At 36.8% G+C, this 238,195-nt stretch overlaps 2 protein-coding genes across 4 annotated transcripts; one reads left to right on the top strand and one right to left on the bottom strand.

Annotated features, from left to right (window-relative positions):
* Nucleotides 1–24,199: 24,199 nt before the first annotated feature.
* Nucleotides 24,200–164,427, bottom strand: VPS50 (VPS50 subunit of EARP/GARPII complex). The gene is made up of 28 exons (XM_022586009.2): nt 164,282–164,427; nt 156,823–156,891; nt 144,334–144,456; nt 141,369–141,440; nt 139,159–139,212; nt 138,280–138,350; nt 137,392–137,509; nt 137,273–137,308; nt 136,034–136,116; nt 124,575–124,617; nt 123,095–123,193; nt 121,310–121,450; nt 103,148–103,280; nt 100,060–100,151; nt 95,904–95,998; nt 95,470–95,568; nt 69,224–69,314; nt 66,319–66,495; nt 63,390–63,508; nt 59,459–59,565; nt 49,464–49,585; nt 41,311–41,391; nt 35,420–35,568; nt 34,278–34,374; nt 33,093–33,251; nt 29,465–29,586; nt 27,424–27,613; nt 24,200–24,914 (listed from the first exon to the last, which is right to left on the bottom strand). The coding sequence occupies exons 1-28, from the start codon at nt 164,312–164,314 to the stop codon at nt 24,795–24,797; spliced, it is 2,895 nt and encodes a 964-aa protein (XP_022441717.1). The 5' UTR covers nt 164,315–164,427; the 3' UTR covers nt 24,200–24,794.
* Nucleotides 164,428–170,884: 6,457 nt separating this feature from the next.
* HEPACAM2 (HEPACAM family member 2) lies at nt 170,885–212,969 on the top strand. Of its 3 annotated transcripts, none has more exons than XM_089917643.1 (9): nt 170,885–171,975; nt 178,976–179,329; nt 184,015–184,299; nt 194,331–194,627; nt 204,253–204,378; nt 204,467–204,491; nt 204,584–204,621; nt 206,069–206,142; nt 209,149–209,339. In XM_089917643.1, the coding sequence occupies exons 1-9, from the start codon at nt 171,897–171,899 to the stop codon at nt 209,260–209,262; spliced, it is 1,392 nt and encodes a 463-aa protein (XP_089773769.1). In that variant the 5' UTR covers nt 170,885–171,896; the 3' UTR covers nt 209,263–209,339. The 3 variants fall into 3 exon arrangements, with proteins under 3 accessions (XP_089773769.1, XP_022441661.1, XP_022441670.1); XM_022585953.2 differs by lacking the exon at nt 170,885–171,975 and adding an exon at nt 212,082–212,969 and having other exon boundaries at nt 177,763–179,329; nt 209,149–209,258; XM_022585962.2 differs by lacking the exon at nt 170,885–171,975 and having other exon boundaries at nt 177,763–179,329.
* Nucleotides 212,970–238,195: the final 25,226 nt, after the last annotated feature.

Genomic DNA, 238,195 nt, shown 5'->3' with positions numbered 1-238,195 from the left:
CACCCCTCTAGGTGGACACAAAGCACCGACTTTGATCACTTTAAATCAGAGCAAGTACCTGAATGAAGTAGAAATAAACTTTCCCAGCTCCCGTGATGACTACATGTGCTGCAAGCAATCACAACTGTTGAGCTCTTTGTCACACAGAAGTTTCAGGTTTACCATATCTCTTCACTTTCTGAAGTTACTGGAAAGAGTTGTTTGGCGTGAGGAGAGAAGGGGATGATGTTAAAGATTGTAGGTCTGTCTGGAAACAATTTTAGATGTGTGAATTTTGCAGAGTTTCATGGCTCTACTGTCTTTACAATGGAGTTGGTTTTTGCTGTGCATCAGCAGTGGTTCTGGATGGCCCTAAAGGAAACGCAGTCTTTTCAGGGGGTGGAGGATGCAGCGCTATTGCTGGGGCAACACATCGGGGTCTAATTATAGGGGATGATTTATTTCCTGGAACCCAGTGGAGGACTGAAAGGGAAATGTGATGGCCTCTGGTCTAGTACTAGCCAGTTTTTTAGCCTCTAAGAGGAAGTTACTCTCAAGCAGAAAATCAAAGGACTGTTTTCACAAATGATTTAGTAAGACTCAGAGCACAAGTAAAAAGGGTCCAGATGCAAAGTGAAGTTCAAAATAGGAAAAAGACAACCAACTCCACACAGACTACAATGTGGCCCCTGGGTAGAGTGAGGACTGAAGGGGACACAGGATTGTTTCGTACCTTAGGGTTTTGTCATTTTAGCAACTGAAGGTGGTGACAGTTGGGCTGTTTCAGAAGACAACTGCCAGGAGGATCCCCCATGAGGACACGACCCAACTCAGGGGCTGTCCCTAAGGCCAGGCTGATGGCCAGAAGACAAAGCGCCTGGCTCAGTGATGAGACAGCGCCCGGCAGAGGGTGTAGGTCACTCCTTGGGGACAACTGTGCTGGGCGCTGGTGCTTTATGGTTACACGCTAGAAGGCTACCAAATAGTGAGTCTTGGAAATTAACGTCAATTGTCTTCATGTGACCACAAACTGATAGAAAGTAGACGCTTTCTGATTACACACACTTACCACATATTTGAGTTCACATTAAATGCACCTGAATTGAAGTTGCCAAACGTTTGATTTGCAAAACATTTTCAATGTGAGACCACTGTTCTTGAGGTGCCTAGTTAAAATGTCTTAAGTCTTCTTATCTTTGTGATTTTCTAACATCACCAAACTAAGTCTCTAGGCAGAAGCCATTCTCCTTTGCAACGACTGAAACCAAACATCTTAAGATTTTCTGTGCAAACCCTTACCCTGACTTCTTTACTGTCACATGTCAGGCCAGGATGCTTCTGAAATTAAAAATAAAAATGTTTCCTACATTACAAGAAACCACACCTGAATAGAAACTTACATAAAGTTAAGCACAAAGAGTCTCTATTTCTATACTCATTAAAAGAAATCAGCAAATGTAGGAAGAAAGATCTCTGAAGAAACATTTCAGGTCTCCTGCAGCACTTTGTGTTTAGATGAATTGCCCACTTGCTCCCATCAGTGCTAGCTGTTCTACTGGGTTGAGCTGTATGCATTTTGATGGCAAGATCTAAAAATGAATCACTGTTGCATGAATGTGGCATGCGACCAGCAGCTGGACTATTACAATGGAAACTCTTGGGCTTGTGGGACGTGATCACCTTTAAAATTTTACCTTTAAGATCATGTCTTACTTATCTCTCAGCAAAAAATTATCCTCAGATTTCCCACTGCTTTCAAAGGAGAGACTGACAGGTAAAATTTTAGCAGTTTTAATAATTCATGAAAGCAAATAAGGTTACTGGGTAGGTTCTATTTGGATTTCAGCTGTCCAGAGGAAATGGTTAAACGTTTTGGCAAAGGTACGAAACTCAGCTAAATTTGACAGTCCATCAGTGGAAGCCAAGTCTTTCTCCACAGAACTGACATGCAGGCTGGAAAAAGAGAACAGGAAATTGTTCTTGACAGTGGACTGAGGGCAGACCTCTGCTAGGATTTGGCAAAGAAAGCATTCTGACAAATTCCTGTGTCCTTGAAGTGCTCGTGTTTCCTTCTTCTTGGGACATAACCCTACCACCGTCCAGAATGACTGCTGCATTTTCTTTATTTCTGCCTTGCTGGGCTCAGTGTTCCACTGACCTCACTCGCCCTGTCGGATGCGCAGAACTTCCTCCAGAGTTCAGAGAAGCAGGTGTCAGAGCAGGGGGAATGTGGCTCTGGGAGAATGTGAGGGCAATGCAGAGATAAAGCAAGAAACTCAAGCCTAAGAACAGGTAATTTAAGTGCCACCCATATCAAAACTAGTCCAGGTCAAAGAACACATCCCTGTGGTCTCTTAGGAAATTCGTCAAACCTCAGAGACATAAGGACATCTCTGTCCCAGACAGGATGACATCTAAGTCACCCCTGTCGGAGAAAAACCAAATCCCTTATTTTTTTAACATCTTTATTGGAGTATAATTGCTTAACAACGGTGTGTTAGTTTCTGCTGTATAACAAAGTGAATCAGCCATACATAAACATATATCCCCATATCTCTTCCCTCTTGCGTCTCCCTCTCACCTCTCAGAAAGCAGGTGCACATCCATCCCAAGGACCAACCCCACCCCCCTGCCATTCCAGCACCCAGGAAACACACTACTCCCTGTCAGCTGGGATGGTACCCCTGAGTATTTCCTCAGGTTTTCTAGCCAAACCACTCTTAAGGTCACCAAATCTCATTCTCACTTAACCATTGTTGACACTTCCCGGGCGTGGCAAACACTGGAAAATTTCAAGTTTGAGAATGCTCCTCTCCAGGAGCAAGCAGACCGTGGGCTGCTCACATGTACAATCAGCACTTTCCAAAAATCCATCAGCTGCTTCCCTTTGTTTGGACTGGTAATGCGCTACACTTCTTTTCCTTTCTCAAAAAATTAGAGAAAACACATTTTCATAAAATGGCAGAGACTGCTTATAACTTTCAATGTTTTAATGGAACTATTACCTCAACTCTAAGATTCTATTACCAGTTGCCATTGGAATTGTATCTTCTTTTTGTAATTATACACTCATGTTAGAGACATCAGTTGGAGATGCTATATTTTTTAAGAAATATTTCCACAGCACCATTTCCACACACTCAGCAAAGTTAACAGTCACATTTCATTACCTGTAGCCAGAGGGAGAAAATAATGATGAGGATTACAAATTAGTTCATCCGTCTTCATTTTTCAAGATTCGGTGTTAACAAATTTTCAACCCAAACTGGTTGTGTGCCTTGATGCAGTCACCAAAAAATCCCTTCTGGACTAGCCTCGCTTTAACATGTCATGAAGGGAATGACAGGCTGTATGCTCTACTTGCTCTTTATTTCAGAATTTTCATAATGGTCTTCTCTGAACATGTGCCTGTCCCAGCACTCAGATATCCTTTCCTTAAATCCCACCTTCCTGCTCTCAGAGACGATAAAAAAGTTCAAAATAACTGAAGATGAAGACAAGAACTCAGTTCACAATGCATTGTTAAATCCCTAGTCATTGATGCCACGGATGTGGATGATACCTCGAGACTACTTCCATCCAACATTCTATTAAGATGCACACATTTACACTCCAACAAGAACCTAGAGCAATATCTAAATAATTTTATCATAGTTTAAACCAACTTTGTATTAAATCTAAGGGGGGTTATTATTTTGAAGTTCTGCCAATGCAGGAACTGAAGAAATATACACAAAGAAATTAAACTTCGAGTTATTTCACCAGAACTAAGGAAAGAAGTTTAGGTAAACTACACTATCATTCCAAAGAAAATGTTAAGATTTAAAGGATGAATGATTTATCTGCCTTTAGTTGTTGCTAATCTATGGAAAGAAAACTCACATTGCCATACTTTCTAGCCCCATTTCTGTTCTCACAAGGTTCTAACTTCCACCACTTGATTTGCTGCCCTTTATCCCCAGTGGGCAATCAAGTACTACCAAGATCTACTTCCATTCCTTTGGCAGATGTCCATTTGGCTACTTCTCTGGCTCTTATTCCAATTAAAATGTGTCCAGATTGGCTTTGCAGTGGTTCACAGCTGGCCACTTAATATTTACAGGCTATGATTTCTCATTTTGGAAAAACTTCTCCCCTCTAGCAAATGTACAGGTGTGAGTAGAGTGGGGCCTCTCCATGATCCACAAGCTTTATCATGACCAGTTTGCTTTTTACCTGTGGCCTGAATGTGTTTCCCAATGTAGGACTCTGGTGCTAATTCCTAATAACTGAGAACCTTATTCAACCCTCTAGTTCAGTGATCCAATTGTCTCCATTTCAGCCGAGTTCAGGCCACAACTTCCTCTCAACAAGGACTGTCTGTCTGCTCTCAGCTAGCAGGGCTAGAATACATCAAACAGCAGCCTGTGAGCTGGTTGAGGACTGTCTGTCTCCTCTTTGCATGGGAGAAGCGGCTGCATCATAGGCAGTGGGGGAGAATCTGTGACACGCTCTCCCTTTCTCCCCTCATTCCTACTACACACAGCCGGAGAGAAGGTGTGGGCAGAAGAGAGCACCAGGAGTGTACTTCAAAAGCACGTCCACATCACACTCAAACAGGTCCGCTTACCTTAACTTCTGTGCTTCTTCTGCTCTATTATAACCATTTCAATCAGACACTTTTGCTGTGATAAGAAATATACCATCAAGCAGAAACATGGCTGTTTTTTGTTTTTTTTTTAATTCACCATCACGTTTTTATACAGGAGAGGACTGAGGTGCAAATGGAACTGTCCCTAAGTTTGGAAAAGTGTTCATCAACGAAGTCGGATTAAGTAAATAAATAATTGGGCTGAGTTAACACCAAGTCCTTGGTTCTCTGTGTTCCCCAAGAAATGCCTCAGACCCTGTGTCCATGCGAAGTGCATGCTTTCTGAAGTTTAGCTTTTCTCCTTTTCTTCAGCTCTCAGCTAGACCCTCCCAATAAGCCATGCCCCTGCTCAGGAAGCAGAGCATGCAGCAGCATTCAGAGCATATTGAAGGGAAAGAAGGAAGGCACTGGATGCACGGAGAGGCTGAAGAAGCTAAAAGGAGGAGTACGTTTCTAGTCCTATTACAGTCTCCCTTCTCTCTCTATCACATGAACCTTCCCTGTCTCCTAGCTCAGAAGGATACAGATTACATGGAAAGTGTCAAAGGTTGCTTCTGATTTGGACCTAAGGGTTGAGACCTATTTTGCCATTTCTAGCATAAACCAAGCAGAAATCTGAAAATGACTTTCTTGGGGAAATAGTGGGCCACTGTGGTTGAACTAGAGGGTCAATACAAGAGACTCAAATACAATGCAAAGACTTTCATAGCATTTAAGAGGGGCAGTGGCATACTGGATGGGAGGTGGCAAATATTTGAACCCTATACTCAAGTTGAATTGAGTATAGTACTTATTCAAGCAAGAAATACCAAGAACCTGGAATCAGCCAATGCTTGTGTTAAACAACAACAACAAAAAGGCATGTATGAAAGGAACTCTGTAGACAGAACCAACTAGAACTGGTATTTCACAGAATGTAGAAGATGAAGGAAAATGAGGAGGTGAAATGGTCTCAAGATTTCCAGCCAGTGACTAGAAGGATGTTTATGGCATTATCTAAGAGAGAATTCTGGGAAACGAAGAGGTTTGGAGAAAGGATGTAGGTGAAGAAAATCTTGGGTTGGGTTAATAATGAGTTTCAAACATAAATGACAGCATGAATAACATGATCCAAGTTAGTCAAGAATTGTAAAGACTGACATTTTAATCTTTTTCTTGCTGTAATTTATATAGTCTTACCAAAATTCAGTTCTTATTGGTAGATTGTTGACTAAAGATATATTAAACCTGCTCTCCCCAAGACTCTTTTCCCCCCTGAAGGAGATAACAACCAACCAATTATGACCATGAATCAAGATGTCTAGAATCAAGGCAGACTATATATTCACACTTCTCTGATAGCCTCTAATTATAAGTAAATAAGTGAGCATATGAAATTTCCTATGTTATTAAGTGAACTCATAATGATAAACCATTAGAATAAGCATGGTCACCATTTTCACAACAACCAAAAACTTTCACCTTTTTTTTTTTTCTGAAGACTAGGGTAGACACAGTTGGGGAAGGAGGAATATTACTTATATTATGTTCATGTTTAGAATTCCTTTACAAACTTACCATATTATATCACTTATATGTGGAATCTAAAATATGATACAAATGAAATTATTTACAAAACAGAAACAGATTCAGAGACATAGAAAACAAATTTATGGTTACCAAAGGGGAAAGGGGATGGGGGAAGGATAAATTACAAGTTTGGGATTAGCAGATACAAACTACTATATATAAAGTAAACAATAAGGTCCTACTGTATAGAACAGGGAACTATATTCAATATCCTGTAATAAACCATAATGGAAAATAATATGAAATTATATATATATATGTGTGTGTGTGTGTGTGTATATATATATATATATATATATATATATCTGAATCACTTTGTTGTACACCAGAAAGTAACACAACGTTGTAAATCAACTACAGTTCAATTTAAAAAAAAAAAAAGAAAAAGGAATGGGATTCTAAACAGAGGAATTTGGCAGGAAAGAAGAAGAAGAGCCAAGATCCTGTAAACTCTATAAAGGGTTGGGTCCAATGGAGTACCACCACAGGGGGTCACCAGACGCTAGTTTCTTGGCAAGTTTGTGGCTGCATGTAGAAGAAGAGAGTAGCCCTCAAGAGAAAAGGAAAAGAGGTCTAACTCATGATTTAAGCTTATGTTAACTCATCTTCCACTTCCCAGGGAGGTAGAGGAAAACAATGTTGATATTTAGATCTCCCCAAACTGGAAAGAAACCAACCCATAGAGAAGAGCCAAGAGATAAGTGTGGGCTTCAATTTCTGTTTCCAAATGAGAAGGCGCTCAAAAAGCCACTGAACTGTCAAGAAGAATTTTGAAGTTAGAATGTTTAATCATGTTAACACACACTAATCAAATGTACTAAGTTGTCTCCAAACTGGCTGAGAAGACAGGACACTGACACTTACTTAGCCCACATATGTTGGAAATCAAGCAGCAGGTAGTCTTGCCTATAACAAAGACACTGTGGAGAATCTGGGGGTTTTTTTGTTTGTTCGTTTGTTTTGTTTGTTTTAAAAGCATGCTATGAGCTTCCACTTCCAGGAAAATGGAATACATGTGAATTTCTCACGGTGGCTCTAATGCCATTGTAAGCAAACCAAAACCCGAGCCTGCAAATGCCTCAAAGTTACAAAGTTAAAACACTAAGGACAACCAATCACAAACAGCCAACTATAATCAAGCTATAGCCAATCAAGTAATTTTTTCCTTTGGTCCCCACTTTTTCTATTTAAGTCTTCCCCCAGGCTCCTTTCCTAACCACTTCTGGTTTGGGATGCTGCCCAGTTAGAATTGATTTTTGCTCAAGTCAACTCTTAAAGTTTTTAATATGCCTCAGTTTATTTTTGAAAATCCTTAACATGTGCTTGTGAGTTTATTTACCTAGTTTTAATTGCTGTCTTGTCCTTTCCACAATCCCAGTGAGTCCCCCTTCTGAGACTGCTAATGAAGCCGGCTGCATGTACTACACTCTGTTTCCTCCACTCTGCTGCTTCCTCCCATGACCCTGATTATTCCCCCAGTGTTGGCTCAGCTTGCGTACTATTTCCAAGCAGGCTGTGTTTCACTGAATCTTCCCCTCTGGATTAGATTTTCAAGGCCTTTGGTCATGTCTGCTACTTATCTCTGGAACTCCTTCCACTTTGCCTACATTTCTTAGGTAATGAGATGGTCAGGACTGAATACATTACTCACCAAAGTAGGACAGAAGGAACATTCTGCCTCCCAAAATTATGATGAAATTCCTTGAGCTATGCTTTTTAATAATTTTTTTAAAATATCCATCTCCCATTTAAGATTTGAATATAATTTTCTGTCTACTGATAACTTCGGTTGCATTTCTGTTCCCTGGATTTATCCTACTAGTTCAAAATATACTTGTGAAAATATTTCTATGGATTAGCTTTAGTTTTTAGAGAGTATCATATTAATTGGATCATTTCTATATTCTTAATTTTCCAATTTTCAATTTTAAAAAAGTGTTTTTCAATCTGAATATAACCAAAGTTTTGCATAAGGGGAAATTAAAAAGTACTTTTAAAAATGTAACATCTTTTAGGAATACCCTATTCGAAATCATCATGTTTAGAGAGTGCCAAACTAAATCTATTTACACAACAAATTCCTACAGATTGTTTAGAACTAGGATTAAAAGGTATTATAATTAAGCTTTGGCTTTGACACAGCATCAAAATTAACAAAGTGCTTTGCAGTTTACATAGTCTTCAATTTCTTTGTGAGTGGAAAGATATTCTCCAGTGTATCAGATCTAAGAGCGATTATTCTTTCCCAACAATTTGAATTATGAAAGTTCATATAACTTTAGAATCTTTAGATAATGTGAAGTAATCAGTAAAATAATTTTCAAAGAATATTATTAATTCAAAAGGCATATGCTCTTAGTGATTCTTTAAAAATAAGAAAGCCCTCTATATGTAGTAGTAAACATGAAAAAAAAACCAATGGTTTTATCAAAAAAACAAAACCCCAAATAAAGAAACATCTCTTATCCATCCAGGCAGCAGAGGAGGTAGGGTAAAGTCAATCCACCCAAGATCAAATGTTTTACCAAAAGTAAGAAAACATGTAGTCATTAAGAAAGGTCTCATAACCACAAAAAGAACTATCAAAAGCAAGAAATAGTGATGCGACAAAGAAAAACTGTAACTGCTGAGGCTTAAAACATTTGTAAATTGTGCCTTTTGGATACTGAACATGACATGTATCAACAGTGAATGAGGACAAAGAAATTATCTATAAAGGCAAGACTGTATAAGACAAATGTTTGTCTAAATACACCAGGCAGGAAATGTTTTTCCTCTTTTTTTTAAAACAAATAAAGCACAGGTCAGTCCCTGCCAAAGAGCAGCATAGATTCACTTAACTGAAGCACTGACTTACTTTTTACCTAAAAGATTTCAGAATATCCTATGTTCATTACAAGTGGTAGATCGAGTATAATAAAGGTGGATTAATACCAACCATCCTCCTAGGAAAGACTTGAGTAGAAAGTAACATAACTCTTATGCCTTTGACACAAAAATATACACAGCAATTATTCTTCCCATGGATAACGTAAATACTGCCATCTGATTTTAAGTGGCTTATTGTTGGCACTCTTTCTAAGGAAGTTTGAAAGTATTTCTGAATAAGTACTGATCCGATAAAATACTGATTGATGGAAAACATCAATAAATAATACTCCAATGTTGATAGACTACAATCTATTTACATCTGGTTTTCTACCTTTTGGTGACTTGTCTTGACTGGAGACCTAATCAGCATAAGAAAATTCCTAAATTTGTGTAGGGAGGAAAGATGCTCTGGGGCTTCCCTCCCAATTCTCAATACTCAGTGTAAGGCCAACTTCAGACATTGTTATCAAACAAGGATCTTAGCTGCAAGTGACAGAAAGCCAACTCAAACCTGTATAACAAGGAAAAAAGGAATGCGATGGCTCATGTAGCTGAAAAAGCTGAGGTTGAACTGGGTTTAGGCATACTAAGATCCAGAAGTTCAAGCTATCAAGTGGACTCAGTCTCTCTTTCTCCTCTCTGAGTTCTACTTTCTTCTGTATTAGCTTTGTTCATTGGCAGGCCCTCTCCATTTAATAATCCCTGGCATTTCCAGCTTCTCTTTCCCCCTGATTCCAATTAAACCCCAGAAAATAAGTCTCATTGGCTATGCCTGAGTCACATTTCCATGCTTGCAGTCACAAGGGGGTTTAAGAGTCGATGTGACCCATCTACAAGGACCAAGAATGAGAAAGGTGGTTCCCAAAAGGAAAATCGAAGTGCTGTTAGGAAAAAGGGGAGAAAGATGCTGGGCAAGCGAAACCTAAAAGGTGCTATCAAAAGTAGTCAGGACCCGCTGGCTACATGTAGCAACCCCAAACTAACTTATACAGTGAAGATGAGAGATTCAATTCCCAAAAGAAGAGAGAAAGAAGGCAGGGCAAATGGAACAGTAGATGTCCAGGTTTGCAACATGGCACACTACAGGAATACCTTAGAAATATTGCAGTTTTGGTTTCAGACCACCACAATAAAGCAAACATCACAATAAAGTGAGTCACACAAAATTTTGGTTTCCCACTACGTATAAAAGTTACATTTAAATGGATAAATGTAGTGTATAGCACAGGGAACTATATTCAACATCCAGTGATAAACCACAGCAGAAAAGAATACGAAAAACAACGTATATAAATAAACGGAATCGCTTTGCTGTACAGCAGAAATTAACACAACATTGTAAATCAACTATACTTCAATAAATTTTTTAAAAGCTATGTTTACACTATACTATAGTCTATTAAGTGTGCAATAGCATTATGTCTAAAAAAACCCAACCTACATACCTTAATTTTAAAACAAATACTTTATTGCTAACAAGTGCTATCATCTGACAACTCAGCCTTGCTGCAAATCTTCAATTTGTAAAAAATACGTTATCTGTGAAGCACAATAAAGTGAAGTACAATAAAACGAGGTTTGCCTGTATACGGTTCTATTTCTATTATGGCCCCTATAAATATACCTTCCATATCTCTGAAAGCAGACATAGAAAATAAATAAATAGATAAGTAAACATCACTTTGATAACTATATTCTAATGAGGGAACTCTTATGGTTTCTCCAGGTCCTGTCTTCTGTGCATTACCTGCAAGTAGGGTTATCTTCCAATACAAACCTGTCTCGTAAAAAAAGTTTCCTTAGAAGGTACAAGCATCAGTTCGATTCTAGTGCCTATAAGTGCACTTGTAATAGCCTGAAAGTAGACTTGGTATCTATGGAACATCCTATTTTCCTTTTTTCTTTGCCAGAAAGGTGACATAAATTCTGTATTATTTCAGTAATTCTTTGGTAAGTGAAACTGTACAGCTTTTTTCCCTCCACACATGACATCTGATTTTTTTATATGTATGTATGCTTTATATGTATAGACGTATTCAAATAAGTACAATGGGGCATATTTTAGAAAAAAATAAGTAAGATTTTTATAAGTGTCAATCCAGAAAATCTTTCTCTGTACCCTACATCTGATTCCTCATGGTCATTCCCATTACAGCACAAGTTAGAAGACCTTTCAGGAGTTGGTCTATATCAAGAAAAATTAGAAATAAGTCCATGGTTCAGTAAAAGCTATTTTACCTCTAGAATATGTACATCAAATTTTGACAGAAAAAACTCTATGACCAGACTCTGCTAAACAAAAGAGCCATTTTTTACCTAATAAGAACCTTAAATTTATAATGCTCTTCACAATTTGCAAAGTTACCTGGCGAGGTGGCCAGTGTCAGAGCTATTATCATTATTATCTCTGGTTTTCACATGCAAAAACCAAGGGTAGAGCAGCCCAGTGATTCATCCCAGGCCTCAAACCTTGGTTTTGAACCCATGGGCTGTCCAGCCCCAGAGCTCCTTCTATTACAACATTCAGGTTTCCTCGAACAGGCTTCCAGGGGCTACTGCAGCTCTCTGGGAAGACTATAATCTTTGTCTCAGATTTATCAGCACCTTCACGAAGAGATTCTGGTAAATCATGACTTCTCAAGGCTAAATATCCTCTGCCAAGTAAACAACAGCGCCCACTGCAACAGTAAAATCTGCAAAATGTCGGCTCTAAGACCACGAAATAGGGATCTCTCAACTAAGCTCTCTTTACTGTTCATTTAAATACAGACGATAAACAAGCAGCTGGAGAACCACATTTCAACATGTAAAGTCACCTAGAAAAGTGTCTTTGAAAGACTGTTCTCTCAAGATGCTCCTTGAACAAGAGTTCTCTGGTATTAGTTTCCTAGGGTTGCCATAACAAATTACCACAAACTGGGTGACTGCTATGGTCTGAATATTTGTGTTCCCCCAAAATTCACATGTGGAATCCTAACGCCCAATATGCCAGTACTAGGAGGTAGGGTCTTTGGGAGGTGCTTAGGTCATGAAGGCAGAGTCCTCATGAACGGGATTAGTGCACTTATAAAAAAAGACCCCACAGAGCTCCCTCGTCCCCTTCTGCCACATAAAGACACAGTGAGAAGTCTGCAACCCAGAAGAGGGCACTTAACCAACCATGCTGGCACCCTGGTCTCTGACTTCCATTTTCCAAAACTGTGAGAAATAAATTTTTGTTGTTTACGAGCTATCCTGTGATATTTTGTTCTAGCAAACCAAATGGACTAAAACAGTGACTTAACACAATAGAAATGTATTCTCTCAGGGTTCTGGAGGCCAGAAGTCTGAAATCAAGGTGCTGGCAAGATTGGTTCTTTCTGAGGCCTTTGAGTAGGAATCTGTCCCATTCTTCTCCCCTGGCTTCTGGTGACAACCAGCAATCCTTGGCATCCCTTGACATGCAGATGTATCACTCTAATCTCTGCCCCCTTCACATGGCCTTCCTCTCTCTGTATGTGTCTCTCTGTTCTTCTTATAAGGACAACAGTTATACTGGATTAAAGGCCCACCCTATACAAGTATGACTTCTTAGCTAATTACAGTGACCCCATTTCCAAATAAGTTCACATTCTGAGGTGCTGGTGGTTAGGACATCAACATAAATATATATATTTTTTACATAATAAAGAATATTTATTATCTTTATTAATAGGAGGAATTATATATATATATTTTTTAAATAGATCTTTACTGGAGTATAATTACTTCACAATACTGTGTTAGTTTCTATTGCACAACAAAGCAAATCAGCCATATGCATATACATGTCCCCATATCCCCTCCCTCTTGAGCCTCCCTCCCATCCTCCCTATCCCACCCTTCTAGGTCATCGCAAAGCACCGAGTCGATCTCCCTGTGCTATGCCGCTGTTTCCCACCAGCCAACTATTTTACATTTGGTAGTGTGTATATGTCGATGCTACCCTCACTTCACTCCAGCTTCACCCTCCCGCCCCGTGTCCTCAAGTCCATTCTCTATGTCTACCTCTTTATTCCTGACCTGCAACTAGGTTCATCAGTACCAATTTTTTTTTCTTTTAGATTCCATATATGTGTGTTAGCATACGGTATTTTTTTTTCTCTTTCTGACTCACTTCACTCTGTATGACAGACCCTAGGTCCAACCACCTCACTACAAATAACTCAATTTCATTTCTTTTTATGGCTGAGTAATATTCCATTGTATGTATGTGCCACATCTTCTTTATCCATTCATCTGTCAATGGACATTTAGGTTGGTTCCAAGGACATCAACATATATTTTTGAGGGGACACAATTCAACTCATAACACTGGTCAAATAATGTTGAGAATTAGTCCATACTATGTTACCTTCTTTGTAAATCTGTATTAGCATATTAAGAATTTTGAAGTAAAGGAATCTGTTTATGCTTCTTCTAACTCAGCATTTCCAAGGTACCCACACATCATTTTATTTACTTAACATCTATTAACATCCTGAGACTCAGTGTTCTGAGAAGCACACCGTGGGAAACATTGATCAGGAAACTCTTCGACATCTCCATATGCCAGCGATACCGTCCCACTTCCTAGTTGTTAATGAGGATTTCCATGGCTGCTGTGCTCAGCTAATTGCTCAGTGATGACAATAAGGTTAAGGTTGCAGCAAAACTCTTTCATGATGCTGTCTTACCAGTGCCTGTGCTTCTCCCCATTGACTCACTTAGCAATGTGGTGGGGTAGTCCCCAGAGTGAAGTGGGTAAGAACTTATGCTTAGTAAGTGTTAAGCCCTCTTCACTGCTGGGGGAAAACTAAAAACTGTTAGAGCATATCCTGTGGCTCCTGGCTAAGAAGCATTACGAGACTTATTTTAGTTAGAAAATTCATTGTGTATGCATGTGTGTATGCTCATCGAGGGCCAGAATTACTCCTTACTCATATTTGTGTATTCTAATTGCCTACTACAGGGTCTGGAATTCATTAATGTATTCAATATTTATTTCTGAATGTCCACTCTAATTCATTCACAATGTATTTATTGAATACTAAGTGCTAGGGGTTCAGCAATGAATAAGCACAGATCCCGTGCTCTCAAGAACCTGGTATTCAAGTGGAGTGAAACAAACAATAGACAAGACTAGCAATAAGTAAAATGTTTTCAATAGTGATAAACGCTACGAAAAAGAACACAAAACAGGGTGATTTAATAGGGAAGTAGGTGGTTTCAGGGGGGGATGATACTTTAGATGGGGTTGCCAGGGAAGGCATCACTGAGGAAGTGACATTTGCACTGAGCCGTGAGTGATGCAAAAGAGCCTGCTATGGAAAATTTAGAAGAACAGCACGTGCAGAGGCCCTGAAGGGGTGAGAGGTTGATATGTACGGGTGGTAACAGAAAGAACAGTGTGGCTGAACCAGGCTGAGCAAAGGCAGAGCATCAGCTGAGGCCAGAGAAGTACACAGGGTGTGTTCAATAAACGGCATGAGAAAATCAAGTTAGACCATGCTTTCTGAAAACAGTATCAAGGCAATGGTCTACAAAGGATATTTTTTCAGATGTTAGAATTCACTAATATAAAAAAAACTTTTAAGTATATGAAAGTTATTGTTACCCTGATACCAAAACTTCAAAATCTCTGAACACTTGGAAACTAAGCAACACACTTCTAAGTATTCTAAAGGTCAAAGAGGAAGCCTCAAGGAAAATCAAAAGATAAGGTGAACCAATGAAAATACATGATAGCAAAACTTGTGGAAAAGAGGTAAATCAGTGCCGAGTAAAATCTGTAATACTAAACGCTTACATTAGAAAAGAGGAAAAGTCTCAAAGAAATAAGCTAAATGCACACCAAAAAAGAAGATCAAAGGAACTGAAAGCAAACAGAAAGAAAAAATAAGAGCAGAAATTGCTGAAATTGAAGATAGAAAAATTGAGAAAGTCAATAAAGAGCTGGTTCTTTGCAAAGATCAATAAAATGGACAAACTCTAGCAAAACTTAAAAGTGAAAAATGATAGAAGATACAAATTATCAATATCAGGAATGAAATAGTAGGTATCATCACAGACCCCACAGGCACCAAAGGGATAATAAGAAAATATTACAAAGAATTCTATACAAATGAATTTGACAGCTTACATGAAATGACGCAAACGCTCAAAAAACACCAACTACTACAATTCACTCTATGAAACAGATCATCTGAATAGCCCTTTATCTATTAAGAAAATTGTACTCATAATTTAAAACCTCCCACCCAAAAAGAAATCCCCAGGCCCAGACTGTTTCACTGAAGAATTAACACCAATTCAAAACAATCTTCTCCAGAAAACAGAAGAGGAGGAAACACTTCCCAATTCATTTTATAAAGTTACTATCACCCCGATATCAAAACGTCACAAAGACAGTTCAAAAAAGAAAACTACAGACGAATATTCCTCAGGAATATAGACATAAATATCCTTAAAATATATTAACAAATAGAATTCAGTGATATATAAAAAGAATTATACACCATGACCAAGCAGGATTTATGCCAGGTATGCAAGATTGGTTTGATATTTCAAAAAGCAATCGATGTAATCCACACATCAACAGGCTGAAGAAGAAATTATATGTGGATTATATTTCCCTCACTGGCCAGAGGTACAACTACATTACAAACCCAGACAGGCTCTTGGAACACTTCAACACAAAGGTGCTTTAGGGCTGGGTGCCTTTGTAAAACAGGGTGCCTAATTTGTTGAATTCCTAAGACATCATAAGTGGTCAAGTTACTGAGGCATGTGCTATCTATTTACTCTATTCTAGGTTAAAATTACCAACTCATACAATGACTAAGTCTATTTTCCAATTTACAGACACAGAACCAGGGCAAATGGAAAATAGAAAAACCAACACTCAAAGAGTTAATAAAAATACTACTATCTCATTAGCTGATAAGACTTGCTTTCAAAACGAATCCTAAAGCACCATTTTAATCAAATTGCCCATTGACAGTTGTAGAGCAAATATGGTGAGGCCTTCTGTCATCTCTTTGAACTGGTGCACTGCAGAGTATCAAGAACCACTTGCCCGAGGTGGGACCTTCCACACTACCGTGCCAATGGAAAATATGGAAACTGCCAAAAACAAACAGAAAGCCTACACAGGCTTAATGTCAGAAGTGTTTTTATTATGACTCAGAAAAATATAACACATCTTAGAGACATCATAGTGGTTTACTCACTTCCTATAAAAATACATTATTTTTAGAGGATTCTAAGAAACTGAAGCAAAGGCAGCTAAATTCATTGTTATCCACCTGCAGGATTGTGGAACACACAGCATCTCATTAGTCTTCAGTTACATAGCCTGAGGGTGAGAGTTTGGGGTGACCAAGTGGTAATGAACCACACTCGGGGAGTAGGCAACTTGCCCAAGGAAGGTGAAGTATCTAAATCCAACTCTAGGTGCTATTTATACATATATCGTTCACCACATCCCAGTTCATGCATCATCAACTCCTTCCTTCCTTCCTTCCCTCCCTCCCTCCCTCAGGGACTCTTTCCAATATGGATTCCTCTTCCTCCAATGGAACTATGCTATAGAAGTGGACCTCAAACCTGAAGACATCTTCTATAAGGCTTATTCTGCTCAAGGCAGGGCCATCTGCGGATTTCTGGCTTTGCGTCGCTGATGGTTTCATCATTCAGGAAGCAGGGGGAGGCACAGGGCCAGTATGTGTGCACTGCACAACTGTAGGAGGCACTATTCCCACTGCAGTCCATGCGACACTGCCCCCTGCAGTTGTGTAGTACACAACACACAGCCCTGAAGGCGGCTTTTTAAACTTCATTTTTCAAGTAAGGGAGAACTGATTAATAAAGGGAAGATGATGAGAGTGTTGGATGAATGGAACTAAATTCCTAGGATTCATAATAGCTTGGTCAAAAATGATCCTTATACCATAAAAATAATTAATACATATTGTATCGCATTGGGCGCTTTACTAAGAATTTTACTTATTTTTATCTTTACGCTTCCGCTATGACATATTATTCTATTATTCCAATTTTACAGATGAGGAAACTGAGGCAAAAGGAGGTTAAGTAACTTGCCCAAGTTCACCTAGCATGTTAGACCCTGGAGCTGAGTAGCTTAACTATTATACCATCTCCCCCAAGAGAAAGCAAAATTCAAAAAATGGTCAGGCAAAGATATCACAATCCTGTGTCCAGACTAAGAGGGAATTTAGCTCTAGAAGAACATTAAAAAGAAGAGAGAGGGAGAAAAGAAATTCTGACTAGGGAGTTCAAAGCAATCATTCTGAGAAGGAGAAAGAGTCCTCTGAAGATGATGGTGTACCTGCCCAAGGAATATTCTACTCATTTCACTGTAGAAAGTACAAAAGATGAAGAGAGAGGTAGGTGCATAACCAGAGTCAAATGCAAAAGAGTGACAAGTGACCTTTCAGGAGGTTAGAGCACAGTGTGACCTGAGATATCAGGAGCCTCAGGACAACTCTCAGTGTGTTTACATATATGTTCCAGGCCCAAAGGAGGAGGAAAACACATCGCTGCTTGAGGTATACGAAGTAATATTAAATAGGTTTAAATTAAAAAGATGAATGTTCATTATAATTAGAAAAGGAAGAACAAACACTATTAAGATAAATGGAAGTCAGAGATACATAATACTCCAATAAGTAAACAAACACCTAGAAACTTTACATTAGTTCAAGTCTTCCTCCTGTGGTTACAAAGGAACTAGAAGTGAGATCTAGCAGAAATTTCTGCACAATTCTACAAATGGACACAAAGTGTCTGAAGCCTAGAATTAGGTGAATAACATTCTAATACTGAGAGGGATTAAGCTTCCCACACAACCAGCTGGTGAGCTTACCATGGAATACTGGCAGATTTCAAGATTAAAATATTAAAAATTAGTTTGTGAGCACTTATAAAAGGTCACCATCAAAAGCCAGTGTAGAATCAAGCGAGGACAAGAATACTAAAATATTTCCACTTATCGTTTTGACAGTGTTGTTACTATTTTATTCCTAGCAAAGAATTTCACAAAATTTCATATTACCTTTGTGGTCAAACTAGAAAAACCTGGGGAAAATGATAAAAGGTAGTACACTCATAGTTCTAATATACCTGTTCAAAGAGTTCTGATTACCGGAGTTACCTTGTGCTGGGCCTGAAAGCTCTGTCCTTGGTTCTCTCCCACTTTCATTTTTATCCACTTGACTGAGGACCTACAAGAAATACCACCTTATTGCCTGGGCAGCAAAGTGGGGCATACTTCATATTCTGAATGGCAGAATCTAGAACCAAAAAATCCTAGACAGGCTACAGTAAGGCCAAAAGTAATAAAATAACATATATACAAAAATTGCATAAGATCTTGAATCGACATTTAAAATAATCCACTGCACAAATGCTGAAGAGGATAGATTTTAACAGCACTGAATCAATGTAAGACCTTCAGGTGACTACCTAAAGCTCAAAATGAGTTAGCATCCTGCATACGATCTGGTTATCATCATTAATGCTGCTGCAGGTAGCATTAATAGAAGGGAGATAGAAACATTTCTATATTCTCTCTGATCAGAAAGCAGAACACAGGACAATGAAGGTAGGCCCCATGGAGTACAGGTTTCAGATCCAGGGACATCTCTGCTGAGAGGTTGTGAGGAAGCAAGTTTCCTGATGCTGGAAATTCTCAGAAAGTAGCTAGGACTGATCTGGTAAGTATGCTGTAAAGGATATCCTGCCTTGTGAATACTCAGAGGTTATGGATATCCATAACTTTCCTAGTGGAAGGTTGCACTAGGTAACCTTGAAGCTTCCTACTAGCTTCAAAACTGTTAGATGTTACTCTGGAAGCTTCTCAGCACCTTATCTTGTTATCCCCTGGGGCTATGTATAATATTATGCATCCCTACTGCCAGGCCCATATGCTGCCTTCCATGTAGACCCACTGGATCCTGGGAAAACAGGATGCTCCTGGACTTTGTGCTCAAATAAGATTCCTGACGTTCCCTGCCTACTTGTCACTCCCCCACCTCCATGTAGATCTATGGTGGACTCCCCAAATTATGGTGAAGAGATAATTGTTTGTTTTTTATTTTTCATGCTCAATTGTTATTTGTTTTCACTAAAATATTTTTTACCCCCCAACTCTACCTCGCCAGATGGACAATTTTAGTGTGATGTTGTCACTGCTAAATCTTCCTATTTCAAATGCTACAGTTATGTCTTTTATACATTGTCCCTGAAGCTCAGGGAACAGCAGCTCATAGCATCAACTGGTCAATACCTGCTCATCCCAACCCCTGCACAAAGTCTTCTACGCCACCATCATTTTTATTAAATTGTGATCTCTTCCCAAAGTTCCTCTTCATGTTCTCCTGAAGATGAAAGAGCAAAACAAGGGTCAAAGGAAAAAGAGAAGTTTGACCTGTAACAAAAACAAAACAACCCACCGCCAAAGAACCCCACAAACAAACAAATAAACCCAAAAGCTGTTTTGGCCTAAAATTCTTTTAAAAAACTATCAAGATGCCTTAAACCGTAAGAGCCCAGTACCTTTTACCATGGTTAAATACCAGCCAAACAACACTGCAAATTGCCAGTATGTTGAAAACTCCTCTGATACGTTCAAAGTGGTCAATAGAATTTCACTTATGAAAATCATCTTGGCTTTTCTCTATAAGATGCTTAGGAAAGCATTTAAACCCCCTTTCAACAAGTGAGCTTTTTAAAGATGAAGACAAAGTACTTACTGAGAAAAGTGTATCAGGTACTGCCAAATCTCAGCCCCTAAGCCCGCACTAATTATAATCTCATTTAGAATTTTATTATTGATACACACTTAAATCTCAGGGACAAAACTGCAGTTAGTTTGCTTGTAACAGCCTTGTCTCAAAGATTAATGACTCAGAAGAGGTAACTGATGGGCCTCAGCTAAAATAAATTTAAAAATAACTATTCCATTATCTGAAAAAACAGACACCAGGGCAGTACATTTGTTTATTAGTCAATGAAGTTGGGAGCTCCAGGAGATGTATGTGAACATACAAGCCTGGAGAGGAAAATATCAGGTCCTCGTATTTATAAATTTACAAATTATAAAAAAACCTATTAAAAGAATGAGAGTACTCTTCTGACACTCTTAAGATATTAATAAATGGCAGGGTTGTATTTCCATTAATGCTTCTGTTGGTTTTCTGGGTATTTCCCTTTTCTTTGCTTCTCACTAGCACGCAAGTGCCATTTTTCCTCCTTCAACCCTCAAAGAAGGTGAATTACTAAAACCTAGTTGACACAGTGTAAACAAAAACATGTCCACTTGCAGAACCACTTGTTCCCCAAAACGTGGCAAGACTGAGGCTAGAGAAAGAGGCTGACTTTCTCAGTGGGGTGACTGATGAAAAAGGAAGGTATGGAGAAGAGCAAAGTGGAGAAAAAGGAAGGCAATTCTGTCAAATGGACAGGAGACCAAAGAAGGGACACAGTGCTGTGCTTCCCCGAGTGTGAACATTCCTATTACCTGTGGGCCACCTGCCACTCCACAGCCCTAGATTTAAGCCCCTGAACAGAGACTGGGAAGACTGGGTATCTTGTTATGAAGAGGAGGCAAAAAAGAAACCCTTGCGCACGCCTGAGGTGGAACTGAGCATAACATTTAGGATTTCCTTAGAAGCTGATATGGCAGCAGAAACACTAGCGCTGCCAGATGTATCATACCTGACTTTCTTGATTTACGAGTCAGAAGAGGGTCCCTTGGGTGGTTTACCAACAGAATGCATGAAGGAAAAGACTCTTGAGCATTTGCCTGTCATAATGGCATAAACACTGATTCTCACCTCCCCAAGTCAAGACACATCACTCACCTGCAGCAGGCTCTGCTATTAAATCTGGAAGCACTAAAAGCGGAAGGAGCCCCAGTGAGGACCAGCGTGAATTCTGCAGTGCGCCAGCCAACCATTCAGGAAGGAGGCCAAAGTACAGCCAAGGAACTGACCAAGGGAGGCAATTCAGGCAGACCAGGCTTCTGAAGGAACGTGATGAGGTCCATCAGTGGCCAATACATAGATCAGACCTCTACTAGAAGCTGTGATGGAAAGAGCGCTGGGTTCACGTGCTGCTTCCCTGCCTTGCAACGTGACTTTGGGAAGACAGCTTCAGCCTCCTGGGCCCCGATCACCATCTCCACAAAATAAAGTTAATATAATAACCACCATTTACTGAACCCTTAACTAAATGCTAGGCACTGTTCTAAGAACTTAATTTCACATTTTCTTTTATCCTTACAATAGTTCTATGAAGTAGGTACTATTATTATCTCATCTTAGATAAACAGAAATTTAAAATTATTGACACAGAGGAGTACCTAGAGACTAGGCAGGAATGAAAGAATATGAACTCGACAGAAGCCCAGTCACCAACACACATCCAGCTCATGCCAAGCTTCCCTTGTCAAATCATCAGCTGGCCCCTCTCCGTCTGATTCAATGAATTGCTGAGAGAATCAAAGACAAAATCTCTGTAAAATACATTATATTAGTTATTCCTGCAGTTCCACTTTTCTCACTGCTTGTGACTTATGCACCAATTAAAACTGTCCTGGGAGAATCTTTCTGATTCTACTCAAGTCAGAGTAAAGGACACACACATGCTTGGTGGCTTGTTCAAACACTAGTCACTCATAAAGGTTCATATGGGGAAGGCAATGCTCTAAGATTTATTCCGTAGAAAAGTATCAATTCTTATCCTAAAGTGGGGAAAAAAGAAAAAAAAAGGCCCGCTCAGCAGTCTGTCTGTAATAGCTATACTACAGTCCTTTGAGGCTGCTGGTCTGGGAACCAGACTCTGAGAACCACTGGTCTAGGGCGCAGCCTATTAAAACAAGTCAATCTTCATCTCAGGCTGCCTGCAGGTGTGCAAAAAAAAATTAAGGAATAGAAGTATTTGCTCCTTCTTAAACTGCTATTGTTTCAGCTTCCAATGCCAGTGGGCACCTCTCTTCAACAATCACTGAGTAATTAATCCTTTCCTCAGTACTGAGAAGTCAATAAACAAACATTTAATCTACAAGGCTATTTAATCTAACTTAAAGTTTCACTTTAGCACTCAGCTAAATAGAAGATTTCAAAGGAAATTCTGCTTAAAGATATGATAAAATACCATACGATCCTGGCTTCAAGAGAAATTCGATTTCAGTAAGTTGAGCAAATGAGCTTATTAGTCAAAGTGAACTTATAAGATATCTATAGGTTTCATAAACTGAAGCAAACTAGTTCACTTGAATTGCTATGCATCTCCCTAGTATTTCTTAATGCGAAACAATGTATTTGTAGAAATCATCATTCTTTCTCAGGGGATAATTTACCAGGCTCTCATTTCAACTTAAAATCTTGAATTCTACAGGACACATTCATACAAAATGTCAAAGTTCAGGAACACTTAGACACTAAAAGAAATGTTTTATAACAGTAAAGTTTTTAGAACATGTATAATTCCATTTATATTCTCAAGCTTTTCAATTCTATTTATCTTAAAATTAGTTTCACAAACTTATGATTATAATAAAATTAGTTTCATAAACTGTTATGATTATAATTCAATATCATTACATAATATATTTGAGAAATGTCTGGTAACTCTCGTTATTAGGTAATTTAATGATTCAAATATCCTGTTATTATTTTGATGTTATTTGCACTTATTAAGTTACCTTTTAATGAAAACACAAACAAAAAACCTTTTCCAAAAAGTATCGGAAAGATTTTTATTTTGAAGATGGGGAAAGCAAAGTATGGTTAAGCAAAAAGGTCTCTCCAACTGCACGGTTGAGTCTCTAACAAGATAAGTAATTCTCTGTATCAACTGTTATCACCCAGGAAAATACCCTACCAGGCAGAAAACTGCTGTCCACACTATCCAGAGTGAACTAAAGTAGAAATGAAAGAAAGCCAACTATGAAATCTATGTGAAAAATAAGAAATAAGCAGCTCCTAATCAACTGAGAAATGAGATTGATAAGCTCTTTATGTGCCCAGCTGAATATGGCTTTGAAACACAAGGACCAAGCTTATCTCATGTTTGTTTTCTTCAAGTGGCTGCAAATAGATAATGGCTACCAGCAGGATCTACCTTACAAGTACACAGTCTAGTTCCACAAGTAGATCACAATGGCACCAAATTCATACCTTTTCACAAGAAGGGAGATTTACTGTCAATATTAAATCGGCAGCAAGTGAACAGGGAAGCGAGAGACTGAAAACAAAAAACTCATCACACAGATGCAAACTAACACCCCTCACATAGACATATTCTCAAAAAGTGTTTCATGTTATCTTGTGCCGGTTATGGGTACCTGCAGCGACCGATGGACAGTGAGTGGCAATCATCTCCTTGTCACCTCTGTGCTTGATCACATGTCACACTTTGCCCTTCACTTCAGCACCTCAGCTCTCGAAGACTCACAGTACACAAGGCCAGTGTCTCATGAGATGTTTCAGGATTGTGAGCTATCGATGTTACAGGTCATGCCAGTAATCCTGGACCAACACACAAGCTTCTCCCCAGTCAGAAAGAACACGCAAAAAATTCCTTATCAGACAGTTGGCAGGAGCGCAAGGGAAACTGATTTTTATGTCATATTTGTTGGTAGAATATCCCTGGCTTCAACGCAAAGTTTAGAGTAACAGTACACAGTTACTAAAGACTAATTAAGTTCCGAAGTTTATCACTGGCTAAAGTCACATTGTATCTGTGATACAAAGCAGATATTTAAGAATGGTGAACAGATGACCCTGCACTTATGCTTGACTAACTAACTGGCAATTCTTTCCCTGACTCAGCTAAGCCAGGTTTTGCTGTTCTAAGAGAAAAGTTAAATTCAAAGAGGGTAAAGCTTACAGGGGAAAATATCCCATTATTTAAAAAGGAAGGGAGGGAGGGAGGGAGGAAATCCTACCATCACCATTCTGCATGCTACTCAGGCACTGAAGAGGTTTACCCAATGAAATTACTTTTCACCATTGGTTTCAGGATACAAGACCATTAAAATTAGAAAACACTAAAAAAAAAATCCCATTATAGTTTCATGAAATCTGCCTGCTGTGGAAAAATATCAAAATGCAGTCTCACATAGGCTGATCATGTTAGAGTATATTTATTAAATTTCATCATTTATGATCACTCTCACAACCAAATTAACCCTAACACAACTTTCACATTTAGAAAGACAGCAAACTGATTTTTCAACTATTTTGCTTACATTACTTTTCAACTGTCATGCAGTGCTCATAATTAGGAGATACTACTATACATTAACACTCTCATATTATGCTTATTAAGAACCAAATTCAGAGGGTAGAAAAATGCCAACATAAATTCATTCTCCCAAACTGCCCACAAATGTATTATCACTGTTCTTTCTAATCATATATTTATAGTACATTCTTCAGTAAAAGGTATAACTGTAGTCACATAACAATAGTTATGATGAGGCAATATCATTTCAAGAAAGAAATACAACAAATGAAACTAAAAATTGAAGAGAAGCAATCGGAGCATATAAAAATCATTTGAGAACACCACATAAACTCCAATGTTTTCCACTTTCCAGTTGGAAAGAACATGCACAAAGTTTTCTTAAGACAGTTGTCAGGAGTGCATGAAAAATTGGCTTTCATGTCATGTATGTTGAGAGAAGATCAATGTCATTGAGGAAAAGGGACTGTGTTCATTATCTTTTGGGTCTGTCTATATCATCTATAGCTGAGAGAAGTTTTTGTCTTGCTTTCTTATTGATATGGGATCCCAGGCAAACATTTACCAGATTGGTCAGCTGCTTCGTCGAATACTCCTGCTCAAAAAAAGAAGATTCAAATTTAGTACACTAAAACACATGTATGTGATCAATGCAAAAAACAGGCAGACAGATCTTCAGGTCTCAGTGGATAGTTACTGAGCACTAGAAATCAGTGTAAAGCAGTGGAAACTGTAGTCAAGACATGGAAGACACACTGTTTACAGAGCTGTTAATAGTGGGGAATAAGGATACCTATGGTACACACTTGAAACAGGAAGCACTAGAATGTTTTTAATATGGCACATAACATACCAATTAAGATCACACACTATGCTTCTTTCTATGACAGTCTTTGTTATTAGGTTATCAAAATACACTGACATTTCAAAATTTTAAGATGCCACTAAGTAAGCAGTTTCTAGCACTGTACCTTTTGCAAACATTTTAGGTAAAAGAAAAAAATCTCCAACCACAGAACAACTCTTCTGAGATATAACAAATGAAAAAGGTAACAAAGGACAAAAAGTTACTGGTTTTTAAACCCTCGTATTATAATTGGTAGCTAGAAAGTACAATTAAGACTACAGCTGACCCTTGAACAATGCAGGGATGAGGGGTGCTGACACTCCATGCAGTGGAAAACCTGCACATAATTATAGTTAGCCCTCCTCATCAAGGTTCCTCTATATTCGAGGATTCAACCAACTGAGGATGATCATGTAGTACTATTATTTACTATTGAAAAGATCTGCATATAAGTGAACCTGTACAGTTCAAATCCACGTTGTTCAAGGGTCAACTATGTAAGTATTATTTTGCTGTACAAATCAATTTAGTTCCTGAATTTCAGATAAGTTGTTAGGATGAGCATGAATAGGAGCTCATCAGAAAGTTTTATATCTTCATTTGGTTCCGGAGGATGAACAGTAAGAGTTCAGCTCAGGAAAGAGTTGTGTACTAGCATCTAATAAGAAAAGAACATGTCTTCACTGGAGGTAACCAATAAAACAGTGCAATTTCAAAACATGAGAAAGAGTTCATCTTAAAAATTCAGCAAACTGCTCAGTTTGTGTATCTGATCTCTGAGAGCACCTGTAAACACCTCATAAATTCTCTCAAGTAATCACTCAACATTTAGAAAGTACCACCCAAGCACTGCACTAGACATTGTGGAAAGTTCTCTGAAAACAGGACAATCCGGGCTGCTGGGAAAATTTCACTGTATTACAAATATCAGTTAGTTAAAGCTTTTCCAAAATACGATTACTAAAAATTTTAGTCCACTATATTAAAAGAAGAAACCCTAAAATGGGCATCGTTCTTACATCAAATAATGGACCTCTACGAGCTGTGCTTTTTCTCTTCAGCTACTTGTCCTTTTACCCCAAATCCCTTCCTCAGTACCAACCCCAAAGTGTTTACAGCTTACTTTATTAAATGGATTCTAGCAACATCAGCAGTTCATCTGCATCTGGTTTAGCATTTTGGTTCTCAAATGACGGAGGTCAATGGGACAAAAAGTGGTGATACTTTTCTCAATTCTGGTGTATTGATTAAATCACTGAAAATAACATGTACATTTCTACTTTGCTCCCAAAGATCTGAAACTGCCCTACAGTGGGCACGTTTACACAAAGTTCAGGCTGCAGACTAAAACTCATTTCATTTATCTACAGTGTTGAAACTAGAAAGGATGAGCCTGATAAAGTAAATATAAATAATTCCTTACTTCCTTACCCAGTCAAATGAAATAAAAATTTACTTAGCTTTTACCCACGATGTTTACAGTATTAATAAATGTGAACACTAGAATTACTGATGGAATAAGATTTGGTGATAATTTTAACACTTCTCATATTTTCATTAAATCTGTCTTCACATACTGCCTATCTAGACAAATGATATATAATAACAACCATACCGAAAAGCTCCCTGTATTGAGCATTCTCTGGTGATATATGTTGAGTTGAACTGTGTCAAAAAAATTCAGCATCCACAATAACACTTGCTATAAGTAGTATTTTTCTCTACTTACCTATATATTCACACAAAAGAAAAATAATCTCACCTATACTTAAGGTAAAATCTAATGTAGGATGAGGTTAAATTTAGCTATTTAAATATTAATATACCAATCATCACTACTACATGTCAGTGTGTTCAGGCCATCACCCATTCATTGTTCAGGGCTACAAGAAGGTTTAAGTTACATAACAGACTTTAGCTTGTGAATCATTTCAATGTTGCTATATTCAATTTGTCCTGATGTTAACCAATTTCAGCCTTCTCCTACAACACAGCTGCAGGATAAACACAGCTAAAGTTCAGACTCTGGCTGTTTTTCCAGATAATTACTGCTACAGTTCACAAAGTCTCAAAAGGATTTGATCAGGCAAAGGACATTGCATAAACAGTGTGAATATGGTAAAGAACTGGCATAATTAGTTCATGCTAAAAAAGCAAATGTTTCTATTTCACCCATATGATTTTGAATTATATACTAGACAAGAACAGCACAATGGATAAGGAATAAAAACTTAATTAACTGTTTCCCAGCTCTCACCCTATGCTCTTTGATCCAGCGTTCCATGTCATTCTCAGTTAGATAGTAAGCTTTAATATAGGTTTCCACAAATTCTTTATCTGGAATTGGTCTAATATCTGTTAGTTTTTCAAGTTTCATTAAAAACTGTTGAAAATCCAATTGCATCAAGGCACGACCCTCATTACTACACTTCTTGACGTTGGCATATCTAAGACACACAAGAATTAAAACACATAAATGATGGGATGGTTAGAAAAAGAAACCTTTAGGTACTTAAACTTTTCTCTAATCCACATTTGGTGAGATTCTATGAGAAAAAAGAGCACATGAGCCTTGAGTCAGAAGGACTGGGTTGTGTTCCAGCCCTGTCACCAAGCAGTCATTTTACCTATCGGGGCCTCAGTTTCCTCATTTGCAAAGCAGAAAGATCAAATAACTTCTAAGGTTTCTTCCTGCCCTACAGACCATGGTTCTGCCTACTCAATTAACATAATCATCTGTAAGAATGTTAAACTGGTATTTAACTGGTATTCCAGTTAATCTGGCTGCCAAGAATTATTTATAAAACTAAGCTATGAATATTCCCAAGTAATCTTAGCTTCATAAAACTGTTCAATATTTTAACTACTCAATGCAGAGAAAACAAATGAAATAACTCTCCCGTAAACATTCAGCAAACCTAAGAAACATGTAAGCATGTAAGCAAAGGAAGTACATACATATTTTTCATAAAAAAACACTTTATAGACTTATTCTGAGACCCCACACTACTAAAAAACTGTGTTCTAAGATGGACTAGTAATAAGAATAAATATGTTAACCCTAACAGTACATTTTATTATTCATAAGTCAGTGTCTCATTCCTTCAAGCATACAAAATGTGGAGAATTCAACACTAGGAAATGAGGTACTTCCCCTAAGGAAATCTGCAAGAAAACTAGTTTGTATTATTTAAAGTGACCAAGCTTTTTTTTTTTTTAAATAAGAAGTGTTTTATACACAAATATAACATTTGTTATTCACTTTTCTACTATTAAATAAATTCGTTAACAGTACAATCCAGTCATGATTGTTGACCGAGAGCCACTTTGGGATTTACAGCACTGCTGGTTTCAACCCTAACCCTAACCCTAACAGACTGGATGGTGTATTATACAAAATGCCAAGGCTGTTGTCAGCTTGTCACCGTCACTTCCACTTTCAAACACATTCATTTTTATGACAAATAAGAAACGATGAGAAATCAAATAAATGATAGTGTGAAAATTCAACTGATGTGCAATTCTAGATCACTGTGAATGGTCTTTGAAATAGCAGTTTGCTTTCCAGGGATATTTTAAATGTATTACTGATTCTTATTTGTATTCTAGATGTTACAGGCAGAGTAAGCATGGTCTCTAAGTGGGAAAATTACTTTTGATCTGTAAACTCAACATATGAAAGACTGATACAGTTTACAATGATATAATAATGATATTAACAGTGATATAGTGGTTATGAGGACTGATTTTACCATTAGAAAATGAGGAGTTCATAAGCCTTCTCTGCATTTAAAAACTATGTGAACTTGGACAAGTTACTTAACCTCTTTAGCCTTGAGTTTCTGAGGCTAGGTTATCTCTCTGTTGACAAAACAGCGAGAATACTACCACCAAAGAGAGTTTATGTTAGGATTTGGTGATAGAATCCTGTGAAGGGCTTGTTTCAATAAATGACAAATAGCACTCAATGAATGCTATGTATAATCAACATTGTAATAATTGTATTAGGTAATAATAATTATTACTAGTTTAATTTTCAGATAACCATTAGATGCTGCATTCCTCACTCCTCTACTAGCTGATTCTAAGTCACCAGCAAGAAAAAAAAGTGACACAGTGGCGTTTAAGGTCTCTTTCCTAATTACATTCCAAAGTTAAACCTGAATTACTATGAGACTGTCTGCTATTTATCACTATCTCTACCTATTCTCTGCATCCATTAGTGATAACATATAATGTTATTCATATATTATGATTTATCACTGAAGAATCAGATAATGCTTTCATGAAAAACTTACCCTTCCACAATTGTTCTATTAGCCAGACGTATACAATGTTCCCAAAGTATATTAGACACGGGCAAGGGTATCCGAACTCTCTTAGAAACTTCATTTAACCTCGTGTTAAACTGCTCAAATTCCTAAGAAGACAAAAATCGTGGCCATATGTGAATATAATTATAATGTTACATTGCTTTCCCATCTTAGAGGCAAAAAAGATTTTAAAATGCTCAGAATGAAATCAAGTAAAACAAAGAGAGATAATGCCAAAGATAATTTGGACTTAGTGTGAAGTGTTTTTTTAAGTATATCAAATTGAATAAATCATGTTGTAATACAGAGTACACTACATTTCATCCCAAAGGAAATAAGTGTCATTAACTGATTAAACAATGTTCAAGTGTTTCTACATCTCAAATTTTTGTATGACTGTCAGTATGGATTAAAAAGGCTTAATAATTAATATATCTTTAAAAATATCTTTAAGAAACCCACATTTTAAAAAAGCGTTTGAATGAGCTTTCACCTCAGAGTGAACTATTTGTAATTTGTAGCTGTACACCTTACAGAGCAATCTGATAAATTATTCTCTTTCCTAAACATTCTTTTAAAGTAAATAAATTATTACATACTGAATGATTCAAAAGTCATGTAATAGTTCTAAATTTTTAGCACCAAAAAAACTCCATAATATACATTATCTCATTACGTATAGAAAAACTGAACATTTTTATTACTTATTAGTACGTTTTGTGATACCACTCTACTAAAAAATATATGTAACTAATTTAGACAATTTCAACAGCTACATGAAAGCAGCAGATGGTTCACCCTTCAGTAAATTTATTTCTGATTTCTTTCGACTATTATCATCTAAATATGTTCATTTACAAAAGTAAATGCTGTTGATCCTTTCTCGACAATACAGTTCAAATAATTTTAACAAGCCTTAAAATGATATATTTTTCTTTAGTTTCCTCAATAGAGAAACTAAACAATGTGTACCAAGTCAAGACTGACATGTATTCAAATAACACACAGAAAAAAAATCTGATCATCACCAATCAAGCTACCACATGATCGTTGTGTTATCTCTGGCTGCTTCCTAAATCACAATTTTTTAATGATTTTTGACAGTTAACTGCTTTTAATCATTTATGAGAAAGAAGTAGGTCTTCAGTCCACTAAGCTTACTTTTGAAAATCAAAGTAAATAAGTAATTGCTCTTCCTCTTTTTCATTTCATGAATCTAGCAAAACAGTATTTGCTACTGTATTTATGCTTCACACTACAGTAAACTCTGCTTTAGATTTCAAGAGTCATAATTCAATACTTTTCATTAATATTTTAAAGATAAATTTATAGGCTTACTATATGAAATGCCATTCTACTCATTGCTAAATCCAATGTTCAAGAATGCTTATTGTTAAATAAATAATAAAACTATTTCATTTTACTTATGATTCTTTTGGGACAGATTCTTTTGCAGACTGCTTTTACCTAAAGGTTTGGACTTGGAAAAGTAACAGGACAAAAGTTATCATAAAAGTTTATTTTCTTTTTTTAAATAAATTTATTTATTTATTTTTGGCTCCGTTGGGCCTTCTTTCCTACACACAGGCTTTCTCTAGTTGTGGCGAGCGGGGGCTACTCTTTGTTGTGGTGCGCGGGCTTCTCATTGCAGCGGTTTGTCTAGTTGCAGAGCACAGGCTCTAGGCGCACGGGCTTCAGTAGTTGTGGCATGTGGGCTCTAGAGCGCAGGCTCAGTAGTTGTGGCGCATGGGCTTAGCTGCTCCGCGGCCTGTGGGATCTTCCTGGACCAGGGCTCGAACCCATGTCCCCTGCACTGGCAGGCGGATTCTTAACCACTGCGCCACCAGGGAAGTCCCATAAAAGTTTCTTTATGAGAGAAAGTCTTAAACTGCTGAAACTTGGGTTCAGGTTAATAATCTGAATAACACTGGTTCTTTCTTATAATATTAATGTTTCTTGGAATTAAGAATAACTGAAGCAAGTAGCCTCTTCTAGTATGTATATTCACTGAAGGCAGAAGTCTCTTTTTTCTTGCATCCCCATAGGTACCAAAATTAGCAGGTCATAAAAAACAGAATCAACTTTTCAAAAACAGAACTGTTCAAAAAAGAAGGGGTGTGATTTATAAATTACATGTATCTTTTACATTCCAATTAAAATTTCCAGCTGAAGTCTCCTAGGTGATCTAGAAATCAAAGTTCTTCCAGGGTGGCAATTATAGAGCATGCTTAGATCTCACGCTAATACCTAGACACTGTTAACTGATCTGGCACCCTTAGTTCCTTGAGTCTGAGGACAGCCTGAGAGTCCTCAACCCAGTCCTCCAGAAAGGTGCCAGACGTCACTGGGAGCTGGCACACCAGCTGAATTCAGCTGCTATCTCTGTTTTGATCTCTGGCTTTGTTTACTGGTTCTCAAGTGTCCCAGCCTATTATTTACTGCCTTGGGCTAAGCAGGTAAGAATATTGGTGTAAATGAGGTAAGTCAAGAGCTAAGAAGGGCCAATTTCTTTTCGCTGACAAATATGAAAAGCAAAATTTTTCTGAAAGCTGTTTTCATTTTCTCAGATGCTCTTCCCTCACCTCAGACGTGCACATGGTTCATTTCCTCACTTCCCTCAGGCCTCTCCTCAATTCTCACTTTATCAGAGTCCTTCTCTGACCATAAGTAAATAAATGGTATTCCTCTCCAACCCATACGCTGCCACTCTCTATCCCTCTTCTGCTGGTTATTTTTTCACCAGACTCTTCATCACCTGACATATTATATATTAACGTATCTCCTTCGGGCCTCTCACTGTTGTGGCCTCTCCCGTTGCGGATCACAAGCTCCGGACGCGCAGGCTCAGCGGCCATGGCTCACGGGTCCAGCCACTCTGCGGCATGTGGGATCTTCCCGGACCGGGGCACGAACCCGTGTCCCCTGCATCGGCAGGCTGACTCTCAACCACTGCGCCACCAGGGAAGCCCTAATGTATCTCTTTATTGCTGTCCCTGCGCCGGCATATAAATTCCTTGATGGCACATAAGTTCCTTAACTCACAACTATATTGCCAGCACCTAGATCAGTACATGGCATATGTCAGGTGATTTATAAATATCTCTTGATGCATAAATGAAAAATAAATTATCACAATTCTTTCCAGAAAACTTATAAATGTTAGGTTATTGAACACAAAGGTATTTGCATGACACACTGCAAAAGTAATGTGATTTCTGGAAAAAAAAACCTTAGAATAATCAGGGGTGTAGTCTCTTGCTAATGAATATACACAACTCTAGAAATATCTTCTAATTAAACAGAAATATCCTCTTGTCACTACAGTCATGGCCATTGAGGTTACATAATATGAAGCCAGCTAAGATACACTAATCAGACTCTAATTCAAAATGGGATATTACTGAGCAAAAACAAAAAATCTACAAAGTATTCTTGGGTCTAAAAGAACACAAAATTTGGAAAGAAATCCTAATCCAACTCAGGGACTTTAATATCACAAGAATGCTAGAATGTGGTACAAACTATAATCTCACAATTTTGGAGCTATTGCAATTACAGGAATAATTCCCTTAGTAGAATTATCTTTAACAGAGATGTTTCCCAGAATACTTGCCTTTAACAGTGCATCTACATATATGTTGTGCTGTGACATAATTTCTTTTACATCCCATTTCACATTAGCCATTAGAAGCAGCATCTGTTCATAATCAATGGCTTTACCAGCTACAATCCAGTAAATTGGTTTGCGTAGTTCACTGGCTGTTGAGACGGTCTGAAATAAATTTCACAGAAATGAAACCAAATATTTTCTAAAAGTATAAAATTTCTAAAATATATTTTGTTCCTGTTTCTAGTACACATCATATCTGAAAATAAAACACTATACACTTGGAGATTTAAATTATGAAAATACTTTAACTTGTGGGCAAGGAAGGGTCTTACTCAAAACATAATTTTGAGATATTCAACAAACTTGAGGCCACTGACAATTCAACTAAAAAACTACAGATTTTTTCACTTCTCTCCATTTCCATTTCCACTTGCACCTCAAGATCCCATCATCTCTCACCCACATTAGTCTAAAAGTCTTCAAACCAGTCTCCTGCCTCTAGGTTTGCCATCTGAGGTCCATTCTTCATACTTCCCCCAAAGTGCTTTCTAAAACACACACCTCACCATGCTACTCACCACCTCTTTCAAATCTTCCAGTAGCTTCCCAGTTCCCTTGGAACAAAGTCCAGCTCCTGGCTGGGAGCACTGTATGTCATGTGACTTCTGCTTAATCACTCCGGCCATCTTTCTCATCACTGGCCCTCTTCCCCGCTCTGAGAATTTGAATTTTCCTTGGCTGCTCACAGGCACCGTGCTCTCTCATCTGTAGGCCTTCATATAAGCCACTACCTTAGTCGAAATATACTGCTCTCACCCTCTTTCTCTCTGGTCCAGTTTAAACATCAGTTTCTCAAGACAGCCGTTCTAGATAACCTCCCCCAAACCATACCCCTTCTCCGCCTCCAGTCAAGGTTAAATACCCTGCCACTGTTTCTTTCCCTTAACTATACTTTATTGTAATATAGTTTTAATTGGCTCTTTCTCTTACTAGACTAAAAGTTATAAGAGGTACTCAATAAGTATTTATTTAATACAGGAATTCATGAATGAATAAACAAATATTCTAATCCACCTCTCCTGAGGTTGAGAGACTGACCACTAGTTTAAAAAAAAAACAAAACACCTAAATAACATGTGACAGTCCTATCCTGCTCACAGTTGAAATGATATATAAGACATGTCTGACCTGAGAATAAAACTGCTGAAGAAAGGGTTTTTTGACTGCAGGCATCACAGCATCCAGATGTGGCTGAAGGAACTCAAACTGTTCAGCCAAGAATACCCTAAAGGGAATAAATAATCCACCATGTAAACAAAACACAGTATTTAGAGCCTGTCAATATTTTTTGTGTAACTAATCTTTAAGATCTCTGAGCAAAAGTTTAACAATTAAAATTATTTTCCATTTTAAACAACTACCTTGCATTGCCACTTGACACACTCATTTACAATTCACACAAAAATTAATGCTGAGTTATCACTGAACGTGAGGTGATGTGAAAGAAGGATGACTTCAAAGGAGCTAATCTGGTTACCACAAGGTGTACAGTTATGCTGCTTTGCATGTAAGACATGAGCACAGATAACACAAAAGATTGAAGAAAGAATACAACAGTATTTTTAGAAGGATTTCCCATGTAATTACACACATCAGACCCATGAATTCACAGATTTAACACCTGACACTTTTTAGAAATAACCCAAACATTCATAACAGGAAATAAAATGGAACTTGGCTGAGACACAGACATGAACTTCACATGCATACACGAGACATACACGTGCATGAATCGGAATCATTCAGCTGAAGACTGCTGGTAGTCACACTGTTTTTCACTACTCTTTGTCATATACAAAACCTCTTAAATTATACTGGACCATATTTTATGGAAGAAGTTATATGCTCTCACTTTATTAAAGAACTTGGGGATTTATAAAGGTCAGGATGCACTCCTGCTGATGTCAAGGGTCGACTACATTTAACACTAAACTGACAATGTAACTACAGTTTCTCTAGAATTGTAATTCAATGGCAAACTATAAAGTACTATACTATAATATGCTTTTCTAAAGTCTTACTTAAACCAAGGATCATGCTGCTAAAGAATGAAACTTAAAAGGTTACCCTCCTTCCATTTATACACCTGAAAATCAACCATGCCATTTTAAAAACTGATTCGTAATCTAGTTTAGGATATACTTTTTAGAAATACTGAGTAATTTAAGGAATATTTAGAAGTGGGAAATGCATACAGCTAGAATACAGTGCTTACTTTTATAATCTTTCTTAAATATTTAATGGCAAAGCAACTGTTTTTAACAACTTACAAGGATTCTGTGGCTACCACTCTTTCCGCCAACCCATACAATGTATCCCCAAATGTCAAAACCACTAGGTGACTGAGGTGAGGGCTCGGTACCTTCTCCTTTCTCTCTTCTGCTGCTGTGAGCGTGGCAGTAGGATCAGCTGAAACTTCCTGAAAATATAACATACATATACACACACAGCCTGAAATAGCAAATCTAATAGCAATAACCCATGTGATTTTACAAAACTGGAGCTATAATTAAAATGCTCTCAGGCATACATTAATTACACTTAGTTTCAGTTCTTTTTTCCCTCCTTTTACATTTTCTAACTACTAGAACTTTCCTTTTTATACTAAGTGAAAATGATCCAACTCCATATGCTATTATCTGTGCATGACCTAAAATTGGCCAACACAAGGAATCTTTATGAATTGACAAATATTTCACAGAGACAATAGTGAGATGCCCTTCAAGAACTTGTAAATGAGGAAGAACAGACTGCCTCTCCAGGACCAGGCTGGTAAAATCCAAAATTATGGTGTGATTAACCATTTCACACCTAAACCTTAATCAAGGTAACTTTGGTATAATCCCAAGAAGGCAGGACTAAAATGTTGTCTAACCTGAAACAGAAGCAACTGTATTGTATATCTCTAGGGATAGATTACTGACCTGAAGGAAGATGGTAAATGGAAATAAAAGAAAGGGATGCCCAAAGAGCAGAGTGAGCTGAGCCTTATAAGATCCTCAAAGAAAATTACAGCACAAAAATTGAATACAAACAAATCTAAAAGTGTACAAAATGTAAATCTGGATTACTTTTTAAATCAATTACATAATCACAAATCTCTAACATTTGCCTTACGAATAAAAGAGACATCAAATGCATAGGACTCTGGGAGTATAACAGGTTTATAAATTTTGCAAAATGGAAATAATACATTATAAAACCTTTCAAGTTAGAAAATGGTTTTATTCTTGTTTAGTTCTTTTTTATATCCTGTATTCTACTAAAGGTATTGTCTCTCTTCAATCTCTAATTACTCAATTAGCATTTAAAAGTTATTTTGGAAACAACTGTGCTTTCTCTAAGGAGGATCAGGATAAGGGAACTATGCAAGTTAATCAATGTCACAGCTCCACTATTTATTTCCTTCTACTAAAAAGGAAAATAATCACCCCACTACTGCCAAAAACAACAATAACACACAAATCACAAAATTACATATGGTTTGGTACCAACTGGGTGCCTGTGCTATTTAATTTAATTCTGGTGGCTATTTAATACTTTTATTATTATTATTATTTTTAAGATTTATTTATTTATTTGGCTGTGCCAGGTCTTAGTTGCAGCACACGGGATCTTTGTTGCAGCATGTGGGATCTAGTTCCCTGACCAGGGATCGAACCCAGGCCCTCTGCATTGGGAGCGTGGAATCTTAACCACTGGACCACCAGGGAAGTCCCTGAGGGGGCTATTTAATCACCATCTACCAGACTGTCCAAGTGAAGAACCTTAGAATCATTCTTGAACACCCCCTCTTCCTTTGCACCTCCCTCATGCCTAAACAGACACCTCTCTTGTTTGTTTCTTCCTCATGTCATTACTTCAGTAATACCTTGGTGATCTTTCTAAAATGGAGATGTGATCATACCACTCCGTAATTTAAAAGTCTCAACTGACGATCCCTTCCTTACAGAAAAAAAGCCTAAACTTGTTGCCACGATATTACTCCTTTACAAACAGCTACCTTGCCAGTCTCATTTCAAGATAATCTCTACACCCCTAAGCTCTCGTCACACTGGGCTGCTTACTACACCTGTCCTACTGACACTCCTGTCGTACCAGCTCTCTTCTCCTTGCCTGCCTGGCTCTTACCTCATTGTTTAAGAATGAACTCATATTCACCTCCTTTCTATAACTTTCTCAGTCTCCCAAGAAAAATAACTATCTTACTTGTGTTAATATTGCCTATACATATACCTGTTATGTGGCATACGGCATACTTTATCAGTTGTTGTTTTCTAACTCTCCTACCTCATTGTGAGTTCTTGGTGGGTAGGGACCAATTTCACCCTCTTTGTACCTTAAGTCCTTGGCATGCCTGTTGACATGTTGATAAGAATCTTCTCTTCCTCTCCTATTATCCTCTTTCAAGCCCATTCCAACCAGGTTTTTGTCTGCTCCACTCCAAAGAAAGAGTAAGCAAGGTCCCTACCGGCCTCCTTATGGCCAAATCCAATAGCCAACTCTGAATATCCATCTCTGACTATTCCCCCTGATCTTTAAACACTGGGTTCAGTCCTGAGACTTCTCTGACTTACATTCTACTGCCTACATGATTTCATCCGGTCTCACAGTTTTAAATGCCATCCACATGCCAACAGCTCAAAATTTATATACTTGCCCTGACCCCTCTCTCACCTCTAGTGCATTTAACATATCTGAAACTGAACTCTTGATGTCCTCTTCAAATGTGTCCTCCTAAAAGTCTTATCCATCCCCATTATGGCACCTCCATTCTCCAGAAGCCAGGTGCCATCCTTGATTCTTCTCAGTGTCACACTCCTCTTATAATCCATCAACAAATCTTAATGTGTCTACCTTCAAAACAGATCCATTTAGGGAAATACACTTGAAGAGGGCAAGAAAGTCCCAAACTGTCAAGCTGACGTAAATAAATGGTATGTGCTTATTGCACACTTAAATGGAAAAGCTCCTAAACGGATCCATGTTTCAGTTTATACCAGTATAGTAAGGAAAGGACACACAACTCTTTGAAGACTTTAAAAAAATGAAACTTTAATCAATCTTTACTCTCACAGTGAAACTTACATTTTTAGCCTTTCCTGCCAGTAATGTACTAACACAAAGAAAATTCATATTTATGGACTTTTCTGGATCAGTTTAAAATACATTTTTATTATCAAAGATTCAAAGTTGGCCATAGGTCTTAAACAGTTTAGCATCACCAGGTAGATAACTAAAAATTCACATTTCTGGTACCATTACCACCTACCCCAACTTCCTTTCCTGCTTGTCCACTATTAGACAATTTTTCTTAGACTTTTATTTGATGTGTCAAACAAATTTTCTTAGTTTACGGTGAATTTAGATGATAAACAATTTCAGGTGGCATTTTAAAGAACATGATGATTCCATTTTGCCTTTTACAGCTTAAAGAGAAGCAAAACTCAGAAGATATATATGGAGAAAATAAAATCACCAAAAAAGTGCTTATTAAAGTTTTAACTAACACATAGGAGAAATATAAAGAAAAATACTACCTCCATCCAGTGGTTCCAAATTAGGCTATAAATTATTTTAATAGCCGAAGAATGTATTGAATAGCAAGAGACCAATTAATGTTCTCTGCCAATGTAGATGCAAATTAATGAAGTGAAGAAAATTTATATACCAGCTTATGAAAACCTGAGATCAAGGTCTAGTAAATGACAAATATATTTTTTAAAATAATAAAACGATGCTTATCAGTATGCGTAATAACTTAACACATAAAACACTGGAAATTTTCAGAAAAACTTCTACTGTATTGTTGTAGAGTCTTATCCATCAGAGGAGTGGGGACTGTGGAGAGGCTCTGTCAAAGGTCAGTACTCCTTACAAACTGACAGAGGAACAACGGCTCACACAGTCTTCTGATCCAAGGTACAGTCTTTGATTTAAGAGATGCTAAGAATAAGGTCTTTAAAAAAAAGATATTTTTAAAAGACAAGGGGGCAAAGAAAAAACCAGGCACATCTATCAATTTATTGGGGAGGGGTGTGTAGCTGGTTTTAAAAAAACGCATTTCTAAAATTGACTATTACAGCAATTCAGGAAAAAACTTATCCAATGAACAAAGAACTGGTCTGACAGATGCTACAGATACACTGTTATCGTTAGATGGGTGACAGCTTGTCTTAAGTAACAGCTAGTTTGGTCCCATTGTTTACTGGGTCACGCTATTTCATTACACACTGTATGGCAGCATTAAATCCACAGCTTAAGGGTCAGATCTGGAACTGTGGTTTGACAATCATAAGCTAGTAACTAGTAGAGCTGGCAGAGAAACGCTAGAGTGAATGATTCTAGTGGTATATTTCAGCCCACCTATCTTGAGGCATTCAGCCAGAAACAAGAAAAACTGAGGCTGTGGACTAAGATCTGGAAAACAAGATCTTCAGGTCAAGGTTATACTAAGTATCAAAGAAGGAGAAGCAAAATCAAAACAGGTAACTGCCAATGGGACTGAAAGCCAATGATGGATTTTACACAACAAAGACCAAAAAAAAAAAAAAAAGAAAGAAAAAAGAAATAGATGGCTGTGTCAAACAAGGAGCCTTGACTCTGAAAACAAAGATCAGGATTAAGTGGACAAGAAAACAAGCCAGGTTAATCCAGGAGACACCAAACTCAAGGATTCGAGTTTATTCATTTACTCTATAAACATTTATTGAAGAGATGCTATGTGCCAAGGTAAGTGTTAGGACTATGAACCTATATTAAAAAAATATGTGCTGGGGCTTCCCTTGTGGCGCAGTGGTTGAGAGTCCGTCTGCCGATGCAGGGGACACGGGTTCGTGCCCCGGTCCGGGAAGATCCCACATGCCGCAGAGCGGCTGGGCCCGTGAGCCATGGCCACTGAGCCTGCGCGTCCAGAGCCTGTGCTCCGCAACGGGAGAGGACACAACAGTGAGAGGCCCACGTACCGTAAAAAAAAAAAAAAAAAAAAAAAAAATGTGCTGGGCCAAAAGACCTCCAAATTTTAAGGGGGATGGATGAGACGGATACAGGTTATTTCCTCTGTGTAAACAGTGCTCACCTGAAATATCTGCATACGCCTCTCTCACTTTATTCATATCTCTGCTTAAAGATCACTGTCGCATCACTCTGCTTCATCTTCTTCTTGGCACTGATCAGTATCTGACACTGTTATACATTTATCTGTCTCTCTGCCCCAATAAGATTCAAGTCCCAAGAAGACGGGAATTACCTCTTTTGTTCACTGATGACTTTCCAGGCCTACAATGCCTGGCATATAATAATTATTCCAAACAAGTATTTCTTAAAAGAATGAATGATTACATTGCTTTATAAAAACTTCAATAACAGAAGTATGCTCATAATATAGAGCTTATGAGAAAAGAGGAAAGTGATTGCTTATTTGGGTAAGTGACGGAATAAAGGAAAATTCATAGATGCAGAGAAATGCACTGAATGACAAAAGTCTCTGGCTACAGTGACCAAGCATAAGAAAAATTTTTTCTTATTTTAACTGCTTATGTTGGCTTAAACACTATAGAGGATCAGCCCTGTTTTGCAACCTAACCCAGCTTTTTAAAACATGCATTTCATCACATGACACAGTTAAGAATCCAGACCCCCTACTGCACAGCCGACTAAACCTAACTTCTCAGATGTTAAAGCCATTTATAAAGTCATCCTAAACACTCTTTGCAACACAACTCTTCGGCATAAACTGGTGCCCCATCACAAAAATCTGCCAAAATTTGCGCCAGGCTCGCTCCCACCTCAAGGCCCTTGCTCAGCCTCTGAACCTTAAATTGAATGCCGTTCTTTCTCCTCTTCCCCACTGCTCTCATGCCTACTCTTCAAAGTCTAGCATAAGTCTCACTTCCTCCTTCAGTCATTCTCTGACAGTAATTTTGAACATAAACCTTTCTTCTCTTTGAACTTGTACTGCATGTAGAGCCAATATCATATTCTTTTGTGTACACCAGCTTTCTCTCTCCATCAGACTATAAGAAACCTCCATTTTACTTACTGCATGCCATTAATGTTCTAGGGACACAGGAACTCAATGTACATATAGGAATACACTTACATGTAGTTGATTAGATCGCCAATTTCTATTTTAAATAACCTAAAAGAACTGATTACTTACCAGATCAATGAGGCTTTCCTGTATTCTGTTTAGAGTTGTTCTTAGTCTACTACTGCTAAGACCTAGTCCCGTGGATTCCAACTGAAAAAGAAAACGAGAGGCATGTTAAATTGCTGTGGAGATAACCCTGCAAATGTTGTAACTTCAAATTAGTGAAAAGTAAGTATGTGGTGAGTTTTCACTCAGATACTTAGCATTCAGAGGGTTTCCAAACTGCATTTAAAAATACCAAAACATCAAAGACAGAAATCAAATCTTAACCCTCAAAGGAACAAGAGAGCTATTTACACATGTTCATTTACAGGTCACACTAACATCTATCAATCTAATGGATTTATCAGGCGAGAGTTCACCAGAATTTATTTCCCACAAGTTATTGTTTTTACTTGCAAAACTTAAGATTTTTAGATACTTAAAGAACCCAAGGATAAGAAGGGCCACACTGATACAGAAAAAACAAAACAGAGATGATACATACTTTCAATATCAAGAATGAGAGCATGGATAACACTACAGATCTAATGTTGAAACACCAGAAGGATAATAAGGGAATATTATGAATAATCTTATGCCAAAAAATTTACCAAACCAGATGAAACAGACAAATTCCTTGACAAGCTATTATAAAAATTGACCTAAGAAGAAATAGAAAACTTTAGCAGCTCTTATTAAATTTCATTTAATAAAAAACTTCAAAAAGGACTAGTCCTACGTAGACTCTCAGAAAGTAGAAGAAAAGAGAATGTTTCCCAATTGTTTTATTGTTTTACTACTATTACTCTGATTCCTAAACCAAACAAAGATACCACAGAGGGCTTCCCTAGTGGCGCAGTGGTTGACGGTCCGCCTGCCGATGCAGGGGATGCGGGTTTGTGCCCCGGTCCAGGAAGATCCCACATGCCGCGGAGCGGCTGGGCCCGTGAGACATGGCCGCTGAGCCTGCGCGTCCGGAGCCTGTGCTCCGCAATAGGAGAGGCCACAACAGTGAGAGGCCCATGTACCACAAAAAAAAAAAAAAAAAAAAAAAGAAAGATAGATACCACAGAAAACGTAACTACAGACTCCTAAACTTTATGGACACAATTTTTTAAAATCCTTAAAATATTAGCAAACTGATTCATGACCAAGTGGTATTTGTCTTGGGAATGCAAAACTAGTTTAACAGCCAAAAATCCTACTTTGAAGTTAACCAGTGTATTTCACCATATTAATATATTTCTTTAGGAAAGAAAGTTAAGATTGTTTAAATAGATTCAGAAAAAGCCATTTGACTAAATTTATCCTTTCATGATAAAAATTTAGAAAAATTCAGTAACAGAGAAGAGTTTCTTCAACATGACTACAGGCATCTATAAAATAGCTAGCATCATACTCAATGGTGAAAGGGTCAATGCTTCCTATCCAGGACAGATGAAAGTGGAGGGAACAAGATGAGGATGTCAGCTCTCACCACTTTTTCTTGAGAGGTAAAACCTTTGATTTCAAATCATTTTTTTTTTATAACATCTCTGTTGGAGTATAATTGCTTTACAATGGTGTGTTAGTTTCTGCTGCATAACAAAGTGAATCAGATATACATATACATATATCCCCGTATCTCCTCCCTCTTGCGTCTCCCTCCCACCCTCCCTATCCCACCCCTCTAGGTGGTCACAAAGTACTGAGCTGACCTCCCTGTGCTATGCGGCTGCTTCCCACTAGCTATCTATCTTACGTTTGGTAGTACATATAAGTCCATGCCACTCTCTCACTTTGTCCCAGCTTACCCTTCCCCGTCCCCGTGTCCTCAAGTCCATTCTCCATGTCTGCGTCTTTATTCCTGATCTGCCTCTAGGTTCTTCGGAACCATTTTTTTTTTTTTAGATTCCATATATATGTGTTAGCATATGGTATTTGTTTTTCGCTTTCTGACTTACTTTGCTCCGTATGACAGACTCTAGGTCCATCCACCTCACTACAAATAACTCAATTTTGATTCTTTTTATGGCTGAGTAATATTCCATTGTATATATGTGCCACATCTTCTTTATCCATTCATCTGTTGATGGACACTTAGGTTGCTTCCATGTCCTGGCTATTGTAAACAGAGCTGCAATGAACATTGTGGTACATGACTCTTTTTGAATTATGGTTTTCTCAGGGTATATGCCCAGTAGTGGGATTGTTGGGTCGTATGGTAGTTCTATTTTTAGTTTCTTAAGGAACCTCCATACTGTTCTCCATAGTGGCTGTATCAATTTACATTCCCACCAACAGTGCAATCACTAAATGATTAGTGATGTTGAGTACTCTTTCATGTATTTGTTGGCAACTCTCACCACTTTTATTTTACATTGTGCTGGAGGTCAATTTTTTTTTTTGTAATTGACTTCCTTCTTTTGTGGTTTCTTCATTAACTCAATCTTTATTTAGATGTGTGTTGTTTAATCTCCAAACACTTAGGTTTTCCTATTTTATAGATATTGGTTTCCAATATAATTTCATTGAAAATATATTCTGTATGATTTCAATGTTTTAAACTCATTACAACATGTTTAATGGCCCAGAACATATGGTCTCTCCTGATAAATGTACCATCTGCACTTGAATATATATCCTGTCATTGTTAGGTATGTTGTCCTACAAATATCAATTAAGTCAAAATGGTTGAAAGAGTTGTTCCAATCTTCTGTGTACTTGCTGATTTTCTATCTAACTTGTTCTATTAGTTACTCTAGTGTTAAAATCTCCAGTTGTCATCGAATTTTTTCATTTCCTCTTGAATTCTGTCAATTATTGCTTCATCTATTTTGAAGCTCTGTTACTAGGCACATATGCATTTATGATCATTATGTCTTCCAAATGAATTGATCCTTACATCATTAGAAATCCCTCTATCTCTGGTAATACATTCTGTTTTCAAACTTATTTTATCTCATATTATAGCCACTGCAGCCACCTTATGCTTACTGTTTGCATGGCATATCTTTTCAATCCATTTGCTTTCAATCTATGTTTTTTGTTATTAAGCATGGGCTTTGTTTTTAATCCACTCTGACAATCTCTACCTTTTAATATGAGTATTTAGTCCAGGAACATTTACTGTGGCTGGGTTTACATCTACCATTACATGTTTTCTTTTTTGTTCCTTGGTTCCTCCTTTCCTGCTTTTTCTAATTATATGATTTTTTCTTTTATTAGAATCCTACTTTAATTTTCCTGTAGGCAAAAGTTAAAGTGCTTTGTATTATTTTTCATTATTCTTCTATGGATTATAATATACATTCTTGATATTTCACAGTCCATTTACTGTTAACAATGTACTGTTTTACATAATATATAGAAATCTTGCCATCTTATAGGTCCACATCCCTCCACATACCATGGTATAGTTGTTATACGTAATACATTTACATATATTATGAACTCCAGAAAAGAATGTTATACTTTCAGGTTTAAACAGCTATATGGTTTAAAAAGAAATTAAATGGAAAAAGAAAAACAACAACAACAACCTTTTGCATTTCCCCAAGTAGTTTCCATTACCAATGCTTTCATACTTTCTGAGGATTGATGTTTTCATCTGGTATCATTTTCCTTCACTCTGGAAAACTTCCTTCAACATTTCTTGTATTACATGTCTGTTGGTGACAACTTCTCTTAGTGCTTTTTTTTCTTTTTATCTGAAAATGTTTTAATTTCATATTCATGCTTGAATAGTATTTTTGGTGGCTATAAAATTCTGGACAGACATTTTTTCTTTTCTTTCAGTGTCTGAAAGGTGTTGTTTAACTCTCTTCTAGTCTCCACAGTTTCTCGTGAGAAGTCAGCTGTTAATCAGATCATTGGTCCCTTTTATGTCATAAGTCTATTAAAGTTTTCAAGAGACAATTTCCTCATGAGGCACCCCACTAGACTTTTCTTTGTGTTTATTCTGTTTGCTGTTCATTTAGCATCTTGTATATGCAAATTTTTGGACAGTGTTTCTTCAAATATTTTTTCTACCTCATTCCCTCTCTCATCTCCACCTGGTATTCCAATTAAATGTATGTTTGACCATGTGATATAACTTAGCACGTCCCTAAGGTTTTGATCATCTTTGTTTTTCAATCGTTTTTCTCTATGTTCTTCATTTTGAATAATTTCTATTGATCTATTTTCAGGTTCACAAATTCTTTCCTCTGTCATGTCCATTTGGCTAAGTACATTCAGTAATTTTTTTTAATTGCTGGAACTGAATTTTCAGTTCTAGGATTTCTCTTTGGTTTTCTTCCTACTGTTTCTACTAGAACTTCTTATTTCTCTACTGAGCTGTTCATGCATTTAAAACATGTTTTGTTTTACTTTATTGAAGATAGTTAAAATGGTCCATTTAAAATCTTTATCCCTTAGTTCCAACATCTTGAGTTCAGACTATATTGATTTTCTTTTTACTGAAGGATGTATTCCTCTTTTTTAGCTCTATGTATTTAGGTAACATTGGATTGCATCATCCATTCGATTCTAGAGATTTTGGATTCTGTTACTTTTCTCCAATAAGTACTGTTTCCTTTGTTTTCAGTATGCAATTTTCTTGGCCAGGCTTCAACTATAAACTATCTCTTGTGTAGCAGCTTCAGTCTCTATTCAGATCTCTTTTCTTTGACTGGCTGCAGTCTGTTCCACACAAACATGGTTCATGGGTTAGTCAGAGATGTGGGTAGACAGAAATTGGGGATCCCTCCTCTGACTCTTCCCCGTCTGAACTTCTCCCTACTCTTTTCAGTGTTCCCCGTTTCCTGGCTTCACTTTTCTGATCCCCCAATCCATAAAGGCTATGGATTTCCTTATGCGTGTCTCCAGTTATGTGCCTCAGGGACTGCACTTAGTCCTGGGCTAAAGGCCACGGAGATGGAATTTTTTTTTTTAATTAATTAATTTATTTATTTATTTTTGTCTGTGTTGGGTCTTCATTGCTCTGCCTGGGCTTTCTCTAGTTGAGGCGAGAGGGGGCTATTCTTCGTTGCGGTGCATGGGCTTCTCATTGTGGTGGCTTCCCTTGCTGCAGAGCACAGGCTCTCAGAGCACGTGCTTCAGTAGTTGTGGCACGAGGGCTCAGTAGTTGTGGTGCATGGGCTTAGTTGCTCCGCGGCATGTGGGATCTTCCCGGACCAGGGCTCGAACCTGTGGCCCCTGCATTGGCAGGCGGACTCTCAACCACTGCGCCACCAGGGAAGCCCAGAATTTCTTTTTATAGTTTCCCTTTCCCCAACCGCTAGTGTGAAATCCCACCAGAGTCTATGCTTCTGTTCACTCTCCAGCATCTTCAAGAAGTTGCCTTTTGTTTTATAAAACATCCAGGTTTTATAATTGTTTTCTGCAGGAAATATCATCTAATAAGGTCTCAGTCCCTCATACCCAGAAATGGAAGTTAATTCATTCTTAAAAGTTTAGATTTTGAATCAGACTCTCTACAAAAAAACAGTTCCATTAATGAAAGTTAACTTTAAATGAGGCTCACAAACCGTTGTCAAGTAATAACCCTCATAAGATTTACTTGGATAAGAAATAATTCGGATATAGGACTTCGCTGGTGGTGCAGTGGTTAAGAATCTGCCAACGCAGGGGACATGGGTTCAAGCCCTGGTCCGGAAAGATCCCACATGCCACAGAGCAACTAAGCCCGTGCGCCACAACTACTGAGCCTGCGCTCTAGAGCCCAAAAGCCACAACTACTGAGCCAGCGTGCCACAACTACTGAAGCCTGCACACCTAGAGCCCGTACTCCACAACAAGAGAAGCCACTGCAATGGAAGCCCGCTTGCTGCAACTACTGAGCCCACGCGCCGCAACTACGGAAGACCACGAGCTCTAGGGCCCGAGTGCCAACACTACTGAGCCCACATGCTGCAACTACGGAAGCCCGTGTGCCTAGAGCCCATGCTCCGCAACAAGAGAAGCCACCGCAATGAGAAACCTGCGCACCGCAATGAAGACTAGCCCCTGCTTGCCACAACTAGAGAAAGCCCGCGTGCAGCAACAAAGACCCAACGCAGCCAAATAAATAAATAAAATTATTTTAAAAGAAATAATTAGGATATCAATCCATATCTCCTAAGAATCTACTATGTGCTTACTACTGCATTAGAGTAAGCTACAGAATGGCCTTCACAAAAGAATGAACAGGAAGGACCAAAGAAAACATAACTCAAGAGTTGAACAACAGAAGGCTTGAGGCAAGGCAAGACAAAGCAATACTATGAGTACCATTATTATAATAGAATCAAATGGATTAGATATATACTACAACATGATGTAGTAGGCTATAACCAGTTCAGTGAAGAGTAGGAGCTTCAGGAGTAATTAGTATGAACAGAAAAAAAATCCCTTAACCTAACGCATACACTGTGTCCCCCCTCCCAGACAATGACTTTCTAGAACCCCCAGGACACAATGAGATGCTTATTCTTCCATGAGCAGCAACCATTTAAATTCACTCATACAATTCTCTCTTCTGGGAAGGAAGCAGCAGTAGCCATGTTAAAAAGTGCAAGTAAGAGGTAGAGTAAATGCAGTATTCACTCATACAAACTCGCTCATATGCACATTTTGATCTGGTTCATAGAATACACACTGTTTCTAATACAGCATATGGGTGAACATCCATATAGAAAGAAACCCTTATAATTAACAATATTGTTTGAATACAGTGAAATGGCTTTTACTGAGTCTTACAGGATTAAAAATGCTTTTAATATAAAATATCAGACTAATGTTTTCTTTAAAACATGACAGATTTTAAATAAAATATGCAGCATACTTTACAGTGAGCACCTACCTGCACTTTGCTTTCATCAGCTTCTAGTGAACCCCACTGTAAACAAATCTGTGCCAGTATCTAATCAGCTAGAAAGTCACATCCAAAAGCACTCAGTTCCAAAAGTTTCTGAAGGACTCTACTTGAACACATCTTATCAAAACTGTGGTTCAGAACTGTTTTAACTAATATGATAGTCACAAGTCATGTGTGGCTATTTATATTTCAAGATAAACTAACTAAAATCAAGTACAATTGAAAATTCAGTCCCCAATCATACCAGTCACGTTTCAAGTGCTCAAAAGTCACTTATGGCTTATGGCTACCATATTGGACAGTACAAATATAGAATATTTCCATTACTGCAAAACTTCTCTTAGACCGCACTGGTCTAGAGGCACAGTCCAAGAAGACAGAGTAAAGCTCATGTAGAAGACTAAACGATTCTGACAATTGGCTAAAACTCCAGAATGTCTTTCTTCTTTAATATTTATTTATTGAGAGTGATGGATTAGTACATATTTTAAAGCAACATAAATTCTGCAGCAACTTAGTTTCTGATTATATTAGTATTCTTTCTAATTTTGCAGAGTTAAGAACATAGGAAATTCAGATCCCATATTAAAAGATCATGTCTTTGATATACCTGTAATCACAGCAAGACTATGAACATTTATATGATGAATGTAGTTATCCATTAAAATCCACAAGTTTTTGAAAAGGTACAAAATATAGTATGTGAAAAGTTAGTATTATGAGTATACTTTTATACGAAAAACTGTCAAACATGTAGGTGAACTACATAATAATTCCCAAGTATCAGATCAGTTACCTGCTTAATACTGTGCTGTTCTCCTTAGGAGTAGAAAAAGGTAAACAACAAGAGCTTTGGAAACACAAAAAGGAGGTGCAGGAAAATTAATTCTGTGGCAGGTTCAGTTCAAAGATTTTCAATTATTTTAAATAAATATTTGCCGTTATCTTCTGAATGTAGTAGTGCCTGCTAAGGTTGTTAGCCAATATTTAAAATGTCTCATTTACTGTGCAATAATTACACACTGGGCCAGATTTAAACAAGGCAACCTGCACATTTTTCATCACCAAAATATGTCAAGGTTATAAACTGATGCTGTACTTTTTCTGTCAAAAATTTGAATAACATACAATATGTTTATCATATCAAAGCTTAAAATTAATGTATTTTAAATAAGGTGATGGGGCACACAAAAAGCTAATATCAATAATATGTTGAATTTTTTATGGATAATTTTCAAAGTAATGTTATTTACGTATTTTATACAGAGAGAATGAATTTTACATTTACAAAAAAAAATAAATTTTAAAAGAAACAGACTCCTCCCCCAAAAGGTTGACTTACTGAATCATTCCGACCAAAAAAGGTATATATTGCATACAAGTAATAATCAAATAGCTGAGACATGAAATGGATAACATCAAAAGCAATTGGTTTAAGAATGTTCATCATCTGCATATATTTACCTGAAAAGAAAAAAAATTAAATAGAAAATTAAAATCTGTTAGTCTATAATTATTAAGAAACCACAAAATTACTTTACCAAAATATTTTTTTAATGAAATATTACATTCCTCAGTCACACCAGCCATGCCTCAAGTACTCAACAGTCACTTGTAGCTAGTGGCTACTGTACTGGACAGCACTGATACAGAACAGTTATACCATCTTGGAAAGTACTACTGGATGGCACTGATATAAAAAAATACCTACGAAGATTTTTCATATCCTTATATTTTACTGTTTGTCTTATATTTATGGAACTCTTAAACTAACTCTTCTACAATGACACTGTACAAATGACACAGTTCCTCATTTCTTGGAGATTCCATTTCAAACAATGTCTTCAAAAATGTTTAGGTGTAATAAAACAAAAGACAATGTACTTGAGGAAGAGTGGGGTCTTTTCATAAGCTTATACACACATAGCAAAAGTAAAAAAACAAGAAGAAAAAGGACACGTGGAAGACACTTCCCATTCCCCTGCATCCTAGCCCTGTGAAATCTAGCGTCAGAGGCTAAGAACATTTCTTTATCACTACATCACTCAAGAGCTCAATACTCGCAAAGTGCCAAGAACATATCTTCCTCATTCCTTCCTTTGGAAGATGCCAATATTCCACTCTTTTTCCTCTAAACATATCACACAGTTACAGAAAAAAATTTAAAAACCAAAATGCCTGCATTCATAAACTTCTTAATGTGTTTGAAGGGTGCATGGGAGATGGGCTGAATCAAATAATAAACAATAATGAGTCCCTAATTGTGTTTATTTTTTATAGGAAATAATTGGGAAAGAAGCATATCTATAAAAAAATGCTCTTCTGCAGAAGATATTAAAACAGGCCATTTGTTTTATTTCCAAATGAGCAAATAATTCAGGTGCTGGCTCTACTTTATGTAACTGCTATAAATTTTAAATTGGTACTATTGAGGACACCAGGATTCAAGAGAAAACACATTAACTGCAGTAGGAAAAAGTGACAAATTTACTCGAATGGAAATGTCTACTATCAAAACCATTTCTTTATTATCTAAGAACTCAGTCCATCCGTCTTAATTTACATGAGAAATGATTCTAAATAATAGATGGTCAGGAAGACATACACATCGTAAAGTAAAAACTATTCAATTTAGATTCTGTTCTTATTCCTATTCACAAGTCTTTTGTTTCAGAATCATTCTTTGTAATTATTTCACATAACAAGACATTTAAAAAAAAAATCTCAAAAAAAAAATCTCAATTGAAAAAAATTTGATAGTATGCTCCTAGAACATTCTGGATCACTGCAGATATTCCATTGACTGCAAACATATAGCTATTTAAACTGTAGCTATTTACACATTAAATAATGTGATACTGTAAAGGAAAAAAATGAAAAAATGTTATATTACTTTAATCCATAAAAGAAAATTTTGAACAGGTGAATAGTAGAATGAGGAAGGATGCAAACTTCGGGGTTGATACATATCCAGAATAAAAAGCTCCTCTCCATTCCTAATAAGATGAACCACTGTTCATATAATTCATCTTAAGAAAGGATATAAAAATGAATTCTTAATAGGTAAAAGCTGTTTTAAATGTGCATTCAGAAGGAAAAAAAAACTAGATGGTCCCAAATGCTCTGAAAAAAATACATAATTATATTCATTCACTCATTCAATACATTCAACAAACACTTTTTGAAAGCTTACTATGTTCTTGGCATTGTGTTAAGACACAAGGAACTACACAGAGTCTCTGCTCTCTCACAGAGCTCCTTCCATGACCTTAAATGGTCATACGTGGAAGGCAGCCATTGATTAGCAGGCTGCTAGTATATTCAAATGTAGAAGAGTGAGAACTCTGTCTTTCCAGTTCAAGACGGCAGAGTAGGACTTTGGAGGCCTGAGGGAACTTATGCACCCCCTCAGACTTACTGAACTAAAAGAGAATTTTACAATGAATTAAAACATCTATGAAGAGAAGTGGGTGAGAAGGTAACAGCAGGTAGGTATGATCACCAGAAAATGAGAAATCTCAAAACATTTCTAGAGCAGGGGTTGGCAAACCTTTCCTGTAAAGGACCAAAGACTAGATAGTTTAGGCTTTGTATGTCATTCAGTCTCTGTGGCAGATACTCATCTCTGCTGGTCTTTGTTTCAACTACTCAATTCTGCTGTCATAGCACAAAAGCAGCCACAGACAGTATGTGAACAAATGAGCATGGTTGTATTCCAATAAAACGTTATTTACAAAAACAGGCAGTCAGATTGATTTGGCCTGCAGGCTATAGTTTCCCAACCCCTGTACTAGATGACAGACAGTAGATGGAAACAAGTTGATGGAAAAATGCAAAGAGAACCACAAAGAAGGTGGAAGCTGTCTGATAGGATGTGACTGCTTAAAGCAGCAGCTACAGCAAGAGAACAGGAGCAAGAAATAGGGCTGAGAAAGGACGGATTAATTGAAGGTCTACATATGGGACAAACTACCTGTCCACATGCCCCCAGTTACTGTTCCTCCCCAGCAGTTATTACTGTAGCCCCCCCCCGACCCCTTATTAGCAGTTTCAGTTACCCACGGTCAACCTCAGCCCAAGAATAATAAATAGAAAATTCCAGAAATAAACAATTCATAAGTTTTAAATCAAGTGTTGTTCTGAATAGCATGATGAAATCTCGTGCCATCTGGTGCCATCCCTTTGTCCCGCACATTCTGCCCATTAGTCACTTAGTAGCCATCTCAGTTATCAGATCAACTGTTGTGGTATCTCAGTGCTTGTGTTCAGGTAATCCTTATTTTATTTAATTATGGCCCCAAAACGCAAGAGTAGTGATGCTGGCAATTCAGGTATGCCAAAGAGAAGTTGTCAAGTGCTTCTTTCAAGTGAAAAGGTGAAAGCTCGTGACTTAATAAAGAAAGAAAAAAAGTTGTATGGTGAGGTTGCTAAGATCTGTGGTAAGAATGAATCTTCTATCTGTGAAATTTGGAAGAAGGAAAAAGAAATTCATGCTAGTTCTGTTGTCACACCTCAGACTGCAAAAGATACAGCCACAGCGATAAGTGCTTAGCTAAAATGGCCAAGGCATTAAATCTGTACAATAAGATATTGTGAGAGAGAGACTACATTTACATAACTTTATTATAGTATATTGTTATAATTTTTCTATTTTTATTATTAGTTTTTGTTGTTAATTTCTTCCTGTGCCTAATTTATAAATTAGACTTTATTATAGGTATGTATGTATAAGAAAAGACATAGTATATATAGGGTTTGCTACTATCTGTGGTTTCAGGCATCCATAGGGGATATCTTGTAACATATCCCCCACAAATAAGGGGGGACTACTGTAGAGGCTGCCAGAATTTTCCCACAGCCAAAAACAATAAAACCCCCTAGGATTCCTCTTCAAAAGAAATAAACAAGCCCCCCCACCCCCCAAATTGAGCAAACTTAAGAAAATAAATTAGAAAAGCTAAGGTTTCTAGTGTGGATATTGGCACCACAGATTAAAATCTATCTCATTCTGGGAATTTAGGGATCTGTCCCCATAATGTAAAGGCTACCAATAAATCCACCCAGACCTGCCCTACTCTATACATAAAGCTCCTAGTCAGGATTCATTCTAAGGAGAAACAGCCAGCTCCAACACAATTCTAGTCACTCAGCAGAGAACACCCACAATGGCTATATAGGCCTTCTACTTTAGGGAAGAGTAATCAAACATCACCAGGCCCATGAGGAAAATTCAGAGGCTGAACGTAAAAAGAAAAGCTGGGCCCAGAGAAAATAAAATAATTGAAGGTAAGGAAGAGAAATACAGTAATTATATAAAACCCTATAAAAGGTGAATATGGCGGGAAAAAACACAGATTATAAAGGGTTCTTAAAGATTTAAAGTCATTAAAAATGTGATTTTTTTAAATAAAAAATTAAAGAAATGGGAAAAAGGAAGTCTCCCAGAAGGTACAGCAAAAAGAATATAGAAAAATATTAGAAAAATATGACAGACATAAAGGGCCAACCTAAGAGACTAAAACACTTGAGTAAGGGGAAATCAAAGAAAGAGATTAAAGAAAATGGGGATGTGGAAATCCTCAAAGAAACAGTAGTATCAGTCACAGCTGAGGAGCACATGAACCTTCAGATTGAAAGGGTCATGAACTACCCAACACACTTAATGAAAAAGAACTCACACATAGATACATCAATAGAGAATTTTGAAACATCAAGGGAAAAAACACTAAAAGGTTTCAGAGAGAGAGAGAGAGAGAAGAAATTCACCTACAATAAAATGAATAGAACATTAGAGGTTTTAACTTTCTGAGGAAAAGTAATATTGAACGGCAATTCTATAGCCAACTAAACTGTCACTCCCTGAAAGAGCAGAATAAAGACATATTTAGACTGACAAGGATTCAAAACATTTCCTTCTTATCACCCTTTTCTGGGCAATTACAACTAGAAGAAAGACAAACAGAAACAAACCAAGAGATTGCCTTCACACTCCTGGTAGGGAGCAGTGGGTGGGTGGGAGACACGTGCTTTTCACTGCAAGCTCTTCTTTACTATTTAATGTGTTGCTGTGAGAAGTGCTACCTTGATAAAACATAGAAGCATGGTTCTAAAGTTAGCCAGCCTAGTTGGAAAAATGTGGTCAGTGGCTCAAGATATGATTCAGATGCATACCACCCTCTCTCTTCCTCTCCAGAGTTCCCTATAGAGGGCACAGAGAGAGCAGTGGACACAGCATGCTTTGGGAACACGGAGGAAGGTTACCTAATACATAGCCCAGATAACCACAAAAGATGTGTCTTCCCAAATTACAAACTGCGAGAAGTTCTCCTCCTGCCTCCAACCTATATTATAACCTTGCTGAACTCTGTCCAGGGATTAATGCTCCAGATGTCCTCCACTGGCTGTGAAGCATGAAAGTTAAGAATGTACTGGCTCTAAGATCAGACAACCTGGTTCTGCCACTTACCAGCTGTGTGGCAGACATAAGGCAAGTTATTTATCTCTGAGCTTCAATTTAGTTTGTAAAAAGGGTACTATGAAGAATTCATGAGAAAATTCATGTGAAGTGTTTACATAGCATATAATAAAAGAGCAAGAAGTCTTAGCTACCTCTGCTATTATTTTAAAATAAATATACTTATGATGAATGCAAAAAGGGAGAAGTATATACAGGATGTTGCGGGAAGGGAATCTAGCCTAATCTAGAGATGAGGAAGAGCTTCACAGGGGAAGCACTGTTTAAACTCTCATCCTTTGCAGCAACATGGATGGACCTAGAGATTATCATACTAAGCAAAGTCAGAGAAAGATAAATATCACACGATATCACTTATGTGTGGAATCCAAAAAAATGATACAAATGAACTTACTTACAAAACAGAAACAGACTCACAGACATAGAAAACGAACTTATGGTTACCAAAAGCGGGGGAGGGATAATTAGGAATTTGGGGTTACAAACTACTATGTGTAAAATAAATAACAAGGACCTACTGTACAGCACAGGGAACTATATTCAATACCTTGTAATAACCTATAATGGAAAAGAATTTGAAAAAGAAATATATACATATATATGTATGTATATATGTATGTGTGTATATATCTATATATAACTAAATCACTTTGCTTTACACCTGAAACATCGTAAATCAACTGTACTTCAATTAAAAAAAACCCCTCTCTCACCCTAAACCTAGACCATGAGTCCTTATACTCAAGGGAAAGAGACACAGAGGGACTGGCAAAGAAACCAAGCAAGTAGCAGCATAGATGGACAAGGACTACAACCAAGAGGAACAGGACGGGGCCTGACTTACTAGCTCATCGTAGGAAATGCAGAGAGAGGAGCGTGATTACCACAGGAAAGGCGGCCCAGGGGAATTCAGTCAGTGAGCCACAACCCCTATGCAGAGGAGGGAACACAGGGTAAAAAGAAGTGCTGGAAGTGTGTGTGTGTACACACACGTGCATGGGTCGGGGGTGGGGATGAGAGGCTCCTTCCGTTGTGGATTATTACAAGAGAGGAGCAAAAAGTGTTTCTCTAACACTCAGATTTTACAAATTAAGTTTTGTCAGTCCAGTGTATATTGAGCACCTACAAAAGCGAAAAGCACTTGGCTGGGTGCTCTATATGCTGCAAAGATGACAAACTCTCTCCTCATGTAGGAGCTGACAATCTGATGGGGCAAAAGCAAGAACAGAATCTGAGCTGGAAGGATGTTCGTTACCCTTACTACAGTGCACTAAGTTGAGAGATCATCAATGGGTATGAAGAGCACATAAAGGCAAACTGGAAATGCTATAAATGAGGAAGGAGACTTGGAGGTCAGGAGTTTTGTTTATACCTCAGGGTATTTTAATTTTTAACCATTTTCATGCATTACTTTTTCAATTTAAAACACTCCATGATAAAATAAAAATATCAATGCCCCACCTAAAAGAATGTACCAATGAAGGAGATTTCTTCCCTCCTACTTCTGTGTTCATCATATACACTGCAACTCAGCCACAGTATGACTAAATATCCCTTATGTACATATTCTGGTTTAATGTTAAGTCCTGTGCATGTGCTGGTGTGTATTTTTTCCAGCTGCTAAAGTAATAATTTTGTTGTAAGGTCTGTAGGTTTTACAAACATGGGTTTCGGCAACCTATTTTCTGCCCCTCAGACCTATCACACCCGCTCAAGTGAGAGCTGCCTCCTTGGATACCAAGGCTACTTCAGTGATGAGACACATTCCCTAAAATTTCTCTGTCTCTGTCTGCAAGAAATCATCAGGCTAACAGGATTTTCTTTTTTCACAAGCAAGCATTCTGATTGGTCCTCTGCACTTGTGAAAAACGCCAAGTCTTCAGATGTAGGTACCACCTGGGGCTGGGAAGCCCCATTAACACTCTTTTGTTTAATATCTCCTAATTATGCCAAATAAATATCACTTAAAAACAACATTTTGAATATGCCTTTAATGTTCTAAAATGTGTCTCCCAACCACTGAGTAAATTAGTTCCTTCATCTTCCCAGGCACCAAAAATTAATCTATCTTATTCACACAACTGTACTTCTGGCCTTGTAGGAAGAGACATTACTTTTGTCAGTTTATAGTCTTCAAGCACCTCTATGCAATAACAACCGTGGTTGGAATAGTGCATTTACTAGTTGGAGACCCCTTAGTGAGTGGTTCCCTTAAAGTTCTATTTTATGAATATGTACAATATGAAGATAAAGACATCCCAGGGAGAAAGTGGTAGGCATGAAAGTCTACTGGGGAATAATGGCAGCACCTACTCCCAGCCCTAAATGGAAAGACATGAAAGTTAAATTTTCATACTAGGCCTTGTTTCCTAATTGCAACTCTAGTAAAAGATCTAGTGGGAAGACGACTGAAATGACAACAGTCAGAGTCTCTTCCCTGAGTAAGGTTTTATTCAGGACTGCTCTGGCTTTATATGGCTGATTACCAAAGGCCCATAAGAATGCAGCTTTTCTGTTTCTGTAAATCCACTGTTAGAAAACAGTGTCCACTGTGTTGGTCAGTAATCCTTATATAAGAATTCGTTGTTACTGTCTTCTGAACTTAGCACCAGCAGCACACTTCTGTCATTATAATATCCCTTCTTAGATAATGAGAATAGCACAAGGCATTGTTTCTTCATTTCCTTATGCCTATCAAGAAGTGAAGATTTGGATTTGTCTGCACTGAACTGAAAAAAACATGACTTCCCCCTCCTCAATTTTGTTGTGGCTTTATATCTGATTTGCGTGAATGTATGTCTTTTACAGTAAAAAGCAATATGATGACCTCTAGTCCGTTTTGAACTAGGTAAGGAAAAAAAATTATACAACCACTTAAATGTGGTTGATTGTATAATTTTCCCCAATTATCTGCTCTTCCCCACCTCCACTCTTGTAAGAGGATTATGCATCCTTGTCCACTGCCCTGGACTGGTTGTGCCATCCTGTGACAGAAGTACAAGTACACTTCTCTCTTCCAGTCAAGCCTGACTTGCTATGACCAGTGACATGTCAGGGTGGCACATCAGAGTGGCAGCTTTAAGAGTCATAACATGGTTCAGCTCTACTCTTCTCCCCAAATCCCAGATTGGTGCTACTTTTTCAGCCTGCATCTCAGAATGAAGACATACATGGGGCAGAACTAAGATGATCAGGAGTCAATATGCATCATGATAAACCTCTGGGTTGAAAGCCACTGATATATTAGGGTGTTTTGTTACTTCAGCATAACCGAGCAAAAGCTGACTTCATTCAACTACATCTCAAGTGTGTATCCAGACACCAAAAACTACAGTGAGTACCGAAGACTGAGGAGGATGACAAGGACTTTGGAATATCCATCAGTGAGGACCATATAAGGCAACTGAGCACACTGACCCTGAAGAATGGACTGGGGAAGGGGAAGTACAAGGAAAGGAAGGACAGTATACCTACCACCACAAATCTGAAAAGTGACCACATGGAAAAGTAGGAGAAAAAAGTATAGACTTACTCTTTTTGCTTTTAAGGGCATAACTAAGACCAGAGGGTAGAATTAGAGACAGAGACAGAAATAGAGATTTTGGTTTACCATGAGGACAAGATTTCTACCAATTAAATCAGTCTAATAGCAGAATGAGTAGTCTTCCAAAGTAATATGCTTCCAGCAATTGTAAGACATAAAACAGAGGCTAGATGGCCACCACATAACAGATGCAGTAAAGAAAGAAATGCTCATTCTATGGTAAATTATACCAGATGACCTCTTCAGAATTCTTCTAATTCTGATTCTGTAAATTCTAGAGACTAACTCATGATGCTAGGTTCAGTTAGCATTCTTGGATAAAGAAGGAAAGCTAATTCCCCAGCAATAATCAGCCAAACAATAGCTTTTTAGAATCTGTCATTTTTCTGTGTCATAAAAATACATAATTTTTCTTTTCTGCTCAGTTCATTATTATAAGTTTCCACACTATTTTCCCTAAAAGAAAGTGGGACTTCTTAAAAAAGTCTTCTTTATCCTATTCATTAATGAAATTTAGAAATTATCTTCAGGAACACAGACTATTTTATCAGAGCTAAGAGTAATTAAACCAGGCAACAGGAAATTATCATCTCCATAAACAGAAGACAGAGATCTTTACAGAAAATCACTAAGATTCTTGACTGTTATAGATGACTTAATTAACATGAGAAGACATCTCTATAACTTATTTGTCAAATGTACAGACCTATTTGTGAAATACAAAGGTTGAGATAGCATATAAAATTTTGAAATACTGATATTAAAAAATCCATAACATCTTCAAACCTAAATATTTCATACGGCATTTCTTCATGCTATTTGCCTTCTACAAAATCATCAATAAAGGTCTTATCTGTAATAAGAACATTTCCTATGGTGTGAACATTTAGCTTATAGAACTCTTGTGTCTGAAAATGCCAGAAAACCACCAATCACTCTGCCTATCTGACAAGAAGATTGCAAAGATCAATGAAACAATTAAGTACAAAATATTGTGCAAATATAAAACTGGTATTATCATCATCCTACATGTACCTCTAACTCACAGAGAATTTTTCCACTACATTTCTATTAATTGGAATATTTTAGGAAAAGTGGAAGATACAAATTTTAAGTAGTTAACTAAAAAAGAAAAACTGACATTAATATTAGTATTATACTATTCGGAACAATTAAGATGAGAAGGCACTGACATATGACCATCTTAAATCATTCACTGTGGTGGGCCCTGGAGTACCCAATGAAAACCCATTTGGTAACAAATGTAGACTAATTTAACTGCTATAATAATGTTTTTTTTAAAGGTGTAGCTACTTACCAACAAGTCTTATTACATTCAGTGTTGTATTTGTTAAGATGGGTGCATTCACTTTATTTAGACTGTAATCTGATTTCTTCCTGCTTTTTAGAGTCTCTCGAGAAACGCTTAATATGAGAAAACAAAACAGATTTGCAATTAGGGTTGTCAAGTAGTAAATCAATAAGTAACTCAGCTTAGGATCTAATTTGCTAATTAGTTAACTGAAAATCACCAATTAGTTACTGAAAATCTTACCACTTATTGGCTGGGTATATAGAGATTATCCTCCTGTCCTTACAGAGCTTACAGTCCAGAGGGGAAGAGAAATCAGTAAACAGAGAAATAAAGTACTATAATGTATTTCTTTGGTTCTCAGACATTAATTAACAACCATTAAAAGAAGCTATGTCACTATATTGTAGCAATGTTTTCTTAGGTCAGTCTCCCAAGGCAACAGAAATAAAAGCGAAAATAAACAGATGGTACCTAATCAAACTTATAAGCTTTTGCACAGTAAAGGAAACCATAAACAAAATGAAAAGACAACCTATAGAATGGGAGAAAATATTTGCAAATGATGTGACTGACAAGGGCTTAATTTCCAAAATATACAAACAGCTCATACAACTCAATAACAAAAAGACAACAACCCAATCAAAAAATGGGCAGAAGACCTAAATAGATACTTCTCCAAAGAAGACATACAGATGGCCAACAGGGACATGAAAAGATGCTCAGCATTGCTAATTATTAGAGAAATGCAAATCAAAACTACAATGAGGTATCAGCTCACACCAGTCAGAATGGCCATCATCAAAAGTCTATAAATAATAAATGCTGGAGAGGGTGTGGAGAAAAGGGAAGCCTCTTGCACTGTTGGTGGGAATGTAAATTGATACAGCCACTATGGAGAGCAGTATGGAGGGTCCTTAAAAAACTAAAACTAGAGTTACCACATGATCCAGCAATCCCACTACTGGGCATATATCCAGAAAAGCCAAAAGCTCTAATTCAAAAAGATACATGCACCCCAAATGTTAACAGTGGCATTATTTACAACAGCCAAGACATCGAAGCAACTTAAGTGTCCATCAACAGATGAGTAAAGAAGATGTGGTGTATATATACAATGGAATATTATTCATCCATAAAAAAGAATGAAATAATGCCATTTGCAGCAACATGGATGGGCCTAGAGATTATCACACTAAGTGAAGTAAGTCAGACAAAGACAAATATTATATGATATCACTTACATGTGGGATCTAAAAAATAGTACAAATGAACTTACTTACAAAACAGAAACAGACTCACAGACATAGAAAACAAACTTATGGTTACCAAAGGAGAAGTAAGGGGGGATAAGCTGGGAGTGTGGGATTAACAGATGCATAAAAATAGATATAAAATAGATAAACAACAAGCATTTACTGTATAGCATGGGGGACTATATTCAATACCTTATAATAAACTATAATGGAAAAGAATTTTTAAAAAGAATATATATACACATATATGTATAAGCAAATCACTTTGCTGTACACTGAAAACTAACACAATATTGTAAATCAACTATACTTCAATAAAAAACAAATAAACAAAAAAAGAAGTTATGTCACTTTAAAAAATGTTCTAGGAAAATTGTACATCAACTGTACCAAGCATCCTGATTTCAGACCTACAAATATGCAAAATACCTTCCTTAGAATCTGGATTAGGCATAAAGTATAATGGTAAAGTCTGGAGTTGGGGGGCAGCACTAGATTCAAAGAAAAAGTAGAAGTTATATGGTAAGTACAGAAAAAAAGGGGACAACATGTAATAAGATCGGAAGTAAGAGAACAGAGTACGCTTAAAGAAGCGCAAGGAGTTGACAGTGGTAGCCTGGAGAATGAGTGGGCAGAGGGAAATGTGATAAGAAAGGAGGTAAGTAAAGGTCAAATCACTGAAAGGAAGTGAACCTCATGATTATAACGAGTATGAACCATATCTTAAATGCAGTGGTGAGCCATTAAACATTTTAACCAGGAAAATAACATGATCAAATTTGTATATAAAAGAAAAATCTAAATTTGTATCCAAGAACAGATTAGAAAGGGTTAAGACTGGAAATGGAAAGCCACGGTAAGGAGGCTGATTCAATAATCTGGCCCAGAGATTTCTGCATGAACTAGGATGGTAGCAGTGAAATACAAGAAATTTTGATAAATTCAAGAGACACTTAGAAGTTGGAATTGATATAACAGTCAACTGGTTAACTGCAATCAGTAGTTTACATTGTGTATATTTCTTAGGGGTAGGTTAAAGACAGTTTAAGAGGCTGCATAACCCTACAAAGAATGCGAGGACATACACATATAGTGGCAGACGTTTGTTCATTTCAACTTAATTAGACCTTTTCTTTTAGTAAAAACATACTCAAAACATCTAATGAAAAAGTCCAACAAAATAGTTCTATTCAGTTCATAATGGATCATAGATGTAGATAATTAAATACCACATATTTGTGTAAACCAATGGAAACAAATTTCCCCAATTAAAATATCCCCAATTATATGAGTTGTTCACTTTTGAGGTGAGAGATTACATCAATCAGGGTGTCAAATCAATCAAGTATTCACTAGGTACTTTGGGGGTAAAGGGTAGGGAAGACTATACTTAAATCTATCATTAAAAATAAAGTATATTTGCGGTCACTCAATATCTGATACTCAGTCATGAAACTACCTCACTCACAAATCAGAATCAGGCCCAATTTAAAGAAGGTGACAAAAATTCTTATACAGTTACAACAGTTTTTGAAGAAGACAGTTTATCATAAAACAAAACTCAAGTACAAAAATAGGAACCTTAATAGAAGGCTCAAAATATCAATGACATTGGGAAGATTTTTCTGTATTTACTAGATTGAGGCAGCAAAGCCACATACAAAACAAATGACTATTTTCCTCCTTGAGAAAAAGGAAATCAATGTGAAACATAAATTGATCTATGTGAAGCATAAACCGCCTCCAAAGGCGGCACTGATTCTATAAATCAAAAGTTTGTTTTTCTGCAAAAACCACTGATCTCTAGATTAAGAGCTCTTGGGTTATACCCATTATCAAAAAAACTACATTTTTAGCCTTTCAGGAATCATTTTTAAAATACATTAATTTCTCAGGGTATGTGCCCAGTAGTGGGATTGCTGAGAGTCATGTACCACAATGTTCACTGCAGCTCTATTTACAATAGCCAGGACATGGAAGCAACCTAAGTGTCCATCAACAGATGAATGGATAAAGAAGATGTGGCACATATATACAATGGACTATTACTCAGCCATAAAAAGAAATGAAACTGAGGTATCTGTAGTGAGGTGGATGGACCTAGAGACTGTCATACAGATTGAAGTCAGAAAGAGAAAAATAAATACCGTATGCTAACACATATATATGGAACCAAAAAAAAAAAAAGAGGTTCTGAAGAACCTAGGGGCAAGACAGGAATAAAGATGCAGACGTAGGGAACAGACTTGAGGACACGGGGAGGGGGAAGGGTAAGCTGGGATGAAGTGAGAGAGTGGCATGGACATATATACACTACCAAATGTAAAACGGATAGCTAGTGGGAAGCAGCCACATAGCACAGGGAGATCAGCTTGGTGCTTTGTGACCACCTAGAGGGGTTGGATAGGGAGGGTGGGAGGGAAATGCAAGAGGGAGGAGATATGGGGATATATGTATAGCTGATTCACTTTGTTATAAGGCAGAAACTAACACACCATTGTAAAGCAATTATACTCCAATAAAGATGTTTAAAAAAAAAAAAACAAACAGTAACTTCTGTCACATGACACTATAACCAAAAGAAAAGTTTAATGAGTTTTTTTCCTTAACCTTTCAAGTAAATCCTATATGTTAAACGTGCAACATAAAATGAGAAATACCATAAATTCCAAGATAAATACCTTTTCACAGGAGCATCGCCTGTCTGTTCATCAACATAATCTTGTTTTAGTTCCTCAGGAACATCACTGTCACTGTCATACTCCTGATAGGCACTTTTTTCTTGTTCATCAGATTCATACTGAAAAGAACACAGTATATTATTCAACAATGGGCACGAAGAACCAACCTTTCTTGGAGTCTTTCAACACAGTAAAAAAGTATCCAATTTTATAAGAAGTACATTACAGATGAAAGTTCTTCATAACTGAGCTTTAATTTTGCCATCAAGAAATCATATTAACTTTCCATTTTCTTCTTTATCATCCTACCTTAACCAGCTCAAAAGAAAATACAAACATTATATTTCAAATGCTTATAAATGCCCAAAAGAATCTCCATATAAACAAATGAAAACAAACACATACCCTGCTAGACCTTAGAACAAGGAAAAGAGTGTTTAGTTGATTAAAAAAACTCTTCCTTCAAGTGGTTTCATCCTATTTATTTCCATTTTGCTAGTTCATTATAAAAAGCTTGAGAATATAATTCTGGTACGCTGGAAGTATTAAGTCAGCTTAATTAAACACAACACACATGCTAATATTCTATCTAATTCATTATGATGAGATTTAATTCCAAGGGCAACTTAGAAAATTAGGCTTAGCACCTATGGACTACTGAGAGCAAGGACAAAAATGGTGGACTTGCTCTTGAGAGGAAGAGTGCCTTTTCATCATCTTTTTGGCACCATGGCCCAGTGCCGGCAAGGGAGAAGACAGTGGAGTCCATGCACAACAAAGGAAGCAGCGGCAGTACCACCATCATCATTGCTGATTAGTATTATAAACTAATATGATTAAATAATGGCTAACATTTATTGAGTTTCAACCAAGTACTGGGCTAAGTGCTTCCATAAATTGTCTCACTGAATCTTCAAAACAATTCTATGAGGAAGTTTTGTCCCCATATGCCAGTTGAGGAGACCAGTATAATGACAGTAAGGGAAGAAGTCAGTCCCCTAATTCAACAACTATTTTTTAAGAGTCTAAAGCATTACGACAGGCTGTTTTAAGATGTGGACCCTGACCCTCAGGACTTATGCTGTACCTGTGAAGATCAGATCACACATTAATAACTACAAACAAACATTAGAGACATTCTCCCTCACTTGTACACAATGTGATCCTGGTGGCATTCAGAAAGGTGTTCTACACAAACTAGGGTCAGTTCCACAGTACAACAGATCCTCATTTCCAAGAATTCTTTATTTGCAGATTTCCCTACTCGATACAATTTGTAATCCCAACATCAATACTTCATGACACTCCTTGGTCATTCACGGATATGTGCCATGTGGAGTGGCAAACACTTTTGAGTCACCCTACATACATGTTCCCAGCTAAGAGCAAGCAAGGCGACACTCTACCTTCTTATTTCAGCTCTCCTGCTGTAAGCAAGTGCCCTTTTCAAAGTCTATTTAGTGTCACATTCTTAAAATTTTTGTACATTTTGCTGGTGATTTCACTGTTCAGAATGCCCCCCAATCATAGTACTAAAGTGCTGTCTAGTGTTCCCAAGTGCGAGAAGACTGTAATATGCCTTAAGGTAAAAATACGTATGTTAGATAAGCTTCACTCAGGCATGAGTTACAGTGCTGTTGGTCATGTGTTACAATGCTAACGAATCAGCACTATATTAAATTAGGTGTCTTTAAGGAAAAACACACATAAAACAAGGTTGTGTATGGACCAGTTGGTGAAAATGTTGTGACCAGAGGCTTGCAGATACTTAATCCCATATTTTGCTTAAGAACAACGGTTCTGTATTTGTTAATTCAGAGTTCGTGCTTACTTTATTGAACACAACTGCCATAAATAATGAGAATCAAATGCTATGTGAGATTTAAATTAACAAATCACCAGTGCAGAGGGATATATTATTTCAAAAATATTGGAATGACTTAATTCCTTTCAGTTTAGTCTACTTTATAGAGGCAAAATGTCACAAAGAATCACTAAATTATGATTTTAAATATGGTTCTCTACGGAATAACTTCTACTTCATGATAAAACATGATAGTGGTATATTTTCATGACAATATTTTTAAAATTATATCTTCACTTAATAACAAAAACAAACCAAAAATATGGAGACAAATTCAACAGATTTTTGTCAAACCCAAACAGTTTTCACTTCAACTTCATCAAATCTAAAATAAAAATTATACCTAGTCCCTCTGGAAATTAAATACTGTAAAAACGCCCTACAGGTAACTGTGAAGTAAGTATTTCCTCATTGTAAATATGGGGAAACTGAGGGTCACAAAATCACAATAACTTGCCAAGATCCACACAGCTACTCAATAATAAAGGTCATATTCATTCATCTGCCTGCAAACCTTTCCATTAACTCACACTACTTCTAGTTTATACTGTTTTTTGCGCTGCTCAGAGTGCTGTTAAAACATTGTATTCCTAAATCCTCAAAATATCCCTGCCAGGTAATTAAACAAGACATTACCCTGTTTCAGTTAAGGGGACATGGAACAAAATGACTTCCTTAGTTACCCAACAAGTGGCGTTGAGAAAAAAGTGCAGATGATCTATTCCTTCATACATCTGTCTATCCAATAAATCATATAATTATGCAGTGAATAAACTATGCTCCTACTCAATTAGTAACCTGGTAAGAACATAAAGAAATCTAATAACAACATAAAATAAACATAAAGGCAAAACTTATCATTCAAAAGGACAATGTCAACAAAGCATACTGGAAAGCCATTCATTACCTGTACAAGTAGTATTACAGGTGTCTAAGTATATAGGTAGGAAGGTGGGTGGTAAATGTATGAATAAATCTAGTCAATTACCTTGCTCATTGGGTACAACACGCTCAATAAGAAAATCCCACTAATGTTCCACAGTATGTTTTAAAAGCACCGCATACCCCATTAGAAGCCAGGACGTCTTCTGTTTCTTCATCTTTGTGGTCAGCCTGAATTTCAAATGGATTCCCACCACTACAGTACTGCTCAAACAAGGTTATCATTTTTGAGGAAGTTGAGGATGGCTGCTTATTGGGTGAAACTGATGGGGAACGTGACTGTTCCATGAATTTAAATTCCTAGATGTTTAAAAAAAAAAAAAGGAGCCAGATCCCTTTTAGCCACAACAATAAAATTCAAGTACATAAACATATTCCATCAATGCAGATGTAGTTAGTATAGAAAACAATCCTATTCTTTAGGTTATTCTTTTTTTTTTAGGTTATTCATTTTTAAATCTTGCAAGTTATCTGAAAGCACAAACTTGGACATACATGTTCAAAGGTTTTCCTAAAGACAAATCAGTCGCTGATGTCACTTAAAACAGTGTTATCTGCATCAAGCTGCTTTTGGCTTACTTTATGGAACTCCACAGAAAATTTTTTTAAATAACTTCAATTTGAATGATAATTCTAAAAATTTTTACATAACAGCAAAAGTCCTAGTAGAGTACAGTTTTAATAAAGTCATTCATAAAAACTAATTGTTGTTAAGTCAAACAGCTTGCACTATTTGAGATACTCTATGTGAATACATTGAAATCCAAGCATAAAAGATATACCTTTCTTTGTTATATTGATGTCTATAAACTTTCATTTATTTTTCTTCATATACCAAGAAGCTGACAACAAAAATACATGCTGAGGTCAGATGATACATCTTCTAGTCCTAGCTTGACTTTAATCCATTATATTCCATTAACTTCCTATATAATATTGGGAATGTCCCCTGATTCTCTATGCCTCCATTTCCTCATCTGTAAAATGAAAGGGTCGATCTAGATCAAAGAATCACAAATACCAAAACTAGATAGTTATAGCACCCAGTCCAAATCACACACTTCTCAGATGAGGAAACTGAGGCAGTCCAGAGGGATTCAGGTCCAAGTTCAAGATTATACAGCTAATTAGAGGAAGAGATGGAATAATGGCTAAAGTTCTTTAGAATTACAAAACTCTTGATTTAATGATATTTAACAAAAATTTAGTACACATTTTTCTTATACTTTTTAATCATTTTAATATTATTCCCCAATTTAAAATTTTTCATATTCAGAGATAATCTTCTTTAAAATTACATTGGTTTACTAAGTTTCAAATGATGTGTTTAGTTTCTTTTTAAATTGCAGCTACACATTAAATCAGATCCACAATAACGCTTAAAAATCAGGCCATTACGGGCTTCCCTGGTAGCACAGTGGTTGAGAGTCCGCCTGCTGATGCAGGGGACACGGGTTTGTGCCCCGGTCCGGGAAGATCCCACATGCCGCGGAGCGGCTGGGCCCGTGAGCCATGGCCGCTGAGCCTGCGCGTCCGGAGCCTGTGCTCCGCAACGGGAGAGGCCACAACAGTGAGAGGCCCGCGTACCGCAAAAAAAAAAAAAACAAAAAAAAAACAGGCCATTATTTTAAAAATTCTAAACAAGGGGTGACTATAAATTAATAAGACAAAAAATTTTTAAAACAAAATCTACAGGAATACATGTGTCAAATGAACACTATCTCAGCTGTAAACAGCTTTCAATGTAATTACTTTTTTCCCCCATTGTGGTTACAACATGAGATCTACCATTAAAAAAACTTTAAGTGCACAGTATAGTATTGTTAACTACAGGCAAAATGTTGTATCATAGATCTCTAGAACTTACTCATCTTACATAACTGAAACTTCAAGGTAACCACTTTAAAGGATATAATGCTCACTTGGATGGAAATGTTTCAACGTACCTTGTAAAAAAGTTGTTTTCTAATTACAGCAAGTTTATATACACGTGTACCCCCCCCACACACACACAAATTGATGGTTAACTACAAATTCAAATAAAAGTATTTAAATAGAGATTCTAAAATCAATGCTGGAATTCTAAATAATGTTAAGGAATCATCTTAATTTAATAACTAAATAATGTTAAAATTAATGTTAACTTGATTGTCTTTAAAGCATTTATTAATCAACATGTTTCAGTGTATTTAATATTTCCACATTAGGAAAGCAATATGATAAACCTGGATGAGAAGTAAGCTATTATACAATATGAGCATAAACACTGTCCCTTTAAAAAAACTTTTAATCATGTATTCTTTACATTTATCCAGGAATAAGAAAATTCTTTCTAGAAAGCCATTTCTTCTAAAGGCAAAAACTACACACTCAACTTTCTAAACAGGGATCTAAATTTATATACTGTATTCTGATATTTGATATTTGTCAGATAGGACATGGTCTACCACACAAGAAATATTTATCTATAATATGTTTCAACCAAGAGAAAAAAAAATAAAGATATTTTCACATATTACATTATAGGATTCAAGGAATCAATTAACTAATAAAACTTAGTTATGTTTTTTTTTATAAGTGCCTCTTTTATCTCTGAGGCATTTTCTCATTACAGACAAATTTATGAGTTGCAGCATAAATTCAGAACCTATTAGACCCTTTAAGAAATGACAAATATTCTGCAAATATAAGCATTTTCATTAAAGACCATCAAAATATAACTGATTTTTCTGCAAAATTTAAATGAAGTAGACCCTCTTCTGAAATCTAAAGAAAACAAATTATTTTAATTGTGACTCTTCAGGCAAAGGAGTTTTCCTCAAGTGTATAAAATGAATTTGTAAAAAGAGACAGATTTTGACATCCATTAAAGTATCACCTTGTAAAAGAGGCTTATTATTAATCACTTTTAAGGAAAAAAGGAAAGGCACTATTTCTTAATTGAATTATTTTATAAATGTTTCCATATATATGGTTTGCTTTTAAAGATGACTACATAAAAGACTGATTTATTTGCTCTTAAACTTACATGAAGCTGCAAGATGCTGAAATTTGACTTAACAGGACAAAGCTCCCAGGTCTCATTTTCTAGAAACATTCTCAGTTCATCAAGCCGTGTTCTTAAAAAAAGAAAATGAATACTCCAAAAAATAAGAAAAGTACACTGCACACAAGAATATAACAAAAACTATTATAGAGTTATCATCATGATCATAATCAACTTTGAAAACCCATTCAGACCAACACAGTAAACACTTTTACATACTTGTTAATATCTTATCATCTGTAAGAGAAAACCCACAAATATTTACTAAACTCAGAATATTTTTACTATATTGCAAAAATAATGAATGCATAGGAAATGATATTTTTCTTAAGGGACTGAACTAAAAGCTACTCACCAACTCATGTACTTAAGACATCCTTAGCTATTAGTGCCAAAAAAAAACAAGAAATAATTTATAGGGTTTATAAAACCACAAATGCTAAACATGTTTTATGCTAAAAAGCATAGATCTTAATCATTCTTACTAAGCCAAAAGATCAAGTTGATTATCACTATCTAAATATATTTTAGCTCAGGGCCTATCTATCTCCACACAGCATTTACCAATTAAATTAGCAAGTATGGCACTTAAATTAGCAAGTAGTCACATGTCATACTGATTTCTTCTTTCTTTAATGCTATTGCTCTTACTGTCTCTCCTGAGTAATCAGTACATTATAGGAGCAATTCCAGAAAAACAAATACTTCCTGTTAACCCAGAAAACAAAGGGCCAGGGTCTGCCCTATTCTTCCTTCTTCCTGCAACAAGCCTCATTGTTGTTTCCAAAATCAAGCTAAAAACAAAATCTAGATTTTTTTAAATCCACAGGTTCTAAAGTAAAGAGGGAATAAACAGTAAAATCTGTGAAAAGCAGAAATTGCTCCAAATATTAGAGTTAACAGACAAGGACTTTAAGATAACTACTATAAATAAGTTAAATAAAATAGAGAAAAAGATGCACAAAATGGACAGAAATGAAAATTTTAAAGCATTGTAATAATAAAAACAAAAAAGAATCAAACAAATGTTCTATAACCAAAAAAATACAATACCTCAAATTAAAAACTGATTGAGTAAGTCAAACAGCAGAAGACAGGAATAATGAACTCGAAGACAGTGCAACAGAAAATATCCAAACTGAAGCACAAATGGAAAAAGAAAAAAGGAAGAAAGAGAAAAGATCGTAAGAGATATGGGAGACACATTCAAAACATCTAGTATGCATGCAGCTGTATGGAGAGGAGAGAGAGAAAGCGCAAATGAAATATTTGAAGATGTAGGTAATGACTGAGAATTTGGCAAAAGTGATTGTCTCCATACCTATCACCATATACAAAAATTAACTAAAATGAATCACAGATCTAATGTAAGAACTAAAACTATAAAGTTTACAACTCTTAGAATTCTACAATAAAAAGATAAATAACCCAATTTTTAAATGGGCAAAGGCTTTGAACAGACATTTTTGCAAAGGAGATATATAAATGATCAGTAAGCACATAAAAAGATGCTGAACATCATCACTCATCAGGGAAATATAAATCCAAACCATAATGAGGTACCACTTCACAACCACCAGGATAGCTATAATCAAAGAGACAGTAACAGGTACGAGCAAGGATTTGGAGAAATTAGAACTCTTATATAGTCCTGGTGGAAACATAAAATGGTGCAGCCCCTTTGGGAAACTTTGGTAGTTCCTCAAAATATTAAACATAGAATTACCATATTACCCACCAATTTCACTCTGTATTGGTTTCCTGTGGCAGCTATAACAAATTAACAAAAACTGGGTGACTTATAACAACAAAAATTATAATCTCACAATTCTGGAGCCCAGAAGTCTGAAATCACAAGGTTGAAATCAAGCTGTCAGCAGGGATACACTCTCTCCAGAAACTCTAGAAGAGAATCTGTTCCTTGCCTCTTCCAATTTACGGTGGTTGCTGCCATTCCTTGGCTAGTGGCCACAGCACTCCAATCTCTGCCTGTCTTCACATAACCTTCTCCTGCATATGTGTATGTCTTTTCCTCTGTGTCTATATCAAGTCCCCTTCTATCTCCCTTTAACTGTGATTGCATTTAGGGCCCATCCCGATAATCCAAGATAACCTCCTCATTACAAGACCATTAATTTAGTCACATCTACAAAACACTTTTTCCAAATAAAGTAACATTTACAGTTTCCAGGTATTAGGACCTGACTTTTTTGTGGGGGTGGGGAGTGGGAAGGAGGGGAACGGGGAAATGACCTGTCAGACTACCAAACACTCCCAGGTACATACCCAAAGAACTGATAATATATGTCTATGCAAAAACTTATACACAAGGGGGCGGAGTCGAGATGGCAGACTAGGAGGACACGGATTCATGTGTCCGCACAACTAGGGCATCTACCAGGCACTGGTGAGGGACCACAGACACCTAAGGGGATGGGAAGAACCCACAGCGGCCGGGTAGGATGTGGGGCATGGGGGGTGAGGGGGAGGGGAAGCAGAGGTGGGACGGGACTGGCACCCCTGAAGAGCAGCTGGAGGAGAGGAAGGGATCTCACACCCGAAGGGGGAAATTGGGGGACCACCAGGAAGACAAAGGAGCAAAAGGGAGTGTGGCCAGGTCTCCCCTGCCCACTTGGGCCCCCAGGAGCCTGCTGAGATCCTGGGCCTGATCCTCTGCCCACCGAGGCCCCCTACAGCCACGTGGGTCCTGAGTGAGTGGGGGGGAGGGAACGGGGAGAAAGGCCAGACCTCTAGGACTGGCACCCCTGAGGGGTGGCTGGGGGAGGGGAGGAGTTCCTACACCAGGCGGGACACACCCATGGTTAGGGGTCCAGCGGGGACTGGGGAGACCCCGGGGGAGATGGGGAGTGGGGGCGTGGAGGAATGGAAGGGAACGGGGCCAGAGCTTTCCCTGTCCACTTAGGCACTGGGAAGCCTGTTGGGCTCCCGGGCCTAATCCTATGCCCTTGGAGTCTCCCTCCTGCCTGCAGAGCCCAAGCCCCGCCCCTGCACCCACACCCAGGGCCCTACCTCTATACTCGGAGACACCCTCTGAGACCCCCTCCAATGTGCTGGGCCTAAACCCCACCCACACACCCTCACCCAGGGCCTTACCTCCAAACTCAGAACTCCACACTGCAGAGGCCCTCCTTTCCACATGCTGCCTCTCCCCTTCCCTGCAGGTCCTAAGCAGAGGCCCTGCCCTACACTCAAACATCAACCCCCCACCTGCCTAGGTCTCACTCCACTGTAAACCCCACCCCTGCCTGAGTTCCACTCCCATAGCCAAGGCTTTTTTTTTTTTCCTCTTTTAGATTGGGGTTCTGTTTTACCTTGTTGATTCATTGTTCTTGATTCATTTATATTTTTATTATTCCTAATAAATCTTTTATTTTTCTAATTTTACTTTATTCTTTATACTTTGTTATTGCTCTCTCCATTTGGCTTGTTCCCCCTGCACGGCCCCCCTCCTTTTTTTCTTTTTTCTGTTGTCGTTTTATTTTACATTACTGCAGTTGTTTCAATTATATTTTTACTTTTCATAATATATTTTTTATTTTTCTAATTTTATTTTGTTTTTTATTCTTTGATATTGTACTGCTCCTTTTTTTTTTTTCTTTTTTTTGCCGCACCATGTGGCTTGCAGGATCTTGGCTCCCAGGCCGGAGGTCAGCCCAAGCTCCTATGGTGGGAGCTCTGAGTCCAAACCACTGGACTAACAGAGAACTTCAGACCCCAGGGAACATTAATCAGAGTGAGGCCTCCTGGAGGTCCTAATCTCAGCACAAAGACCCAGCTCTATCCAACTGCCTGCAAACTCCAGTGCTGGACGCCTCAGGCCAAACAATCAGTAAGACAGGAATACAGCCCCACCCATAAAAAAAAAAAAAAATGACAAAAAAAATACATTACAGACAAAGGAGCAAGGTAAAAACCTACAAGACCAAATAAATGAAAATGAAATAGGCAACCTCCCTGAAAAAGAATTCAGAGTAATGATAAAGATAATCCAAAGCCTCGGAAACAGAATTGAGAAAATACAAGAAACATTTAACAAGGATCTAGAAGAACTAAGCAAACAAACAGTGATGAACAACACAATAACTTAACTTAAAAATACTCTAGAAGGAATCAATAGCAGAATAACTGAGGGAGATGAACAGATAAGTGAGCTGGAATATAAAATGGTGGAAATAACAAACAGGGAACAGAATAAAGAAAACAGAATGAAAAGAACTGAGGACAGTCTCAGAGACCTCTGGGACAACCTTAAATGCACCAATATTCGAATTATAGAGGTCCCAGAAGAAGAAGACAAAAAGAAAGGGTCTGAGGGGTTCCCTGGTGGCGCAGTGGTTGAGAGTCCGCCTGCCGATGCAGGGGACACGGGTTCGTGCCCTGGTCCGGGAAGATCCCACATGCCGCGGAGTGGCTAGGCCCGTGAGCCATGGCCACTGAGCCTGCATGTCCAGAGCCTGTGCTCTGCAACAGGAGAGACCACAAGAGTGAGAGGCCCGCATACTACAAAAAAAAAAAAAAGGGGGGGGGGTCTGAGAAAATATTTGAAGAGATTATAGTTGAAAACTTCCATATCATGGGAAAGGAAACAGTCAATCAAGTCCAGGAAGCACAGGGTCCCATAGAGGATACACACAAAGAGAAACACAGAGACACATTAACTCAAACTACCAAAAATTAAAGAAAGAAAAAATATTAAAAGCAGTAAGCAAAAAGCAACAAATAACATACAAGGTTAACAGTTGATCTTTCAAGAGAAACTCCGCAAGCCAGAAGGGAGTGGCAGGACACATTTAAAGTGATGAAACAGAAAAACCTACAAACAAGATTACTCTACACAGCAAGGATCTCATTCAAATTTGATGGAGAAATTAAAACCTTTACAGACAAGCAAAAGTTAAGAGAATTCAGCACCACCAAACCAGCTTCACAACAAATGCTAAAGGAACTTCTCTAGGTAGGAAACACAAGAGAAGGAAAAGACCTACAAAAACAAAACAATTAAGAAAACGGTAATAGGAACATATATATCAATAATTACCTTAAATGTAAATGCATTACATACTCCAAACAGGGCTTCCCTGGTGGCGCAGTGGTTAGGAATTTGCCTGCCAATGCAGGGGACACAGGTTCAAGCCCTCGTCCGGAAAGATCCCACATGCCGCGAAGCAAATAAGCCCATGTGCCACAACTACTGAGCCTGTGCTCTAGAGCTCGCAAGCCACAACTGAGTTCACGTGCCACAACAACTGAAGCCCGCATGCCTAGAGCCCATGCTCCATAAAAGAGAAACCACAACGAGAAGCCCGTGCACCACAACGAAAACCCAATGCAACCAAAAATATATAAATAAAATAACTAAATTTATGAAAATAAATAAATAAATAACTAAAATCCTCCAACCAAAAGATAAAGACTGGTTAAACGGATACAAAAACAAGACCCGTATATATACTGTCTACAAGAAACCCACTTCAGGCCTAGGGACACATACTGACTTCAAGTGAGGGGATGGAAAAAGATATTCCTTGAAAATGGAAATCAAAAGAAAGCTGGAGTAGCAATTCTCATATCAGACAAAATAGACTTTAAAACAAAGACTATTACAAGAGACAAAGAAGGACACTACATAATGATCAAGGGATCAATCCAAGAAGATATAACTGTAAATATTTATGCACCCAACATAGGAGCACCTCAGTACATAAGGCAAATGCTAACAGCCATAAAAGGGGAAATCGACAGTAACATAATCAGACTAGGGTACTTTAACACCCCACTTTCACCAATGCACAGATCATCCAAAATGAAAATAAATAAGGAAACACAAGCTTTAAATGATACATTAAACAAGATGGACTTAACTGATATTTATAGGACATTCCATCCAAAAACAACAGAATACACTTTCTCCTCAAGTGCTCATGGAACATTCTCCAGGATAGACCATATCTTGGGTCACAAATCAAGCCTTGGTAAATTTAAGAAAACTGAAATAATATCAAGTATCTTTTCTGACCACTACGCTATGACACTCGGTATCAATTACAGGAAAAAACCTGTAAAAAATACAAACACATGGAGGCTAAAAAACATGCTACTAAATAAATAAGAGATCACTGAAGAAATCAAAGAGGAAATCAAAAATACCTCAAAACAAATGACAATGAAAACAAGGCAATGCAAAACCTATGGGATGCAGCAAAAGCAGTTCTAAGAGGGAAGTTTATAGCAATACAAGCCTACCTCAAGAAACAAGAAAAATGTCAAATAAACAACCTAACCCTACAACTAAAGAAATTAGAGAAAGAACAAGAAAAACCCCAAAGTTAGCAGAAGGAAAGAAATCATAAAGATCAAATCAGAAATAAATGAAAAAGAAATGAAGGAAACAATAGCAAGGATCAATAAAACTAAAAGCTGGTTCTTTGAGAAGGTAAACAAAACTGAAAAACCATAAGCCAGACTCACCAGGAAAAAAAGGGAGAAGACTCAAATCAACCGAATTAGAAATGAAAAAGGAGAAGTAACACCTGACACTGCAGAAATAAAAATCATGAGAGATTACTACAAGCATCTATATGCCAATAAAATAGACAACCTAGAAGAAATGGACAAATTCTTAGAAAAGCACAACCTTCTGAAACTGAACCAGGAAGAAATACAAAATATAAACAGACCAATCACAAGCACTGAAATTGAGACTGTGATTAAAAATATTCCAACAAACAAAAGCCCAGGACCAGTTGGCTTCACAGGCAAATTCTATCAAGCATTTAGAAAAGAGCTAACACCTATCCTTCTCAAACTCTTCCAAAATAGAGCAGAGGGAGGAACACTCCCAAACTCATTCTACTAGGCCACCATCACTCTGATATGAAAACCAGACAAAGATGTCACACAAAAAGAAAACTACAGGCCAATATCACTGATGAACATACATGCAAAAATCCTCAACAAAATACTAGCAAACAGAATCCAACAACACATTAAAAGGATCATACACCATTGAGGAGGGGAAGATGGCGGAAGAGTAAGACACGGAGATCACCTTCCTCCCCACAGATACATCAGAAATACATCTACACGTGGAACAACTCCTACAGAACACCTACTGAACGCTGGCAGAAGATCTCACACCTCCCAAAAGGCAAGACACCTCCCACGTACCTGGGTAGGGCAAAAGAAAAAAGAATAAACAGAGACAAAAGAATAGGGACGGGACCTGCACCAGTGGGAGGGAGCTGTTAAGGAGGAAAGGTTTCCACACACTAGGAAGCACCTTCGCGTGCGGAGACTGCAAGTGGCGGCGGGGGGGAAATTTGGCGCCCCGGAGGAGAGCGCAGCAACAGGGGTGCGGAGGGCAAAACAGTTAGATTCCCGCACAGAGGCTCGGTGCCGACCGGCACTCACCAACCCGAGAGGCTTGTCTGCTCACCCGCCGGGGCAGGCGGGGCTGCAAGCTCAGGCTCAGGCTTTGGTCAGAGCTCAGGGAGAGGACTGGGGTTGGCAGCGTGAACACAGCCTGAAGGGGCTAGTGCACCACGGCTAGCCGGGAGGGAGTCCGGGAAAAGCTCTGGAGCTGCCGAAAAGGCAAGAGACGTTTTCTTCCCTCTTTGTTTCCTGGTGCGCGAGGGGAGGGGATTAAGAGCACTGCTTAAAGGAGCTCCAGAGACAGGCGCGAGCCGCGGCTAAAAGCGTGGACCCCAGAGACAGGCAGGAGACGCTAAGGCTACTGCTGCCGCCGCCAAGAAGCCTGTGTGCAAGCACAGGTCACTATCCACACCTCCTTTCCGGACAGCCTGTGCAGCCCGCCACTGCCGGGTTCCCGGAATCCAGGGACAACTTCCCCGGGAGAATGCATGACGAGCCTCAGGCTGGTGCAACATCACGCCGGCAGCTGCCGCTGCAGGGTCACCCCACACTCCGTGCCCCACCCTCCCCCCGGCCGGACTGAGCCAGAGCCCCCGAATCAACGGCTCCTTTAACCCCGTCCTGTCTGAGCGAAAAGCGCCCTCTGGCGACCTACACTCAGAGGCGGTGCCAAATCCAAAGCCGAGCCCCTGGGAGCTGTGAGAACAAAGGAGAGAAAGGGAAATCTCTCCCAGCAGCCTCAGAAGCTGTGGATTGAAGCTCCACAATGAACTAGATGTACCCTGCAACTGTGGAATACATAATAGAGAACGAATCATCCCAAATTGAGAAGGAGGACTTCGAGAGCAAGACTTATGATTTTCCCCCTTTTTCCTCTTTTTGTGAGTGTGTATGCTTCTGTGTGAGATTTTGTCTGTATAGCTTTGCTTCCACCATTTGTCCTAAGGTTCTATCTGTCCGTTTTTAAATTTTTTCTTAATAATTATTTTTTAATTAATAACTTTATTATATTTTACTCTATTTTATTTTAATTTATATTCTTTCTATCTTTTTTCCTTCCTTCCCTCCTTCCTTCCTTCCCTCCTTCCTTCCCTCCTCCCACCATCCCTCCCTCCCTCCCTCCTACCTTTCTTTCCTTCTTTCCTTTCTTTCTGCCTTCCTACCTTCCTTTCTTTCTTTCTACTTCTACTAATTCTTTCTCTCTACTTTTTCTCCCTTTTATTCTGAGCCATGTGGATGAAAGGCTCTTGGCGCTGCAGCCAGGAGTCAGTGCTGTGTCTCTGAGGTGGGAGAGCCAACTTCAGGACACTGGTCAACAACAGACCTGCCAGCTCCACATAATACCAAACGGCGAAAATCTCCCAGAGATCTCCATCTCAACACCAGCACCCAGCTTCACTCAACGACCAGCAAGCTACAGTGCTGGACACCCTATGTCAAACAACAAAACAGGAACACAACCCCACCCATTAGCAGACAGGCGGTCTAAAATCATAATAAGTCCACAGACACCCCAAAACACACCACCAGACGTGGACCTGCCCACCAGAGAGACAAGATCCAGCCTCATCCACCAGAATACAGGAACTACTCCCCTCCACCAGGAAGCCTACACAACCCACTGAACCAACCTTAGCCACTGGGGACACACACCAAAAACAACGGGAACTATGAACCTGCAGCCTGCAAAAAGGAGACCCCAAACACAGTAAGATAAGCAAAATGAGAAGACAGAAAAACACAGAGCAGATGAAGGAGCAAGATAAAAACCCACCAGACCTAACAAATGAAGAGGAAATAGGCAGTCTACCTGAAAAAGAATTCAGAATAATGATAGTAAAGGTGATCAAAAATCTTGGAAATAGAATAGACAAAATGCAAGAAACATTTAACAAGGACCTAGAAGAACTGAAGATGAAACAAACAATGATGAACAACACAATAAATGAAATAAAAAATACTCTAGATGGAATCAATAGCAGAATAACTGAGGCAGAAGAACGGATAAGTGACCTGGAAGATAAAAGAGTGGAAATAACTACTGCAGAGCAGAATAAAGAAAAAAGAATGAAAAGAACTGAGGACAGTCTCAGAGACCTCTGGGACAACTTTAAACACACCAACATTCGAATTATAGGAGTTCCAGAAGAAGATGAGAAAAAGAAAGGGACTGAGAAAACATTTGAAGGGATTATAGTTGAAAACTTCCCTAATATGGGAAAGGAAATAGTTAATCAAGTCCAGGAAGCACACAAAGTCCCATACAGGATAAATCCAAGGAGAAATACGCCAAGACACATATTAATCAAACTGTCAAAAATTAAATACAAAGAAAGCATATTAAAAGCAGCAAGGGAAAAATAACACACAAGGGAATCCCCATAAGGTTAACAGCTGATCTTTCAGCAGAAACTCTGCAAGCCAGAAGGGAGTGGCAGGACATATTTAAAGTGATGAAGGAGAAAAACCTGCAACCAAGATTACTCTACCCAGCAAGGATCTCATTCAGATTTGATGGAAAAATTAAAACCTTTACGGACAAGCAAAAGTTGAGAGACTTCAGCACCACCAAACCAGCTTCACAACAAATGCTAAAGGAACTTCTCTAGGCAAGAAACACAACAGAAGGAAAAGACCTACAATAACGAACCCAAAACAATTTAGAAAATGGGAATATGAACATACATATCGATAATTACCTTAAATGTAAATGGACTAAATGCTCCCACGAAAAGACATACATTGGCTGAGTGGATACAAAAACAAGACCCATATATATGCTGCCTACAAGAGACCCACTTCAGACCTAGAGACACATACAGGCTGAAAGGAAGGGGATGGAAAAAGATATTCCATGCAAATGGAAACCAAAAGAAAGCTGGACTAGCAATTCTCATATTAGTCTTTAAAATAAAGACTATTACAAGTGACAAAGAAGGACACTACATAATGATCAAGGGATGGATCCAAGAAGAAAATATCACAACTGTAAATATTTATCCACCCAACATAGGAGCACCTCAATACATAAGGCAAATACTAACAGCCATCAAAGGGGAAATCGACAGTAACACATTCATAGTAGGGGACTTTAACACCCCACTTTCACCAATGGACAGATCATCCAAAATGAAAATAAATAAGGAAACACAAGCTTTAAATGATACATTAAACAAGATGGACTTAATTGATATTTATAGGACACTCCATCCAAAAACAACAGAATACACATTTTTCTCAAGTGCTCATGGAACATTCGCCAGGATAGATCATATCTTGGGTTACAAATCAAGTCTTGGTAAATATAAGAAAATTGAAATTGTATCAAGTATCTTTTCCGACCACAACGCGACAAGACTAGATATCAATTACAGGAAGAGATCTGTAAAAAATACAAACACATGGAGGCTAAACAATACACTACTTAATAACGAAGTGATCACTGAAGAAATCAAAGAGGAAATCAAAATATACCTAGAAACAAATGACAATGGAGACACGACGACCCAAAACCTATGGGATGCAGCAAAAGCAGTTCTAACAGGGAAGTTTATAGCAATACAAGCCCACCTTAAGAAACTGGAAACATCTCGAATAAACAACCTAACCTTGCACCTCAAGCAATTAGAGAAAGAAGAACAAAAAAACCCCAACGTTAGCAGAAGGAAAGAAATCATAAAAATCAGATCAGAAATAAATGAAAAAGAAATGAAGGAAATGATAGCAAAGATCAATAAAACTAAAAGCTGGTTCTTTGAGAAGATAAACAAAATAGATAAACCATTAGCCAGACTCATCTAGAAAAAAGGGGGGAAGACACAAATCAACAGAATTAGAAATGAAAAAGGAGAAGTAACACCCGACACTGCAGAAATACAAAAGATCATGAGAGATTACTACAAGCAACTCTATGCCAATAAAATGGACAACCTGGAAGAAATGGACAAATTCTTAGAAATGCATAACCTTCCAAGACTGAATCAGGAAGAAATAGAAAATATGAACAGACCAATCACAAGCACTGAAATTGAAACTGTGATTAAAAATATTCCAACAAACAAAAGCCTAGGACCAGATGGCTTCACAGGTGAATTCTATCAAACGTTTAGAGAAGAGCTAACACCTATCCTTCTCAAACTCTTCCAAAATATAGCAGAGGGAGGAACACTCCCAAATTCCTTCTACGAGGCCACCATCACCTTGATACCAAAACCAGACAAGGATGTCACAAAGAAAGAAAACTACAGGCCAATATCACTGATGAACATAGATGCAAAAATCCTCAACAAAATACTAGCAAACAGAATCCAACAGCACATTAAAAGGATCATACACCATGATCAAGTGGGGTTTATTCCAGGAATGCAAAGATTCTTCAATATATGCAAATCTATCAATGTGATAAACCATATTAACAAATTGAAGGAGAAAACCCATATGATCATCTCAATAGATGCAGAGAAAGCTTTTGACAAAATTCAACACCCATTTATGATAAAAACCCTGCAGAAAATAGGCACAGAGGGAACTTTCCTCAACATAATAAAGGCCATATATGACAAGCCCACAGCAAACATCATCCTCAATGGTGAAAAACTGAAAGCATTTCCACTAAGATCAGGAACAAGACAAGGTTGCCCACTCTCACGACTCTTATTCAACATAGTTTTGGAAGTTTTAGCCACAGCAATCAGAGAAGAAAAGGAAATAAAAGGAATCCAAATCAGAAAAGAAGAAGTAAAGCTGTCACTGTTTGCAGATGACATGATACTATACATAGAGAATCCTAAAGATGCTACCAGAAAACTACTAGAGCTAATCAATGAATTTGGTAAAGTAGCAGGATACAAAGTTAATGCACAGAAATCTCTGGCATTCCTATATACTAATGATGAAAAATCTGAAAGTGAAATCAAGAAAACACTCCCATTTACCACTGCAACAAAAAGAATAAAATATCTAGGAATAAACCTACCTAAGGAGACGAAAGACCTGTATGCAGAAATTTATAAGACACTGATGAAAGAAATTAAAGATGATACTAATAGATGGAGAGATATACCATGTTCTTGGATGGGAAGAATCAACATTGTGAAAATGACTATACTACCCAAAGCAATCTACAGATTCAATGCAATCCCTATCAAACTACCACTGGCATTTTTCACAGAACTAGAACAAAAAATTTCACAATTTGTATGTAAACACAAAAGACCCCATAGCCAAAGCAATCTTGAGAACGGAAAATGGAGCTGGAGGAATCAGGCTCCCTGACTTCAGACTATACTACAAAGCTACAGTAATCAAGACAGTATGGTACTGGCACAAAAACAGAAATATAGATCAATGGAAAAGGACAGAAAGCCCAGAGATAAGCCCACGCACATATGGTCACCTTATCTTTGATAAAGGAGGCAGGAATGTACAGTGGAGAAAGGACAGCCTCTTCAATAAGTGGTGCTGGGAAAACTGGAGAGGTACATGTAAAAGTATGAGATTAGATCACTCCCTAACACCATACACAAAAATAAGCTCAAAATGGATTAAAGACCTAAATGTAAGGCCAGAAACTATCAAACTCCTAGAGGAAAACACAGGCAGAACACTCTATGACATAAATCACAGCAAGATCCTTTTAGACCCACCTCCTAGGGTTATGGAAATAAAAACAGAATAAACAAATGGGACCTAATGAAACTTCAAAGCTTTTGCACAGCAAAGGAAACCATAAACAACACCAAAAGACAACCCTCAGAATGGGAGAAAATATTTGCAAATGAAGCAACTGACAAAGGATTAATTTCCAAAATTTACAAGCAGATCATGCAGCTCAATAACAAAAAAACAAACAACCCAATCCAAAGATGGGCAGAAGATCTAAATAGACATTTCTCCAAAGAAGATATACAGACTGCCAACAAACACATGAAAGAATGCTCAACATCATTAATCATTAGAGAAATGCAAATCAAAACTACAATGAGATATCATCTCACACCAGTCAGAATGGCCATCATCAAAAAATCTAGAAACAATAAATGCTGGAGAGGGTGTGGAGAAAAGGGAACACTCTTGCACTGCTGATGGGAATGTGAATTGGTTCAGCCACTATGGAGAACAGTACGGAGGTTCCTTAAGAAACTACAAATAGAACTACCATATGACCCAGCAATCCCACTACTGGGCATATACCCTGAGAAAACCATAATTCAAAAAGAGTCATGTACCAAAATGTTCATTGCAGCTCTATTTACAATAGCCCGGAGATGGAAACAACCTAAGTGCCCATCATCAGATGAATGGATAAAGAAGATGTGGCACATATATACAATGGAATATTACTCAGCCATAAAAAGAACGAAATTGAGCTATTTGTAATGAGGTGGGTAGACCTAGAGTCTGTCATACAGAGTGAAGTAGGTCAGAAAGAGAAAAACAAATACCGTATGCTAACACATATACATGGAATTTAAGAAAAAAAAATGTTGTGAAGAACCTAGGGGTAAGACAGGAATAAAGACACAGACCTACTAGAGAATGGACTTGAGGATATGGGGAGGGGGAAGGGTGAGCTGTGACAAAGCAAGAGAGAGGCATGGACATATATACACTACCAAACGTAAGGTAGATAGCTAGTGGGAAGCAGCTGCATAGCACAGGGAGATTGGCTCGGTGCTTTGTGACCGCCTGGAGGGGTGGGATAGGGAGGGTGGGAGGGAGGGAGATGCAAGAGGGAAGAGATATGGGAACATATGTATATGTATAACTGATGCACTTTGTTATAAAGCAGAAACTAACACACTATTGTAAAGCAATTATACCACAATAAAGATGTTAAAAAAAATAAAAAATAAAGTAAAAAAAAAAAGATCATACACCATGATCAAGTGGGGTTTATTAACCCAGAAATGCAAGGATTCTCCAATATATGCAAATCAATGTGATACACCATATTAACAAACTGAAGGGTAAAAACCATATGATAATCTTAATAGATGCATAAAAAGCTTTCTACAAAACTCAACACCAATTTATGATAAAAACTCTCCAGAACGTAGGAATAGAGGGAACCTACATCAACATAATAAAGGCCATATATGACAAACCCACAGCCAACATCGTTCTCAATGGTGAAAAACTGAAACCATTTTCTCTAAGATCAGGAAAAAGACAAGGTTGCACACTCTCACCACTATTATTCAACATAGTTTTGGGAGTTTTAGCCACAGCAATCAGAGACGGAAAAGAAATAAAAGAAATCCAAATCGGAAAAGAAAAGGAAAGTTGCCACTGTTTCCCGATGACATGATACTATACATAGAGAATCCCAAAGATGCTACCAGAAAACTACTAGAGCTAGTCAATGAATTTGGTAAAGTAGCAGGATACAAAATTAATGCACAGAAATCTCTGGCATTCCTATACACTAATGATGAAAAATCTGAAAGAGAAATTAAGGAAACACTCCCATTTACCATTGCAACAAAAAGAATAAAATACCTAGGAGAAAACCTACCTAGGGAAACAAAAGACCTGTATGCAGAAAACTATTAGACACTGATGAAAGAAATTAAAGATGATACTAACAGATGCAGAGATATACCATGTTCTTGGATTGGAAGAATCAATATTGTGAAAATGACTATACTATCCAAAGCAGTCTACAGATACAATGCAATCCCTATCAAATTACCAATGGCATTTTTTACAGAACAAATAATCTTAAAATTTATATGGAGACAGAAAAGACCCCGAAGAGCCAAAGCAGTCTTGAGGGAAAAAACGGAGCTGGAGGAATCGGACTCCCTGACTTCAGACTATACTACAAAGCTACAGTAATCAAGACAACATGGTACTGGCACAAAAACAGAAACACAGATCAATGGAACAAGATAGAAAGCCCAGAGATAAACCAACGCACATATGGTCAACTAATCTATGACAAAGGAAGCAAGGATATACAACAGAGAAAAGACAGTCTCCTCAATAAGTGGTGCTGGGAAAACTGGACAGCTACACGTAAAAGAATGAAATTAGAACACTCCCTAACACCATACACAAAAATAAACTCAATATGGATTTGAGACCTAAATGTAAGACCGGACACTATAAAACTCTTAGAGGAAAACATAGGAAGAACACTGTTTGACATAAATCACAGCAAGATCTTTTTTGATCCACCTCCTAGAGTAATGGAAATAAAAACAAAAATAAAATGGGACCTAATGAAACTTCAAAGCTTTTGCACAGCAAAGGAAACCATAAACAAGATGAAAAGACAGCCCTCAGAATGGGAGAAAATATTTGCAAATGAAGCAACTGACAAAGGATTAATCTCCAAAATATACAAGCAGCTCATGCAGCTCAATATCAAAACAACAACCCAATCCAAAAATGGGCAGAGGACCTAAATAGACATTTCTCCAAAGAAGACATACAGATGGCCAACAAACATATCAAAGGATGCTCAACATCACTAATCATTAGAGAAATGCAAATCAAAACTACAGTGAGGTATCACCTCTCACCAGTCAGAATGGCTATCATCAGAAAATCTACAAACAATAAATGCTGGAGAGGGTGTAGAGAAAAGGGAACCCTCTTGCACTGTTGGTGACAATGTAAATTGACACAGCCACTATGGAGGACAGTATGGAAGTTCCTTAAAAAACTAAAAATAGAACTACCATGCGACCCAGCAATCCCACTACTGGGCATATACCCTGAGAAAACCATAATTCAAAAAGAGTCAGGTTCCACAATGTTCACTGCAGCACTATTTACAAGAGCCAGGACATGGAAGCAATCTAAGTGTCCATCAACAGATGAATGGGTAAAGAAGATGTGGCACATATATACAATGGAATATTACTCAGCCATAAAAAGAAACGAAATTGAGTTATTTGTAGTGAGGTGGATGGACCTAGGGTCTCTCATACAGAGTAAAGAAAGTCAGAAAGAGAAAGACAAATACCGTATGCTAACACATATATATGGAATCTAGAAAAAAAAAATGTTCTGATGAACCTAGGGGCAGGACAGGAATAAAGATGCAGACATATAGAATGGACTTGAGGACACGGGGAAGGGTAAGGGTAAGCTGGGATGAAGTGAGAGAGTAGCATTGACAAAACACACTAACAAATGTAAAATGGATAGCTACTGGGAAGCAGCTGCATACCACAGGGAGATCAGCTCTGTGCTTTGTAACCACCAAGAGGGGTGGGATAGAGAGGGTGGGAGGGAGATGCAAGAGGGAGGGGATATGGGGATATATGTATGCATTTTGCTGATTCACTTTGTTGTATAGCAGAAACTAACACACCATAGTAAAGCAATTATACTCCAATAAAGATGTTTAAAAAAAAAAAGAAAACTGTGTTGGATCTCTCATCTGCGGAAAAGGTATACTTTTATTCTGATTATTTTTGCATTTGTTGTTGTTTGAAGTTTCAGTGGGATTGTGGTTCCTTTGGTTGAGGGAAGAGAATTTTTTGGTTGAAGAGAGTGATGTTTTTAAATAAGTTTTATTTTTTTAATTAAAAATTTTTTAATAATTTTTAAAGGTTAGTTTCCGTTTACAGTTACTACAAAATATTGGCTATATTCCTCATGTTGTACCATAAATCCTTATAGTTTAAATGAAACAAAAAACTTATACATGAACGTTCACAGCACCATCATTCATCACAGCTAAAAAGTGAAAACAACCCAAATGTCCATTAACTGAGGAATGGATAAACAATGGTATATCTATACAATGGAATATTATTCACCAATAAAAAAGAAGGAAGCTCTGTTACATGCTCCAAAATGGATGAACCTTAAAAATATTATGCTAAGTGAAAGCCAAACACTAAAGGCCATAACGTATGATTCAATTTATATGAAATGTTCGTATACAGGCAAATATCACAGGCAAATACATAGAGACAAAAACTAAATAAGTGATTGTCAGGTGCTGCAGGAGAAGAGCGACAAAAAACTGGTACAGGGTTTCTTTATGGAGTGATAAAAATATTCTGAAATTAGATAGTGGTGAAAGTTGTTGCTGAATTATATACTTTAAAGGAGTGAATTTTGGGCATTTTTGGTATGTGACTTACATCTCAATAAAGCTATTATTACAATTATTGAGGTAGGCATGACTCTAAAATGCACTCTAAAATCCCTCAAGATTGTCTGCCCTAATTCCCAGGACTAAATGTGTTGAAGAACACCCCCATGATTACATTACCAAATATGGAAAAAAGATTTTGCCGATATAATTAAGATTACAGTTAGCTGCCTTGAGTTAATCAAATCAGAAATTATCCAGGTGGAACAAATCTAACTGAATAAGCCCTTTTAAGCAGAGTTTTTTCTCCTCCTGATAGCAGAAGGGGGAAGTCAGAGAGAATTGCTGGCTTTGAAAATAGAAGGGGTCAGGGGCAAGGACTGGAGAGCAGCTTCTAGAAGCTGAGAACACTTCTTAGTTGACAGGTAGCAAGAAAACAGAAACCTCAGTCCTAAAACCACAAGGAACTGAATTCTGCCAATGTCCTGAATGTGCTTAGATGCAGATTCTTCCTCAAAGTCTTCAGATAAAAGCCCAACCAACACCTTGATTTTGGCCCTCTGAAAACCTAAGCTGAGAACCTAGACAAGCTGATCCAGACTTCCACAGAACTGTGAGATAATAAATGAGTGTTGTTTTAAGCTGCTAAACTCATTGTAATCTATTACAGAATAATATAAAACTATTATGGTGATAAAAGATACCAACTCACAGACTGAAGCTTAGTTATTCCTACCCATAAAAAGTATAGAAAATAGAGGCTTCCCTGTGATTGAGGGTCCGCCTGCCAATGCAGGGGACACGGGTTCATGCCCTGGTCCAGGAGGATCCCGCATGCTGCGGAGCAGCTGGGCTAGTGAGCCGTGGCTGCTGAGCCTGCGCGTCTGGAGCCTGTGCTCCGCAGCGGGAGAGGCCACATCAGTGAGAGGCCTGCGTACCGCAAAAAAAAAAAAAAGTATAGAAAATAATACAGAAAGTAAAAGTATATATGACAAAAACATTAAAAGGTAAGAGATGGTAAGTGAGTTACAAAGTTGGTTCTCCCATTATTCTGGAAGTATATTAACTTAAGGTCAACTGGAACAGAACAGGAATGCATATTGGAATGTTGATGGTAACCACTATGAGAATATACATTTTAAACCTGAGAAAAAAATATGAAAATTGAAAACATAGATGATCAAGCCAAAAGAAGGCAGAAAGAGAAAAAAATAAATGAAAAAAGTTATCTACACTTTCAGAAACCAAACAGCAATGTGATGGCTTTAAACCCAACTATGCCAATAAATACATTAAATGAAAATGAAAAAAACAGTTCAATCAAAACACAAAAATCGTCAGATTGGATTTTAAAATAAGAAAACAAAAAAAGACTACATGCTGTTTATAAGAGGCATACTTTACATATAAGATTGATATGAAAATTAGGTCGGAAGCAAAACTAGATTGAAAGTAAAAATTACAGACAAGATTTCTTAAAATCAGGAACTAGGGTGGAATTTTCATCAAAATTTTTTTCTTCATCTGTTAAAATGATCAATGTGGTGTTTTTCCTGTAGCTGTTAATTAGTAAATTAAATTTATTAATTTTTAAAATTAGCCAACCCTGTTTTCCTGCAATAAACCCTGTCTTTTCACGGTGTATTGTCGTTTTTAGATATCACTGGATATAATCTGCCAATCTTTTGTTCAGGATTTTTACACTTATGTTCTTATGAGGTACTAGCCTGTAATTTTTTTTTATAATGTACTTGTTATGTTTTGGTATCAGTGCTACGATGGCCTTATAAAATAAGTTATAAAGCATTCCGTCCTTTTCTGTTCTCTTAAAGAGTTTATCTTGATATTACTTCTGCCTTAAATGTTTAGCTGAATTGACCAGTGACAGCAGCAGGCCTGGAGATTTCTTTATGGAAATGCTTTGTAGCAAAGATTCAATTTCTTTAAAGATACAGGATTATTCAGATTTTCTATATTTTATTTTATCAGCTTATTATGTACAAGGAATTCGTTCTTTTCAATCTAAACTGTCAACTTTATCAGCATAAAGTTTATATCATTTTGTTTTATTTTTAATGTCTTAAGATGTGTAGATACCTTCTTTTTAACTGCTGATATAATTTGTGTTTCTTTTCCTTGCTCAGTCTTGCTAAGTAGCATTGTAGATTTCTATTATACATTTACTTTCTCTTTCATTGATTTCTGCTCTTCTAATTATCTTCCCTCTATTTTAGGTTTAATTTGCTGTCATTTTTTTTAACTTCTTGAAATGGAAGTTTAGTGCACTGATTTTCAAACATTCTTCTTTACCAAAAAATGCATTTAAAGCTAAAAATTCCCCTTCTGCTTTAGCTATATCCCACAATTTTTATATCATACTTTATCATTCATTTTTAAGTAATTTCTAATTCCCAATATGATTTCTTCTTTAACACTGAAAATAGGTTAATTTCAAAAACCTGGCAGATTTTCTCGTTATCTCTCTGTTATTTATTTGTAGTTCAATTCCACTGTGGTCAGAGAATATGCTCTCTATGATTTCAATCTTTTAACTTTTTTTTTTTTAAGGACTTGCTTTAGAGCCCAGCAGTTGATCGATTTTGATAAACCTTCCTTCTGCTCTTAAAAAAAATATGAATTCTTCAGCTGTCAAGTGTTGTAATATATATACACATGTATAAACATACATATATCTATATCAATTAGGCAAATTTTACTAATATGTTGGTCAAACATATATCCTTACTGATTTTTTTGTCTGCTTGTATTACCAATTACTGAAAGTGGCACATAAAATTTCCCAACTATGATTATCAATTTGTCTATTTCTCCTTTTAGTCTGAATATTTTTGCTTTATATATTTTAAATTTATTTTAGTAGGAATATACAAATTTAGGATTATTATATCTTCCTAACAATCTATCATCATTATGAAGTATCCCCTTTACTTTTACCAATATTTCTTGTCTTAAAGTTGACTGTCTCTTAGGAATTTCTTTAATCTGATATACAGTATCTACAAAAGCCTACCACAAATATCATACAAATATCATAAAGTACTGAATGAAAGGATATCCCTTGTTGGCACTTCTATTCAACACTGTACCAGAAGTCCTAACCAATACAAAGATTAGAAAGACGTATATAAAACCGTCATTATTCACAAATGACATATTGTATAAACAATTCAAAAGAATTTCCAAACTATTAGATTTAATAAAATGCTAATTTAACCACCAGATCATAGGAATCCAAGGTCAATATACTAACTAAATCAACGTGTGTGTGTGTGTGTGTGTGTATGTGCGTGTAAGAAACAGGAAATTTAAAATAAAAAGCAATACAATTCAGAACAACATTTATAAAACTACAATATTTACATAATGTTCAAAACGGGCATGACTAGTCATTGGTGACAGAAGAATAGCAGTTACCTCTGAGGAGGCTACTGACCGAGAAAAGGTACAAGGGATACACCTTGTACCTTGTTCTAGGATATTGGAAAAGTTCCATATCTTAATCCGGGCAGTTTATGTGGTGTACATATATGTAAAAAATTCATAGAGTTGTACAATAAGATATGCATACATTTATGTGAATGATTTAATAAAGTTTTTCAAAAGAAAAAACTGTAATAATCTACTCACTACCCTCCCAAATTGTCCGCAATAAAGGGCAGGCCCATTAAGATAAGGCCACAAATGGCCCAAGGAAACATTAATCCACTTGTGAAGGGTCACAAGGTCACAAGTAGTAGACAGCAGAGACAGGGGCCCCGATTTCCAAATCTTGTTCTTTTCACTGCAACATGGTTGGAAACAATAGTCAAAGGCAAAAATTTATTTATTTATTCTTTTTTTTTTTTTTTTTTTTTTTACTGTAAATGATGTTGGTTCATATTATCCAAATTGATTCAATAGAGCCAAAGAAAACTTCCTTTGCATCTCTTTCCCCAAGAACATTTTACACAAATTGAAAGATTTGCATTTTATTTCCTTTCTTCTATTTTACTCTAAATCACAAAAAAGATGGCAGTTATGATGAAAAAGCGATGAATGAGTATGTAAAGTACAAACTGTAATCAGACGTTGAGTAACACAACTGACTATAATCATAGTTATATGAAAAGCAGTCCCAATTATTACTTTAAGCACTCTGGGTGCCACCTGCATCTTTAGAAACAACACACAAGCAGGACACAAAAAACCTTCTCTGGTATACAAAAAATATGTACAATCAAAATAAAATTAAAGAGATTTTAAAGTCCAAATATAGTGAAGGAGATAATAACCGATCTACAACGTGTCTCAAATATATTGAACTACAAGTTAAAGGAAAAATTTCAGTGAATTAGAACTGTGCGAAACACAGATCTTTTACTTAACCTAATAAAAGACTTGAAGCAATAAAATGTAGGTTCCAAAAATGAATGATAAAAGCACAAGGTTTAAAGAAGGTAGAGTATCTAATATAAGCCTTTATACACTTTAAAGAGAAGGAATTTGATGCTCAGAGAAGTAAAAAATTTGGTTAAAATCACACAAGCCATGAAGCCAGTGAGTAACACATTAGAGGTAGGAACCCAAGGCCACTGATAACACCACACTGCCCCAGACGCTTTACCAGCAGGAAGAAAACTGGAAATCAGTAACAACTGTATTTACTAAGAGGAGTTTAATAGTTGCCTACCCATTATTATTGTGTATTTATGTGTATGTACATATATAGAGAAGAGGGAGTAGTGTAACCTAACAGATACATATTATGAAGACATTGTTCCTTTTGTTCTCATTTTAAGTCCAAAATTTAAGCCCTCTTCTATAGTTTAGAGATGGAAAATAGTTGTACTTTTACATAAATTTTCAGTAAAACACTTCACATATTAAAAATAAATTTAACTTATTGGCACCATTATCACCAAGTCCAAAAAAAATTATTTTCTGAAAACATTTCTCCTTATTTTCCCAAGGAATATATCAAAGAGAGCTGCAACAATACCTCCTATCCCACACACATGCTCTTCTATGACACGACCTTACCACTCCCCAATCAAAAGAAAAAGTCTAATTTCCCTCCTCTTGAGTCTGGACCAGCCTTACGACAAGCCTGTATTCAAAGGAATGTGGTAGTCATGACTCCTGAGCCTATATCAAAAAAGGTCATGCAGCCTCTGTGTGGTTCTCTTGGAACTCTAGTCCTATGGGAAGCCAGCTGCCACGTAAGAAGTCCAACCACCCTGAGATCATCATACTGGAGCGGCCACATGAAGACATGTTGACTAACCAAACCCAGCTGTACACCCTTCCAGCCATCTCCACCGTGCAAGTGAAGCCGTCTTGAACCTGCTACACAAGCTTTCCACCAGCTGAGTACTGCTTAGTCACCTCAGTCAGTGCTATGAGAAGGAGAAGAATCAGTTGATCCCTGCGTGAATTATTCCTGACTCACAGAATACATGTAATAATGAGAAGATGATGGTCATTTTAAGCCTGTAAGTTTCAGGACAGTTTGTTACAAAGCAATACTAGGAAAACATATCCGTGGACACTTGTAAATTGAAGCTATTATAGGTTAGGTTTTTCTTTAAAAAAAAAAAAAAAAACCTCTTTATGAGATCTCCCATAAAACAACTAAAATTATTGGTAACTTATTTACTACTCTCCCTGAAGCCTTAACCAAAACAACTTATTTGGCAGAGGATATATGGGTGGGGGATTAGGGGTAGGGGTGCAACACATGCCGGCAGGTCAGTTCTAGATAATGTCAGGCCCAGTATTCAGAAACAGAAGAGATGATTAAATCATTTGATCCAGACAGAAAACAAAGCTAAGTATATGGATAATAAAACTGACCCTAGAAACACACATTTTAAAGACACTTAAGGAATAAACCAAACCTTAATAAACTTAAACCTTAAAAGGCAAGGAGAGACCTTTCTCCCTAAAAGGATAGGTGACCTTTCCCCTCTTCTGACATCAGTCAGTGCACCTTTAGGATCATTGAAAACATTTATAAGCTCTAAATACTAAAGTAATTAAAAATAAAAGGTGCTTGTTAAATAGAATGTTTTGGGAATAGCACACTGCTACATAATTTCTATGTCATTACTGTTCAAATTAGATTATTTGTGCTTTGGGGAATTTTGCAACATCTGGCAGAAGAATGACAGCATTTGGTATATACAAACTTAGAACCTGAACATAAAGAAACCTGGGAGAATAAAATATGTCTTTGAAAGATGAGAATTTACACTGACAGATGACAGAGACTGTGCTCCCTCACACTCTCATCCAGCTTTGCCCTAGAAAAAGATAACGGCACGCAAGCTTTAATACAACTTCCACAAGCAACGTAGGTACATTTTATAAACAGATGTTCTGCCAAAGAGGAAAATGCTTCTATTTTCACCTTTTTATTATGCTTACATCTTCAAACCAACAACCTAAATGGACTTAAAATAAGAGTAATTCGGTTCAAGAATTTCTTTATTCTCAAGAGCTCTACTTGGCAGTAGAGGACCATGAAACAAATTGTAAGCATATTTAAACACTTTAACAAAATTGAAACAGATGATCTATATTTCACCATGTTTCGTGGTATTTTTCGGTATTTATGTAATATGATTTGGTGAAGGAGATATTAAATCGGAATTTAGTAGATTTAGATTCATCACTGGCTAATGTAATGACTTTCGTCAACTCAATATATATACATTGGCATCATTTCTAAACTGCCTGTCAAGTTTATCTTGCTTTATAAAGAAACAGATGTACTTCAGAACACACTGATGGTTGGCACCAACTTTACCAAGTGATTTCATTATAATTTCCCAAATGGCAGCTGTTGGAGAGAGAATGACTACAGGCAGTATAGAGCAAGACTGGTTTAAACATTGGGAAAAGAGAAGAATACTACAAAGAAAGATTACATCTTTACTTTTTTTTAACCTATTCCAATTTTTATAATACACAATGCAGCAAGAAAAAAGGGAAAGATCTGCAGGTAATACTTCGGGAGACCTTTTAGTCCAGCCACCTCATTTTACGATTGATAGATAGAACCATATCTCAGAGGGGTTAAATGATTTGTCCAATGACAGGGAGATGGCAGGTGGCAAAAATGTAGTAAGATCCCGAGTTTACCATTTCCCAGTCCTGCTCTCCTTCTAAGAATACAATACAGCCTCCTCAATGGGAAACAAGTTTCACAAATGTTTCTAACAAGAAAAGTCCATTAAAATATTGAGTGTTTGGGAAACAATAATTCATTTCTATATTTTCTAATTTCACCAAGGTGAACTTTTGTAAGGAATATCCATCATAGTCAGAGTCTAGAAATGCCCTTGCCTGGTGGCCACAGATGACAGACACCTTTTGACAGTAAGTAAAATGGAATGCAGAATGCAAACCATTAAACAAATCCATGTTTTTGCATTACACACATCTTGCAGTCACAATGAACATCAAAAGACACCCCAGTTGTCTTGTTGGATATAAAGCAATCTTTGGGAAATGGACATCCAGCAATGCCTGCATTCTGATAGGGTAAGTGAAGCTTCTGGCTCCTTCATAGTTCTTTATCCTTTCCGATCTGTGAGTATAAGGCCCCTCTCATTTTGGACAGCAATGTGTACAGGCCAAGCCTTCTGTTTTAACAGGGCTTAAGTTTTAACAGAAAAGGAAGTTATAAATTAAGGTAGTGTTAGGGTTTCATGTTGTTCCCTTACCACTGTTTTCCTGAGGTATAATCAATTAAAAAAATTTTTTTAATTTTTTCAACATTCTCTTCATTCAATTGTGAAACTCAAGGGCTCTGCTTTGGTACAGGATCAACTTAAATATACTTTCAAAACAAATATTTAGTAGTTTACAATTAAGACAGAAAATGTGTACTTAAATATATTTAATAATAAATTAGTCAATGGTTTCATGTCCAGTAACCTCTCTTCTGACATAGCACATATCCCTGTGACCAGGGGTTGACTCCGAACAAGGAGAGAAAGGAGAACTTCAAATCCCAACTCTCCCCAGCACCAAATAACAACAAAATCAAAACTTAATTTTAAAAATTAAAAATGCAGTATAAAAAGTGAGCTGTAACTCAATTCAAATGATAAAATGTATATAAGGTGTACAGCATAGGGTCCAGCTTATATGAAGAAAGGTCTAATAAATATTTTCTCAATTTAACGCTGCTTTAAGCATACAAACACATTGCTGTATAAACATTCTTTCCCACCTTCTTCCACTCCCAAAACCATTCCTAGGCACCCTTTTTAAAGTTAGTAGTGATTGTTTTGCAAAGCAATGTAGTACAAAATCTTGGCTTTGTAGCTACATTCTGAATATCATGCCCTGTTCTCTGAAAGCCTTTTTACTCCTAAAAGGCACACAGTTTCAAGCATCCCCCACTCACTGAGTGCTGCCGCTACTGATTTAACTTCCTTACTAGCTCACACCATATATGCAGGTAGAGAATAGTGGCCAAATTCTTCTGGGGATCCTTAATGTAATAATCATCTTCCACCCATACAGAAGTCAGTTCAATATTTTAAGCCCCTCAAGACAAAACACATATTGAAATTTACAAAAAATAATCAGAATACTTTGATATTTTTGGTAAAAAAAAATCCTTAACCATCCTAAAAAAAGCTACAAAGATAGTCTTTCAAATTCAAAAGTAATTATTTTAAACCAATTAACACTATAAGGTTAAGCATTAGACAAAGGTATTCTCACTACCTAAATAAGTCTATTCATATTTTATTAGAGTTCTTACCTATGGTAGTTCTTAAAATAATTGACACTTTGTTTTCTAATAGACTCTTGCAAAACTTCAGACTTGCTACCACAGAATTCTTCTCCAACTTGCATCAACCTAGTTGGACAGAAAGATTTACGTAAATTTCAGCAACATGTTTATTATAGGGAAAAAAGAGAAATACAGGTCATCTTTATTCAAAGATAACAAATCATAAAAATTTGGATGTTTGAAGAAATTCTAAAGATCACATTCATTACAGTTTACAAACATCCAAAGGGCAAAAATATTTAAACACACTCACACATAAACCTAGCAGAAATTAGACTATGAATGTTCAATTATCTTTACTTCCATTAAGTTATACATTACAACTCAGTGATTCATGATTTCATTGATTATCATGGTTCAATGAATCAAACTAAAGAATAAGACAAGATCTCAAACACTACCTGCTGATTATATCCAAAACAAAGATGAAGTCATCATATTTGAATATTGACAAATCAGTTCCAAGCAAGTAGGTTTTTACTTTTAGCTGAACATCCTATAAAAAAAAAACAAAACAATAAATATTTCAAGTAAATCCAAAATATAGAAAATAAGTTCTCAGAGCCATTTTTTGTATAGTTACACATTAAAATGAGACAGGAATAGATTCTTAACTTGATAAAAAAATATCTAGTTAGGCTAATAGTCAACATATTTAGGGTGGTATCATAGAGACAATTCCATGAACATCAGATATAAAAATAGTACAGACTTGGGGCTTCCCTGGTGGCGCAGTGGTTAAGAATCCGCCTGCCAATGCAGGGGACACGGGTTCGAGCCCTGGTCCAGGAAGATCCCACATTCCACGGAGCAACTAAGCCCGTGCACCACAACTACTGAGCCTGCACTCTAGAGCCCGTGAGCCACAACTACTGAGCCCACGTGCCACAACTACTGAGCCTGTGTGTCACAACTACTGAAGCCCACGCACCTAGAGCCTGTGCTCCGCTACAAGAGAAGCCACCGCAGTGAGAAGCCCACACACCACAACGAAGAGTAGCCCCCGTTCACCGCAACTAGAGAAAGCCCGCGCAGCAACAAAGACTCAATGCAACTAAAAATAAATAAATTAACTAATTAAAAAAAAATAGTACGGAACACAATCATCACTACTAATACACACACACATGCAAGATAAGAATTATGTCCTCATACTAGATATACTGATAAAAATCATCATTATTTGGGCATGGTTCAGTAAGCTAGAAACCCCAAAATAATCAATTCAAAAATGATTAGAATTAATAAGATATTGTGTGAAGTGTTTAAGTACAGTATATAAAAATTAACAGTTTTCATGTATACCTGGCTGAAGCACCTAAAAATGGAGAGATTTCTTTTAAAACAAATATTGAAAATACAATATACTTAGGAATAACTTTAATAAGAGCTATCAGACCTATAACAAAAAACTAACAATTCTAATGGGATACAAAAGAAATTTCCATAAATTGAGAATCAAGGGACTGAATACCTGACTAAATACTGTAAATATGTCAATTTATCCAAGTTAATGTAGGGATACAGTGAAATTCTAACCAAAATCACACACACACAAAAACTTTTCTTCTCAACAATTATTCTAAAATTCACTAGAAATAATAAATAGACAATAACCTCTTTTTTAAAAACAGCACTTTGAAAGGATGAAGTTATCAGGGATGATGGAGGACTTGTACCACCTATATTAAATATATTAAAAACGACCCCCAAAATGCTAGCAATATAGAGAAAAGTCAATAGAATAGGAAAAATAAATCAGAAACAGTGCTAATATACACATAAAAGCTTAATAAACAGCAGTAAAAACTACTGTTTTCTGATTATTTACTTTTGTCAAGCATTATACTAAGAACTTTATATATTATCTTTATTTTTAAAACTAAAACATGATAGAAAAACATTTAAAATAAAGTCAAGGATTTATCAGGAAAATATGAACAAAATAAATACAGCAATGGTAATAATAAAGCAAACTAGAATTCACTGCAAAATGCCTAAGGAGAAAAGAGCTATTTTTTTTAATTAATAAAGAGAATTATGTACAATGAGGGTACGTACAGTGGTTATTAGCATTGCATCATCAATCAACATGGCATCCGAGTATAAAAACAAAAGCTGTTAGAAATAAAAGAAAAACCTGACAAAAACTACAATCATTCCGGAAGATTAAAACTCCTCCCGCAGAACAGCACAGACCAAGAAAACCACAACCAAATAAGAATATAGATGAGAATAATACATATAAATAATAAACTGCTTTAATTTACAAAGAGAACCTAATTCCCAATACAAAGAAGAAATACATGGTTATTTTTCAAATGCCCCAGGAAGAACTTTAAAAGTGGGTGGTTTATTAGGCTGTAAAGAAAATCTCAAATTCACAAAAAGTAGAAATACTCCAACCCTAATTTTCTATAGTAAAAGAAAGAAATAATAAGCATTTTAAAACTGTCACTTCTCACGTATCAAATATTTAAAGACTAAAAAGAAAATCTTGAAAGACCAAGACTTTCATATGGTTGGATATGTAAGCTCCATGAGGTCAAGGACCATGCTTTCACCACGGTGTTCTTAAACCCACAAACAGTGCGATACACATATTATGACTGATACAACCTTTTTCCTTTAAAGGTTCTGACTGAGTCAAAATGCATGGAAAATTTGCAACAATATTCTCCAAACTGAAAAGTTTTTATAATAATTATCAAGATGATTATGATTCTGAATTTAGTTTTATGTCAGAAACATTAACTATCTTCTTATGCTTCTCAATCATTTATCATCTCTATAATAAATTTATGATGTCAATAAACTGTCACATGCTCACTTGTGCTTTGGAATTTAGCATTTCAGATATTAGAAATATATTATGGTATGTATAGCATATATTATATAACATCCCCAGTGGGGTCTAGGGCAGTATCCCAAAATAAAACACATTTATATCCCTTCAACATATGAATGTTCACCTTAATGGGATAAATAAATACTACAAAAAGCCAAACGACAATACTGGTCAGACTGTGCTATCAAATGAACTCAATTCCTGCCAGGTTTTGTCTGCCAGATGTGTTCTCAAAAAACATTTATTTTTCAGAGCTTTTGCCTTTTTCAATTGCATTGAGCTTTGTAATTTCAATTTAACAAATACTAGTGAGTTCCTAACGTACACAAAGTCCTGTGTAGAACTGGATGAGAATTGGGGTTCGAGGTGCAAAAGGGACTTGAAGTGGGTGGAGATGAAGATATTCTAAAACTTGAAACCTACAACACAATTATCTATATTCAAAAGCATGATGACTTTCATTAAACTGGCCAAACACTTAAATGATAATAGCTTTACTAAATCTTACATTTAACAGATATTCCTATATCAAGAATGACATCAGGTTGCCAGATTGAATAGAAACTAGCTATATAAAATACCAGGCCAATAATCCAAAGTACCTTGAATTACAAGAAATTCTATCATAGATTCTACAATTTCAACAAAGTATAATTAGAGCCTGTTAGAAGACTAAATTAGAAACAACTCATATCTGACACTAGAGAATGAGATTTTCCTTTCTGTTATATATAACATTCAGAAAAAAGTCAGCCCCAAACCATAATTAATGGGAAACTAAAAATTTGTTTCATATGGTCATATCAGAAAACACAAAAGGCAAAGCTCCTACCACTATCACATATTTAAATATTATAGTATAAATTCAAATAGCATATCTGCAATAGAAAGTTATCAAAAGTCAGAAGAGCACTAAATTATAACTGCTAAGTGATTCTTGAGGAAATTTATGTTTTCAGTATATATTTTCCTAAACATTTTTTTCAAAAGAAATCCTATAAAAGATTTTCAAACTAAACATCAGCTTCATTAGAAAAATAAAAAATACATTTTAAAAGACCATAATATGGTCAAAGTGTCTATCGTCTTCTAAATTTTGAAGCAGTCCAAAAAGAACAAAGTTATCATCAAAGAAATTACACTTATCTAGGAAGTGAAAATTTTTAACAAATTAACAAATCTAGTTATCTGATAACAACTAAGCTACTAAACTGCAAAAGAAAAGCCAAGGAATACACATTCAGTCAATAAATACATAAGATTCACTCAAGGCACAAAAATCACTGACTTAGAATTCTTCATTCTGTTCTAGACTCCAACCCAACTATGTCATCTATTATATAGTTATCCTTTTCCTAAAATTAATAGAAAAGGAAAAAAAACACAAACAAAATAAACAGTATCTCAATAAGAAAACAACTTCTTTAGGAAAGCACAAATCTGTTAGGTCACTAAAAGCAAAATATAATCAAGGAATATTTCCAATGGATATTTTCAAATTAAAAATTTTTCTACTGCCACTTATAGTCAAATATAATTGACAACTAAATTACAGAACTCAAATGGTAGACTTATTCCAAAGAAAAACTAACACATGATTAGACCTGCAGGGAAAACAAATACAGAAAACTTAAATACTGAATTTCTAAAACAACTTTGAATGAAGGTTTCTATTGCTTTTGTAAAAAAATAGTTTAAAAAAACCAAACCTGCCATATTCGTGTAAGTCCATGTTCTAATTTCTTTTTTATGTAGCCACGATCAAAATTTGTTTCTTCAGTACCCATCATATTACTCCCTTCTGAAAATAAAAGATGGTATACGTTTTAAAATTTGCTTCACATTTTTGTTTTCAAAAAAAAAATTTGGATTCTCATATATTGTAAGCATGTGTAAAATACAGAAAATATTCTCAATATTTATACAACCAAAACAATGTCAAAAAACAGAAATTAGGATTAAACTCATTTGATAAGACAGACAAATTCAGACTCTGAAATGTTAAGTACTTTACACCTAAGACCACTCAGCTTATACATGATTATAGCTGGGATTCCAACTTGGGTAGTGTGATCCCAGAAACCAGATTCTTAATGACCCATATACTGCCTACTGCCAGGGCATTACAGGACCAACTAACCCAATTTTCAATTAATATGCATGTTAACAAGAGTACAGAGTGCAAAACTGCTCATGTAGTGAGGCAATGATGCATACATTTTATATTTTTCATGATCCAGAATACTTTTATCCATTCCAGGTAAATAATCTAACAGTTCAACAGGTAAGATCAATGAGCTGCCTCAAAATAATTCTCCCCCTAAAAGCAACTGAAAATACACGTACACATTATATTTTAAAAATTATGCCTTTGTGCAAGTAAACTGTGCAGAACAACTGAGGATATGATCTCATCTTAGGCTAGCAAGGTATCCACTGGTAAGCAGCAAAAGGCCCTTTCATAGGCCAGGCCCCAGATACATGCCTAACGTACTTGTGACTACTCCTACAGCTTAAGCCATATCATCTGTATGGTCTGGCTATTAGGAACCCAGCAGCTCAGAGCAGTGCACCTGAGCTACAGCTTTAGTTTATTTAGAATGGTGAAGTGTTAGGACACCAGTAGTATCACTAGAGAACAACAACGGATGAACTCTAGAGGCCCTTTCAGCTGTATGAAGTTCTGTGAAGAATAACTTTTAAATTACTGATTCCTACAATTTTAGTCCTTAATGTGAATAAGAAAGGAAGAATTTCTGGTGAACAAATAACTTTTTACAGTACTAGATATTGTCACCTGACTATTAGACTGATCAGAGTCCTCAACATTCTTAAATTATACAGATTAGGGTGAAGGAATTTCAGCAAAGAGGACTAAGTATAGAAGGTTCAAATAGAGTTTTGTTTTTTTTTAATTTATTTATTTTATTATTTTTGGCTGCGTTGGGCCTTGGTTGCTGCGTACGGGCGGCATGTGGGATCTTCCTGGACCAGGACTCAAACCTGTGTCCCCTGCATTGGCAGGCAGATTCTTAACCACTGCACCACCAGGGAAGCCCTCAAATAGAGTTTTAAGTTTGAATCTATACCCCAATGAAAATGCATACAATACATAATACCTGTAAACTATTAGCCTGAAGCAAAAAGCGAGCTTCACCATGATAAGTATATATTGTCTTCTATACTCTTATATCTAAAGTATGTATTAATTTTGTTCCAAACTTTTCCTTTGGTTTCTCCTTAAATGATGTACTAGAAAAAGGAAAAGAGGTGCTGAGATATCTAAACTGGTACCATATCTAGAAAAAAAAAAATGTTGCCAAAACAAGATAAACTTTGTGGGGAAAAAATCCCTTAAGCCCAGGAATTCCCTAAGTAAAATGAAATTTTAAAAAAAAAGGGCCTATAGACATTTCATTATTATTATAATCATCTCTCTTGATCCATTTCCTTTGATGATATTAATAACAACCAGTGTAAGCACTTTCACACTTTCTCTAAACTTTATAGCAATCCTACAGGTAGATGTGTTACTACATTATGAAGCTTTTTGTTTGTTTTGTTTTCTTAACCTATCATTTTAAGTAGCAAACTGAGGCCTGGAGATGATAAAGTGACCTATTCACATTCTCGCCTTTGGTAAATGGCAGTCAAACTTTGAAGCGAGGTATCTCTGACTGCAAAGCCCATACTCCCAGAGGTAGTAGAGGAGTTGGGTTAAAATACCCAACTGGCCTAGTCTGGCCTAGAATCCTGGCTCAATGCCCCCTGTTTTCTACTTTCTCCTTTCTCTCTCTTCCTTTAAACCTCTTCCTCCCTCAACAATATTTCTAAAAGAATGAAAATCCTTCCACAGAATTTATCTTTCTTATTTTTTGCTATCTATATTTATGAGCTTCTTATGAGTTAAGATAAATATTAAACGTATGTCTTCTATACTACCAAAATCCTATGGTTAATCAAACTAAGATTTGCGCATTCCTCCACCCACACAATCACAGAAACCAAACACTTCAGAAATTAGAAGTTACTAGAATAACTTGATTGACTAGCTATATTAAACTGTATGTAATACAAAAAAACAGGTACAGTATAATTTATTTTGCCCATACTAAATACTGGTAGACTCATTTATTACTTTAAAAAGTATTTTGAATACTTAATCTTAGCTATTGTTCAAGGATAATCACTTAAGATATATAATTACATGAAGTAATTTAAACATGCCTAGTTAATATAATTTCTCAAAGATTTTCTCTTTATGACTATACCATAAACATTTAAAGTTGTATTTTGCTTGCAAAGATGGTATTTAAAAACATCATTTTTTATGAAATTTTTATGTCCTGCTATCTATTTTCAGGAAGAAAAGTATCAGTATAATTATTAATTCTTAGAATCTAGTTTTATTAGTACAACTTGAAAATTAGCCAAAAAGACTTAATATTGAACATTAGCATTAATTTTATAGTAAATTTGGACAGACCAATGTCCTACCTAGTTTGCAACTCATTTTTTTTTAAAGCTCTTTCTTAATAACTTAGTCCTAAGGTCATCACCACATATTCCTGGAAATTTGTAATACCTATCACATAAGAAGTCCTTCCGCCCAGTTAATCCCCAAAGGTAATGGAGTTTTTATAGCAGCTGAATCACTTTCTCTGGTGAACATTTAACTATGGTCATCATGGTCCCTGAAATTCTAAAAGTATAGCTGTCCCTTTTCTTTCTCCTTACTCCAGAAATACGGTGTATTTATAGTTCAGTTTTTAAAATCAAATCAAAATAATTTCCTACCAGAAGCAGAAGTAGTATCTTCACTGTCATGCTTTTCATGCCATTCCATAGTTCTGTAATAGCTGAGCATAACCTCCCACAGTGCTTTGCACAGGTCAGCAAGGCATGGAATATAGCTGTCTGGTGTAACATGCTGAAGAAAATGACAAGAGCCAACTTTCAAATTATCATGTTTAACACAAAGTTAATCAAAATGTTATGGTGTCAATCAAATGCACTCAAGAATTAGATAAGAAAATTTCTTCCACTGATATATCTAAAAAGAAAGTTCAATGGCAAGAAAATTTTGTTCAAGTAATTCCTATTTCAACATGGCTTTTTAGTATTCATTAGGAGTATCAGTCCATATACTATGAATCCACATACTACTGAATGGCAAGCGCTCTCATAACCAGGAGTGCAAACTTCCCCAAATATATTTTTTCAAAGCCATGTTCTTAGCATGAAATGCAGCTTTACACTCACCCTTGGACCCAAGTTACAACTTGCAAAAAGGTGGTCATAATTTACAAGTCAATCATTTTATTTATGTAAATTAAGTAACTGACAATCTGCAAATTCTGTAAATCACATGGATATAGATATTTCATATTTGACAAGAGCATTTTAAAATGTTTTATATAACATGGCTATGAAACAATATGTGGTCCAAAATCTTCTCCCTAAAGGAAATGCATGGATTTTTCTCCCTCTATCCTTTGTAAAAACTATCAGTTTCTCATTCTGCCCTTTTTTTCTGCAGGTAGAATAATGCCTCGATTCTATTTTGCAGGCTTTCTGTCTGTCACAGTGGAGCATCTGCTCCATCATTTGAGATTTCGTAGCATTTCTTCAATTTGTAATCAATCAACCACAACTGATCATGCTGATAAAACAGTGAAAGGCTAATAAGACTATGATGCAAGCCCTCCAAAATAAATAGCTAGTAGAAATAAGCTATATAGAAAGTATAGCTATGGTGTTATTGATGCTCAGGAAATCCCAGTTGGTAGTCGTCCTTTCTCTTTCAAAAAGTATTTTTTCTCTCCATAATGATTTCCCCCTCCTCTAAATTCCCCATTTACTAAAACATTCATTCATCAAGCAATTAATAAAAATACTAATTTGTATGACTCAGCAAGTATACTTTTGTGTAGGCATGTCAAATCTCTGAAACTCAACTAAGAAGTAGTAAAATAAAGGCGCTGTTAACCGCTGGAGTCAGGCTGCCCAAGTGGGGCTTATGCCAAGAACAGTACAATGGTTCAATCTTATAGGATCTATTAACAATCTGTCACATTAATAGGTCTAAGAAGAAAAACAAAATGATTGTCCCCAAACATGCTGAAAACCCTTTTTCAGGGTTTGACAAAATTCAACAGCCATTCCTAATAATAACTCATGAGAAAATAAAAACAGATAAACATTTCCCTAAGATGAGGAAGCTTTAGTGCATATCCACTGTGGTCAGAGAAGACAAGAATGTACACTATCTCCACTACTTTTTTTTTTTTTTTTTTTTTTGCAGTACGCAGGCCTCTCACCGCTGTGGCCTCTCCCGTTGTGGACCACAGGCTCCGGACGCACAGGCCCAGCAGCCATGGCTCACAGGCCCAGCCGCTCCGCTGCATGTGGGATCTTCCCGGACCGGGGCACGAACCCGCATCCCCTTCATCGGCAGGCGGACCCTCAACCACTGTGCCACCAGGGAAGCCCTCCACAACTTTTTAACAATGTTCTTGAGGTACTAGCCAATGCAATTAGACTAGAGAAAATGATAAGACGCAAAAGAACAGGAAAAGAAGAAATAAAACTACTTCTATCTGTAAATGACATAATATACCTAGAATATAATTCCTAGAGAATGAATGATAAAACTCAAACAGTAAAAGAATTCAGCAAAGGGCTTCCCTGGTGGCACAGTGGTTGAGAGTCCACCTGCCGATGCAGGGGACACTGTTTGTGCCCCGGTCGGGGAGGATCCCACATGCTGTGGAGCGGCTAGGCCCGTGAGCCATGGCCGCTGAGCCTGCGCGTCCGGAGCGTGTGCTCCACAACGGGAGAGGCCACAACAGTGAGAGGCCCGCGTACCGCAAAAAAAAATTCAGCAAGGTAGCAGGTTATAAAATTAACATATAAAAATAACAGAATTCATATACACAAATAATAACTATTTATAAGATACAATGAATGAGAAATCACTTATAATAAAAAAGATAAAAATTTTAGGAATAAACTTAACAAAAAATGATCCAAAATTCTATGAAGAAAACTGAAAGACATGGGCTTCCATGGTGGCGCAGTGGTTGAGAGTCCGCCTGCCAATGCAGGGGACGCGGGTTCGTGCCCCAGTCCAGGAAGATCCCACGTGCCGCAGAGCGGCTGGGCCCGTGAGCCATGGCTGCTGAGCCTGCGCATCCGGAGCCTGTGCTCCACAACGGGAGGGGCCGCAGCAGTGAAAGGCCCGCATAACGCAAAAAAAAAAAAAAAAAAACAAAAAAAAAAATGAAAGACATAAAGGTAGACTTGAACAAATAGAAAGACATCCCTCACTCTTGGTTAGCATGTCTCAACATCAGAGATGTCAGTTCTCCCTAAGTTAATTTATGAATTTACTGAGATACCAATAAAAACAATCCAGGAATAGATCTAGCCTCATATAAAAATATGGTATATGATAAAGATAGCATCTCATATCACTTAAGTGAAGACAGTCTTTTTCATTAATAGTGTTGGGACAACTGGATGGTCAGTTGGAAAAGACTAAATTAGATCTACTCCTCACACCACCCACAGGAACAAACTCCAAATGGATAAGACAGCTGAACCTAAAAAATAAAACTATACTAGCACCCAAAGAAAACATGAGTTAATTCTTCTCTCACCTTGATATAGGTAAAGGCTTTGTAATTATGACTCAAAATTCAGTGGTAATAAAAGTAAAATTTGATAAATTTTACTACATAAAAAATTTTATAAATTTTGTATAACAACAAAAAAACAACAGTAAACAAATCAAATGATAAACTTGAAAAAAGTATTCACAATACATGTCACAATAAAAAAAATCTCACATTTATAATGAACACTTAAAGATTTTTGGGGAAAAGACCAAAAATCCTATAGAAAAATGGGAAGAAGATATAAACACACTTAACAGAGATATAAAGATGGCCCTTAAATATTTGAAAACATATCCAACTTCACTCATAATAGGGCAAATGTAAATTAAAACTACAGTAAGAAACAAATTCTCACTCATCAGATCAGTGCAAATTTTAAAGCTGACCATTAACAAAGATTCTCCCCTTGACCAAACTCTAGCCGGCTCCCTGAGCCCTCTCCTTCAATAGTCCTCAATCTTGACCTACAAAGAATTGAACAAGACACTAATGTAGTTTCTAGCAGCTCACGGCCACAACCCTAGGATGACCCTAGCACCCCTTAAAGTGCTTACCTGAGAAAAGTCAAGGCTGCCAAAAGAATATGTTTGTTCCAGCTGAAACCTGAAGATAGGACCCGTCTCCCAGTCTCTGAGGGAGAAGGTGGGAGCCTAACCCAGATGGGTTTCACATGAACCAAGCCCCCTTGTTTTTTGTAATTTTTCACTTCCTTGCTTCTTCTGAGCCCCTGGCTCATCCCCCTTCCTAGTCCCTCTTTCTCCCTTTACAATGCCCAGTGACCCCTGTACAAATGGAAGCTGAGTTCAGTTCACAATGGGTTCTTTTCCCCATTACAACAGTATATTACTGATTGAAATCTGTCCATACCACTTTAATTAGTGTCCAGTTTTGTTTATCTTTGATACCATATATACTCTGTTGGCAAGGCTGTGAACAAAAAAACAGGAACTCTCATCCACTGCTGGTGGGAACGCAAAACGATACAATCCTCTGGAAATGAATTTGACATTATCTAACAAAACCACACTAACAAAACTACATGTGTATTTTCCCTTTGACCCAGCAATCTCACTTCTAGGAATTTATCCTGAAGGTGTACTTCAAACAATGTAAAAATACATATGCACAAGGTTATTCGTTGAAGGATTATCTGTAACTGCAAAATACTGGAATCTATCTAAATGTCCAAACACAGGAGATCAGCTGGATAAACTTCACACACACAAAAGAGCACTTTGCAACTGTGAAAAATGATAAGCAGACATATACATTTAAAAAATTTTTTAAATAAAACATTTTCCCTTTCATATGATACATATACATGTGAGAAAGGGAAAAGTTTTTATATATATATGTATGTCATAAGAAATAGAAAAAAATTTAATGATATATTTGCCTATCATCAAAAAAATAAACACAGTGAATATAAAGAAGAAAACACTGAAGTCAGTTACCTGTAAGAGGTGGCATGGGGAATAAAAATGGAAGGAACACAGGAGGGAGTGAAACTTCTGAGTATACCGAATTGGCTATGGGTACCTATTTGCAGAAAAATTAGAATGGCTATCCAGATTTACACATGGCTTGCAGAGATCAACACAAATATTTCTGCATATTTATGCCATAATTTGGGGTAACTTTTTATGTCGACTTTCCCTGTTTACTATTATAATTACTACCTTTACAATGAACCAGTCTTGCTTTTTTCCTTGGTTTATTTTTACCACATCATTACAACTGACATAGCTCTCATACCACACACATGTAATGAAAACCGATAATGATGCACAAGGTCAGGAAAAAGCTAAAAGCAGAGGACAAAGAAAAGCAAAAATCACAAAAACATTCTGGGCTGCAACTCAAAAATCATTCACCGGAATAAAGGTACTCTTATACAAACTTTCATAAACTCAACTTTGCATAAATTTGTGTTTATATTATGCAAATAAATTTAATCTAATTATATCCCAACATATCTTTCTGACAGATAAAAGGAAGGCAGTGTTAGTCTTATTTTTCCCAAAGAAAAATTATAACTATACAAATAATTGTGCTATAGCCCACCAATTAACTTTTATAATACTTGCCACAGTTTAACAAACCAGAAAATTGAATTGGAACTACTACCTTCTATTCTCCACCCAACCACTGTCTAGCTATATCACTTGCCTATTTATTCAAGGAAAAGGAGGTTCTTTACTGTGTTACCTCTTGACTATTTACTAAACTTTAATGGGTGTGGATGAGATTATACACACAGAAATGTTTATAGGAAATTTTTTTCAGAAAACGTTGAAATTATTTAATGAAATTATACCAAGCTTTTTCTCACCAAACTTACTCAAGTGTAAATAATTCACAAATCTAGCTAGGCCAATGCCCACGTCTAAAAGTCTCCCAAACTTATCTTCAAATATGTTCATATGTACAAACATAAGACTATGATGTACTGAGCAAGATGATTCTTACCTAAATTTATATTCTAAAATAGAAACAAATGTATAGATTCATTACACTAAATACACAGAAAGTAGTTTACGAAAAAAGGCAAGGTGGGATAGATATATAAATATAGTTTTTAATAGATTTAAGCAAAAATGTGTTCATCTCTGTACTTGAAGACTATGCTGACAATAAGAGTCATTTCATGCAAATCAAAACTACAATGAGATATCATCTCACACTAGTCAGAATGGCCATCCTCAAAAAATCTAGAAACAATAAATGCTGAAGAGGGTGTGGAGAAAAGGCAACACTCTTGCACTGCTGGTGGGAATGTGAATTGGTACAGCCACTATGCAGAACAGTATGGAGGTTCCTTAAAAAACTACAAATAGAACTACCATATGACCCAGCAATCCCACTACTGGGCATATACCCTGAGAAAACCATAATTCAAAAAGAGTCATGTACCAAAATGTTCATTGCAGCTCTATTTACAATAGCCAGGAGATGGAAACAACCTAAGTGCCCATCATCGGATGAATGGATAAAGAAGATGTGGCACATATATACAATGGAATATTACTGAGCCATAAAAAGAAACGAAATTGAGCTATTTGTAATGAGGTGGATAGACCTAGAGTCTGTCATACAGAGTGAAGTAAGTCAGAAAGAGAAAAACAAATACCGTATGCTAACACATATATATGGAATTTAAGAAAAACAAAATGTCATGAAGAACCTAGGGGTAAGACAGGAATAAAGACACAGACCTACTAGAGAATGGACTTGAGGATATGGGGAGGGGGAAGGGTAAGCTGTGACAAAGCGAGAGAGAGGCATGGACATATATACACTACCAAACGTAAGGTAGATAGCTAGTGGGAAGCAGCCGCATAGCACAGGGAGATCAGCTCCGTGCTTTTCGTCCACCTAGAGGGGTGGGATAGGGAGGGTGGGAGGGAGGGAGACACAAGATGGAAGAGATATGGGAACATATGTATATGTATAACTGATTCACTTTGTTATAAAGCAGAAACTAACACACCTTTGTAAAGCAATTATACTCTAATAAAGATGTAAAAAAAAAAGAGTCATTTCATTTTAAAGTTGGACTCCAGAAACCACTTTCCCCTATACTGTGCAATCAACTAGTGTCAATTCTCAAAGCAACAAATGCTTCTGATGCCTTTAATACCTTATCACTAAAATCATTCATAACTAGTGCTCTCTCGTTAATTTATAAAAATCACCTCCAAATTTCAAATAGAGAAACTTATTACACAGACATGTGTGAACCATAACTATAACAAGACAGATTCAAAGAAACCAACAAATAAGCAAATAATTGTATAAGTAGTCAGAAAATAAAAGGCAGGCCAAGAAGAGAATCTGAGTTTCTGAATTACAACTTCCACTTAGACATCAATCCTTCTTCACACCAGCAGAGCATAACAGAAAGAGAACTAGACAAGAAATTGGAAGCCCTGCATCCCAGCCAGCACCAATTCTACAACTTACCAGTCACATGCCCTTAGATAGTAAACCACTCTGGGTATCTTAGGTTCACCTTTCATGAAACAGTGTTAGAGATTCCTGGATCTGCTACCTCTTCATTGGTTTAATCCATTCACTTATTACTAGATACCTAACACTGTAACTCAGTTCGAGTCCCAATTAACAGGTGATTCATTTAGTATAAAACCAGGAATACCAAGGCAGAAGAGTGCCATATTGCAATTCCAGTTCAATGTTCTTACCACATAGCAATGATAGCAACGAAAGCCTTGAATTAAGCAATTTAGAAAATATTCACACAGTGAGACACCCCAAAGAACTAAATAGCATGTCTTAAAATTTTTTTAAGAATATATGGGAAATAGAGGGCTTCCCTGGTGGCGCAGTGGTTGGGAGTCCGCCTGCCGATGCAGGGGACACGGGTTCGTGCCCCGGTCCGGGAAGATCCCACATGCGGCGGAGCGGCTGCGCCTGGGGACCATGGCCGCTGGGCCCGCGCGTCCGGAGCCTGTTGCTCCGCGGCGGGAGAGGCCACAGCGGTGAGAGGCCTGCGTACCGCAAAAAAAAAAGAATATATGGGAAATAGAAATTTACTTATCAAACATTTCTCTGTGTTCCAGAGCTATTTTCCACTTCCATTCTAAAGCTAGTAGTACCAATTTATTCAGGAAAGGTTGAGAGGTGAAAAGAAAAGAGGAAAAAGGTGTAGTATTTCAGAACTATCAAAAATCATGCAGAAAAGGAGGAATATTTTAAGTAACCTAGTTTTTTTTTTTTTTGTAACTCACAACCTCCATACAGGTAACATACATGTCTAGTAACCAGTGATCACAGGTAACAAATATCCTGGGGGGTCAGGATTTAGAGAAGATTCACAAATCCAGATGTTACAATGCAAAAAGCTCAACACAGCATTACAACTAACCTTCACTATTCAAACATCAAAAGTCACTCCTTAATCAAATCTTGATTAACACTTTCACAGAATCCACAGATCTGATTTCCAATCTCATCACTATCAGTTAAGAGTAAAACTTTGTACCTCTCATCTCTACTATTAACCATCCCAACCAACCTACCAGGTCAAAATTAAAATCATGAAGTTAGCTTGTTAAAACCAGCAACATCTCAGCCTTAATTATAAATAATAAATTTAATAAGAATCTAGAGGCCATTTTCACAGAACAGTGTAAATCCAGAAATGAATATATGCAGCCTTTTCAAACCTGAAGCACACAATGAAAAAAATGTCACCTTTTGAAAGTTGCTTCGGTGCAAAGTGGTAAATATGGAAAAAAGAGGCCGCTAAATTTAGCCTTTTAGTTCACATTAATTTACTTTTATACCCATCAGAAATCTCTATTACCAATTACCTCCAAAAATTTCAGGAAGATGATTTTTTTATATTAAAACATCAAAATAAAAATTCTTAGGAGTATCCTTAAAGTATTATTATGCTCTTGTTTCACTTTGATTTATCACTCTAATCACATCCTGACAAACATAAAGGGAGCAGACGTTTGGCATCCTCTCAGAGATTTAAAACTCGTAGTGCTGCCATCCCCACCCCCATCCAAACACACACACACACACACACTCACTAGTAGATGGATTTCAAAGAAAACAACAAAGGCTTATCAGAATCTTTAGATGAATGCTATTAGCACAGTGAGCTCACATCACCAGAAGCTGCTGGAAAGGACTACTGTTTAGCTGGGAGGTTTCTGGAAATATGTTGCAGGTCAAAACAGCACTAGGCCCAGGGAGCTAAAAATATCTCTGGGAAGGCTGAACTCTGGACCTAAATAAGTGGCTGGGCCAAGCAATTACAAGATCTCTCCAACCTCTAATTACTTCTGTAAGGACCAAGCTGTACAAAATATGAATAGCTTAGGTACTTTCTAATCATTGGAAATCAGAGTGGTGCTCAGTATAGTGAACTGGATGGCACATATTTGGGCATGGGTCCCAACTCTGTGACTTACTTGGTCATGACTCCAGCATTTCACTTCATGTATCTAATGCCAAGGGATAAAGCAAATAACCTAGAGTCTCTCTGAAGCTTTAAAAACTATGACTCTCCATAGGTAAAACACGCATATGCTATAGCAAAACTTTCCTTATACTAAACTAGATTCATTCATAATTTAAAAACATGAAGTCTGAGCCACAACAATCAGAGAAGAAAAAGAAATAAAAGGAATCCAAGTCAGAAAACAAGAAGTAAACTGTCACTGTTTGCAGATGACATGATACTATACATAAAAAAATCATAAAGATGCCACCAGAAAACTACTGGTGCTGATCAATGAATTTGGTAAAGCAGTAGGATACAAAATTAATGCATGAAATCTCTTGCATTCTTACACACTAACAACGAAAGATCAGAAAGAGAAATTAAGGAAACAATTCCATTTATCAGTGCAACAAAAAGAATAAAATACCTAGGAATAAACCTACCTAAGGAGGCAAAAGACTTGTATGCAGAAAACAAGTAAGATAATGTAAGATAATGATGAAAGAAATCAAAGATGACACAAAGATGGAGAGATAAACCATGTTCTTAGACTGGAAGAATCAATATTGTGAAAATGACCAAAATACCCAAAGCAAGCTACAGATTCAATGCAATCCCTACCAAATTACCAATGGCACTTTTCACAGAATTAGAACAAAAATTTTTTTAATTTTTATGGAAACACAAAAGACCCTGAAGAGCCAAAGCAATCTTAAGAAAGAAAAACAGAACTGGAGGAATCAGGCTGCCTGACTCCAGACTAAACTACAAAGCTACAGTAATCAAGACAGTATGTATGGTACTGGCACAAAAACAGAAATATAGATCAATGAAACAGGATAGAAAGCCCAGAGGTAAACCCACGCACCTATGGTCAACTAACCTAAGACAAAAGAGGCAAGGATATACAATGGAGAAAAGACAGCCTCTTCAATAAGTGGTGCTGGGAAAACTGGACAGCTACATGTAAAAGAATGAAATCAGAACACTTCCTAACACCATACACAAAAATAATCTCAAAATGGATTAGAGACCTAAATGTAAGGCCAGACACTATAAAACTCTTAGAGGAAAACATAGGCAGAACACTCTATGACATAAATCACAGCAAGATCCTTTTTGACCTCCTAGAGAAATGGAATTAAAAACAAAACTAAACAAATGGGACCTAATGAAACTTCAAAGCTTTTGCACAGCAAAGGAAACCATAAACAAGACGAAAAGACAACCCTCAAAATGGGAGAAAATATTTGCAAACAAACCAACGGACAAAGGATTAATCTCCAAAATATATAAACAGCTCATGCAGCTCAATATTTAAAAAACAAACAACCCAATCCAAAAATGGGCAGAAGACCTAAATAGACATTTCTTCAAAGAAGACCAACAGATGGCCAAGAAGCACATGAAAAGCTGCTCAACATCACTAATTATTAGAGAAATGCAAATCAAAACTACAATGAGGTATCACCTCAAACCAGTCAGAATGGCCATCATCAAAAAATCTACAAACACCAAATGCTGGAGAGGGTGTGGAGAAAAGGGAACCCTCTTGCACTATTGGTGGGAATGTAAATTGATACAGCCACTGTGGAGAACAGTATGGAGGTTCCTTAAAAAACTAAAAATAGAACTACCATACAACACAGCAATCCCACTCCTGGGCATATACCCAGAGAAAACTGTAATTCCAAAAGATACATGCACCCCATGTTCACTGCAGCACTATTTACAATAGCCAGGACATGGAAGCAACCTAAATGTCCAACAACAGAGGAATGGATAAAGAAGATGTGGTACGTATATACATTGGAATATTACTCAGCCATAAAAAGGAACAAAATTGTGCCATTTGCAGAGACATGGATAGACCTAGAGTCTGTCATACAGAGTTAAGTCAGTCAGAAAGAGAAAAACAAATATTGTATGCTAACACATATATGTGGAATCTAGAAAAATGGTACAGATGAACCTATTTGCAAAACTGAAATGGAGACACAGACGTAGAGAACAAATGTATGGACACCAAGGGGGGATGTGGGGAGTGGGATGAACTGGGAGATTGGGACTGACATATATACACTACTATGTATAAAATAGATAACTAATGAGAACAGACTGTATAGCACAGGGAACTCTACTCAGTGCTCTGTGGTGACCTTAATGGGAAGGAAATCCAAAAAAGAGGGGATATATGTATACATATAGCTGATTCACTTTGCTGTACAGCAGAAACTAACACAACATTGTAAAAAACAAAACAAAACAAAAAACACAACAACACAAACATCTTGGTGAAAAAAGTCATTCTCATCTCCCAGGCATTTTATCATTAATACTAAATATGTATTTACACATGAAGACATATGTAATATGTATGGTATGAATGATGCCAACTTGGAACTAAGTAACTAGCACCCTCTAAATTGTGAAATACACAGAAGGGGGCTCCTTTACTACCATCCTCAGTTTTGTCTAATTGCTGCTAAATGGCCTTAATCAAATGGAAAGCTTAATACTATAAAACAAGCAAAGCTTGTGTTATCAGAATATATAATTTATCTTTCAAAGTTTCAAGTAATAAAATGCTGTGAAACCCTATGCTAAGATTATCACCAAAAATGGGCAGTATTTAAATGTAAAAAGACCAATTAAGAATATGGTTTCTTGGCAGGTTTTGAGAATGGCTTTTACCAGTAAATTATTTTGTTTCTGCTGGTAGCTGTGTACCACGTGTTAAAAATAGGTTGGCTCTTTAACATTCACCCCCATCCTACACACACACACACAAAATCACCCAGCAGTCTAAGTTACATTGATAGTTTTAAGGGTTCATAGACTTGGGCATCACATCTGAGCCAGTTTCAAGTGACTAGAAAACCCCTTCACTTCCAGCCAAGAGAGGGAAAGCTGGTTACTCAGATAACATCAGCCCAAAGCATGTTCTCCATAGGCACTCATTAGTTCCAGCGTATGGCAGAAACCACCAAATCATCATACTTGGTTGAATCCAGTTAAACCAAGCCAGACAACCTACTGTTCCTTTCACTTGCCCTATGCTCTTCTTTCATGCCATTGCTCAGGTTATTTCCTCTGTATCCCTGTACTCAGCCACATACATCGTGCTTCTTGAAATCCAAAACCAACTCAAAACTTGCAGGCTCCTCTTTTGCCTCCTTAAACCCTTAAAGAACTATGTTGATCCCACTGACACTACTGTATATGTTGTTTGAACTTTTCTTATTCTACCTCTGATCATAATTAATATGACCTTACTAGGTTTCAAACTCTTTATAACCATATTTACCCTTGCTGAGCTGAACCCATTACTTGACTGATTAACAAAAGCTGGGTAATGACAAGGGAAACTGGTTTACACTAAGTCAGAGCACTAAGAAAGTGGAATCTTGCATCTTCTACCAGCATCCATGAAACAGTAACAGGCTAGCTTGTTAATCTGCAAGTAGGATAAAATTTCAGACCCTTCACAGTTCTTGACAATCCAAAGAGTAAATGGCAGGGAAAAAGGAAGAGACGGATAAACTTTCCTTATCTTTTGATCATTAAGTTTTGAATATTTAAAATTACCAAAACTTATTTTTTATTTTACCTTAAATATTTAGAAACCAATATATAACTCTTATATTTAAAAAATATATATAACTCATATAAAAAATTAGCTGGGTGCTACTATATAAGTGATAAGAATGTGACATCTGAATTCTTAGAGTATTTTAAAACTGATCTGATAAAGCAATCAAGTAAATAGCATTATTCCTCCAACTGAAAATGTTTCTCTAGTAAGAAAGGAAAGGTCCACTCACCTATCCAACCAAATCAACCAAATTAACCTCAACAATCAATTAAATGTCCCTGTTTAATTTCCTTCACATGCTAAATATGCTTGAGTGACAAGCTACATAAATTAGTATTGATATGCTACCTTCTGGTATCTGACAATTAAGCTATTAAACATAAAATAATCAGCATTCATGTGCACAGGAAAAAGGATAAAAGCAGACACTACTGATGAGGAGCATAAGTTGAAACACACTTTCTAGAGGGCAATTTTGGAAATATAAACCAAAGCCTTTGGCAATGCAATTTTATTTTTCATTATTTATCCTAAAGAAATAATTAATGATGTGTGCAAAGATTTAGCTTTAACAATATTTACTACAGGGCTTCCCTGATGGTGCAGTGGTTGAGAGTCCGCCTGCCGATGCAGGGGACACGGGTTCATGCCCCGGCCTGGGAAGATCCCACATGCCACGGAGCGGCTGGGCCCATGAGCCATGGCCACTGAGCCTGCGCGTCCGGAGACTGTGCTCTGCAACGGGAGAGGCCACAACAGTGAGAGGCCCGTGTACCGCAAAAAAAAAAAAAAAAAAAAATTTTACTACAGTGTTATTTATATTATTTCCAACTTTTGTCATTATGAACAACAAAGAATAAGAAACTGGTTAATTAATCCACAGGATCTCTTACAATGAAGTACTGTCAAGCCACTAAAAGGTATGTGCATAGCATATTTACTGAAATGAAAAATTGTTTATAAAGCAGCAAGTGGAAAAAAATGTTCTAAATCTCTGTGTACAGCATAATCCTGCTTTAAAAAGCTATTTGCTTATATACACATTAAAAGAACCAGCTCTGCATACAGAAATATTATTTTTTATTTTCTTCCTTTGCTTATCTGTATTTTCCTACAATCAGTGTTTTAGGTGTATAATTTAAAATACATGTATTTTAAGAGTAAGTATATTAATTAACGATTGCTGAATTTGAGCGACTACTTATATAATCAGTATTCTAACTCCATAAAGACTGTGAGTGATATAAAAACATATAAAGAGACTAGTTTAAGTCGTCAGAAAACAGAAAAAGGATAAGGAGGCAGTTAATTCTACAGAAAACCCAAAACAAGATGGTTACTACAAATGAACATTAAATTTAGCACTGAAATTCCTGGCAGCTTATCATCATAGAGAGTCTGTATACTCTCATACTATTTGATAAGAGAAAATAGCTTTTTGTCTCAAAAGAGGAAATTTCTCTAGGCTCTTATATGAACATCAAAATAAACTATACCTTCAACAGAGATCTTACTAAAAATATTTATTGACCCTTAAACTGCCACTGAATTACAATTCAATATCAAGAGGTAGTATTTATAAGCATCAAAAATTTAAAAACTAGAAGAATGGAACATTTGATGAGCCTTTAGTTGGTCTTTCTATGATGTATGCATGTAAAAAACCTGTAAAAGTACATGGCATGGAGAAAGTGCTCAATGTTGGTTTTCTTTCCCTCTCACTTAATCAAATCTGAAAATTGATTAACACTGCACAAGTTAGAGACGAAGAGGTCAATCCAATATACTTAAGAAACATTTACTAAACACCTCCAATGTGCCAAAAGGAGAAAATACATATTGAAATTATTTCAGAAAGCTTTTTCTAAAAGAAACATTACATTTTCCCCCAAAGTATTATTACATTATCAAGTTCATTTCAAAAACAGAACTCAGGGGCTTCCCTCGTGGCGCAGTGGTTGAGAATCCGCCTGCCGATGCAGGGGGCACGGGTTCGTGCCCCGGGCCAGGAGGATCCTGCGCGCCGCAGAGCGGCTGGGCTCGTGGGCCGTGGCCACTGAGCCTGCGCGTCCAGGGCCTGTGCTCCGCGATGGGAGAGGCCACAGCAGTGAGATGCCCGCGTGCCGCAAAAAAAAAAAAACAAAAAAAAAAAACCACAACTCAAAACTCATTAAAAGCATTTCGAAATGAACAGTTGAAAAATGGTTGAGAACACTGCAGCCAGCTTAGCCAGCTCTATTATCATAAAATTAATCAACAGTACCCTAATTAACATCTTGAAATAAGCTCCCAAGGGAAACCCATCAGCCTGCCAAAAAAAATGTTAAAAAAACATTTTTTTTAAAAAACTGATGCATACTTCATAAACTTTCAAAAAACCTACAAAATGTTTCTCTACGAGGTCACTAAATAAAGAGCTTCCACTTGGTGTCTTTAAATCTCTCCACAAACTGGTGTGAACATGTAGGGTACATCAATGTATTGATAAACGCAATCACAAAGAGGCTTTTTAATCAGATAAAATAACCACTATGCCCCTTTACATTGGCCCTTGCCAGAAATGAGATTTAATTCTCATTTGAAACTTTTGCTTCTAAGGAGTAGTCCTTTACTTGTGCTTCAATATAATGTACATATTTTTTAAAAGAGCCTAAATTACTGATCTAAAAACTCTTAAGTCGATACATTCAAGAAAAAACAGGAAACTAGACAAAGATAAACTATAAAAAGAAAAATTGTGCCTTTAAATCACTTAGAAATTACAGTTTAGTAAAGAAAGTACATTCAGTTACAAAATGACTTCAAAAAGTTCAAAGTCAACTAAACTTTTAAACTTAGAGCAATGGTGACAGAACACAAATGGCAGACACTTCATAATGGGACAGTATGCTGCTGGCCTTAAGAATGCTGAAGTTCTCTGTTTATCAGAGAAAATAAAAAACAGAACACTAATTTTGCCCCAGGTTTCTTTGTAAAGGAATGTCCAAAAAGATGGAAAAAAAAGGAGTTCAATTTCATTCTAGCCCATTTAGTAATAGACTGACATCTGTCAGTGGTTTAAAACAATACTGTGGGGCTTCCCTGGTGGCACAGTGGTTAAGAATCTGCCTGCCAGTGCAGGGGACACGGGTTCGAGCCCTGGTCCAGGAAGATCCCACATGCCACAGAGCAACCAAGCCCATGTGCCTCAACTACTGAGCCTACGCTCTAGAGCCCACGAGCCACAACTACTGAAGCCCGCGTGCCTAGAGCCCGTGCTCCGCAACAAGAGAAGCCACCGCAATGTGAAGCCCGCACACCGCAACAAAGAGTAGCCCCCGCTCGCTGCAACTAGAATAAGCCCACGCGCAGCAACGAAGACCCAACACAGCCAAAAATAAATTTATATTAAAAAAAATTTATAAAATAATACTGTGAATAAGAACAAGCAGATGATTATCTCTTTCCATTTCCAATCTCTTTCCATTTAAAGGAAACAAAATGTTCCCCTGTTTACAGAAACACTATCCCTCTATCAACTCTGATCAGTATACTATTTCATTTATTTCAATCTTTTTTTATTTTAGCTTCTGTGATTATTACTCATAACCATTATCACTGTTTTCAAGTGCTCAGCAAACGGACAGAAAGGCTACTATAACCAGACCCTGTGCTGAGCAGAGGGGATCAACAGTAAGATCCGTTGCCACATTCCATAAGGCAGAGGGCCTGGTCTTTTCAAAAATGGGATGCCATGAAAAATATAAGAAGGGGAAGTGATTGTCTAAAATAAAAGACATGGACATATATACACACCAAATGTAAAATAGATAGCTAGTGGGAAGCAGCCGCATAGCACAGGTAGATCAGCTCTGTGCTTTGTGACCACCTAGAGGGGTGGGATAGGGAGGGTGGAAGGGAGACTCGAGAGGGAGGAGATATGGGGATATATGTATATGTATAGCTGATTCAGTTTGTTATACAGCAGAAACTAACACAGCATTGTGAAGCAATTATACTCCAATAAAGATGTTAAAAAAGAATAAAAGAATAAAAATAAAAGAGCTAAACTGATACAAACTACCATATATAAAATAAACAACAAGGTTCTACTGTACAGCACAGGGAACTATATTCAATAGCCTGTGATAAACCACAATGGGAAAAAATACGGAAAGAACATATATACGTATAACTGAATCACTTCTCTGTGCAGCAGAAATTTTAAATCAAGTATACTTCAACACAAAATTTTAAATCACTTATTTCAATTTTTAACATTATATTTAAACTTTTATCTATGATTAAGGACTTCCTTCAAAATACTGCTACTATACAGAGAAAACCAACTGCCCAAATGCCTCGGCTCTTCCTTCTCACTTCCAAAATCTGCCAGTCAACACCATGCACATATATCCTGGGGGCTCTGTTGTTTCTTTCTTACCTGACACTCGGTTGCCACATACGCTCCTACACCAGTATTTCATCAATAATTATTATCAGTTAATTTTAATTAGGGCAAAAATGATTCCCAATTGCCATATATTGAAAAATTAAGAATTGTACATCCTAATACAAGGCTCCTTCACAAATCACCTCACTTGCCTGAGTTATGCCATTCCAGATCCTTGATATGTGTTCTCACCAGGAAAACATATTTAAGTTTCCTTCCATCAGCTTATTGATTGAACATCTAAGGCTTCCTTCCATTTTTCCTCTACTGAGCTAACCACTTTAATTTACAGAACTCAGTTACTAAAAGTCCACATCTTTTCATCAAACTAAATAAATAAATCTGATATGAGATAATCTCTTCCTAATCTTACCTGGTTTAAATAGGTCAAATATAACTCAATACTATAAAACAAATTAAAACCTACTTAGGCTTATAAGAGATATTCACATCCCTGTCTGCCAGTAACAGCACCGACTTAAATACTTCCAAGAAGCCTGAGGTAATTTCTAAACGTCCTTAATTTTTTTATCAGGAATAGTGCCAAAGAAAGTGGGCCACCTTAAAATGCATCATATTCTTCATCTCATTATTCAGCTCCTCTAAGTCTGTTCTTTCAACATTAAAGAACCTATCATACCTAATTCTGTTAATAAGTATCAAACAGAATTCATGCTTTACCAGGCTTCCTTTAAAAGCAAATAGCACCCCCATTCTCCTAGAGGTTCATCATTCTCTTTCCCTCACACTACATCAATCCATCAGCAAGAACAATTCGAAAGGAGAACCCAACTCAGTTCACTTCGCACCTGTGGATTATATTACCTACAGACCTATGTATCTTTAAGAATGAAAAAGAAAAATTGGTTACAGATGCTGACAGAAGCAACATTTATACACATGAAAAGACTGATTGAAAGTATGTAAGGAAAATCAGATGATTTCCTTACAAAATCAGATGTAAGGAAAAAAAGATGATTGCTTAAAAGCACCCTAGATGCTCACAGAAGAGAGTTAAGACCCTGAGACAGAGGGGTACAAGAAGCTATAAGAGGGGAGAGAGTCCATTTAGAAGCAACCGCACTCCACAGATCTGTACCATCTCATCAACCTTTACTCTTTATGTGACTGAATCTTCCAGTTTCTCTATGAGGAAAAGAATAATATGGGAGAAAAACTGTTTGCAAACATATCTTCAAATAGTAGGCTCTAAAATAAATGAAATATAAACTTAAAAACTAAAATAGATATGAACAATAATTAAGTTATGACATACCGTACAGAGATCCTTATATTGCAGCTTTTGGAATTTTGTATCTGTGTTTCCTGCACATAGTTCCACATAACCAAGAACAACTTGAAACACAGTATTATGAATGGCTTGGGTGAAGTGCATATGAAGTTGATCCATTGCTGTCTATGGAAAGAAAAAACATACAACATAATCTCATATTATTAAAATAAATTTCAACAGATTTTAAAAACACAGGAAAAAAATCTTTACCAATTTTAGCTACAGCACGAATAACTATTATACACAGAATTATAAGTGTTGATTATTTGCAAATAAGCCTGCAAATAACCAGAACATCATACCACTAAAGATAAACCTGAATTATGAACACTGCTCTGTTGCTCTGTATTTATCACTGGTACCCATCCTACCTTTTCCCAAACATGTCATGCATAATCACACCTTTGGATGCCTTCTGCCATCATTCCTTTACATTGTTCAGGATACTCAATGGTCATCTTCTCCGAGAAGCCTTTCCTGACTATCCTATATAAATCAGTACTTTGCATCACTCTATCCACTTACACTAATTTATTTCTTTAATGTTTGTCTCCCTCGCTAGAAGGTAAGATACATGAGGGCCTATATCCAGGTGCCTGGAGCAATGCACATAGTAGGTACCCATAAATATTTAATGAGTAAAAGAATTCATCTAATGGGGGAAATCAGAAGTTATAGTTGTATTTTCAAAGGTCTTTAAACATGTCCCTCGAAATTACCAAATGTCTTCCTTCTAGTATTTTTCCCTAGGTATAGCTTCAGATATAAAAACTAATAAAGTACAATAAATAACCAAACTTCTTTATTCTTATTATAAAATGTAAATAGAGTTTAAATAGTTTGGTAAAGTCTTCAATTTCCTTCTAAGACAAGAGACCATTTAAGGGAAGAAAACATTTACACCTATCATGTTTGGATGTTCTCTAGAAAAATGTATAATCCTATATTTGCAGAAGATATAATTAATTTTCAAACTGTGGCCTCTACTTCAAATTTTTCAAGGAAGCCCTTGAGAAGTAAGAGTATGTAAAGCCATGCATCATGGGAGCAGTGAGGACATTCTGAGGATAATAGAATCCTTTGAAAAATCTGATAAATGCAACGGACCTGTTTTACAACAAATGTACACAATGCACAAAAGTTTACATACCACTTTGAGGGAGTCATGATGGCTCATCTAGGAACCACGAGGCTCCAAATTTAGAAGTTCTTATTCGGGACCAAGAGTTGAGGTAAAAAAGACTACAATTCTCTCCCACTGAATTATCTCATAATATACTTTTTAAAAAACCTACATAGAATGGTGAAAATATTAAACTTGAGAAACACTTCATAGTTTAAAACAGACTTCTGTAATGGTTTTTTTTGTTGTTTTTTTGCGGTACGCGGGCCTCTCACTGCTGTGGCCTCTCCCGTTGTGGAGCACAGGCTCCGGACGCGCAGGCTCAGCGGCCATGGCTCACAGGCCCAGCCACTCCGCAGCATGTGGGATCTTCCCGGACCGGGGCACGAACCCGCGTCCCCTGCATCGGCAGGCGGACTCTCAACCACTGCGCCACCAGGGAAGCCCCTGTAATGTTTTAATCACACTACACACACTCTAAGCCTATGAGATCATGTTATTATTGTTAATACAACATAAAAATTTACTTTGTTCAATGAAACTTTTTAAGCACTCTATATTAATAATAATATTCAAACTTAAGCAATCATGAAGATCAACAGATTCCTGATTAAGAAAAAAGAAAACATCCTTTCAAAACTAACCTGTGTTTTTCCAAGAAGTCGATAAGCTTGTTGAACCTTGGTATAATGGTTAATGTCAAAATTCTTGCAGATTTTGGACAGAGCAACATCCAGCTGTTCCTGTATAATTAAAAGAGGAGGCAAGAGGTGGTTAAGGAATTATATTTTCAAGGTAGTAAGAAGAAAATATTAAGTAAAACTAATTTTTCACTTTTAACTAATATCTAAACACATTTACTATTACACTGGATTTAATAGTCAAAAACAAATTTAAATAAAAATATAAATAAATTATAATTCTTATTACCAGCTATACTCAAGTTTATTGAGATGTTATTAATATATGAGTTTTTTTAAAAAAACATGCCTAGTGTCTCAAGGGACACAAAATAATTATCATAGTCTCTAAAGGAATTTTAGTTTTTAATTTTACTTAACTATGTTTCCTCCAGCATCTGCTAAAATCTTACAATTATATGAACTGAGTTTGTAGGACTACTGAAAAATAAAACAATCCTTCTGTAAATCACTGAAAAGCAATGATAATTTTCAAGAAAACTACATTGACCTTAAAAGTACATACCTCAAGGTACTGCCCTTTCATATCTAAATGTACGAACTTTGTTTATGGGTTTCTATCTCAATGATTTCAAGATAAATATTATTCTGTACTTATACAGAAAATTATAAGAATGAAAGAAACTGAGCTTTGAAAGAAAGTCCTCATTAAAATTTTCACGTGATTATTTACTTAAGGGATTTTCAAAGCAGTTCTATTTATGTTTATCAAATAAACTGTCATTCTTACAATTAGGAAATAATTGCATTTATGATCAAAAACTACTTTCACAAAAGTCATTTGAAAGTCTACCCTCAACTTTTCTAAGTACTCTCATCAGGAAAACAATAAAATAAAGTATCAGAAGAAACCAAATAATTCTTATTAAATTTATTTAAATGAACACTCTGCTTTGCAAAGATTCTGAGGAAAGAGATGAACTCTGAATAAATGTAGGAGGAAAAGGCTTTATGCTCACAATGACATAGCTTTTCCTTTCCAGTTTCTACATATTTGATGAATTGTATGAGATATTATTATGAGGTTTAGGAATTTAGGAGGGTTATCATCAGCCAATAATCATTCTTAAATAAATAAACTCACTAAACTAAAAAGGAGTAGCAGTTGATAATTAATACATGGTTAAGTATTTTGCCTATAGTTTACATGAGAACACACCTATGACTAACAGTTTAGGGATCTTGCTGGATATGGTAATATTTTCAAATACTCTTTTCAGATCCCACAATTCCTAAAGTATTATTGAGAGTACAAGTAAATTACCATTAACTTGACCATGCACAGATATTCCAAATGAAAAACACAAAGTATAGTGATGTAGAAACACTAATAACATGAAAGTCAAAACATAAGATGCATCTATGCTATTCAAAAACCTCTGAAAAGAAAAAGTCATTTAACTTAATATATAATTCTTCTTACCTCAATTTGCTCTAAAGTATCTTGCAGCTTTGAATTCAGTTCACTATTAAATAAAACAGATTTAGGTGTGTCAATCTTTAAAAGAGACAAACTGAATAATTAAATGCACAGATCAATAGTATGAGCAGTAAGTTGTGCTGCTGATCCTACAGACAGTACAAAAAGGCAAGAAAAATAAATAAAAGGAAAAGAATTAGAAAGGAAGAAACAGAAGAGTCATCACTAGCAGCAACAGGGTTGTGTGGGCAGAAAATCCTGAAGAATCTATAGATAAAACTAAGAATTTAAGAATTAAATACTGATAGCAAGTTTTAAAGATAATAAGTTTAATATAGATGAAAAGTAAAATGTCAAAAATAAAATTAATCCCTATATATTAGAAACAAAGAATTAGACAATGAAATTTTTAAAAATACAATTTCAAAAAACCAAATACCTGGGAATAAATCAAATAAAAAATATACAATACAAAGTACAGCTAAAATAAAGATGACAACTACATAGAGGTATATACCATGTAAACAGACTAAAACCTTCAATATTGTTGATATCAGTTCTCACCAAAATGATCTCTAATTCTAATCAAAATCCCAGAAGGCTTTTTAATGTAGAAACTGACAAGCCGTTTCTAAAATTTATGTGGAAACTCAAAGGGCTAAGACCAGTCAAGAATACTGTGAAGAACAATGCTGTAAGACATACACTAAAATAGGTTAAGGCTTATTATAAAGTTACAGCAATAAGATAGTGTGGTACTTATTATAAGGATAAACAGAACAACAGAACAGAATAAAAACAAAGGGTAAAAGCCTTAAGCAGATACTTGACAAAGGAGATATCCCATTGGCCATAAAACATATAAATATGCACTCCATCAGGCATTCAGGAAATGCAAATTAAAACTGCAATAAGACACTATAACAAACGACCAGAATGGCTAAAAATATTTTTAAAAAATTAAAAATGACATCAACAAATGTTGGCAAGGATGTAGAACAAAAGGAACACGCAATTCAATCCTGGAGGAAGGGAAAACTGATAGCACCTTTTGGGAAACTGTTAACACCTAAAACTCAACACACAAATACTCTATGTCCCAGAAGTCCTAGATATGTATCTTTCGTAAGTGCATACACAGTCCTTGCAGCATTATTTGTAATAGGCAAAATGAAGCAACTCAATTGTCTGTGAACAATTAAATGGGTAAAGTGAGATATATTTATGATGAAATACTATAGCAATGAAAATATACTACCTGAATCTCAAAAACATAATATTGGACAAAAAGAAGTCAGTTTGTATAAACGGACTCATACAGTATGTACATTTTAAAGTTCAAAACACGCAAAACTTCTGTCACAGAAGCCAGAACACTGGTTACCTTGGGAAAATAATGACTGGAATGGGGCATGAAGGAAGTTTCTGGGGTATTAGAAATGTTCTAGTTCTGTTTCTGTTTCTGGGAGGTAATTACACAATTATGTTCACTTTGTAAAAATATATTGAGTTATACACTTAGAATATGTGATTGAATTTGATTTTTTTCCCCTTTAATTCTCCCTAGGTCAGTTTTTTAAAACACTGATATTATTTGAATTATAATATCCCAATATTAAAAAAGATCTGTGGTATCTAACAACATAAATACTATTTTAGAGAAAACATTTTTAACGAAAGAGGTTAAGGCAAAATAAAACAGTAAGAACAAGTGGAAGATGTAGTTTAATACACCAAAATTATACAAGGTTTTTTACAACTGTCATCTGATTATAAATGTGACTCTCAAAGTCCTAGCAGCCAAAACAAATAGGGAAGCCCAGAGTACACAATTCAGTGTCCAGAATATCAAAACACACCAGTAACTCAAGAGAAAAAACAAAACAAAGAGAAAAAAAATCACTTTTGTTGGCATTAAGTGAGAGAGAAAATTTTGCCAGTCTTGATAAAGAGGATAGCAATATTTTATCTCCTAAGGAACAACACCCTTGGTAACAGCCTTACAGAATATACAATATGGATTCATGGACTCCTTGTCTTTGCTTCTTATAGAGCCTTTTAATGCAAACTGAGGAGATAACACCAAAGTGGTTTGATAGAGAGAGAGACAGGGGTCTAACTCCAGACTGGATTTGGTCAACATTCTGTTTGATTTGGCAGAAGCATCATTTTCAATAGCTTGTATGTGAAAGGCTTTAGGCAAGGCCCAACAGTCCTGCAGACCTGACCATTTCCTGCTGTCATCTGGCAGCTTCACATATATGTTACCTGCCTGGTCCCTAAAGACATCTGAGTTTGCAGTTCCTAAGTAAAGCAGAAATAAAAATCACATTAATCCACTGCTTTAAAATGTCTGATGGCTCCCGATTAAACCAAGGATAAAGCCCCAAATTAGCACGGCACATAAGACTTAAGAATTGACATGAAAAATTAACTTCCCATTCACTTTTCAGTGCTTATACAGTTGACCCTTGAACAACAGGGATTGGAACTGCACTGGTCGACTTGTAAGGGGATATTTTTCAATAGTAAATACTACAGTACTACATAATCCTCAGTTGGTTGAATCCTCAGAAGCAGAATCACAGACTCAGAGTATAATTTATAACTATATAAGTTATACATGGATTTTCGACTGAGCTGAGGGTTAGCGCCCTTCACCCCTACATTGTTCAAGGGTCAACTGTATTTTAGTCATATGGGCTATGTGCAACTCCCCAAACAAACCCCAGACTTTCACACCCTCTGTTCTTGCATATAATGTTCACAATAACTATAAAGTACATTCTCCTTTTCTCACTTGGGCCCAAATGTCCATCTATCTTCCAAATGTCATCTTTTCTCAGAAGTCTTCCTCTGCTGACTGTTCCCTTAAGTTTCACAATGCTCTGCTTACAGCACCCTGAATTATAGTAAAGAAATATCTGTGACTATCTGTCAGAGCAGACTGTGGCTTATTCCCCAGTGACGCCCCAGGACTAACTAAACGCACTGCCTGACTCAGAGCAGGTAATAAATATCTGCAGAGTCAAATTTGCACTTTAAACAAAAAATGACAAAAATTTACCATCATTCTTTCAGCCCCCATTTTCTACTTCAATTAAAAAAAAAAACTACAGAGATAAAAAAAAAAAAAGGAGAACGTTTTAGAAGAAAAAGAGTCAGACTAGACTCTGGGTCTACAGGTGCCTTAGTGAAAGAAAACGAGATAAGCAGAGTGGAAGCTGGTTCCACTCCTCTATCACACAGGGCTCAGTTCACCTAAGGCTGAAGCTAGAGACACAGATATGGAGAGGCAAGAACACGCAGAATAATAAATATCAGAACTGGTAAACATATTCTCTCAGGGAATATTGTGAGTTTGAAGAAAAAAGGAATATATATAAACTAATTCATAGGCGAGAGTAATGATTTTTCAGCTTCGCAATTGAAAAAAATGGGCTTTAGAGTTTATTTACAATGTTATTATAAATCTACATATTTTTATTGCTTCTATTATTTATGATTAAAATGATTTTATAGTCTATATATTAAGAGTTAATGCAAACATCGTAATGTAAATAGTATGCAGAAATTTTTAAATATAAAATTTATAAATCAAACATTTTGGTCTTATTAAAAATGCTCTCAAAATCTACAACTGTAGTTTGATAACAGTTTGCTACTAATTAAAGATACATATGTAAAAATGTGATTAACGAGTGGACATATTAAATGTACAGACTTTAAAGAAACCCTGAGCCATCATTTAGAAACCTGAATTCCAGTTATTTCAGTCAATTAATCAAAGTATGTAAAAAGGACCTATTCATAAACATTTGGATAAATAAAAGCTACATTACAGTCAAAAAAATTACCAGTTGTAAGATGAAAGGCTAAAAGCTATTAAAGGCTACCTGCAAGTGAATGGAATGAATCAAACAATTTTGGGGTGGCTTTTTTTTTTTGTGGTACGCGGGCCTCCCACTGTTGTGGCCTCTCCCGTTGCGGAGCACAGGCTCTGGACACGCAGGCTCAGTGGCCATGGCTCACGGGCCTAGCCGCTCCGCGGCATGTGGGATCCTCCTGGACCGGGGCACAAACCCACGTACCCTGCATCGGCAGGTGACTCTCAACCACTGCGCCACCAGGTAAGCCCCTGGGGTGGCATTTTTATAATCACTATAGAAAATATGAAAGATAACATATCCATAAATAATTAAAAGTCTTCTTTTAAATAACTGATCTGGACACACACTTGCAAAATGCATATAAATCAAAATTTTGTACAAAGTTGACTTGCTGAAAGACAAGATAGTATGAAAGTAATTAGCCTCTTAATGATCTTTCCCTGTTCTGTTATTAAGCCATGTGATTTAAGACAAGTCTCTTAATAACTCTGGGCATCAGTTTCCTATGCAAAAGTGGGCTGGATCTAAAAGGTTGCTTCTAGCTCTAAAGTTTCAAGATTCCATTATATGCTGAACACCAGTTACCCAATTACTACATCTTTATATATGGTTCAGTAGAGTGCTAAAACTTCTGAAATACACGTAAGTAAAATACACTGTTCAGAAATCCCTGACCTAACCCAGAACACTATCATTCACCACAGAGAAAGCCTAGTGTCCGTTACTAAGGACACTAAAAATGTTCACAACATCTCCAAACTTTATGAAATGTAATTCCAGAGCAGATGTCAGGCTGAGGAACCAAATCTAGCCAACCGGCTATGTTTCTAAATAAAGTTTTATTGAAACACAGCCATATGTATTTGTTTACATATCATCTAAGGCAGCTCTTGGTCTTCAAGGGCAGAGCCGAATAGTTGCAAGCAAGACCTATGGCCTACAAAGCTTAAAATATTTATTATCTGGCCCTTTAAAGACAAAGGCGCTCTGCCAACCCTGTGCTAGAGCTCAGCAGAAGACCTTTTAGTTGGTCAATTGATCAAAGTTAAAACAAGAATATTTATGTGTACTGAATATTTTAACTAAAATTGTATAAATGTACTTCATTCACCCATTTCTGATTTCGAGCCAAGGTCTTGTCTTTTCATTTGACTGGAGTTTTAAATTCTTAGTCTCATATGAGCCAAATGACTAGTAAGTTGTCTGTAATTTCAAGTTTCAGTTTCTCAAAAGTGAAGCAGGAGCTTAAAAACAAATGCAAAACAATCCAAATGTCAGATCACACTGCTACCTTATATGCCCCAATTTTTTATGAGTTGTTTCATCTACAAAAAATTCAAAAGGAAATTTATTTTTAACAATATGTTCTGTTTTTACAATGCATTCAACTTACTTTCAAAAATTGTTTATTTACTTAAACAACATAAATACAGTAACAAACACAACTGGCAGAAATAGGTTTTAGGAAAAAATACAATTAACTCTAGTAAGAATATAACTCAGATACTGGAGCAGGATAATATAACTTGGCCAAATAGCCATGAGTCCCACTACACATAACAGCTATCACACTGGTAGACAGTCTAGCATAGTTGTGGTTTAAGAACAACAAGCTCTGCAACCCAACAGATCTAAGTTTAAATCCTGGCTTTGCCACTTATTTTACAGAGCATCGACATCCTCATCTATAAAAGAGAGACAATAACAACACCTCTGAGGAATATTTTGTTAATGCTAAATAAGAAAAAGTAAGGAAAATGACAAGTACAGTGCTTGACACATAGTAAAGGCCAAAATTTTTTAAGTATTATTATACCATCATCATTATCACCATCATCAGGATTCAATATTTAAAAGCTGAAAAATAAAGCTTTAGTGAGAAAACCTTAATATAATTTAGAATTACTGTATAGTCAGTGCTGCCTTAGCTAATGGTGCCTAGCTTCTACTCCCACTCCTATAAATGTCAGTATTTCCCATTCCTGCTGGGGTTTGGGAAGTGAGCCATTCACAGCTTGAACATCTCTGATGGCTTCTGTTTATGCACTCTGTGCTGTTAACTGGCGTATTATCCCACAGTCTGCCTGTTAACTGCCTGTTATTACAAATTCCTAGAGAAATAAATTTCAAGAGTTCTTGGTATAACAAGTAACATAACATCTCATGCAGTTAAGCATTAAATAATACTCCATTCTTGTCTCATCATCTAGGAGTAAAGAGTGACACAGGACTTTTCTAGACAGGTGAAAATTTATAACTTCAAGTAGAAAAAAGATCCTAAAAATTCTAAAGGAAAGACACTATTTATGGTGGAATGAGAATGGGAGTAGCATCTGACTTTGTCCTACAAAACAGAAGACTGGAATAGACAGCTGAGCAATGCCTTCCATTTTCTAAGGAAAAAAATAATTTTTCTTTCAATTGTGTATGGACTAAATTAAGGTCATTTCAAAATCTGAACACTTACACCCATGTATCCCATATCAAAAAAAATAATTTTCAGAGAGGTAACTATAACAACACAGGACAAAGAAATACACAAAAAAGGAATATTACAAAGAAATGATAGCAGCCGAGTCATACCAAAAAGGTGAAAAACGTTCAACAGAAATAGAAAGACACTAATGGATTTTGATTTTCTTTCAGAGACAAAGGATTAATTTTCCTTTTTTATAAGTCCAATCACTCAGTTCTGCAGATAATAATATTTAAATAAACATAATATAGTAAATATGATTTCTATTAGGTTAGTTTTTTTAGAAGTAACCTGTTAGAAAACGCACAGATTTAATTATAGTTGTGAAAAGAATATAAACATTATAAACTTGACCAAGTAAAAATAAGAGTTTCACTAACAAAACTTGGAAGATGGAGAAGCAAATAGAAGGAAAATGTATACCAAACACCTATCTCTTATTGATTTTTATTATGGGGAGTAAACAGTCAGAGCATCAACAACTACCTACAGTGATAAATCAGGAAAAAGATATTCTCATGTAGTTAAATTACAGTGAAATCTATTAGGAAAAAAATTAATAAGCTGTAAAAGCAGTTTATACTAGGTAGTAGGAAAGGGAATGATGGGTGGGCAGAAAGAAAAACCTTTACCTTTTAAGACGTTTTGTTCAAGTATTATGTTTTGTGTAGGTTTCACTTTAATTTTAAATGGCACTGTGTGGGGGAGGAAGCCAGAGGAAAAGAAGTTAAGATAAAACATAAGGAATGCAGGTGGTGTCCAAATAGCATGGTATCAATAACTCAGCCCAAGCCAATCAAGCAACAGGGACTTCAGATCTACATATGGGTGTAGCTAAGCAGGCCTGGTGATCCTGCACAAACACTCACTGTTCAACACTGCTCCAGGTAAGGTTCCTGCACTCCCCCGGCCTGAGTCTAGAGAAAGAGAGCAGGCACTGCTTGCTAAGATGAAATCAAGGGCAACAGGGGAAGAATAGTCCCTAGTACTGCTGTATTTGTACCTAAAAGCTGTGCTCATTATTCTGTGATTTAAAGTTCTAAAACCTGCAATTTTCTTTCAACTGCCAAGATCGTCTTCAGAGAAAAAAATAAAACGATATTTTAAAGATTATGAGAAATTAAATCCATCTGTGTATGTTAAAATGTAGTACTCAACAAACTAGTTCAGTTGGTACACAAACTTTTCAGAGCATAATCCAGCATGCTCTCAGGTACATTCCAGTAGTTTCTTTCAAATGAAATTTCAAAAAATAAAGAAGTTCTGACTTTTAATAACTTTTCTTGAAACTAATTTAGATAAATATCAAGTGATAAAGAAATCAAATGCTTCATTCAGACGTATTTTAACATAAACACACTAATTCTTATTCCCAGTAAATCCCAACTATGTAACTCTCTGTCAATCAACTCAAGAAATGTCAAATAATGTAAAAATGGACCCTGTCAGTTATCAAAGTGAACAAAACTGGTGTTACAGTATCTTTTACTAAAGATGCTGAAACACAGCACATCTCAAGGAAGACACAAGGTATTGAAGAGCTACCAGTTTTCTTTCATTTTTCAATTAACTGGGTATACCAAATTGCTTGGTACTTCATGTATTAAACTACATAGTCATATAACCTGAGACTTACTAGGTAAACAGTCAATGCCTCTTTATGCAGAGGCAAATTTGTGAATTCTCTTTTTTTCTATTTTCAGAATCATAAGAGTCAACCCTCAGTTGTTCCATGTAATCTACTCCTAAGACCACAGAGTCTCTGCCTTCTACCAAGTACTTTATTTCCAATAAAGGAGCAATGTGACTAAGAAAGAAAAGAGGAACATACAATCTACTAAAGAAAAATTAAGAAGTGCATGAGTAGATACACTGTACATATGACTTTGCCTGCAACATAAAAACAAAAAAACACCACACAAGAATTCAGAAATGCTCAGAATCATGGAATGATTCTCTTAAAGGACATTTCTAAAAAAGAATATATTTCTCGATTCTCTAACCATCAACAGGAATAAAAATACATTTAAATGTTAAAGAAAATAAGAGTGTGAATTCAGTTGGAAATAACTATTCCTATGATTACCAGTGTGTCAAATGACTTTTCACCCTGATGCACTCAGTTCCAAGCAAAGATTGAATCTTGCCTTTGCTAAATTCCACAGATCCAGGTAAATTAAAAGAATGTTTAAAGTGTTGGTGAATTATGTCTGAACAGACCCAATGAAAGAGCTCAAGAACAGGTTCAATACTGATTGTATTCAGTAGACCAGAGGAAAAAGAGCAAAACAAAAATAAATGCATAGAATAAGAAAGGGGCATCTAATTAATAAAGACAAAAATAAAAGGAAATTAGAATAAAATTCCTTTCATTTTTGTGGACTCAATCTGTCCCACATATCAACTAATTCTATTTCTATTTCCTATATCACATTATCTACAAGAAGTGAACAAACCTACGTTCTCCCAACTAGGAGCTAACGGGTGAAATAAGAGGTGAAGGGAGAAGGGGATTGGGTCAGGCAGGATGAATGGTGGCAGGCAAAGGAAACACTGCTCTATGTGGGGGAGAAGAATTGCTGGTGGAGGGCCTATCATCACCACCAAGCATTTCCAACTAACAGCTCTGCTTTCGGAGCCACCCTGATGTTGTCACTAAATCACCAAGTTAAAAACACAACTTAACAGATTTCCGGGAAGCCTAAGATAAAATCCCACTACAATGAATTCCTTAGGACATTTTAATGTATCTGCGCATGTATTTTTACCTATTTTCAGAATATAAGACAAACTTTTCTTATTACTGCACGTATGACTCATATATGTAAACACAGCATGCTGCTTATATACCGTATTATCTAAAATAAAACAATGATTAATTTAAATCATCATTACAGATCTTTTTGATCAAAACTTTTTACCAGGTCAGATAACTCCTCCACATATCACTATAAACATAAAAATGAAAAAGTGCTTAGAAGCCACTTCACGCTAACTTGAAAAAGCCCAAATAAGGATTTCTTTCAGTTTTTTATAGTTAACTCTCACCAAGTAAGATATTTACTTTAACAAACCTAAAATAAAAATTTTAATTAATGGAAAAAATGAAGTGTCAACATGTCACCTGCACCCTCAATCTCCTGCCAACAAATTTCCAAACTCATTCTTTCCTATTATAATAGAATGGTGACTTTTTCGAAGTCAATCTCTCCAATAATCCCTACGAAGCTTTATTATTACGTTCTCTGTCTTATTTTTAACCTCTCACTGTTTCTCATTGATTTTCAAATATTCAGGTTGCTCCTTCTCAATTCCACATCTCTCCTCCATATAAAATTTCCTCATCCTACACTTACACTTCAACCAAATCTGTCCCTAACAAGGTCAACTCTGATTTCTTTGTTGCTATAAATGCTATAGATATTTTCGTCCTCATGTTGCTTGGCATCTCTGCAACAAAGACTCATCATGATACCCGTAATCTCGTATCTACAACACCTCATACCTTGGTTTAGCTAATCCCTCCTGCACCTTCTTCAGGTCCTCCTTAGTCTTGACCCCCTAAGGAAAATTAGATCCCAATGCTTCCACCGTATGCTCAACTTCCTTCTCTATAAAGCCCCATTCCACTTGGGCCTACTTCAATCCAAATCCATCTTGATAGACTAAGCACTCTAGAAAACCATGGATTATACTGATTACATTATATGTGGTTCATCACTATACAGCCAATTCCAAAACAAACCACCTAGCATATAATAAACGCTCAGTAAATACATAACTGCCTGAAGTATTTTGAGCCAATCATAAATAAGCTTTTCTCATTCTAACAGATTTACCACCACGAAATGAACTAAATGAGCGCTATGCTTCTTCAGGAGCCAGAAGGCCTTGCTAGAAATTTTCAAATATATTCAACATATTAGAGCTAATTCACTATTCGCCAACTTAATAAGTATAAATGACATAATCAAGTTTTTAATAGTGACAGTTAATCACTGTCAAAATGGATAAAATCAAAATATTACTGGTACTACCCAACTATGCACTTCTTAATCAAATAAAAAGTGGTCGCTTCAATATACATAATCCTAAAGAAAAAAAAATATCATCTCTAAGGGGGAAAATACCTAGTTATTCTATACCCAGCACAGACCTATGATGTGAGAGTATATTAAAAGAAAAAATTTAATCCAAAGCTGTATTAATGTTTTGTCCTTTCATAATCCTTTTATTTTTTCAGATACTAGCAATCAACATCTACAATATCAGTGCATCCTGCTCACTGAGTGCCAGATTCTCCATACAGGGGAGACTAAGGGACTCATTTTAGGCTAAGTATGAATTTAATTTGAAACTGGGTTTCCTTGGCAAGCTCACTATTTTCCCTAGATTTTATATTTATTTTTGATGCTTTTAGAGGAATGGCGGAAATTACACTTGAGGATTAGAGATTCCTCAAGGTACTGTCACAACTAATGCAAAACCTTCATTTTAAGCAGACCAAAATCCATTAATAAAGTTAGAACTAAGAGCAGAGGATGCAGCAGCTATTTTTACATTGTACATTTTATAAATAAACAGAAGATATAATCATTAAATACATAATCACTTAAATATTACAAAGATGACTCCTACACAAAGTGAAATCACTTTAAATTTTCCAAAAGAATTCTTATCATGATGAGCCAACAATTGAACCATCTGCATCTGAAAAGCAAACTGCAACAGAACTCTCAATATTTATAATCTGGGCATAGTTAAGGAGGAAGAATTCTCAAGAGCTGCAATGGAGACATGAACAGATGAATTTATTCTCTACTACTCCATAAAAATGAAATCAATAAGATTGGAAAAAATATGAAAAAAAGAGTTTCAATGAGGTGACAAGAAAAAGGATTAGAAAGTATCTGATCTTTCAAACCTTAAGAATTGTTATTTATAATTTTACTGTGCTGCTCATTTACAAATAAGAAGCCTAAACTAGAACATAGCACTTAATATTAATATTCAGTGTTTATTACCATTGTATGTTACACAACTCCTATATAAAAACTGACAATAAAGTCAGCTTTAAAAATTTTACATCACCTTACCTTATGCAACTATAATGTTTAAAAGTGCTGGCAGCTTTCTGACATTCCAGGCACAGCTGAATAGCTCCTGGATAGTCTTCCTCCTGAATCAACAACAGAAGTCATTAGGCTGGAAACATTTTTCTTAAAGCTTCTGAAAAAGAAAAATCTCTGTTCATACTCTATCCAAAGTTACAGCACCAGAAAATTTTAATTCCTCTCAAATAAGGATCATAATACCAACAACAGATAAATAGTGAAATATACCAAAATAGTAAAATATAACAAAGCAACTACCTCCAGGCCTAAAATGTATCCATGAAAAAAATATGCTGTTCCCTTAAAAACACAGTAATAGCCCTCTGAGACCATGACATGTAGATAAAGCCTACAAAGAAGTACAAGCTGCTTCAGAGGGAAGGAGTTCTTTAACTGTTAACATTCTTCTTTCAGTAATGTTTATAGAAAATGTTCCAAAACAGTATGCATTCTACTTGTAATCAACATTCAACAATTCTATCATAAATCCATAAATATTCTTAAACAAATAAATCTGGAAAAAAGTGAAATATTCATTAATGGCCCCAAATATTCCTAAACAGTAATTTAATGGCAAATGAATTTTTCATTTCTCAAACCCTAGTTTTAGTGGTAATAGTTTAGAAGTAATACAGTGATTATAAAGAAAATCATTAAAAAAAGTTCCTGAAGTTCATATCTAAATTCAACAAAGGCAATTCAAACCACAGGGGATGCTGAGATGATGACAAAGTACCTACCCAAAGGTGCTCGAGTATTATGGGGAAACACGTAATACATTAGGCTTTGGTGAAACTTATAACGGATGTATACAGACAATGCTAAGAAAGCATCAAACAGAAAACAGATGGCTCACTCAGAAAATCAATTAATATATGAGACACCAAACATAACTAATCTATGACATACTCCTCAAATCACTACTTTATGTTAGACACAAAAGATAATTTCATTGCTATTTGGGCACAGATATAATCAAAAGATACTGAAGTTAACACTCCCACATTGCTACAAACTGAACATTTCCCCCAATAATTTTTTCTAAATGAAGTATATCATATCAATAGAAAAAGATGCACTAGAGCAAGTTCTTTTACATGTCTAAAAATGCTCTTCATACCATATACCAATTTGAGAAAAATGCACATTTGAATTTTTTTCACAATAATTCTCTATTTAATATTATTAGGATCACCAAATTTCCAAGCCTTGTAAACTTACCTCCAGCATTTCACTTAAGCGGACATCTGTTCTTTGCTGAAAAGAACATAAATCAAAAGGTAAAATCTGTTTCAACCATAAAATTAAGCTTTAACTTTTAAAAAGTAACCTGTATATACCAATGTTTTTATAGTTCTCAGAGATTTCAGAAGTCCAATCAGCAACTGACGTTTCCTTTGATTTGCAAGAAGGCCTAAACTAGCTTGAGTAAAACCTTCCTTTGCAATATTCAAGTGTCTGTAAAAGTGAAAAATAAACAGTTAAGTTTTTCTAGTATAATAAGAACACTATCCACACAGAACAATTAGGCAATTAATGAGATAGTATCCTGAATTGCTCTTAAATTTGGGGACTGTGAGCACTATTTGACAAATTTATTCAACGGCCCAAACTAAACCAGCATTACTTGAAGCATGGTGGGTGGTCCGATACCAATCTTCAAACTGTTACTGATCTGCCACAAAAGTACAGAAATTGAGAATAAGCATTTAAAAACATGTAGAAGAAAAGTTGACAAAATAATTTTATGCTTGATGAATCTAATAATAAAAAAAATTTTTTAAACACACAGCAAAAGTTAACACAATAATTTTATGCTTGATGAATCTGATAATAGAAAAAATGAGACTATTTTATATGTGTTTGGTTGGGTCTTTTTAAATTCATTTTCCTAGTAATTTGTTTTTATTGCATTTTACAAAAACAATAGTCTGTAACAAGTTGGAAATTAAAAAAGAAAAAAAAAAAGACTGGTTCTTCACCAAAGACAGTTTGAGAAGCACGGATTTAAGCAACACAAAAACAGTAATATTTTTAATCCATAACAAGATTTAAAGACATTTCTCACAGACCTTCTTAGTGCAGTTTTTAGACCATTATATATGTTCAGTTAATGAATGGCATTCTATAAACCACAATCATCATAAAAAAAATCAATTTTCCATGACAGTTTCAGAGTTTCTCTTAAATGTTACTCAGCTTGAACAAAGTATCATCAAATGCAATACCTCCTCCCATTTGTGCAGATAACAGCAGCTAACTGAAGACCTGTCTGTAATGAGGTAACTCTTTCAAGTTCCTATGGAAAGATTAGGTGTAGGTTACTGTTTGAGGCATTTTATTTTTCTTTCTTATTGGTATGGTTCTCTAACAAAAACTTTAGTGGGCTTCAAAGAAAAGCCTGCTTGGAAAACAAAGTAGCAACAAAAATACCTGAACTTGAACATTGTTGGTATATTTTTCCACAAAATTATTTTAAATAACCACTTTCAATTGATTTTCACAATGGCATGTGACAAAATATTTAAGCAGTATTGTTTATAAGGAAATCTAGACCCAACCTCTTTAGACGGGCGTAAATAAATACTAATAATATATCCGTTTAAATGTTTCTATCCAACAGAACTTCATGAGGTAATCAAGGATATGACAAATATGATTTGTTTGCTAAGGTGCTTTGACAATGAATGTCTTCATTTGAACACTGTTAAGATATTTCAATGGATTTTGAAGTATCTTATTTTCTGATGAAAGGGCAGATTCAGCTAGACAGTTCCAATTTTATCATATTTTAAAGGCAGACTGAGCAGTCATTATTAATGATCTATGAGTTACAAAGTGCACTGAAGCAATTTTCATTGGCTCTTCAAGTTAGGAAAACCAAATAGATTACTTTAGAATCAAATATAAAAACTCTTCCACTTCTTGCAGTTTGGTAAATTCCCCAAATGAGAGAAAAAAACCATACATATACACAACCCAAATAGAGTTAATATGCTGCTATAAACTATAGACAAAAGAATAAATTAAAATATTTCAAGTTCCAAGTATAAGTCACTCAAACATTTTTAATATTTTACTATTAAAAATAACAAATGTTATCCTACCTTTACATAAGCAGGCTGTTTTTCAAGGATTAAATCTGCTACTTTTTTAGAGACCTATAAGAACATGCAATCAAACAAAGGAAATAAAAGAAAAAGCCTCATGCTTCCTATTACACTTTACATTTAAAATTTTAGCAAGAATATTCCATAGGTCTTCCTAATAACTTCTACAGCAAATACTGGCATGCATTGGCCACGTACATTTCTTTGGCTATGAAATTAGTACAAGAGGTATAGCATGTAGCACAGTACTTGGTCCTTAATAGAAACTCAATATGTGGTCATTATTATTGTTAATAACATGAGTATCTGCTTTAACTAACATGCACAAAAGTATAACCATTTTTAAGGGTACAGGATTTGCTTTAAAAAAGATAGACTTGTTAAGATAAATAAATGTTTAATCTACTGAATTTATGGAAATTCTATCTGGGAAACAGAACACCCTTTAAATCCTTTGTACCGCGTAAGAAGACAGACAGCAGTTTGGTCCACTACTTCTGAAAAACAGGAAGCGTGTTTTCTGGAGCGCTATGAAGATACCTAAGGTTTCTTGGTCAGTTCCATGAAAAACGGTAACTTATGCGAGTTAGAATTATAATGACTTTGAACATGAGGCTCTTATTTCACAATTTCAGGGGCCCCTGTAGGACTACACTACAGAGGTACCACATCCAGCATGAAGCATGGCACACCAATGGTATTTAGTGAATATCTGCTCAAGAAACACAACTGTATCCCCTTCCCCAAGCCAACTGAGAACAAAACACTACACATACATTCAAAGATTGCGTTAATTCTTTCATGTTTTCTTAATCTGCTCTGAATTTGTATAGATTTGTATAGATATGAATGTGTATAGATGTACACAGACAGAAACCCACCTAATTTTACCAAATTGGGGATTGTTATCACTTTACTTATTTATTTGGGTCATTGCTTTTTTTTGAGTTATGGGTTTTTCATTTTTTTGTTTTAAATAGACCATGTAGTTATTGTTAGTCTACACTATGCTAGGCAGTGTACTGACTGCTTTTCCTACATTATCTCAATTAGTACTTATGACAATCTACTGAAATGGGTTACATGCTTCATTTTCCCGATGAGTAATCTTAAACATAGCAGTAATTCACCCACAGTTAGTAAGCTGCAAGGTCAGGATTCAAGGTCAGGTTGATTAAATTCCAAAGGCCACTGTGCTACACGGCCCTTGTGGTGGGGTTCATCCCCAAAAGAATACTACCACATAAAGTACAGAGATGGAGGAGTACATATTTAAATATGCTGAAACCAGGAGAAGGCAAAAGGTGCCACCATCCACTGAACTCTAATTCTCCAAAAACAACAACATATTTTTACCACACAACCCTCTAGTGCTCAAGGCCCTTCCCCACACCAATGCTGCTACCCCCAGGGAGATCCAAGCACCCACTGAGACATCTGGGTGTAACACTAAAGAAAGAGAAGTATATCCTCCTTTATTTGTCAGATGTATTATTAAAGATCATACCTTAAATTAAAATGGCTAAATTTATTACAATTGCTCTTTCAGTATTAAAAAATTAACAAGACCACTTACTACCATTACTTAATCTTCTACAGTACAGTCTGAGTTTTATAAAAGGAATTCAGCCTAACACAAGGAAAATACAAAATCACAGAATTTTACGGCATTAGAGAAAATGCAGGCCCAACCCAACCCATTACTTCACAGATGAAACAAGAGATTTAGCAAGGTTAAGTGACTTGCCCAACATCACACAATTAAATAGTGACAGCAATTCAGATTTAATGAATCTTAACCCTGTAATCTCTTTGGACCTATTTCAACTAGAAGTGGGAGCCTTTATTCTGAGATAAGAAAGCTCCATCATAAAACTATGGGTAGGAAAGTCATGCGTGCATGACAAAGAGTAATCTAAAAAGGTACTTAGTAATCTGAAAAAAAAGTTCAAAATTCTTTGATCACGTTTAGGATTCCAGAGAAAGAACTCCAAGTTCTAGAAGCACATCTATCAAGGTAATGTGAGGGAAACTGAATAGACAATAAATTTGAATAAGTATAAATGTATCATTTGAGTCAAAGTCATGTTAAATAATAAGATTTGTTTAAAATGTTAGTATATTAGTTAAACAATAAAACCTGCAAACGTTACACCTCTCTGTTGTGTTTCATTTACAGTTTTGTCAGAAATGTGTTTTTTACTTACTGCAGCTTGCTGTTGTTTTAATTTGTCTCTGTACTCCTCTAATTCTTGCAAATTGAGAACAGGAGGGAGCTTCTAAAAAAAAAATCCATAAATAAAGAGTAAAAAATCAATTGTTTAATTTGGTTTCATTTACCTGCACACCTGACTTAGGAACTACAACCTGCACATACAAAACGGTGTCACATCCCACTCCTCCCATCCTCCCCACCTCCCCACTAGACTCCAGACACAAAAGCCTATATCTCTGTTACCCAACCCCCTGGTACTCAAGTTGCATCCCTCACCCAGCCCTGCTATCTCCACTGCTGCCACCTCCAAACTCCTGGAATCCCCACTACCACCGGGACTCCGGCCCGAGCTGGGAAACACTGCTTCCACAACCTGCAACAGGAGAAAGTGAGAAAGTCCTAACCCTTATCCCCCACTCTACCAGCCACCATATATCCCTACTCGTCCAGGACAGAACTCAAAACATATTTCCCCTCTGAAATACTATGAATGGTAACTAAGCACTACAGTGTGATAGTGACAGTTGTTGGAGTACATTCTGGATTATACATACTCTGGAGGATAGTACGGAAACTAACAAAAATGCATTCCATTGGGTAGATGGGAAACTCCCAAGTTAGACTTCAAGTCTCAGTCAACTGATGATGAAATTTCAGAATACGCTGGGTACTAACTCTGCATGTACTGCAATATGAAGTACGTATGCATACTGCAATTGGTTTCATCTAAAACACGAATTTTACTATTCTTTTTTTGAAGTTCTTATAAATGTAAAATGCCAATGTTACAAACAATTATGATATTAAGCTGCATGAGCTGCTTGTAAATATTGGAGATTAATCCTTTGTCAGTTGCTTCGTTTGCAAATATTTTCTCCAATTCTGAGGATTGTCTTTTCGTCTTGTTTATGGTTTCCTTTGCTGTGCAAAAGCTTTGAAGTTTCATTAGGTCCCATTCGTTTATTTTTGCTTTTATTTCCATTTCTCTAGGAGGTGGGTCAGAAAGGATCTTGCTGTGATTTATGTCACAGAGTGTTCTGCCTATGTTTTCCTCTAAGAGTTTGATAGTGTCTGGCCTTACATTTAGGTCTTTAATCCATTTTGAGTTTATTTTTGTGTATGGTGTTAGGGAGTGTTCTAATTTCATTCTTTTATGTGTAGCTGTCCAGTTTTCCCAGCACCATTTATTGAAGAGGCTGTCTTTTCTCCATTGTATGTTCTTGCCTCCTTTATCAAAGACAATGTGACCATACGTGCGTGGGTTTATCTCTGGGCTTTCTATCCTGTTCCATTTATCTGTATTTCTGTTTTTGTGCCAGTACCATACTATCTTGATTACTGTACCTTTGTAGTATAGTCTGAAGTCATACGCCCCAGCAATCCCACTACGGGGCATATACACTGAGAAAACCATAATTCAAAAAGTGACATGTTGCGCTTCCCTGGTGGTGCAGTGGTTGAGAATCTGCCTGCTAAGGCAGGGGACATGGGTTTGAGCCCTGGTCTGGGAGGATCCCACATGCCGCAGAGCAACTAGGCCCGTGAGCCACAACTACTGAGCCTGCGCGTATGGAGCCTGTGCTCCACAACAAGAGAGGCCGCGACAGTGAGAGGCCCGTGCACCACGATGCAGAGTGGCCCCCACTTGCCACAACTAGAGAAAGCCCTCGCACAGAAACAAAGACCCAACACAGCAAAAATAAATAAATAAATTTTTAAAATGACATGTACCACAATGTTCATTGCAGCACTATTTACAATAGCCAGGACATGGAAGCAACCTAAGTGTCCATCAACAGATGAATGGATAAAGAAGTTGTGGCACATATATATAATGGAATATTACTCAGCCATAAAAAGAAATGAAATTGAGTTATTTGTAGTGAGGTGGATGGACCTAGAGTCTGTCGTACAGAGTGAAATCAGAAAGAGAAAAACAAATACTGTATACTAACACATATATATGGAATCTAAAAAAAAAAGGTTCTAAAGAACCTAAGGGAAGGACAGGAATAAAGACACAGACGTAGAGAATAGACTTGAGGACACAGGGAGGGGGAAGGGTAAGCTGGGACGCAGTGAGAGAGTGGCACTGACATATATACACTATCACATGTAAAACAGATAGCTAGTGGGAAGCAGCCGCATAGCACAGGTAGATCAGCTCTGTGCTTTGTGACCACCTAGAGGGGTGGGATAGGGAGGATGGGAGGGAGACACAAGAGGGAGGGGATATGGGGTTATATGTATAGATGATTCACTTTGTTATACAGCAGAAACTAACACAACATTGTAAAGCAATTATACTCCAAAAAAGATGTTAAAAAAATAAATTAAAAAAAAAATTAAGGCATGGGGTATTTATTATGACTAAACAATTATGTAAATATACTTTCATGATTAAAAGTCTCAGAGCTTTCCCTGGGCTTCCTTGGTGGCACAGTGGTTGAGAGTCCGCCTGCCGATGCAGGGGACACGGGTTCGTGCCCCGGTCCGGGAAGATCCCGCATGCCGCAGAGCGGCTGGGCCCGTGAGCCATGGCCGCTGAGCCTGCGCGTCCGGAGCCTGTGCTCCACAACGGGAGAGGCCACAGCAGTGAGAGGCCCACATACCGCAAAAAAAAAAAAAAAAGGTCTCAGAGCTTTCCCAAACATATTTAGCCAACATAAAAATAAGACAGAGACAGCATACTAACACATTGTGTGATAACAGTTAAAAACCAAAAATACAAAAATGTTTCCTGGACCAATATTCTATAGCTGCACTTAATTTTTCATTTTTAAAAATACTCTCATCTTTAAACAATGCTGATAGTTTAGTCACAGTATGGTCATCATAGACCAGTCCTGGTATCAAAAAACTACAATGCCCCTAAAAGGCATTCATATCTCACTCACAAATTCAGTCACTGAACAAAATAGGCTTTAGATAGGTTAATGAATTTTTTTTTTTTTTACCTCCAGCTCATATTTAACAATATCAAATGAGTCCGTAGAAAAATACACTTGTTCGATACTATTAATTAGTTCTTGTTCAGCTTGAGGATCACTAGGTTGTTCTCGAAGTTCTCGGAATTCCTCCTTTAAGGGAAAGGAAACCACAATTATAGTACTTGTAACTGTTATAATTCTATCTGCATGGAAATAAATAATCATCTGTCTTAACACTGACAATTCTCCCAGGAAACATTCTGACCAAAGAGACAAACTAATAGAAAACAGGAAAGTTCATGGAAAATTAGTAAACAGCCGAACACTAAAAACTACCCATCTACTGGAGGGAAAAATGAGCCAGTTTGAAGATTTAGATTTTATTTTCAATTCCTTGCATGCCAACTAGTAGCTGAGAGAATTTAGATGCTTAACAAAAGGAAAAGACAAAGAGACTACCTAATATCTATCATATATACATATCACATATATATATGTTTTCATCATCTAACAATGTTCTAAATCTCTCTCACCACAGATAACCAGCGTACATCTCAATGACTTTCAGGTCACAATTAGTACTGGAACCCTGAACAGCAGAAATCCTTCTGCTGAAAATCTCACTGCTTGGCTAAGAAATACTGGTTCCAGAAACAGTTCACAAGATTAGTTCCGTAATTTTATGTCTAGAAAAGGTTCACAAGTTTAGCTCTGTAATTCCATGAGGCTTCCTTCAAGGTGTACTGATACTACAATTAATGAACTGATTATGAACCTAAAGCTCTGAGTCTGATAAAATGCTTGCTTTCTAATGATAGAGTATGGGGCTTCTATGGATTTATACAACAAAAAAAGAGCTTAACAGACAAATCCCTACCCCTAATGTCAGCATCCTTATCCTATGCTAGTTCACTGCATAATTGGATAAACCTTCAGTTAACTGGAAAATTTCAATAACTCAGATACCCACTCTCTGACACACTCAATCAAGACATTATTACAGACATATAATTTAGTCATTCAGTTTTTTTATTAAAATTAATCTCAAATACACTTAAGTACACAAAAAGAAACTAGTATGGGACTTCCCTGGTGGCACAGTGGTTAAGAATCCGCCGGCTAATGCAGGGGACACGGGTTCAAGCCCTGGTCCGGGAAGATCCCACACGCTGGGGAGCAACTAAGTCTGTGTGCCACAACTACTGAGCCTGCACTCTACAGCCCACGAGCCGCAACTACTGAAGCCCGCGTGCCCTAGCACCCGTGCTCTGCAACAAGAGAAGCCACCGCAATGAGAAGCCCGCACATCTCAATGAAGAGTAGCCCCTGCTCGCCACAAATAGAGAAAGCCTGTGCACAGCAATGACTCAACACAGCCAAAAAAAATAATTTTTTGAAAAAGAAACTAGTATTTAAAATCATTTTACAGTCAAAATAATACTTAACAAAAATTCTTAATGAATCATCACTAATACACAAAAATTATATGGTTAATTTGAGGACAATATTTTCCAAACAGAGATACTCTAGATTATTTTATTGCAGGGCTAGTTTTCATTTATAAAAAAGAGCCTAGCTTATCTTTTAGATTTTAATTTATATTTTAAATTGATAAAATTATTACTATAAATTCCTCTTAGTATATTCAAGCTAAAAGAAAATATGAGAGCAATAAATCTGAAACTTAAGAAAATACTTAACTGTTTACATTTAAAATTCCAATAAATTGAAAAGAGAAGGCAAAGTCATATAAAAACTAAACCTGCAGAATTAAAAGTGCATGAAAAAGAAAATGCCTCTTTGGTACCAAAACTCAACTTATAAGAATACACTAACAAAAAAAAAAAAAAAAGGTTAAAGACAGCCATCACTGATTTAGCATGCAATTATATACTATGAGTATACTAAGAAATCCAGCATCCTAACAGTGGAGCTGTATTTCGGTGGGGATTTATCTACAACCCACTAATCTGTGTAGCACCTTGGACAATGGCACTGAAGAGGTTTAACAGACATGGGTTAAACCCACACCATTTGTGGAAGGGTTCCCAACTAGTTCGCCTATCCACAGGCAACCCCCCTGCATCCAGTGGAAATCTGAATCGACAGTGAGACATGAAATAGAAAAAGAGATGAGAAATTCCTGGCAATCTCTCTCCCTGAAGGGTCATAGGCATTTGAAATACCAGCTTCAGATGCTGCAAGCTGAGGGAAGGAATAAAGCCCAAGTGAGGATATAGCAATGTTGCCTCCCCCTAGTAATTCCATAGCACCACCAGCAAATAAATGTACTTGGTACTATTCACAAAAAAATTGAAGATTACAAAAATTGCTAAGAATGAAAACCATCAGATATGAAACAAGCCAGGAATTCAAATAGACTGCAATGAATGAGCACTTTCATCTCAAATGTGTAAATGCCAATGGCATGTAACTACATGCTGTTCTCCCTATACAACCTAATTGATTGTTCTAAAGGTAAAGACACTTGGGTTTTAGCTGCAACTCTGTTATTAACCTTGGACAATTTACTTAGTCTCTTCATGCCTGGTTTTTTTTCACCTGTAAAGGACATACATACATACACACACACTCAAAACGACAGTGAAACAAATATCCAAAGTTATTAAAAATGTCAAAGGGAAAGCATGATTTCATTTATAAATATTTCACAAGTGCACGTTTCACAAGTGTGATGAATCTGTAAAAAAGAGTACAATCTGTATATGCATATAAAAAGGTCAAACGTCACTCCTTCATAGAGAACTAAGCAATTATATCACAGAGAGCAGACAAACTCATATAATTTCAAAGAAGTGACATGTAACACTTGACACTCTAAGTAACCTGGACTAAGGAGAGAGATAAAACCAAGAAAGGCAGAAAAAGAAACATAGCACACAAAGCAGAATTCAAAAACAAAAACAAATGCCCAACACCATATCCCTATAAAATACCCTCTCCTTTCAGACAACTTAGTGCTCCTGTGTGAAAACATACATCTGAACTCAGACAAACTCCATTCTGCCTAGAATCCCAATCACCGTGTTCCTGTTAATCCCACTGCACTGGCTGTCTGTAAGACTCTGCTGCTACCCAATCATTCTCTAAACGTTTCATCGCTGTTAGTGCTGACAGCTCGATCAGATTACACACTTCTTGAGAACTGAGGTTTCTCCTTATTCTCCATCATTATGTTCCAAAGTGCCAAGGCACAATGTAGATAAAAATCATGACTCAAACTAAAATTAATTTACACAGTGAACTGTATAAAAAAAGGAATATATGAACAAAAGGAAAGGAAGAGACAACATGTTCTTGTTTTGATAGTCAAAATTTTCCACAAACTCTTAAGGAAAGGCTTCTTTCTTCTAACTAGAAATAACAATAAATGTAAAATGATTTTAGGGATATTTTATGCATGTAAATTAGAAAAATAAACAAAAACAGCTAGATAGCATATTCTTAAAACAATTACTCCATAATTTTGCCATTATATAAACTAGGATTGGAGATGTACAAAAATACATAATTCTTCATGTAAAAGAGAACCAGTTTTGCAAGCCAATATAAATGTATGAGGCAAAATTTTACATAAACAAAATGAACAAAAGATATCCTACAAAAAATTTTAAAGGCACAATCAAGGGAATAGAATAACAAATGAAACTCCTTATACCATATTAAAATATGTAATGCTTTTAAAAGTTACCAAGAAGATTAGATGCTTTAACGATGTTTGGTAATAAAATATTTCAGTCTTACGGATTGATATTATATTAATAAAATTTTTTAAAGAATTGTTATAGTAAAGTTTATGACACATAGTAACTAATAAATACATATTATAATTAATAATACTGCTATAAATGCTCTACAAACTTTGAAAATCCAAAAATAATATGTCAACAACTACAGACCATCAAATGTGCCACAACTTGCCTGCTGATGGTAGGTAATCAACTACACCTAAAGAGTACATGAACATCACCCCAGAATTAAAGCTGGAGAAAAACTACAATTAAAGTAATGAGTTTAATTGTAAAGGAGATAAAAACAAAAGTACAAATGTCAAAAAAGAACAAATCAAACCTCTCTCCCATACTATCATCAGGAAATAACCTGCCTATTGTCAAAGCTCTAGTATTATCTTTCCCGGTCAAGTCATATATTTTAATTTAACAATTTCTTTTAAAATTCCCACTATGTAAAAATTCTCTGTACTAGGTCGTACAGAAACAAAGATGAGTAAAATACAAATCTTCCCACAAATAGCTGCTGAAGTAATAGGAGGGGGTTAGACGAATAAACAATGACGATGCAGGGCAGAACATAAAGGAAATACAAGCAAAATGAAGGGCATCAAAGGATAGTGAACTCACATCTGATGGAAGAGGCGGCATTTAGAGAATATGAGAAAAGGTAAAATTTCAAATATTAGAAATTGTGGGAATAAGGTTACAAGATATAAAGCAAAGCAAAAGTAAAAACAGTGGAGTGGGAAAGCATACAACAGATTAAGGAATAGAGAGGATGGCTTCCCGCAGGGCAGAAAAATGTCATGGGGGAGAGATGTTTTTAAAATTCAACACACTTTTATATATACTAAAACCATATTTTTCCTTTATTAAAAATATCTTAACACATATCACTGTGCCAGATACTGTAACGAAAAAGTAAGCATAAACATTAAATATTTTCTTAACATAATAAACCAAGCAGGAATATTTTAGGAAAACTGGCAGATAACGAAGAAGTCATTCAATACTCTAGAGGCTGTCTTTTCCAGCAGTCACAATACACTATAAGGTTGCATATAACACATACTACCTATCCTTCTATTTTGATCATCTCCAAGATAAAGCTACGTGAACATACATATAAAAATGCATATCGTAAATGTAACTTTATGAAAAATAAAGAAAAACAATCATAATAAACATTTAAGCCAACATCTTTGATTTTAGCCGAGCTATTTTTCCTCTCAACGTAACAACAAAAGGTTATATGAGAACTGGGGATTCAACTCTATAAAACAATTAGAGCCCTAAACTGTAAGGTGTTATAAAACATTTCCAACATATTTATTGTTTCTAAAGAAACCAGGCTATAATTTTACAAAGCCATTTCCCACCTAAGAGTTCACCTCTTAAGGGAATGCATTCATGTTTAGGAGGGAAAAGAAAGACTGCAAATTTTATATTTAATGACTACTTTCAAATTACCCAAAATACCACACTAATTAAAAACATCAATCCAAGCTCAGAATTTCAATCCTATTCACTTTTATAAATGTAAAAAGTTAGTTGTGACGGCTTACCAGTTCTCCTTAATATTATTCAATTCAATATTCTCTTTGAAAAGGAATTACATTTTTAAACCCACAGAACAGCCTGGAAACTTATCATCTGGAGTAGTAAGTTTTTATTCGAACAAAAAGATGAATGCAAAAATCTTCATTTCACAGGTCAGGTTTCAAAACCCCGAAGAAAATGCATAGTAGAATAAAAAAAAATGCAAACCAACTTCCATCTCTGTACTTAGCTTATTAGACCATAGTTCACATTATATACCGGAATAAATGCAGAATTCATTGTGTTGGGAGGGAGAAAGGAAGGGAGTAAAGGAAGAAAGTTTGCTCTTATAAAGCATGAATTTGGGTTTGCCAAGACAAAAGCTTTATTTTTCTGTTTGCATTTTTCATCAGTCAACAAAAATAGCTATTCTAAAAACAGAAACCATAGTCTTACCAAAGTTAACATCACATTAGAGCTCTAATTGAGAGCAAAATATATTTATCTATCAAAAACTACACAGAGCTTAAAGAACAAAGACATGAAGTTTTCAATATGCAATCAGTATGATAAAAATCATAAATCACTGAACAAAAACAGGTTTTCTGTTTCCAAATGAAATAGGATTCAAGATCACAAACACCCTAAAACTATACATATACCACGTACGTTTATAATGAACTGGCAGATGTCTGATTATGTGGGGAAATGGCACATTTCCTTAAAATCCCACTAGAACAATAATAATCCATCAAAGCAGCCGTTTCATCAGTTTGTGTGTGTGTTTTAAATAAAACAGAACTTTTCAAGCCAACCCTGTTTTTCTTCAGGCTCTCAGTGCCATCTAGTGGAATATTACTAGGGTTACAATTTAAAAGGAGGTTTCAGCAAAATGGTTTACAGAAGATTTTTATAAAAGGTTACTAAAGTGGCATTATTTTAATCCAGCTTTATACTTAAGTGATAAAAATAATGTATTTTAATCCTTTCTTCAAAATAACAACATTCCAAATATACACATATTTGCTTTTAAAGAAACAGATCTTGAAGGAAAACTGATTTTATTCATGGAAATGTACTGAATTACTAACACATACTAAAAATCACAAAACTGGAAAGCAAAACTTTCATATTTGATACTCTGCCAAATATTTTTATTTACTTCTCTTATTCAATAGTTATGCTATTTTAACAAGTATTTTCCTAAATTTATTTCTATGAAAAAGAAAACATTAAAGATAATAGCTTTGGAGACATCAAATATACAAATTTTTTTAAAAAGCTATCTTTAAAAATTTCTCAACTTCAATGAAAAATATCAAGCTATTTACCACATGCCTGTCTAGCTAAAGCTGAAGAAAAGACACATAAGCTGAAGCACAGACAGAAAAGTCCAGTGTATAAGTCTTAATTTACGGTTTTCTGGTTTTTTAGTTTTCAAACACCTCATCAGATGTCTCCTTAAAAGAAGAAATACTATCTATTTTGAGAAAAGACATCACAGCACCTTCAATCCCAGTGTTTAATGACTCCAGTCTTTCCAATTCCTACACCTTCTACATCCAATAAAATTCTCAGTCCTAAATCCTACTTTAAAAATGTCTCTCAAATTTAACCCTTCTCCATTTCCTAAACCTCATACTCCTTATCTTCTTAATTAGTATCCTGGTCTAGGATTGCCACTCAAATATCTATCTGTACCCTAGTTATCTTTCTAAAACAAATTAATCACCAACTCTAGAAGACCCCGCACTCACGTCTACCCACCCCTAATCCTCTCCTAGCTGTGCTACCACTGTGCATACCTTAGTATAGATCTCTACTATACTCCTCTGCAATCATCTATTTTTGCTTGTCTCTCCTACTCAGGTTCAGGTAGGAATAGAGTCTTGTACCTCTTTGCATCTTCAAAACTTAGTAACAGCCTGGCTCAATAAATGATTGCCAAATGCACTGCGTAAATGATCTTTTATGATTTGCTATGAAAGAAGGGTTAAGAATATCAAAGCATCTGAAGCCAAGAGAAGCATAATTTCATTAATGGTTAAAAAGAACACAGTTAAATATTTTTAGCCATGAATGCCTAAGAAAAAGTCTAAATGATTCTGCAGATCCATGGTTAGAGTCCCTCTTGGTACCACCTGCAGAAGACACCTGTCTTAAATGAAACATAATCCTAAATCGAAATTTAGTGATTTATCCCAATCACTAAAGCTAAAAAAGTCTCCTAGTCATAAATTTCAACACTAATCCTGTCTAAATCAGATAGCAATAGACTCATCAGTTTATTCTTTTTGACTGTACTTTTGTCTTCTCTCTCCTACAAATATTACAATAAAGATAGTATAAAATATCAGAGCTAAAACGGCTCTTAAATATCATCTAGTTTGGGCTTCCCTGGTGGCGCAGTGGCTGAGAGTCCGCCTGCCGATGCAGGGAACACGGGTTCGTGCCCTGGTCCGGGAGGATCCCACGTGCCGCGGAGCGGCTGGGCCCGTGAGCCGTGGCCGCTGAGCCTGCGCGTCCGGAGCCTGTGCTCCGCAACGGGAGAGGCCACAACAGTGAGAGGCCCACGTACCGCAAAAATATATATATCATCTAGTTTAATCACATGTTTTCACAGATGAGCACGCTGGGGCACAAAGCTATTAAAATGACTTCCCTTTAATAAGCTGAATGTTTAAGTCAATACTTGAACCTAGCTCTCTTGGCTCTTATTCCAGCACTTTCCTCATGTTTTGGTAAAGTTCTGAAAATAAAGCTCTGTAATTAGTGTGGTTTTAGGATTCTTTTCACGGATTCTAAGAAGTCGGTCAAATCCATTTATCTTACTTCACAGAAGTATTCTAAAAGCTAGAAAACACTCTGCCCAAAATCCCAGAATATTATATAATAGAAATGCTACAGAGTAGGTAGGTACTCAATAAATATTTATGGAATAAATTAAGTATACAAACAAAAATACTTATATTTAGACAAATATATTTTCAGGTTTTGACTGCAACAGCTATTTCTTTTGTCTCCTCACCCTATATTTTTCTTTGATGAAGAAAATCAAAGGCATAGTTAAGCCAATCATGCAAGAGTAAACGTAGCTGAATCCTATTTGTATTTACAAGTCAATAAAGTCAAGGCCTTAAAAAACAAAACAACCAACCAAAAAAACCCCTTATCTTTAAAGACTATCAGAAGGCAGTATTTCAGTAAAAATTCATAAACAATATTCATATTAGTACTTTTTTCAGGTTTACAATATGTAAACATTATAGAAGCACTGTGGGAAGTTTACTTAAGATGTTTACTTAAGTTTTACTTAAGATATAGATTTATAAGGTTCTGATATTTTTATTTTTTAATCGGGATTCAACAAATCCTCTCAAACACAGTCCCAATTAAGTTCTATAACTACCAACCATGTGGCTATTACAATTATTATAACAAATGTTGGTCTTAATTCTTCATAATTCTGTAACCAATTAAATTATCTAAAAATCTTTCACATAATTCAAACAATATACATTTCCTTAAATGGATAACAAGTTTAGTCAGTAAATACAATATAGATTAATTTCTTATATCCTTATCTCTGCATGAAAAGCCCATTAATTTGAAAACAACAGAATCCATTTACCAGGAATGAAATTTTAGGTCATCACTAACTATTCATTCTACTTTTTCCCACAAAAATTGTCAATAAAACTTACAAAATTTTATCTAGAACGGCTCCTGTATTCCTGTTCCTTCTCCTCATCGCGTCCTCAGCTTGGCCGATGGTTCCCAAACATGACTCCACACTGGAATCAGCTGGGGATATTTAAAGGCTACCGACGCCTGGCTCCACCCCCCACGCCGTGATTTAATTGGACTAGGGTACGGCCTGGGTACCGGTGATTCTAATGTGCAGCAAAGTCTGGGCACCATTGACCTTGGCTCTGAACTATTTAAGCTAAGATTTTTTTAATCTGATCAAAAGTTTCCTTTCCTATAGCATAATTCTGAAAAGAATCCTTTCTTTTTTTTTTTTTTACTTTCTGTACTATTTTCTCCACCAAAATTCCAATTTTCCAATATATGGATTATTATTCGACTCACATCTCCTCTTAAAATGGGATATAGTGTCATCTTATCTCTAAAATGCAGAAATTGTACCAGATGATTTCTAAGGTTTCTTCCCACTCAGAATTTATATAGTTCTCAAGAAAAAAAAATCAATAGTACTTTCTGGATTATCAAGCTCACCTGACTCCCTTCTTCAGTTCTCCTTAACTACCCTCCTTTTCCTAATGAGTCGAACCATATGAAATTTGCCAATATTAGACCATTTCTAATCTAAAGCAGCCATTTCATATGCTCCATCTTAATATTTCCCTCCTACTTATCCTTTATACAAGAACCTTTTAATGTAACACCCAAGCTAAACTTTCTTTCTTGAAAACCCCAATGAAATCTCAATTCCTTGTTAAAACTTAGAAAAATATGATGACAAGAACAGGAAAAAGAAATGGGTCCATTCCTGAAGACGAAAGATGCCTTTTTTTAAATGTTCTACCTATACTTGAGAGATAGAGCTATTAAATAAATTAATGTTTAAAAGCTTCTCTATACAAGTATTTACATTGAACACTTAAACAGTGTAAATTGATTTTTTGTTTGTTTTTTACTTTTCCCACTGGAGTATCAGGGGAATCCAAGCTAAAATAATGCTTTTTTTAAATTGAGGTATAATTGAGGTACAACAATATATTAGTTTCAGGTGTACAAAATAATCATTTGATATTTGCATATATTGCAAAATGATCACCACAATAGGTCTAGTTAACACCTGTCACCATAAACAGTTACAGAATTTTTAGAGAAAATTAAATTTATATGTATGACCTAACTATAAAGTAACATCTAAATTGTGAAACACAACATTATGTTTCAGCATCCAAGTTATCCTAAGCTATGCTGTGTAAGGAATTTCTGAACGTGAGCCTTCTTAATTCTTAGTTTCAGTACTGACTGTGAACTTCAACCACATCAAACTTAATCTACTGACTGGAGCTTTGCCACTCTCCAGACCCAGCAATTCAATTTCTCAAAACCACCCAGAGTAGCTCACCCTGCAGTACTTGAAATGTTTCCAGAGAGAGCACAGAGAGAATAGACACAAAAAACTCATAAGGCTTTCTTAGTATAAGGCTAAATTTAAGCTGAGGGCATTGATGCTAATTTTACCATTAGCTGTTTTACAGTTTAACTCAATTAGCTTCTTAGTGTCAATCAGCCCACTGCCCTAGGCTTAATCATCACCTGAACCATTTACACTTGCTGACCTTGTGATTCCAGACTGGCCTCTCTAGCCAGAGCCCATCATCTTAAAAGTATACACTGCTATACATATACACGTATCTATTCTTTTTCAAATTCTCTTCCCATTTACGTTATTACAGAATATTGAGTAGAATTCCCTGTGCATTAATCAACTATACTCCAATATAAAATAAAATTTTTTAAAAACTTAAAAAATAAAAAATCTTTTTTTTTTTTAAATAAAGAGTATACACCGCTGATCACTGATGGGGAGAGGGTGCGGAGTCAATAAGAAGACTATGTAATGAGATCATTATAAATTCTCTACCTACCGCTACTGGGAAAACATCATGGACTCATGGTTTAAAGACAACAGAAAGTTCCTATGCAATACATTCATGTATTTTTTAAAGAGGCTCACATCAATTTTACTCTGGTTCTGAAACATCTAATGCAATCCACTTCAAGGCATGTTCATAATGCCTGATAATCATTTCTTTAAGTCAAAGAAATACAGAGAATTATCTGTCAATTAGGATTTATGGTTATCTCTCCCAATTTTATCACATCCAACAGTCTTTTCTAAAATTATATAAAACTATTCAAAATGCCTCTTTATAGCTTCTGAGCCATTTCATGCAAAAGCGTTGGTTAGAATTTTATCATATTTGTATGTGACCTAATGTAAAAGCTAAGCAGTAAATACAAAATTCACTTTAGGGGGCAAGGCACCTCAAAGAGGTGGGAAATCATCCTCCTAATCAGCTGACACTGAGGTGTGATAAGAGGCCGTAGGATTGCTGATCTAGAGAAACAAGCCCTGTGTATTAAGTTGCCAGACACAGGAAACAAACAGTAGTTTCAAATATGATCCTCAAATTGAAAACCACGAGAGCAGACATTCAAAACAGGCTTTGATCTGCGATAGAGCTGCTATACATGGAGGCAGCTGGGAGTGGCGAGGCCCCGGAGAGTGAGACAGCAGGGATTTATTTATTTAACAATGGCTAATATTTCTCCTGAGGGGAAGCCAGCTAGCTTTCAAATGACACCTATTAAATTTGTAGACTGCGAAGTTCACATGAATTATCAGGGGAATAAAATCTAAGATATCTACAATTTAGCATAAGTTGTGCTTTAGCTACTTACTCAAAAATCTCTGCTCCAGGGACTTCCCTGGTGGTGCAGTGGTTAAGAAGCCACCTGCCAATGCAGGGGACATGGGTTTGAGCCCTGGTCCAGGAAGATCCCACACGCCACGGAGCAACTAAGCCCGTGAGCCACAACTACTGAGCCTGCGCTCTAGAGCCCGTGAGCCACAACTACTGAGCCCGTGCCACAACTACTGAAACCCACGGACTTAGAGCCCATGCTCTGCAACAAGAGAAGCCACCTTAATGAGAAGCCGGTGCACCGCAACAAAGAGGAGCCCCCACTTGCTGCAACTAGAGAAAGCCCGCACGCAGCAACAAAGACCCAATGCAGCCAAAAGTAAATAAATAAATTTATAAAATAAAAAGAAAAATCTCTGCTCCATAACAAAAACATAATTTACTATGATTTTTGGCTCAGTGTTACAGCATAAAAAGTAAGCCATTTCATTTTATTTATCCAAATTACAGCAGATGAATCAATAAGTTTCATTTATAGATATATAACTGCTTTCAGGCAAAGAATTTGATACAATAATAAACTCTAAATTTATCAATTTCGCATTTTCTGCTTCACTATAATGAATCATACTGCATCCCAATGAGTAATGAAAGCAAAAACAAGCCCCAAGCCTACTGTGTTATAAAACTTTACCTAGCTCATCATAACAACCATCTGCCTGTGGGAAGGAAAAGCTTCTGTGAATCAATTATCCAAAGGCAACAATATTTTCTTAAGGAAGTGAAAAGTCGCGCTCACTCATGTAGATCAATACCTTTCCAGGGACCCGGAGACTCTCAATAGCACCAACATCACTGAGGCTCTCTGGGGGACTTTTCAGACCCTTAAAAAAAAATAATAACATAAAAGGAATTTTAATTGTGCTGCAGAACTGTAACATGATAGAATATACTTATTGAAATAGAAATCACCATTTTAAAAACAGAAATTTTCCTGCTTTAAAATAGAACATATGTTTCTAAAAACAATTGTCACAACACATATAGTACTATACTATTATTAAATCAAGTAAAGATTTACTTTCGGAAATTTAAAATAAAATTACTATATGGCACCTTTATACCTAACGGTTGAAGTCTAACTTAACCATGATTCAAAAACAACAAAAAGAAACTTGGGTGACAAAAAGCATTCTATAAAAGCACTTATCTATTAATCATGACCAAATGCACGTGGTAAAAAGGTCCAAGCATTATGACCCACAGATATAATATACCAACTGACTGAGCTAACCAAAGATTTTTAAATAATGATAATTGCTTAGTTAATACATAAGTAATCCCTAGATTTTATCATTTCTCACCAATGCACCCAATTTATACTACGTAATTGAGACTTAAATCTCACATCTCACTGCTTTAGCTCTTTATAGAAAGTACCTGGTACTTTCTATATTCACATCAAATGAGGGATTCTGAAAGTCTCATTTGTACCAGGGAAAGTTATCAAGACAGAAAGAAGTCAGCCATTTAAATTTTCTTTAAAAGCCTCTTTTTAACATAGTCTATTCAAAGCAGACACCTAAATTCCCTGTAATATTAGTCTATAAGCAAAATTAGCTGGTACATGAACTTGAGGAGAGATTTACTCTACTGTCAAGTTTCTGTCCTTTAGATACTCTGTATTGGCTTTTTGGTGTCCTTGGTAACCAAAATACATGTTATGTTTAGGTTGATTATTTGGGTCTTAGAGTAGAACTTGCTCATTTTTAAATTATAGAAGTGTGTATTTTCTCGTCCCTATTATAAAATACCACCAGTCATAGCTACAATTTTTTATGACAAGGTGCCCTAACCTCATCCCCAATCTTCCATTATCCTCGGAATACCACCCTTCTTTGTCTCTCTCTCTCTCTCTCATACTCTCTCTCTCTCTCTCTCTCTCTCTCTCTCACACACACACACACACACACACACACACACACACACACACACCACCCTCTAAAGAAACCAAACCAATACTCCACTTTCAGAACTCCTCTATGAAGTTTTCCTAAACCTTACGTTTCAAAGAAACATCATTTCTAGTAATGCTCATGGATCATCTCCATCAACATTACCCAGGGAAGTTTTTAAACATAAAACTTCCACATAAAACTTCTAGGTCCCACCACAGAACTAATAAATAGGTATTTCTAGATTAGGACCAGGAGTTGCATTTTAACAAGCAACCTGGATGACTACTATAATCTCTAATGTTTTAGAAACCCCACTAGACATTTCCCAACACCTCTGCCAAAGTAGTGAAGTTTTAAATATTAAATATATATCTCTCTCAGACCCAAGAGAAGGGAAAGACCAAGTCCTCTATTGGCCTTTATAGCCCAGGAGCTAGCACAGTTCCAGGAACAGAGTAAGCACCAAAGAAATTAGTAAATTATTTGGAGTCTTAGGCTCCAATCTCTAATTAGACCATCGTTCCCATGGGAATATGCAACTGACTTTAAAATGAAGTTTCTAGGGAAGGCTGCAGGAATAAGAAAAGCATACTGAGGCTAAAAGTCTTACAATGAGTGAGAAAATAAAAGTACAAAACTACTCTTGTGTGTTTGTTCTTCCTTGTCCCAATTACTCACCAAGAGTCATCACAAGGGCATAGCACCAAAAGTGGTAAAGAAGGCAAGGTTGGGTTATGGAAATAAACTTCTCTATACATTATATACACACATTTATATACATTCAAACATATACACATATATGAGAGTAAAACTTCATAATTTGATTCAAAATCACGACCACCCCTGAAATACCTTTTAAAAAAATAATTGCCATGACTTTTAAACAAACATTTTAAAAAGTATAGATTTGTTTAACCACTCTAATAAATTCTTGAAGGAATATATCAGGTGTAATTTTCTCTTTCCCCAGAGTTACTCAGTAAAGAAAACAATGCCTAAAACAAGTAAACAAGTGGTATATACCAATATCTAGAAAAAGGCCTTGCCTCCAAATTAGTTACCACACATGATAATTTGCTACTAATACATGACAACTTCCCACCAAATGTACAAAATAAAAGTAATAAAAATTGGAAACCCTATGTACATGTTAGGAAGCAGGGGATTCACAGAATGTCTTCTGCAGACAACCTGCCTGTCATCATAGTCTAATGATGGTGACAGTAACTCACGGGCTGTTATAAGGGATAAAGGAGATAACATATATGAGAGGCCAAAAATGGTGTCTTGTACATGGTAAGCACTCTTCAAGTGTTGACCATTATTCTGAATGTCACAGAGAAATGCTTTTTTTTATCTTATCAAAACAGAAATAAAGAATTAAGTAAATGTCTCAAAGCACAATATGACTCACCTGTATTTTAGGATTACAGATCCTCAACCCTTTGATTAGGAATTTTATAGATTTCTACTAACAAATATGAAGCCAGCATTTTTATTTTATCTTCGCCTCTTTAAAGCAGGAAGTCATGGTTATAAGTACAGTACTCTGCCTTTATTAAATTAAAACTTTTCACTATAATCATTAACCATTATTTGATTTTCTTTTGTATTTGATTTTTGTTTTCATAACTTCCCCAGTTTAAATTTATATAAAATCCATCATAAATAATACCTGTCTCTGCAACTTTATTTCTTTGCCCAAATCAGATTACACTTCAGACTACTTCTGTTTTGTCCCTATGAATACTCAATTTCCATTTATGAGACCAGCAACTTACATCCCAATGATCAAAAGGAGCCTGTGAGATTTGTGATTCCTTTTCTTTTCAGAAAAAGTTTCAGCAAAACTCAACAGAGTGTTTATATGCAGTCCTCAGTTTCTCTCAAACCCACCCTAATCAGGCTTTCCCCCTCACCACTCCACCGAAGCGCTGTTGTCAGGTCACCGACGACCTTATTGCTGCTCAGTCCAAAGGCTCATTCTTATTCTCACCTTCCACGGCCCATCTGTAGCATTTAACACAGCTGATCACTCCCTCTTCTTGTAAATTCTTTACGTGGCTTCCAGGACCCACTCAATTTGGATGTTCTCCATCCAACAAATATTTATTGAGCATCTGCTACAGGGCAGGTGCTCTTCGAGTTGCAGCAGACTGCTCACTTCACTGGCTGCTCCTTCTCAATCCGCCTTCCTAGATCCACCTCTTCTCCCGACCTTGAAACACTGAATCCTCAAAAGCTCCAACTGTGGACTCGTTTTATGTCTACAATCACTCCATTGGTGATCTTAGTCAATTTGTATACCCTCTTTATTCTCATAACTCCTAAATTTTTATCTATACCCTGAATTTCTCCTCAGAAATTCAGGCTTTTAGCCAACTGCCTATTTTCTTTCTCCAAATATCCAAGAGGCTTTGAAATGAACAAGTCTTAAAACTTTCTCCCTTCCTTCAATCTGTTCCTCTCTCAGTCTTACCCACCTCACTAAATAGCAATTCCATCCTTCCAATTGCTGGGGCCAAACCATTTGGACTCAACCTTGAAGCTTCTCTTTCTCTCACAGCCCAAATCCAATCTATTAAGAAATCCTGTCAACTCCACATTTACGATACATCCACAATCTGACCTCTTCTCAACACGTCCACCACTTAGCACCCTGAGTGAGGTCCATACCGTATCTCACTTGGATTACTGCATTAGCATCCTTATTGGTCTCCCTGGCCTTGCTATGGGTGAGGAGAAAAGTAGAGGAGATGAGATGAGGATGAGGGTCTATGTGATCAGGCTTCCTGCCCTCAGCTCTCTGACCTCATCTCCTACTACTTCTCTCCTCACTCACTTCACTCCACCCACACCGCCCTTTGCTGCTCCTCAAACATGCTCCTGCCTCAAGGCTTCCGCATCTGCTTTTCCTTCCACCCAGAATGCTCCTTCCCAGACATCCTCAGAGTTTACTCCCTCACCTCCTTCAGGTTTTTACTCAAATGTCACCTTCTCAGTGAGGCCTTCCATGGCCACCCTATCTAAAATTATAAATGACCCCAAATTGCCAATAACTCCCAGGATTCCCTATCCTCTATTCCTCCAAAGCATGTATCACCACGTCTGCCTTAGCACTTGGTTTTGTTAACTGCTACATCCCCCAAACTTAGAATGGTGCCTGGCACGTAGTGTTAAATAATCATTTGTTGAATGAACTGAAACAACAGAGCCCAGCATAATGGAGAAAGCAGAACAAAAGAGCTCATCTAAATAAAGAGCGCTAACAAAGCCTGCTCTACACTCTCCTCCAAACCAAGATCCTTGGAAAGCTGAAATGCCAAAAACTCCAAGTTTCATAGACCTTAATTTCACATCTCTCCACATCAACAACAATATATTATCAGCATATTCTTTAGCCTCACAAAAAAGAAACATCTTTATGTATATTTATTTGTAATACTACTACGTTTAACCTAACAACAAACAGTACAAATAAAATCCCCAATGTAACTCTAGGCAGCACCCTACTTTCCTACCTCGTAGATTCATGAAATGTGTATTAATAATGATTAAACACATGGAAGTCAAGCCATAAACAAATATAATTAGGATGACTTTTAAAATATGTGTGAAACTCTGAATTTTACCTCACCTTTTACACAATGTAGTTCCAGCTTTTGGTATGTGCTCTTTAGTTTAGTTTTTTTTTTTCATCCCAACTAACCACAGATTTTACCTGCTCAATCCAATAAACAACTGATTGAAGCTGAAGAGTTCATTTTCAGAACAATTTCACTACATTTAAGAGACATAAACTTATTATCACTGGTATCTGGACTCTGTATTTTTCTCTCCCACTCACTATTACAAAATAGGATTAGAAAACAAACCAACCAGGACTTCCCAGTGGTTGAGAATCCGCCTGCCAATGCAGGCGACACAGTTTCGAGCCCTGGTCTGGGAAGATCCCACATGCCATGGAGCAACTAAGCCCGTGCACCACAACTACTGAGACTGCACTCTACAGCCCGCGAGTAACAACTACTGAGCCCACGTGCTGCAACTACTGAAACCCATGCGCTAGAGCCCGTGCTCCGCAACAAGAGAAGCCACCACAATGAGAAGCCCGCACACCACAATGAAGAGTAGCCCCCGCTCACCGCAACTAGAGAAAGCCCGTGCACAGTAACAAAGACCCAATGCAGCCAAAAATAAAATAAATAAATTTATTTTTTAAAAAAAGAAAACAAACTAATCAAAGTTGCTATACAATGATGACAATATCAACTGTGCTGAACTGCCAGCAAGCAACAGGAGAGAGCACCAAACTTAGCTGAGGCACAAAAGTCCAAATTCAGCATCCCAGAGGCAGTTTAGGGGTATTGGTGGCATAATGTACAAAGCTGTATATTGTTTTAAAAATCAAATGCGGGACTTCCCTGATAGTGCAGTGGTTAAGAATCCACCTGCAAATGCAGGGGACAAGGGTTCAAACCCTGGTCCAGGAAGATCCCACATGCCGCAGAGCAACTAAGCCCGTGCACCACAACTACTGAGCCTGCACTCCAGAGCCCACGAGCCACAACTATCGAGCCCATGTGCCACAACTATTGAAGCCCGCGCACCTAGAGCCCGTGCTCTGAAACAAGAGAAGCCACCGCAATGAGAAGCCCGTGCACTGCAACAAAGAGTAGCCCCAGCTCGCTGCAACTAGAGAAAGCCCGTGCGCAGCAATGAAGACCCAATGCAGCCAAAAGTAAATAAATAAATAAAATTATTTTTTAAAAAAATCAAACGGATACCAAAGTCAGCCTGAAATCAACTATTGTTTGAATTACTGCTGGCTTCCAGTTTTCCCGCTTTCCAAGCATCAATTCAGTCACTGAGATGATCTCTATGCTCATGCAATTCTTTGATAAGGCCCAGGAACTGTGGTAACTCCTTTATCTCTTTACCTTGATCATATCATATACACATCACCACTAGGAAAGCCCCATGTGATACATGTTATCATTCCTATTTTAAAGATGTGAAAACAGATGCTCAAAAAAGTTAGGTAAGTTGCTCAAGGTCACACAGCTACTACAGGATGGAGCAGGACTCAAACCTATCCTCAAAAAAGAAGTGTTATGAAGCATAAGACCAGGACTCAACAAATGTGAGGGACTGCCAACTGTTATTACACACTTAATTAAATCTCTTATTATTCACAGAACTTCTAAATTTTATTTTCATGACATTAACAATATAATTTGACAGAAGTAAAATAAACACATAGGATTCGTGTATTCTTCACCACAGATCTACAATCTATTCAGCTATCTCTCAAATTCTAAACTATCAAATAAGAATTTAATTTGGCATTTGTAGTCTTTTTTTAATCAACAAAAATATTCACAAATGAACCTTTCACTAAATGATCATCCTCCACATTCTCCAAAGTTCCCAAAATCACACTGATTTAAAACTTTAATCTAAATTACCCTTCTCTCATATAAAAATAATAAAGAATGGCCAATTCTAGTAAAATATTAGAGTTGAAATAAATAAAAGTATCTAAAACCAAAGCATAATCAATAAGTACATAAAAGTAAGTTTCTGCCACTTCTGATTTGAAGGAAGCTGACACATTATTAGGAAGTCCCTAACATTTATGAGATGAGACAGAAAACAGCCAAAGTTTTTATTCATGAATTAGCATTCTGGCAAAAAATAAAAGACCATTATTTTGCCAGGACAATGATTTTTTTTTTAAGTATCATTTCACATACACTAACTTACTGATGACTCCGATAACAGAACTGTGAGACAGGATGAACAAAAATAATTATTATTCTCATTTTCACATCCGGAAACTTAAAGCTACTAGATTTAGGGACTTGCCCAAAGTCATAAAGCTATCAATTCTGTCTTCAAATTATCTGCTTTTTTCACTCTTTCTAGTCATCTTTATTGCACAGACCTCACTTCCCTACCCAGGCCATCCTCACGGATGATGGGCAGCTTGGATAAAGGGAACCCTGCAGGGTAGTTAGGGCTATCACCGGACAGCTGGCAAAAGGCAGAAAAGGACGAACAAATGTAGCCTCCGACTTTCTCATTGACCTCATCTAAAGGAATGTTTCTGGGTCACCAGGATCCACCTGAGCAGGGCTCCAAACCTCGCGGCTTAGGTGAGTTTTCCAGGGTGTGCTCGAGCTTTATGGTGCCCCTGACACCTGCCACAACCTATAATTTGGTTATCTGCCTGCCTGCGGCCCAGGGACAGAACATCTCGGCTCCTCTTCCAGGAGAGATGAAGGAGACCTCTGCTTCAGCCTCTGCGACTTACCTGCCGGGTCATAAGAGATTTGATTCTTTGCATGTCGAATTCGTGAGGGGGCACCTTGCCGCAGAGAACTAACAAATCACACAGAACTACCAGACAGCCGGTCCCAACACAGGGAAGCCATAGTGAGTGGTCACGTGGAGCTGCCGAGCTGGGTTTCCCTTCCTTTCCCAGAGCATTCTGGGAATTGTAGTCCCCCGGCTGCCGTCGGCACCTGCAGTGGAGGCGAGAGGACGGCCCAGGTACTACATTTCCCGGCAAGGAAAGCAGCTGACGCTTCGGTTAAGCCCCACAAATCTTGTTGCTCTGAGAGACCACGGCGGTCGCCCGCCTTTAAAGCGGTTCTTGCTCTCGGTAGCTGCTCCGGCGAGGCGAAAACCTAACTCATAGGTGACCAGACATTGAGCAACAGGAGCAAACACTGAGAAGACAGTATGTAAACCAGACTGACATGACCCCCCCGCCCCAGGAGTGTGGTGGAGGAAACCCCACCTGGTCTTGAGGGGCGGAGTGAGAGGACGACAGACTCACGCGAAGGGACGGGAACGCCAGGGACGGGAAGGCTCCAAGAGGTGACCTGAGAACTTGGCACTCCCCAGGTGGCGCAGGGCTTGGCCTGAGGAAAAGAGTGGTCCACGTTGTCCAATGGCGGCTGTCCAGGTTAGGGCTGTTCTTCCTCAGTATTGGCATCCAGAGCAGAAAACTAAAACCAAAGGATTTAATCCCCACCTATCATTGTACCACCTGTGTAATCTAAGGCAAGTCAAGATGGAAAATATAACAATAAGTACACATGTCACTTTAACGTCCTCTTTTCAATTTTTAGCAGTTTAGCTAAACTGGGGAAAGCAATAGGGGAGTGGTTTGGGGCTCAATTTAAGAAAGAACTTTCCAATTATGAGAATACCAGAAAAAAAAAAAAGTGACCCAGAGCTAACAATTAACAGTAGATAACATTTATTGAGAGCTTACTACCTGTCAAAAACTCTGCTAATAGCTTTACGTTTGGTATCTCATTTATCCACACAAGCATCATATGGAGTTGGTACTATTATCCCCATTTTAAAGATGAGGAATCTGAGGTACGGAGAAATTAAGTAACTTGCCTAAGGTTACTGCAGATGTGCAAGCAGAAAATGAAGGGCTGTTTATCCAGATGTTTTAAGTAAGGCTACCAAGGATTTTCTTTTTGCATTTATTTCAATTTATGTTTATTAGGAAATAATAAAACACAGACCCATGATTTCAAAGATATTTCTTAGGACAACTAAAGAAATGTTAAAGTGTGCCAAACTAATGAAAAATATTAGATAAACAACAGTAGTGGGTGATAGATATGGCAAAAATAATAAAGTGGTGTGCAAATGGGGGACACTAATATAGAGGTTATTGGCAACTCTGAAATTCTAGTTTTTGACCTCTCAGCATCTTGTCTTATGAATTTTTTACAAATGAGATTGTAATATTTGACTTAGGGTTTTGTAAGGATAAGTGAGAGCATGTAAGTGAATGCAATTTATAAATTGTAAAGCACCTTACGATTATGAAGTATTATAGTCATAATTCTGCCCAGTTTTCTGCTCCAACAGAACCACGCTGTTCATAGTTCTGTCATTGTGCTTGACAGTTCCTTTTAAAATGATATGCTTACCTATATGGTTTTCTGACTCTGTTACTTCTAACCCCATGAAGAAATTTCAGTACTTTTTGGGCAACCTTAGTTTAGTTCATTCTTCACCTGCTCTAATCTTAATTGCCAGAGAGTTCTTACTGTGTGAAAGTCTTCAGTATTTAGAAGTCCCTGAAAGTATCAAAGAGACAGAAACTGCTGACCATATTAGCATATAAAATGAAACCCAATTCAGTAAACATTTGTTGATTATTGGGCACTAGTCAACACTATCCTAAGCACTTCAGATTAATAAAATACAGTTTTGACCTTTAAGGAGTTTACAATTTAGTTGAAAAGCATATATTAGGGGTGATCCAAGTCCAGTAGTTCTCAAACTTGACTGTTCAGATTCACCTGAGGAGGATGCCGTTGTTATTGTTATCATTTTTGCGGGAGTTCTTTGTTTAAGGTCAAGAGATTCTTATAGGCAACCAGCTCTAGCATTTAAAATCTACTCTTTAGAATGAGAAAATGAATCCGTCTAAGGTTCTGAGGTCACAGGACTAGAACCCAGATCCAAACCCAGAATTTTTCCCCTCAATACACAAAGTTGCAGGTGACAAAAAAAAAAAAAGTTTTTTTCATTTTGTGTATTTGGTTTTTTCCTATCCACCAAACTGGGGAAGCGAGTGTTTTCTGTATCTACTTGACCCTGAAGAGGCAAGAAAGCATTACAACTTTGTTTAACTCTAATACTCTACACTTTAGTTTACTTCTTATTAACTAAAATGAAGTGGACAGCCAGGCCTCTAAAAGTTCAAAGGCTGTAACTATAATATTGGAAGCATGTAAAGTAAATCAGTGCTGTTGCCTAAATAAAATATATTTTCTAATTCAGCATACCCTAACACTATAGAAAATAACTGAGCCACCCATGCTACCTTTTTAACTCCCTAAACTAAAAAATAAAAACAAAAACCTAGAGCCCTAAAGAGCACTTTTTAAAAGGTGAAGTATGTCATTTCATTTCCATTTTTCAAAAATACACATATGAGGGCTTCCCTGGTGGCGCAGTGGTTGAGAGTCCGCCTGCCAATGCAGGGGACACGGGTTCGTGTCCCGGTCCGGGAAGACCCCACATGCCGCGGAGCGGCTAGGCCCGTGAACCATGGCCACTGAGCCTGCACGTCTGGAGCCTGTGCTCCGCAAGGGAGAGGCTACAACAGTGAGAGGCCTGCGTACCGCAAAAACAAACAAACAAAACAAAACAAAACAAAACAAAAAAGAACCATACATATATGAGACTTAGAACTTTCACAGTTGCCTGAGGGTCATTAGTGGTAGGCCAGAGCAAACTAGTGGAGGGTGTGAATGGCCTGCCAGTAAGTCTTGAGAAGAACCTGTTGGACAGCCGTCCCTTGGTAAAGGGGTGCCAGCCCCATTTTTGTAGATTGGAACATCCAGGCTAAGAATTAAGTAAGTTGATCTGATTCGGGGCAGTAGCGTTAGCAGTAAAGTAAGATAAGGACGTATTTCTGATGGCCCAAATAGGAGGAGCCCCTGGAAGCTTAAATAAAAGCTGAGATCCTGCTTTGATTAGGCAGATACATTTCTAGTCATCCTATAAATATCAAAGTAGCAGAAAGATGTGGCCTCCCCAGGATGATGTAACTACACTTCCTGAGCAAGCAGTAGTAGAAAACAGGACACTTGCCAAAGGTAAAGCAGTGACCTGTAGAAGGGCCCAGGAAGGAAAACATTGCTGTATAGTCATTTAGGGGCCATATCAGTAGATTAGGGCTTCTGGGAGGCAGCACTGTAGTAGGAGTGAACACTAGCACAGGCATAGGCAATTATGATGGCCTCCTCTAGCAGCCAGCTCTCCCCTGTAAACTCTAATCTTTCCTAAGACTTATCGAATTAGAATATAAGACAGGGCTTTCTTTCCCCAGTTCTTCTTACTCCCCACTGCCGTATGTTGACCTTAGCATTGGCATGTCACCACCTCTCATTCCCAATTCTTCCTACGATTCTAAAGCACTCATATGCTACTAGTAAATAATGAATGTGGATGTTTGAAATGCATATGGAAGACTCTTTGCTTTATAAAGCAAGACAAGCCTTACTTAAAATTTAAACAAACTTGACAGTAAACTACAGTGTGAGTTGAGAAGTGACAAAAAAGCCTTGCAGTAACCCCCACCCAAACCCATACACACACACACACTACCCCCAGTAGCTTCTGGCATTGTTTGCAGTTTAGTCACCATGGATATAGATTGCTTAATGTAATCAGTTTTTCCACTTTAAATGCAAATATAAGATCAATAAACAAGCTCCTGAACTGTATGGTAAATCAGAGCCCCTCAGTAGGCTACAGGTGAGATGTGAGATGTTGATGGTGGGAAATTTCTTATAATGATAAAACACGAAACCATCTTTAATAGTCATGTAAAAATGGAAAGCAATTGAAGTTATATATTTTTTAACATCTTTATTGGAGTATAATTGCTTACAATGGTGTGTTAATTTCTGCTTTATAGCAAAGTGAATCAGCTATACGTATACCTATATCCCCATAACTCTTCCCTCTTGCATCTCCCTCCCTCCCACCCTCCCTATCCCACCCCTCTAGGTGGTCACAAAACACCGAGCTGATCTCCCTGTGCTATGCAGCTGCTTCCCACTAGCTATCGATTTTATATTTGGTAGTGTATATATGTCCATGCCACTCTCTCACTTTGACCCAGCTTACCCTTCCCCCTCCCCATGTCCTCAAGTCCATTCTCTAGTAGCTCACGTCTTTATTCCCGTCCTGCCCCTAGGTTTTTCATGACTTTTTTTTCTTTTTTAGATTCCATATATATGCGTTGGCATACGGTATTTGTTTCTCTCTTTCTGACTTACTTCACTGTGTATGACAGACTCTATGTCCATCCATCTCACTACAAATAACTCAATTTCATTTCTTTTTATGGCTGAGTAATATTCCATTGTATATATGTGCCACATCTTCTTTATCCATTCATCTGTTGACGGACACTTAGGTTGCTTCCATGTCCTGGCTATTGTAAATAGAGCTGCAGTGAACATTGTGGTACATGTCACTTTTTGAATTATGGTTTTCTCAGGGTATATGCCCCATAGTGGGATTGCTGGGTCATATGGTAGTTCTATTTTTAGTTTTTTAAGGAACTTCCATACTGTCCTCCATAGTGGCTGTATCAATTTACATTCCCACAAACAGTGCAAGAGGGTTCTCTTTTCTCCACACCCTCTCCAGCATTTATTGTTTGTAGATTTTTTGATGATGGCCATTCTGACTGGTGTGAGATAATATCGCATTGTAGTTTTGATTTGCATTTCTCTAATGATTAATGATGTTGAGTATTCTTTCATGTGTTTGTTGGCCATCTGTATGTCTTCTTTAGAGAAATGTCTATTTAAGTCTTCTGCCCATTTTTGGATTGTTTGTTTTTTTGATATTGAGCTGCATGAGCTGCTTGTAAATTTTGGAGATTAATCCTTTGTCAGTTGCTTCATTTGCAAGTATTTTCTACCATTCTGAGGGTTGTCTTTTTGTCTTGTTTATGGTTTCCTTTGCTGTGCAAAAGCTTTTAAATTGCATTAGGTCCCATTTGTTTATTTTTGTTTTTATTTCCATTTCTCTAGGGGGTGGATCAAAAAGGATCTTGCTGTGATTTATGTCACAGAGTGTTCTGCCTATGTTTTCCTCTAAGAGTTTTATAGTGTCTGGCCTTACATTTAGGTCTTTAATCCATTTTGAGTTTATTTTTGTGTATGGTGTTAGGGAGTGTTCTAATTTCATTCTTTTACATGTAGCTGTCCAGTTTTCCCAGCACCACTTATTGAAGAGGATGTCTTTTATCCATTGTATCTTCTTGCCTCCTTTATCAAATGAAGGTATGTTTTAACATTATCTTGTGTGGCTTCCTGTGTAAACATCCTAAATTCAGAAATAACTCCAGCAGCTAAGATTTTATTCCTACTATCTGCCACTAGAGGGCGCATTATCATGGTTCTGTGACAACACTTTCTCAGGATGTGCCAGACAGGCGTTGTCGTTTTTTACTGTGTGCCATGACATGAAAAGATGACCTAATTCATTTTGGAATTTAATTTATTTATGTAACATCTGTTATCGCTATGTCATAAAGGATTTTTTAATATAACACAAAAAAAACCAAAAAAATCTCAGAATAAATATCAGTCCTTTAGATTGAGTAAATTTAACATTAGGAAAAATTTACTCCATCATCTTTATTTCTCCCACTTTGCCTAAGACCCAAAACACTTTATCATGAGCCAGCACTGTTTCTGAAAAGCACTAGAAAGAGCTTATTTAATAAAAAACAATTAGAGATTAATATTGATTTAAAAGATGTGAGGGGGAGTCTATGTGCTATATATAGAACTTCAATATTACTTTCCAAATTGTATTTTGTGCAATCCAATATTAAAATTTATACGCATTTCTTAAGCATCAACTGAGAATCAGAGGACATGGGCCAAGGAACATTTGGGTTTATTTCTGGGGGAACAACTTAACAAAAATACTAGTTAACCACTATGCTAGATCCATAGATGAATAAGACCAGTCTTTGTATTAGATGAGCCCAGAGGGAAAATAAACATGCAATAAAATCAATTGAGGTTAATGAGATAAGTGCTGAAATAATGCTGCTATCTCTAAATTACACATGCAAGATTTAGAGATAGCACAGAGAAAATTGTGGTATAATAATTACCAGGGAGAAGCTCTTACCATTTTTCTGAAGCTTGGAGAGGTCATAATGTGACCTCTGAAAAGGCCTCAGGTTTTCCAATAGTCACTTATTTTCTTTGCCTGTAGAAACTGTTCTGGAAGCTTTAATGCTAAAAGTGTTTCCAAACTTGAACTCCAAAATAACTATCATTCCTTTTTTTTTTTACCTTTAATTACACTTGAGGACTATTCTTCCTTCCCCTATTATCACTGAACTTCTTCAGTGAGCCTTTACTTTAAAAAAATGATTTATGCAAGGAATTTTGCTTGATTAGATGCAGATTTTTATTTTATATAACAAAGGCTTGGACTAGAACCTTCTTGCAGTAGATGAAATGCAATAGAGGTTAACTTATAACTTAGTAAATTAAGCGGAAGTGCGCAGACTGCCTGCTGCCATGGCAGTGAAAAGGCCAGGCAGAAAATCTGTAGCCCAGATACCACCGTAAGAGGCAAGATTGTCTCTGGGCCTTGGTTCACTTATTCTGTGCTTCAGTTGTGAAAATGTGACCTCAGATATTATCTTTTGGTTTGAGCTTTTATTTATAATTACACACGGTCCATGATTCAGTGTCACTTGGAAACACACCTGTGGTTTACTTTTAAAAATTACATGAATCCATAGATTCAATAAAACCATGGCAGACATTTGTAACAGGAAGTACTACATAGAAAAATACACATTTAAAGACATTAAGGTGCTCTATTTTCTTTGGTATAACTTTTACATGTTACTTAGTGACTTCATGGTGATTTATAACTGTTTAGCAGATACATGAAATACTGCAATTTTCATTGAAAAAAATTTTAATTTCAAAAGAATGGCATCGTTTTACATGATAGGAAACCCGCTTTTGTTTTTCAGGAAATTTCACAATATGCTCTCATTATGAAAGCATACTGGGTTTCATTAGAGTCACCCAAAAGGATGTTTTCCTTCATGTGATTATTAATAACTAAGAATAATTCATGAAATATGCTGACAATTACTGATAATCGCTAAGAAGCTGTTCTGAAAGTCACAAGCCTGTTTTTTTGCAGAGCATATAACAGGTGTTCCCACTCCCTGTGTCCTTTGTATACACATTCATTCTGTATTCAAATCACAGAAGCAAGAGGCAGGCTAGGGTATGTTACCTCACTGCTAATTTCCCTGGCAAATAAACCAGCAGCTGCTGGCCCATGAACCAAGTTGCCACCAGGAACAGGGCACTGTATGCATGGGACAGGATGCTTTCATGGAGCCCTTCAGCAGCACGGTTGGGGTCTTTCAGTGCAAAATATACCTCCTTCTCTTAGGTAAGGCACTGCATGAAGTTTGTTCTAGCTACCTTTTTATTAAATTGTGGGCATAAGGTAAATATTTGCTTTAGGCTGTAGATTCACTCAGATAATTGAAGAACAGCTCAGAATTTTAAACAATAACACACTTTGTTCCAGCAAAGAAACAGGATCATTTAGGAGAAGTGAGGTTCAATAAATAGATGGTTATTGTTTTCTTAGGACAACAGTTATTGTGAGTAGCACTCATTAAGAAAGTTAAGACATTCTAAAAACTTAATGAATCTCTTCTTTTTACAGAGTTTATATATAGGTTCAACACTCTTTAATGCATTCTACTTTGGCAAATATTCTTGTAGATCATGAATTTGTGACCACTTACAGTGAAACTTAAAACAAGTTTTGAACATAGTTTTGGGCTGTTTTAATTAAAGATATTGTGGCAAACTGTTAGCTCTACCTATTTTTTACCTATCTTATGAAATGTGGAAAAAGGTGAGATTCCAAACTGACAAAAAATATTTTATACACAATCGGGAGAAATGTGTTTAAAAGTATTATTTCTCCAAAATGCCTTTAGCCTTTCTCTTTGCCCAGTGGCTAGTTCAATTAAAAATTTTTTTCTCTACTTTAATATTTCTCTCTCATTCTCCTCTTTAACCTTAGAGTTTAAAGTCTTTCTCCAACATTCCCACTGTTTTTATGTCATCATTATTTTCACCAGGTGTTTTCTTTCCATTCTTCCTATTTATCAGTTTTAAAAGTCTCTTGTTTTATTTATATCCAAGAGACAGAAATTTTTAAAAAATCTTTATTCCTTAAATTTTAAGAACAAATTAGCTAAATAAACAACTTAAGTTTTAGCCTTCTTCAGTAGTTTAGAGCTTTGCACTTACTGGTATCTTATGGTATAGTTTTCATAGTAAATGTGATTGTTATTTACATTTATCCCTAATATTGTTCATATTCCGCATATTTGAAATATACAGTTTGTAAATTTTTTAAATGTTTGCGTTTCCCATAGTTGTGATTGTTGTTCCAGTGTTTATGTTGTCAAATTCAAGCCTATATATCTGTTTAGGTTTTGAAATTTTTAGGAAAATTAAGCGATGACCATAAACGGCTTTTTTATCTTTGTGCATTTTTCTGGGCTTCGAAAGTATCCATTGTGTCAGTGCCACACTTAATTTTATAACAATGGGACTGCTGTCATTTCCTAAGTAATTTTTTGTAATTGGCTTTAAGAAGAACTTAGAGACAATTCATTTGAAGAATTCTACTAAAATAAAATTAAATATACTTTAGAGAAATAGATAGCATGTTCATAAGTAGCTAAAGCAGTTATTATCCCTTAAGACTTTCTTTCTTTCACAAATTTACTTTTCTCCATTGGTAGTATGTTGTAAAGACCATGGGTAATTTGGAAATGTTTTTGTATTTTGGAATATTGAGTATCAGTTTGTTTTTTCTTTTAAAAAATCTTAGAAATTTGAAGCCCCAAATGTAGTTCGTAAAGTCTGTTCAAAGTACATCATAATTTCTATTTTCTCCAAAGATACAAGAGTTTATTTTCAGTCAATAATAGTTGTGTTGTGCTTGCTAATATCATACATGGCAATGGGGAAGTAAATGCCAACTATTTTGAGCCACGGTAGAGGTCACTTTGTGAAGTCTGATGTTTATGTTAAATACAGTGAAACTGGTCTAGGGTGTCTTTTGTTGCTGGAATATAGATAAATTTTGCAATATGACGTCAAAAGTGTTCTTTATCGCTGGACAGTCCTTTATAGTGTCTTAGTTTTATAGTTCAAGGGAGTCTCTGAAGGGAAGAGTATTGCTATAAGTTTGTATGTCAGATTTTTTTTTTTAATTTTATAAATTTATTTATTTTTGGCTGCGTTGGGTCTTTGTTGCTGCGCGCAGGCTTTCTCTAGTTGTGGCGAGCAGGGGCTACTCTTCGTTGTGGTGCGCGGGCTTCTTATTGCAGTGGCTTCTCTTGTTGCGGAGCATGGGCTCTAGGCGCACAGGCTTTAGTAGTTGTGGCACGCGGGCTCAGTAGTTGTGGCTTGTGGGCTCTAGAGTGCAGGCTCAGTAGCTGTGGCGCACGGGCTTAGTTGCTTCGCAGCATGTGGGATCTTCCCGGACCTGTGCTTGAACCCGTGTCCCCTGCATTGGCAGGTGGATTCTTAACCACTGTGCCACCAGGGAAGTCCCTGTATGTCAGATTTTTAATGGTATTATCAATGTTCTCCAAATTAGTGTAGTGCCTTATATGCAAAAAGTCAAGGGTTTCCTTTTTTGTACTCAAAAAGTATGTATTAGTGAATCTAATGATAAAATTGAATTTTCATTTAAGTACAAATATTTGGAATATTAAGGGGAAATTAAAATTTCATCCATTTTTATATCATTTATTTTCATAAAGTTTATTTGTTCTTACAGAGGTTGACTTCCTAAAATCAATAGTTTAGTCATTTACATTTTCTCGTACAACAAGGAAAGAGCACTTGAAAATTTCTCAAAATGAAGCTAATTTTTTTAAGTCCGTAAACTACTGTTTTGCCAGCATGGATTCCACACCTGTCAGGGGAAGTACAGCAATGGCAAAAGAGTATGTGATCCTAAAATGTAACAAAAGCACCCTATTATCTGTTTACTCTGCAAAGTTCACTACAAGTAAGGATTGCATCATATCAATAGATTCATGTCTTTCCTGCAAAATAAAAAGATTTTAGTGGCTGAGATTAGAAACTGTATAAAGAAAATTTCATTCCTCACTGATACTCTTATAACTTGCTACCTATAACTTATCTGATAAAAATGGTGTAGGCAATCTAAGCAAACAGCTATTGTAACAGCTGTGCTGTCTTCTCACTGTCATACATATATTTGAAAAAGCACACATATTTGAAAAATAATTAAATAACATGATATATCATTTGGTATGATAAGCATTGAATATATTCAGAGATACTATTGATGGTAATATATTATTTAAGGTATTATTACATGATGCAATTTCTAAAATAGACTAAAGAACTAGTTCACTCCCCTTAATGATTATTGTAAGTGCCATATAAAATGTTATTTTCTGCTAAAGTAGTTTTGTTTTTCCCTGGGCTGCAATATTTGTATCATATTTAATATTTTATTAAATAAAATTTCTTCCCATAACTTAAGTCATAGACTCTCCAATCAAGCTTTCTTACTTAATATTCAGCTTTCTGAGTCAAGATCCAAAAGTCACCTACATTTCTATTCAGTCATGCTCACACTCCATGGTAAGAAAATGCCTCCCAATCATTTTCAGAATATTACAAACTCAGTTAATCTTTTTCAACTCAACCACACAAAAAGTAGAGAAAAAGCATTCTTCCTCTTTTCAGAAAAAAAAAAAAGTAAACAAGGACTTCTGCAATGATTTCCCCAAAGTCCGAGAAGAGATTGGCCAGAATTGCACTCAGACCATCTATCTACAGCTCAATCTAGCAGTGGTTTCTAGGTTGAGCTGTGAAATGTATTAAGTGGACCAATAAGTCAATGACCAAATTGCTTACTGTCAGAGGCAACTGCCGAGTTTTATATCAGGAGCTATGCCGTTTTTTCCAGTGCATTCTCAAGGCAATGATGTAGATTCCCACCATCCCCCTTGATACCTTGGCAAAAAACACAGAACTGCCACTTTATTAAAAGATATCCAACTTAATAAGTAGATATTAAATCTGAGATTCAATACTTCAAAATTCTTTGGGTCCTCTCTCACTAAAATATGAGTCCTTCCCCTTTAAACTGTAGGGTAGCTGCTACCCTGAGAAAAGCACCTTAGGATGTCAAGAACATAAACATAAAGAGTAGAGAGAGGCCTTGGACCTCATCTAATATTACTCTTTTTTCACACATAAGAAAACTGCCATCCAGAGAATTAAAATGACTTATCTAAGGTCAGTTAACTAATCACCATTTTATCCCAGGTATGTGTTCTGTACTAAGACCTCATATTTCAGTGTACTTTTAACTTTATCATAGTAGGAAATTCAGAAATCTCTCTGCAAGTTTAGAAAATAGGTTCCTGAAATCCCTATTTCCAGGCAATTTGCAAGTGATTAATTTAAGACTGTATGGACAAGGGAGTCCAAGATCAAGAATGAACCGTGAAACCCTCAGGAATATTTTTGTATTCACTGAAGTAAAAAAGGAAATAGCAACACAATAAATACAGTGAAAAGTGCATTTTACATATCTTAAGTTAGTAATAATGGGTGCTAAAAAACTAGTTCTGCTTACCAGGAACTTGTTAGGCACTTCCTATCACCAATTACAATGAAAGGCATGAAAATGCCTGTTGTTTCGTGCAGATAACACATGTACTAAGAGGAATCTTTTCCTGTACAGGTCCGCCATCCAATGCCCAATGTCTTTCTATATCTATGACTTCAAGAGCTTCACTCCCTTCTCTCAGTCTCTGCTTCACATATCTCAGACATCACTAGTTTTAAGTCCTAGATTTACTCTCTCATCTCTCTTTAGCTCTCTTATGATTTCCTTGCCTTTTCTGCAGTACACTTTATCTCCTCTTTATAATTCCCAGCAACAAGCTCCTTCTTTTTCTAATGATTCAAATTAAGAAGAACTACAAATTTAACATTCTTGCACTTGCCAGAAAAGAAAACAGAAGCAAATCCTCATACCTTTGTAACTCCTTTGTTATGGACCAAATCACTACAATGAATGTACAGGTACAGCCCATTATCAGAAAAAAAATTACATGTCAATCACAAATACACACAGAGCCCAAGGAGACTGTAAGACACATATTTATTTTTCCCATAGAGTCACCTAATTTTTAGTCTGTATGGTCAGTTTCAGTTGAGCATGTAGGCACCCCTTCTCCCTTTAACCTCCTCTGACCTTCCTCTTTGTCCTTTTTCCTCTTCAGTTCCTTGCTCTGAGTTCCCTGCTGGCCGCAGGGTCTCACTGTTTACCAACAGCTACCCAAAAATGAAAACCATGGAAATCTTTGCTCTAACCTCCACCCTGGGAAAGAAAGAGAGGAATTTACTGTTGGTAGAATTTATTCCTCATAGGAGCAGACCTACATATTTCAGTTTCTCCAAATAAATCATTGTACAAACAGACCTTTCTACCATTCCCTTCCTAATATTGATGACCTTTCACAACATGATTCAGATAAATCTTAAAGATCCCCTTCCTAGTAGAGATGAAAAGGGAGAAGCAATCAAAGAAGATAAACATTTTGTATATGACAAAATTGAAATTGTAAGATATCTCTATTTGTGCCCAAATTTTCATCCCTCCTCACCTAGGATTCTTTTCCACCCTCACCCATCTGTTTTCTGCTTCATCAAGACTTCTCTTTCTAGTGATCATTCCAATAGCTCCAAACATGCTGTTCAGCGTCTATCCAAAGAAAAAAAAAGAAATTTTAAAAAATACTTTTTCTTCTCCTTTTCTCAGCAAAACTCCCCAGAAGTGTTGTCTATGCCAACTGTCTCCAATTTCCTTTCCGTTCTTTCTTTTTTCCATCACTATTCAAAAGACTTCACATTTAAATTCCTCTCATTTTCTCCTCCACTGTTCATACGATGTAGGTACCGTATTGCTCCCCTTTAAAATGAGGATTTTGAAGCAAAGAGCTTTTGATTAGTATTCTAATCAAAATGGTAGAAAATGGTAGCTACATGGTAACCTGAGCTAAGGAGGACTCTCTTCTCAATTGTAAATATATATATATATATATATATATATATATATATATGCTAGATAAAATAAAACAATGTATAGCTCAAGGTAAAGAAGGGGAAATCTCCAGGTGCCAGAAACTACGAAGAAACCTTGCCTCTTAGATTTCTAATGGACATCTAAAATGAACATTTCCAAAGCTGACTCCCAATCTTTCCACAAAAATGTCTCCCACAGTATTCCCCATGATTAATTGATTAGTTGCCCATTAATAAATGACGACTCCATTCTTCCAGTTGATCAGGTCAACAACCTTAGAATCATTCTTGGCTCATCTTTGTTTCTTGTATCCCACCCTCAATGTGTCATCAAATCCTGTTAGCACCACCGGGCTTTTCTCACAATATCTTTTACTAGCACCCTTATCTACAGCACAGTCATCTCTTGCCTACTTTACTGCAGTCATCTCCTAAGTGGTCACCCTGCTCCTGCTCTTTCCCCTATTTCAGTCAGTTCTCACGGCAGCTAGAGCACACCTAAAAAAATAAGAAGAAAGACCTCTATCCCTCTTGCTCACAGAAATCCAGCTGTGTTCCCATCTCACTCAAAGTAAAATTGCCAGAGTGTTTGCCATGACCCTAAGGCACTCCCTGGTCTGGCCCAGCCACCTTGCTGGCCTCCTGTCTCACTACGCTCCACTCTTCTGCACCTGCTCCTGCCTCTTGCTGTGGCTCAAACACACCAACCAGATCCCTGCTTCTGAGCAGGAATAACCAATCACAACTGGTCATAGTTTAATGCCATTCTCCTTAGGATATTTGCATTTGGCAAGGCTTCAGCTAAAAGGAAAAACTTCCAATTATGGACTGTTAAGCCATTTCAGAAGACTGTGGAGGAAGATTCTCAGGAGGTAGTAGCCCGTCAACCACATAGTTTGATTAGGATATGATATGACTCAGACATTAATCAGTCACAATTTCAAATTTTTTAAAAGGTTTCATTGGACTTTAGAACTAATAATCTTTCCCAGTTCTCCTTTTCCCATTATTCTTTAACAGTTAGAGATAATAACTTCTGCTTTTCCTTTTCATCTTGCCTTTAAAGAGGTCATGCAATCAACAGTCTTTGTGGGGAGTTTTTAAAATGCAGGTTTCAGAGACAAATATTTACCTCTACAGGTAACCGGTACTAGAAGAGTCAGTACCTAGAAGCCTCTCTTCTTTGAAAAGGATTATCGCCTGATCAGGTTCTCTCTGTATTTCCCCTTTAGATTGTGAAATGTGGTTCAGGGTCTTTACAACTTTCCTTTCCTTCATAGCAGGTGCTTGTTCCGGGCTGAAGGTGGCGGTGCCATCACACACAGTCCATGGCATCAGGGGTCAGGCTCTCTACCTCCCCGTACACTATGGATTCCACACTCCGGCTTCAGACATCCAGATCATATGGCTGTTTGAGAGACCCCACATGATGCCCAAATACTTACTGGGCTCTGTGAACAAGTCTGTGGTTCCCGACTTGGAATACCAACACAAATTCACCATGATGCCACCCAATGCCTCCCTGCTCATCAACCCATTGCAGTTCGCTGATGAAGGCAATTACATCGTGAAGGTCAACATTCAGGGAAATGGAACTGTGTCAGCTAGTCAGAAGATTCAAGTTACCGTTGATGGTAAGTCCGCTGTAAGTGACATGGGCAGCTGAGTAGCACAGCAGTTAGCAATGGCTCAGGAGATTAGACTACCTGGGCTTTAGGTCCTGGCTCTGCAACTTTGGGCAAATTAACCCTCAGAGCCTCAGTGTCTCATGGCATGAATGACATTATCCACCTCATGAGGCTTTCTGAGGATTAAATAAGACATGCATGTAAAGTATATGTGCAGTGCCCAGCTAAAGGTAATCAAGCAGTAAGGAAAACATATTATTTGTTTGCCTGGAAACTATCAAGTATAAAGTTGCTGATATAATGAGGCAGAGAAAATTTTATTTCTCATTAACAGAATGTACCCTGGGAAGCACCCCATTTTTGTCACATAAAGAATTTTTTTTTTATTTTGGTACACTGGGGAGGATGAAACTTGCTCAGTGACCACACTTAAGCAACAATAGAATTTGCTAGGTATGTCCTCTGAGGGAGAGTGGGGTTCAGCCAACTTTCAGACATTTATTTTCCTTATTGAGGTATGTAAGCAGCATACCTTAAATATACTACACCGAAAGCCCAACTTCTGATTTTTCCCCCCTAAACCTGTCTATTTAACAATATTCCTCTGTTTTAGGAAATAGCAACTTCATTCCATCAGTTGCTTAGGACAAAACCTTGCCATCACCCTTGACTCCCTCTTTCTCTCACACCCCACATCCAGTCCACAAGTTAATCCTGGCATCTTTACCTTCAAGATATGGACAGAAGTGAGTCACTTCTCACTACGCCCACTACCGACCCGCTCGACCCCACCATCAGCTCTGGCCTGAACTGTCCTAACAGCCTGGTCCACTATCCCCGTTTCTACCCCTGCCTTCTGCAGCTCAGAATCCTCCCATAGCTTCCTGTCTCACTCACAATCAAAGCCAAAGTGCTAGCGATGTCCCACAAGGCCCAGTGTGACCCCCCCAACATACCCAGTACCTCTCTGACCCCATCCCACCTCTCTTCCCCTCACTCGCTCTGTTCTGACCACACTGGCCTCCTCGCTCTTCCTAGAACAGGCCAAACACACTCACACCTCAGGGCCTTTGTACTTGACTGTTCACTCTACCTAGGTTGCTCTTCTCCTAGGTAATGGCACTATCCCCTATTTCCTTTCGGTCTCAGCCAAAGTGTCACTTTATCTGTAAAGGCTTTCCTGACCACCTTATGTAAAGTATACAGAGAGAGAGAGAGTTACTCTTTATCTTGAGTTCTGCTTTATTCTCTTCGTAACACTGGACATATTGTATATTTTTATTTTTTTATTGTTTCTCTTCCTTGCCTAGAATACAAGGTCCATGGGAGCAGGCTTTGTATTGTTTGCTGCTTTTTCCTCACTGCCTAAACCCCGATGCAGGCCATTTGTAGACACTCAGTAAATGTGTGCACAGTAAATGAGTAGAAACTGGAGAGCTTGCAGGGGAACAAAGACACAGGATGTTGCAGCAGATGCCTAGAGAACAACTTTGGGGAGAGAAAAGGAGGACATTTTCATATTTTCATGAAATTCTCCTGGGTAGTATCTCGTCTCTCCCTCCAAACTTTTAATAGAACATCCATTACTTGTTAATATGTAGTACAATTGGATCTGTTTATGGACATGCAGCCAAAAGTTCTTGCTAAAAAAATTTTTATTGAGGTATAGTTGATTTACAATATTATATTAGTTACAGGTATACAATACAGTGATTCAAAAATTTTATAGATTATACTCCATTTACAGTTATTATAAAATATTGAATCTGTTCCCTGTGCTGTACAATATACCCTTGTAACTTATTTATTTTATACATAGTAGTTTGTACTTCTTATTAACCTACTCCTATATTGTGCCTTCCCCCTGCAACGAAAAGGTCTTGATAGGGGTTTAGGGCCTGTGTAAAAAATCTTCTTAGGAAACTTCCATATCTGAGATACACTGTTAAATGCAAGTGTATGATCACAGTACCAACGTCTATTCTAATGATTGGCTCTCCCATATGAGACCTTCAACATCATCTATTTGACTTATTCCATACCACATGTATTTCCATGCATGGGCACATTTGAAACATAAGCTTTTTCTACATAATAAAATGTACCAATTCATTTTTCTTTTTAAATCATAGTAATGTAACAAAAGCTATTCCAAACCCTTTGTTCTTGCCAGGGAATATAAAGGGTTAAATTGAGCGGACCACTTGATTGCACCCATCTTGAGAAAGACTGGAGCCTTCAGAACTACTCAGCACCCCTGCAAGTTACCTTTCAACCTCTTTTCTCCTTATCTTTCATTTTTTCCTGTCTTCTCTGGGCAGAAGGATTGGATCTGTTTGTGCTCTAATGCACATTTTCCAGTGTAAAAAAAATGTGAACCTGAGTCAAGACAAATTTACCTGAGAAGATGCATCAACCCCAATTAAAAGCTGTTGTTTTTTTTTTTAACATCTTTATTGGAGTATAATTGCTTTACAATGGTGTGTTAGTTTCTGCTTTATAACAAAGTGAATCAGCTAACATATACATACATCCCCATATTTCCTCCCTCTCGCGTCTCCCTCCCACCCTCCCTATCCCACCCCTCTAGGTGGACGAAAAGCACGGAGCTGATCTCCCTGTGCTATGCGGCTGCTTCCCACTAGCTACCTATTTTACGTTTGGTAGTGTATATATGTCCATGCTACTCTCTCACTTCATCCCAGCTTACCCTTCCCCCTCCCCATGTCCTCAAGTCCATTCTCTATGTCTGCGTCTTTATTTCTGTCCTGCCCCTAGGTTCTTCAGAACCTTTTTTTTTTTTTTTAGATTCCATATATATGTGTTAGCATACAGTATTTGTTTTTCTCTTTCTGATTTACTTCACTCTGTATGACAGTCTCTAGGTCCATCCACCTAGCTACAAATAACTCAGTTTTGTTTCTTTTTATGGCCGAGTAATATTCCATTGTATATATGTGCCACATCTTCTTTATACATTCATCTGTCAATGGGTACTTGGGTTGCTTCCATGTCCTGGTATTGTAAATAGAGCTGCAATGAACATTGTGGTACCTGACTCTTTTTGAATTATGGTTTTCTCAGGGTATATGCCCAGTAGTGGGATTGCTGGGTCGTATGGTAGTTCTATTTTTAGTTTTTTGAGGAACCTCCATGCTGTTCTCCATAGTGGCTGTATCAATTTACATTCCCACAAACAGTGCAAGAGGGTTCCTTTTTCTCACCCTCTCCAGCATTTATTGTTTGTAGATTTTTTAATGATGTCCATTCTGACCCGTGTTAGGTGATACCTCATTGTAGTTTTGACTTGCATTTCTGTAATGATTAGTGATGTCGAGCATCCTTTCATGTGTTTGTTGGCAATCTGTATATCTTCTTTGGAGAAATGTCTATTTAGGGCTTCTGCCCATTTTTGGATTGGGTTGTTTGTTTTTTCGATATTGAGCTGCATGAGCTGCTTGTATATTTTGGAGATTAATCCTTTGTCAGTTGCTTCATTTGCAAATATTTTCTCCCATTCTGAGGGTTGTCTTTTCTTCTTGTTTATGGTTTCCTTTGCTTTGCAAAAGCTTTTAAGTTTCATTAGGTCCCATTTGTTTATTTTTGTTTTTATTTCCCTTTCTCTAGGAAGTGGGTCAAAAAGGATCTTGCTGGATTTATGTCATGGAGTATTCTGCCTATGTTTTCCTCTAAGAGTTTTATAGTGTCTGGCCTTACATTTAGATCTTTAATCCATTTTGAGTTTACTTTTGTGTATGGTGTTAGGGAGTGTTCTAATTTCATTCTTTTACATGTAGCTGTCTAGTTTTCCCAGCACCACTTATTGAAGAGGCTGTCTTTTCTCCGTTGTATATTCTTACCTCCTTTATCAAAGATAAGGTGACCATATGTGCGTGGGTTTATCTCAACCCCAATTAAAAGTTTGATAGGAAATTGAAAGCTAAACATTGCAGCCAATTTTCTGTTACTTATATATCATCTCATTCTCTGTGTGTCCGGTAATCATGCATAGAAGGAGATTATTATAGGCTTTCGTTCGTTAAAGTGACTAACATGGTACAGTGACTAACATGGTTCACTGACTAACATAACGCTGCAATATAAATGCACAGTAATTAAAACATGTAATTAGTTCACTTACATAGAAGGAAAAGTAAATGGTGCAAATGTGATTCTTTAAAACTTTCTCTCAATCCCCCCAAAGTATAATATATCTGAGCTTTGTGTTTTGCAGATGGTGGGTAGGAATTTGCGCTCACCACATGTATCCCTACCAGCTGCTCTTGGGATATTAGGACAAATCAAGAGAGGGGAATAACTACGTAAACTTTGCTTGTGAGAGTACACCCTTATGGTGTCGGGGGAAAGCCCAATGAACAGGAAATAAGGAAGCCGACATTCTCTACCACTAACTGCATTATCTGTAAAGTAAAGGTTTCCATTGGAAAATCCTTGAAGAGTAACTTCTAGACTCAGTTATTTCTGCTATAAATGATATTTTTATATTTTATCATTTTGTGTTTGCCATGACTTTTTTATTTTCTTCTTTAATTACTTCCTGAACTGTCTACATTTATAAAGTGCAAAATGTTGGAATCATTTTCCTAGGATTTAATATTTGAAAGACCTCATAGACTTTTATTATAATTCTGTGGTGGCAAAAATCATTTCTATCTGTTCTGATGTTGCAGATCCTGTCACGAAACCAGTGGTGCAGACTCAGCCTTCCTCTGGGGCTGTGGAGTATGTGGGGAACATGACCCTGACATGCCTCGTGGAAGGGGGCACCCGGCTGGTTTACCAGTGGCTAAAAAATGGGAGGCCTGTCCACACCAGCTCCACCAACTCCTTTTCTCTCCAAAACAACAGCCTTCATATTGTTCCAGTGACCAAAGAAGACATTGGGAATTACAGTTGCCTGGTGAAGAACCCTATCAGTGAGATGGAAAGTGACATCATTATGCCTACCATATATTGTAAGTTTTTTAAAATATATACATACACATGAGTTTTCTTCTGGGAAGTTTTCACGAGAGGAGCCACAGAGAACATCACCAGATGTTGACACCAGATGTCATTTGGTTTTCACCATCATTGTAATGTAGTACTAGGTACAATTATACTTCCTAGGCACTGTCTTGTCATGAAATATAGTTACTTGTACAACCCTGTTTCTTGAAAATCAAGTTGAGATATTGGCCAGGGGCCTTTTAGGATACATTCTCTGACTCAGTGCCTGTGTGACCTTAATTCTAGTGGAAAGTAGGAACCTCAATTTCAAACCCAGAACCATGCAGAAGACACTGATTTATTCACCCCCGTGGAGGAAGAGCTGTTCATCATAAAATGGGAGAGGGATGTGCTCTGGAGCTGACTACAGGGAGAAAGAATGTTCCCGGGTTATGCATGGGAAATGTGGCCCAAGGCGTGGCTGTTCTCTCTGCCCATTTTCTCAGCTCCACTTCTAGAGGCAGGGTGCAGAGAGGATCACAGAGAAAGCATAATTATTCTGCAGTAAGCTATTCAGCTTCCCAGGGAATCCGTAATTATTTTGGCTTTCAATTCTCTCTGGTTCTTTTTTCTGTTGATGTAGTGGCTATCGTTATTTTTGTTTAATCTCATGTACAAGTTAAGCTCACCAAACTTTTCAGTTCATGTCATATTATCATCACCAACCCAAGCAAGATTTCTCTCTCTTAATTGTATTATTTTCCCCCATCCCCTCTGCTCCATAGCACCACCTCCAATATGTTTAACATTGCGTTCTAATTTCAGCTTCTCACAAGGTTTCTCAACCTCCACACTAATGACATTTTGGCTGGACAACTCTTTGTTGTGGGGGGTTGTCCTATGCATTATAGGATGTTTAATAGCACCCATGGCCCCTACCCACTACATACCAGTAGCACCCTCCCCTCAAGTTGTGACAACTAAAAATGTCTCTGGACGTTGCCATATGTCCCCTGAGTGTGGGGGAGAGGGACTGGTGTGTGCAAAATCTCCCCTAGTTGAACCAATGGCTTATCACATTGGGAAATCATCTGATCAGTTACCATTATAGCTTAGTGCATGGCCACAACAGCAATATAACAAAATAAATAAGGCATGGCAAAGGAAAACTTCTCACTATGTGGCATGAGGGTGGAGGTTTCAGCTGGTTGAATCACAAGGGTAAAATTAAGCCTTGTAAATGTATCTACTCACTCATCAAATATATCTGCATAATGCTCAGAAAGGCCCTAAAACCTAGTGTTTAGGTGCTTAGGAGGTAGACCTATGTGGGAAATGGGTTCTGTCACTACCTATGTGACTTTAAGAAATCCCTTGACTTTTCTGAGCCTCATCTGTAAAATGGAGATGGTTAAAACTACCTCACCACGTTAAATGAAATCAATCCTCTCTGAAGAATAGTCAGTAGATGACACCAAGCAAGCATTCAGTAAATGGAAACTGTTTGTATTATTGATACATCTGTATTCTATTTTCTTCAATAGAAAATTGATAGTCTTCTTGAGGAAGTGTGTTATTAACTCTTTGGAAAAAAGCATATGTAGGTTTTTTCAACTAGATAAAGCTTAACAATAAAACCGAGCCACAGAATTGTGGCAGGAAAAGCAACTTCTGGGAAGTGGAGTACAGTGGTATGACACAGTTATACAATAACATTTGTTTAATTAAGCAAAATTAAGATAAAAATAGAACCATTGAATCTTAAAACTGGAAGCTATCCTATATTTTAGCAGAAGTGAGAAAATGTGACAGTGAAATGTATGAGAATGTCTTAGATACCATAGGAATGTATACAAACGAGTATAGCTTCAGAACTCGGGAGCCAGAAATCCTGCTTCTACTGCCTTACCTCTCTTGTGCCTCAGTTTCTTCAACCATATAATGGTGATAATGATAGTACCTACTTCACAGAGTTATCGTTTGGATTAAATCTGTTACTTTACGTAAATTGCTTAGAACAGTGATTGGCCCATAGTAAATACTATATAACTGTTGGCCATTATTATTACTATATTATGAGTCTATGGGAATTCAGAGATGAAAACATTACTTCTAGCTGGAGAGAAGGCTTATTATAGAAAGTAACATTTGAGATGGATCTTGAACAATGGGTATGAATGGGGCAAGGGGCAATGTCTGTAAAAAACATTTCACACAATAGGGACAGCAGACACAGACACTAAGCAGAGGTCAAAGTATTTGGCAAATGGTCCAGTTTGGCTAGAGTGTAGGATACAATGAGGAATAGATAGAGGTTCCCCACTCCCTTCCATCAGAAAGTAGAGCGTTCCTATGAAACCTTGTGTAAACCGAAATGGTATAAAGTGAATAAGCAGTTGCCTTGTGACATGTCTTGCTAATGGATGCACAAAATAAATCAAAATAAAGCACAGTAGCTCACAGACGCAGTTCAAAGCTATGGAGCCTTCATACGGAGATACTGAGTGTAGTTCCCTGGGAAGGGGCTTGGTGGCGCCACTTTCGCCGCTGGGGTGCCCACTGCCTCTAAAACGGCTCCTGCAAAACAAACACTGAACGCTATTTTTTGCTTTTCAAATTTTTTGTGAAAGCAAAAATCCTCTTCAGATTTCTTTCAGTCAGCTAAAACAGGTACTAATGTAGGTCTCTCATAAAAGCCAAGTGGCGTAATGCAAAGTTTTTGAAATCAGAGGATACCTGTATATTTGAGTCAGATTAGGGGGAACTTTGAATGCCAGGCATTACTTGGTAAACAATGAGGAAAATTATTTTTAAAGCAAAGGTTCAAATTTTTTAAAAGACTACAGAATGTTTTATAAATAAATACACACATATTCTAGACTAAATCAAGAAATGTTTGTCAAGAGATCACATTTTTCAAAATGGATCACAAATGTCATGCAATTATAGAAAGACTGTTTATAGGAAAGGGAAAAAGGAAGGTAGGATATATTTTATTAACCTATAATATAGAGAAAAACGTCACCAATTTTGACCTCCATACAGTGATTAAACATGTCTAAGAGCAATATGAAAGCATTTTTTTCTGAAAAATATTGTTCACACAGAAATAGAAAAAACTTCATACATTGATTGTGTAATTCACCTTTGGTGTAGGGGAACTCAAAGAGGATTAACTGCTAGTCCAACCTAGTTCAGAATTCAATGTCTCAAAGATGAACAGAGAAACAGAAACAGAGGAAATTATATTAAAGATTGCCAGAGAAGAAGGAAATTACAGTTTTTCACCAAAAAATACCAAAACACTCACTAGAAGCAACTTATATAAGATTTATTACAATCATTAGTTATATTGTGAAAATATTCTGTCTGCCTTAAAGCACAAGGCAGAGAAATAGATTTACGAAGTGTAAACTGTGACTCTCTGCACGACTAGCATTGAATTGGAGTGAAAAATTTAGATTTCGCACCATCTATTATACATGTAGGCATATTCTTGACTGAATAAGATTATTCTGACATGAATTAAAACTTCCATTCAACTCCAGGTAGCACAGACCTAAGCATTCAAGGTACTTGAACACAGTGAAAGAAAATGTGAGCAGACAAATGGAATCAAATCTAGGGCTATATAGACACATCCTTACATTGTTCTTTATTATTTGGTCTAAATGGTTTACATTCACATAGAAAACATACAAAATGCAAAACATGATATTAAACCAGCCAGATATCATCTACTGAATATTAATTTGGAGGAAACATCATTCAATGTGGTAAAAGCAGAAGTAAGATTGTGTTGGAGCATTCTTTGTCCACTGAAGAAAACCTGATTTTATTTTGTTTCAACCATGGACTCTAGTAAATATCGTGTCCTTTGGAGAGTGTAGTGGATAGCACGGTGTTATGAGCCTAAGCTGTCCATTCAGACTGCCATCGTCACCCTGTACGTCAGTTTCCTCATCTCCTTATCTACACTGTCTCAGTGTAAGGCTAATACCTATCTATAGAGGGATGGGGAGGATTAAGTGAGATTTTATGTGTAAAGAAGGCAGCAAGTGGCACATAGGAAAAACTCAATAATGTTCGCTCTTTTGCTTTTCCTCTTTTTTTTTCTTATTTTTTTTCCCCTTGGAGCCCAAACTATGCTTACATAATTGGCAACATGACAGCAAGAAGTTGTGGAAAGCCTGGGTAATTTAGAAGATACCTGCAAAGAGAAAACTGAAAGAATACTTTGAAAAGAACTTTCTTCCCCAGACGTTACCATTATTTACCACATTTTATTTTTCTACATGAAAATATTTTCTTTACGTGAATTCTTCTTATTATCTATTTATCTCACCATCTATTTACCTATCTTTAAACTTTAGCCATAGATGTAAATGAAAAATTCCTGGGGGAAATTGCATAAGCAATTACAGGTACATGAAAGTATCATTTGCATCTTGAAATACACTTTTGCTTTGCTATATAGTTTAGTTTTATCTGGCAAAGTGAAAATAAGATCTTTCTTTCAACATGTGCAAGTTCATGCCCTAATCTTATAATTATCACAGAATATGGTGATACACAGTGTGTAAAGTATTAAAATGGGGGGAAAACCATAATCACACCTGTAAATGTTAAATATTATGCTTTAAACTCCTAAATCCTCTTTCCTTTCCTGTGTTATTTGAAAGAATTAGAATATCCCCATCTGAATCAGTTCAGATTTTACAGGACATATCTTCTATTTACAGACTGAACTTTCTTCTTTGCACTCTTTTAGGCATAGTCTGTGGAAATCTCAGAGAAACACCTGTCATGAGTAAAGACTAACGACAGGTAGTAGAAAGAAGAACACTTGGAAAATTTTACAATGTGAGTTCCATTTCCACATTGTAAAGATGAATTATCTAGATGATTTAAGATTTTTTACTCTTACTCTGTGGTAATTGTGAATAGAATGTTAATAATTTATTTTCTTGATTATTTTTGCACTCAAATGCAAGAACCTTCACTTGGTCAACATCTCATCTTATTGATCTTATTCAGTAATTCATTCATTTATTCACTCATTCACTTATGGTTTGATTTGATTCAGAAATCAAACATCATGGTCTTGTTTGTGCTAAGCAGTTTTTACCCATGTAACATACAGAAACACAACCCAGATTTATTATTTTTTTTTACTGTCACAGTTTTAGCCATTTTGTTGTTTGTTTTTGTTTTGTTGGTTTTGGTTTGGGTTTGGGGTTACAAGAATTAAATAAAATATGTAATCTGAAGAACTGTCATTTACCCTATTGATACAGCATCAACATGCTTTCGATCTTTATTATTCCATGCAAACTGAGAATATGTGCCTAAGTTGATGTTCCCACTTCCCTTTCTTCACCTGGTTATACCCTCCTTTTCCTTCACAATATCATCTTCTCCAGAAAGGCTCACCTGCCCCCAACCTGGTCTCAGGTCTTCAGTGTCACTAAGAGGTTTGCTGTGCTCCTGCAGCACCCCACGCACATCTCTCCCCTGGAACTCACTGCGTTATGTTTCCTTGAGTCTCTTCCACTCGTAAGCACCTCAGGCCAAAATAGGAGCTCCGTGTTATTCATCTTTGTATCCCTAAGGCAATACTTGACACAGATTAAGAATTCAATAGGGGTTTCTTGAATTTGGCTAAAATGGACCAGCTTATCTTTCTTCATATCCCTTTCAGATTTCAGTGTTACTTGATGAAGCTGTAGGAAGGCTAAATTCCCATTATAACAGCTTCTTAGTTATAGTGCTCTGGCCCTTCGTTGTTATGTTTTGCTTTGTTTTTGTTTTTTCTGACCTTTAGCAAAGTTCCTCAGTAATGTAGTAAATGTTATATTCCAATATTCCCCCGTAGAGGACCACATCATCATTGAGAATTTCAGCATGAATCACCTCTTCTATTTTCTTAAGGTGCTGTTTCTATGACAATTTCCTTCATGAAAGCAGGAATTATTTTTTATTTTGGCAGAAAAAGTATAACAAAATCAAGAGTGACTAGATATTTATGAGGTTATGATGTCATAACCTGGTATTGGCCTTGGTGGAATACAATGTCAAGCCAGTAATTCAGGCTAGTAGCTACTTGCAGTTCATGAAATGTGTATGCCTTCCAGCTCTGTTGTAAATAATAACCCAGTAACTGATGCATTTTGTGTGCAACATATGGCACTGCTGCAGGGAAGTGCTCTAAGTGATAAAAATTAAAGAAAAAAAGGTCATTCACAGTAAATACTTACCATCTGCTCCCAAGCAGGGTGGCAAGCAGCATCATGATGGAAATTTAGGTACTGTTCCTGCCCAGCCATAAATTGTTAAAGAGAACAGATGATACGTATTTTACAAGTCACTCAGTAAACAGCCATTCCTGAGGCAAAGGGTTCACTTCTATTGGGAGTTCTCTGCCAAGGGCAAGAAACTGAACCACAGTCAAAATAGAATTATCCTTCTGCTTTCATCTTCAATGTCAGAGGCCACACTGGTTGAATCACTCCAAATGTCTTCAATTGGATTGCTCATTCCCATGAATAATATACTAGGCTGCACTTCAAAGTAAAGGATGGTCAGCCTGATGTGCTAATGAGAAGGAAATAACATCATAGTACAGGAAGAAGAAAATAGATTGTAAGCTGTAGGTAGAGTGTGATAGATAGATAGATGATAGATGATAGATAGATAATAAATAGATGATAGATCAATCTGTGTGTGTGTGTGTGTGTGTGTGTGAGAGAGAGAGAGAGAGAGAGAGGGAGAGGGAGAGAAAAAAGGCTTAAAGATCATATACTGAAATATGGATATTCATTCTCTGAGATGAAAACAAGTGAGTTTTCATCTTCATCCTTCTCTGGAATTTTATGATTTTCTGCAGTGAACATGTATTTCTTATAAAATCAGATAAAATATGCTACATTTTAAGAAATCATGTCAGAAGCAAGGAACTTAAATTCTTCAAGGTGTTAGGTTCCAGGAACTGGAAGAGGTGCTTGTGTGGTGGCTGGGGGAGTTTGAGGTATTTGATGCTGACTCCGAAGAGCCACATATAGCATATAATTAAGCAGACAGGAGAGAAAATATTATGCCAATCATGAAACCCAATAAATAAGGAAGTGGCAAAATCAAAATAAACATGAGTATAGGGAAGAGGAACTAAGACAATCAGATTCCTTTCTTTAAAAACATGTTTTATTTTAAACTACAGTGATCATTAAATTAGATAATCAACCGTATTCACCAGCCTTGGCTCTAAATTACTGTGGGCTTTCTCTGCAAATGGAACCCACTCTCCAAAATGGAAGAATTACTACTTTTGAGAATATTCCATTATGTTGCAAGGTCCTAAAGCAATTCCAAATGGGAAGTTCCCCAAAAAGTTTTGAGTAATGTCAGCACACTTTGAAAGCAGTATTTCTCATTTTTATGTGTGTTAAAATGTCAAACGATTTGTTTTTATACTCACATTCTATAAACCCTGAAAACAAGTGGGAAGACAGAAAATACTGAATGACCACACTTCTCTTCCTTTTCAAGCCTTCCTCTCTGCTGTCAGACTTTAACCTTTGTGACAGACTCGGGGCTTTTGCTGCTCCAAACCTCTGTTGATTCCTCCCATTGGTTTCCTACTATGGGAACCATAACCAGTGCCCACCAGTCGGTGGCCTTTGCTTCCCTAATGTTCTATCAATGCTGACAACTTGAGGGAACCCTGCTGCTGCACTGGGTCTGAGATAATAGCAACAGGAACCGGTATACGACACCTCAGGTCTCCTCACAATGCCTAGAACAGTATCATGCACACACAGTAGCATCTCAATATTGATTTTGGTTGAGTGAGTGAAAACAACTTTTCATTCCCATTACACAATATTATTCAATGGAATTCAGAATAAAAGTGTTTTATTTTACAACACACAGTTCTAAAGCAGAGGTTTTCCCCTGAGACCGTATCACAGCCTGAAATGAGAAAACAGTATGACATGGTTCTAGTTCAGTCACAGGAAAGGGGCATTCATTTCTCTTCACTTTAATGCTCCATCTCCAGTTCCTGATTACTTCGAATTTGAAGATACTTCTATGTTTGCTTTCTGAAAGCAGGATCATCTCATGTATACATATTAGTATAAATCTACAGGGTTCCTTCAGATGCCTCTGTGTCTTTAGGAAATAAATATGTGTAAAGTGTATGTCCTCTAGCTAAATATAATTTATTGTTTTGCACCTTCAGTATCTGTTGTATCTTGGGAAATTTGTCTCCCCAATGGTAGATTGGTCAGAATATGCTGACATAATGGAGAACCATTCTGGGAATCTGCAAATTTGGGGTTGGCTTGCCAGTATCCAAAATAACTTTAGCATGGCATGAATCATGATGTTTCAAAGGTAGCACAATTGGCAACCAGTCATCTAATCAATCTTTTTATAGTAAAGGTGAGGAAAGTGAGACCCCAGAAGTTTAAATGACTTTTGAAGAACACTTTACTAATCATTGACAAAATCGGGATTTAACCTCATTATCCTACTGTCTAATCACTACATTATATTATTCCACACAATGAGAGATGAACAGTCGTTACTTTTTTTTAAATCAGCACCTTTGAGATTAGGTTATTTATGAGCAATCCATCCATAGCCTTATCCAGTTTATAAATTCCTTGAGAGTAAGAACTGTGTCTTACACATTTTTTATCTCTCTTACACATTTTTTATCTCTCACATATTAAATATATTATGTAACACTTAGTATCTCTCAAACAAGTATTTTTTGATTGATTACTTGATTAACTGAGTACAGAATTAATGTATAATTAGACAGTAATTTATTGTAGAACAAATAATACAGTTAGAAAACCAGAAATTATTTTGATATAGAAAGTTTATACCGCTTAACAGTTTTTTTGGAGAGGTAATATGAATAATTAAATACATATATTTTATAGTCCCAGAACTGCCATTTAATAGCTATGTGACCATGGGAAAATTAATTTTTTAAATATCTCTTCCTTCACGTTATAATGGGAATAATAACATTTACCTTATGTGGTTGCTTTAAAGATTAAATGTGGTTGTCTGCATAAGTACTTAAAGTGTCTTCAGATGGTGAATACCCAACAAATATTGGTTATCGTCAGCTGAAAAGTGAGCACAATAATGCCTAAACCTTAAAGTTTTTAGAATATAAGTCAGGATATATACGAATGAGAGAAACCTATCTAGCTGGGGAATATTTTTTAAATCTCTTTTTATATGTTCTCTGAAGAAATCAGTGGGAAATGTATCTTTATCTGCAGGCAATCTTGTGCCATAGAAATAGCAAGCTGCTATAGGAATATTGGAGTGTAAGGAAAAATACCAGGGGATATCCATGATTAAGTAGTTTATTGATGATCAATGAATATTTGTTGATGATAATGAAGATGTATTTTTTCCAAATGGAATCTATGCTTAGCTTGTGGGAGGAATTTTTTTCATTCTTTAAACTCTTAAAATGTCATGAAAATATGGAATACTCCTATATCTTTTTACACAAATTTTTGTTCCATGTGATGTTCCACGTGAAACTGTGTAACATAAATATTTGCATGAACTGTCCCAGCCCTTAGAAGAAAAGCAGATAATACTCAAAGAAAGGTTGTCAAAGAGAAAATAGTGGCCATAATCTATTTTTTAAGTGCTTTTAAGTACAACTGCAGTTTCAGAAAGATGGAATTTGTCTAACAAGATTGCAGATTTATCTATACATGACTCGAAAGCTTAGCACCACAATCATGATAACAGTGTCTATAAAATTATATCCTAAGTTTTAGGGCTTACACTATTTCAGATAAGTTCAATCACATCTCAAATTATTTCCATTTCCATGGATACCAGAATAAAACACTTTTAGGTCCTTATCATTTACTGGGAGTCTAAATGAAGATCTGTTGGCCCACGTTTAACATGAGGACTTTCATGGAAAATAAAATGCTGCTAAGCTCTCCCAAACTCAAAAACTATGTTGTAATTATTTATGTCACCCCTTTATTTCTTTTTTCAATTAATGTAGATGGACCTTATGGACTTCAAGTTAATTCTGATAAAGGGCTGAAAATAGGGGAAGTGTTCACTGTGGATATTGGAGAAGCGATCTTGTTTGATTGTTCTGCTGATTCTTATCCTCCCAACACCTACTCCTGGATCCGGAGGACAGACAATGTCACATATGTCATTAAGCACGGGCCTCGCTTGGAAGTTGCATCTGAGAAAATAGCCCAGAAGACAACTGACTATGTGTGCTGTGCTTACAACAATGTAACTGGAAGGCGAGATGAAACTCATTTCACCATCATCATCACTTCTGTAGGTGAGTGTGATGTAAAAGGCAGGGATCCCAATGAAACACAAATGCACGATAGCCTTCCTCTACTCCTATTTTATACCTGTGTGGAAGAGAATATCATTGTGGGATTGTTCATATACTCTAAGAAACTCTTTCCTGAGTTAACTAAGCCATGGTTTCTAAGAGTCAAAGAAAGAAAACCCAAAGAATAATGGAGAGAGAATTCAATTGCTAGCTCTGAGGGGCTATAAAGAAAAAGGGAATTCAATAAATTACTTCTAAATGTATATTCTTGCTTTCCTGATTTTACAAACAGGAATATAAGAGAAGAGGTTATTCATTTAAAAGTTTTATATCTACTGTTGCATTAGGTCAGATGAATACATCTCCATGAAATCTGGTTTTCCTATCTGGCTCCCTTCTCACTGTCCTTCACAGGCTTCCCTTCTTCTTTCACCATTTAAAACCTGAAATCTGTGGGAGTTCACAATAGGGGTCTCAACACCTTGGAAACTACACTATTTTGTAAGTCTGTGAAATTTGGCATTTTCTAGAAGTCATCTGATTTTCAGAAAGGTCATCAATCCAAGTAGTTAAGAATCACTGCCTAAAATATTTATGTCCACCAAATTCCCAACTTTTTGAGCCTTCTCTTTTCTCTCTACAGTATGATTTCATTCTTCTGTATGATTTCATTCACTCCCGTGGTTTCATGTGACACTGGTACATCCCAAATCTTTGTCTTTAAAGATCTAAAACTGTATTCCCAGTTACCTTCTAAATGTCTCTACTTTCAAGTGCCAGAGGCAGCATACTGTTTCAATATATCAAAAATGAAACATCTTCTTTGCCCCCAAATTGCCATTCTTTCTGTATTCCCTGTTTAAATGAATGGTCCTAGTATCTACCAACCTTAGCCAGAAAGCTAAACCCCATCCCAGACTTTTTTCTCTTGCTTATTGCCCTGCCTAACATCCAGTCATCGAGTTTCCTTTCTTTCTATCTCTCAAGCCCATTCTTTTCTCTCCTTCTTCCTTCTTCTCCCTTTTTCTCCCCTCCTCCTCCTCTTCCTCCTCCCCTTCTGCTTTCTCCTCTGCTTCCACCTTCTTCTTCTTTTGCTCTGTCCTCTACTGCTACTACTGCTACTGCTACTGTCAAGTCCTTCTTAGACTCTTCTTTGCATGCAGACGAAGACAAGCCAGATTCCACCTGGGGACAACCTGGGGACAGGCTTGGACAGGAAGTGGTGGTCAGGGTTTCTGTGATTGGTAGAGGAACAAGTTTGCAAAAGGCACCGCTCATTAATACCTTCTGCATTGGTGTCTTCTCTTTCTCTGTCTTTACAGCCCTGCTGCCTAGAATAGGGCCCGTTACATAGCCAGAGTCAGTACATGTTTCTTTAATATATAAAGCAAGAATATAATCCTTGGAATTCTTAGGCCAAATTCTGCAGTACTTGGCCTTTGGGCCATGTGCATCAAAATCACCTGGGGAGGTCTAATAATGTATTTTCATTAAGATACCTCAGACCTATCAGATCAGGACCTGGCAGCTAGGATCTTGGATCTGATTATTTAGCAAGCACAACTGTGACACCCACTTGTTTAAGGTGGGGTTTTTTTTTCTCCATAGCCTTTTGAATTTAATTTAAAACTCTTAACGAGCCATTGAGAATGATAAGACTATTAAAAATTTACAGATTGATAAATATATGGTAGGTGGGGCCTTCCCAAGACTCCATGAAGTTAAGGGTATTCATATTTGCAGAATCATTTCAGTACATTAGAATTTACATGTTGGCATGGTGAGATTTTGTTTTTTATCATATGAAGAAAATACCACACTCTCTAGAAGAGTGATATCCAGTGGAACTTTCTGCAATGAAGGAAATGTTTGATGTCTGCTCTATCCAGTATGGTAGTCCCTAGCCTCATTTGACTTTTGAGCACTTAAAATATGGTTTATGCCACTGAGGAACTGAAGCTTTTATTTCATTTTATCTCTATTAACTTTAATTTAAATGTAAATAGCCGCATATGTCTAGTGGCTACCATATTGGATGATGCAGCTCTAGAATTTTTACCTGAATTATGCTTCACTTGGGCAGTAGTTAATAACATATTTCCCTTATAGGTCCCCAAAGCATGTATGTGTTCAGGGTTATATAAATCAGGCACTCATTCATTCATTATTTAACACCTATTATGGGCCAAATACTTGGGTAAGCATTGAAAATGCCATTTAAAAAAAATAATTCCTGCTAACAAGATGCTCACAACTTCATATGGATGGCAGGCATGTATGTAAACAGCTAGCATTCTTTGCTTTCTATTTTACTAAATTTTTAATATGATTTAATGAGCTTTTCACCTCAGTGGTTAACTGAAACATAATTTTGAAGCACACCATAATTAAGTATATAAAATAACTTTGTGGCAATCTGGATGTTATCAAAGACTTGCTCCTCATGCTCACTGCAAGTGAAAACATGGCTATACTATGTAGGTGTATACTGCAGTGAAGCCTTTCTTACTACCTAAACTTTCTCCATTAATATTTAGCCAAGATATTGTCATAGTATCAGAAGCCCCCAATATTTGATTAAGATCTTATTACCAAGGTCCAAAGACAGCTACAGTCTTAATATCAAATAATTACCTTTTGTAAAATCTAAAAAACCTGTTTGACCAGCACAAAGACCAGACATTTGTTATTATTGTAAATAAGAAGAGCAGGTGCTTATTTTTCAGAAAGATTCAATGTTGTCAACATTCATAACCTCTTTGTGGCTTTTAGAGCTGTTTTCCAGTCCCCAAATGTCCACAGATCTTAAACAGCGGCAAATAGCAAAGAAAATGAGTAGTATTGATGTGTTTTAAGTATTTGATTTTTTTAAAGCTTTCCAAATGAATTAATCTCTGCAATGCAGATTAAGGGTACACCAAGCTACAGTGAAAAAAATGGACATCTCTTGTAACTATCAGTTGAGCACTTACTGACCATCCACTTTGATGAGCTACCTATATTAATATCTGTGGAAATTTTGAAATAATTTAAAGGGATAAGATACCTGCCTCTAAAAAAAAAAAAAAAAAGATACCTGCCTCTGAGATATTTTCAAAACCAAGTTGTGTTTGGCGTAACCAGAGTCCAGTTATAAGGAATAGATGAACATTTGTTTTTAATGAGGCAAAGAATGTGGCCAATCAAAAAGTCTCAACAATAAGAAGTGGGAGGCAAAGGGAAAAGGAGTCAAAGATGACTCCAGGGTCACAAATATGGAAATAAAATAACAAAGTCTGGAAATAATCAAAAGTTTTATTAGGGACTTTCAGTTGGGGAGAGGAAGACTGGAGAATGTGACAATTAGCTCTATGTTTTCCTGCCTGTGTAAGACTAGACCAGATGGTGCCTTCCAGCTCTGTGGGCTATGATTCACATCTAATTTGAGATATCAGTTGACCTTTCTGTATCTTAGTAGAGATATCCTAAAGAAAACAGGGGAAATAGGCAAATTCACACAGCTAGTTGGTAATAAAATAGTATCTAAATTCAAAACCCTTTTTTTAACCACTGTATAAACTGTCTCCCTGGATGTTCTTAACTGAGAATATCAATATCTAAAAGATATGTCACATATATACAAGATATGTCACATATATGTACAAGATAGTGTGTATTTTCTTATCATCTTAACTAACTTCATGCTATATACAAAGATACTCTGGTTTGTCCAGACATGTGTATATTTTCATACTAGTGAGAAATTATGAAATATCTGTAACTAAAAGTAACAGCTAGCATATAAGTTTCAAGGAAAGAATAGCAATTAATGTAATAAATTAGCATTCATATTTTGGAAAAAGAATGATTTTATTACTTTAATTAAAGACTTCCTTGAATGCAAGTGTCCCTACTTTAAAATTTAACTGGGCCTAAATCACTATTGTGACATGCAATATGTATAAAATGAAAATGTTTATGATCAGAATGCAAATGTTCACATTTAATGAAAACATTCCACCGTATACACTATTAGAGTTCTCAAGAGCCACATGGCCATAGTTTGAGATTTAACTATAGTAGAAATATTTTTGTACATGATTCTGCAAAATCTATAATTTTTTCATATCTATTTCTATTGCACATCTTTTCATAAAGAAAAGAATGGGAAAATGACGCTACTCCTAGGCAGAAAGATAAATTTACTGATTTCTTCTACCTACCTAGAAATTTCTCTGGTTAAGATCTCCAGGAGGTGTATTTCACCTTGGACCATGGGATATAACAACTGAGATAAGCTGCAGCCCTGACATCCAGAACCTGAAACGTAGGTGACATCCCATGAGCATCTAGCATAGAACCACGGTGTCTGTCAGTTGGGGCCATAGTAGAGTGTGGAAATAGCATGCCTCCCCAGTAGGGCACCTTCATTTCCAGAGGGACATGAATCAGCGGCTGTAATCAGCTAACAGATTGGATGGGAGAGATCTCAGGACTCCATTCTGATCTTGAAATAGACACGCTGACTGGAGCATACGGCTATCCTGTTTTAGGTGCAGTCTCTCAAGCAGCAGGGTTGCGATGGATACCACACCTCTTGCCTATATTTGCACTTAATACGTTATTTCATTTTATTTGTTTGTCAAAGGAGGGGGCAAATAGCATTTGCACTAGGGCTTTGGTAAATGAGTCAGTCATGTTTAAATAATGGGGAGAGTGGCATGCTATGTGCTAAAGAGTACAAAACTCTCTGAAAGGAGGAAGAATGGGGCTCCTGCAAGTATCCAGAACTGCACTTGGGATCCCTATACATTCTTTGTGGCAATAGGGTCAGAATTTCCCTGCTGACTTATTTTCAAGTTGGGTTCTAGAAATCCATCTCTCTAAAATATACTTGCCTAGAGCTGACACAACGGCAACTGTGCCCCTTGATTTGATCCCAGAGATACCTGGCATTTTTATTTTGTGAATTTCAAATGCTGGACCTGGTAAATCTTGTGTGTTCTGGTAGAGAGAAGCAGTGCTGAGCATAGAGAGCCGGGATGCTCTAGAAGAGAAGGGGGCCCAACAGGGAAGATCATTTGTTTCTGAAAAGGACTATCTCTATTCTTCATTCTCCAGGGAAAGGACACTTGGCCTTTGCCATAGCCAGGGTTTTAAGGTGACAGGTGCTGGTCACCTCAGGGTGGTTCTCTGATGGAGGGCTAACAGAGGCCAAGGGAGAGAGAGGAAAGAGGGCAATATGGAAGGAGCCTGAAGAAATAAAGAAATAATGGTAAAGGGAACGAGTTGGAGCCTCTGTAGGACAGAATGTACAAATTCAGTCATTTTAGGAAACACAAAATAAAAGGGACGAAAAGGTAAAAATGGAGAGGGGAGGAGATGTATCTTATATAGTATGAGACATCCAGTCATTGTACGTTAAACCTACTACAAGGCCTCAGAATCATGGAAGTGCCTGGCAAAGAGCTGATGTATGCCATAGTGTAACTTCAGCATAAGAATGAGAAATACTCTGAAATAATACTTATTAGCATATTTTCAGGTTTAAGGGGGAAAAATATCTGACACTACAGTAAAATATTTTTCATTGTAAGGTTCATTGTTGAAACTGGACTAGAATAAATTAGCATTGAATTTTTTTTTTAGGGACTAAGGGATATTGAATCTTAGTGAAGGCAGTCTGGCTATCAAGAAATGAGAGAGTCAGAGCACATCAAATCTGGTGTTAGAAAAGGTTGGAGGAAAAACTGAATATATTGGGGGCTACCTGCCAATTATGAAAACCATGCTTGGGCTTCCCTGGTGGCACAGTGGTTAGGTATCCGCCTGCCAATGCTGGGGACACAGATTCAAGCCCTGGTCCGGGAGGATCCCACATGCCACGGAGCAACGAAGCCCGTGTGCCACAACTACTGACCCTGCACTCTAGAGCCCACGAGCCACAACTACTGAGCCCGCGTGCTACAACTACTGAAGCCCTCGCACCTGGAGCCTGTGCTCCACAACAAGAGAAGCAGCTGCAATGAGAAGCCCGTGCATAGCAATGAAGAGTAGCCCCTGCTCTCCATAACTAAAGAAAGCCTGCACGCAACAAAGACCCAACGCAGCCAAAAATAAATAAAAATAAATAAATTTATTTTAAAAAAGAAAAGAAAAGCCTGGGAGAAAACTATTCTTTGACCATGGATCAACAGCAAAAAATTAAATTTGCAGTCAGGGAAAAAACTATGTTCCAGTCCCAGTTCTAGGACTTACTGACTGTGGCCAATATTTTCATTTCTCTGAAACTATTTCTTTATCTGTACCTATACATGACACTTTAAATTTCTTTATTATTTTCATTATTACTGATATGATATATCTGTACCAAATAAATGGGAAACAAATGTACATTTGGTTTTATATACATATAATGCACATACATTTAATTGTGCATATCTGAAAATTGTGTAGTTTTGATTTTAGTATTGGATCTAAAATAAAGAAATAAGAGAATTCTCTTGATAAGAGTGGTGCCCAAATCATATGCTGTGTCTTAAATCATGCCATTTTATTATTTAGTATTTCTTAACAATTTTTTCTTCTTTATTACTTTGCTTTTGTATCACTGCTTGTGTCTCAAGAGACCATTCTATTTACCTTTATCTTATTGACAACCACAGCAGAGTATGGGTCCTTCTGAATTTATACTTTAGAAGCATGCACCTATATATATGGTAATTTTTTTTTAAATCTCAACAAATTTCAAAAGATTTATATCAAGCAGAGTATGCATTCTAAATAGAGTGGAATTCAACTAAAAAAATCAAGAAAGAAAACTCCCAGGCATGAGGAAATTAAACAATATGCTTCTAAATAATCTCTAGGATAAATAAGAAATCACAATGAATATTATAAAATATTTTGAACTTAATAATAATGAAAATACTTTTCAAAACTCAGGGGATGTTGTTCAGTTAATAAGATTGTCTACACGTACGAAAGTGATGGAGAAATTGTTGATTGTTACACTTAAGAAAGTGATGGAGATGATAATACAGATTAAATTTAAAAGTGCATTGTTTCTGTAGCCATTACATTACATATGGCGAAAAAAAATTGAGTTCTCCCGGTATTCAAAATCTATTTTCCAATTTAGCAAAGAAGTCATTCACATCACTGTTAAATGAAATTCCAATGAATGTCGTTGTTTCACTTTCATCTTAGTACATATCAGCCAGAGTTCGTGTTGAAGCTACACTTGTTCATCTACGATGTAAACTATCTCTTTGCTGAATTGGATAGTAACCAAGCATTTATTTGAAGTATAATTGTTTCAAAGCATGGTTGCATATCACCCACAGGTTGAAAATGCAAGAGTTCAGCAAAAATCAACAAAAGCATTCCATGAGAATCAATTAGATATATGGAATTAACAATAAAGAGTACTGCATATTTTATTATTAATTCTAAATTAGGCTACACATCCTTCATATCAGTAAAATTTATAACTTTTGTATGTATATGTGTGCATATAATTCTTTTTGATACTCAGTTACTAGCATACCATTGGATATAGTGTCCTATTTACATAAGCTTCATGTAAAACTCTTTGGCTGCCTCAAGTCATATAACATCTGAGCAACAAAAGAACTTAAAAACCAATCATTCAGGCCTCCTCCTGTTACTACTGGGAAAATCCAGACCCTTAGAGTCAAGTGGCTCATTCAAAGCTGCCCAGCTCTTTAGAGAGAACAAACCTGTGAAGTAGGAGCACAGCATCTGAAGAAAGGCTAAGACCTCACACAGAGATCACCCAAATGCTAAAGTAGTTACAAACCTAAAGCTCAGCATTCTAACAGTGGGAAAATATAACTTTTCCTACAAATTATTAACCAAGAGAAAAGGAGGAAAAATAACATTTCTAATAAGTTTTGTGATGTTCTGGTCTAGATCAGAACCAATAAATTGCCATTCTAGTCCATTTTATACTACCTTGCATTTATTTCTTCCACCCAAAGCTAAAAGGACTTTACCTTAAAATCTGTTTAAAAGCAATAAATATTACACAGCTATTGTAATCCCATAAAAAGAACATTTTAAGAACACAATTCTCTGAATGCATATCAGAAATTTATAAATATACGATCTGAGATGGTAAAGATTTTTGGTGATGAAAAGCAACCTGCTTAAACTCTTAAGGACTTAAAGGGAGTACAAGAACATTATTACATGGGAAAATTAGAGGAGATAGCATGATTTCCATGACTTTTTAACTGGAGTTTAACATATATGATCTACACTACATTATGAAAAGATTCTGGGAAGATTAAAAAGTGAAAGCATTGTAGGTAGAAAAGCTGAGAGTACATATAGGTCCACAATGAAAGAAGGGAAAGATTAAGGTTTCATCCTTATCTTGGCTGCTGGAGACCTCAGTAGAGGCTTTGTGGTGGAAGACAACACGGTGCAGGCTGGATATTTATTGCAGAGTTGAGTCCACACCATGTTCTTCACCACACCCAGATCCTCCAAGCTGTTCTCCACCACTGCAGAAGGGAAGTGACATCCCATAACTTTCACTCCCACATTAAACTGGACAGAGACAGGCAACTGCCACCATTCATTTCCACATCAATGTCTGATTCACATGATAACATGGAAGACATCTGTTACTTGCTTTTGTTGAAGGCCACACAACTTTCCACTTTATAGATTAACTCTCTGACTAAGCATGTTATAGTCTGGAACTGGTGTTAACATTGCCATACTTGGTGAGTTTTGTCAAAACAGCATCAAAGTGAGGCAGCACAAAGTGTCAAGAGTCTGGGGGCACATCTGGACTCTGCCACTTACTACCTGAGTGACCTCAGGCAAGCCTCAGATTCCCATCTCTAAAAGGGGATAATAATAATAATATTACCTCCCTAATAACATTGTTGTGAACATTCCATGGGTTAATACGTATCATGTGCTCTTAGAAGAGTCTGATGTATTATAAGCACTCAGCAAGTGTTAGCTTTTAGCACTATATTTTATATAGAGATATTAACAAAAGGAATGACTTGCAAAACAGTGAATTGTAGTCAAAGGTGGGACTTTAAATGTCTTATTGACAATCATACACACATTCTATTTTAGGGATTAAAATTTCTTTATTGGTCAAAAATTAGTAATTATTTGAAATGAACACCTCCCCTCTCACACCTTTAACTACATACCACTGCCCTAGAAAATCCACATACCTGAACAATGCTAAAAGAGTGAGATGGAAAGAGAGAGAACAACCTAGCATCTGGGGATGTTTTATACAATGAGATCCAACAGATCCAAGCTAAATGCTGGTGAACACTATTGAAAAGTATGATATGAGCTATTTGCTACATCTAGTACAACATATTGGTATTATCCTGGACAGCTCACCACATTTCCAATCACAAATATCCTTAGAGAGTTTAGTATGTATTCTAAAATAAGTGCCTGCCTTCTGTTTGGTCTCACTAAGACTTCTCTTTCTCTCTCTCTCTCTCTCTCTCTCTCTCTCTCTCTCTATATATATATATATATATATACACATTTGCAGTACTGTACCATTTAGGATTTATTTATTCAGGATCAATTTATTATTGATCTTTAATAAAAATATATTTGTCTTTTTATTTAGGAATAGAGAAACTTGCACAAAAAGGGAAATCATTGTCCCCTTTAGCAAGTATAACTGGAATATCACTCTTTTTGATTATATCCATGTGTCTTCTCCTCCTATGGAAAAAATATCAACCCTACAAAGGTAGGTTAAAATTTTTAAAAAAAATTTTGAATGGTTTTATATGTGCACTAAAGTGTATCTTACTGTGTTTCTTCTTTTTTGGTTTTAGTTATAAAGCAAAAGCTAGAAGGCAGGTAATGCATATGTTTCTATGAAAATAATTTTTCTCTTGAATGCTTTTTCCTCAATAATTAAGGCTGACAGAAACACCAATTTGTCTTTTCAGGCCAGAAACCGAATACAGGAAAGCTCAAACGTTTTCAGGTAATGGCTGGGCTGAGAGGGGCTGTTATCAATATTAATTGATTGTTATCAACATTAATATTAATTGATATGTTTTCAATATTGATATTGAATGTTATCAACATTAATATTAATGTATATTAATATATATTGTTGATATTAATTATATATGTAAAATATACTATTTACATAACAGAATTCACATGAGATAACACTAACACTCCCTTCCCAGGATGACTGCCCTCACTTCACAAAGTTCTATCCCTTGTATTAGTTTTATGTAAGTCACACAGGCCTGTAAGATAAGCCTGAAAGGCACTTTCAACTCCATTCCACAGACAAGAGAACTAAGGCTCAGAGAGACTGTCACTTGCCCGCCATCACTGAGTTCTGCTGAATCCTGTTCCATTGATCCTCTTATTATTTTGAAAATGCCCAAGGGTTCTCTCACTGTGTCAGTTCCTAAAGCAGATACAGTGCTGGCAGCTCCTTCCCAGGGAGAAGAGGAAAGGGAGGTCCCACAGGTTTGCTGCTTCTCTGTCCCCAGCAGTGCCCCTCACTTCTGACTCCCTACTGAGTTGTTATAAGTTAACAGTGGGGCTTTTGCTCAGGCCTTGGAGTCAGAGGAGCTGGGTTTCTATCCCATCTGTGCCACTTTCCCCCAATGTCACCTTGGGAAAATTAATTACTTTTCCTGACCTCAACTCATCTATACAATAGAGATCATAACTTCCCCTCAGGGTTGCTCTGAGAATTAAATCCAGTAATGTAGGTGGAGTGCCTAATACAATGCCTGGATGCTCAGTAAACATGGGTCTTCTTCCTCTTGTCTAGTCCTTTCTCACAAATGATAAACCGTCAGAGTTCAGAAAGGCCCCAGAGACCACCTGGTTCCTCCCAACCACCCCATTCCTGTCATTTTACTGATGATAGTTTAGGTGACATCGGACTTGTTTTCTGTTTTGTATGTATGGGCAGCAATAGTTGCTTATTTATTCTTATTAGTCCTGGTGGACTCTGTTAGATCTAGCAGAGTACAGTAGATATTATGGGTGGATTTAGAGCTGCTGTGATTGACAGATTGAAGCCTTGGTGTTTATAAGTGTCTGGTAACTGAGAGTTACAAAGAACAAGGCTGCCCACATGTGTTTATATAATATAATATAATATATATATATTAATATTATATTATTTACAAACAGTGTATTAATATATAATACACTGTTTCCACATCAGACTTTAAGAATAATTGTCCCAATTCAGTTTCAATTCTGAGCTTCAACAGGAGTGATTTCCAATACTATTTAGTGGCAGCATGACTATAGGGGATTAAGAAATGTTAAATTGGTTTTATACACATACCACTTGAAGCAAACCATGAAGATAAGTTTTATAAAGGTTTTTCTAAAAAATAGCAATAGCAATTTGAGGCATTTGGTTTGTAAGTAGTATTTGTTTTCCATTTCAGGCCACGAAGATGCTCTGGATGACTTTGGAATATATGAATTTGTTGCTTTTCCAGATGCTTCTGGTGTTCCCAGGGTTGGTTTTGCTAGTGGCCAGTTAGCCCAGAAGTAGCATTCTGCTTCACCAGAGGTGTAAGCAGCATTCATTTAGCATGTGGGCAGTGTGGTCAGATGGCTGCATTACCCTCAGCAGTGTTTACTCACTCTGTAATGAATGACGTTGCCGGATCTGGGGAGCTAAAGCATCTTTCTCAGCCTCTATCAATAAAGCTAACACAAATAAGGAAGTTACATGAATTCATAAACATTCTTTACCTGGTAAGCTCAGGGAAGAGAGAATTAACTAGGTTGAAGGTCAAGAGAAGTGAATAAACAGGGGACCAAGAGTCCCTGGTTTAAATAATTCTGCATCACTTTGATGACTGCAGCCTCTCACTTCACTGACTCTCTCTGTTGCTCAGTTTCCCCTTTATTTCCTCCTCATATCTCATGAGGACATTTCAAAGACAATTGATTATACCCTTGAAGGTACCTTATGCTCTTCAGAAGGAAGGTACCATATAAACCCAAAGTATGCAGGTACATATCTTTATTTTTTCCTAAAGGTGCATGAGATGTGAGAGCGGGAACTTTTATACAGTTGAAGCCATTTTTTTCAGTCCACACAGACAAGGTCTTTTCAGCAATCAGTTTTGTTTAACAGGCAAGCAGAATGTTTCTCTGAGCTAATCAGCTCATTAACATTTTTACAGATTTACGTACAACCGATCTTTCCTCTGTTTCCGTATTCCCCTATGATAGTTCACTTAAGGAAGGGGCCAGAAATGGACTACTTGCCTCTGGGCATTTTCATTTCCTTTTTTAAAAGAGAACTATCAATATTTGTTGTTAGGGATTGGTTACGTCACTTGTTCAGAGAATTCTATATAAGATTCTAAGGTTCAAGCAGTAAGTTACCTGGCCACAGGCTTTAGTGCTCAAATGCCACGTGAGTAATGGAGGGGGATTGATTGGATTTCATCCTTCTATGGGTGAGTCGTAGCACCAGTGCCCACATCATCACAGATGAAGAGAAAAACTGCATTGCCAAAGCTTTGCAATGTCCTATTCAGTCTCACGCAGGATTGGCTCACCCTTCACTTCTACAACCAAAAAGACAAAAATAAATATTTGGTGGATCAGTTATTTCAAATATCTCCTCACCATGGCAGAAAGCACCCCTCTCAGGTGTGGCTTTTAAATGGGAAAGCAGGAAACTGAAGAGCTAATAAGACTTAAAAGTGAATTTTGAAGTCAGTTTTTATTCCTAGGAATGCATTGGAAAGGAGTGAGATCTATGTAGGAAACTTTAAATTTAGCCTTGCAATTAATCAGTACTCAGTTTCAAGATTTTATTGAGAGGACCTCTATCTGCTCAAAATACCACAGTTCTAAAGAGCCTGAGGCAGAGAAATGAGTGCTTGATTACTATCAGAAGCCCCAGTTATATCTGTCGTAAGTAGAATAACTCAACTTGGAACTATGCCCATCTTCAATGCTGAAAACTCCTGAGGAATCAGCTGAGGTCCTTCATTGGCAGTTCCAGGTGCTTTGGGAAGAAGTGAGAAACCAACACCAACAACCCATGGAGCAGAAGGACCCGGACATGAGTAGGAGGATCTGTGTGAGAAGCAGCCAGAATGGCAGTTATGTGTGAAGATTAACAGCTAAATGCAACGGTTTTGAGAAGAAAAGGAATAATAATAACATTACCAAGATCTCAAAATTGAAGTTAAGAAGGGAAATAAATTGATTACTAACTTTTTGAGTTTTTAAAAATCAGAATCATCTTTGAGTTTGTCGTGATACATGTACAGATGCATACTCCTCTTCTCTCTACTTACTGTACATCTCATTGCCCATTTAGCACTTCTTTTGGGGAATTGGACAGAAAGCAATGGCATGAAATGAACAAATTTATTACTTGCTAACAGGTCTAATATTAGGTTAGTTGAGTAAGTTAGTCATTATCTATAGATTGCTTTTATCATAGCCCCTGAACACCTCTATACCAAAGAAAATCAAGAGTTGATCTTAAGTAAAAACTCTAAACCAAAATCCCCTTGACACAAAAATGATAGGATGAATCACCTATTCAGTCCTAGGATGAATAGCCTAGGACTGCCATGAGAGCTTTAACAAGTAGAATAGAAACAGGCAGTTTCCAGAAAAATCTAAAGCTAAGATATTCGAAAGTAACCTAGCAGGTCAAATGAGATAAAGAACTCTTCAGATGATTTATCAAGGGCAAAGAGTCCTCTAGGTGGATCTGTATAAATATAAAGGACTGAAAGTGGCCAGAAGTACGATGAAAATAGAACGAGTTTGTGAGGAGGAGGGGAACCAGACTTTAGCTAAGTGATTGGAAAACAGTGTTTACAAGCATAACAGTATCAAATATAAGGAATAGGAGTTAATGAAACATGAATGCCAATTTCAATAAAATACATGTTGATTTTAACCAGACAGACATACACTACTGTACTTTCCACATACATCCAAGCCTTACTTTTTAGAGCCCATTACTGCATTCAAACCAAAACCTCTTCTTTTGTGTGTTCTGTATTTCTTGGTACTGTCTTCACTAACTTGCAATGTGATGAAGGCTTCTGCCTGTAAGTTGTCCTTTTTTTCTAAACCACCCTTGCACACATGATTGGCGATTAGTGTCAGAAAGGTAAGACTGAGATGTAATATAAAGGATAGTAATATATGCTCTTTGATTCTAAGCCATCCTGATATCTTCTCTTTTGCTATTTTTTTCTACTGTATTTCCTTTACAGTACTGCCAGCTTTTTTCTTAAATGGAGAAAAAAAGTGATAGTTTGTCCAGCTATTCCTCTCTGACCTCATAGCTATGCCACTGCACAAACTACCATAGGGCCAGTGCAGGGAACTGTAGCAAGGAAGAAATGGATATTGAAGGGAAGTTAAATAGTTCTAATTTTCTAATCTTAACCTCTTCCAGTTGTTTTCAACTATGCAACATAGTGGGAATACTATTACTAGTCTGCCAATCTTTTTAACGTGCCACATTTTCTAGATGCCAACGAGATCTGTTCCAACCTCTGATGGTATACCAGGGCAAGATTTGCACAGTACAATTTACGAAGTTATTCAGCACATCCCTGCCCAACAGCAAGACCATCCAGAGTAAGTATGAACTTGCATTTGATGATGCTACATTGAAAGGACTCAGCATGCATCCCCAGCTGTCCCCAGAGTTTATTGAAAGGCTCAGAAGAAAAAAATATTAAAAATGAAATTATAGTGTCTGTACATTTGAACAGACTTCCCACCTGAAAATAGTTTTAATAAATAAAACAGGCTAACACACAAGTATCTTCTGGGGCCAGTGGACCAGATGCAGAGCTCTAGAATCTAGCATTTCCCCCAGGGAATCCACATCTTGGTAAGAAAGGGGTCTTTAGACCAGTTCTCAAGCCATCTTGGTTATCTTGATGATTTTCCAGTGACTGTGGTAGTTTTAAAGCCAGTGATCTATCACTACAAATAGGACCAGGAAAAAAACAAACCCGCAAAATGTGCCCAACAGTGTCACCATCAAACGCCCACCTCTCACAGATTCAAAGCAGTCTACTCCCAAGTGAATAAAACCACTGGCCTCACACCCAGAGAAGTAAAACTTAAGCTGAGGCCAAAGCCAGGAAACTGCTTATCCAGTTAACCTCGGGGCTGACACCAAGCAGTTGCCTTCCCTTCCCATTTGTGGAAAACTAAGCCTACAGCCTTTTGAAATAGTGAAATGAACTTCCCTTTTTTGTGGGCTGTAGCTGCCTGCAGGCGTAACTGCCACAAATCATCTTCCATCATTTCTTTATTTGTCATTTATTGACTTTGAAAAGAACATCAATAACCACACACACAGGAACTTCCCCTTTGGCAAAAGAAACACTTCTAGTGAAGTAATTCATGCACACCTCTGGGTAAATATCAAAAATAACAGCTAGGATGAATGCATGGGAAACGGTCTTCCGGGGAGGAGACCCAGTCCTGGGGGTACTATGCAGTCGTTTAAGGGCTAAATAAGTGGCGAGAGCACCTCAGAGGACCCCATCAGTGCATTCCTTCTTGTCTCAGGGAGCCTGGAGAAAAGGGAATCAGGTTAATTAGGAGCAGACTCTGATGGAACTGGGAACTTCTGGTTTGAAAAGAAAAGAAAATTGCTTTATAGCATTATGTTATTAATCTAATAGAACACAATAGTGGAATGTTATTCCATGACAGTTTAAAAAAAAAAAAAACCTCTCTAAAATGATATCTAATCCTCTTTACTTTGGAGAATAGAAAATGAAGGGATATTTTTCTTTGTTAAAAATAAGGAATATAAAGAATTTTGGGAGTATGTCTGCTTCCTAATTTTAAGATTGTATCCAATCAAAAATATTACCCTATTTAAATTCATTTGTTTTTCTATATGTCCTTTATTCTATGTATCTATTTTTCCAGTTAGCCTGCAAACAAACCAAATGAAAACTTGAGGTTTATCTTTTAAGACTCCTAACAATGAAATAAATGATGATTTTAAACTGTGGAATATGGCAGCTATAATTTCAGAGCACCAAATAAAGTGATTTGGTGGGTTTTGCAGGTGAAAAAAATGATTCCTTAAATTAAAAAAAAATCATCCTCTGAAATTAGACTGCTTTCAGACATGAGCAATGTATCTACAATTTCTTGGGAGTATAAAATTTGATTTCAGAAATAAACTTTGAAAGTTAAAAATAAAGCTGAAAAGCTCTTTTTCCAGCACATAAAGGACTATTTAACTGCTGTTGAGAACATGCTCTTTCCAGGGGCAGTCCATGCAAGAACTCCCTCATACTCCCAGCCCCAGTGCCTTCTCCTCCCCATCTCCATAGCCTCTCTCTTCTCACCTCCTTCTGCCCCATCTTCTGAGGAAGTTGCCCTTTGTGTGTCTTTGTCTGGACTTCACCTCCATCCTGAGATGTCTTCCCTCTCTGAATCTGCCTTCTCTTTTCTTCTCTTTCTCTGTAAGACTGTCTCCCTTCTCTCTAATATCTCTTTAAAATGTTTCCTCCTCTTTCTCCCTTCCAGCTCATCCTAAAGAGGAGCCAACATTTTTACAAGTGTTGTTTTCCTTGAATACAGATGTGTTACCTATTCTAAATTTTAAAAACAAACAAATAGAATATTTTCTCTTTATTTCATTAGAAACTGTTTTGCACTTGTTTTATTTACAATCAATCCACAAACATCTCCAGGTCATTAACTATGTCCTAGGGACAGAGATTAAATAAGACTCAGTCTTTTAAAGATTTCATAGCTTAGTGGGCTCCTGTTTGCTTATTTTAACTAAAGATCAGTGATCCTCAGTAGAATAAATATTCCTCAATAGAATAAACATTCCCTAAACATTCAGAGACCCTTTTTCTTTCCTATGGTTTTATTCTCTAGGTCCAATTAAATTCAAAGATCAATTTCATGAATAATGCAGTATTATAGGTGGTTAGTGAATCTCCCCCATTCCCAAGTAAATGTGCCAGGTCTGGGTGAAGAACTGTAATTTCCTGCTTTCTTTTACCTCTATTTGACAGTTGGTTCTGAGATAGAAACACAGCCAAAATTTTTTTCCTTTGGCTCTTAGACTATTCTAGCAGTGTTGTTTTCATTACTACATGCATCTATTACCTAACTGAACTGGTGTTTAACAAATTGGTAAGTTGGCCTGTGTTCATATTCTGCTACTCAGCCCAGTTATTTGTTTATTGAACTTATGGCTACATTTATTTAAATGCTGTCTGTTGACCTCATTAAATGCTCTTGGCACAGTTTGTTTTGAACTTGACTTGCTCACAGGACATCCAAGTAAGTAAACCTTTTAGTTTCAAAAGGAAATTATCTACAGAATTTAGTGATTGCTTACTCTTTATACTTATTGGTTTGTAAATGTAACTTTCTTAAACTAGTTCAAAACACTCATATTATTTGCAGCTGTGGAAAAGAATAAAAGAATTTAAGGTTCTTCGACCTGTAGACCTGGAAATCTATAGAACATTTTACACGTCTCTGCCAGGTGAGCATTCATGGGCAAAGCAATGCATTGAAGCGAAATAATGAAAGCACATATTGAGGAAAAACAGTGAAAATGTATATTCATCCGGAATCAGTGAAGGAATCAAACCCGATACCTCTTACTCATCACTCCTTTTAATGCAGAATAGAGTCACTTATAAAAATCAGACTGCAGGTTTTCCAGCATACACACAATGCATTGTGCTACAGAGGAGCATGGTGGGGAAAGAGTTCTCAGCGGACAGTCTTTATTGCCCTGACGGAAGGAAGAAAAGGACGGGACTTTCCAATTACTTTTTTGGTATCAAGTTTCCTACAACGCTCAATTAGTTCTAATCTATATGTTCCATTTCATCAGCATTGACACTATCCTATCTAACCTACAAGTGTGGAAACCTTATATTTGTAAAAATTTCAGCAGGCTTTGTTTTATTAAATTCTCATTACTGTTAAGATTGCTGTATTTTTTAATGTCATTCCCAAACTTCCTTCTTGCTATTTGTACCACAGAATAATAAAGATGATTGTCACAAAAGCAAGACTGTGCCTTCTAGGTTGTCAATCACCAATGGTGTTTTTGAAAAGACTTGTAAAATGCTGAAGGAAATGACTTAGAGTCTTATTTTTATTTTTGTTCAAAGAAAGATGGATTCAAATAAATTATTCTGCTTTTGCTTTTATATGGCCTTGATTCTTTGTATTTTAGAGTAAAAATTTTACATAAAATAACATTACAGAATTAGATTTTTTATCCTTATTTCCCAATGTGCATCATAGAGAGCTACTAAAATAAGACTCTTGCACTCACATGACTATTTACTTTCAGGCTTGAATTTTTTACTTTATTGAGTTGTGGATTCTACTTGTATATTGCTGTAGTTTAAAAAATCAGTTAGAAACTAAACAGTAGAATTTAAAAACACCATTTTATAATCCCCAAATGAAATAACTGATTCAGATAACAATTATCATTAGTCAAGACTGCTAGATAAAAAGTACCAGATAAAACTACCAAGGGTTAGGTTGCAGAAACTCTGTGAGAGAAAGGTAATCTGAGACCTAGAGAGAAGCAGGTATACAGAGTGGCATGGGTAACTCTTCAGGGTACAGTGAGTCCCAGGGAGTGGGAATGGAGCAGTCAGTCTTGTAGATCTTGAAGATGAAAGATTATGTCAATTTATGTTTACTGACATTGGCTACAGACACTCTGACCTGCCAATGCCACTCTTTAGAATTTTATTCTGGCTAAATAAAGGTAGAAACAACCTAAATATACAACAATGGGGGATTTAAAAATGACATTAGTGACATTAGGTCCATAAAATGATTCACCTTGCAACTATTAAAAAAGAAGAAATATGATTATATTTTCTGACTTTAATAATAGGCCATTAGACGTCTAATGGCCTATTATTTTATACAGGAGAAAGAAATCAAAAGAATAGCATTTCTTGCAAATCAAAACTACAGTGAAGTATTACCTCACAGTGGTCACAATGGCCATCATCAAAAAGTCTACAAAAAATAAATGCTGGAGAGGGTGTGGAGAAAAGGGAACCCTCCTACAGTGTTGGTGGGAATGTAAATTGGTGCAGCCACTATGAAGAAGTATGGAGATTCCTTAAAAAACTAAAAATACTTACCATATGATCCAGCAATCCTACTCTTGGTCCTATATCTGGAGAAAACTCTAATTCTAAGAGATACAGGCACCCCAGTGTTCACTGCAGCACTGTCTACAATAGCCAAGACAAGGAAGCAACCTAAATGTCCATCAACAGATGAATGGATAAAGAAGATGTGGTATATATATATATATATACACACACACACAATGGAATATTACTCAGCAGTAAAAAAAGAATGAAATAACACCATTTGCAGCAACATGGATGGACCTAGAGATTATCATATGAAGTGAAGACAAAGAAAAAGACAAATATCATATGGTATCACTTATATGTGGAATCTAAAACAATGATACAAGTAAACTTATTTACAAAACAGAAATAGACCCACAGACATAGAAAAGAAACTTATGGTTACCAAAGGAGAAAGGGAGGGAAGGGCTAAATTAGGAGCTTTGGATTAACATATACACAGTGCTATATATAAAATAGATAACCAACAAGGACCTACTGTATAGCACAGGGAACTCTACTCAATATTTTGTAATAACCTATAAGGGAAAAGAATCTGGAAAAGAATATATAATATATGTATAAATGAATCACTTTGCTGTACACCTGAAACTAACACAATATTGTGAATCAACTATACTTAAATTGAAGAAATAAAATTTTTAAAAATAATAAAAAAGAATAGCATTTTTTAAAAACGTATTTCAAGTGAACCACTATATTTATACTATACCTTCCATATTTTCATAGAAGAACATGGTGAAAGGAAAATTAAGACTAAATCTTACAACCTACCCTATCTTCTTTCCCGGTTTTCTTTCTCTACCACCATTATATATTTTTCTGCTGGAAAAGTCCATCAGTTCCACCACAAATATTCTTCTACATTTGGTAAAAAGAAAAAAAAATATCTAATTAGAAAAGGAATCCCTGCCCATTGTTAAATATATATATATATACACTTGGAAATGCAGAAGGCTAACCATAAGACAATTAAAATCACCTGTAGAGAGTAGATCTGAAATATTCTCATGACCAAAATAAACAAATGTAATTATGTGAGGTGATGGATGTGTTAACTAACCTTATTGTGATAATTATTTCACAATATATACATGTACCAAATCACCACACCTTAAAGTTATACTATGTTGTATGTCAATTATATCTCAATAAATCTGGATAAAAATTTAAAATCACTTGTAATCTCACCTCCCAGAAATAACCTGTTAGCATTTTCCCAGGTTAGTTATGCATACATTTATTCCTACTCCTTCCAGTTCCAGAAAGGATTTATGGTAGCTCATATAAATGCATAATATAACAAGATAAAATACACCCCCAAAAATAAAGGTGATAAAGAAAACAGGATGAAGGAAAAATTAGAGTTTACAAAGGCAAGGCGAAAGAAGAAATGAGGTTAATAACTAGTATGATGAATTTCCCTTCATCTGAGAGTATTGTTTTATACCACTGAGATCATGCGGCATATACAGGAGGATTTCTAAGGAGGGGCCTCCGAACTGAATGCTATTTGTTAGTTGTCAGAGCCAAAGAAAGGGTGAAATCTTACTGCAGGGCTAGGAGAGAGCAGGTCAGCTTTCCCAGTCACCCAGTCACCCCAGATACATCTGTCTCTCCCCTCCTTTCTCAAGTTTGAATCCCCTCCTGGAGACCACGTGTCTTCTTACTTGTAGAGCAGACCCTAACTACAATGAGCTACTGCTGCATCTCTGTGTTCTCTTTTCTAGACCCAACTCTGGGACACTTTAAAACATAGACAATCTTAAACAGCCTTTTAATAGGTAATAATACATTCACATGATTCACGAATCAAAATCCTATTAAAAGTATGCACTAAAATAACTGGTTTTTGTTAGTTTTTGGTTTTGGTTTTGGGTTAGGCTAGTTCTGTGTATCCCTCCAGACTTTCTTACCACAACCAAGGGAAATACAAACACATACACTTATTTTTTTCAAACTCACTTTTCAATCACTTGCTATTTCTCTCACTTCTGTGTCTCTCTCACACACACAAAAACACACAGACTCAGTGCGTGGTTCCACTCAAAGCAGCAAGGAATTGCGGAAGGGAGAAGTGTGAAAGGATCTAGAATCCAATTAACTTTTGCTGTCACTGGTGTGTAACACTGGATGACTCACTGCTTTTTTAGTAAGTGGGGATGAAAATCTCATAAATTAATCAAGATTTCCAAGGGAAGTGATGAACCAACCCAGATGTTCACCTAATTAACAAATTAATCTTTAAAAACCAGCCTAAAGTTCTTTCCTTATTACTAAACATAATATTGGCTGTTGTTAATTAAAATTTTTAACTTCATATTACTGCTTCTAACTTGGAATAGATTCATATTCCTCCTGCTTATTATTTTGAAAGAATATATCCTACTGATAGAATTTTAAGCAAAAATTAAAATACTTATGAATAAAAGTTTTCCTTGTTTCTTTGACATTTGTGCACTTCCATATTAATAAGACAATTTCAGTTAAAATAGACTGCAAAATACACTCTAAGACGATTTATGTGATCCCTCAGTTTTATAAGATCATGCACCTTATAAGGTTCTGTTTAATAAAATTGAATGATAGAATAGTACATGGCATATAGGTAGCTATTTTACTATGTTATTAAAGATTTAACTTATTTTTAGAAAGTTTTAATTTTCTGCCTCTGTATGCTTCTACCTCTATGCATCCCTGTGAACTTCTCTGTCATTCTTACATATTCCTCTAAAGTTCATGTTCATATACATATGAATGTGTATGTTTTAGTTTCATAAGGCAGTAAGGAAGCAGAGATTCCTTTCTCATGAGTAGGCAGAAATCAGACACAGCACTTGGATTTAACACTGGTACTCTCCTTCCTTCTCATCTGCCAGGTACACTTTTTACTGGAATTACCGTGTTAACCTTGAAGTTTACAAATACTTTTACATCCACTACCCCCACTGATCTTCACAAGAGCCTTGTGGGCTAGAACAAGCATACCTGCTTTACAGATGAAGGAACAAATACTCAGGAAATGAAAAGATTTGCTCAAGTCCCTTATATAAAATGTATTTGTACATAACCTACACAATCGTCCCCTATACTTTAAATCATCTTTAGATTACTTATAATACCTAACACAATGTAAATGCTATGTAAATAGTTGTAAACACAACGTTAGTGCTATGTAAATAGTTGCCTGCACGGCAAATTCAAGTTTTGCTTTGGGGAACTTTCTGGAATATTTTTTCGGGTGTCTTCAATCTATGGTTGAATCCATGGATGCAGAACCCACAGATGTGGAGGGCTGACTATATTTGTTTGGTTTTTGTTTGTGTCTGAGAACTTTCTCGTTTGAATATGCTCCTAGTGAAGATGCTTAAGTTCTACAAAAACCAGTTGTCTGAAGAGGTGGGGACTTCAGAGACCATGCCCCCATGACAGCCATCTCTTCTGAGTGTCCCATATGGCATCCATCCCATTATATGCACTTTAGAACACAGACAATAAATGGTTTTTGAATTGTAATGAATTGCATTACCTATGCTTTGTATATTTAATGAAGACACCAGGGATAGGAGGCAAATAAATTACTGTTTCCAATAGTCTTCCAGTTCTTTGAGACTGACTCTCAGGGCACTTGATAACTTTGGGAGCCATTTTTCCTTGCTTCCTGGACTTGGATGCCTGTTTCTTTTCCCAGATTAGGGAAGTTTTCAGCTACTATCACTTCAAATAAGTTTTCTGCCGCCTTTTCTGTCTCTTCTCCTTCTGGAACTCCTATAATGCTTGATGTTATTCTAGAGATCTCTTAAACTGTCCTCATTTTTTAAAATTCTTTTTTCTTTTTTTTTTTGTTCAACCTGGGTGATTTCCATTATCTATAAGTCTTCCAGTTCACTGATCCACTTCTCTGTATCACCTAATCTACAGTTGATTGCTTATAGGTGTTTTTTTGTTTTTTTCTGTATTCTTCAGTTTAGATTTTCTTCATATTTTCTAATTCTGTTAAAATTCTCAGTGTGTTCATCCAGTCTCCTCCCAAGTTCATTGAGCATCTTTATGATCATTACCTTGAACTCTTTGTCGGATAGTTTGCTTATCTCCACTTCTCTCAGTTATTTTTCTGGGGTTTTATGTTGCTTCTTCATTTGGAACATACTCATTTGTCTTCTCATTTTGCCTGATTCTCAGTGTTCATTTATATGTATTAGGTAGTTCAGTTACATTTCCTGATCTTGGAGAAGTGATCTTTTGTAAGAGACATCCTATGGGGCCCAGCAGCACACTCCCCTCTGGTCACCAGAGCTATATGCTCTAGGAGTGCTGTGCCCCCTATGTGGGGTGCATGGGCTCTTCAGTGTGATAGAGACAACTATTGTGGGCACGCTGAAGGCAGGGCTGGTCCCTGGCCCGGTGGTCTGTGAGGTCCCGCCTTGTGCAGTGGCTGTGGGCCCACTGGAGGGCAGGGTAGGCTTTCGGTGCATTCTGCTGTGCAGCCGGATAGCGTGCAGCTACTTTGGGCAGCTGGTAAGTGGGGCAAGTCCCCAGCCCCTATAAGATAGAGGGAGGATTCCAAAATGGTGCTTGCCATCGCAGGTGTCATCACAGTAGAACGAGCTCTCAAAAATGGCTGCCACCAGTGATTCTGTCCCCCACAGGAATCCTACTTACTTCCTGTCTCTCTGGAAGTTTCTCCAGGATCAACATGTGGGTCTGACCCAGGTTACTTTCAAACTACTGCTGCTGTGCTAGGACTCAGAGCATGTGAGATTTTGTGCGTGCCCTTTAAGAATGGAGTCTTTGTTTCCTACAGCCCTCAGCTCTCCCGAACATAAGCCCCACTGTTTTTCAAAAACAGACATTCTGGGAGCTCATCTTCCCAGTTCAGGACCCCTGAGATGGGGAACCCACTGTAGGGCTTGGACCCCCACTCCTTGGAGAGGACCTTTGTGATTGTGATATTCCACCTGTTGTGGGTCACTTACCTGGGGATGTGAGTCCTAACTATATCCCATCTCGGCCCCTCCTACTCCTCTTGTTGTGACTCCTTCTTTATATCTTTAGTTGTTTAGTTTTGGAAAATAGTTTCTGCCAGTATTCATGTTGTTCTCATTGTTAGTTTCTCTGTAAGTAGTTGTAATTTTGGTGTACCTGTGAGAGGAGGTGATTTAGGTTCTTCCTACTCTGCCATCTTGGGGAAGCTCTTGAAATAATTTTAAATAAATAAAATAACTTTTTTAGTTATTAGGTTATAAATGTAGAAATGTTAAATGTTATTAAAAAATACTAGTGTATATATCCATACAAAACCAAACACTGTTTTTTTGCCCAGTCCTGGTTGTCTAATTTGTAATGTGAGAGGGATGACCAAAAAAGCTCTTTAATTTCCTTAAATTCCATGACTTATCATTTTATTAATTACTACAAAATCTATATCTGCTTAGCAGACATATTGAAAGGTCAAAAATTTTTAACCAAGCTGCTGCCTTTGCTAAAATAACTGAAAGAGAAGCTAGTCATAAAGGGTTTGTTTTCTCATCTAAGAACTCAGCATGGCGCCTCACTTGTACTCTTATGATTTTTATGCAGTACTACTTAGTGTAAGCACCAATAAGTAATTACACACAGTGTACTGTGATGTCAGTGAACTGTCCACAATTTTCCCAGTCATTATTTTTGAATTTTTTTCTTTTTCAAGTTATATGTTTAAAGGAAGGGAAGAAGAAACCAGCCTAAACACCAATCCACAGAGTATCAGTTAAATACTAGTTACATTGAGTTAGGGCACTATGTAACTATTAAAAAGTAAGCGATAATAACATGAGGGAAAATTCTGCACATATTATTAGCTGCAAAACATTATGTCACAGGTCAGTTTTATGGTATGATTCCTTATGTAGATAAAACATTTTATATAAAGAAAATATTCAGGGCTTCCCTGGTGGCGCTGTGGTTAAGAATCCACCTGCCAATGCAGGGTACAATGGGTTCGATCCCTGGTCTGGGAGGACCCCACATGCCACGGAGCAACTAAGCACGTGAGCCACAACAACTGAGCCTGCGCTCTAGAGTCTGTGAGCCACAACTACTGAGCCCACCTGCCACAACTACTGAAGCCCGTGTGCCTAGAGCCCGTGCTCCGCAACAAGAGAAGCCACGACAATGAGAAGCCCGCGCACTGCAGCGAAGAGCAGCCCCTGCTCACCACAACTGGAGAGAGCCCGCACACAGCAACGAAGATCCAAAACAGCCAAAAATAAAAACAAACGATTAATTAATTTTTTTAAAAAAGAAAATATTTCAGTAAGAAATATACTGAAGTGTCAATGGTAGCAACCCCTGGAAAGAAGAAAAGAGTAGTGGGTAGAAAGGCTTGCATTTTTTCTTTTTCACTTTACAGAAATGTGTACTGCTTGATATATGTTTACAATTTTAAAAAGGCAAAAACATTTAATAAGGAGAACCTAACATTTTAATCACATATCTGCCTGAAATTCCATTTGTTCGACAGTGTTCTATCCTCTTCATTTACACTCTTTCTTTCTTTTCATTTTCCTTGTCCCTTTCCTCCTGATGTTGCTTCTTTTTTTCTGCTTTCACTTCTCCTTGTTGCATTTCATGTCCTTCTGCCTTTAATTTCCTTTCTCCCTTCCCCCAAGCTGGATCCCTGAAAGGTAAAAATCAGAGAGTGTGAACAGGTGACATTTGTAATGGGGAGTGGCTCTGAGCATGGCCCAGGGCTCCCCAAATAGAGGATTTTGGACTAACTGTGTGATTCTGGCCACTTGTGAAGAACTGTGGCCAAGATGGAAGGACATCAAGATTCAGAGCCTGGCAACGGAGATATTTAAAACATAATTCTATTGATGAAACCTAGAACTTTCTTTATCAGAGTATGTAGATTTGACTGTAATGGCCTGCCTGCTTCTCCAGCTAGGTTGTAAAAGAAAGAAGAAGGGTGAAACCTGGAGTGAAGGAGCCTCATCCCCAAAAACAGACAGAGCTGTTTGTTACCATGGCAACTTCCAGGTTAGAGCGGTGAGTGAAAGATATTACATATTTGGCGTCTTGCTTCTTATGGCTAAAAGTCTATGTCATTGAATTGAATTGAACTGAATTGAAATTGAACTGAAGCACGTTGCTTTGGAACACAAAAGACTAACCCGAGGCAGAGGCCTTTCATGGATTCCCTTAATTTATTGTTCAATGTATTGTGCAATATATACCAACCTCTGCCGGGCGTTTAAAATATATTCTCCCTATCTCTCAGAATAATTATATAAAGCACTATCCCTACTTTATAGATGAAGAAACTGAGGTTCAGAGAAGTTGGGTCATCTCTCCAATGTCATCAACTAATGAGTAAATGTCTGTGTCACCTCTAGCTACCTTCTGGCCCAGTCCAGCAAAGACTGCTTTGTGAAATTATACGGAAGGCTTCATGAGGCCATGTGTTTACTTACAATGTCCCCAGCTAATGCCTCTAAGCACTAAGACAATTTAACTGGAGTTAAATAGCAGTAGAACATAGACTATTTAATTTGTTCAGCGTTCAGGTGGCTTCTCCTTTACAGATAAAAAGTAGAAAAAATGGAGAATTTTTTAAGAAGCAGAATCAACACGCTATAATCAAAAGGAGTATGTATCTCTCAATATGTGTGTATATAATATATACACATATGTACATATAAATATATTTATTTATATATAGAAACATCTATATACATATTTATATATATTCAGGCAATGTTTCCATTTCCAAACTTCTTTATCTGCAGAGATAAAGATAAGATAATGGTCCTGACATTTCTAGAATTGGGTACCCAGAATTTCAACTCATATCTCTGATACCAAGCTGCTCCCAGAGTGTTGTTAGTGTAACTTTTATTTATATAAAAACAAGAAGGTCCAGATGAAGGCAGGGGGTGTGTGTGTGTGTGTGTGTGTGTGTGTCTGTGTCTGTGTCTGTGTGTCTGTGTTTAAGGTGGCTCTGAAAGTTCTCTGAATTAGTGGGTACTTGTTTAAACTAGTGTAAGCTAGTTTTAATGAGTAGACTCAATTCTCATATCCTCTGCATCTGATGCATTTTTATTGTGAGCGACAAATAGTAAGGTTAGCATTTTGTGGCATATCTTTGTAAAGGCACTAAGATATATGTTTCCCACCGCTTCTCTCCCCTTCCTATCTCCCAACCATAAATTGGGGGTAATGAAAACATTTTCTACTGTCATTGCTGAAGGGGGTTACAGAGGGAAAGCCAACTCCCAGATTTTCATTTCAAGCTAAGTCAAGGCAAGCAGTACTTAATGTATGTATGTTTCATCTGGATCAACAGGGGCCACTTGGTCTTCTAAGTAAATCAGGTGCCTGCAAGCCTGTTTGCTTCTCAGTCACTGACCTGTTGAAATGTAGAAGTGCTAAGTAAGAAGTCACATGAACAACTCCCACTAACAGTGTAAACAGTGGGCAGTGGGGGCATGCAAAACCATCTCTAGTAGGACGCATCAGTTTGGCATTCGTATATATTTTGTTTAAAACATAATTTTCACACTGCAAACTTAGAAAGTCACCATACAGCTTAGCAAATTAAATATGTCCCATAAACTCACATCCAGATTGTTACAATGTTTATCTTTATGATCAGGTCATGGGAGAACTCTTTGCTTTTCTGGCTTATGACTATATGTTTTCTTATTGGAAAAAACAAAAGTTATAGAAGCAGAAGAATGAAAGCTTCTGCATAAAACAATTGGTGTTTTTACGAATAGTTAGCAAATGGCATGGTGAAGTATACTCCACCGTCTAGAAGAGAAGATAAATGCAAATAGGTCTTGCACTGTTACACAGTCTCAAATATGACAGTTAATACTAAAAGTATAAGATTAGAATGTTCAGCCAAGTTGATTTATAGATAAGTTAAGAACAGGAAGGATTATTTTTGCAGAATTGTTTATAGCTTGTCTATGGCTGAGATGTCCATTCAAAATCCCTTCCAACCTGGGATTCTGGAAGCGGTTCCATTCCCTGATCTTTTGGTGCCACCTATGGTTCCAAATTAGAAAGTGTTAGATTAAAGTATAAAATCTGTGTATTTTGAACAGTAATCTGTTTTGAAATTACCGTATTTATCATTCTATTATGTTTTGCCGTTTGGGTTTGACTAAATGAACGGAATATCTTTCTGGAGGGCAAATCTCCTAATATGCATTAGGAGATTTAAAAATGTTTAGACTCTTTAACCCAGTAATCCATGTTTAAGAAATGATGAGGGACAAAGAGACGTGTATAAGAATATTAATTACAGTAGTATTTAAAATAACTTAATGTTCAAATGATTATAATACATGTATGAGTTGGAATATGATGCAACCATTTTAAAAATGTCAAAAAGAGAAAATCACCTTTAGTTGTAATTTCTATAATTTTTATCTTTATAGAAAGATTTCAGGTCTTTTAGAAACTGTCAAGACCCTAAAGAGATAATAAGCTACAGTATGCAATAGCACACCAAAAATAAAATCCATAACCCACAAGACTAAACAGCTATGTGCCTAGAAAACAGAATTTATAAATGTGCTGATTGTTGTCTTTTGCATACGCACCAGTCAAGATAAATGAGACAAAGTCCCTACTTTGCAGAGGAAACAGAAGTCACCAGATGGAAACTCCTTCATTTTTCTGAAATAAAAAATACACACCTCCCTTGTGCTTCCATCCTGGTCTGCATTTCTCTAATTATCATAGAGGGAACTAACCTCTTTACCTCTGCTTTGGCATCTACCCCCTGTTGCCTACTCAATAACTTTACACCATCCATTATCCTTTTCTTCTCTTCTGTATATTCAGTCTTTCCTATCAGTGGAATGTGTTCCACCAGCTTTAAAATGTACTTGTGTCTGATATCCAAACTAATAATAAGAATTCTTCACTCAAACCCACATCCTCTACACCCTCACTTCTGACAACATATACTCCTATCTCTATCTCTCACTTCACAGTCAAGCTTCTTAATTTCTATATATGTTATTACAATTTTCATACCTCCTGCTCAGGCTTAAACTCACTCCAGTCTGGGGGTATGTGCCCCCAACACTCCATTAAAACAGCTCTCTGTAAAATCACTAATGACCTCCAGCTTACTAAACATGGACTTTTTTCGGTATTCTTTGTAGTGTCTCAACAGTAGTCAACACTCTTGACCAGCACTTCCTGAAACACTCACTACTCTTGGCTTCCCCCCACCCGCCCACCTCTCTAGACATTTCTCTGTTTCTTTCAGTGCTCATCCTCCTCTTCTTGGCCACTGAATATCATAGCTCAGTCTTTGACCCTCTTCTCACTCTTTAATCTCTTCCTAGGAAATTCTTTATAGCTATGATTTAAATTACCACCTATATCCAAATGATTCACAAACCCTAATTTCTGGCCCAGTACTTTCTTCTGAGCTCCAGGAACATGTAAAATATATATATTTCTTCACTTCTTAAAGATCTCTAAGGTATCTCAATCTCTATTTAACCAAAACCTAACTCATGATTTTTCCTTCCAAACTTACTCTTTCAGTGTCCTCTTTCATCTCTATAAATGGCCCACCACCAATCTTGTTATACACAGCAAATGCTAAAAGTCATCCTTAATGTTTCCCTCTCCTTCGTCATGAACATTTAATCCATCTCCAAGCTCTGTCACTGCTACTTCCTACCTCTTAAATCCATCTTCTCTCCATCTCCACCACCATGTTAATCCGGGTCACCATTATCTCTTGTCTGCATTACTGCAATAATGTCTTATTAGTTTTAATAGTCTCAATAGTTTTCTTTCTTTTTACCCAACCTGTATACCATTGATTTAATTTTTTGTCTAAATTCACTAGCTAGTACTTCCATGCAGTTTGAGATAGGAGTGGTAAGGACATCTTTGCCTTGTTCTTGATCTTAGGGGAAAAGCATCCGGTTTCTTACCGTTAAGTGTGGTATTAGCTCTAGGATTTTTGTAGATGTTCTTTATCAAGCAGAGAAATTTCTCCACTACTCCTAGTTTGCTGAGAGTTTTTATTATGAATAGGTGTTGGATTTTGCCAATTACCTTTACTCAATTGACAGGATCGTATTATTTTTTTTTCTCTAGCCCATTGATGTGGTGGATTGCATTAATTTTCAAATGTTGAAACAACCTTCCATAACTGAAATATATCTTACTTGGTTGTGATGTATAATTCTTTTCAAAGACTGTTAGATTTTATTTGCTAATACCTTTTTGAGGATTTTTGCGTCTGTGTTCATGAAAGATATTGGTTTGTAATTTTCCTTTCTTTTGTCTTAGTCTAGTTTTGGTATTAGGGAATTGCTGACCTCACAGAGTGAGTCAGGATGTGTTCCCTCAGCTTCTGTTTTCTGGAAAAGATTATACACAACTAGTATTGTTTACTTTGAAAATGTCTGGTAGAAATCACCTGTGAAACCATCTAGGCATGTCCTTTCTTTTTTGGAAGGTTATTAATTATTGATGTGATATCTTAAAAATATAGGCCTATTCATATTATCTATTTCTCCTTGTGTGAATTTTAATAATTTGTATATTGCAAGGAATTGGTCTATTTCATCAAAGATACCAAATTTGTGATCATAGGGTTGTTTGTGGTATTCCTCTTTTATCTTTTTTAATGTCAGTGGGTTAAGTAGTAATGCCCTCTCTATCATTTCTGTTATTATCCATTTATGTTTTTTCCCTTTATTAGTCTGTATTATGGGTTGAATTGTGCCCCCTCCCAAAATTCATATGTTGAAGTCCTAACTCCTAGTAATTCCTAATACCTAGGAATGTGACCTCTTTGGGAAATAGAGTCATTGCAGATGTAATTAGTTATGATTAGGTAATACCAGAGTTGGGTGGGCCTCTAATCCAATGACCGGTGTCCTTGTAAAAAGAACACCATGTGGGGGCTTCCCTGGTGGCGCAGTGGTTGAGAGTCCGTCTGCCGATGCAGGGGACACGGGTTCGTGACCCGGTCCGGGAAGATCCCACATGCCACGGAGTGGCTGGGCCCGTGAGCCATGGCGGCTGAGCCTGCGCATCCGGAGCCTGTGCTCTGTGGCGGGGGAGGCCACAGCAGTGAGAGGCCCACATACCGCAAAAAAAAAAGAACACCATGTGAAGGTACAGAGACACATACAGGGAAGGCTATGTGAAGACACAAGGGAACACTATGTACAAGCCAAGGAGTGACTTAGGCCACCAGAAGCTAGAAGAGAGGCATGAAACAGACTTTCCTTCACAGCCCTCAAAAGAAAACAACTGTCTCAACACCTTGGTTTTCGACTTCTGCCTGCAGAACTGTGAGACAATAAATTTCTTTTGTTTAAGCCATCCAGTCTGTGGTAATTTCAGTAGCCTTAGAAAATTAATATACTGAGCTCTGGGAAGGCATGAACTGTAGGTTTCAGAGGCTTTAAATTCCTCTAATGTTCTTGGTTTTGCATCCTTCTTAAATAGAATCTATATTTTTAAGTTCTTTTAACTATAATCCACTGTGACTAGCCTGGAGCCCTATTGATGTGGTGCTAAGGTGGGGGAGAGGGAAAGCATTCTATAATCCTATGATTAAATATCAGTTTTTTAGTGGAACCTTGTCCCTGAGCTGTGACTTTCACAGCTGTTTCTTAGCTTCTCCCCGCTTAGGTAAGACAGGAAGGATAGTTGGATAAATGCCATTCCCAGTAGGTGGGGTAAGACTCTGGTAGTCTTCCCCTGGAAAGTAGGCCTTTGTTGTGAAGAATGCTGTAGGTTTATTTCAGAATGGTTACTTCTCTCCTCCCCTTGCCAGAGCTGTAAGGCAGAATTTTCTTAGTTCTTCACCATGAGTTTCCTGGAGATAAAACCCATCAAAGCGTGGGGGCCCTTCTAAGACTGAAAGTTTCTCATTCTCATGTTAGTTCATGCTCAGCTTCCAACAATTCATCAAAATGACCGTTTAAGTCATGAAATTAGAACACTCCCTAACACCATACACAAAAATAAACTCAAAATGGATTTGAGACCTAAATGTAAGACTGGACACTATAAAATTCTTAGAGGAAAACACAGGAAGAACACTCTTTGACATAAATCACAGAAAGATCCTTTTTGACCCGCTTCCTAGAGAAATGGAAATAAAAACAAAAATAAACAAATGGGACCTAATGAAACTTCAAAGCTTTTGCACAGCAAAGGAAACCATAAACAAGACGAAAAGACAACCCTCAGAATGGGAGAAAACATTTGCAAATGAAGCAACTGACAAAGGATTAATCTCCAAAATGTACAAGCAGCTCATGCAGCTCAATATCAAAAAAAACAAACAACCCAATCCAAAAATGGGCAGAAGACCTAAATTGACATTTCTCCAAAGAAGATACACAGATTGCCAATAAACATATGAAAAGATGCTCAACGTCACTAATCATTAGAGAAATGCAAATCAAAACTACAATGAGGTATCACCTCACACCAGTTAGAATGGGCATCATCAGAAAATCTACAAACAACAAAAGCTGGAGAGGGTGTGGAGAAAAGGGAACCCTCTTGCACTGTTGGTGGGAATGTAAATTGGTACAGCCACTATGGAGAACAGTATGAAGGTTCCTTTAAAAATTAAAAATAGAACTACCATACGACCCAGCAGTCCCACTACTGGCCATATACCCTGAGAAAACCATAATTCAAAAAGAGACATGTACCACAGTGTTCATTGCAGCACTATTTACAATAGCCAGGACATGGAAGCGACCTAAGTGTCCATCGACAGATGAGTGGATAAAGAAGATGTGGCACATATATACAATGGAATATTACTCAGCCATAAAAAGAAATGAAACTGAGTTATTTGTAATGCAGTGGACGGACCTGGAGTCTGTCATACAGAATGAAGTAAGTCAGAAAGAGAGAAACAAATACCATATGCTAACACATAAATATGGAATCTAAAAAACAAAAATGGTTCTGATGAACCTAGGGGCAGGACAGGAATAAAGACACAAACATAGAGAATGGACTTGAGGACACGGGGAGGGGGTAGGGTAAGCTGGGACGAAGTGAGAGAGTGGCATGGACATATATACACTACCAAATGTAAAATAGATAGCTAGTGGGAAGCAGCTGCGTGGCACAGGGAGATCAGCTCGGTGCTTTGTGACCACCTAGAGGAGTGGGATAAGGAGGGTGGGAGGGAGATGCAAGAGGGAGCGGATATGGGGATATACGTATGCATATAGCTGATTCAATTTGTTATAGAGAAGAAACTAACACAACACTGTAAAGCAATTAAACTCCAATAAAGATGTTAAAAAAAAAAGACTACAGAATAAAAACTGGTAGCTAGGGACATAGGTAACATATCTGTTCATTTTTTGCTCTGGTCTTCACTTCATTGTTCAAAACATTTACCACATTACTTCAGCTGAACTAACTTTCCCTTTCATTCCTTGATCCCTCATTTATAGCATTTCCAGTTTGCCTTTATGTGCTCTTTATACCCATTGATGATCTCTCAACTTAGTGCACTGTATTAAGGATAACGAACATCCTTTCAGCTCAGATTCTGTTCTTGCTTTTGCCCCATCAGATTGTCAGCTCCTACATGAGGAGAGAGTTTGTTATCTTTGCAGCATATAGAGCACCCAGCCAAGTGCTTTTCGCTTTTGTAGGTGCTCAATATACATTGGACTGACAAAACTTAATTTGTAAAATCTGAGTGTTAGAGAAACACTTTTTGCTCCTCTCTTGTAATAATCTACAACAGAAGGAGCCCCTCACCCCCACCCCCGACCCATGCACATGTGTGTACACACACACACTTCCAGCACTTCTTCGTACCCTGTGTTGCCTCCTCTGCATAGGGGTCGTGGCTCACTGATTGAATTCCCCTGGGCCGCCTTTCCTGTGGTAATCACACTCCTCTCTCTGCATTTCCTACGATGAGCTAGTAAGTCAGGCCCCATCCTGTTCCTCTTGGTTGTAGTCCTTGTCCATCCATGCTGCTACTTGCTTGGTTTCTTTGCCAGTCCCTCTGTGTCTCTTTCCTTGATCATAAGGACTCATGGTCTAGATTTAGGGTGAGAGAGGGGATTTTTTAAATTAAAGTACAGTTGATTTACGATGTTTCAGGTGTAAAGCAAAGTGATTCAGTTTTATATCTTTCTCAAATTCTTTTCCATTATAGGTTACTACAAGATATTGAATATAGTTGCCTGTGCTGTACACTAGGACCTTGTTGTTTATCCATTCTATATATAATAGTTTGCATCTGCTAATACCAAACTCCCAATCCATCCCTCCGCCACCCCCTTTCCCCTTTGGTAACCATAAATTTGTTTTCTATGTCTATGAGTCTGTTTCTCTTTTGTAAGTAAGTTCATTTGTATCATCTTTTTAGATTCCATATGTGTGATATCATATGATATTTGTCTTTCTCTTTCTGACTTACTTCACTCAGTATGAGAACCTCTAGGTCCGTCCATGTTGCTACAAATGGCATTATTTCATTCTTTTTTATGGCTGAGTAATATTCCACTGTGTGTATGTATGTTTATATATATATATACACACACACACACACATATATATATATATGTATCTCACACCCTCTTTATCCTTTCATCTGTTGATGGACATCAGATTTATTTTTTTAAACCCAACATAACATCTAAACTTTCTTCTATGCCATATATTTATGTAATCATAATCAATTTATAGTATTGTTTTTAAGTTTTAAATTTTTAAATGAATAGTGCCATATTATAGATACTTTCCAACTCAGTCTTATCATGCATTAACAAATTTTGGAGATTTATACATGTAGGTCTAGTTCATCCATCTTAATTGTATGTAATGTTAAATTGTATCAGTATCTCACAATATATTTATCTTTCCTCTGGCTGTTGGGCATTTGAATCTTTTCTTGTTCTTCACTGGAACAATAAATATTCTCATTTATTTTTTTTTCATGAACTTGTGTGAGAGTTTCTCTATGGTATAAACCTAGAAACTGAAAATCAAGCTTAGTGTCAAAGATATTTTCAACTTCTCTACTACTGACTATTTGCTCTCCTTAACAGCTTATATTCCCACCAAGAATCTATGAGCATTTTGTTGCACACACTTTTTATATTATTTTTCCTATATGTGAAATATTATCTTATTGTGTAGTTTTGCTATATATTTCCCTGATTACTAGTGACTACAAAATCTTTTCTTATGTTTATTGGCCATTCAAATTCTTTCCTCTTTAATTCTTTATATCTTTTGCCTATTTTTCTAACAAGTTATCATTTTCTATTTATTTGTAGGCACTCTTTACAGACTGGATATTAATCCTTTATTGATTTTATAATCCTATATTGATTATATCACTTGTGTTGGTATCTTCTGATACAAGAGTTTTTTAATGTAAAAAATATATATTTTGTTATTTTCCTTTATGGTTTGTGTTCTTCCACCTGTGGCAAAAATTCTTTTTCAAATCTGAAGTTTTAAACATATTTTTCTAAAAGTTTTTCATTTCATATTTAGGATTTTAATTCAACTGGATGGTGTTTCATCAATTTCACCATATAATTCAGCTTTTGCTCTATGTATTTCAAGGTTATGTTGTTAGATACCCACAAATTTATTTTTATATTTTCTTGGTAGAATGTTCTTTATTGCTATCAAAGTTTTTTGTCTTTTATTCTATTTTACTTTGTTTTATATTAACATTGATATACCCTTTGGTTATTTGCCTGATGTATTTTTCAATACTTTATTTTAAATCTATTTGTGTTATTTTTATTTTAGTTGGGTCTTTTGTAAGCTGCATATATGCAACATGATAGACTGAATTTCAATAAGTGAGTATAATCCATTTACATTCATTGTGATTACTATATATTTGAATTCTTTTTCTTTTATATTTCCTTCATATATTTTCGGATTCTCATACTTTTCCTTTGTTTCTTTTGTTTGTTTGTTTTTATGCCCCCCATTAAGTTGATAAAGTTTTCTGCATTTTCTTATATCCTCAGTTCTCATGGAAGCTCTAGAATATATTTCTTTACCCTTTGTAGTACCCTATATTTTTAAAATTAATTTTATTTCAAAATCTGAAGTTAACCTATATCTTTATAGTCCTCTCCGAAAAATACAGTGCTTTAATATTCTCTCATCAGAACACACATGCGTGCAGACACGCATACACACACACTTTGTTATTGCTGGTTAGTTTTAGTTAGAGAATTAAAATTTCAGTATATTTTATCAATTTGTGTGCCTCCATATTTTCCTTAATGTCCTATGTGCCTCTAACTTTTTAAGTCATGTGTCTTCCCTCTAGGCTCACTTCTCTTATTAAAATTCATCCTGTAATCACTTTTTCAATTAGAATCAATTAGTGATAAACCCTCTAGAAATTTATATCTCTGAAAATGTCTTAATTTAATTTTACCTTGGAATTATGGTTTACCTGAGTGTAAGTTTCCAGGCTGATGCATATTTTCTCTCAAAGTATTGAATATATTATCCATCGTCGTTTTTCATCAGCTGTTTCTAATGGGAATTCTGTCCCCAGTCTTGTAGATTATATGGGGTGTTTTCTTTGGGGGTTTAAATTTTTCTTTATACTTGATATCTTTCAGTTTCATTATGCTATGTGTAGCTATAAATTTATTTTTATTTCTTCTGCTTTTATTTGTTATTTTTTCTCTATTTTCAACCAAAGAATTCATGTTTTTCTTCAATTCTGAAAAGCATCTGCCATTATTGCAATAAATATTATTGGCTCTCTTCACTTTTTCTGAAACAACCATCAAACATTTGGTGAAGTCTCTCAAAATCTTCACCATATAGTTTAATGGTTCTTTCATATATTTTTATTTTTTTCTTTGGGCTTAATTTGGGTATATTCCTCAGAAGTATCTTTCAACAGACAACTTTTCTATTTTACTATAATCAGATTTTATCATTCCTTTTTTTTTTTTTTTTTTTTTGCGGTACGTGGGCCTCTCACTGTTGTGGCCTCTCCCATTGCAGAGCACAGGCTCTGGACACGCAGGCTCAGCGGCCATGGCTCACGGTCCCAGCCGCTCCGCGGCATGTGGGATCTTCCCAGACCAGGGCACGAGCCCATGTCCCCTGCATCGGCAGGCGGACTCTCAACCACTGCGCCACCAGGGAAGCCCCTCCTGCCCATTTTTTAACTGGATTGTTTGTTTTTTTGATATTGAGCTCCATGAGCTGTTTGTATATTTTGGAGATTACTCCTCTGTCTGTTGTTTCATTTGCAAATATATTCTCCCATTCTGAGGGTTGTCTTTTTCTCTTTTTTATGGTTTCCTTGCTGTGCAAAAGCTTTTAAGTGTAATTAAGTCCCATTTGTTTATTTTTGTTTTTATTTCCGTTACTCTAGGAGATGAGTCAAAATAAGATCTTGCTGTGGCTTATGTCAAAGAGTGTTTTTCCTATGTTTTCCCCTAAGAGTTTTATACTGTCTGGTCTTACAATTAGGTCCTTAATCCATTGGGAGTTTATTTTTGTGTATGGTGTTAGGTAGTGTTCTAATTTCATTCTTTTACATGTAGCTGTCCAGTTTTCCCAGCACCACTTATTGAAGAGGCTGCCTTTCTCCATTGTATGTTCTTGCCTCCTTTGTCGTAAATTAGGTGCCCATATGTGCATGGGTTTATCTCTGGGCATTCTATCCTGTACCATTGATCTATATTTCTGTTTTTGTGCCACTACCATACTGTCTTGATTACTGTAACTTTGTGGTATACTTTGAAGTTAGGGAGGCTGATTCCTGCAACTCCGTTTTTCTTTCTCAAGTTGGGGTCTTTTGTGTTTCCATACGAATTGTAAGATTTTTTGTTCTAATTCTGTGAAGAATGCCATTGGTAGCTTGATAGGGATTGCACTGAATCTGTAGATTGCTTTGGGTTGTATATTCATTTTCACAATATTGATTCTTCTAATCCAAGAACATGGTATATTTCTCCATCTGTTTATGTCATCTTTGATTTCTTTCATCAGTGTTTTACAGTTTTCTGAGTACAAGTCTTTTGCCTCCTTAGGCAGGTTTATTCCTACGTATTTAATTCTTTTTGTTGCAATGGTAAATGGGAGTGTTTCCTTAATTTCTATTTCTGAATTTTCATTGTTGGTGTACAGGAATGCCAGAGATTTCTGTGCATTAATTTTGTATCCTGCAACCTTACCAAATTCACTGATTAGTTCTAGTAGTTTTCTGGTGGCATCTTAGGATTTTCTATGTATGGTATCATGTGATTGGCAAACAGTGACAGTTTTATTTCTTCTTTTCCAATTTGGATTCCTTTTAGTTCTTTTTCTTCTCTGATTGCTGTAGCTGGGACTTCCAAAACTATGTTGAATATCAGTGGCAAGAGTGGACATCCTTGTCTTGTTCCTGATCCTAGTGGAAATGCTTTCAGTTTTTCACCATTGAGTATGATGCTTGCTGTGGGTTTGTCATATATAGCCTTTATTATGTTGAGGTAGGTTCCCTCTATGCCCAATTTCTGGAGAGTTATTATCATAAATGGTGTTGAATTTTGTCAAAAGCTTTTTCTGCATCCACTGAGATGATCATACGGTTTTTATTCCTTAATTTATTAATGTGGTGTATCACATTGATTGATTTGCGTATATTGAAGAATCCTTGCACTCCGTGGATATATCACACTTGATCATGGTATATGATCTTTTTAATGTGCTGTTGGATTCTGTTTGCTAGTATTTTGTTCACGATTTTTTCATCTATGTTCATCAGTGATATTGGTCTATAATTTTCTTTATCTGTGATCTCTTTTTCTGGTTTTGGAATCAGGGTGATGGTGGCTTTGTAGAATGAATTTGGGAGTGTTTCTTCCTCTGCAATATTTTGGAAGAGTTTGTGAAGGAACGGTGTTAGCTATTCTCTAAATGTTTGAGAGAATTTGCCTGTGAAGCCGTCTGGTTCTGAACTTTTGTTTGTTGGAAGATTTTTAATTATGGTTTCGATTTCATTACTTGTGATAGTTCTGCTTATATTTTCTAATTCTTCCTGGTTCAGTCTTGGAAAATTGTACCTTTCCAAGAATGTGTCCATTTCTTCATGGTTGTCCATTTTATTGGCTTATAGTTGTTTGTAATAGACTCTTTAATCCTTTGTGTTTCTGCAGTGTCAGTTGTGATTTCTCCTTTTTAATTTCTAATTTTATTGATTTGCGTCTTCTCCCTTTTTTTCTTGATGACTCTGGATAAGTATTTATCAATTTTGTTTATCTTTTCAAAGAAGCAGCTTTTATTTATTTATTTATTTATTTATTTTTGCGATACACGGGCCTCTCACTGCTGCAGCCCCTACCGCCATGGAACACAGGCCCTGGATGCGCAGGCTCAGCGGCCATGGCCCACGGGCCCAGCTGCTCCACGGCATGCGGGATCCTCCGGACCGGGGCACAAGCCCGTGTCCCCTGCATTGGCAGGCGGACCCTCAACCACTGCACCACCAGGGAAGCCCCCAGCTTTTATTTTTATTGATCTTTGCTATTGTTTTCTTCATTTCTATTTCATTTATTTCTTCTCTGATCTTTATGATTTCTTACCTTCTACTGACTTTGGGCTTTCTTTGCTCCTCTTTCTCTAGTTGTTTTAAGTGTAGGGTTAGATTGTTTATTTGAGATTTTTCTTGTTTCTTGAGGTGAGATTGTATTGCTATAAACTTCCCTCTTAGAACTGCTTTTGCTGCATCCCATAGGTTTTGGGTCATAGTGTTTTTGTTGTCATTTATTTCTATGTTTTTTAAATTTCTTCTTTGATTTCTTCAGTGATCTCTTGGTTATTTAGTGGTGCACTGTTTAGCCTCCATGTATTTGTGTTTTTTACATTTTTTTTCCTGTTATTGATTTCCAATCTCATTACACTGTTGTCAGAAAAGATGCTTGATACGATTTCAATTTTCTTAAATTTTCCGAGGCTTGATTTGTGACCCAAGATGTGATCTATACTGGAGAATGTTCCATGTGCACTTGAGAAGAAAGTGTATTCTGCCACTTTTGCGTGGAATGTTCTATAAATATCAATTAGATCTATCAGGTCTATTGTGTCATTTAAAGCTTGTGTGTCCTTATTTATTTTCTGTTTGGATGATCTGCCCATTGGTGTAAATGGGGTGTTAAAGCTCCCTAATATTATTGTGTTACTGTTGATTTCTCCTTTCATGGTTGTTAGCATTTGCCTTATGTATTGAAGTACTCCTATGTTGGGTGCATAAACATTTAAAATTGTTATATCTTCTTCTTGGATTGATCCTTTGATCATTATGTAGTGTCCCTCCTTATCTCTTGTAGCAGTCTTTATTTTAAAGTCTATTCTAGGGAGGAGCTTCAAGATGGCACAAGTGTAAGACACAGAGATCACCTTCCTCCCCATACATACTTCAGAAATACATCTACTTGTGGAACAACTCCTACAGAACACCTACTGAACGCTGGCAGAAGACCTCAGACCTCCCAAAAGGCAAGAAACTCCCCACATACCTGGGTAGGGCAAAAGAAAAAAGAAAAAACAGAGACAAAAGAATAGGGACGGGACCTGCACCAGTGGGAGGGAGCTGTGAAGGAGGAAAGGTTTCCACACTCTAGAAAGCCCCTTCATGGGCGGAGACTGTGAGTGGCAGAGGGGGGAAGCTTTGGAGCCACAGAGGAGAGCGCAGCAACAAGGGTGCAGAGGGAAAGCGGAGAGATTCCCACACAGAGGATCGGTGCCGACCAGCACTCACCAGCCCAAGAGGCTTGTCTGCTCACCCACCGGGATGTGTGGGGGCTGGGAGCTGAGGCTCTGGCTTCAGTTGTATCCCAGGGAGAGGATGGGGGTTGGCTGCATGAACACAGCCTGAAGGGGGCTAGTGCGCCACAGCTAGCCAGGAAGGAGTCCGGGAAAAGGTCTGGAACTGCCAAAGAGGCAAGAGACTTTTGCTTGCCTCTGTGTTTTCTGGTGCGCGAGGAGAGGGGATTAAGAGGGCTGCTTAAAGGAGCTCCAGAGACGGGCGCGAGCCGTGGCTATCAGCGCGGACCCCAGAGACGGGCATGAGACGCTAAGTCTGCTGCTGCAGCCACTAAGAAGCCTGTGTACAAGCACAGAGCACTATCCACACCTCCCCTCCCAGGAGCCTGTGCAGCCCGCCACTGCCAGGGTCCCGGGATCCAGGGACAACTTCCCCAGGAGAACACATGGCGCCTCAGGCTGGTGCAACACCACACTGGCCTCTGCTGCTGCAGGCTTGCCCTGCACTCCGTACCCCTCCCTCCCCAAGCCTGAGTGAGCCAGAGCCCCCGAAGCAGCTGCTCCTTTAACCCCATCCTGTCTGAGCAAAGAACGGACACCCTCAGGTGACCTACATGCAGAGGCAGGGCCAAATCCAAAGCTGAATCCCAGGAGCTGTACGAACAAAGAAGAGAAAGGGAAATCTCTCCCAGCATCTTTAGGAGCAGCAGATTAAACCTCCACAGTCAACTTGATATACCCTGCATCTGTGGAATACCTGAATAGACAACGAATCATACCAAATTAGGAGGTGGACTTTGGGAGCAATGATACATTTTTTTTTCCCTTTTTCTCTTTTTGTGAGTGTGTATGCGTATGCTGCTGTGCGTGATTTTGTCTGTATAGCTTTGCTTTTACCATTTGTCCTAGGGTTCTGTCTGTCCGTTTCTTTGTGTTTATTTTGTTTTGTTTTGTTTTAGTATAGTTTTCAGTGCTTGTTATCATTGGTGTATATCTTTTTTGGTTTGGTTGTTCTCTTCTTTCTTTCCTTTTTTTTAATTACTTAAAAAAAATTTTAATAATTATTTTTTACTTTTTATTTTAATAACTTATTTTATTTTATCTTTTTCTTTCTTTTTTTCTCCCTTTTATTCTGAGCCATGTGGATAACAGGCTCTTGGTGCTCCAGCCAGGCGTCAGGGCTGTGCCTCTGAGGTGGAGAGCCAAGTTCAGGACACTGGTACACAAGAGACCTCACAGCTCCATGTAATATTAAACACCAAAAATCTCCCAGAGATCTCCATCTCAAAGCCAAGACCCAGCTCCACTCAACGACCAGCAACCTACAGTGCTGGACACCCTATGCCAAACAACTAGCAAGACAGGAACACAACCCCACCCATTAGCAGAGAGGCTGCCTAAAATCATAATAAGGTCACAGGCACCCCAAAACACACCACCAGATGTGGACCTGCCCACCAGAAAGACAAGATCCAGCCTCATCCACCAGAACACAGGCACTAGTCCCCTCCACTAGAAAGCCTACACAACCTACTGAACCAACCTTAGCCAAGGGGGGCAGACACCAAAAACAATGGGAACTACACACCTGCAGCCTGTGAAAAGGAGACCCCAAACACAGTAAGTTAAGCAAAATGAGAAGACACGGAAACACACAGCAGATGAAGGAGCAAGGCAAAAACCCACCAGACCTAATAAATGAAGAGGAAATAGGCAGTCTAACTGAAAAAGAATTCAGAGTAATTATAGTAAAGATGATCCAAAATCTTGGAAATAGAATGTAGAAAACACAAGACATGATTAACAAGAACCTAGAAGAAATAAAGAGCAAACAAACAATCATGAACAACACAATAAATGAAATTAAAAATTCTCTAGAAGGGATCAATAGCAGAATAACTGAGGCAGAAGAATGGATAAGTGACCTGGAAGATGAAATAGTGGACATAACTACTGCAGAGCATAATAAAGATAAAAGAATGAAAAGAATTGAGGACAGTCTCAGAGGCCTCTGGGACAATGTTAAATGCACCAATATTCAAATTATAGGGGTCCCAGAAGAAGAAGAGGAAAAGAAAGGGACTGAGAAAATGTTTGAAGAGATTATAGTTGAAAACTTCCCTAATATGGGTAAGGAAATAGTTAATCAAGTCCAGGAAACACAGAGACTCTCATACAGGATAAATCCAAGGAGAAACATGCCAAGACACATATTAATCAAACTATCAAAAATTAAATACAAAGAAAAAATATTAAAAGCAGCAAGGGAAAAACAACAAATAACACACAAGGGAATCCCCATAAGGTTAACAGCTGATCATTCAGCAGAAACTCTGCAAGCCAGAAGGGAGTGGCAGGACATATTTAAAGTAATGAAAGGGAAAAACCTACAACCAAGATTACTCTATCCAGCAAGGATCTCATTCAGATTTGACAGAGAAATTAAAAACTTTACAGAGAAGCAGAAGCTAAGAGAATTCAGCACAACCAAACCAACTTTACAACAAATGCTAAAGTAACTTTTCTAGGCAGGAAGCACAAGAGAAGGAAAAGACCTACAATAACAAAACCAAAACAATTAAGAAAATGGTA

This window comes from Delphinapterus leucas, chromosome 9 (assembly GCF_059928025.1).
Source record: "Delphinapterus leucas isolate spDelLeu-1000000601 "Yukka" chromosome 9, BTC_Dleu_Yukka2, whole genome shotgun sequence".
Classification (NCBI taxonomy): Eukaryota; Metazoa; Chordata; class Mammalia; order Artiodactyla; family Monodontidae; genus Delphinapterus; species Delphinapterus leucas.
Note: the sequence above shows the minus strand (reverse complement) of the source record. Positions and strands in the feature narration are given on the sequence as shown.

Bases quoted from the DNA above. Each gene is read 5' to 3' on its own strand.
- VPS50 (XM_022586009.2), bottom strand. From the start codon at position 164,314: ATGCAAAGAATCAAATCTCTTATGACCCGGCAG. The intron at 123,194-124,574 runs GTAAGAAGAATT...TTAATTATACAG, and splicing joins ATACTTTAGAGCAAATTGAG to GAACAGCTGGATGTTGCTCT. The intron at 100,152-103,147 runs GTAGGAAATTAT...TTTTATTTTCAG, and splicing joins AGATACTACTTCTGCTTCTG to AAGGGAGTAATATGATGGGT.
- HEPACAM2 (XM_089917643.1), top strand. From the start codon at position 171,897: ATGGGACAGGATGCTTTCATGGAGCCCTTCAGCAGCACGGTTGGGGTC. The intron at 204,379-204,466 runs GTAGGTTAAAAT...TTTTGGTTTTAG, and splicing joins AAAATATCAACCCTACAAAG to TTATAAAGCAAAAGCTAGAA. The intron at 206,143-209,148 runs GTTGGTTTTGCT...CACATTTTCTAG, and splicing joins ATGCTTCTGGTGTTCCCAGG to ATGCCAACGAGATCTGTTCC.